The following is a 282,414-nucleotide window of genomic DNA, read 5'->3' on the forward strand; positions in this document are numbered from 1 at the left end:
CCATACCACGCATCGACGAACTGGTTGACCGACTGGGTAGTGCCCGATTCTTGACTACACTGGATCTGACAAAAGGGTACTGGCAGATTCCTCTGACCAAAGAAGCTAAAGAAAAGACAGCGCTCTCCACCCCGGACGGGCTATTCCAGTACACCGTCCTCCCTTTTGGGCTACATGGGGCCCCGGCCACATTCCAGCGCCTCATGGATAAGCTGCTGCGCCCCCATACTAGTTATGCAGCTGCATACCTAGATGATGTCATCATCCATACGCCAGACTGGGGAACCCGCTTGGAGACACTTGAGGCAGTACTGCGCACCTTAAGGCGGGCTGGCCTCACTGCTAATCCCGCTAAATGCCCCATAGGGCTAGCAGAGGCTAGGTACCTGGGATATATTGTGGGAAGGGGCATAGTGAAGCCCCAAACGAATAAGCTAGAGGCAATTCAAAACTGGCCCCAGCCAACCCGAAAGAAGTAGGTCCGTGCATTCCTAGGTGTGGTAGGCTACTACCAGCGTTTTATTCCCCACTTCGCCACTAGGGCAAGTCCCCTAACGGACCTGGTGAAGGCCCGAGGTCCAAACATGATGAAGTGGACTGACGCAGCAGAGGGGGCATTCACAGACCTTCGGACGGCCCTCTGTAATGACCCCGTACTCATAGCCCCGGACTTTAACAGGGAATTTATTTTACAAACAGACACTTTCGAGGTGGGGTTGGGGGAGTTCTATCGCAAATGGTGGGAGAAGAGGAACACCCAATCCTCTACCTAAGCAGAAAGCTTCTCCCAAGAGAACAGAAATACGCAGTAGTTGAGAGAGAATGCCTTGCTGTCAAATGGGCTATGGAGACATTGTGTTATTACCTCTTAGGCTGGTGATTTACTCTTGTGACAGACCATGCACCCCTCCAGTGGATGCAGCGGAATAAGGAAAAGAATGCAAGGGTCACCAGGTCGTTCTTTTCCCTCCAACCATTCCAGTTCTGCATAATGCACAGGGCTGGATGCCACCATGGCAACACTGATGGTCTGTCACGAGCATACTGCCTGGCGTCCCAAGTTGTCCACTCTATGGTGTTGAGCGGGGGGGGGGGGAAGATATGTGACGGGGCAAGGCCAGATGGCTATAGAAAAGTAGTGGGAGATAGATATATTAGCTCCAGGCTAAACAAATCCCTGGTACCAGGATAAGTGAAATGGAAGCTGCTCCAGGTCAGTTAAGACACCTGGGGCCAATTAAGAACTTTCCAGAAGGCAGGCAGAAGGCTAGGTTGATTGGGACACCTGAAGCCAATCAGGGGCTGGCTGAAACTAGTTAAAAGCCTCCCAGTCGGTCAGGTGGGGGTGCATGTCAGGAGCTGCGGGAGGAAGTTGCGCTGTTGGAGAGACTGAGCAGTATACACCATATCAGGCACAAGGAAGGAGGCCCTGAGGTAAGGGTGAAGTGGAGCTTGAGGAAGTGGGGACTGCTGTGGGGGAAGTAGCCCAGGGAATTGTACATGTCATGTTTCTAAAAGGTCAGCTACCATAGCTGATACTATTAGGGTCCCTGGGCTGGAGCCCAGAGGAGAAAGTGGGCCCGGGCTCCCCCACACACACCTTTGCCCCCGGTTAATCACTGAGACTGGGAGACAACAGAGACTGTGCAAGGAAGGATAATGTCTCCTCACCTTCCTTGCTGGCTTATGATGAAAATGGCTCAGTAGACTGTGACCCTTGTCTCCAGAGAGAGAAGGGTTACGTGGAGGGTCACAGTGAGCCTCTGAGGCTAGCGAAATCCGCCAGGAAACGCGGGACCCACAGAGGCAAGAACAGAGCTTTGTCACATTAAGTGTAAGTAAAAATCAAGCTACACTCGTACCTAGAATAAAACAACTGCTTGTCTCTGCCAGAACAGTTGAGAGACGCATAAGCGAAATGGCAGAAAACATTAACAAAAAGCAGATGACTGCATTAAAAGACACAGCAGTGTTTAGCGTTGCAGTTGATGAGAGCGTGGATATAAACGATGTTCCACTTTTGGCAGTTGTTGCAAGATATTGTGCTTCCGATGAAATCCAAGAGGAACTTTGTTTCCTAAAACCCCTGCATGGCACAACAAAGCGGGAAGATATAGTGCAAAGTTTTGTAGACCATTTTGAAGAACGAGGAGTTGACATCAGAAAAATACTTTGTGTGACAACAGATGGTGCTCCTGTCATGGTCGGAAAACAGAAGGGATTTGTAAAGTTACTTGAAGATCAAATTGGCTGCCGGACAGTCAAATTTCACTGTATCATCCATCAAGAAAACCTGTGTGCTAAAATTTCTAATTCAGAGCTTAATAATGTGATCCATACAGTGGCGCGAATTTTGAATTTCCTTGTTGCTCGACCTGCTTTGACTCACAGACAGTTTCAAGCACTGCTAGACGAGATGGACAGTGCTTATAACGCCATTCCACGTCACAGCAACATTCGGTGGCTGAGTCGTGGCCAGGTTTTGGTGTGCTTTGTAAACTGTTTTGATGCAATCAAGGCCTTTTTTCGGAAAAAGCACAAAACTACCCCAAACTGGGTGATGACAAATGGCTGTGTAAGCTCATGTTTCTAACGGACATCACCGCTCACCTAAACTCAACCTCTGTCTCCAGGGTGCAGGGCAAATGGTTCTGGATCTTTATGAAGCCTGGAAGGCATTTGTTGTAAAACTAGCAGTTTTTTCTTGGGATAGTCGAACTTCGACTTTCTGCTACTTCCAACACATAGAAGGGCTATCAACATGTTGCATGGTCAGTGCTGATGAGATTGGAATGTACATGCAAGAACTGGAATCAGAATTTTCTGACAGATTTCAAGATTTCCAGCGATTTGGCCCAATGCTTTCTTTTCTAATTAAACCTGAAAAGTTCAACGAAAGCAACTTGAATTTGTCTGTATTTCAGTGGATGGGTGTTGAAGATTTCGAAATGCAGCTCATTCAGTTAAAAAGCTCAGAATTTTGGGCATCAAAGTTTGGAGATCTGCAGAGTGAACTTGAAGTTACCGAGAGAGATCATGGGGCCTCTGTTCTGACCTGCTGGACGTCCCTGCCAGTGAAATTTAACTGTTTGAAGAAAATTGTGTTTGCAATGCTTTCAGCATTTGGATCCACATACCTGTGTGAACAGATATTTTCACACATGAAATCTGTCCTCTGTCCCTCTCGGAGCCGGTTAACAACTGATCACTCAGAAGCCTGTGTGCAGCTTACAGTATCCAAATACATGCCAGACATTGGAAAACTCAGCAAGGAGAAGCAAGGGCAAGGATCACACTAAACTGATAAGATCTGCATTTTAATTTAATTTTAAATGAAGCTTCTTAAACGTTTTAAAAACCTTATTTACTTTACTACAACAATAGTTTAGTTATATAATATAGACTTATAGAGAGAGACCTTCTAAAAACATTAACATGTATAACTGGCACGCGAAACCTTAAATTACAGTGAATAAATGAAGACTTGGCACACCGCTTCTGAAAGGTTGCCGACCCCTGATATAAACCATTCCCCCCTTCCTCTCCCACACTGCCCTGGCTGATTTTGCTGAAGGGGTGGGGGTTCAGGTGGGTCAAAGGGCAAAACTCAATGTGCAGTTCATACTGCAGTAGCACCCACTGGTGCCAATCAAAGATCTGGGTGCTCTGACTCTCCCTTAAAGGAGTTATGTTAGCTGCCTCTGGTTTGCAGCCGAAGGAAGCAAGTGTTAAGGACATTGTCGTACTCTCGCTTCCTTCCCGTGAAACTTCCATTAGAGCTGGTAAAAAAAAGGAAGTTTTAAATGCAGCTTTTTCACAATTTAAATGGTTTGCGGGAACATGCTGATTTTGATACATTTTAGATGAAACGTTTCATTTTGACAGTCAAAACATTCAGACTTTTATAAGATTATACATAATCTATATTAGGAATACACAATCTATATTATATTTAATATTTCAGTATAATATACAAGATTAAATGAATCAAAACAACATTATCAAAGCAAAGCGTTTTGGAATTTTTGTTTTGCAGGAAATTTTGTCTTTTTGTTTGGAATTGGAAGGGAATTTTTCCCAGATGTTGGCATTTGCTGTGGAATGGAAATTCTGGTTCATGACCAGCTCTCATTAACATCATAGCTATAGTGTGGCTGGGCTGCGACACCACTTGCCCTCACTACTAGGTAAGACTTCCTCATATCTAACCTCTGTTTTTCCTGGTTCAATTTCCAGCCACCACTTATGCTTCCAACCCTGATAGTTTCACACAGTTTCTCTGGTCCCATCGCTCCTGACCTCTGCATATTAAGTTTCTTCTGATCCTTTAATTGCTTTCCCACCCTTCTTGGGATTCTCTCTGTAGCAAAATGCCCCAGCCTCTGCTCACTGATAACTGCAGGGGAAGCTGAGAATCCAGGGGATTATTAAAACATGATCTCAAGGTGCATATTTGGCTTGGATTTAGGGACCCCAGAGAGGGGTCCACGCCCACTTCTCCAATCGCAGCATGCGGCTAGAGCCATGACCTGGGGGCACAATTACTTATTTATCTCTAACGCAGCAGTTCTGGATGACAGGGATATTAAAATGCTGACTGATCTGAATGTGAGCTTGTGCTCTGCTGTGGCCAAAAGAGCTAATGCAATCCTTGGACACATAAGCAGGAGTAGGGAGATGGCTATTACCTCTGTGCAGCACTGGGGAGACTAGGATGGAAATCCTGTGTCCAGTTCAGGTGTCCACACTTTAAAAAGGACGTTTGAAAAATGGGAGAGGGTTCAAACAGCAAAGCGAGACTTTCTGAAGAGGCAACTTGATCATTCTGTGAGAAACCTTTCTGGGAGCAGAGATCTGATACTAAGGGGTGTTTTCATCTAACAGACCCAGAACAAGATCCGATGGCTCAAGGTTGAAGCTAGAAAAACTCCAACTGAAAATAAGCCTCAACTTGTTCACTTGTTAACCCCTGGAACAGCAAAAACAATGAGAAGTCCTTATAACACCTTAGAGACTAACAATTTATTTGGGCATAAGCTTTCGTGGGCTAAAACCCACTTCATCGGATGCAGGTTACAGGGGAAGTGGTGGAGTCACCGTCATGCCAAGTCCTTAAACCAGGATTGGGCGTCTCTTTCTAAAGATACAGTCTAGTTCAACCAGAAATGGGTGGGCTCACTGCGGGAATTGCTGGACGTCCTCTGGCCTCTGTTATAAGGGAGAGCAGACTAGATAGTCACTGCGGTCCCCCCTAGGCTTGGAACGTATGAATCGATCTAAAACGTAGACACAGACACCATCACTAAGGCTAGAACACAGGACCTTAGGCTTCAGAAACCAAAGCTCCTACCTCCTGACTTAAAGAAATCTCTCAGCTGAAGTAGAATTTGTATGAACTCTAACCACTGGAGGGTGACACGGATATACATGGGCAGATGGTACGGCTGGTCAAAACAATTTCCATCCATTTGTTTTAACAGAAAAGTGTCTTTTGACTCAATGATTTTTTTGTGAAAAGTGGCTGCTTTCCATGGAAAATGTTGAAAGTCTAAAAAGCAAATGCCTGAAATTATCAATTTTTAGGGGTTAGGCAAAACTTTTCCGTATTTGAACTTTTGACAAAAAATTGAAATGTTCCATAGATAATTTAGATGAAAACTTTTGTTTTTTGTTTTTCATCAAAATTTTCTACGAGTTGAGGGATATTTTCTGAGCAGCTCTAATATGGACTACACAAAGTGCCCTCAGATGCACTGAACAAATGAATAAATAGAATGAATTAATAATTGTTTCCAGTTACATTGGTTTTAAAGGAAATTTATAACCAGAATTGGTAAAATGTTTTCAGACAGGAAAATAACTATAAAGCTGATGGTGTGTTTTTAAGCTTGTCTATACTTACAAGTTAATTTGAATTAGGGCTGTTGATTAATCGCAGTTAACTCATGTGATTAACTCAAAAAAATTAATCGTGATTATTCGCAGTTTTAATTGCACTGTTAAACAATAGAATACCAATTGAAATGTATTAAATATTTTTGGATTTTTTTCTACATTTTCAAATATATTGATTTCAATTACAACACAGAATACAAAGTGTACAGTGCTCACTTTATATTATTATTTTTATTACAAATATTTGCACTGTAAAAATGACAAACAAAAGAAATTGTATTTTTCAATTTACCTCATACAAGTACTGTAGTGCAATCTCTTTATCATGAAAGTGCAATTTACAAATGTAGATTTTTTTTGTTACATAACTGCACTCAAAAACAAAACAATGTAAAACTTTAGCACCTACAAGTCCACTCAGTCCTACTTCTTGTTCAGCCACGCTAAGAGAAACAAGTTTGTTTACATTTATGGGAGATAATGCTGCCTGCTTCTTATTTACAATGTCACCTGAAAGTGAGAACAGGCATTTGCATGGCACTTTTGTAGCTGGCACTGCAAGGTATTTACGTGCCAGATATGCTAAACATTCGTATACCCCTTCATACTTCGGCCACCATTCCAGAGGACATGCTTCCATGCTGATGACGCCCATTAAAAAAATGTGTTAATTAAATTTATGACTGAACTCCTTGGGGGAGAATTGTATGTCTCCTGATCTGTGTTTTACCCACATTCTGCCATATATTTCATGCTATAGCTGTCTCGGATGATGACCCAGCACATGTTGTTCATTTTAAGAACACTTTAACTGCAGATTTGACAAAATGCAAAGCAGGGACCAATGTGAGATTTCTAAAGATAGTGACAGCACTCGACCCAAGGTTTAAGAATCTGAGGGTGAGGAAAATGAACATGTGTCGGTCTGTACTGCTTTGGATCATTATCAAGCAGAACCTGTCATCAGCATGGATACATGTCCTCTGGAATGGTGGCTGAAACATGAAGTGAATATGAATCTTGAAAAAGAAAAGGAGGACTTGTGGCACCTTAGAGACTAACCAATTTATTTGAGCATAAGCTTTCGTGACCTACAGCTCACTTCATCGAAAGCTTGTGCTCAAATAAATTGGTTAGTCTCTAAAGTGCCACAAGTACTCCTTTTCTTTTTGCGAATACAGACTAACACGGCTGTTACTCTGAAACATATGAATCTTTAGTGCATCTGACATGTAAATATCTTGCGACGCCGGCTACAACAGTGCCATGAGAATGCCTGTTCTCACTTCCAGGTGACACTGTAAACAAGAAGAGGGCAGCATTATCTCTTGCACATATAAACAAACTTGTTTGTCTGAGCAATTGGCTGAACAAGAAGTAGGACTGAGTGGACTTGTAGATGCTACAGTTTTACATTGTTTTATTTTTGAATGCAGTTTTTTGTATATAATTCTACATTTGTAAGTTCAACTTTCATGATAAAGAGATTGCACTACAGTGCTTGTAATGGGGGAATTGAAATATACTATTTTGTTTGTTTTTTACAGTGCAAATATTTGTAATAAAAATAAATATAAACTGAGCACTGTACACTTTGTATTCTGTGTTGTAATTGAAATCAATATATTTGAAAATGTAGAAAACATCCAAAAATATTTAAATAAATGATATTCTGTTATTGTTTAACAGCATGATTAATTGTACAATTAATCATGATTAATTGTTTTAATCGCTTGACAGCCCTAATTTTGAATTAAGGTAGGGTGTGAATTTGATGCGCAGTGGCTATGCTGGAATAACTCCAGGTGTGGACAAGCCCCAACATTAGTAACAGTAAATGACTTGGATAATGGAGCGGAAAGTATGCTTACAAAATCTGCTTATTATACCAACCTGGGAGGGGTTGCCAGCACTTTGGGGGACAAGACTAGAATTAAAAACAACCTTGACAAATTGGAGAATTGGTCTGAAATCAACAAGATGAAATTCAATAAAGACAAGTGCGAAGTTCTTCACTTAGGGTGGAAAAATCAAATGCAGGGATGGTCTAGGTTTACTTAGTCCAGCCCCTGGGACACACTCACCTGGCAGGTAGGAAAGTATTATTATCACCATTTTACAGATGGGGAAACTGAGACAGAGAGGGAGATGGGATTTGCCACCATCACATGGTGAGTCCGTGACAGCTCTGGAGATCCTGGCAGCTGAACTCCGGATCGCTACCCCTTCCTGCTTCTCCACGTGGGCACCAATGATACTGCCAAGAATGACCTTGAGCGGATCACTGCAGACTACGTGGCTCTGGGAAGAAGGATAAAGGAGTTTGAGGCGCAAGTGGTGTTCTGGTCCGTCCTCCCCTTGGAAGGAAAAGGCCTGGGTAGAGACCGTCGAATCGTGGAAGTCAACGAATGGCTACGCAGGTGGTGTCGGAAAGAAGGCTTTGGATTCTTTGACCATGGGATGGTGTTCCAAGAAGGAGGAGTGCTAGGCAGAGACGGGCTCCACCTAACGAAGAGAGGGAAGAGCATCTTCGCAAGCAGGCTGGCTAACCTGGTGAGGAGGGCTTTAAACTAGGTTCACCGGGGGAAAGAGACCAAAGCCCTGAGGTAAGTGGGATACCAGGAGGAAGCACGAGCAGGAGAGCGTGAGAGGGGAGGGCTCCTGCCTCATACTGAGAAAGAGGGGCGATCAGCGGGTTATCTCAAGTACCTATACACAAATGCACGAAGCCTGGGAAACAAGCAGGGAGAACTGGAAGTCCTGGCACAGTCAAGGAATTATGATGTGATTGGAATAACAGACTTGGTGGGATAACTCACATGACTGGAGTACTGTCATGGATGGTTATAAACAGTTCAGGAAGGACAGGCAGGGCAGAAAAGGTGGGGGAGTTGCACTGTATGTAAGAGAGCAGTATGACTGCTCAGAGCTCAAGTATGAAACTGCAGAAAAACCTGAGTGTCTCTGGATTAAGTTTAGAAGTGTGAGCAACAAGGGTGATGTCATGGTGGGAGTCTACTATATACCACCGGATCAGGGGGATGAGGTGGATGAGGCTTTCTTCCGGCAACTCACAGAAGCTACTAGATCGCAGGCCCTGGTACTAATGGGAGACTTCAATCACCCTGATATCTGCTGGGAGAGCAATACAGCGGTGCACAGACAATCCAGGAAGTTTTTGGAAAGTGTAGGGGACAATTTCCTGGTGCAAGTGCTGGAGGAACCAACTAGGGGCAGAGCTCTTCTTGACCTGCTGCTCACAAACCGGGAAGAATTAGTAGGGGAAGCAAAAGTGGATGGGAACCTGGGAGGCAGTGACCATGAGATGGTCGAGTTCAGGATCCTGACACAAGGAAGAAAGGAAAGCAGCAGAATACGGACCCTGGACTTCAGAAAAGCAGACTTTGACTCCCTTAGGGAACTGATGGGCAAGATCCCCTGGGAGAATAACATGAGGGGGAAAGGAGTCCAGGAGAGCTGGCTGTATTTTAAAGAATCCTTATTGACGTTACAGGGGCAAACCATCCCGATGTGTAGAAAGAATAGTAAATATGGCAGGCGACCAGCTTGGCTTAACAGTGAAATCCTTGCTGCTCTTAAATACAAAAAAGAAGCTTACAAGAAGTGACAGATTGGACAAATGACCAGGGAGAAGTATAAAAATATTACTCGGGGATGCAGGAGTGAAATCAGGAAGGCCAAATCACACCTGGAGTTGCAGCTAGCAAGAGATCTTAAGAGTAACAAGAAGGGTTTCTTCAGGTATACTAGCAACAAGAAGAAAGTCAAGGAAAGTGTGGGCCCCTTACTGAATGAGGGAGGCAACCTAGTGACAGAGGATGTGGAAAAAGCTAATGTACTCAATGCTTTTTTTGCCTCTCTCTTCACGAACAAGGTCAGCTCCCAGACTACTGCACAGGGCAGCACAGCATGGGGAGGAGGTGACCAGCCCTCTGTGGAGAAAGAAGTGGTTCGGGACTATTTAGAAAAGCTGGACGTGCACAAGCGTTGCATCCGAGAGTGCTAAAGGAGTTGGCGGATGTGATTGCAGAGCCATTGGCCATTATCTTTGAAAACTCATGGAGATCGGGGGAGGTCCCGGACGACTGGAAAAAGGCTAAGGTAGTGCCCATCTTTAAAAAAGGGAAAAAGGAGGATCCTGGGAACTACAGGGCAGTCAGCATCACCTCAGTCCCTGGAAAAATCATGGAGCAGGTCCTCAAGGAATCAGTTCTGAAGCACTTAGAGGAGAGGAAAGTGATCAGGAACAGTCAGCATGGATTCACTAAGGGCAAGTCATGCCTGACTAATCTAATTGCCTTCTATGACGAGATAACTGGCTCTGCGGATGAAGGGAAAGCAGTGGACATGTTGTTCCTTGACTTTAGCAAAGCTTTTGACACGGTCTCCCACAGTATTCTTGCCAGCAAGTTAAAGAAGTATGGGCTGGATGAATGGACTATAAGGTGGATAGAAAGCTGGCTAGATTGTCAGGCTCAACGGGTAGTGATCAATGGCTCCATGTCTAGTTGGCAGCCGGTGTCAAGCAGAGTGCCCCAAGGGTCAATCCTGGGGCCAGTTTTGTTCAATATCTTCATAAATGATCTGGAGGATGGTGTGGATTGCACCCTCAGCAAGTTTGCAGATGACACTAAACTGGGAGGAGAGGTAGATACACTAGGGGGTAGGGATAGGATACAGAGGGACCTAGACAAATTGGAGGATTGGGCCAAAAGAAATCTGATGAGGTTCAACAAGGACAAGTGCAGAGTCCTGCACTTAGGACGGAAGAATCCAATGCACCGCTACAGACTAGGGACTGAACGGCTAGGCAGCAGTTCTGCAGAAAAGGACCTAGGGGTTACAGTGGACGAGAAGCTGGATAGGAGTCAACAGTGTGCCCTTGTTGCCAAGAAAGCTACCGGCATTTTGGGGTGTATAAGTAGGGGCATTGCCAGCAGATCGAGGGACGTGATCGTTCCCCTCTATTCGACATTGGTGAGGCCTCCTCTGGAGTACTGTGTCCAGTTTTGGGCCCCACACTACAAAAAGGATGTGGAAAAATTGGAAAGAGTCCAGCGGAGGGCAACAAAAATGATTAGGGGACTGGAACACATGACTTGTGAGGAGAGGCTGAGGGAACTGGGGATGTTTAGTCTGCGGAAGAGAAGAATGAGGGGGGATTTGATAGCTGCTTTCAACTACCTGAGAAGTGGTTCCAAAGAGGATGGATCTAGACTGTTCTCAGTGGTAGCAGATGACAGAAAAAGGAGTAATGGTCTCAAGTTGCAGTGGGGGAGGTTTAGATTGGATATTAGGAAAAACTTTTTCACTAGGAGGGTGGTGAAACACTGGAATGCGTTACCTAGGGAGGTGGTTGAATCTCCTTCCTTAGAAGTTTTTAAGGTCAGGCTTGACAAAGCCCTGGCTGGGATGATTTAATTGGGGATCAGTCCTGCTTTGAGCAGGGGGTTGGACTAGATGACCTCCTGAGGTCCCTTCCAACCCTGATATTCTATGATTCATTCCAATCAAGTTCCCAGTCTTAGGGAGACTATATCGTCTCACTGTACTCCCACCTCTGTCTGCATCTCTTGTGTTTTGTCAGATCCTTAGCCTGGAAACTCCCTGAGGCAGGGCCATCTTTTTGTCCTGTTTGTTCAGGCCCTAGCATAAGGGGGTCCTGGCTCAGGACTGGCACTCCCAGGTGCTGTGGTAACTGGCCAGCACTCTGCGACAATTCACTGCTTCTTTACAGACAGCTGGTCACTTTCAAAACTAAAAGGGATTGTTTTCATTTTATTTATTTCACCTTTGGCCCCACTTCCAATTCCATCCAAGTCAGGGGACCTGGGTCCAGCACAGGCCCCGTTTGTAGTGAAATGGCATTCGGATGCATTCTGTAACCAGGCTAAGACCTTGGCTGTGAGCCTGGAATTCAGGTTACAAAATGCAGCTTAGGGCCATGTACACTTAAAGTTTGGTATGGGGTTGTAACTGGGTCATGGCACAATCGTGTTGTAATTGGCTAGATTGTAATTGTAGGGTAGGCTGGTTTTTCCTCATACCATTAGACCCTGTTTTGCTTTGTTCCACTGATGCACAGACATGCTTGGTTGATGGATGCCTTAATGAAGCTTTGGGAAAGGAGTTGCTTACAATCAGCCACATACACTTAGTGCGCAGTAGGTAAGATATTTGCCCAGTCTAGACCAGGGTCAGTAGGAAGACACAGAAAATACAATGGCAAATGTAGGACCTGTAATTCACCCCTGTTGCAATGCCATTAGAGCTAGTGTAGATGGAGCTTTTAACAACTGTGTCATCGATACCAGGGGTTCTCAACCTGGGGGGCTGCAAACAGGTGTCCGTGGGTCATGACCACTCTGCCATTCCCATATTGCTAAATGGGAGAAGAATTCAGGTAGATCTTGGAAAGCCTGGAAGGGGAGATCTACAGTGGGGTGTGTCGCTATGGAAAAGCGAGGTGGAGCATGGAAAAGATTGAGAATTGCAGACCTAGATCTACTCTGAGCAGGGTTAGACAACAAGGTATTCCTGTATTCCGTCTAGTCTAGCGCCCTTGGTGAAGCCGCAGTGGTGGTAATGCAGCAGCAGGAGGTTTCGTGAGTGCAGACAAACTTGTGGGGCTGATACAGATTAGGAGGGGAATTGTGGCTAATTTAGTGTCCTCAGATATCTGAGGATAAAGCAAATGTGTGCTTTTGTTTTGCTGAAGGGAGAAGTGTCATAATCAAAAGCTAATGGATGCTGGGCTTTGCGCAACGGAGAGCTGGGTCATTTATGAAACCTGTTGGGATCAAAATTTATTTTCTTTCTACTTGTTTTTAATGTTAAAAAATGAGATCGCCTTGCCCCTGGCAGACTGTGGGCAGCTGGAAATCCAGTAGGACTATGACATCAGATATACTATGCAAGAGCCCTGTGATGAATAGGAAGAGGAAGTAATTTTTATTCAGACTTTTAAAATATTCAGTGAAGTGGGTATTGATTTTGGGTACCCAGCAAGAGACACCAAATACCAAATTATTTGGTCTGGCTGAGCTGGACTCAACACAGGGCCAGAGGGGTGAGGGGCAAAGGTGACTTTAAGCACTTTTACCCTCCCTGATCCTGAAGCTGGATGGGGCCTGGGACAGTCCACGGCAAAACAGTGTCAGGACCCTCTAATTTACACCCAGCTGCCCATAACCCAAGGGGGCTCTGGCAGCTAGGAATCTCGGGCATAAGGAGATCCTGGCCACGCTCCCATCTCTCCAGACACTTCCTTGGTCTCGAGGCTGAAGGGAGCCATTCTGTGCCGCCCAGGGATTCTTACACAAAGGGGCCGGATCCACCAGCTGTATACTGTCGCAGGGATGAGAGCCTGGCATCTCTCACTGGGTGCCCAGAATCAGTGGCCACTTTTCAAAATGTGGGCCCTTCATTAACGCCTCAAATTCTGGAATTAGCCCCTTCCATCAGGAACGGAGGGACTCCCAGTCCATAGGAGAGACCTCCAACAATTCCTCCAGCCAAACCAAAAAAGCCAGAAAAACAAGCAGAAAGGAAATCTTTTTAAAAAGCCTTTTTTGGCCCCTTTGTGTGTCATAAACCCGCAAACAAAGGGCACAAACTCATTAGCCCTTTGCTAGTCACCTTTGTTACTGGTGCTGTGCTTTGATAGCTGAGGGGTGGGCTGGGTGGGGGGGTTCTTTGGCACATCAGGAAAACTCTCCTGCCAGATCCTATTCCCCAAGCTGTGGGAGATGAATGGGGGGAGTTACCAGTGGAGTGGGGGGATCCCAGATGGGAGAATGGGAAGATCGCTCTGCTCAGCCCTAAATAGCCATGATTGTGTCCTCTCCACCCTTTCCAGCTCATCCGCATGTGCTCGAGCTCACTTTTCCCACTCCTCACCCCACAGCTTGGCCCTGCCTAGGCTCAGCCATTGTCAATAAGACCTGCAGCAAGCTGTACCCTCCCTTTTCTGCCAAGGCCAAAAGCAGGTTATGCCTGCCTCACCCCCCTGCCTCACCAGCATTTACCTCAGTCCTCCCTCCTGCTTCCCCCTTGCCAGGCTGTTTCCCCCTGATTCTGGCTCCTATCCTGCCTGTTAAGGCCAACCTTGGGGCTAATCCCTCTCAATCCGCTGCAGATCCCTGCAGCCAGCGTGACACCTTAGAGCTGCCCTATGTGTGAATGGGCTGGCAGGGCTGAATGGGTCACATGTAGAGGGCACACGTGCAATGGCCAGGGCGCAGTGGGATGGAGAGGAGGGAAGGGCCTCCTGGGAGAGTGAGCCTGGCTCACAGGGACTGGGGACATCATCCCCTGCTGCCCTTGCTCCACCAAAGAATGCTCCCTCTCATCATCCCCTCTGACTTCGGCCCACAGCCTCCCCATCTGGCTCCGAGTGGGGTGCTCTGCCTGGTGGCATCAAAGGTTTCCCTGTCTCAAGCCCCCAAGGTCTGGGGGGGCCCAAGTGCATCCCCTTGAGCCAGAGACTCCTCTGTCAGACGTAGTGTCTGACCAGGCCAAAATGGGGACATCCCCTCGTCAGCCCATCCCGCACCTTGCTGGGCGCCCGTCTCCGCTGCCTCACTGCTGTGGGTGTCTCTTCACCCTCTGCCTGCGATGCTGGGGTGTCCCTCTCCACACGCGCCCCCAGAGAGCCCGCCCTTCCCTCTCCCCTGTAACATGGGGTCCCTCTCCCCGCTGCGGCTGTGGGGCACCCGCCATGATTGCGGGGTGGACGCCCACCCCCCATAGGAACTGCAGGGAGCCGGGGGCTCCCCCTGGGGAGGGGGCAGGGCTCCCCACCAGCTGACTGGGGCTGCCTGCCCTGACTGAGGGGTGGCTTTGTGGGGAGCGGAGACCTCGCTTTCCCGCCCTGCTCGAGCGGACTCGGGGGGTCCCCCCGGGCGGCGGGGGTGACCGTCCCCCGCGGGTTCCGGTTTGGGGGCTGCAGAGCCCCGCATGGCGGGGCTCGTTGCTCCCCCGCTCGGCCCGGGGCTCCCCGTGGCGATGCCCCGCCCCGCGCGGGTGTCCGTCCGCCCGAGGCCCGGGGAGGCGGCCGGCGCCCGGCGAGTCCTCCAGGCCCAGCAGAGGGAGCGGGCGGCTCGCGGGGCGGCTCGCGGGGCGGCTCCGGCTCGGCTCGACCCCGGCCATGGCCCGCCTGCTCCTGCCGGTGCTGCTGGGGCAGGTGGCGGCGCTGGGCCCGGCGCTGGCGGGGCCGGCGGCCGCGCGGGTCGAGGTGCTGGCGCTGCGGGAGCCGGGGGAGGCCGCGCCGCGCTCCCCGCCCGCCGGGGGCTACACGCTGCAGGGGGCGCTGCTGGGGGGGGCGCCCGGGGCCGCGCGAGGAGGCGACGGAGGGGAGCCTGGTCCTGGTAGGGGGCCCCGGCAGCGCGGGCGGCGGCCCGCGGGCCTCTCCCCTGTAGGGCACCGGGCCCAGCGAGCCGGCGGGGGCGGGCAGCGGGGCCCGGGCAGGCCCGGGCGGGGTTTGGCGTTTCGCCTCTGTTCTCTTGGGTGGCCGGGGCGCCCCGCGTGGCCCGGACCCCGCGGTGTCAGGCGCTGTACAGCCCGGCGCAGAGACGGGCCCCGCCCCGGGAGCAAGCACCGGACCCAGGGGCACAATGGGGCAAAGGGCTGGGCAAGGCGGGCCGCGGGCTCAGCCCCCCCAGCCAGCCCTTGCCAGGTGCCTGGCAGGCAGTGGGGCAGAGGCTGCCCCCGGCTTTGTGGGTGGTAGGTGGAGCCGCTGCCAAGGGTGCGGCGAAGGGAGCACGGCCCTGGGGAGCTGGCTGCCCTGGGGAGCTGGCTGCGGGACCTGCGGGCGAGGGGCTGGGCCCGGGCCCTGCGATGGGCTAGGCGGCCCCTGACAGCCTTTTCTCCTCCTGCAGATGGGAGGTGCAGAGCCTGAGCTGGAGGGTGAGGGCAGCTGGATTGGGGTGGTGCCGGTGGGGGAGGAGCAGGCGGAGATCCCGCGGGGCAGCAAGGAGGAGTCCTTCACCGCAGCCGTGGTCAACAAGGTGAACCAGCGCCGCCTCATGGGCCGTCCTTGGGCCACAGCGGTGCCCACTGGGAGAGCGGCAGCAGGAGCTTCTCCATGGCATGGCCCCCTGGGTCCCCACCGCGGAGTCTGGCAGTGGGGATTTCCTCCCCATGGTGCCCCTTTGTGCATGCCAGGGTCTCCAGCACCGCGTGCTCCCTGTGACAGTGCCCCTTGTCCCTGGGGCACACTGCAGGTCCCCCTGGCAGTGGCAACCCTTTTATCCAGTCAGTCCCGTGCTCCCTAGGACTCTGCCTGGAAGCAGAGGATCTTTGCAGCCGCTCAGCGAGGGCAAACTGGAGCCAGGCTACTCCTGTCTTGGAGTGACTTCCTGGAACGCCAGCGGTGGGCTGGAGACCAGGACCCCTCTTATCACCACAGCTTGGCTCACTGAGCCTGAGTCAGAGGGTGACCCTCAGGAAAATCCCCTTTGGGGGTGGGTGGGGGAGGGGAGGGGAAGGGGGAGGAATGGCTCAGTTGCCCACCCACCCTGTCCTGAGGCTGCTGGGCCAAGCCTCCTGTCTCCTTCCCTTGGCCTCCATGTTTGTGTGTGGTTGATAGCGTGTGCAACTCTGTCTCTCCCTGGCCCTGTGCACTCTCCCCCCACAGATGAAGCGAGCCCTAGTTCTGGGAGCATCGGCCCTGCTCATTCTCGCGCTGAATCAGAACACGATCCGAGAGGTAGGAGCGTCACGCTGGCTCCCCTTGACCCTGTCTTGGGGGCTCAGTGCTGCAGCCTGGCTGGCTCCATGGCCTTGCTGACATGTCTGTCGCTTTCCTCCCTGCTGCAGTTGGATGTGTCCGAGGTGCTCTCCAAGCCCGTGATTGTGATCCAGACCTCAGACAATGTCACCCGGCTTCTCGGGGCTCTGCTACGGTAAGAGACCGCCGGCAGGGATTGGTGGGGGCAGCTGGAGAGTGTCGAGGTCTTGCAATGGTGTGTTTGTGTGTGCATGCACAAGCACTGTCAAGGGCTTCAGCAAGTGCTGTGTGTGTGATCTTTAGCCCTTGTAGCGTGTGTGTGCGTGCGCACATGCGTTACCCTGAGCTCCAGAAAAGTGTTGGGGGGTGAGCCTTAGCCCCGCACTACCTGTGCTGGTATGCACATGCTACCCTGGGACCCAGCCAGGGCTCTGTGTGTTCTCCTCTGCCCCCCTGGGGGCCCTGCCGGCCTGTGTGTGGTGCTATCTGGGCTGCATTGTCCTCCCATTCACGTGTGTCATTCTCAGAGCTGTCCCTTGGGTATGGCGAATCAGGGTGACCTCTCCGGGCACCGCGCTCTGGGGGGCCCTGCGCTTCAGTGTGCGTGAGTCATGAGGGGGGCACTAGGCTAGCCCGGGGGGGTGGGGGTAGGGGTGCCTGGGGGGTTAGTGGGAGGCCTGGCACCGACAGCGGGGGTCAGGCTCGCACTCACTGGTGGGAAGCACGGGTTGTATTTCTTTTTCTTGCCTGCCTGCTGCTATACTGGCCACCAGCATCCTTGTGCTGCCGAACACTTGCCCAAGGTCACTCAAGGAGTCAGTCCCAGCACTCCATTCTCTTACTGCCTCCCTTTTGCTCTCTGTGGGCATTGGGATGACCACCCTCCATGTGTGTGTCTTGGGCTCCCCATTATTTTCTATGTGGGTTCCATGGCTTCCTGCAGGCTTTTGTGCCATCCTGTGACCCAGGCTCACAAGCCATCCTCTACAGGAGAGGCAGGCTAGGGGGCATTCCTGGGGTACCTCAGCTGCAGCCGAGGTGGCAGGATGAGATTGTGGGCTGAGATCCCCTACCCCACAGAAAGTTGAGCTCCCCTCATGGCTGCATGACAGAGATGCCTGTGCCTAGGGAACCTGCAGGGCTAACACTGTTTTCAACTTTTGCTAACAGGGGGCTCCGGGTGACAGCCAAGATCACGTATCAAGCGGTGCTGCTGGAGAACCTGGTACGTAGTCTCAGCAGGGAGGGGACGGCGTGCATGCATGCTCAGGGCTGGGCTGGGTGCATATTGGTGCTCTCTGAAGCTCAGACTGGGGAATGTGTGTGTGATCATAGCATCCTGGCCTTGTACTTTCTCCAGCCCAGTGTGAAATGGCCTGGCCCGGCTGGCCTTCTGCCCTTTCCCTTGGGAGCTGATTCCACAGCCAGAGACACCTCGATACCCAGTTTATCGGGGTTCCACGTTCCTGAATGTATTTATCCTCAGAGATGGGGAAACACTATCTCCATTTTACAGATGGGGAAACTGAGGCACAGTCACTTGAATGACTTACCCCAGGTCACAGAGCCTGGGGTTGAATTGGGAATTGAACGTATGTCTCCTGAATCCTTGGTCAGTGCCTTACCCACTAGACCGTCCTTCCTTCCATCTCAACACCAAGTTTCCCTTAACTTCACCCCGTTACCCTGCTTTCTGTTCCCTAGGGAGCCCCTAACTAACTGCAGACTCATGTCCTGTTGTCACTTAGCCATGTTATAGACAGACATAGGCTCCCTCCTAACTCGTCCGCTTTCACTGCGCTCCTCCAGGCTCCCTTTGCTTTGTCAGGATCTGTCTGGTAAAGCAGTGCCCATCGAGGTGACCAGACGCCAGGCAAGCCACTTAGAGCAGGATCCTGCCCTCCTTGCTCGGTGACATGGTGCTGTCTGTGTATGGCCTGTTCCCAGTGCCATCTTGCGCTGCTATCTCTTGTTGCCCCTGCATGGTCTCACTGTTGCCTCCATGTGTTGGTGTTGCCCTGCCCTACCACTGGCTGATGCATGGTGCTGTGTTTTCTCTGCAGGGAGTGACTCTCACCCTGTGGTCGACCTGTGGCCTGTCCCGGGGTGGGCTGTATGGAGAGTGGCAAGGAGTTATCTGCACGGGCGAGAACAGCTCGCGGGTCCAGGTTTGTGTTGCTGCTGGCTGAAGGGTGTCCCTGGGGCTCCACAATGACAGGTTTCAGAGTAGCAGCCGTGTCAGTCTGTATTCGCAAAAAGAAAAGGAGGACTTGTGGCATCTTAGAGACTAACCAATATATTAGAGCATGAGCTTTGATGAGCTACAGCTTCAGAGAGCACCAGCAGTACCAAAGAGGATCCCATTCTGTCCCTGGCTGAGATGCGGGGGGGTTCGCGGGGGGTGCTGCAGCTGCGCTGGGGGAGAATGGAGTCCCAGGTGTGTCCTAATGGCTCCTGTGTGCTGGCCCTGCAGAAGTACCTCCAGCAGCTGTGGAATGCCATCCTGTTCATCGCCCTGATCCTGTGCACGGGTGTGATCGTGCAGGCCCAGCGGCAGTCCCGGCAGGGCCAGCCGGACCAGGACACCGAGGTGGGCTCACTTCTCTTCTCCTCCCCCTCCTGGGGACGTGCAGCTGGGAACTGACTGTGTGCTCTGCCTTCCCAGCTGGACCTCAAGCAGCACATCCTGCGGAGGCTGTCGGCACTGAAGACCCGGCGCTACCACCCTGGCAAACACCACTGGAGCCAGGCCCATGACATTGATAGCTGTGCTGTTTGCTTGGACCAGTTCCACAAGAACCAGGTAGAGCCTGGCTGGGGCAAGACGTGCTGGGGTCTTGGGACCAATGCCTTGTGCACCAGCCTTACCAGACTGGTGCTAGGGACAGACACAGGAGGTCTGCGAGAAGCCTGCTAGCCAGTGGCAGAACCTGGGCTGAAAAGTCACAGGCCAGTTAAAGCTATTGCCCCTAAACCATGGGAGAACCTGGGTATGGATTCTCCTCTAGGCACAAGAGTTCCCACCTATGTTCAGCTCCATCCCAGTGCTCCCTGTCTGGAGCAGTCCCCAGCCTCTGCCCTCGCTTAGCAGACTGCCAGCAGCTCTGCTGTGCCTGCCCTTTTCAGATACTTGTGTGGTGGTTAGATGTCTTCCCATGGCCATTTGGACACGCAGGGGACTCCACTCTCCCCAGCTGGCCTATCAGTGCATCCCACTGCAGCAGGAAGGCAGATACTGGGCTACCTGGCTCCCTGCTTTGGCCTGACACGTCTCCGAGGCAGGGTGCTAAGATGGCTGCTGTGATGCATGTATTTGTCCCGGACGTTCATTGCTTCGCCTTCTGCCCACAGTGTTTGCGGGTGCTGCCGTGTTCACACGAGTTTCACCGGGACTGCGTGGATCCATGGCTGCTCCTGCAGCAGACCTGCCCTTTGTGCAAGCACAACATCCTGGGTGAGAGCGGAGGGTGGAATTGGAGGGTGGCCCCCTGTACAGCTGCCTGTGCTGGCCCTGAGGCTTCAGGCCTCTCACTGTGATGTGGGCAAAGCCCTGCAAGCTCCTGCCCTGGTTGTGGATTCCTTTGATGCCCCCTCTCCCCCATGACATGCAGAAATGGGACAGACCTAATAAATGAGCCTCATAGCTGGGTAACAGGCTGTCCACACATTGTGGCCTAAATATGAGACCAGGTCTCCCAGCCATTGCCCCCCCAGGCCCCACCTTGGTGATCTCAGCATGGTTGCAGTAGGGGGTCTGGGAGGTTTGGGGGATGTGGGCTCTGGGGGAGGGGTGCAATGTCTTGGGGGGGCTCTGGGAAGGTGTGTTAAGTACACAATAACTGCATCCTTGGGTTTAGAATCCCGTGGCAGCTTCTCGCCCTGTTTTCCCTAGGGAGAGCTCATTGGCAGTGAAGGGGTTACTGACCCTCCAGTGACACCCCTCTTGATCTCCCTTCCAGGTAACTGCTGCGGTGAGAGCTAGCTGGCCTATGGACATGCTGCGGGGACAGAGCCACCTACACTCCAGGGGCTGGGGGTGCCTGTTGGAGGGGGCAGGGGACACCAGGAGTGTGGCTCCATCAGCAGAGCAAGTGGCTGAGCAGGGGGAAGCAGCAGCACTGTGCATGTGTCCCCAGGGCTGGGCAGACCCCCAGGGCTGCATGCTCAGCTCAGCAGTTATCCCCAGGCAGCAGAGAGTGGGAACCTGAGCACTGGGGTGGGGAAAAGGTTCTGCTCCCTTTAGAGTGCACTCAGACAGCCCTGTTTGGCTGGGTCAGTGTAGGGATGGATGTGGTCAAATTGTGCGCTGTCTTAAATCCATGCAAGCCCCCTGAGACTAGGGAGGGCAGAACTTGGCCTCTGAGTATGTGTGTAGGGGGTGGGGGTGCATCTGGGCAGCTGATCTGTCGATATTAGTGTAGCGTCTTTGGAGGGGTAGGGGTTGTGGGGGCAGGTAAAATAAGCTAAGGAGGCATCTGAGACCTGCTCAGGGGAATAAGGAGGGGATGCCAGACTTCTTAGGCAAAGTCTTAAAGGGTTAGTGGGGAAGCTTCAGCTACCATGGGAGAGGCTGGTGCGAGCACTTTGCTGTAAGCTGATCTCCCTGTGCTCCCTGGGGCAGGCTAGTCTGCCCCCGCCCAGTGCTCCTAAGGGACTATTACTCTCTCCTTTTATAAATCTCTATTTTCTATACTCCCATGGCTGCTGCTAGGAGCCCCTGGGCTGGCTCAGCTCTCAGTTACTCCTTGGCTATCTCAGCAGGGTGGCCTGGGTGTCGCCAAAGGCAGCACTGAGCCCCTCTCATCCCTCACAGGGTGTTGGCCCGCACCTGGAGCAGGGGAGTGGGCCTGGAAGCTGCGTTGATCTGCCATGTTTTGATGTGCTTCCCTTCTCACTGGCCCTTGGGAGATCACCTTGCTGGAGGGCAGGGGCAGGAAGTGGGGAGGGTTTGAATGCTTGCTTTATTTATACTAACTTATTAGAGAGAATGGCATGAGGTAGCTGCAGGGGCAGAACAATATCTGTGGATGTGTTGCAGTGTCCAGGCCTTTGCTGGGAGTCCTGGCTGGGTCCCAGCCCCACTCAGCAGCCAGAGGTTGCTGGATTCGATGCACTGTACATGTCTGTAAACTGCCTGCGCTATTAAATCTAGAGCAAGGAGAAACCTGCACTGCTCTTGTTGCTGTTTCTTTTACGGAACAATCCAGCACTGATTCCCCCTCCTGCTCCCTGCATGGGTTCAGTTTCCCTCTGCCTGGCTAGCAAGCCCCTTTCTCTCCTAGTCTCCAGCTGCCATTTAGAAAGGGTCCCTCCCAAGATAGCAGAGAAGCTGAAAGGGGTGTGTATCATGGACAAGAGCCTGGCTTGATCCTTGCTGTGAGTTCAAGGCGGTGTCTGGCTGCAGGTTCAGGGGCCAGAAAAATACTAGGGCATGGTATATACCAGACAGTAGTCTTTGCTCACAGCACAGGGATAATCTGATCTCCAGGTTGGACACAGCAGTCCAGTAACTTGCCAGAGGATGGATGTGGCCAAGGTGTTAGCAGAGCTCAAGAGGCCCTGACTCCCAGTCATATGCTTAGGCTGCTAGCCCATGCCTCTCTCCTAGAGCAAACCTTTGGGCACATAGCCAGCTCCCTTTGCCTCCCCCAGCTTCATCTGGATGTGCAAATATACCTACCCAAGGGCCACATTGGTGAGGACTACAGGAACCTGCATGCAATGCAGCCTGGCTAGTCTGATGAAGGATCATGGATTTCAAGGCCAGAAGGGACCGTTACGATCATCTAGGCTGTCTTCTGCCTAGTATAGTGCAGAGAATTCCACCAGAAGCCCACTGCATGCTGGGTCCTCTAGTTTCCACAGGGTGCATGCCATGACTTAAGCTGGGGAGTGTGGGATGTAGTACAGAATGCAGTGGCATGGGCTTAGTCCTCTAGACTGAAGTTAATGAACATCTGCTGAGCCTCGATTTGGTTCAGTTTTTACGCATCTCTACTGCTGATGAATCTTATTGTGGGGTCCAATGACACTTAGTCTCCCTCAGTCCAGTAAATTGGTGCTATGGTGTGAGATATGAAACGGGCACATGCTCCCTGCAGACGCACAGAGTTCTCCCTGCTGCTAATCTGTGCTGTTATCCAGATCAAGGAGGCATGTCGGCCTTTGCTTTAAAAGCCCTCGGACAAACAGTATTGCGGGATAAAGGAGGAGAAATTGGGAGGAGAAATTGCACATGCAATTTCTTAAGAGGGTGTTGACCAGCATAAATTAGGTGGTGGGAAGTATAATGAAGTAATTGTCAGAGGCTCTTTAAGGAATGACTAAGCTTAAATGTAAAATACTAGTTTATTAACAGCACTGTCCTCTCTCTGGGAACCATGCCCTTTCCCTGCAGGGGCAAGGACAGTATGATCTAAGCTAGTCTTTCATGTCTAACTTCTTGGAGCCTAACTTGTAACAGAGCCATTGAAAAGGAATAGGACAGTGTATGCTGTCAATGCCCACTGTAATTGTTATATAGCAGTCACTCAATACAGTCCTTCCTGTTCTCCCCACCCCTTTTCTTGCAGTCATTTGCCAACTGCAATCTTACTGGTTAAAAGTCTTAACTCTTGAATCTCTTACTGAAACTCAACTCCCTGCTGTTTCCTCCTGCCCTTGCAGCACAATGTACTGTCAAAACCCAACCAGGATGTGGCAGGGGTTTGCAGCAAGCGCTGGATGTTAAGTCACAGGAGGGGGGGTATGATCCAGGCTGTGATGGAGCTCTTGATTCCTAGCTCCCTAAGGAAGAAGAAAAGTCCCTCGTGTCTGTACAAAATGGGGCAGTTCCTATGTGGGAATGGAACGATGTCTCCTGCTGGAAGGTGGGAAAGCATACAGCCTTTTGTATGGGTTCTGTCTTCATGAGATCCTCTGGATCGCTGAGAGGATCCCTCAGTCCTTGCATCCTTCCCACCTCTTCCTGGGCAGCCTCCCTCACAGCAGCCATCCTGCTGCTCCGGGAGGTCTGGCTGGTTTTCCTTGTGGAGCTGCCAATGCTCCTTCCTCCACCAAAGGAGATGCTGTTTGCAAGGCGTGGCGTCCCCCACAAGCTGACTGCCCTGACTCCAGCAGGTGGCCCATCCCAGTTAGGGAACAGGCGAGTGGCAGAGAAGCCCTGGGCTCCCATGTGGCACAGCCCTTTTGCGGCTCTGTCACTGTCACAGACAGTAGCCCTGCTCTCGGAGGGAGCCTTGGGGAAGAACAGTAAATGGCTTTATTTGTGTCCCTGGCTGAACACCTCCAGCAGGGGTTGCTCTCCTGCGGTTCTATTTCCGGTGATTCCTGGGGCTGTGAGCTGAGAGGCCCTGGACTCTGGCTGTGCTGCCTTTCCCTTTCAGTCTGGCATAAATGCTGATGGCTGAGTTCTCGGCTGGAAGGGAGACGCAGGACACTGCCTTCCACGTGGCCTCTGCAGAGGATGGCTTTGGCTGGCTGCTTGGCGGTCTCTGGAGGGCCGTGCTCTGGCTGCTGGCTTGGCCACTCGCAAGCCGGTGGGGTACTGTGCTGCTTGGAGGTCTGTGTGCGAGGTTAGGGTTGCTGTAGGAGATGTAGGACAAGGCATTAGAGATGCAGCCCCTGAGGCAGGGAAAGTCTCATAAAAACATAAGAACAGCCCTACTGGGTCAGACCAAAGTTCCATCTAGCCCAGTATCCTCTCTTCCGACAGTGGTCCATGCCAGATGCCCCAGAGGGAATGAACAGAACAGGCAATCATCAAATGATCCCTCCCCTGTTGCTCGTTCCCAGCTTCTGCCAAACAGAGGCTAGGGACAGCAGTGTAGCTGGCGGGGAGCGGGGCAGTGGCCGCTTTCCCACCGAGCAGAGGTGGTGCCTTTTTAATTTTTTGGTGCCTTTTTAATTTTTACTCACCCAGCGGCAATCTGGGTCTTCGGGGGCGGGTCAGACGGCGCTCCGGCTCTTCAGCAGCACCCGCTTGTACTCACCTGGCGGCGCTCCGGGTCTTCGGCGTCGGATCCTTCACTCGCTCCGGGTCTTCGGCGGCACTGAAGGACCCCCTCCCCCCCCCGAAGACCCAGAGCGAGTGAAGGACCTTACGCTGAAGACCCGGAGCGCCGCTGGGTGAGTACAAGCAGGTGGCTCCTTTTTTTTTTTTTTTTTTAATCTCCGCTCCCCCTGTTTTCTCCACCTGGCTACGCCACTGGCTAGGGACACCATTCTTGCCATGTAAAGTCTCCATGCAAACCAAGCCCTGCAGCTCCTTGCTGGGGGTTGGGGGAAGTTTAGAGCAGGCCTGCTCACCCTGTGGAAGCCTTGTGGAGGTCCATCATGCCGTCCTTGGATCCAGTCCTGGAGGAGGAGTGAGCCCAGAGCTGGGTCTGTGGGATGAGCTGGGGAGAGGAGAACTCGGGGTTAGAACCTCCCTGGTCACTGCTTGATGCTGGGAGCTCCCCCTGCATCCACAGGAAGCCATGGCTGGGATGCATCAGAAAGAATATTCCTCCCCATCGTGCACCTCGTTCATGGCGCTATCATGGCTGGTGTCTGTCGGGGACTGACTCAGAACTGGATGGGTGGCATCTAGGCCCCAAAGGTCTCCAGTGCTTGTGGGTGCCTGTGTTATCTAGTGTCAAGTGCTTTCCTTGCTCGGGCCCAAGGAGCTCCAGGGTGTGGGGAAAGTCTCTCCTACCATCTCTTTGGTGAGAAACCACTCCATTCTGGGCTTAGTCTGCTCCTAGCTGGAGGCCGTGGCTTTGAATACTCCTGTTCGATGATCGGAATGGGCTGGGCCATCGTGGAAAGGGCCTTGAGCTGCCGAGATGACTGAAACTCGGCCTTGTGTAGAGGGCCAGCCCAAGGCCTGTGCTTCACTGGTCCAGAGTCGTGGGGCTAATTCTGCTGGGTCACCCCAGCAGGGTGGGACCAGTGCAAGAGACACTGTCTGGATACAAGATGGAAACTGGTCTCAAGAACAGACCTTTACTGTTATTCTTGTCTACACAAACCAAGTTCGCAGCAAACCTGGTGTCAATCTCCCGTGCACTGAGCGCCCATATGCACCCTGCTGCTCTGGACTAACTGTTCCACAGAGAGCTCTGATTCACTCCTGTTTCCGGGCAAGGGAGATCAAAATGGACGATGGAGTTTGTGCGCAGCAGGCTAGGGCGAGGTAGATTCACACCCTGACTTGCTGCGAACTTGGGCCTGGGCTACACCTAAAATTAGATCGACCTAGCTACAGCACTCAGGGCTGTGAAAAATTTTGCACTCTGTGCACAAAATTAGGCCAGTGCAGCTAGGTCAGTGGAAAAATTCTTCCATCGACCTAGCTACTGCCTCTTGGAGAGATGTCTTAATTACTTCAACGGAAAAGCTCCTTCTGTCGACGTAGGAAGCTTCTACGTACGGTGGCACAGCTGCCATGCTGTAGCTGCTGAAGTGTAGGCATGACCTTCATGTTCCTTTCAACAAGCCCCGAGCCTGATTGCTGTGGCCCATGACTGAACCCCAGAGCCCCCCCCGCAGCTGTTGTGCTGGGCTCATCTCCTGGAAGAAGCTCCAAAAGGCCCAAGCTTTTCTTTCAGCTAGGACTTAATTCTTCGCAGCTGTGAGCATCTCCCAGCAGTGGTGCGCTAGGAGCAGGGTGCTACCATTGCAGAGCTTGTCACCTCTTCAAACGTGCTGTACCTACCTCCCCATTGCCTTGCTCCTTATCCACTGCAAATGGGTGTGAAATGCTCCCAGTCTGGTAGCATTTCGCACTGGTGAAAGTGACAGCGTAAGGTGCAAGCCAATGGTGAGTCAGGCCCGCTGAGTCTCATGCCTTCAGCCTAGTGGTTGCTCTTTTAACAAGGAGAATGTTAAACCAACCCCTCCTCAAGGAGGCAGTCTACACAACACATAATGCAACTGTGGCCTGAGGGATGGCACAGGCTCGGAGAGCAGCAGAGAAGCAGAAAATACCTTACATTAATATTCTTCTGCCCTGGTAATCGAGCTAAGGAACCCTTAATCACTAGGCTTGACTAACATGCAACTCCATCATCTGGTTGCAGTAGCCTTTCCCAGGAGTAGGCTCAGGTTTGAGTTGAAAAGTGGGAGGGCTTAAATGAGAGGGGTGACCGTCCTATGTGCAATTACTGGGGGGGGCCCAGTCTGGCCAAACCTGGTATTGTTATTTATTTGTATTGGTGTAGCACTGTCCTGGGCCTGCACCGCTCCAACAAGGGGATCTCTAACCCAAGATTTACAAGCAAGTAACGATGAGGGCCAAGTGTACAGCAATAAGGGCTGCTGTAGGGTGTGACTGGGGGGTACTAGTAAAGTTGGGCAGAAAGGTCAGGATGGGAAGAGCAGGAGAAGAGCATTAGCTTTCTCTACAGTTCTAGTAACAGCTCCGGTCTTACTGCTCCCTGCCCCAAGGGGTGATATTAATTCCTCACTTTTGTGAGTTCCAAAGGAGATCACAATTAAAGCTCAGACAGATGGACAAGCCCCCCAGCAGTGCTTCTCTAAAGGCGTGGACAGATCCCCCTGCCCCCATGGGCTTTGGGTCAGGCGCTGTATGTGTCTTCGCTGCACTCCAGACATGGGTTTTCCTTGCTGTTTGTCTCTGTGATCGCAGAGCCCAGGATCGGCCGCAGGGAAGGACCCCAGAGCCCCCCCTGTGATCGCAGAGCCCAGGATCGGCTGCAGGGAAGGACCCCAGAGCCCCCCCCGTGATCGCAGAGCCCAGGATCGGCCGCAGGGAAGGACCCCAGAGCCTCCCCTGTGATCGCAGAGCCCAGGATTGGCCGCAGGCCCACATGAAAAATATTAATACAGAAATCGCTCTCTGGAACAGGCGCCATGCTCAGCGGAGAGCCTTGCTCCCGCCGAGGGCCATGCTGGGGAAGTAACAATAGAGATTTCCAGACTTGGGTTATTCTTCAGGAGACCTCAGTCCAAACACAGTGGCTCTTTAGATCCCGTTTTCCAGCTGAGCCAGCTGTCGAGCAAGGAAGTTCTGTGACGTCTACCCAAGGCCTCACAGCAGTTCTGGCACAGTCCAGCAATCTGCACTCATTTCTGTTTTAAATTAGAGCCCGGACTCCTACTGGTTCTACAACTGTGCTCTTGTTACTAGACTGCATTGCCGCAAGGGGGAACAGAATGGGGCATATAAGCCTCACTGAGAAGTACAGGGAGGCAGCATTAAACCTACAGCTGTAGAGAACAGAGGTAGTGGGATTAGTCCTGGAGCACAGGCTGTATGAAAACAGTCCTGAGGTTCTAGCCCCCAAGAACAGTGGAGGTGTAGTCCCTCAGCCCCCACAGGGATCATGGGACGGATCGTCTATTCCTCAGCCTCCAGGAGCCATGGGACATATCTCCTATTCCCCAGACCCAAACAGGACGGGTCTCCTATTCCCCAGCCCTAAACTCTACTGGGAGTGGGATGTGTCCTAAGTCTCCCATTTGTACAGTCTCGAGGGAGCACAGGATAAGCCACAATCCCCCATCCCCAAAGTCTAGGGAGACCATGGGATTGACATCCAATCCCTCTGCTTCAGGGTCCCAGGGGCCATGGGATGGGTCACAGACCCTCCATGCCCAGTAGGGATCACATTGTTGCACTGACCCCCTATTCTGCCTGCATTGCCAATTGTCTATTGATGGCAGCTGGCCCCCCTTGCACTGAGAGGTGCCCTCTCCACCTGTGGCTGGGGTCAGACTCACCCTTAACGCTCCTTGCTGGGCCGCCTCTTTCATTTTGGCTAGTGCGGTCCTGAGTCGCGAGTTCTCTTCCTCCAGGATGCTAATTCGGATGTTGTTCGCCTGCAGCTGCTTTTCCATATCATCAGTGATGTTCCCAGTGCCTGCAATGAAACAGGATTCCCCTTCACAACGGGGCAAGGGGAGTGGGTGTGCACAAATCATCTGGATACAGCAGGGCTGGCGCATACATGCATGCATGTCCGTCCCTAACTCCTCCTGAGAAGGACATCCCCCTTCACCTCCTGGCACAGACAGCCCTAGAGCATGTGCAGGTAACCGCTAGTAATGCTGAAAAGCAAGAGCAGACTGGCTGGTCGAGTCCTTTCATGTAGTCTAGGGATGATAATTATGCCACAAAAGCAGCAGGCCAGTTAAAAACGAAAGGCACAGACATTGCAGGGCCAAAGCAGAAAGGATGCAGCAATGGTAGCGAGAAAGCTATATTCTCCTTAACCAGTATGTGATTCCTCTAGTAACTAAAGCGATCACTTGCGGGTGCAGGGTCTGTGCTGTGTGTAAGGCAGTGGGGAAATAGAGGAGGAGAACGGAGGAGTGGGAGACCAGCCTCCAGCAGTGACTTTCCCATGGGTACAAAGCTAGTAAGAGAAATCATGCCCTCGGGGCAGCCGGTCGCAAGCCACATGACACAACCCTCCTGTGATGGCGTGTTGACCCCACAGCACCATTGAAGGGGTTATGGTGGCAAGGGATACCAACTAGCCATAGGCTGCACCTGCGAGGGAGCTAACTGCCAAGGATTCTAATTGAGAATGAAGCTCACCTGGGCAGGAACGGGTGGAGGCTTCTACAAAGCTGAGGAGCTGAGGCCACCAGAGGCAGCAGGGAGATGAGCCTGCAGATGCACCCCCAATACAAGGGGGAGAGCAGGAGCCTGAAAAGGCAGCACAGGAAGCCGTCCAGGGAAGGAGCAGTAAAGTCCAAGAGAGCACAGACCTGGACTGCTGGTTTGAGGGTCCCTGGACTAGAACCTGGTGCAGAGGGTGGGCCTGATTCCCCTACCAACTGCTGTGGGAGTGGAGATGGTGACTGCCTGAGACTTTGTGGGAAGAGACTGATGAGGCCCTGGAAGGGGAGGATGATGGTAACTTGGCTGGAAAGAGGCTACAGCTCCTGATAAGTGAGAGAGAGGCTGTAGATCAGTGGTCCCAAATGTGGCGCCTGCGGGTGCCGTGGTGCCCGCTGGGGCATTTATGTGCACCCGCCGTCAGGACTGGCGCCAAGGAACAAAGAGGAGAGGAGCGCATCTGCCAGAGAACCTGCCACCGAAATGCCGCCGATGAGCGTTTCCTGCAGAGAAGCGGCCACTGAAATGCTGCCGAGGAGTAAAGTCACCGGAGAAGCGTCGCCACCGAAATGCCGCCAAGAAGCGTTGCTGCCCACCACACTCTTCTGAAGGCATGCCTGTGCTCTTTGCCACGGAAGGGTTGGGGACCACTGCTGTAGAGCAAGTGACTGAGGCAACGGAACAGACCATGGTGAGCTAATTCCCCAGCTGAGCTGTGAGTGGCCCATCCTATTACACCTCTGACCCTCCCATGCTACTCTGAAGGACAGCAAGAATTGCAAGGGTACTCATTCTTAGCTGAAGTTTGTCTCCACCACTTTGCCAGGATTGTGTTATCCTCACTAATCTCCCATTGTGCCCACGAGCCACCCTCTAACCCAGGGGTTCTCAACTTTTTTCTTTCTGAGGCCCCCCCAAACATGCTATAAAGACTTCACTACCCACCTGTGCCACAACAACTGGTTTTCTGCTTATAAAAGCCAGTACCAGTGTTAGGAGGTAGCAAGCATGGCAATTACCTGGGGCCCCACGCAACAGGGGTCCCCGCAAAGCTAAGTTGCTCAGGCTTTGGCTTCAGGCCCCGGTGGTGGAGGTCAGGGCCCCAGGCTTCGGCCCCATGCAGCGGGGCTTCAGCTTTCCACCCTGGGCCCCGGTGAATCTAACACTGGCCCTGCTTGGCAGACCCCCTAAAACCTGTTCAAGGCCCCACAGGGGGCCCCAGACTCCTGGTTGAGAACCACTGCTCTAACCCACAGCCTACACCCATGCCCAACACTCATTCAACTGTCTGTCAGTAGCTTCTGTGCTTCACCTGACCTTTAGGGCATTAGTGCCAGCACTGCAGACCAGGCTGAGTTCTTGAACCGTACCATAGACCAGTCTCGGTTCCAACGGGCCAGCCATCTTACCTCTCCAGGGTCTGGGTGCCCAGCAAAAGCCTCCCCTGGAAGCATGCTGCTGGCTTCCCCTTTTAGTGATGTGACATCCCACCACAAAGTGGAACATGCTGAACAAGTGAACCAAGATGCATCTTCCCCCACCCCATTACATTCAAACAGTTTCCACATGTCCTCAGACCAATCTCTTCCCTTAGCTGGAGGCTTTAGGACAGACTCTTTGGCTGATATGGCCACTTAGTACCTGCACCAGCTGCATCTTCCCCCGACTCTCCAGCACTAGGGGCATGTGAGGCCAATGGGTCCTATTGGGGGATGGAGATGGGCTGGGAGGAAGAAGGGGGCATGGTAGAGTGGAACGCCACTGGCATAAAGTCATTAACTACCTTATTCCTCAGCACCTCTACCTTACACTGGGACTAGGCATGCAGGATGGTGGAGCTGCTGCTCACTTCCTGAGGATGCTCCCTCCTCCTTCCCTGCACCAGACCAAGCTTGGATACAGCGGATAACTGAGCTCTTTGTTATGAAAGGACATTGGGTAGCAACAGTAACCATGGAGGGATGTGCCCAGTTACACTCCACTAAGCACCGTGCAACCCGTCAACTGCAGAACACTGGGGCAGACAGGCTGCTAGCAGAACCTTTCCAGGTGGAATTATCTTGTCCTGCTGTACTAGCGACATACTATCCTGATCTGCAGGGACGTTGTGTGACCAGAGGAACCTCTATTCCAGATCCCACCAAGCATCTCTCCTATGGACACATGGCCAGGATCAGCTGTAGCTGATTGCTAGCCAAAGGTGGGTTGAGGGGGACGTAGACAGAATACACAGCTGCAGTCTGTAAAGGGTTAAGATGACCCTTAACATAGCATAGAGCCATGTGGTCACATCTCATAGTCACTTGTCTCAAGGGCGATCCCTCTGGACTGCAACTCTGATTTTTTCAGTGGGATGGTTTTCCATGTTTAATTGAAAGTCTGATTTTTATATTCGTGTAATTCTAAAACAGTTGCTGGAATCGCACACTCCCATGCATGTGAGCTGGGGGAGATGCGCCCTCTAGGGCACCCAGTGCGTGAGCACTATTGGTGGCAGGGATGGAAGTCTGTTATCGTCCATTCTGGTGTGTGCTGCCCCCTGCACAGGCTCTTACTGTCTGCTGCCCTCTGCCCCTCCCCACACCCTCTCTTACTCTCAAACTGCGCCTCAGCAGGGATGTGGAGGTCTGGAAAGGACACGAGCAACCTCTCCCTCTCCTTCAGCTCCTGGAGCAGCTCATCCAGCTCGGAGATGTTCCTGAGTAGTTCGGATGTGGACTGCTCCAGGCTCAGCTTCTCCTGCTGCAGGTTCTCCATTAGCTGCTGCACTGGACAAGAAGAGTATGGTTAGGTTTCATCAAGCTCCTTCCCTGCTGTGGTGCCAGCTCAGAGTGATTCTGCTCAGGGGCAGGTGCTGCGAAGTGGCTAGGAGAGGAGAAGAGTTCATCATGCAGCTGTAACATTGCCTTCAGGGCTGAATCTGATCTCCTTGTCCAGTGAGCGGCACGCCAATGTGATGAACCACCGGGTCTCAGTGTGATGTGGGAGCACCAGACAGATGTGGCACTTGTCCTGGAATGCCCACAACCTTCAGTGCCTAACAGGGTTCTGCTGAGAGGGCCAATCCCTGAGGCCCCTGCTCCCCCCTGCTACTTGCTTAGAACAAATTCCCATCAGTCAGAGGGAGAAGGACTGAGTAAAATGGAGTAGCGTTCTCAGGAGTGGCCCAGAGATACTAACCATGGACAGACTGCCTGGCTGGAGCCAGTGCAAGAGGAAGACATCTCAGTGCTCTTCACTCTTCTCTCACCCTCCATCATTGCACAGTGCAGCCTGTTCACCCGCCCCCAGCACACTGGCACTCCATGGTGTACCCAAGTGGGGGGCATTCATTCTGAGCCCCTTAATGGCTCCCTCCCGTACCTGAGCTCCACAGTGCAGCTCTAGCTCCCCTTTCACTGCCTCTCAGGGAAGCCCCTACTGCTGAAGGAACTTCTTGCTGCTCCGGGGACATTAACGCTGACCTGCTGGGCCTCCAGCTGGCCCTGAATCTGCTGCTTCTCAGCCTGTGTCGCCTTCAGCTGTTGCTCCAGCTTAGCCTTGTCATCTTCAACTTCGCCTAGGCTGGCCCTCAGCTCCTCGCACTCCTGATCCAGGCAGTCCAGCTGTTGCAACACGGTCCTCTGCTTGGCCTGGAGCGACTTCACAGAAAGAGGAAGGCAGATGATATGTACAGATGTCACCCTCAGCGGCCCAAGTAGCTTTAAAGCAGGAAGGGTAATAATAAAGAGGGGGGTCAAGGGACCAAACTGTGAGGGATGGGCTAGAGTGTGTGACAGGGGGAGGCAAGAGGAGCCTAACTGGGTGTACAGCTTGGCCTATATCACGAAGGAAGCGTGTGACCCACTAGTAAGCCACAGCCTGTGACACAGGCACCAAGTCCGTGAGTGCTCCGGGCCTGGAGCACCCACAGGGAAAAATCAGCGGGTGCTCCACGCCCACCGGAAGCCAAACTCCCCCCTCCTAGCCTCCTTCTCTCCACCCCCGCCCGTACCAGCGCAGCGTCCCCCGCTCCTCCCCCTCCTTCCACATGTGATATAGGCCAAACAGCTGTTTGGCAGCACTTAGGACTTTCTGGGAGGGAGTGGGAGGAGCAGGGACACGGCCCACTCAGGGGAGGAGGCAGAGAAGAGGCAGGGCAGGGATAGGGACTTTGGGGGAAGGGGGTGGAATGGGGTGGGAAGTGGTTGGGGTGGGAAAAGGTGGGGTAGGCGGGGACTTTGGGGAAGGGGTGGAATGGGGGTGGGGCAAGGGCAGTGCAGGGGTGGTGGGTCGGGCACCCACTGGTCAGAGGGGAAGTCGGTGCCTATGGCCTGTGGCCTGTGTGTGTAGGTAGCAGCAGAGGGCACCGGAGAGTTTCCTCTGCCTGCAGCATCAAATGGGCACCAGTGGGCAGAGTTGCCAACTTTCACGTGGTAAATAAGCACCCCGACTTGTACAATAAGCCAAAAATCAAGCTAATCCCATTTCAAAACAAGGCCAAAACAAGCCAATCCCTAAGAACCCCAACACTCTATGTGACTAGATCCCCCCGGCATGCAGTCTGGGACTGTGGTGCGCCCGGTGTGCACCCCTGACTCTCTCCCTCCCTTGCCTCTGTTTGCTCCCCCTTACCCCTGCTTGCCGGGAGCCGATCAAAAAAAAGAAGCAACAAGCTACAAGCCAAAAACTAGCCAACAAGCAACTCACAAGCCAATTAAGCCAAAAGCAAGCCCAATTTCTGCATTTTTTTTGTGGGTTTGGCATGTCTGCCGATGGGCCTGGTTCTAGGGGGCGGGGGGAGCAGGCTTCTCCAGCTTTCACCAAAAGCATGGGGCCCTGCCTGCTTCTGCCTAGAGTGCTCCCTGGAATGCTGGAACTGATCAGTGGCCACTTTCAAAAGTGAGTGTGTTACTGACAGCAAAATGCCATTGCACTGAGGGAATGAAATAGGCACAGAGGGGATGCTGATGAAGGTAAGTTGCAACAATCCATCAAACAGGCTGCTTTCAGAAGGCAGCTCCCCCGCAGGTCAGGGTGACGGTACACAAGTAAGATGGCAACATTGCTCAGGTGCACAGCACCTCTTTACCTGTCTGATACTCACCCCTGAAAAAAGGGATACCACAAGGTATTGCCAGGGAAGTACAAGCAAAGCAATGCAGGGCGGGGAGGGGAGCAGGAACACTGAGCTGAGCCCTCAGCCTCCCACAGAGACCCTATTTACAATCCTGGCATAAGTCTTAAATGAAAACAAGGTTGGGTAGCAGCAGAGGGAGCAGAACAGAAGAAGGGACGGGATGACAGGAGAGGTATGGATAGAGCAGCATGGACCAGGACCAGCCAGAGATGGCCTAGTGGAGAGTAGAAGGGAATTAGATTCGGGTAAGGTAGGGAACAACAGGTCCTGGTTCCTGCCATGGCCGCACCTCCTCATGCCTGAGCATGCTTTCCACTTTGGCCTTCTCCTTGTCTAGCTGGGTGGTGGCCCTGCTAAGCTCGTGGCTTGCGTTCTCCAACTGGCTGGTTAGCAGCTGCACTTGGTCTTCCAGCTTTGTCATCTGGCTCTTGTGGGCCATCTTAGTCCTCATCTCCTCCAGCAGGGTGCTTTTGGTCAGCTCTGTGAATACACAACATCCTGTAACCAGTGCTGTGGATGGGGGGAGCTCATAATGGTGGAGATGGGCAAGATGGGCTCTTCCTTCCCTAGGTTCCATGATCCTGTGGGAAGTGGATGAGAGAGGTGAGAGGAAGCTTTCTGGCATGACTTAAATTCTCTCATGGATGCCTCCCAGAAGGGGAGCCACCATTCCCACTTATGCCTGCAACCTTGTGAGTCCCCACACATGATGCTAGCACCCCACAGCTATCAGCCAGGTAGACAGGTTTCACTGTTAGTCTTTAAGGGCCACCCTGTGGCTGGCTCTGCATGGGTGGATGAGATGCGGGAAGGTGGCACATGGAGCCTTCCCCTTGTGTAAGCAGGAAGCAGAGAGATTGCATCATGCTAGCATTAGTCTTCCCAAAGCTATGGGCCCACCTCTGTACCAAGAGCTGGCTTGGTGCAGGGGGAGCACTGTTATACCCATCTGATGGGTGGCAGAGAACAGTCAACCAAGAGCCCTGGGAGGAATTTTGGGAGTCAGCTAGGAGTCCATTTGCGGCTCCCACTGCAGCACATCATCTCCACACCCCTGTAAGGAATAGCCTAGCCCCAAGACTTCTCTTCCTAGGGATTTCAAGTTTGCTGTTCCCTGTGCTGAAGTGGCTGAGATTCTGAGAGGCTCATGGGATCTTGCCCCAGGATTCTCCCTAGTGTGTTACCTGGGCAGTGGAGGTTAGAAGGCACTCAGATACTACAACAATGGAGGCCATTTAAATACATTAGTGCCGATTCTCCTCTCACTTACACCAGTGCTAATCGGGAGGGACTCCACTAAAGTCAACAGAACTACACTGGTGTAAAAACAGCGTGAGCGGAGAATAAAGTCTATGGATGAGATCAGATGGATGGATGAGCCCATGAGAATTCTTACCCAGCTCTCGCATGGCAGCTTGCTGTGACAGCAGCTCTTCTTTCAAGATGGAAATTCTCTCCTCCAGCACAGCAGCTCCTAAACCAACCAGAACAAATGACTTAGCAAGGACCTCCCAGGTCCTTTACAGCACTTATCTACACATAACAATCACACCATGGCATTTCTCATCAACTGAGTGTATCATTCTGTGCTTCACTAAAGGGACGAGCCAGGAAAAATGAAATAGCTGATCATCTTTATTATTTACTGAACTTCTGGTCTTAAGACACCTGGCCTTCCAGTTGGAGGGATATGGAAAATAGCACCTTTATGTGTTTAAAAAACTCTTGAAAAAAGTTGTGAAATAGTTTTTCTGGGAACAGATGTGCCACATACAGAACACAGGATGGGATGGGGTGAAGGTTTTATTGACACTCATTAGGGACAAGCTACATAATGCATCACTCATCAGCAATGCCAGCATCCCAATAAACTCTTCATATCATCACACCAAGTGGGCGGGGGGGGAAGTGGGCCTGGGGGAAAGAGAGAGAGAGAGATGTCACCCACTGGCACAGCTGAATCAACAGACTCAGGACACCTGTGTTCTCGCTCTTTAGGTTGGTGAGGATCAGGTAAGATGATCAAGCATATTGTGAAGATGCCATATTGACCCCTAAAGGAGGATGTCTCCCTCCCTTTGAATGGCCACTTTATGGGCTAGTGAGTTAGATACATAAAGCCTTATGGGGGGCACCGTCACAATGTAAATATACTTATGAATGTATATATGACATAACTAGAATGTGTTTTATGCTACATACACCATGTAACATATCTCTGTAAAGGTTATGATCTACTAAATCTATTAATCCTATTTGTATGCATGTATCATTTTTGTATTTGAAGTTATGAATATTGGCTGCATACTTGTTTGATTCTAAGTAAGTTTTAGTGAAGCAGTTGGTCAGCTTCCTGAGAAAAGACTATTCTCAGTAAGTGCCCAGTCAAGAAGCCCTTAAGCCAACAATGAACTTGGAGATGCCAATCCACATCTGGGCTTTCCCAAGAATGTGGCTTGGCTGGTAAGGAACTCAGTCATACATGGACATGTGACTTGCCCAGGTGACTCCAAAACTCCATTTTGTAGCTGGACGTTGCATAGGAGAGAGTAGGGGGTCTCCACCCACAAGAGAAAGTCTATTTAAACCCCCGACAGACCCCTCCATTTGGTCTTCAGCTGCCTAAAGAGAGAGCCTCCCCACCCCAAGGATACCTGAAAGAAACTGGAACAAAGGACAGTAACTACAGAGGGTGTGAGTGATTGCTGGATCCAGACTAGAAGGAGACTAGTCTGTAAAAGGAAGCTTACTGGGTGAGGATTTTATCTGTATTCAGTTTTATTACTGTACTAGACTTAGATTGTGTGTTTTATTTTATTTTGCTTGGTAATTCACTTTGTTCTGTCTGTCACTACTTGGAATCACTTAAATCCTACTTTCTGTATTTAATAAAATCACTTTTTCCTTATTAATTAACCCAGAGTATGTATTAATACCTGGGGGGGGGGGGCAAACAGCTGTGCATATCTCTCTATCAGTGTTATAGAGGGCAAACAATTTACGAGTGTACCCTGTATAAGCTTTATACAGGGTAAAATGGATTTATTTGGGGTTTGGACCCCACTGGGAGTTGGGCATCTGAGTGTTAAAGGCAGGAACACTTCTGTAAGCTGCTTTCAGTCAAGTCTGCAGCTTTGGGGATGTGGTCAGACCTGGGTCTGGATTTGCAGCAGGCTAGCGGGTCTGGCTCAAACCAGGCAGGGCACTGAAGTCCTAAGCTGAAAGGGCATGAAAGCTAAGTCTGCAGCTTTGGGGCATGTGGTTCAGACCCTGGGTCTGTGTTGGAGCAGACTGGCATGTCTGGCTCAGCAAGACAGAGTGCTAGAGTCTCACGCTGGCAGGGAAAGCAGGGGCAGAAGCAGTCTTGGCACATCAGTTGGCAGTCCCAAGGGGGTTTCTGTGATCCAACCTGTCACAGTGGCGTAGTCGAGCAGGATCTGTGCACAGCTGATTGCTTTGAGATACTGGTAGTGATTTTAAGTGAGTTTTAAGCGTGGTGGCTGGAGAACAGACAAAGTGGTTACTGTTTGTTATTTTCTGTTTGCTTATTTCGGGTAAGGGAAATAGGGACAGAAAAGGAAGCAAAATAAGTAAGAGTGAAGATCAGAAGAAGCTAGAACTACACAAGTTGCAAATTGCCCAGAAAGGCTGAACACTGGGCGCTGTGAAAGTCTCTGTTAACTAAGAACCCCCTGAGGTGAATGCATCCCAGTTTCAGTGAACTACAGAGGGGGCATGGCCCAGCACAAAAAAGTAGGAAAATGACTACCAGTGAAGCAGCTAATAAACTAGAGCTGGCTAGACTGGAAGCAAAAGAGAAAGAAAACGAACATAAGAGACGGATGGAATTAAGACAATTAGAAATTAATACAGAGGAGGCTGCCCACAAGAGAGCTGTGGAGGCAGAAACAGCCAGGGAGGAAGCTGCTCACAAGAGAGCTGTGGAGGCAGAAACATCCAAGGCGGAGGCAGAAGAAGCTGCCCACAAGAGAGCTATGGAGGCCCAGAAGCATGAACTGGCTGTTATGGAGTTGAAGAGCTGGCTCCACTTCCCCAAAAATCCACAAATGGGAGCGACTATGTCCCCAGTATGACGAATCCAGCGACATTGCCGAATATTTCATCACCTTTGAGAGACTGTGCACCCTCCATGCAATCCCTGAAGACCAAAAGATGACCACATTGATTACAAAATTGACTGGCAGAACTCTGGACATATTCAATAAGATGCCTATTGATGATGCTTCAAACTATGGTAAATTTAGGGAACTGGTTCTGAAACAGGTTTCAGAGTAACAGCCGTGTTAGTCTGTATTCGCAAAAAGAAAAGGGAGTACTTGTGGCACCTTAGAGACTAACCAATTTATTTGAGCATAAGCTTTCGTGAGCTACAGCTCACTTCATCGGATGCATACTGTGGAAACTGCAGAAGACATTATATATACAGAGACCATGAAACAATACCTCCTCCCACCCCACTCTCCTGCTGGTAATAGCTTATCTAAAGTGATCACTCTCCTTACAATGTGTATGATAATCAAGGTGGGCCATTTCCAGCACAAATCCAGGTTCTCTCACCCTCAGCCCCCCACCCCCGCCCCCAAACTCACTCTCCTGCTGGTAATAGCCCATCCAAAGTGACCACTCTCTTTACAATGTGTATGATAATCAAGGTGGGCCATTTCCAGCACAAATCCAAGTTTAACCAGAACATCTGGGCGGGGAGGGGGGGCGTAGGAAAAAACAAGGGGAAATAGGCTACCTTGCATAATGACTTAGCCACTCCCAGTCTCTATTTAAGCCTAAATTAATAGTATCCAATTTGCAAATGAATTCCAATTCAGCAATTTCTCGCTGGAGTCTGGATTTGAAGTTTTTTTGTTGTAAGATAGTGACCTTCATGTCTGTAATTGCGTGACCAGAGAGATTGAAGTGTTCTCCGACTGGTTTATGAATGTTATAATTCTTGACATCTGATTTGTGTCCATTTATTCTTTTACGTAGAGACTGTCCAGTTTGACCAATGTACATGGCAGAGGGGCATTGCTGGCACATGATGGCATATATCATATTGGTGGATGTGCAGGTGAACGAGCCTCTGATAGTGTGGCTGATGTTATTAGGCCCTGTGATGGTGTCCCCTGAATAGATATGCGGGCACAGTTGGCAACAGGCTTTGTTGCAAGGATAGGTTCCTGGGTCAGTGGTTCTGTTGTGTGGTATGTGGTTGTTGGTGAGTATTTGCTTCAGGTTGGGGGGCTGTCTGTAGGCAAGGACTGGCCTGTCTCCAGGCAAGGACTGGCCTGTCTCCCAAGATTTGTGAGAGTGTTGGGTCATCCTTCAGGATAGGTTGTAGATCCTTAATAATGCGTTGGAGGGGTTTTAGTTGGGGGCTGAAGGTGACGGCTAGTGGCGTTCTGTTATTTTCTTTGTTAGGCCTGTCCTGTAGTAGGTGACTTCTGGGAACTCTTCTGGCTCTATCAATCTGTTTCTTCACTTCCGCAGGTGGGTACTGTAGTTGTAAGAATGCTTGATAGAGATCTTGTAGGTGTTTGTCTCTGTCTGAGGGGTTGGAGCAAATGCGGTTGTATAGCAGAGCTTGGCTGTAGATGATGGATCGTGTGGTGTGGTCAGGGTGAAAGCTGGAGGCATGTAGGTAGGAATAGAGGTCAGTAGGTTTCCGGTATAGGGTGGTGTTTATGTGACCATTGTTTATTAGCACTGTAGTGTCCAGGAAGTGGATCTCTTGTGTGGACTGGACCAGGCTGAGGTTGATGGTGGGATGGAAATTGTTGAAATCATGGTGGAATTCCTCAAGGGCTTCTTTTCCATGAGTCCAGATGATGAAGATGTCATCAATATAGCGCAAGTAGAGTAGGGGCGTTAGGGGACGAGAGCTGAGGAAGCGTTGTTCTAAGTCAGCCATAAAAATGTTGGCATACTGTGGGGCCATGCGGGTACCCATGGCAGTGCCACTGATCTGAAGGTATACATTGTCCCCAAATGTAAAATAGTTATGGGTAAGGACAAAGTTCAGCCACCAGGTTAGCGGTGACATTATCGGGGATAGTGTTCTTGACGGCTTGTAGTCCATCTTTGTGTGGAATGTTGGTGTAGACGGCTTCCACATCCGTAGTGACCAGGATGGTGTTTTCAGGAAGATCACCGATGGATTGTAGTTTCCTCAGGAAGTCAGTGGTGTCTCGAAGGTAGCTGGGAGTGCTGGTAGCGTAGGGCCTGAGGAGGGAGTCTACATAGCCAGACAATCCTGCTGTCAGGGTGCCAATGCCTGAGATGATGGGGCGCCCAGGATTTCCAGGTTTATGGATCTTGGGTAGTAGATAGAATATCCCAGGTCGGGGTTCCAGGGGTGTGTCTGTGCGGATTTGATCTTGTGCTTTTTCAGGAAGTTTCTTGAGCAAATGCTGTAGTTGCTTTTGGTAACTCTCAGTGGGATCATAGGGTAATGGCTTGTAGAAAGTGGTGTTGGAGAGCTGCCGAGCAGCCTCTTGTTCATATTCCGACCTATTCATGATGACAACAGCACTCCTTTGTCAGCCTTTTTGATTATGATGTCAGAGTTGTTTCTGAGTCTGTGGATGGCATTGTGTTCTGCACGGCTGAGGTTATGGGGCAAGTGATGCTGCTTTTCCACAATTTCAGCCCGTGCACGTCGGTGGAAGCACTCTAGAAGTTCTGGTTAAACTTGGATTTATGCTGGAAATGGCCCACCTTGATTATCATGCACATTGTAGGGAGAGTGGTCAGTTTGGATGAGCTACTACCAGCAGGAGAGTGAGTTTGTGCGTGGGGGGGGGGTGTGAGAAAACCTGGATTTGTGCTGGAAATGGCCCACCTTGATTATCATGCACATTGTAGGGAGAGTAGTCACTTTGGATAAGCTATTACCAGCAGGAGAGTGAGTTTGTGTGTGTGTGTTTTTGGGGGAGGGTGAGAAAACCTGGATTTGTGCTGGAAATGGCCCACCTTGATTTTCATACACATTGTAAGGAGAGTGGTCACTTTGGATAAGCTATTACCAGTAGGAGAGTGGGGTGCGAGGAGGTATTGTTTCATGGTCTCTGTGTATATAATGTCTTCTGCAGTTTCCACAGTATGCATCCGATGAAGTGAGCTGTAGCTCACGAAAGCTTATGCTCAAATAAATTGGTTAGTCTCTAAGGTGCCACAAGTACTCCTTTGGTTCTGAAACAGTTTCAGATTACACCTGAAACCTACAGGATTAAATTCAGGAGTCTTAAGGGGGGATCTGGATTGAGTAATGTGGCTTATGTAAATGAAATGTGAGATTTGGTAGACAAGTGGGTGAGGGGGAAAGGCATTACAAGCTTTGACGGAATTTGTGATTTGGTTACTCAGGAACAATTCCTGAATATGTGCAGTGATGATGTAAAACAGTATTTGTGGGACAAAAAGGTGGACGCAGTGGGTGAATTAGCTGGGTTTGCAGGCTCTTATGAGCCAACACAGGCTGCAATTAAACATGAACCACTGGCAGAGGGGCACAGGGTTGGGGGAAAGCAGAACCACCGTTTCGCCCCTGGGAAAAAGGAGGCGGGGCGTTCACCTCCCCATTCCCCTGTGACCCGTCCCAAATCTCCTGTGCAAGCAGAGGCGCCCAAGAGGTGCTATCGTTGTAAGTCCACTGAGCACCTGAGGAATAAGTGTCCCTTGCTGAGTGGAAACAGGCAGCAAGTAACACTTGAAGCTGCTACTTCTCAGAGCCAGGCTGCGGCCTCTTTGCACACAGGGTTTGTAAAGCTTGCTTCTGCACAACCAAGCAATGAGCATATGCATGCGGTTAAAATCAGTGGTGAAGTGCTTCTTGGATTGAGGGACAGAGGTGCTGAGATTTCTGTGGTCAGGAGAGACCTGATCCAGGAGAAGGATTTGTCGCCAGGTAAAATGGAAGAATTAGAACTGGTGGGAGGTTACAAAGTCCTTGCACCTTTAGCTAAAGTACACGTGCAAACTAAGGATTTGCAGGCTGAATTGACTGTTGTAATGGTGGCACACAATTTTGCACTGTTTTCACTGGGGAATGATTTCTTTAATGTGACAGAATCTGTCCCAGGGTTGGTTAGCAGTGAGAAGGAATCTTGTGCTAAAAGCCCCGGGCCAGGTCCAGAGGGAGGGGCTGGACGAAGCCAGCTCCTGTCCCATGATCATCTCCACGGGGGAGGGGAATGTATCATCTTGTAACAGGGGGGCCACCCCAGCCGCTGACTGCTAGGAAGTTGCAGGTCAGCAGAGGGCAGGGCCTGCCCTGGGGTGCACAGAGACATGTATCCCGAAGGTGGAATTTGGGGTCCTGGTGACCGCTGCGGTGGGAACAGACCCCCAGGACTCTGTAGCTGGAAGCAAGCCCAACCTGAGTGAAAAGGGGGGAATTTTGCTGGCCAGTGAAGGGTCTGTCATAGCTGGTAGTTGTGAGCCCACAGGTGGATCAGGGACACCTTCCCTTTTGGGGGACACAGGAGTGTCTGACCCAGCAGGGAGCCCAGAGAGGGAAGCCCAGACAGAAGGTGCCCACCTTTTTTAGGGAGGATGTTTCCCAGGAGGAGGGTGAAGAATCTGCATTTAAAATGCCAGACCCCTCTCCTGTGGAACAGGGTTTAAGGGAAGACTGGGGGTCAGATCTCCCGGAAGGGGGTGCCCCCCAGCTAACCTTTTAGGAACAGAAAGTGGGGTGTCCAAAGGGGTTTTACCCATCCAAGGCACTCCTCTGAAAGATGTTGTTCTTGCTATGCTTGTAAGAAATAAAACTCTCTCCAAGACAGGAAGGGAAAAATCTCTGCATGGGTGAAACTTCACCAGGGAGTGGGGTCCAGCCCAGAGAAATTCCAGAGGGAGGGGCCGAGGGCAGCCATGGTTGCAGTACACCCTTTCCTTGCCAAAGCCCCAAACACATGCCTGAATTGAAAGCCTTCTCCAAAGAGGCAGAAGAGTCTGCATCAGAGTGCCTACCAGGGGGCACAAAGAAATGGGAAAATACAGTAGACACTAAACAAGCTAAATTGTGTGAACAAAGCTTGTCCACCATAGATATGCTGTTACTCTTGTGTCTTTTACTATTTCATCTATGGGTCAAGACAAAGGAGTTAATACTAGTGGTTAACCCTTTAAAGATGTGGGACATACCTGATTTATGTCCCCCAAAAGCCCAGATGTGGACTGGCATCTCCAAGTTCATTGCTGGCTTAAGGGCTTCTTGACTGGGCACTTACTGAGAATAGTCTTTTCTCAGGAAGCTGACCAACTGCTTCACTAAAACCTACTCAGAATCAAACAAGTATGCAGCTCATGAGAACACCAGGGAATAAAAGGAGCCCAGAAGGTGAGAGTGAGTAGGAAACTGCCACCCCTCCAGAAGCAGAAATGAAGTAGGGAGTCTGCAATACCTGGCCTCTCGGCCACCAGAAATACAGAGAAAGAAGAGATTTGTGAACAAGAGTTAATTTAAAGGGAACAATCAACTGTCAAGGGGTAAAATCCTAATCCCATTGAAGTCAATGGAAAAACTCCCACTGACTTCTGTGGGACTAGGATTTCACTAAGGACTCTGGTTGTGTTTAACAAAAACACCTATTGACTAGGGACAAGCTGGGACTGGCACCGCACCTGTCTGTAGATCTTCCTTGTCCTTCTCCAGTTTGGCTGTGATCTGAAAATTCTCTTTTATCTTTTCCTCCAGGTACTGCTCAGCCTCCTTCCTCTGCCATTCCTGGGTCTCAGTCGCCTTCTGAAGAAGCTTGTCAAAGTCCTCAACCTGCTTCCTCAGCTCATCCTTCTGTTTCTCAGATTCTTCCAGATCTGCCTTCAAAGGGTTTATCAGCTGCATCAGCACCCCAAGATGTCTGTTGATACGAGAGAGGTCTTTGCTCTGTTCTGATGCCCAGAAACTTATGTCCGTAGCGGTGAGTGGCTTGTTGCCTAGGGTCTCCTCAACCATCTCTTGGAATTTGCCCAGGGACGAGGGGATGTTCTGGCTGTGGCAGATGCTGATGATGGCTTTACCGACCTCCCGGAGGCTGGCCTGGCCACCTGCACATGCATCACAGGGCACCAGAGATGAATCAATTGTCTGAGAATGGACACTACAGACGTTCTTGGTGACACCATATGCAGACCGTGGCTGTGAGGTGTCTGAGAAATCACAGTCTGGCCCACGGATGGTTTGTGGTAGACATGGCATGGTTGACTGGGCACTGGCTAATAATGCACTTGATTCTGAAATCACAGGTGAGCAGCTTTTCAAAGGCTCATTCTCAGGTTTCACATCTTGCAGGGTAGATTTCAGTGCAGAGATGTCCCTCCTGTTAGATTTCTTCTATTAGAGAGAAAACATAGGAGAACGAAGACATTTGCTATCATGTTTAAACAAGTTATTCTCAACTATCTTCACAGAACAGATGCTCCGAAATTGGCCTGGAAAGCCGGTAAAATAGTGCCCATTTTTTTAAATGGAACACAGGAAACGAATAATTCCTGTAACTCAATAGAGACCCCTTTGCTTCACGGCTGGTGACAGGACCAAAAGTACAACACTAAAAAGCCTGACTGAACACTGGCACATCCTCACTGGGAGGGAATGTCAGCGGGAGTCTGCGGTCAGCTATGGTAACTTCACCTTTGCTACATTTTTTTTGAGATTGAATAGGTTCAAAGAGGGGCTACAAAGAGACCTGGCCAGATTCCCTCGGGAGGTGGTCTGGCAAATACTGGGACTATTTATCCTGGGAAAGAGAATTATTTCAGGGAACATGACTGAGGAACAGTGTTAAGGTTACAAAGGGGACAGTGATCAGCGTCCCTTTTTTGCCCCATAATAGGAGAACAAAGGGTCACTTGAAAAAAGTAACAGATAAATTTCAAACAAAAGCATTACTTTTTTGGTACGATTGCTCAGAGCTCTAGTTTGACACTGGAGAAAAGCCCGTTGAGAGTCCTTGGGTTAAGCTTAGAGGCGAGAGCAACAAGGGTGATGTTGTGGTGGGCATGTGCTATGCACCACTGAATCAGAAGGATGAGGTAGACGAGGCTTTCTTCGGACAACTAACTGAAGTTTCCAGATCAAAGGCCCTGGTACTAATGGGAGACTTCAATCACCCTGACATCTGCTGGGAGAGCAATACAGCAGTGCACAGACAATCCAGGAAGTTTTTGGAGAGTATTGGGGACAACTTCCTGGTACAAGTGCTGGAGCAACCAACTAGGGGCTGTGCTCCTCTTGACCCGCTGCTTACAAATAGGGAAGAATTGGTAAGGGAAGTAGAAGTGGGTGGCAACCTAGGCAGCAGTGACCATGAGATGGTCGAGTTCAGGATCTGACAAAAGGAAGAAAGGAGAGCAGCAGAATATGGACCCTGGACTTGAGAAAAGCAGACTTAGACTCCCTTAGGGAACTGATGGGCAGGATCCCCTGGGAAGCTAATATGAGGGGGAAAGGAGTCCAGGAGAGCTGGCTGTATTTTAAAGAAGCCTTATTGAGGGCGCAGGAACAAACCATCCCAAAGTGCAGAAAGAATAGCAAATATGGCAGGTGACCAGCTTGGCTTAACAAGCCAAGAAATCTCTGGGGAGAAACTCAAAAAGGAAACTTACAAGAAGTGGAAATTTGGACAGATGACTAGGGAGGAGTATAAAAATATTGCTAGAGCATGCAGGGGGGTAATCAGGAAGGCCAAGGCACAACTGGAGTTGCAGCTAGCAAGGGATGTGAAGGATAACAAGAAGGGTTCCTACAGGTATGTTAGCAACAAGAAGAAGGTCAGGGAAAGTGTGGGACCCTTACTGAATGGGGGAGGCAACCTAGTGACAGATGATGTGGAAAAAGCTGAAGTACTCAATGCTTTTTTTGCCTCAGTCTTCACAGACAAGGTCAGCTCCCAGACTGCTGCACTGGGCAACACAGTATGGGGACGAGGTGAGCAGCCCTCAGTGGTGAAAGAACAGGTTAAGGACTATTTAGAAAAGCTGGACATGCACAAGTCCATGGGACCGGATCTAATGCATCTAAGGGTGCTGAGGGAGTTGGCTGATGTGATTGCAGAGCCATTGGCCATTATCTTTGAAAATTCGTGGTAATCGGGGGGAGGTCCCGGATGATCAGAAAAAGGAAAATATAGTGCCCATATTTTAAAAAGGGAAAAAAGAGAACCCAGGGAACTACAAACTGGTCAGCCTCACTTCAGTCCCCGGCAAAATCTTGGAGCAGGTCCTTAAAGAATCCATTTTGAAGCACTTGGAGGAGAGGAAGGTAATCAGGAACAGTCAACATGGATTCACCAAGGGCAAGTCATGCCTGACCAACCTGATTGCCTTCTATGACGAGATAACTGGCTCTGTGGATATGGGGAAAGCGGTGGATGTGATACATCTTGACTTTAGCAAAGCTTTTGATACGGTCCCCACAGTGTTCTTGCCAGCAAGTTAAAAAAGTATGGATTGGATGACTAGACTATAAGGTGGATAGAAAGTTGGCTAGATTGTCGGGCTCAACGGGTAGTAATCAATGGCTTGATGTCTAGTTGGCAGCCGGTATCAAGCGGAGTGCCCCAGAGGTTGGTCCTGGGGCCAGTTTTGTTCAACATCTTTATCAATGATCTGGATGATGGGATTAATTGCACCCTCAGCAAGTTCACAGATGACACTAAACTGGGGGGAGGGTAGATATGCTGTAGGGTAGGGATAGGGTCCAGAGTTACCTAGACAAATTGGAGGATTGGGCCAAAAGATAGCTGATAAGGTTCAACAAGGACGAGTGCAGAGTCCTGCACTTAGGAAGGAAGAATCCCATGCACCGGCACAGGCTGGGGAGCGACTGGCTAAGCATCAGTTCTGCAGAAAAGGACTTGGGGATTACAGTCTAGTCTGGGCCCAATCCTTTCCCCGGTACAGTCCTTGTTCCAGCTTAGGTGGTAGCTAGAGCATTTCTCATGACTGCAGCCCCCTTTATTCTGTTCCACCCCCTTATATATAGCTGTGGCACAAGGAGGGAATCTTTTGTCTCTTTGGGTCCCCACCCCTCCGTCTAAATGGAAAAGACCCAGGCTTAAGATGGATTCCAGTACCAGGTGACATGGTCACATGTCCTGTGAGACCCCAAGCTTTCATTAAAAGAAAAGGAGTACTTGTGGCACCTTAGAGACTATTTGAGCATAAGCTTCATCGGAGCTGTAGCTCATGAAAGCTTATGCTCAAATAAATTGGTTAGTCTCTAAGGTGCCACAAGTACTCCTTTTCTTTTTGCGAATACAGACTAACAGGGCTGTTACTCTGAAACCAAGCTTTCATTCTTCCCAGTCTGACTCACAGGAAGGCCTGCAAGTAAACAGAGCCATCTACAGTCAATTGTCCTAGTTGATGGGAGCCATCAAGATTCCAAACCACCAATAATGGCCCACACTTTGCATAATTACAATAGGACCTCAGAGTTATATTTCATATTTCTAGTTTCAGATAAAAGAATGATACATTTATGCAAATAGGATGAACACACTCAGTAGATTATAGGCTTTGTAATGATACCTTACACGAGACTTTTTGCATGAAGCATATTCCAGTTACATTATATTCATACTCATTAGCATATTTTCATAAAATCATATGGACTGCAACGTCACACCTAGGGAGGTGGTAGACTCTCCATCCTTAGAGGTTTTAAGGCCTGGCTTCACAAAGCCTTGGCTGGGATGATTTAGTTGGTGTTGGTCCTGCTTTGAGCAGGGGATTGGACCTCCTGAGGTCTGTTCCAACCCTAATATTCTATGATTCTATGATCACACTGCATGTAGGCAGCCAGCAGACCTCCCTGCTTCAGCAGGCCAGAGAGCTAAATACAGTAGCTGGATTTTAAAAGGGGCTGGCTAATATTACAGCCACTAATTTAATTTTATCTAGTTCTGAGGATTAGATGAGGTTAATCAAAGCTCATGCTTCGAAGTGTAATCTGATCACTGAAGGTTCAACCACGATCTGGTTTAGTATAGCAAATCCTAGATGACATAGGTCCCAGCATCGCTAGGCCACATCCTACCTCAGTCACTAGCTGCTGATGGAGCGCTCCCAGTTTCAACATGCTGTTCCCGTACTTCCTCACAGCCAGCCCGATGGACATGCAGGGTCCCACTGCCCGGGACGGGGGCACAGCTTGTTCGCTGATGAGATTCTCCATGTAGCCTGTGAAGCTCTGAAGCAGCAACAGCAGCCTTTCTGACAGAAACAAACCGTGGATTAGAGCTGCATGGGATTTCTTTCTGGGAGTGGGCTTTTTGCTGTCGGTCACTACCGCCCTTCAAGTTGGGGGACAACATAAGGAGGTGGCCCAGGGTTAGCATTTGGCACACAAAATACCCCAGAGGGAAACCCCAGCTTCCTAGGCTGTTTAGGGGTGGAAACAAGGCAGGGGGACCCTCTCTATCCCAGGGGGCTGGATAGTCGTGGGTCACCACTTGTGCAACTCCCCAGTTCTGGGTCACTCTACGGAGCAACATTCCTCCGAGTTCAGGGCCTGACTGTCCTTTCCCAGGGGCACAGATTCAAAGCCATCCCCTGTGCTTGTAGATGGGGTATGTGGAGGTAGGTCCCCCTTTAGCCCAGTGATCAGGCCTTCTGGCTGGTGGATGAATTCAAGGCAATCCTAAATGGGCCTTAACAAAGGTAAAGCCTTGAGAAGCTGCACTGAGAGTTACTTTTTTAAAATTAAGCACCATTTTACTTCAAGCCGATGGAAAAAGCACCCCAAATGCCTAGTGATTGAGCCATGATTTAAAATATAAAACTGACATCTGTACTGATAACTACACATGCCAAAAGTCAATGCAGGCTAGTGGACGATATACTCAAGAGATGCAGTTCTAGTCCCCGCTCTGCCATTCACTAGCTGGGTGGCCTTGAGCAACTCAGTTCACTTGTGCCTCAGTTTCCCAACTGGCAAAGAGGGGATAACTAAACTCATCTACTTATTGTAGATGAGAGGCTGTGAGGATTAATTAGTTCATGGCTGTAAAATATTTTGAACAAGTTAAGTGTTCTAGAAATACCAAGTATTAATGTAACTGTCAAATATGTACTCACAAACCTCTGTACATTGCACACAAAATCTATGTTAAAAGAACACTGTCAAGGTTGCAAAGTCAAGCACCCAAAAGTTAGGAAATGCCAAAATTAAGGTTGTCTACATATTCTTAATTTGGCCCCCTTGTGCCAATGCACAGTCCTTAATTACATGATCTCGTGCCATTTTTTTCCATAGAACCTCTGCCTTATTCAGTGCACATGATGGACAATGCTCACTGTATGAACTGCTATTCAATATTTTGTTTTATCCTCATTGTTTAATGTGTGGCCCCAGGCCTTGTTCACTGCACATCATTCAAACCCTGCTCTGAAGACTGAATTATTAATTTCCTCATAGACTTTTCTATGACGCTCAGCATGACAGTAGCTGCTGTGCAAACATTAACTTTTCCTCACAAGACTCCTGTGAGATGGGGGGTGCGCAGATCATCCCCATTTTACAGATGCAGAGCTGAGACACAGGGCAAAAGTATCCACTAGTTTTCAGTGCCCAACTTGAGACACCTAGGACCTGATTTTTCAACATACTTACCACTATACAGCACTTTAGATGTTCAAAGCACAGCTCCCATTGACGTCAGTTGTAACTGGGAGTGCTCAGCACTAATGCAAATCAAGACCCAGGCTCTCATGTTGAGCACCCCGAAAATGAGGAGCATACTTAGGGACCACCTGTGAAAACTTTGGTTTAAGTGACTTGCCCAACACTGCATAGGAACTCTGTGGGAGACGCAGGGATAGAATCCAATTCTCCAGGGTAGCATTCAACTCCCTTAACCACAAGGCCCTCCCTTCTCTTCCCACAATCCTCTGCCTCATTCACTAGACACCTTCCAACTTCATCCACAAATGAGACAGCAGGCTCCTTCACTATAGTCCTGATTCATCCCCAAAGCAGGTCCATTCTGTGCACTGAATGAGGCATGCACAGTCCAGTCACACCTGGGAACTGTGAGGGGATGGATCATGCTCAGTAACTCTGGAGGGATGGCACATGCACAGCCTGGTCAGCACCAAAACCAGTGATGAGCTGGAGCATACTCAGTGAGAATGGACTCTTCAGAGATTTTAGTTAAACTCTAAAAAGTCTCTACTGAGCATGTGCAAACTGAGATTTTTCAAGGACTTATAACAGCCAAATTTGGGCAGATTTTCATATGAACAGCAAAAGGCACCTCCCTGACACAGGCCAAATTTCTCCGTGCTCTAAAGTATGGAGATGTTAGAATTTCTCAAAGGTCAACAACTGTTTTTGCCAAAACAACATATTTTTCCCTATCCTTGGAAATGGCTGAACCATTTTGGCTGAAGCTTTCCCAAAAGACTGAGCCTGAGGCAGACATCCAGCACAGGAAATTTTAGCTCAAACAATCAAAGTTTGGTAAATGTATAACTAACTGAAAACAGGGTCTTATAATGGGAAATGTCAGGCAACCTTATACTATGTTGCTACCAACCCCCTATAAGAAGAGAATTTCAGGGAAATGCTGCTAGATAGCTAAAAGCTGTTGCAAGTTCTTTGAATATACTGTGCATACAGATCTATGCTCATGGTGTTAGGGGCAGGTATCCTATCGGTAGAATTCTGCAGAGACATTTCTCAAAGAAGAAATACAGTTGCTCAGCCATAGATAAGTGGCTGAATACAGAAACGTCTTCCATGCTTTCCAGATGCATGTGACTCTAAAGACCTGAACACAGATATATGGTCTGTATGAATGTAGTGTTTTCCCAACAGGCATTTCTGAAAGGAGTTGCGGATGTCCACTGACCAACCTCTTAACAGATCTGAGATGTATTCATCCTCTCACCTGTCAATCACCAGTTCGAGGAGCATTACATGGGAATGCTGGGTAAATTCAGGGTCATTTTCCACATAGTCGTAATGCTCCAGCAAAGCCACCAGATCCAGATCACAAGACACTTTATTGGGGAACTTCCAGGAAGGATAACGCACTGCTCCAGCCCGGGAGAAGACATCAATAATGGTTCCTTGTAGATCGGTGATGTCCTTCCTCAAGCTCTCCATGCAGTTTGGATTGCCCAACAGGTATGCCATTCTGTCAGTTGACTTTAGGCCACCAATAGGAAAATGCCCCTCATTGGCAGGATGGACAGATCTGCAGCGGACAACAACACTGAACAAATTAACCAGCAGATTCCATAGGGAAAGAAAATCAAGGCAGGTCAGACTCATTACTGTACCTCTCAGCTCTTCATGACTGTGGGATAAAGTGCTGTCACTTCTGCTATGGCATAAAAGTTATGGCCCAGTGTATAGCATTGTAACAAGTCCTAAGACTTCACAGCTGTCATTATACCGCATGTTGTGCCACTGGAACTTCACAACAACACCACGAATAAAACTCATCTCCTCTTGTTCCAAATCACAGAATACCCTTTAGCTGTTAGTTGCATAGAGCCTCTGATACTAGTCCCATAGAATTTAAGGCCAGAAGGGACCATTAGACCTCTAGAATACCACACGCTATTAAAGTTCACCCAGTTACCCCTCTATTGAGACCAAAGACTCTAGCTGGAAAAAAGTATTTCAGTCCTCAGGAGCTTAACCTACAAGAGGCAGAGAACAGGAGAGAGCAAGGTGCCAGGCATCACACATAGGTGAACGTAGAATCATAGAATATTAGGGTTGGAAGAGACCCCAGGAGGTCATCTAGTCCAATCCCCTGCTCAAAGCAGGACCAATCCCCAACTAAATCATCCCAGCCAGGGCTTTCTCAAGCTGCACCTTAAAAACCTCTAAGGATGGAGATTCCACCACCTCCCTAGGTAACCGATTCCAGTGCTTCACCACCCTCCTAGTGAAACAGTTTTCCTAATATCCAACCTAGACCTCCCACACTGCAACTTGAGACCTTTGCTCCTTATTCTGTCATCTGCTACCACTGAGAATAGTCTAGCTCCATCCTCTTTGGAACCCCTCTTCAGGTAGTTGAAGGCTGCTATCAAATCCCCCCTCACTCTTCTCTTCTGCAGACTAAATAACCCCAGTTCCCTCAGCCTCTCCTCATAAGTCATGTGCCCCAGCCCCCTAATCATTTCCGTTGTCCTCCGCTGGACTCTCTCTAATTTGTCCACATCCTTCTGTAGTGGGGAGACCAAAACTGGATGCAATACTCCAGATGTGGCCTCACCAGTGCCGAATAGAGGGGAATAATCACTTCCCTCGATCTGCTGGCAATGCTCCTACTAACACAGACCAATATGCCGTTGGCCTTCTTGGCAACAAGGGCACAATGCTGACTCATATCCAGCTTCTCGTCCATTGTAATCCCCAGGACCTTTTCTGCAGAACTGCTGCTTAGCCGGTTGGTCCCCAGCCAGTACTGATGCATGGGATTCTTCCTTCCTAAGTGCAGGACTCTGCACTTGTCCTTGTTGAACCACATCAGATTTCTTTTGGCTCAATCCTCCAATTTGTCTAGGTCAGTGGTTCTCAAAGCAGGTCCGCCGCTTGTTCAGAGAAAGACCCTGGCGGGCCGGACCAGTTTGTTTACCTGCCGCGTCTGCAGGTTCGGCCAATCGCTGCTCCCACTGGCCGCAGTTCGCCGCTCCAGGCCAATGGGGGCTGTGGGAAGGGTGGCCAGCACGTCCCTTGGCCCGGTCCGGCCTGCCAGGGGCTTTCCCTGAGCAAGCAGCGGACCGGCTTTGAGAACCGCTGGTCTAGGCCACTCTGGACCCTATCCCTACCCTCCAGCGTATGTACCTCTCCCCCCAGTTTAGTGTCATCTGTGAACTTGCTGAGGGTGCAATTAATCCCATCATCCAGATCACTGATAAAGATGTTGAACAAAACTGGCCCCAGGACCAACCCCTGGGGCACTCCGCTTGATACTGGCTGCCAACTAGGCATGGAGCCGTTGATCACTACCCGTTGAGCCTGACAATCTAGCCAACTTTTTATCCACCTTATAGTGCATTCATCCAGCCCATACTTTTTTAACTTCCTGGCAAGAATACTGTGGGAGACCGTGTCAAAAGCTTTGCTGAAGTCAAGATATATCACATCCACCACTTTCCCCATATCCACAGAGCCAGTGATCTCGCCATGGAAGGCAATCAGGTTGGCAATCGGGCAAGCAGTTCTGAGTCCACCCAGGAGACAGCAGTGGCATGTATACACGTGTCAGAGACAAGTACCACACTTCACCCGCAGACACAAGTAAGGTGTGCGCGCGTTGCACATGGCACCACTAGCACTGGCTGCCCTTCCGTCCCCGGACCCCCAGGCCCCTGGACACGGATCGATGAACTGCAGACATGGCACCACCCAACTCCTCTGTCTCAGCCATTCCCTCGCCGGTCTGGACCGCTCTGGACGCAGCAGCCCCGCGCAGCGCGCACGGGGGGCGGCCGGGTAACCCCCGCCTGCCCCCGGCCGCTTCCAGCCGAGCGCCCCGAGGCCGGTTCTCTGCCAGCGCCCGCCCACGGGGCAGCGGAGGCCCCGAGCCAGTCGCGCGGAGCCCAGAGACCCGGCTCGCGAAGCGCCGCGCCCGGACTCGCGGCTCCCCGACGCGCGACCCGGGCAAACCCCCGACGCCCCAGCCTGGCAGAGAGCCTGGGCGGGGCCCGGGCCGGGACCCGCGGACACAAGGCCCCGGGAGGGAACCCACCTGCCCCCGAGCGGCCTGCGTTACCGCCTTCGTCGCTACCCGTTACCACGGCAACCGCACAGGCCCCACCCCTCCGCTGTGCGGAGTGAACCATCTGTCCCTTGTCGGGGGGTAGCCGTGCCCGTCTGTGTCCACAAAAACAGCGAGGAGGCCGGCGGCACCGTGAACGGGCCGATTTGTTTGGGCATCAGCTTTGGGGGGTGAAAGCCCCGCCGCTCCAGATGCGCGGGGTGGAAGTTACAGAGGCAGACAGCCAGGTACAGCTGTCCCGTGGCAGGTCAGGAGCGCTCCCAGCTCCTTCCCCCACAAGTCAACGTCACGAGAGTACCCCCCTGGTTCCCTCCGTGGAACATTCCGAGTACGCCCCCCTCGCTCCCTCTGAAGTACACTCCGCCGTCTTGCCGGGAACAAGCCCTATTCCCGCCCCCCACCCCGGGACACGAGCCCGAGGAGTTGCGCGCGCATCATTTCCGACTGTACCAACCCCGACTGGTATCGCTGGGCTGCGGGCACCCCTCTCTCCGTCCCCAGAGTAGAACATTCCAACTGGGCTACCCGCGCAGCCTCCACAGCCCGCTTCCTCGCCCGGCCTATGTTTTCGACGTCAGCGAGCAGGACCGCGCTGCGCGCGCAGCCCGCGGGGGTCGCCGCCATTTTGTGCGCGGCGGTGTCGGTCAGTGAGCGGCTCGGCCCTTGCCGCCCCAGGACAAGCAGAGGCTGCCGCGGGCTGCTGAGGCGGCACCATGCCGGCCGGTCCGGTGCAGGCGCTGCCGCCCGCGCAGCCAGCGCCGCAAGAAGGCAAACAGGTACCGGGCTGTCCGGGGCGGGCCGAGGAGGCGGGCGTGGCGAGCCGGGGCCCGGCGAGGAGGGAAGGCCCGCGCGCTCCAGCCGGCGGGTCCCCAGCGCGGCCCCGGGCTCCCCGCGGGTCCCGAGCAGGCAGCTCCCAGCATGCAAAGCGGCGCGGTGCATGCTGGGAGGGGTTGTTTCCTTGGGCACCAGGAGTCTGTGATCCGAGCAGGCTGACAAGCTAAGCAGGGCCTGCCCCGGTCAGGGCTGGGATGGGGGACCCGGCCCTCTCCTTCCGACCCGGAACCCCCACGCGGGCTGTGGTCAGCGCCCGCTCAGCCTGTAAGGGCAGAAGGTCTGTCCCGTCCGATCTGCACAGCGCAGGCCACAGCACCTCGCCACCCACTCCTGTAATAGGCCCCTCACCTCCGGCTGAGCGACTGAAGGCCTCAAATTATGGTTTAAAGACGTCAAGTGACAGAGAAGTCACCATTGACACTCGTTTAAACCTGCGAGAGATCTGTGCCCCATGCTGCAGAGAGAGGCGAGAAAGCCGCAGGGTCGCTGCCAATCTGACCTGGGGGAAAATTCCTTCACAACCCCAAATATGTCAATCAGACTAGTGGTCCCTAAGCTTCTGATGGTCCCTCTCCTCCCCCCGCCCCCCAGCAGGGATGGGGTAAGGGGGCCACAGCTGGGGTGGATCTTGGGCTGGACCAAGGCAGGAGCGGAGCCACAGCTGGGCTGCGGTGGGGGCCGGGTGCAACTCTGCTGCCAGCCTCTGCCCGGGCTGGGAGCGGAGCTGCGGGTGGGAAGGGGCTGGGTGGCAGTCCCTTCCTTCCCCCTGTGAGGGCTGGGCTGGCCCTGCCACAAACCCCTGCAACGTTCCCCGGTGCCCTCCTAGGGGAAGCACTCCACTCACTGGGGACCTCTGAGAGACCCTGAGCATGTGGGCAAGACCCACCGGCCAGACACCTGGGAAAGAATTCTCTGTAGTAGTCAGAGCCCTCCCCATCTAGTGTCCCATCTCCAGCTATTGGCGATATTTACTGCTAGCAGTTACAGATTGGCTATATGCCATTGTAAGCAGTCTCATCATTATCATCCCCTCAATAAGCTTATCAGGTCAGAATAATTGATGCCAATTAAGTTTTTTTGTCCCAGTGCTCTGCTAGGGGGCGCTGTGCTGAGGTGTGCTCAGCAGGGGCTCTGACACCTATGTGCTGCAGGGAGTGTTGCAAGACTGTGGGTTTGTAGGGGTACTGATCTCTGTCAACACAAAGCGTTAGGGTGCAAGGCATGAATAAAACTCAGGCTCTACCTCGCTTGTGGGTATTAAAAGCTCCCAGGCTCTCTTTGCTTGAGCCCTGTGTCCTGGAACACTGCCATTTCTGGTCTTGATGTCCCAGCTCCCTGAGTTCTTTGTGGAGTTTTAATGCATAACATCTTCCTTATTTCTTAAACTTTTATCTAGGTTTGCTGTGCTCTGTTAAACATCTGCTGTCTTCTTCTAGAGAGGCAGTGTGGCCTAGAGTCTACAGCACTGGCATGTAGGAGACTTGGATTCTATTCCTGGCTTGCTGGGTGACCTTGAGCAAGTCACTGCCCTGTACCTCAGTTTCTCTATTTGTAAAAGGGGGATAATGATACCAACCTCCTTTGTAACGTGCTTTGAGATCTACTCATGAAAATCACTATATGAGGTAGCTATTCTTACTACCTTCGAACTGGCTGCATTTCAGCACTGTGTGAAGTGAGTTATCTCAAGGTTTCTCCCCCACAGTGCTTGGCAAACTAAACAGGGAATTGCTTCACCCACCACTAAAATGCAACTCCTGAAGGCAGAAGCTGTTGAACAGCTCACTACAACCCAACTTAATGCTAGTTCAGGACAGAATGCTAAAAAGAATAGTTTATCCACTGGAAACTGAAGGAGCAACAGGGGACAGAATTGTAGTATACAAATTGGAATTTGCCAGGAAATCTGGATTTATGAAAAGCTTATCATTGCTTGGGCTGTTGGCTCTGTACTGGAGGAAGAGGGAGAATATCACCTACAGAATCTCCTATCCAAGTACTGATCTGTACTATCATGGCTTAGCTAGATATGGCTGCACACAGTGTAGAGTGATTTGATATTCAGAAGAGGGGATCTGCAAACATCGCAGAGCCTTATGTTTGACTGAAGGGAGAGAGAAATTCATTCTGGTGCTTACAGTTCTGGAAAAAAAATCTCTGACTCAAATTATTTAAGATTAATTCTCATTGTAAAGGTTTTATTTTTCTAGATTGGTAAAATTCTGTTTGGTGCTTTCTGTTCCTGCACAGCTGACAGTGTGGACTAAGGAGTTGCACTTCGGTCAATTTTGGAAGACAGTGATTGGTTGCTCTTAAGAATTTTTCTTCCTACCTGCCCATTTGCATGCCTCTACAGGCAGCTGGTTCCCACATTCTTATATTCATCTTGTGCCTAAGCTCCCCACAGACACCTGCAACTCCTTATGAGGCAGTCAACCAGCTAGGCAAGCAAAAAATGCTGCATTTGTGTATGAGCCAGAATTCTTTCAGTGAAAGGCTCATGGTGGTGCAGTTGTGATGGCCTCTCTTGCTTTTCTTTGAATCCAAATGAAGAAGTCCGAGGCTTGGAATCCTTTCTCCTTGAAGGCAGAAGGGTCTGTTACATCCTGTTACAGCAAGGCTTGATACCCTAGCACTGAGATTACTCACAAAGACCCTAAAAGTAGCAGCAAAAGCAAAATCCAAGTGATTCCCTACAATGCATCCAGTTGAGATGCAGTGGCCCAGGTCATTTGGTTCTTTTTCTAACCTGGAATTTGTGACAAACATGGAAGAAAGTTCTCTAGCTCCTTCTTGATGTAATTCCCACCTGGAAGCTGCCATTAGCATAGCAGAAAGCAAGGTTGCCCAGTCTAGACCACGTAAAGATGACTTTCAAGGCCACAGGTCTTCAAGATGTTCTCTCATCCCACTGCGTGGGATGGGCTAAAGTTACTGTTGTTCAAACTGGTCCCATGAGCAAGATACTGTCCAGACCATTTTTTCTTCACTCATTCATCCCCCATTGGGCTCAGTGCGGTTCCATCCTCTGACACATTCTGTCCAGCCCAAGGAGTCCTTATGGTGGTGAGAGGATTCTCACAGCCTGGTATTCCCCTGGATGATCCATGTTCTTCTCCTGCCATGTGGGTAGAGCAGTATCTTTTTCTCTACCCCAAGCAGGGCTTCTCATAACCAGAAGACAGCTGAAGATTGCATGAAATCACTAATGATCTTGTCATGCCAATCTAATTAACCTGTGAAATGCTCAGATACTTATGTGATGGGTGCTGCTATATAACCCTAAAATAGACAGCAAAACTGGCATTCAACATTCCAGGCCGACCAGAACTAACTCTGATGAATAGAAGCTGTCCCAATGTTGCTAAGAAATAGAAGATACTGCGGGATGCCAGAAGTAGATTCTTTTGCCACTCCAGTAAATTAGAAAGTTACCAAATTGTTTAGCAGGTTCAGGAAGCCACGGGTGCATGCAGTGGATGCTGCCTATATGAGATGGGCAGGGAGCTTGAAATACAGATTTCTGCTCTTTCTAAAGATGGAATATTTGTTAAACTTACCACTCCAATGTGACTTTGGGAGACTTGATGTTCCAACTTCCTGCTCTTAACCAGAAGCTTAAAATCATCTGTCTAGTTGTCCCATTCCTTCTGCCTCCGAATTCTTTCCCTCCCCGACCATGCACCAAAAAAATATTTCCTTAGCATTTTGGAGACTAAGTGGCATGTCCTTTGTGATACAGAATTATCACATTTTTCTCCCTGGGATGACTAGTGTCTAGTAGACATCCAGTTTTCTTCACAGCCTGTAAAGGGTGTAGGCAACTCTCTGTGCTGTTTGGACAAATACATTTCTCTAAACATGGGCCCATTTGCTTGAAAGACCTGTAAGATTGAGTTAGTTGCATTTTGGGTTGTCGGCTTGAGTCTTCTAACGTCAAATTCTTGTTCTCAGGGCAACAGGAAGGAAAGTAGAAGGGTTTATAGCAGTCTTTTATTCCCGTATCACATATTTTATTTAGGCTCTATCCATCTGAAACCATTTTCACCCTGCAGTCCCTCAGTAGTCTACTCTACTCTATTAGAGTACTAATGTTTTTAAGTCTCCTTGTTCCTCCCTTTTGAGTCTATGACCACTCTCCCCCTACACTTCGTTTTTCTAAAACAGCTTTGCTTTGGCAATTTTTCCTTTGTTCAGGCATATTGGAGAGAGATCTGTCCACTCCAGTAAATAACTGCTTCAGGTCTTCCACAAGGATAAAGCAGTTCTCAGGAAGAATTCCAGGGATTGTGCTCAGGTTAAGGTCTTTCTTTCATATCAGTCAGGAAATTGACTTACAAGCTTCAGTTCATTTCTTACAGAAGGACTTTTGGCACAGTTTGGAGAGGGTCAAAACCCTTAAGTCTCATTTACATGAAATTCATTCAGATTTTAGCTCCTTATTTGGGGTCTGAAAGGGTCTCCAGAAAGTTTCAAAGCTTCCAGATCTGCTCTAGCTAGATGGTCAAAGTCCTGTATTTTGTATATGATGTTGGGACTTCTCCCCCAGCAGCACTTAAAGCCCACTCTACTGGGCTGTGGGCTGAAAGGGAAAGGGCTTCAGTGAGAATTGTTTAAGGCTGCCACCTGGTGGCCTTTCATATATCTCTTGAGGCACTGTTCCTTTGATGTGTTATCCTCCGCAGCAGATGCCCTAGGCAGGTTAGTGCTCAGTATTGTTGCTTGGTAAAGAGCAGGGGAGCCAGTGGATGCTGTTACTTGGAGCCTAATGGTTCAAATTGTTGAATGAGTAGGAGCAAAAAGGAAAAATCACTTTATCAGTAACCTGAATTTGTTCAACAAAGCATTTGACAATCCAGCATTTGACCCTTTCAGGCTTTTAATAATACCTTGCTGTTCTACAGAGCTTTCCTTTAGCAGATGTCAATGTGGCTTCAAAGGAGGTAAGTATCATTATTCTATTTTATAAATGGAGAAACTGTGGCACCAGGAGGTGAGGTAGCTTGCCCATGGTCGCCCAGCAGGCCAATATCAGAGCTGGGAATAGAACCCAATCTCCTGAATCACAGTCCAGTGGCTACTACTTGACACTGCTAATTGGTCTCTGTCTCCCAAGCTCAAACAGCAAAAGGAAACCTGTTGATCCAGATTTGCTCTGCTTTGTCTCAGAACCTGATTAACAGATGATGAAAATCTCCCTTTCTGTTATCACCAGCTTTGATCTTGTTTGCTATAATTTAATATCCTGACATGCTGATTGCAAATTCTACAGTGAAGAGAGATGCTTCCATACCTCATCTTATCTCCATGTAACCACTATGTACTGGGTGGCAGGACTATTGTTTTGGTTAAATGAGGTGGGAATATGGTAAGATTGTAGAAAAAGCTCTCATTTGTTCTTACTGCAGCCAGAAGATGAGCCAAAAGAGGAAGCGGCACCAGCCAAACCCGTTGTGGGAATTATTTACCCTCCTCCAGAAGTCAGGAATATTGTGGACAAGACTGCCAGCTTTGTAGCCAGGTAAGTAACACTAGATGGGCTCTCATTTCATGGGATTTTTCAAGCCCTCTTGGGAATGCCACTCACTGCACTGATCCAGAAACTGGAGCAGGTCTCCATGTTAATTGGCATCAGAATGTGCTGTTCATTTGGTGGGGCTGGTGAATGTTTTTGTGCTGCCTTGCAAAATTATAACGAAAATTTACCAGTTGAGGTGCAAAATCTACTTGCTTGTCTTTGTCACAAGGAGGATGGTAGACAAAAACAAGATTTTATTTCTCTGTCAAAAATTACACCCTCAAGGTAAGCTGGTGAGTAAAATTTGCTAAGGGTGCTTTAGCAGTTTGCATAATTGTTTTTATGGTGGATCACTCCCTGATCTGAAAGAGAACTTGGTACATTCCAGGATTCTAACAAAAATGAGAGACTAGTGCCTTCTCGAGAGATCAAATTAACTAGAGGTTCAGTGACAATATTACTTTAAACATCTTTTTCAATCTGCAGACCAAATTATAAGGTTTATAGAATGTCAAGAACAGACGTACCTGCCTCTTCCTTGTTGGGGTGTGAGGGTAATTTCCTATACTTACCAGTATATGGCTCTGTAAACGACTCAGTTGGTATGAAATGAGTCTACTAGAAGGGCATGCAAAGTTTTTGGGGTCTTAGTTTAACAAGTTTTTAAAAATTGAAATGAGATCTAGGGCTACTTGAATCATTGTTCTAAATGCTGACTCTCCTTGGTGCAGTACTTCTGGTGTAAACAGAACTAGTGCTAAGCATGATCGTGTGTGCTTGGTGGGGTGAATAAATGTAACTAGTGAGAATTGTTTAGGTTGTGATGGTAACGGAAGTAACTTTCTTCTGCCCCCTCTTTCCATTCTACCTGCTGCCCAAGCAGTTTGCCTATGGTGGGCCCATTATGCTAGCCTGTGCTCCTGTAGATAAGCATCCTACTACACTTCCCATTACTGTGGTGCGGTAGAAAGCAAATAGTGTAGGGCTCCAACACAGAAGCACGTTACATGGAAGTGATATTTGGTAGCGTGGGGAGGAAGACCATGTTCATCCTCAGAGGGGAAGAGGGAAGTTGGTGCATCAACATTACTTTTAGTAATTATGAAGAAAATGGGTTTTTTACTTCAGTGTTGATGCTGACTCTTCTCAACTCACTTTTTTGCCTCCCCCCAGAAATGGTCCAGAGTTTGAAGCTCGAATCCGTCAGAATGAAATAAACAACCCCAAGTTCAATTTCTTGAATCCCAACGATCCCTACCATGCATACTACCGGCACAAAGTCAGTGAGTTCAAAGAGGGCAAGGCACAGGAGCCTTCAGCTGCCATCCCCAAGGTCATGCAACAGCAGCAAAGTGCTCAGCAACAGCTTCCCCAGAAGGTAAATGGTTCATGTCTGTTGTTAACCAGGAGGTGGCTCATAGGGTGTCAGTTCTGATCTTGGTCTTTCAACCTCCTTGCTCAAACAAGCTGTGGGTTTGTTTTGTGTGTTCACATTTTCACAATGGAAATCAACACGGAGAGACTCTGAATTCTGTAAGTGCCTAGGCCTCTTCCTTTTGGGACACATAATGTATGCCCCTCGGTGCTCAGGGGTCATATTCCTGAAACTTGACAAAGCTGAGAAGCCTGCTTGTATCTCAAAGAAAGGTAATTTGCTACAGGTATTGATCACAATTGAATGCTGGCTTGACTAGGAATATTCCTGATCGGGTATTCATGTGATCGCTAGTCTTGTATATATCTAGAATATCCTGTCAGAAGTAAATTGCTTGACAGCACCCTGCAATCAGTGCGAGATTTTGCGGGTCTTGTGGTATGCATTGTTAATTCCAAGGAGGTTATTCCAAGACTGTTTTCTCCAGTTATGTTGGCTTCTCAACAACATTTTGTACTCCATGCTTTGAGATAATCTGACCTAGTAGGGACCTAGGTCAAGTATGCATTAGCTGACAAGGCCACTTGCTGAACCTACCTGCTTTGTGTGCCCTGTACAGTCAGTGATCAGATGTTTTGTGGTTATGTCTGTTAGGAGATTACAGCTACATCCCATTTCTGCTTCCAGCTATGTTTTGTGTCTGAGTAAACTTTTGTCATCTTTTTGCAGTGGGCCTATTTAAATGACTCACTCATGAACTATATTATGTTACTACCTTTTCCCTTCCTTGCAGTTATGGCACCAGAGATGTGTTAGTGATTTTTTTCCCTTCAGTTAATAAAAGCCAAACAGTTACTTAGGAGTAAGTAATGGCTTTCATGGGTGCAATTAGTGAGCTGTCCGAATTTTCCTCTGTAGGTACAGGCTCAGGTGATCCAGGAGACAGTCGTTCCAAAAGAGCCACCTCCAGAGTTTGAGTTCATCGCAGATCCTCCCTCAATTTCAGCCTTTGACTTGGATGTGGTGAAGCTTACTGCACAGTTCGTAGCTCGGAATGGCCGGCAGTTCCTGACTCAGCTGATGCAGAAAGAGCAGAGGAATTACCAGTTTGACTTCCTGCGCCCACAGCATAGCCTTTTTAACTACTTCACCAAACTGGTTGAGCAGTACACGAAGGTACTCTCTGGGCTTCTGTCTCTTCTTCTGAAAGCATTATTTCAGCATTATGAAATAGCCAGTCTACAAAGAAAGAAAAACTTCTTCTAGCTGTCTTCTTTTAAATACCTGTCTTTGAGTACAGGGAGAGGATGTTTTCTTCTTTGTCAGAAAAAGGTGTACGGTGCCGAACACTATGAGAGCCCAAACTTGATTTGGATGTTCTGAGTGCTACTGTAATGCAGATAAAAGTTGTCCCTCTATAGCAAGAGAAGCAGGTGAAATGGCCGAGTGTGAGAATACTATACCTGAGTATTGGTGATAGCTAAAAATAGGGTAACAGGAGAAATGGAGCTTAGCTTCAGGGGATCTAGTCATAAGATTCATTTTTGTCTAGTGCAGAAAAAAGATAATTATGACAGCTTCCTTAATTATGAACCAATTTATATGATAGTCATCCATGATCTCCTGAAAATGTGTTTCAGATCTTGATCCCGCCTAAAGGCTTACTTATCAAACTCAAGAAGGAGGCTGAAAACCCTAGAGAAGTCCTGGATCAGGTAACTTGTGACTAATTTCCACAAAACTGCTGAAGCTGTCTTGTTCTGAATTATTTCTGGTTTTGAGCTCAGCATCTTTCTAATTATTGACATCACATGTAAGCACAACGAGAATAAAGTGTGGGAACTGGGCATTTCAAACAGTTTTTCAAACATGGGAAAATAAGCTGGTCTGATCAACCACTTTTGTGTAGCACACTTTGACTTAGTCCTGGGGAAATTCTGCACCAAAAAATTTAAAATTCTGTGCACAATATTTTAAAATTCTGCTAATTTTATTTGTCAAAATAACACTCTATAATCACGTTAGTTTCAATTATTTTGGGAATTTATTTCAAAATACCTGTCAGCAAGTATGTCCGTAACAATACAGACACACAAATTCCCCTAGGAGTAAAGAGTTAAACCTCCTATGACAACCCAGTTCCTCTTTCTCTGCCCCCTCCCCCCTAGAGCTCAGCCAGGGGGCCGGACACTTTCCCGCTCTCCCTCCCTCCTCCCCCCCGAGCCCGACCAGAGGGCACCCTGGCCCAGATACTCATGCTCTCTACACCCCCCCACTCCCCCAGGCACCCCAGGCCCAGACACTCACCCTCTACCCCCCAGAGGTCAGCTGTGGGCCCCCCGCTGGCCCACATACTCATACTCACACCCCCTACCCTCCTAAGCCTAGGGATCCAGAGGGAGAAACAGCCTGATGCTGGGTCCTGGACATGCAGAGTTTCCTGCATGCTGCCATCTCCTTCCTTCAGAGCATTCTGGGAACTGCAACTGCTGGGAATCCTCCAGTTCCCTCCCTTCCCCCTAGCCTTGTCTTCCATTTGTAAGCTGGGCTCTGCCAGGTCCAGCGGCCCCCACTGGCGGCCAACATCTCTGCAGTCCGTTTCTGGCGGCTGGGGGGGAAAGGAAGGAAATTCTGCATGCACAACATTAATTTATGCAAAATTCTGCATTGCACAGTGGTGCAGAATTTGCCCAGGAGTAATGTCTTCATGAAGCTGTACTGCGTAAAGCATTTTCCCATCCCAAAGAGTTTACAATCTAAGATCTCAGTTGCTACTTGTAGGTTTCTTAATATACAGTACCTCAGATCTTTAAAAATTAAAGTTTTCCTCTATCAGACTATATTTTCAGTTTGGAACATGACTGCGTGTTTGTGAGAAGTATGTCAAACATTTCCAGGTGTGAATCTGTCAGGATTTGAGATCTGTCTTTTGGAGTTCTCACTATTCTTAATCTAAAAAGTTTGACATCTGCACAGTGCCGAACCTGCAGCCCATACCCAAGCAAACCACTCCTTGAAGGCAGTGGGAGTTTTGCCTGGTTGCTGCAAGATCAGATTCAATTTCTAAATTTTGAATTAACTGACTTCCCAGGGGTGCCCATGTGGCTGCCCTGGAGGCACTGACTATGTTGGGTCTTACATATTTTGGAGAATAGAGGTGAACACTTGTGGGTGTTGTGACTTGTTTTATGATTCCTAATGGGTTCTCCTTTGTGTACTGTGACATGCTTCCCACTTCTGTGACTCAGTGCTTTATGCCTCCTTGTGCAGGTGTGCTACAGAGTGGAGTGGGCCAAGTTCCAGGAACGAGAGAGAAAGAAGGAAGAGGAGGAGAAGGAGAAGGAACGTGTTGCTTATGCCCAGATTGATTGGCATGACTTTGTTGTTGTGGAAACAGTGGACTTCCAGCCCAATGAGCAAGGTAGGAAAACTAAGTGACACAACCGCTCTGTGACTCAGCTTCTGTTTGGTGGGGATGATACGTGCCTCTTGAGAGCTGCTGGAAAATGCTGTAAGTAAAAAAAATATTAGATGGGTGCAAGGTAGAAGCGTATGATGTCCCTTTTAGAATATGAACTGAAAAACTTTATCTGCTGAGTTCAGGTCCTGTTTCTTCTGCAGATAGTGATGTCACTGATACTTAATCAGTACTGCTTTCTTTGTGACTAGCAGCTTCCAGTGTCATCAACTGATCCACTGAAAACCAAGATCCCTGAACTCCATTGCTGCATTAGCACCCCATTGTGGTAGCTGCTTCCCTTTCTTTGCTGCCTTCAGTCTGTGTCATCACATATCTTCATGTTGGCATTTAGATCAGTCTTATCCCTAGCCTTTCCCTTCTATATGCCTTTGCTCCCATGAGCCCATCAATACAACAATCTGATCCCCACCCCCCCACCCCCCCGTTAGTTTCATTAAAGGGGATTGGTGCCTGTGTTTCTTTGTTGCAGGGAACTTTCCTCCTCCCACCACTCCTGAGGAGCTGGGGGCTCGCATACTGATCCAGGAGCGCTATGAGAAGTTTGGTGAAAGTGAGGAAGTGGAGATGGAGGTGGAGTCAGATGAAGAAGATGAAAAGCAAGAGAAGACCGAGGAGACCCCATCTCAACTAGACCAAGACACGCAAGTGCAGGATATGGATGAGGTAAGTAGCTGGTGTGATAAAGAGTACTTCCATTGATAGGATTAATGTGGCTTATGGGGCTCTGCAAGCTCTGACTTCATAGAGTCCCTGTGCTTCTTAGTGTTCAATGACCATTATCCCTAAAAATGAGCTCAATCTTGGCCCATTAATCTGTTGGCTAGAAACCCTTCTCCTCCATTGAACCAATGAGGAGGACTGTGTTTGCATGTTCTCTAACAAAGTACAATCTCCATGAGAGAATTCCAGGAATGTTGCTGTAGAGAGAACCCTAAAAGATTGTCATTAAATAGATCACTTTTCATTGTACAGTTGACACATTCAGAAGCCCCTGAGACGTTTACTTGTCAAACTACTAACTTAGCTGCCTTAAGGGAGAAGAGATGAGAAAGGACTATGGTTAGGGCCCTACCAAATTCACAGGCATTAAAAATGAGTAAGGGACCATGAAATTGGGTCTCCCCCCATGAAATCTGCTTGTTTATGTGCTTTTACTCTATACTAGATAGATTTCACGGGGGGAGACCAGTGTTTCTCAAATTGGGGGTCCTGACCCAAAAGGGAGCTGCAGAGGGGGTCACAATCTTGTTTTAGGGGTGTCGCAGTATTGCCACTCTTACTTCTGCACCGCCATCAGAGCTGGGCAGCCAGAGAGCGGCAGCTGTTGGCCAGGCACCCGGCTCTGAAGGCGGCGCCCCACCAGCAGCAGCGCAGAACTAAGGGTGGCAATGCCCTACCACGCCACCTGCTGGTGGTGACTCTGCCCTCAGAGCTGGGATCCCGGCCAGCAGCCGCCGCTCTCCAGCTGCCCAGCTCTGAAGGCAGCGTCACCGCCAGCAGCAGCTCAGAAGTAAGGTTAGCAGTACTGCAACCCCCTCTACAATAACCTTGCAACCTAACCATCCCACAACTCCTTTTTGTGTCAGGACCCCTACGATTACAACACGGTGAAATTTCAGATTTAAATAGCTGAAATCGTGAAATTTATGATTTTTTTAAATCCTATGACCGGGACATTGACCAAAATGGACCATGAATTTGGTAGGGCCCTAGCTATGGTAAACCATAGCCCCTTGGTGCCAGAACTAAAGATGAGAGATGCAATTATTTAGAGAAAAAGGGGGCACCTGGTTCCCTCTTTGGGCAATAATGAGACTCTCCACTCTCCTTAAATTACAGCCACACTAGTGCTGGCACGCTTGCTGCTGTTTTAAAAATCTCTGTAGAAGCTTAGTGCAAACTGCTTGATTGCAGCGTGTTGATCTGACACTTCCATTTTCTGAATGAGGTGTGGTCCCATGACACAACCTGCTAATAAAGATATTTCAAGTGTCTTGAGGTTTCCCATGGAGAAACTGTCAACAAATGAAAAATGAGAAGCTTAGGTATGCAAAGAAGAGAGCCTGTTTCACTTCTGTAACATGTACTCTAGAGCCAAGATTGTTTCAGTCGTGGAGTGACTGCATAAGCTCTGTTCACTGGATGCATAGATTTTTGCCCTATACGACTTTCACTGCTGTTGCTGCATATTCTGTGTTCTAAGATATTTGATCTGCTGTTAATAACTTGTAATCATTGTTTTAATTTTAAGGGCTCAGATGACGAAGATGAGAGTCAGAAAGTTCCACCTCCTCCTGAGACCCCGATGCCACCACCTCTTCCTCCAACTCCAGATCAGGTCATTGTGCGGAAAGACTACGATCCCAAAGGTAAACTAGAGTTTGGTGACAATGAGCAATTTAATTTCTTACTGAATAGTCACACAAGAACTTGCTTCTAAGATGTGCAGTCAAGTTAGGCATTTTTAACAATGTGGTTTTGTTCCTTCAGCCTCCAAGCCATTACCACCAGCACCAGCCCCAGACGAATATCTTGTGTCTCCCATCACTGGAGAGAAGATTCCTGCCAGTAAAATGCAAGAACACATGCGAATCGGCCTTCTGGATCCCCGCTGGCTGGAGCAGCGGGATCGGTCTATCCGTGAGAAACAGAGTGATGACGAGGTCTATGCCCCAGGTTAGTCTGGTGTCCCTCACAAGCCTCCAAGAGTTACTCATTTAAAAACCCAGTACACAGTTTAAATCTAAATTAGTCATGTCAAACTGCTCTGTATCAATGGGGACTTTGACATATCTTGAAATGGTGATTTGTGTACCGTGCTGGTTTAGTATACATATTCTGATAGCCATCAAGAACGCTGAAGCTTTCCTGTAAACATTGTTCTGCACCCACCTTATTAACTGAAGTTCATTCTTTAGTAACAGTGGTATTGGACCCATTGGTACTGAAAATATTCTGTTAAACAAAATGGATTAGAGCAGTGGTTCTCAATCTGTGGCCTGTGGGCCGCTTGCAGCCCAGTCAGCACACAAATGCGGCCCATGTGACATCCTCTGGGCCATACAGGTAGTGTGTGTATATATATATATATTGTGCGGATGCAGCCCACATAACACACACTGAGCTGCATATGAGGCCCACAGTGGTAAATAGGTTGAGAACCACTGGATTAGAGAATTAAGCAGGACTCTGAGTTACCTTGTTCTGTTTTGTCATATGAGAGAAAATGTCTAACATCATTTTTCCCCGACCTCTGCCTGTCTGCAGGTTTGGATATTGAGAGCAGCTTGAAACAGCTGGCTGAGCGCCGTACTGATATCTTTGGTGTGGAAGAGACTGCTATCGGTAAAAAGATTGGAGAAGAGGAGATCCAGAAACCAGAGGAAAAGGTGCAGTGCAAATCCTGCTGTAACCTCGCCGCCCGCTGTCCTTAACCTGTAGAAATGGGAGTCTCCAGGGACTTGTTCTTGCTGTGAAACAGTAGCCCTCACTTATCTGCTAATCTGATCAAAATTTTGACAGTCTGATATGTTCTTCTGATTTCCAGGTGACCTGGGATGGCCACTCTGGCAGTATGGCCCGCACACAGCAGGCTGCTCAGGCCAATATCACCCTGCAAGAGCAGATCGAGGCTATCCATAAGGCCAAGGGGCTGGTGCCAGAAGATGACAGCAAAGAGAAGATTGGTCCCAGCAAGCCCAATGAGATGCCCCAGCCTCCACCTCCCTCGGCAGCATCGAATCCCCCATCTAATGCTCCCCCAATCGCATCTGTGCCACGCCCTCCATCGGTAAGCATTCTTACTGTCAAGGACAAACAGCTGCTTTGATGCTAAATTGGAAGTAGGTTTTACTGCTGCTGAAATGGGTCATGGTAGGGTGCTGCTTGGAAACGGGAGTAGCAAGTTAAGAGATCAGTTTGCCAAATTAGCTCTAAACCATAAAATGGATCCTAGAAGTAAGTTTAAAATATATTCAAAATGGAAAACACGTTAGGAAGGAGTTTTCCAGCAGCTGAGGTATTGTAAAGAGGAGATGATGTTGAACTGGAGAGGAGAGAAATTCAGACAGTGACAAATGGGAGAGGAAGGAAGTGTGGGCTGGGGAGTCACTCAGAGGGACAGGAAGGTGAACTAGATTAAAGGGTGAGAGCCAAGGTGGGAAGTGAAAGTAGTAATCTTAGGCAGAGGCGTAGGCACGAGAAATAGTGGTAATGGTGTGCAGCTCACTCAGTCAGCCCCACTGAAGTTGTCCTGATGTTTGAGGTCAGCAGCATTCTGCTCATGTGGCTCTGTTCAAAGAGCTTCTGTTTCTGAGACTAATTTTTTTTTTAAATGGCTGTGCAATGTGGCTCCTGAGTGTGGGGGGGAAAGTAACTACTGACTTTTGCTGCTACTGAGGCTTCTATACCCAATCCCAAACTTCCTGGGAATTTGGAAGAACGGCAGTAGCAACTAAAAGTACACCCCCCACCCCCCCCACCCCCCAACCACTAAGCTTATATTCCTAAAACTGACCAGCCAAAAGATTCAGAATGTGACACTCTGCGGCTGTTGATCAGCTCTTGTGACCAGTATAAGAAACTGAATCCCTGAGTGCCTGGAGCTGCACCTGGTAATAAATGTCTTCTTTCTAGATGCCGCCTCCTGTTCGCACCACTGTTGTTTCTGCAGTTCCTGTCATGCCTCGTCCCCCTATGACTTCTGTGGTCCGTATACCCCCAGGCTCTGTCATCGCAGCCCCCATGCCACCAATAATACATGCCCCACGCATCAATGTTGTCCCGATGCCGCCATCTGGTCCCCCCATGATGGCCCCTCGCCCGCCTCCCATGATAGTACCAACAGGTCAGTGAGTCGAATAATTTTTCAGCGTAATTGCTCCTGGAAGATGCTTATATGAATATCCCTACTCTCTGGTGTGCCATCCCAGTGAAAATTAAAGCTCTGTGGCACTTTCTGAATGAGTCAGATAGATCCAAGTGACCTGGCCCGCATTTCTTGTCATTAAAATCCGTTCTAACTTCCAACCCTGTGGATGAGCTATTGCTGAGTGAATAATGGCTGTAGTAACTGCCCCTTACTGCAAGCACGGTGCAGGAGGCAATATCTTGTGTTGGACCAACCTCTGTTAGTGAGAGAGACAAACTGTCAAGCTTACACAAAGCTCTTCTTCAGGTCAGGCCGAAAAAAGAGCTCTGTATAAGCTCGTCTCTCTCACCAATTGAAGTTGGTCCAATAGAAGATATTCTCTTACCCACCTTCGCTCTCTAATATCCTGGGACTGATACAGCTACAACACTCTAATTACTGCAGTAACTTACCAGCCTTTAATTAGAGTACCTTTCAAACCAACTGTACATTGAGGTCTGTGCTCCTGTTGACGTGTGTGACTGGGACCTTTTACTTTTCCACATGAGCCACAAAAATATGTGCTGTTTATTGGCTCCCCCGGTCTCTTCCCCACATGGGAAGGCCTTCATGTAGCATCATATGTTGCATGTTACCACTAAGTATATTAATTTCCCCCTTGTCTAGTGGTGTTTCCTTTAGGGTCTGTGCCAGTCTACTGCAGAAACGTGTTAAGGGAACTGTTCTTGAATGTCATGGGTAGATGTATATGTAGCTGTTTTTTCCCCTCCTATTTCAGCATTTGTCCCAGCCCCTCCTGTGGCTCCAGTCCCTGCCCCAGCACCAATGCCTCCTCACCCCCCACCACCCATGGAGGATGAACCTGTGTCTAAGAAACCGAAAAGTGAGGACAGCCTGATGCCAGAGGAGGAGTTCCTGCGCAGGAACAAGGTATATAATTTGAGTAGCACCACAGTCCAACCGCTCACTGTGCATTGCCGGGAACTCTGACCACACTGGAGTATTCAGTCTCTCCCCAAAAGAGGCCATCTCCTCTAAAATGGAACCTGAATCAGGAGGGCAGCTGGTAGGCACAAGTGCCCCATGAGAAATTGACTGTGTCTCTATGAAGTAGCTCCTTCCTGTCACTCTGCCTAGAGCAATTGAGTTAATTTAAATTTACCTGAAAAGTTTTATGATTGTTTACAAAAACTTAAAACGTCCTCCCCTGGAGAGAAGGGCAGCATGGGGAAGTCAATCTTAAGGAAAGGCTAAGTATGCAGAGTAGCTTTTAGTAGTTCTCCAAGTAACACACACATGGTAAAGACCTATTAAAGTGTGTCCACTTCCCTACAAGGAAGGAAATGTCCCCAGATCAAGGAGACTTGGATATTAAACTGAGTTATAATTCCTTCCCCTTGTCGGTCACTCATTGCATCTTCTCTGAAAATGAGTTGTAAATTCTTCAAGGTAGTGAATACTATTGTCCTGTACTTGTACAGCACAATAGGGGCCCTTTGTGGTAAGTGCTGTGTGCATGCATACAGTACAGTTAATGCTGTTCGTAGAAGGACCTTGGTAGTGTTCCCCATGTCACTTGAGTGAAACCACCCAATGAACAGCCAGAAGTTAATAAGGAATAATTGGGGGGAGAGGGGGCAGACCAAACTCTTAACGGACTTTTGACAAAATAACTTGCCAAGTGAGAGTAATGAAGCAAATAAAACAATTAATGTTGACTCCCTAGTAACAGGGAATTGAAAGGTGCAAGTTGGCGGCACCCAAAGGAACAGCAAAGTGGTTGCCTCTTGTCACCACATCTGTCTCTATGCATAAAGGACCATCTGTGTGTGTAACTACGTTTAATTTTTTTCCTAGGGTCCAGTCACAGTTAAAGTTCAGGTTCCCAACATGCAGGACAAGACTGAATGGAAACTGAATGGCCAGGTGCTGGTGTTCACTCTTCCGCTCTCGGATCAGGTAAATGGCTTGTTAACCTGGCCTTAACTCCTGCTATTCCATTGCTGGGAGAACAGTAGCTAAACTACCTGGCTGAGGCTGTAAACTCTGGACTCTCCCCACATTGCAACTGTGTACAGTTTGTGAGGGAGGGAGGTGGGTGGAGCTGGCCACTTGTGCTGTGGCCCGGGCACTGGAGGGACTGAGCTCTCTCTGCTTTTTCTTAGGTCTCTGTTATAAAGGTTAAGATCCACGAGGCCACAGGGATGCCAGCAGGGAAACAGAAGCTGCAGTATGAGGTGAGTATGTGACAGTGTTAACCCTTCAAATGCTGCCTTGCTGCTTCCCTGCACTTTTTCTGTACAAAAAAAATTTGTAAGGCCCTGAAAGCTGCCTCACTCTGCCTCTTGTGTGCATGCAGTACAGGGCAATCTTTAATTACATCACTCACAGATTGGGCAGAGGCCCTTCCCCATTAAGTGCACAGGCTGGATGGCAGACAGTGAATGAGAGAGATTCTGTGGATTTGCTCTCATCTTGTCACCACTGCAGTATAAATCTCTTGAAGCCAATGGGCTTTCTGTGAATTTACACTGGTGTAACTAAGCTGATTTGAGCCCTCTGTGTGTATTGGTGTTGAACACTGTACCATATAGTATATACTCGTTGAAGTAGCTTCTTGAGTGTATTCTTGTGTGCACTGAATGAGACTGTCTCCCTCTGCTTTCCTCATCTTTACTCCAAAGACTGTGTACATGTTGATTTACAGGGTTTGCCCATGAAAATTCCACAACTCATGCACATGTATGTGCAGAACATCAAAATATTGAGAAACTTTTTAAAAAAAAAAAAACACTTACTACAAAGTATAATCATGCATGAAGTAGGATTTTAAAGCCATTGTAACCCAGCCAACTCTAGAGAGACTTTTGCTAGAACACCAAAAGGAACATATCCCTGCCAAATTTTGGCCTTTCCTGCCAAGGCTGTAGAGCTATTTAAAAAAGAGGGGAAAATAAAACAAACTCCTTTCTTTTATAATGGCAGATATGTATATTCTCTCTCACACGATATCTAGATTCTGAAACCAGTGATATTTCTGCTCTAATCTTTCAAAGAATTCACTTTTGGGCAAAACCTAAGTCTGTTAAACTTCACCCTGAAAAAGAGTAAACATTTGTCTCTGCACTCTAGCTGCAATGTGGAAATACTGTGACAGCACTGAAGCCTAACTCTTATTATCCAGCTCCTCCACATCATCCTTCTCTCTGGGAGACTGGGATCCCTCCTCTGTACACCGAACCACCCTAGGTCCCTCCTAGTTGCCCAGATAGCTGAATATTTCTGGAGGGAGCACTGAGACCTCCTGTTGTTTCTTGCAGGGCATTTTCATCAAGGACTCCAACTCTTTGGCTTACTACAACATGATAAGTGGCTCTGTGATTCACCTGGCACTCAAAGAAAGAGGAGGCAGAAAGAAGTAGGAGTCAGGGTGCCTACAGCTGTCAAAAGCTCTGCTATTTGTGTGAACCTAAGGACTAGAATCCTGCAGCTTCTGGGGACACTGACAAGCTGAAACATCAACCTTTGATACTTACTAATCCCCCCACTTCGGAGCTATTGACTGTATTTTGGTCCTTAGTCCTGTATCCAAAAGTCAGACCGTTACAGAGCTGGAGAGAATTCGTATCGCCCAGACACAGCCATGTAAACATTGTGACGTTGCGTATAACTTCACAGCTCTTGTGACACTGCTAGAATGCTGGTCTTAATGATCACTATTTTCATTTAATTCCCTACAGCAGTGATGGCAGCATTTCAGTTTGAGGTCTTGTCCGGATTGGACTTTTAAAATCCATCTTCATTTTGCAGCAGGGTTTGTGATGACACAGGGAATATCACCTGCCTGACTAAAATGTTAGCCTTTTCACTTAATCTTTTTTGTAATTGAGAACTCCTTTATTTAGTATAATAAAGCCCTTGCTCCTTCTCTGTGAAATGTACATGTAAGAATCTCCTGCAGTAATTGTCTTTGGATTTTATCCTTCTTCGGAATAACTATACTTTGCTGCTGGTTTTGATAAAGAGGCTCTGAGATTGTGTTTCTGATCATCCTGTACAGTATGTGACTTGTTTTAATAAAATTCTGATCTCAGTGGGGAATCTCAGCAGTGACTCTTCATTTCCTAGTTGTGGATGTCCTCTATATTGAGACCTACCCAACTCTGTAGCACTCCTACACTTATCCCAAAAGGCTTTTGAGCAACTTATATGCAAGCACTTAAGGTCTTTTCAACATAGAGCTGCTTTGAGCCCACTGTGTACTTCCAGGAGAGTATATCTGTCTGTCATTGGATCCTTCAGTCAGTTGTTGTCTGGTGCTTCAGGAGATCTTCATTGTTCGATAGCGATGATTTTAAAAGTTCAGAATTTACTATCTATTGCTCAGACATCTTAAACAAAACTAGCCATGTCCTGTAAGTCTTTTTTTTTAAATATGAAAGAAAATTCTTTTCTTAGAGGTGGCAGCATGAGGAAAGAGACTTGTCTTTTCATGCCCATTACACCAGGGGTCAAGGACAACCTAGGACATGCTCCCAGTCCACAAAGGGGTGGACAAGAGCAGATGATATTGCTGTAGAAAGTGGGCATGGCCAGAGCCCAACAGTGGTAGCTGGTAGCACTCCAGGCCCATGGAAACCAGCAGTTACTGGTGGCCAACTACTCTTCAGCTGGCCATGTGTGGCTGAGAAAGTAGAGCAGCATGGTAGTGAGCTGGATGCACTAGACTAGACCAATGTGACCTATGCCATAGGGGAGGGACCTGTGCTCATGGCTGCTGAAAGCCGGGCGGAATGTAGTGTTGGGCTCATTAGGGATGGAGGTGGTTCTTGCTTCTATCTGGGAGGAATATGGTGCTGACTTCCTTTTTAAAAAGACAAAACAAGAAGACCATAGTTCGGTGCCTGGTCAGTAACCAATTACGGGTGTCTCAGATCTTCAGTGTTTGGAGAAAGCAGAGAGCAGTACCTCAGGTCACAGAACTGCAGGGGCATATTCAGGAAGAGAGCATTAGGTGGGGTCTGATGGGCCTAGATTTGGGTGTTAAAACAACTGGCATAGCCAGGGGGTGGGGTTTACCCCAGAATCAACCAACAGACACTGGTATAACTCACTCTCTGGGGTTTTTAATCTACAACCCTGTACAGTCTTACTCATTACAGATTTGGAGAGTCATCTCTATGAAACCCATTTTCAGCTTGGGGTGTCGGGGATTAAGGTCTGGTGGGAATTATGTCCTTGTGAAGCTGTGACTAACATGGCAGGACAGAGGAATGAAGAAGCTCCTGTCTTTCCTTAATGGTGTTTGCCATCTGATGGTCTGACCACCCCTAAATCCCACTGAAGTTCTGGGGACTGATCATGCCTAGGGGTCTTGCAGGGTCCTTGGCTAGTCTGGAAACAGAAGTGTGTCCAAGAATGCTTTACTCCATCTACACCTGGCAAGGAGATTGCACCCACGCCTGTTGGCTGGGGACCTTGCCATGAGTGATCTACACCTTCCGGTTACCGCCATGCTGGATTATTTCAACATGTGCTTTCTGGGACTACCACTGGGAAACCTCCAAGCAGTGCAGAACATGGCTGCCTCCTCACTCTTATGCAGGGAGTGTGAGACCTGGGTGCTCTGGACTTCCCTGGCTTCTGATTCTTTTCCAGGTGCACTTCAAAGTGTTGGCTTTGATCTAGAAAGCCTTTTATGGCTGCCATCTTGGTGACCCCCTCTCCCTGCATGCTCCATCCCAGCTGTTGAGAAGTACTCTAGCACTGAGATTGACCTCCCCGGTGTTTTTGCCTGGAGCAGTGTTTGTAGTGGAAGGCCTATGATACTGGAACTTGGTTGGACGTAGCCCAAGTTTGCTGACCTTCAGAGTATGTTGTAGGGACTATTTTTCAGAGACTGTTCTTGAGGATATGGAGATGAGGTGGTCCAACAGGTTTCTCTGGGGCAATGAGTAGTTGCATTATTGTAATGTCTACAAGCCAAGTCGTGCATTAGGACCCTCTTGTGCTAGGCGCTGTACAAACATCCATTCTCAATCGTCATTGGCTCAGTTATAGAAAGATCTAGTTCAGCCATTGTTGGTACATTAATCTAGAGACCACGGTAAGTACATGCTTATAAAGTGGAAAAAAATTATTTGAAACATTGCATATGATTTAAAAATGCAACTTTTGTTGAAATCTTGTATCTTCTTCAATTGCAATACAAAGGGCAGCACATGAAAACTAAGGCTGTTGAGAAAAAGATAGTGTGATCCAGTGGCCAGAAGTTGAACCGAGACACATTCAGATTGGAAATAAGATGTAAATTTTTAACAGAGTAATTGACACTTGGTAAGTTTGTTCCAAGGGTCATGGTGGATTCTCCTTCATTGGTAATTTTTAAATTGACCTGGATTTTGTTCTAAAAGATTTGGTCTAGGAATTGTTCTGGGGAAGTTCTATGGCCTAGGTTATACAGGAGGTCTGACGAGGTGATCACAATGATCCCTTCTGGGCTTGGAATCTATGGGTCTGTATTTATTTATCTTTTGGCACTGATGGCATCAATTCTGAAGCACTTAAAGGAGAGGAAAGTGATCAGGAACAGTCAGCATGGATTCACCAAGGGCAAGTCATGCCTGACTAATCTAATTGCCTTCTATGACGAGATAACTGGCTCTGTGGATGAGGGCAAAGCAGTGGACTTGTTATTCCTTGACTTTAGCAAAGGTTTTGATACGGTCTCCCACAGTATAATTGCCAGCAAGCTAAAGAAGTATGGGCTGGATGAATGGACTATAATGTGGATTGTCGGGCTCAACGGGTAGTGATCAATGGCTCCATGTCTAGTTGGCAGCTGGTATCAAGCGGAGTGCCCCAAGGGTCGGTCCTGGGGCCAGTTTTGTTCAATATCTTCATTAATGATCTGGAGGATGGCGTGGATTGCACCCTCAGCAAGTTTGCAGATGACACTAAACTGGGAGGAGAGTTAGATACACTGGAGGGCAGGCATAGGATACAGAGGGACCTAGACAAATCAGGGGATTGAGCCAAAAGAAATCTCATGAGGTTCAACAGGGACAAGTGCAGAGTCCTACACATAAGACAGAAGAATCCCATTCAGTACTTCAGACTAGGGACCGAATGGCTAGGCAGCAGTTCTGCAGAGAAGGACCTAGGGGTTACAGTGGACAAGGAGCTGGATATGAGTCAACAGTGTGCCCTTGTTGCCAAGAAGGCCAATGGCATTTTGGGATGTATATGTAGGGGCATTGCCAGCAGATCAAGGGCTGTGATCGTTCCCCTCTATTCGACACTGGTGAGGCCTCATCTGGAGTATTGTGTCCAGTTTTGGGCCCCACACTACAAGAAGGATGTGGACAAATTGGAGAGAGTCTAGCGGAGGGCAACAAAAATGATTAGGGGACTGGAACACATGAGTTATGAGGAGAGGCTGAGGGAACTGGGATTGTTTAGTCTGCAGAAGAGAAGAGTGAGGTTGGATTTGATAGCTGCTTTCAACTCTCTGAAAGGGGGTTCCAAAGAGGATGGATCTAGACTGTTCTCAGTGGTAGCAGATGACAGAACGAGGAGTAATGGTCTCAAGTTGCAGTGGGGGAGGTTTAGGTTGGATATTAGAAAAAACTTTTTCACTAGGAGGATGGTGAAGCACTGGAATGCGTTATCTAGGGAGGTGGTGGAATTTCCTTCCTTTGAGGTTTTTAAGGCCTGACTTGACAAAGCCCTGGCTGGGATGATTTAATTGGGGATTGGTCCTGCTTTGAGCAGGGCGTTGGACTAGATGACCTCCTGAGGTCCCTTCCAACCCTGATATTCTATGATTGTCTCTAATCTGTGGTCAGTAGGAATAGGTGGATGGCTCAGAGCTTTTGTAATGGGATTGCCTGTCTGTCACTGGTTCAAACCCAGCTCAAGTATAGAACAGTTACAGGCTGGTGTCTCTTTGGCTGTTGTGGAATTGGACGTTCAGTTCAGATCATGGTGGACAAGGGGTCTCCTGACTGACTGCAGTTGACTGTTTCAGCAAAGAGCCAAGGCCAGAGCAGGCCCCGAAAACTGAATTATTTGTTTTGAAAAAGTCTGTATCCCAGAGAAACATGCACTATTTACTTAAGCTAATGGTTGTTTGCCTGCTGACCTGTGGCAGCTTCACAGATTTAGTAACCAGTTATCTCCTACCTGTGTTTGTGGAGTAGTTCTGTGCTTCATAGGCTTGAGTGCTTTGGCGGGGAGAGCTTGTTGATCCTCATCTCCCTGGTGCGGGGGAGGGTGGGCCAAGTGGTGACAGGTTCCATCCAGTTATAAGTCTGTGAGCTCAGAGGAATGAGAGATGCTCCTGCCTTCTGAAAGGCCTCCTCTAAGAGGAGAGCTCAAAACTGTCCCCTGGGATGTGTGCTACACCCCAACTTTTAAACAGTCTTGGAGGAACCCCTTCAGTGTGCCAGACCCCCAAGGAGCCCCCTCCCCCTCCAGGGCAGGCCACGTGGCCTCACCACCTCTGAGACCAGCCTCTGGAATCCAGTCCTCCTCCTTCACAGAGTAAGCTCTGCCCAGCACGTCTCCCTGAGCCAGGCTCCTGGGGAGAGACCTGTAGACTCTTCAGGAACTAATGCACCTCAGCTAGTGTTTGCAGAGACACCAAACAACCTTTTCAAAACAGAGCTGGCTTTATTAGTCCAGTGGCCACAGTATGGGAAGCCCTCAGGTTAGCACAGAGGAATGAAGGTGAAACATTGTCCATTCTGGCCAGGCCAACACAATTCACCATCTAAGCTGCAGTAAACTCAATTTCAGGTTCTGTCTCTGACTCCCTAGTCAAACCTAGCTGAGAAGAGCCAGACCACACCACCCCCCTTTTCCCCCTTCTGGTCGTGTCTCTGTCCTTTGTCCTTGAGCTGGCGTCTCTGCGAGGTGGGGAAACCTTCCCATGATGGGTGGCTTGCTAGAGGTGAATGTTCTGATGATTGGGGCTTTCCATTGTCTCTTTTAGATTCTGCAGTGATAGGAGTTGCCTTCAGTAGGTCACAGCTACTTCCTTAACTGGCCCAGACACCAAGATGACACTTCCACCTCCGGTCCTGTGCTGCCCCTAAGTGTAGGCTTAACCCTTCTTCCTCCACTGGGTAACAATGCAAAGTACAGAGGGAAACTGAGGCTCGGGTAGAATTCATAAAAAATTCATGCTTGGTCACATCACCACCTTTACATTTGCAACGTAGTCCGATCTTAGGCTCCATCTTCCCAGGGGCTGGAGCTGGATTTACTGAAATGTGATTTTGTTCTGGTTACTTGGTTTAAATGCGGTTTGGTGGGGTGGTATGGATGGGTCAAGCCACGCGTAAACCAGGTTTGGAAGCTGGGTGCAAGCCTATGGGCCCATCGAACAAGTGGGGAAATTGAGGCTAAAAATCAGTAAAAGCTTCCTGACAGCGATAGCTGCGAGGGCACGAGTTTCCCATTGGGGATAGGATGGAAGCCAGAGACATGTGAGGTCAGACCAAGCACTAGAAAATGGGCTAGAAGGACCAATCCTGCCGTGGCAGATGGAGCTGGACTAGGTGGATCAGCGGTTCTCAACCTTTAGCCTATGGAGCACTGGAGGCAGTACCTGACTTGCTGGTGGTCTACGGGGAGTGGGCATGTTACAAGGCGCAGGCTCCTTGTTTGCTGTCCTCCTCGGGTTGCCCAGGCGCTTCATTGCAAAGACAAACCTGGATCCCGGTTTAAAAAAACAAAGGCAAAACCAGACTATCTACCTCCACGAGTGGCTGCTAAATAGGAGAAGGAAACAGGAGCTGCCCTCGGGGACTGGAGGCAAGTGCATAAAACAACAAAATACCTTCCTTACATTCCTTTTCTAGGTAAGTAATGGTTGCAGTTCCCAAAGAGATGGTGTCACCAGAGTGACTGTGCTGCCTGGAGGGCCACGCTGAGAGTGCTCGCTCAGGGCCACAAGGAATAGGGCAGACAATCCCCAAAACTGGGCGTTTAATCTATGATTCGATTCACCAAGCCAGTAACAATACAGTGTCTGTAACACCCCACTGGATACCAAGAGGCCAAACTACAGTCCCCTTTAAGCAATCTGGCCTTTGGCTACCATCCAGACAGCAAAGTCTAATATAGTGAGAGGTTACTGAAAACCTTATTCACCATACTTAAAATTCTACCAGTCCTAAAAGACTGAATGCATTGCCCACCAGATCAATGAATATTTCAGATTTTACCCAAACACATGCTTATGGCCAATTCTTATTAACTAAATCTAAGAGTTATTAATAAAAAAGAGAGTTGCTATGGTTAAAAGATCGATATACATACAGATCTGAGTAAAGTTCTTACCTCCGTTTCATCGTAGCGAGAGTGAGGCTGCTGATTTGTAAAAGCCTTTCTGGAATCAACTTAAAAGGTTATAGTCCAATGAGCAGGCCAGGTGCAGAGTTTGTTCAGATTCTTCCATGAGAATTCCAGGGTGAATCCAGAGTAAACCTGGACACTTCAGTCTTGTGGCTTTGACTTTCCCTGTCCAAGTCTAAGCAGATCTGAGATTAAAAGGGTCAGGCCTGAAGCTTCTTTTATAGTTGAAGCCGGGGAGTGCTGACAGGTAATCTCACCCCAGATGACTTTGATGGAAGTGAACTGACAGTTTGTTCTATTCAGTGAGCCCTTCTGCAGACAATACAGTAACTCCTCGCTTAACGCTGCAGTTCTGTTCCTGAAAAATGCGACTTTAAGCGAGATGATGTGAAGCGAATCCAATCTCCCCATAAGAATTAATGTAAACGTAAATTAATGTAAATGTAAATTAATGCGGGGGTTAGGTTCCAGGGAAATTTTTTTCACCAGACGAAAAACTATATTATATATATACACAAACAGGATAAGTTTTAAACAAACAGTTTAATACTGTACACAGCAGTGATGATTGTGAATCTTGGCTGAGGTGGTGAAGTCAGAGGGTGGAAGAGGGTGGGATATTTCCCAGGGAATGCCTTGCTGCTAAATGAAAAGGAGGACTCATGGCACCTTAGAGACTAACAAATTTATTTGAGCATAAGCTTTCGTGAGCTACAGCTCACGTCAGAACTAGCACTCAGCTGGGCCCTCAAGGGTTAGCACAGTGTTGTTAACTAGCCTCACGCTCTGCAAGGCCAGGAACGGAGAGCGGGGAGACAGCCTGGCAGAGAGAGACAGAGACACACCCCCTGTGTGGGGGGGAGAGAGAGAGAGATGCGCATTGCCCCTTTAAGTACATGGACCCCACTCTAAGTACATTGCCTTTTAAAGTAGATCAGGAAGTTGAGACAGCGGCTGCAGCCAGCAAGCCCCCCCCGCCCCCGTCCTGTCCCCACCCTGCGCTATGTGGGGAACGGGTAAGCGGGGGGCAGGGGGACACGCCGACATTAGACCCCCCCGCGCAGCAGGCTCTGGGGAGAGCACAGGGCAGTGCGGGGAGGGACAGCTGAACGGCCGGCAATCGGTAGCCCGCTGGGCGGCTGCCGCACAGGGAACTTACGGGAGCTGATGGGGGGCTGGCGGCCCACCCTGGTTCCAAGCCCCCACCAGCTCGCTCCAACGGGCTGCTCTTCCTGCAAGCGGTGGACAAAGCAGGCGGCTGCTAAACGACCTTATACGGGAGCATTGCGCAACTGCCAACGAGCAAGTTCCCTAATTGGTCAGCCTTGGAACAACCCGGGAGGACGTTAAGGGAGGCCTTGCTGTACAGGAAGCCATTCAAATTACAAAAACAGCTCACAGGTAGTTTGCTACGTAGAATTACAAGATTGGAGGAAAGATTAGGACCATAATATCATTACAGCACAAGTCCCATCTAAATGATAATATCCCCTTTTGATCTCTGAAGCAATAGAATACAGTAATGAAGCATTGTGAGGCAAGAAGAGAATTTTAGCATCTAAACTAAGCTAAACAAACTAATTACCTCACACTTAACTTCTATCAAGATATAGGCAAAAACAGACAAATACAATAGCCCGGTCAGGCTTGACAAAGCCCTGGCTGGGATGATTTAGTTGGGGATTGGTCCTGCTTTGAGCAGGGGATTGGACTAGATGACCTCCTGAGGTCCCTTCCAACCCTGATATTCTATGATCCTATGAGCGATCCTTTGGTTCGCTAACAATACAGGCAAACATATTAAAGATTCTAGTCTACTCAACAGGGCTTTGATAGCTATCTGCAAGGAATGGCCTTGTTTATCATTTCAGGACCTCCTGTTAAATTGTTATGGGTCACACACAGGTAGACCAGTCTATCAGTGTCACACCAGGAACGAGAGGAGAGGCGGGTCATGAATGGGGGCAGAGGCGGTGGAGGGGGGGGGTCTGCGCGATCACAAATGGGTGGGAAAGTTGGCCCAGGCAACTGCAAATGGGATGGGAGACGGGTCAAGGTGGCAACAAATGGGCAGGGACGCAGCAGTCACAAATGCGGGGGAGGATGTCTGGGCAGGAGAAGGCTGATCTGCATGGTGGTGATAATGATGGTGAATGGGAACTGGAAAGGGAGATGGGGTTCAACAAGACACTGTTTACCACTGTCTCTGGTAAAGCTATGCCTGTGTTACAGAGCCTACACAGGCAAGGCCCTCCAGTGTAGACGCAACCTACACCAACAGAAGGAGATTTTCTGTCAGCGTAGGAATGCCGCATCCTGAATGATGGTAGCTGTGCCAACAAAAGCCTTCTTCTGTCATAGAATCATAGAATATCAGGGTTGGAAGGGACCTCAGGAGGTCATCTAGTCCAACCCCCTGCTCAAAGCAGGACCAAGCCCCAACTAAATCATCCCTGGCAAGGCTTTATCAAGCCAGGCCTTAAAAACCTCTAAGGATGGAGATTCCACCACCTTCCTAGGGAACCCATTCCAGTGCTTCACCACCCTCCTAGTGAAAAAGTTTTTCTTAATATCCAACCTAAACCTCCCCCACTGCAACTTGAGACCATTACTCCTTGTTCTGTCATCTGCTACCACTGAGAACAGTCTAGAGCCATCCTCTTTGGAACCCCCTTTCAGGTAGTTGAAAGCAGCTATCAAATCTCCCCTCATTCTTCTCTTCCGCAGACTAAACATCCCCAGTTGCCTCAGCCTCTCCTCATAAGTCATGTGTTCCAGTCCCCTAATCATTTTTGTTGCCCTGCGCTGGACTCTTTCCAATTTTTCCACATCTTTCTTGTAGTGTGGGGCCCAAAATTGGACACAGTACTCCAGATGAGGCCTCACCAGTATCGAATAGAGGGGAATGATCACGTCCCTCGATCTGCTAGCAATGCCCCTTCTTATACATCCCAAAATGCCATTGGCCTTCTTGGCAACAAGGGCACACTGCTGACTCATATCCAGCTTCTCGTCCACTGTCACCCCTAGGTCCTTTTCTGCAGAACTGCTGCCTAGCCATTCGGTCCCTAGTCTGTAGCGGTGCATTGGATTCTTCCGTCCTAAATGCAGGACTCTGCACTTGTCCTTGTTGAACCTCATCAAATTTCTTTTGGCCCAATACTCCAGTTTGTCTAGGTCCCTCTGTATCCTATCCCTACCCTCCAGCATATCTACCACGCCTCCCAGTTTAGTGTCATCTGCAAACTTGCTGAGGGTGCAATCCACACCATCCTCCAGATCATTTATGAAGATATTGAACAAAACCGGCCCCAGGACCGACCCTTGGGGCACTCCACTTGATACCGGCTGCCAACTAGACATGGAGCCATTGATCACTACCCATTGAGCCCGACAATCTAGCCAGCTTTCTATCCACCTTATAGTCCATTCATCCAGCCCATACTTCTTTAAGTTGCTGGCAAGAATACTGTGCGAGACCGTGTCAAAAGTTTTGCTAAAGTCAAGGAATAACACGTCCACTGCTTTCCCCTCACCCACAGAACCCGTTATCTCATCACAGAAGGCAATTATATTAGTCAGGCATGACTTGCCCTTGGTGAATCCATGCTGACTGTTCCTGATCACTTTCCTCTCCTCTAAGTGCTTCAGAATTGATTCCTTGAGGACCTGCTCCATGATTTTTCCAGGGACTGAGGTGAGGCTGACTGGCCTGTAGTTCCCAGGATCCTCCTTCTTCCTTTTAAAGATGGGCACTACATTAGCTTTTTTCCAGTCGTCCGGGACTTCCCCGGATCGCCATGAGTTTTCAAAGATAATGTCCAATGGCTCTGCAATCACATCCGCCAACTCCTTTAGCACTCTCGGATGCAACGCATCCAGCCCCATGGAGTTCTGCACGTCCAGCTTTTCTAAATAGTCCCGAACCACTTCTTTCTCCACAGAGGGCTGGTCACCTCCTCCCTATGCTGTGCTGTCCAGTGCAGTAGTCTGGGAGCTGACCTTGTTCGTGAAGAAAGACGCAAAAAAAGCATTGAGTACATTAGCTTTTTCCACATTCTCTGTCACTAGGTTGCCTCCCTCATTCAGTAAGGGGCCCACACTTTCCTTGACTTTCTTCTTGTTCCTAACATACCTGAAGAAACCCTTCTTGTTATTCTTAACATCTCTTGCTAGCTGCAACTCCAGGTGTGATTTGGCCTTCCTGATTTCACTCCTGCATGCCCGAGCAATATTTTTATACTTCTCCGTGGTCATTTGTCCAATCTGCCACTTCTTGTAAGCTTCTTTTTTGTATTTAAGATCAGCAAGGATTTCACTGTTAAGCCAAGCTGGTCGCCTGCCATATTTACTATTCTTTCTACACATCGGGAAGGTTTGTCCCTGTAACCTCAATAAGGATTCTTTAAAATACAGCCAGCTCTCCTGGACTCCTTTCCCCCTCATGTTATTCTCCCAGGGGATCTTGCCCATCAGTTCCCTAAGGGAGTCAAAGTCTGCTTTTCTGAAGTCCAGGGTCCGTATTCTGCTGCTTTCCTTTCTTCCTTGTGTCAGGATCCTGAACTCGACCATCTCATGGTCACTGCCTCCCAGGTTCCCATCCACTTGTGCTTCCCCTACTAATTCTTCCCGGTTTGTGAGCAGCAGGTCAAGAAGAGCTCTGCCCCTCGTTGGTTCCTCCAGCACTTGCACCAGGAAATTGTCCCCTACATTTTCCAAAAACTTCCTGGATTGTCTGTGCACCACTGTCTTGCTCTCCCAGCAGATATCAGGGTGATTGAAGTCTCCCATGAGAACCAGGGCGTGCGATCTAGTAACTTCTGCGAGTTGCTGGAAGAAAGCCTCGTCCACCTCATCCCCCTGGTCCGGTGGTCTATAGTAGACTCCCACCACGACATCACCCTTGTTGCTCACACTTCTAAACTTAATCCAGAGACTCTCAGGTTTTTCTGCAGTTTCATACTTAAGCTCTGAGCAGTCATACTGCTCTCTTACATAGAATGCAACTCCCCCACCTTTTCTGCCCTGCCTATCCTTCCTGAACAGTTTATATCCATCCATGACAGTACTCCAGTCATGTGAGTTATCCCACCAAGTCTCTGTTATTCCAATCACATCATAATTCCTTGACTTTGCCAGGACTTCCAGTTCTCCCTGCTTGTTTCCCAGGCTTCGTGCATTTCATAGAATCATAGAATATCAGGGTTGGAAGGGACCTCAGGAGGTCATCTAGTCCAACCCCCTGCTCAAAGCAGGACCAATCCCCAATCAAATCATCCCAGCCAAGGCTTTGTCAAGCCTGACCTTAAAAACTTCCAAGAAAGGAGATTCTACCACCTCCCTAGGTAACGCATTACAGTGTTTTACCACCCTCTTAGTGAAAAATTTTTTCCTAATATCCAACCTAAACCTCCCCCACTGCAACTTGAGACCATTACTCCTTGTCCTGTTCTCTTCTACCACTGAGAATAGTCTAGAACCATCCTCTCTGGAACCACCTCTCAGGTAGTTGAAAGCAGCTATCAAATCCCCCCTCATTCTTCTCTTCCGCAGACTAAACAATCCCAGTTGCCTCAGCCTCTCCTCATGAGTCATGTGTTCCAGACCCCTAATCATTTTTGTTGCCCTTCGCTGGACTCTCTCCAATTTATCCACATCCTTCTTGTAGTGTGGGGCCCAAAACTGGACACAGTACTCCAGATGAGGCCTCACCAATGTCGAATAGAGGGGAACGATCACGTCCCTCGATCTGCTCGCTATGCCCCTACTTATACATCCCAAAATGGCATTGGCCTTCTTGGCAACAAGGGCACACTGCTGACTCATATCCAGCTTCTCGTCCATTGTAACCCCTAGGTCCTTTTCCGCAGAACTGCTGCCTAGCCATTCGGTCCCTAGTCTGTAGCGGTGCATTGGGTTCTTCCGTCCTAAGTGCAGGACCCTGCACTTATCCTTATTGAACCGCATCAGGTTTCTTTTGGCCCAATCCTCCAATTTGTCTAGGTCCCTCTGTATCCTATCCCTGCCCTCCAGCGTATCTACCACTCCTCCCAGTTTAGTATTATCTGCAAATTTGCTGAGATATACATTTGTGTATAGGCACTTGAGATAACCCGCTGTCAACACAATGGCGTCTACACTGGGGTTGTTTTGGGATAGCTGTGTCTGTCAGGAGTGTGGTTCTTTCACACCATTGACCGTAGCTAGGTTGATATAACTTTCCAGGGTAGATAAACCTTAGATGTGGTCTGTGGTTTGAGAGCCCTTTGGATCAGCCCAGGCAAACCCAGTAAGTCTCTTCTAGCTGTGAGTTCAGTGACTATATTGTTAGGTTGGAGGGAGGCCACAGAAACCATTTCACTCCACTGGTTCCTAGCCCAGTACTGACACGTCAACCTTTTGTGGCTGCTGTTCTCGTCTCCTCCACTCTAATTCAATAGTAATCTGTGGGGATGGGCCCCAATGTGTTACTACCTCTCCCCATCCAAATGTACTGGCTCCCAACCCACAATGCACTTAAGAATGTTCCAGATCTTAAACTATGTCTACACTACTGCGGTAAGTCGACCTTCGCTATGCAACTCCAGCTACGTGTATAACATGGCTGGGGTCGACGTACCTTAGGTGGAGTTACCGCGGGGCCTACACCGCGGGGGGTCAACGGGAGAAACTCCGCAATTTAAAAAATAACAACTTTGGGGTATTTTCATTTGTCTTCTGGTGTGGTAACCTTTAGATCCACGTCTCCATATTTTTCTCTGCAACCATGGGAGCTAGAAATTTACCCTTTTATTAAATGACAGCTGAAATTCTCATGTAATCACATGAATCCTGGAGTTGAGGCTTTAAGAAAACTTTCAGATATCACAAAACTTGCAGTAAGATCACATGAGTTGGCAACTCTGATTTCCCTATGGTTTACAGTCACTTTGCTGTCAGGTTCTGGTGCATTAACACAAAGCTGCAATGTTTGGCCTGCCTATACTCTGGGGGGGAATTTTTGCTTATTAATAGATGAAAAAGCCAATTTCCATTAGAATGTGAAGGGGGGGGAAACAGATGGAAACATTTCCAACTGGCTTCAGTTTTGTAAAAGCTTAGTTTTAAGCAAAATTTGGGGCCAGATTTGAGCTGCCCTTGTGCTTTTAAAGCATAACAACTTTCAGAAACACACTTGTTAATATCAACGCTGCAAGGTTTAGGATGGTGAGAAAGATTGAAGCTTGCTTCACACAGGTGCTTTGAACTTGACCTACCACAGTGGGTTAGGGGAAAGAACCACATAAAGACTAACCTAACTTTGGGCTATAGAAATCCACATGCTCCCAATCACTGGAGTTGCAGTTTTGATTAAAGGACAGTTGTATGTATTAATTACAGCCAATAATTACAGACTCTCATTGCCCAAGGTCGGGGGGAGGGATGGGAAGGGATCCATGGTGGTGTTTTACTTATAGAGATTCCAAGACCAGAAGGGACCGTTCTGATCATTTCTGACCTCTCGTATCACACTGACCAGAGACTTTCACTCTCTGATTCCTGCACTTAGTCCCGGAAATGGAAAGTTCCTTGAATTTGTAAGTTCCCTGTCCAGATCTGGTCCCAGGCACTGATTCTCCACTGCCTTGCACCTTGGGAATCATTCACGGCAGTGTTTTGCAGCCAGCCCCAGCCGTGCCCCCTGAGCAGGCCACGTAACTCCTGCACTGGGGCATTGGGGAGCCTCTGCAGCCCCACACACCTACGTCCCTGGCTGGCTCCCAGCCAGCCACTGTCGCTGGCCCCACTGAGAGGAGGGGAACGGCCTGACTCAAAGTCTGGGAGTAGTAAGAGGACACTTCTGCCCCAGCCATCACATCCCCGGCCAAGTACTTGATTTATGGGGGGAGGAGAGGGCACTAGCAGCTGGCTGCAGCTCTTATCTGTGCTTACAGGGCTCCACCTGCACCAGCCCCAGAGCAAGGAGGGTGTACATGGGAGCTCCAATACCAGGCAATCTGCCTCCCCTAGCCTGGGTGTGGGGGAAAGAGAGCACCCAACCCTGTCCTCCCCCTTGCCTGACTTGGGAGCTGTGAGAAAGAGGGGAGCTATGTAATAGGCCTGGGCCTGTGTGAATGGAAAGATGGACACCCCCAGTGGATACTAATTAGCAGTTGGGTGGTAGTCTCAGAGGATCAAAATGTCATAGAAATTGAACCGACTTCTCATATGCAGGGGTAGTCCCTGGAGACCAGGGTGCAGCAGGGTAGAGGAGGGACTTGCTCTGCTGCATGACTCTGGGGGCTCCAGGGCTGGTACCAAAAAACTCAACTTCATAGACTGACTTGAATTCATCTAAGCCATTAGTTTGCAGCCTTTTCCCTGGAGGCACTCAGGCTGGCATCCAATGAGAGCACATGGTACATAGCCACTCCCTGCTCATTTGTGTGTATCTTTTTAATCAGCCCTAGAAGAACTGCTCTAGAGGAGGATACTCTGAACACAAACAAGGACTTTATTCTCTATCCACGACTGTAAATCTTTAAAGGACCTGCTGAACTTTGATCCTAGCCAGGAGTGAATCTTTGTCCGGCAGTTCTCACAAGAGGCCTGGCCTCCAGGCAGCAAGGTATCCGTCGAGGAGGACCAGGATTCCAGAGTCTTCTTGGGGTGGGCAAGTTGAGCTTTCCTTACTTGGGACAAGAAGGAATATTGAGGACTCAGGAACAAGACATGAGTCCACTGGGGATAAGGTGAAAGGAAGAGTCTCTCAAGAATGCCATAAGATTTTGGATCTGGGCATTGTTTCCCCTTAACACATCCCTGCTTCCATCCCTTTCCTTCCCTGCCCTACTTTGACTATGTAGTTGTTGGAACTTCTGCTTTTTTGGGGGAGAAGTAGGAATTCCTCTGGCCCCACCCCTGATTGCCCTTGTACTACCCTCACTCCCCAGTGTTCAGACAGCAGTAAATCCTGCCAGTTTAGGGGGCCTGGGCTGTGAATGGCATTTCTGAACTGATTAACTGCCACAGGATGAGGTATTGTCTCTCAACCCCTCAAAGGCTAAAACTGCAGACAGTGAAATCTCAAGTTCCCCTTCCCCGACTGATGTCTTATGTTCCAACTGGAGTGCTGAACTAGCCTCAGGTCTTCACCTGCCAAGGCCGCAGCTCAGGCTGCCTAGAGACAACATCATGTCAGGTTTCAGAGGAACAGCCGTGTTAGTCTGTAGCCGCAAAAAGAAAAGGAAGACTTGTGGCACCTTTGAGATGAACAGGGCCTTTCGTCCGAGTATTTCACAGCATGTTCCAAACCCCAATACTCACTTAGCCTCTCAACAGTCTGGCCAGGCGAACGGGTATGAGAACGAACACATGGCACAGTCAGTGGTGAAGGGCAGCATCCGGGTATCCTGACTCCTAGTCATTTCCCCATCACCATTCATGGCAGAGTGCAGGTCAGATCCTGGAATTCAGGGCTCAGCTACTAAGCGGAGGGTGGGGCTGTTTTCCAGGGGTTTCCTTTTCAGAATGTATTTGCTTGTAAAATGCTATTTCTGAAAGGAAAGGAGTGAGGCCACTGGGTCTGACCCAAGACCACCTGACCCAAGGAATCACCTCCTCCCCCTTGCCGCCTCCAGTTTCAGCTGGCCGCTCTCTTCCCCCGGCAGTCCCATCCCCTGCTGTTAAACACCTGCCGCGTCCCACCCCAGAGGTGGCTGCATTTCAGTGGGGGATAAGAGAAGCTTTTCTGCAGGGGCCCCTGTCCCCCCGCTGTTCCCGGCCCCTCCAGCCCACGCACCCCCCCCCGCTGTTCCCGGCCCCCCCAGCCCACGCGCCCCCCCCCGCTGTTCCCAGCCCACGCGCCCCCCCCCCCCCCGCTGTTCCCGGCCCCTCCAGCCCACGCGCCCCCCCCCCTCCGCTGTTCCCGGCCCCTCCAGCCCACGCGCCCCCCCCCCTCCGCTGTTCCCGGCCCCTCCAGCCCACGCGCCCCCCCCCGCTGTTCCCGGCCCCCCCCAGCCCACGCGCCCCCCCCCCCCCCCGCTGTTCCCGGCCCCTCCAGCCCCCGCGCCCCCCCCCGCTGTTCCCGGCCCCTCCAGCCCACGCGCCCCCCCCCCCCGCTGTTCCCGGCCCCTCCAGCCCACGCGCCCCCCCCCCCCCGCTGTTCCCGGCCCCTCCAGCCCACGCGCCCCCCCCCCCGCTGTTCCCGGCCCCTCCAGCCCACGCGCCCCCCCCTCCGCTGTTCCCGGCCCCTCCAGCCCACGCGCCCCCCCCCTCCGCTGTTCCCGGCCCCTCCAGCCCACGCGCCCCCCCCTCCGCTGTTCCCGGCCCCCCCCGCCCACGCGCCCCCCCCCGCTGTTCCCGGCCCCTCCAGCCCACGCCCCCCCCCCCGCTGTTCCCGGCCCCTCCAGCCCACGCCCCCCCCCCCCGCTGTTCCCGGCCCCTCCAGCCCACGCGCCCCCCCCCCCCGCTGTTCCTGGCCCCTCCAGCCCACGCGCCCCCCCCCCGCTGTTCCCGGCCCCCCCCGCTGTTCCCGGCCCCTCCAGCCCACGCGCCCCCCCCCGTTGTTCCCGCCCCCCCAGCCCACGCGCCTCCTCTCGCCCCCACCGCTCGCGGGCAGCCGCAGGAGCCTGGTCGGCCGCGGGCTGACGGAGGGGGGATGGAGGTTTGTTGATTGACACCCCAACCAGTGAGCGATTGGGGCGGCTCCCTCCGAGAGGGGCCAATCAGAGCCCGGCAGAGGCGAGCCTTGCTCGCCTACTGGCTGGTAGCGGCTGAGGAGGCGGGTGCCGGGCGGCCGGGCGAGCCCGCCCCATGGGCGCCGATGGGCGGGGCTGGGGGCGGGGCCGGCGGCCTCTCCCGGGCCGCGGAGGCCGGGGCCGGCGGCGGGATGGCGAAGAGCCGCGGGGCGAGCGGGCCGGGCGCGGCCGGGAGCCGCGAGAGCCTGGCCGGGGCCCCAGGGGCGGCGGGCGCCGGGGACGAGCTGAGCTCGCTGGGCTCCGACTCCGAGACCAACGGCGGGGAGCGGCGCGTGGACAAGTTCGGCTTCATCGTGGGCAGCCAGAGCGCCGAGGGGCCGTGAGTGCCGGCCCCCCCCCCCCGCCCCCGGGCTGCCCCCCCGCCGGCCTGTCGGGACCTGCCCCCCCCGCGCCGGCCCCCGCCCCCGCGCCGGCCCCCCCGGGCCGCCCCCCCCCCCCCCCCGGCCTGCCGGGACCCCGGGGCCGAGGGGGCGCTGACAGCTTTGTGGAAGTGGGGGGGCACCGTTGCCGGAGGCAGGGGGCCATGCCCCCCACTTTTTAGTTGGCTGTCGTTGGGGGAGGTCTCCGAGGAGCAGCCGTGTCAGGCTGTACCCGCAAAAAGGACAGGAGGACTCGTGGCGCCTTAGAGACGAGCCCATTTGCTTGGGCATAAGCTTCCGTGGGCTCCAGCCCGCTGCATGGGGGGAGGGGCAGCGTCCCCCCCCCCCCCCCGGAAGCGTTGGCAGGCGGGGAGCAGCCGCGGAAGAGCCCCCACCTCCGGTTCCGCCCCCCCCCCCCCCCGACCCTCCTCTCCACGCTGCCAAAGGCTGCGGGGCAGTGAGCGCTGGCCCGGGGAGAGACCCCGTTCTGCCCCCCCGGGGGACCCCTCCACCCTGCTCAGCCTCTGCCCTGCGGGAGACTCCTGCGGGGACACCTTCCTGGACCCCAATAGGGCCCGCACGCTGCCCTCAGCATTGTCCTGGGGTGGCTCTGGGTGAGCCTTGCTGCTTCCACACAGGGACCCCAAGCCTGCCCGCACCCCCGAGAAACTCCGCTGCATGCTGCCTGCATGCCTGTGGCCAGCGCCCCTCCTGAGCCTGTTCCCCTTTGGTCAGTAGGGAGAAGCCCCCTCCTGGGAGGGGGGATCTGGCTCTGGCCTGGGTTTGGGAGACTGAGGTTCCCTCTGTTCCTGCTCGTGATGGGCAAGGGGGAGGGTGTTACCCCCTCTTGGCAGAGGCTGCTGCTGCTGTGGGGGTGTAACTGTGAGGGTTTCTTAGGAAGGGGATGACCTGTTTGGGGGTGGGGAGCTCATGTCTGGCTGGAGGCCATGTAACCCTGGGAAGTGTGAGGGGGGTAAGTGGCCAGGAGGAAGTTGGGGGGGGGTGGACATGTAACTGAAGAGTGGGAGGGTGGCTTATGTCTGGCAGGGTCTGACCTCGGAAAGGCCTGGGTGCGAGGTTGGCACAGGCTCCAGGGGAAGGGGCTTGGCACCAAGGATTGTGGGAAGCTTTCTCTGGGTGATGAAAGCACATACAAATGTCTGCAAAGAAAAGAGTCTGGAGCACATAACAGGAGATAAGTGAGAGCCAGGGGAATAAACAACCACTTCTGGTATTTGGGGAGGAGTGGAGGAGAGTGAACCCCACCCGTCAGCTTCCTTGCCAGCAGAGTGGAGTCGGGAGCTCCTGCGCTCTGGGTAGCAGAGAGGGTCTGGGCTGTCTTGTTTCTCAAAGATTGTCCTGGCTTTATTGGAGAGGGGGAGGGCTCTCAGGAGTTTGTCTCAAATCAGAGCACAATCCCAGGACCAACTGGGTGCAAACCTGCTAACTTTCCTGCCTTGCTTCATCATATCCTGGACAAGAGGGAGAGTGGGACACAAAAGGTGTGTGGGGCAGACAGCCCTTGGTTGCCATGATCACAGCTTCACAGCCAGCAAGCTGTTCTTGGCAGCCCTGGCTTATAAAATGGGGAAGTAAAACATCCATGAAGAGTGCATTGGAGGAAGCATTGATCCTATTAACTCTGCAGTGTGCATCTGCAGAGTTTTTCTAGATACCGTACTACAGTGTCTGTACTTTGAGCACGTGTCTCCAATCTATGGCATCACGTCCCCGAGCAGGAAGGGGACAGCCCTTCTGCACAGTTCAAGCCCAGCTGCTCTTGGATGATTATTTGCTTCTAAGCACATTGTTTCTAGAAAAGAGACTGATGAACTGAAGGGACTTTGGGAAGCACCAAATAAAAGATCAGGAGGCTGAATGAGCTTGGCTGATTGCCCAGAGGAAGGGGTGGAAGCCCCAGCTGTTGGGATGTTTTAAAACTAGACTGGACAAAGCACTAACTTGTGGAGAAACATGCTGTAGGGATGAATCCGACACTGGTCTTGTGGTGGTGTAATAGGTGCTTTCAATCCCAGCGCCCGGATTGGAGATGGAAAGAGGCTGACTGTGGGTACCTGATTTGAGCTCTGTACTGGAGAGTTTGAGTGGTCAGAGCGTGGCCCCTGCAGTTCTACTGTGCAGCCCCCCTTCGTCCTCTAATACAGAGCTCAAATCAAGCCCGACAGTCATGCGCTAAGGCAAGCAGTCTCCGTGAGCTGTACCTTGTATCGATGCAGCCCCTCGTTCAGGGGAAATTCAGTGCAACTCCCAGTCTAGGGGAGCCTCCCAGGACCTGCCTTGGGAGAGAGCATGCCTAACACACAGATGCCGTGAAACCAGCCTGCTGTGACCCCCATGCTGTGTACTTAGAAGTTGTATGTTAGGGGCACTACCTTTAGGGGGTCTGGAGTTGGCTTGTACTTGGCCTTTCAGGGCAGCTCTTTCAGTCAAAGGATCCTGCTCAGAAAGGATGCAAGTCACTTTCTCTGTCTTGGAGCTGGCACTCCTGCATGGATAGTTGCACTGTGAGGGTCAGTTCCTACCCACAACATCTTGGCAGTGGTTTCCTGAGAATCCCTCTACTAGCGTTTCCTTGGCTATATTCCTTACTACTTGGGTCTGGGTAACTAGCTGCTTTACTTGCCTTAAAAGGACTGAGTAGATCGCTCCATCTTGCTGAAGGAGCCCACATGTTACACTGCTGTTTTCCAGGAGGGGACAGTCTCTCATTTCTGACATAGCAGAAATAACTAATAATACTTTGCCCTTTTGTAGCACCTTTCACCTACTCTGCAAACACGACTGGCGCCTTGACACTCCTGTAGGGCTGGTAGAATCACATGCATCACATGAGCAGTGTTTTGCCAGCTCTTGTGACACTTGGTGTTTTTCTTAAATCCCCTGCTTCTGGGGTCAGGTGATCACCTGAGAATCTCAGCTTTTGTTTTTTTAAAAGTCTCTAGGCAAGGGGTCTCAAACTCAATTTATATTAGGGCCAGTGCCAGTCCTGAAATCCTCCCAGCAAGCCAATAATGTCACTCAAGCTGCTCAGAACCTGCCCACCCCCCCCCCCACTCCGTCTCCCACCTGTCTAAGGCTCTGGGAGGGAGTTTGGGTGGGGGAGGTGGTCTGGGGTAGGGGATTGGGGTGCAGGCTCTGGGAGGGAGTTTGGGTGCAGAAGGGGTGAGAGGCTGGGCTCTGGGAGGGAGTCTGGGGTGCGAGCTCTAGGAGGGAGTTTGGGTGCTGAGTGCAGGCTCTGGGTTGGGGTGGGGGTGCAGGCTCTGGAAGGGGAGGAGGGGGGACGGGTGCAGGGTCTGGGAGGGAGTTTAGGAGCGGGAGGGTGTGTGTGGGAAGGGGGTGCAGGCTCTGGGAGGGGTTGGGGGATGCAGCGCTTACCTGGGGCTCCAAGGCCGGGGGGGGGGTCTCCATATGCTACTGCTCCCAGGCACCGCCCCCGCAGCTTCCCATTGGCAACAGGGGTGCTCGGGGCGGGGGCAGCGCACAGAAACACAGCCCTGCCCCAGGGTTGCAGGGAGGGGCTAGCAGCCAGTGGAGCGAGCAGTGGGGGCAGCAGGTGGGGCCAAGGGAGAGACCTGGCCCCAAAACTGCTGGAGCCCCATGGGCCACACTGGGGAGTTTTGTGAGCTGCAGATGGCCCGCGGCCGCGAGTTGACACCCCTGCTCTGGGCTTTGTGGTTGTGGGGAAGCTTCAAAAGCAGAAGACACAAAAACCCCACAAACGAGCTATTTTTAAAATCTCCTGACTTTTGAGTGCTTAAGGCTGGCAGTGCTGCACGAGGGGTGTGGAGAGCTAGGGCATAGACATTAAGTGTCTTGCCTGAAGTCACACAAGTGAGTCAGTAGGAGTCGGGAATTAGAATCCAGGTCCCTGAATGCTTTCTCTGATGCAGTGGGGTCGTGTCACTAATGTCCTTTAACAAAGACTGAAAGATATTGTGTCCGGCATTGTGTAGGGGTGTGTGGATGCAGTTGGGCTAGCTGGGAGAGTACACAGCTGTGCACTGACTTCTAGGAATCGATAGCTCAGTCACCTGTTAGCTCACTCACTGCCAGTGCCATCCAGTGGATTGATGTTTAACGTTTATGGTCAACATTTAAAACATCCAGGAGGCTCTGTCTTTCCTGAAGGCCGGCTGCTGTTGCTGGCTGGCATAAGGGTGTAACACGGTGGCCCCTGTGGTGTGATGGAGTGAGCTTTAGGGTGGTGGTAACCACACCTCAACTGAATTTTTAGATCTAACAATGTTGTGCTTGTCTTTGCACCTAATAATGCTTTGCCCAGTTCCGTCAGTTTGAGGAATTCCAAGCCTCTTTATAAACACTATCCAACTATACTCTTAGGACAGATTCTTCTGCTGGGCTATCTCGGGGCCTCTCTTTCTGCCCCCTCCACCCCCACGAACATGATACGGTTCTGTGGTGACCTAGAATCCTATTTTCGACGTCTCCGACTCAAGGCCTATTTCCAACACATCTCTGAACAACGTACTAACCTACAGAGACCTTCCTACCAAGACTACAAAAGGAAGGATTTTGGGTGGACTCCTCCTGAAGGTCGAAACAACAGAGTGGACTTCTAGAGTGCTTCCACCGACGTGCACGGGCTGAAATTGTGGAAAAGCAGCATCACTTGCCCCATAACCTCAGCCGTGCAGAACACAATGCCATCCACAGCCTCAGAAACAACTCTGACATCATAATCAAAAAGGCTGACAAAGGAGGTGCCGTCATCATCGTGAATAGGTCAGAATATGAACAGGAGGCTGCTAGGCAGCTCTCCAACACCACTTTCTACAAGCCATTACCCTCTGATCCCACTGAGGGTTACCAAAAGAAACTACACCATTTGCTCAAGAAACTCCCTGAAAAAGCACAAGAACAAATCCGCACACACACACCCCTGGAACCCCGACCTGAGGTATTCTATCTGCTACCCAAGATCCATAAACCTGGAAATCCTGGACGCCCCATCATCTCAGGCACTGGCACCCTGACAGCAGGATTGTCTGGCTATGTAGACTCCCTCCTCAGGCCCTACGCTACCAGCACTCCCAGCTACCTTCGAGACACTACTGACTTCCTGAGGAAACTACAATCCATCGGTGATCTTCCTGAAACACCATCCTGGATGTAGAAGTTTTCTACGCCAACACTCCACACAAAGATGGACTACAAGCCATCAGGAACGCTATCCCCGATAATGTCACGGCAAACCTGGTGGCTGAACATTGTGACTTTGTCCTCAACCATAACTATTTTACATTTGGGGACAATGTATACCTTCAGATCAGCGGCACTGCTATGGGTACCCGCATGGCCCCACAGGATGCCAACGTTTTTATGGCTGACTTAGAACAACGCTTCCTCAGCTCTCGTCCCCTAACGCCCCTACTCTACTTGCGCTATATTGATGACATCTTCATCATCTGGACCCATGGAAAAGAAGCCCTTGAGGAATTCCACCCTGATTTCAACAATTTCCATCCCACCATCAACCTCAGCCTGGCCCAGTCCACACAAGAGATCCATTTCCTGGACACTACGGTGCTAATAAACGATGGTCACATAAACACCACCCTATACCGGAAACCTACTGACCACTATTCCTTCCTACATGCCTCCAGCTTTCACCCAGACCACATGACATGATCCATTGTCTACTGCCAAGCTCTACGATACAACCGCCTTTGCTCCAACCCCTCAGACAGAGACAAACACCTACAAGATCTCTATCAAACATTCTTACAACTACAATACCCAGCTGCTGAAGTGAAGAAACAGATTGACAGAGCCAGAAGAGTACCCAGAAGTCACCTACTACAGGACAGGCCCAACAAAGAAAATAACAGAAGGCCACTAGCCATCACCTTCAGCCCCCAACTAAAACCTCTCCAGCGCATCATCAAGGATCTACAACCTATCCTGAAGGACGACCCATCACTCTCACAGATCTTGGGAGACAGGCCAGTCCTTGCTTACAGACCGCCCCCCAACCTGAAGCAAATACTCACCAGCAACCACACAACAGAACCACTAACCCACGAACCTATCCTTGCAACAAAGCCTGTTGCCAACTGTGCCCACATATCTATTCAGGGGACACCATCTTAGGGCCTAATCACATCAGCCACACTATCAGAGGCTCGTTCACCTGCACATCCACCAATGTGACATATGCCATCATGTGCCAGCAATGCCCCTCTGCCATGTACATTGGTCAAACTGGACAGTCTCTATGTAAAAGAATAAATGGACACAAATCAGACGTCAAGAATTATAATGTTCAAAAACCAGTTGGAGAACGCTTCAATCTCTCTGGTCACTCGATTACAGACCTAAAAGTGGCAATTCTTCAACAAAAGAAACTTGAAAAACAGATTCCAACGAGAGATGCTGAATTGGAATTAATTTGCAAACTGGATACAATTAACTTAGGCTTGAATAGAGACTGGGAGTGGATGGGTCAGTACACAAAGTAAAACTATTTCCCCATGTTTATCCCCCCCCCCCCCCCCAAACTGTTCCTCAGACGTTCTTGTCAACTGCTGGAAATGGCCCACCTTGATCACTACAAAAGGTTTTCTCCCTCTCCCCCTCCCCCCCCCCTCCCCCCACTCTCCTGCTGGTAGTAGCTCATCTTAAGTGATCACTCTCGTTACAGTGTGTATGGTGACACCCATTGTTTCATGTTCTCTGTGTATATAAATCTCCTCACTGTATTTTCCACTGAATGCATCCGATGAAGTGAGCTATAGCTCACGAAAGCTTATGCTCAAATAAATTGATTAGTCTCTAAGGTGCCACAAGTCCTCCTTTTCTTTTTGCGAATACAGACTAACATGGCTGCCACTCTGAAACCTTTATAAACGCTGATGGACTAAGCCACACGTTGCCCCTGTGAGGTTGTATTCCTTCTGACAACTGTGCAAATGGATGGTTTAACGTGCCCAAGATTACAGAACCAGGCATACATCCTAGGCACCTGACCCCAGACCTGTGCTTTAACCATTAGATCCCGTCCTTCCTTGCAAATGCTTTAAGGGATATGTGAGACTTAGTGAAGCTTCAGTGGTAGCTCTGTTGTGGCTGGTATTATTGTGCGGACAGTGCTCCCAAGTTGCAATGCAAAGAAGGGCCGAGCCTTGAAAAGATGGAGAGGGAGGAGCTGGGAGATCTTCACAGGCTGTGAAGGAGAAGGCATTCTCACCCTAGGGGGTAGGACTCTGCAGGAACAGAGGAGGTGGCCCCTACATGTGAAGATGGAGCGAGCTCAGGGAGGGTCTTAACAGTAAAGTATTGGCCCTGTGGGAGGAAGCTGAGAATAGAGGAGGCTTCTGTTAAATTTGTAAATAATTTCAAGGCCTGAGTGTTCCCCTTCCATCCAGTGATGGCAACTTCTGGTTACCTTGAGACCTGTTTTGAATTCCAAGCACTAGATGGTTGTGCATTTTTGGCCATAGTGTAATTGGGGAAACTGTCCCATCCTCTGGTTCCCATGGGTGCTGGCTTCCTGTGAGGGGAACGGAACATCTGTAGCTGTTGTAAGAGCCAGAGGTTATATGAAGTGATCCAGAAGGGCTGCAGTAACGGGGAAGCGGACTGTCAGGGCTCCCAACTGCAGAAGAAAGATTCCATGAGCCGGCTCCTGGCTGAACCCCCTCGCGCCCCCCCTCCCCCCAACTCCTGCAGCTGATCTACCACTAGGAAGTCTGGCTGCTTAAGTCTGACTCGGCTTTCTTTAGGAGCTGCTCAAACTTTGCCCGGCTGAGGGGCAGCATTGACAGCTTGCTGGGAGCCCAAAGGCTGCACTGAGTTTGTATAGAACAGGCTGGATTCTCTCCTGTTTAGCAGAGATGCACGCCGTATCCCAGCATGCACTGTGACCTCTGCTCATGGCGGAGGATTGCAGGCTGCGGGCCCCACCTCTTGTAGAGATGGAATGGCCCTGACTGGGCTGTAGAACTGTAAGGAATGTGCTGTCTCCCCCACTCTAATTGGAATCCGGTTTTGCAGCATGGTTGCTTCCAGAGTTATTTCTATGGCGACACCCAGAGAAAGTGAGCCGGGCCGGATGTGTTAGCTGTGACCTCATTTGGGGCAGGAGTGGAAACTACAACATGTGCCTCTGGCTGGCTGCGTAGCTACCTGTGATTGGCACCCTGGTAATTTGTGGGCATGAGATAAGCCGCTAGTAGCCCATTCGTTTTGTGCCGCTGCGTTGCTGCTGATGGGTTGATAGTGGGTCAGCGAGAGGGCCCATCTAGCTTGGCACAGTCAGCAGCTCGGGTGTCTCGTAAGGTTGTTTCACCCCTTTGTGCGAGTTATTCCTTAGAACTCTGAACATGAGTGTAAAGTTCTCTAAAATGCCAGGCAGTGCCGTCTAGTGGGTAGAGCTGGGACCCTCAGGTTCTCGTCCATGTTCTGCCACAGATTCACTGGCTTGTGAAAATCACTGCTGTATGCCTGTTTCCCCATCTGTAAAATGGAGGTGTAGGTGTCCTCTTGAGCAGTAAAGGCATGCCTAATACCCACACATCAGCCTCGATGTAGTAAGGGGGTGGGGGGGAAAGGTGTCTCATGGCTTTTTTTTTTTTTTTTTTTTTTTTTTTTAACAGAAGTCCATTTGATCCTTTTCCTCTTGTAAAGGGAATCCTGGTGCAATGCTGCTGTGATTGTGTACCTGTAGGAGGGTGTTAACTCATTGTTTAAAACTGTCCTTGAGCCTGGCCTCTGGCCATCAGTGGGCTCAGCGCTGTACCAGCTGCACCAAAGATCTTTCGGTCTGAGACTGTGATTGAGGCTGCTGAGTTGTATGAATCATAGAATATCAGGGTTGGAAGGGACCTCAGGAGGTCATCTAGTCCAACCCCCTGCTCAAAGCAGGACCAATCCCCAATTTTTCCCCCATCCCTAAATGGCCCCCTCAAGGATTGAAACCCCAATCAGAATCAGCCAGCCGTCAAGGAGTGCCTTTGCAGGTGGCTGTGACATACCTGGAAGGTGCATGGGCAGTTCCAAAAGCTCTGCTAGCTAGAGCCAAGGGAATTAGAAGTGCCTTGTGCTGGATCAGGCAGTGTGAGGCATCACCTCCTCTGGGAGATGCTACAGCCAGGATTTTGAGTTCCCTTACCCTCACCAGGACCCATGGGAACTGGCATGCCTAACGCAGGGGGGCAGGAGATTTGTCACTGGCTCTGGGCTATACAATTCCCCCTCCAAGCGATCTGATCAGCGACACTCCTGCTGAGAACAGTCGTAGGGCTCTTGTGCCTCTCCTGCATTCCCTGCTCGTGACTGATGGCATTCTCGCATGCATTTCCTGTTTCCATACAGGGAGCTTTCTCTGCTTGTGGCATGTCTTTGAATTCCAATAACTGGTTTCTGTTTCTGTTAATCCGCTTCAGCTAATGCTCTGTTTTCCTGGTCCTTGGCCCTCCCTTTGGCGCAGCCTTGGCCCTGTGTTTCTGACTTGCTGGTCCTGACTTGCTGGGATTGTGGGTGCGAAAGGACTGATGTCAATCCAAAGCTATTTGTGTTAGTTTCCGGGGCTAGGATGCAGTAATCCAAATAGTTGGGAACAACTCACGGGGTCTTTGCTTTTTGAGATGGGGGATATTTGGGCTTCATCGTGTTCTCCCCTTCAGATCCCCGCCTGCAGCCTTTAGCTTCCCACCTATCCTCATGCTGCTCCTTCAGTCAGTGTCATTTGTGGGGGGGTGAGGGGCTTACTCCTCAGGGAAGGAGCTGCTGCCTCTGCCACATGCTGTGGGAGCAGCAATACAGGACCCTGGGCTGGTGCATGGCAGCATTTTATGGACAGGCTCCTCTGCCATTCCAGCGCATCTTGGTGAGAGGGGATTGCCCTGGCTTGTAAAGGGAAGCTTGGCTCTGGGTAGTGTAATCCCTCTTGGAGGCGGGGGGAATCCTTGTGCGGGTGCTGGTACGGAGTCAGGGCAAAGGCTGATTCTTAAACCATCCAACCAACCAGCTGCCAGGTCACACTGACCCGTCCCTTCTCATGTGCCCATCCCCATGGAGTCAGAGCTGTGCAAGGACCCTTAGTTCTTTCCAGGAACAGAGCTCCCCGCCCCCACAAGTGAATGCTTTTTAAGAGAATTCTAATAGAGGTGGCTCACTTCCTCCTGTGTGGCTGCCATGTTGCGAAGGGCTGGCAGTGGGGAGCTGGCATTATGCATGGTAAGGAGCACTCGCAGGCAAGTTAGCCCGGGTCAGAGGCTAATGGTTTAGCTGGAGGGGCTCTTCTGTAGGGGGGTTCCAGAGCTGCTGCCCTGTAATCTAGGCTTCCCTCCGCTGCATCCATGTGTAGGGTAGCTTCTAGAGCAGAGGGGAGGCGACTTCGCTGGAGGATGATGGCTCTCGACAGTCCCCGAACGTCAGCTGGTATCAGAATGGGCTGTGTGGGGAACTTTGGGATCTCCGAGGCTGGTGGCTTGGGCAGCATGTGCTATATCCTCCTGATCCAGCAAAATATTGATGCGCATGTGGAACTTTAAACCTGTGGCCCTGTCCCATCGGGGCGGTTCTGCATGGTTCAAGTGCCATGTGCTGACGTGCTGGTGTTGCGGAGTCAGGCCGTGGCCGTGCGGTTGGCCATGGAGAAGCAGACGCAAAGGCAGGAATCCCTGAGGGCACACAGCTGTGCCAGCTGCCTTCGGGGGACACCTGAGCCTCCCGAGGGGCCCAGCTCACAGAGCGTTCAGCAGCAGCTGCCGAGTCCTCCCTCCCCGCCCACCGTCCTGACCTCGTATGGTGGGTTCCTCCTCATGGTAAATGGATCTGGACCCTGCAACCCCCTTATTTGAGCTTGTTCGAGCTCAACAGACAGGGCCTAACCCCCTGAGCACACTCCTCACCCCTGGACTTCATTGGGTGTTGGGGGCCAGCTGACCTGGATAGCTGGGCCGAATCCCCAAGCTGGGCCAGGTGGGTTCGAATGGCAGCTGGGAGCAAGGGTCACCTGCCATCTCTGGGGTTGACCCTTCATCTCCCATAGACGCCCCACTTGGATCAGCGATGCCATCTGCTGCTGTTTCAGGGGCCCATCAGCGGGGCCCTGGGCTGGGTCATGGTCACAGCGCCCCCCTCTGGATGGATGGCTGAAGTCGCAGAGCTCATGGGATGAAGCTCTATGCTCACTAGCTGAGCAGAGCTCCCAGCTGTATGTGGAGTGAGCTGAAACAGCCAAGCGCCCCCGTTGCTGTGCCCCAATGTGGACTGAACAGCCCTTTGTGTACCTCTGAGACAGGTTAGCCAGTCACCTGGCGCCAAGGGGGAGCCACCCAGGAGATGCTGCACAATGCCTCTTTGTTCTGATAGGCTTGAGGTTGGTTCAGGGTTGCAAAGCAATACAGGGGCCCTGCTGTGCCCGCCCCAGAAGCAGTGCTGATCTGCTGGGGTAGGGAGCTCTCCCTCCCTGCTTTGGGCCATATGTCTTCTGGCGGTGTCTTATTGGGTGTGCAGTCAGCATCAGCAAAGAGCAGTGAGGCGCAGGGGTGTTCTGAAGTGCCAGCTTGATTGCAGAGTGTCAAGGGTCTAGCCTTTGCTCTGCCCTGGTCCTCATGCCTGTCTTGCAGAGCTTTTCCAGAGTAGATTTAGTGCTGGTGAAAGGTGCTACACTGAATGGCTGTTTATCCCTCTGTGCTGTCCCCCATAACGGGGAATTTAGTCTCATTGCTTGTATTCCAGTAGCACCTAGGGCGCCCCCCAAGATCAGGACCACATTGTGCTTGGCACTGTACATACCCAATGCAAGACACAGCCCCTGCCCCAGAGAGCTTGTGGAGACAAAGGGAAGGGTGGAGAAGGGGGCCAGTATGTTTCCTAGCCTGCAATTGGGGAAGCAACGCGGAGCGATGACTTGTCCCAGCTCATGCAAAGCAAAGAATTGAACCCAGTCTCCGGAGTCCCTGTCTGGGCCCTAGGCTGTCCTTCCACCCGCTCCTTCCTAGTCTCTGCTGAGCCTGCCAACTCATGGTTGTGGGAGGGATGCCTTGTGGCTCCTCTCACTAGGAACTGGACTGAGATGCCACAAAACTCACTTCATGCAGGCTGCCAAACAACCATCAGATGGCAACGATTTCCAGCCTGTGCTGTCTTGGGCCCAGCGGGCTAGAGCACAGGCTCTGTATCCAGTGACCAATCCCCAGCACCTCCCGCTCCTTGACTCCTCGCTCCTGCAGAAAGCCTGGCGTGCGCTCAGCGTGGCACTGGCATGCTCTTCACAGGCCTGTTGCGTAGTGGTACTAGGCACTTGGAGGAGCGTGCCATAATGCAGCCTTCCAAACATCCAACCGAAGGTGAGGCGGCTAATCCCATTAACTACCTGGCAGAAGGGAGCAGCTACTGGGCTTGGGGGAGGGGTAGGGGGGAAAGACAGAGAACAAGGGAGCATCCTGTGCAGCTCTGTGTGTGGGTGGAGGGGGGGGGGGGGTTAGGAGTGGGGGGAGGCTTGTTTTGTTCAAGGGGCTGTAGACTGGCAAGCACTGCTTGCCAGGGTAACTGCCTCTGAGCTGTGCCAGTGAATGAAGTCCATTGCCCAAGGCAGCTGCAGCGTGAGTTGGTATCAGCTCACTGGAGCGCTAGGGGCTGAAGTGTCCTCCTGTCCCTGTGGCTTCTCTGCTGTGGCTGCGTTACTTTCCTGCCATGGGGACCCATGTGGTGTGGGGAGGAGGTGATGTGCCCCTGCGTGCACAGTGTGAGGGCTGGTGACAGCGGCTGGCTCGCTGGGTCACCCTGCACGGACAGCTCTGACCGCAGGGTGGTGGGCAGTTAACCATGCGCCATGTACTAAGAAACTACCCTCTGTCTCCCCGGGACAGAGGTGCTGACGTGGTCCCCACATGCCCTACTTCCCCAGTTACCTCTTCGGCATGGGACCCTTCCAGCCCCCAGCTCCCTCGAGCATTGGAGTCGCCTCTTCGGGGACAGCCTTGCCCAGCCTCCCTTCCAGCAGCTGGCCAGCCAGCCAGCACCTCCCCTTTGGGGCAGTCCTGCTTCCTGACCCCGGTACCCAGTAACGCCTCCACTGGGTCCCATGGCGCTGCCTGCTGGACGCATGTGCCCTTATCCTGTGCCCCGGGGCCCGGTGGGGAGGCTCGGAGGCCCCGAGCAGGCCTGTGGGTAGGGAGGGCTAGCTCAGCTAGTGCAGGCTTTGTCTCTCCCCATGTGGTGGGAGCTACTGATCTTGCTGAACACAGGTGATGAAGAGCCCAAAGGGTCCAGCCAAGCCCTCCTGCTCCCCAGTCATTCCCAAAGCTGCTGGCTGTGCGCTCCGGGCATGTGAAATCAGGGGAGGGGAGTGGGCCAGTTGGCAGCTGCGTCTTCAGCTTGTCGTCATGTGACTGGACCAAACTGAAACCCCCACTCCTGGAGTCGCTGCAGCGCTGAGTCCCTCTGCTGGGAGGACAGGCCCTTGGAAAGCTGGTGGGTCTGGTGTCAGTCGGATCGGGCTGGGGTCATTTGGGAGCAAGGCCTGGCCATCGTCCCATGGGCTGCCCCAAACTTCCTGCTGTGCTCTGTGCTATGCCTGGTGCACCTGCTCTGTGGGAGCTGTGCTGGTGTAGGGCTGCCCCCGCCCTCTCACCCAGCTCAGGACATGCCTGAAACCCTGCTGCCCTGCAGTCAGACAGATGCCTGTGGAGGCCTGGGTTCAAATGCTGCTCTGACATGGACATCCTGTGTAACCTCAAGCTAGTCCCTTAGAGTCCCAGTGTGTAACTGGAGGTAATTCTACCTCCTCCTGTGGGAGGAATAGGTGGCTGGTTGTGAGGCCCTCACTCAGACTATGGTGAGGAGGGCTGTGTAACAGAGGTGGGTGGGCGCCCAGGCTAATGGGGGAGAGCTGGAGTCAAATCGCTCCAGTATTGGCAAAGCCAGTAAATGCGGAGCCAGGGCCTGTGCGGCACGAGGCAGAGGTGCAGCCTGGTCGTGATGGCTGTGCACTGAAAGCAGAAGTGAGGGTGTGACTGCGGCTGTGGTGTGTCTGGTTCTTGCAGAAGGTTAATGGGGGACATGCTTATTCCACACGTCCTGTGACTATAGCTGTTCGCTCTGCGCAGTGACCAAACTGCCCCCCTTCTGCCTGAGCTTGTGTAGTACAAGCGCTAAATCAGATCTGGGCTAAACTCAGACTGTGCTGGTTTGAGGTTTCCAGTATCTGCTTTGTAGCTCAGCGCTATTGGGGTGACACAGGCACTAGCATTCCAAGGTTCAGCACCACGCCGTATCGCTTGCAGGAAGCCGTGTACAGTAATACCCGGTGGTGGGGGAAGGCTGTGTTACAGGCTTTCCTGATGTGCATTAAAAATCTCCCCCAGGGTATCTGAATTGAATCGAGTTTCTCATGACATGCTGCTTGTTCCCAGCCCAGCGCCTGCTGGGCTCCATCTTTCCTGGGTTGGCGGAGGTGCGCACAGCTGTTAAAGGCTGGTGCACGAGTGGCAAGGAGCCTGTGTGAAAGGCCTGTCTCCCTTCTATTGCAGGTGCCATCCAAGTTGCATGTGGATTACTCCTGTGGGCACAGCACAGGCTATTCCTGGATGCAGGATCTAACTCAATTTCTTGCCTCTGTGCACTGGGTTGGTGCCAATTCTTTAGCTTCAGGGCTTGTGCTGTGCTGAGGGATAGTATCTGTGGTGTGCTGGCAGGCTGGTCTCCTTTGGACGGGGGCTGGCCTCGGAGGAAGAGGGCTCTGGCTTTGTTTTACACCCAGTAAAAGTCTTAATACCGGTGGAGATGGTAAAACTGCTGCCAAGTTCAGGAGCTCTCAAGTCCATCCTGTCCCGAGCGCGTCCTTCTGAGCCAGGGCTGATCTGCCGTTGGATCCCCAGGCCTGAGCCCAGGTGTTCCTGTTGCTCTGTAGGACAGTCTGGGGCTGGTGGGAGGTAGATCTCTGCCAGACCTGGACCCTGGCTTTGAATCATCCCCTTGGCAGTACTTGAAGCTGTTAAAAGGGGGTTGGAGCGATGTCTGGTAGCTGGCTTTGACTCCAGCCCAGGCTCTCAAAATCCATCCCCCAAATGCAGGGAGCAGGGGCAGTGCAGAAGATGGCTGGTAGGAATTGCGGAGGAGCTGGAAGGCCTCCTGGGCTGCCGAGGTCAGGATCGGGCTCGTGCATACCCGTGAGTAATGCCCAGCTCTGGTAGACACGCATGTGCTTGCTCGGATCCAACTAGTGCGCTAAAACCAGCAATGTGACTACAGCGCTCTGGGTGCCGGCTCCGGCTGACCACCCAGCTCCAGTCCCTATTGGATGGCTAGCCTGGGCCGCCATGGCCACGCCGCTGGTTTTAGAACACGGGCACAATCAAACTAGTGCATATTCCTCTGCCTGCCCTGGGACTTGCGTCTCCCTGTTGCAGTGTAGGTGCACCCTAAGAAACTGGTGCTGCCAGTCGTCACTGACAGCCAGAGTGCAGCACCCTGCCCTGTCTTGTTCTTCAGGGCTCTGAAGAACGCTCCTGCCCAGCAGAGCAGGGCAAGGGCTGCTGCCTGTTTCTGTGTGCAGAGTGGCCCACATGCTCCAGGGTTCTGGAGTAGCTTGATGGCGCCTGTATCCTGTTCTTTCTCCTGCTTCTGGCTCAGGAACCAGATACTGACTTACATTGCTGCTGTTAAAGGTTTAGTATTTGGGGCCTAATCAGGCCTGGCCCCCATTGTGTTAGCTTCTGTCCAGACCTGTCTAGACGCAGTGCCTGCCTTGCTTAGCTTACGATCTGACTAGTGGCAGCTGTCCCCGCCCCCTCAGGCCATTGCTGTCCAGTGTCTGACAGGCACAGACGTGGGGAGCTGGCTGGGGTTGGGTCAGGAAGGGTGAAAGGAGAGGAATGGGCAGGCCAGGCTGGTGTCATTGCTGGTGCAGTGGAGGTGGGGGTTGGCAAGACGCAAGGCTGGGTAGAGAAGGGGCACTTGGGAGGGTTCTCGAAGATGGGACCGAGGCGCTGGCATCTCCGGTGGTGAAATGGTGGGAGCCAGTGGAGGTGGCAGAGCAGCAGGCTGGGAAGAGGACTCTGTACGCAGACTGGAAGAACAAGGTGGAGCGCCAGGGGCTAGGACAGAGCAGCCTGGATTGTAGGAATGCAGCAAGGTATGATGCTGCCTGGATGTGCAAGGAGAATGGTGGGGGGAGTCAAAGCTGAGCCCCGGGTTAGAGGTCTGTGTCTATGCAAGGGGGATTCTCAGCAAGCACTTCTCCAGACCCCATTGTCCTAGGGAGTCGGGTGGGTTAGAGCAGTTTCCTGGGTTCTCCAGGCAGCAGCACGGGGGGATGGGGCACATGGAGCAGGCGCTCTTGGAGGTGAAATCCTTGAAAGGGCTGCGGGCTCCCAGTTCCACTTGCTGTGACTGGAGCGGCTTTGCCCCATGTGACATTTTCTCTTCTCTCCCCTGTCCCCAAGGCTGGAGGAGGTGCCACTGGAGGTGCTGAGGCAGAGGGAGTCCAAATGGCTGGATATGCTCAATAACTGGGACAAATGGATGGCCAAGAAGCATAAGAAGGTAAGTGCACCTGAGAGCTCCAGTGCTCTTCTCCCAGCTGTCCTGTAACCCTGGCTCTGGTAGTTCTCACTTTGGGGTGTTGGGATCCAGAGGGTCTGTGTAAATGCCCCCTGGGCTGGGGGTTTCCTTCCTTGGTGTGAGTTCCCTCTCCGGATATCTCAGCTGTGCTCATCCAAGCAGGGCGCTCAGAGGTGTGAGCAGAGGACTGATCATGGGCTGACTCGTCCTGGGAGTTGGGTTGGGAGCTTTTCTGACATGCCTCTCTCATCCAGGGAGAGAACTGCGGGGTTGGGTGGTGCCCTCTCCTGCCTTTCTGGGAGCTGTTTGGCTTCAGCTGCTGCAGCGTCACTGTACTGGAGCAGCTAGTAGCACGGCAGCTTGGCCTTAACAGCCTCCTGTTCCCCCACTGGGAGGTGCCCTAATGTGAAGGGGAGAGGGGCCTGGCCCGCTTTGTTCCCGTCTCCCCAGGGTCTTCAAAGGCAAAGTCCCATGTTCAGACATCAGCTCTGGGGAGCTGAGCCACAGCCCAGTCTTAGCATGGCGGGAGGGGTGCTTAAAGGTTAGAAACCAAATTTCTTCTGAGTCTAACACCTGACTTAACCCTGAATGTTTGAAATCCACGTTTCCTCATTGATGCTGCTTGCTCTGTGGTCTGCTCAGACAATGTCAACGTGCTGGTCAGTTTCACCTCTGGCTCTTTGTTCCCTACGCCTGTGCTGAAGTGTTTGCATTGCAAGTACGGAGCAACGGGAACTCAAACGGCGTTTTCATTGGCACCTTTAACTTCATTGGCATCATGGGAATCTCAAACTCTGAGCTTTTGTCTGTAACTTTTCCTTTTTGGACCTGAATGGACATGGCTAAGGACTTGGTGGCAGTATAGCGACTTGCTGGCTGAACCCCTCCGAGGAGCCGTTTCCTCTTGGGCCAGGGCCTGTTTTGTCATTACTGGGAGGGGATTGAACTGTTTAAAAATGAAGAACAGAACTGCAGAGCTCAGTGCAGTGTCTTAGCTAGGTCTGTGTTCGTATTGCTGCAGTGCCCAAAGGCTCAGGGACCATTGGAGCCCGCTGAGCAGCACCCGGCTCCAATGCGGACTGGCACTCTGCCCTGAAGTTAGATTCCTACGTCCTCTCTATTTAGGTCAGTGAGATTTCTCATAGATTTCCAATCTGCATCCATCCCTGTCGCTGGGATCTGAGAGATGGGTCCTACTGTTACTCGTGGGCCCTTGGTACGGGGCAAACAAGGTTCTTCTCTTCTTTTGCCCCTTGGCAGATTTGTCTGGAGTGCAGAGCCCACCTGGCTCCCACTTGTTTCTCTGTTACCGTCCCTAAAAAAACCAAATGCAGCTGAGGATGCTTCTAGTAGCATCTTTCCTAACTCTTGTGCTGTTTCTTTGAGCAGAGCAATCACTCATTTTACTGCTTGAGTCCACAGAGCTCCCAGGAGAAGGCAGGTGAGCAGGCCAGGCAAGCTCCTGGGCAATCAAACTGCTTTTGCCAAGGCCTCTTGCTAGTAACGCCGGCTCCAGCCTTGTGGTGGTGCCCCACCTGCATGCTTGCAAGCCTGAGAGACTTCCTCCTTGCAGCTAGGACTGATCCCTGCGCAGATCTCTGCAGTACTGCACCCAGGGTCTGACTGAAAGTGCCGAGCAGCCTCCTAGAGCTGCACTTGGGGGCTGAGTGTCCAGGGCTAGCTGTCAGGAGCAGAAGGGTCCCAGCTTGCTTCCAAGCTGGGAGTGATTTTTTTGGCGGGACCACAGCTGTCCAGTCTGTGCAAGGCTGTTTTGGGGTAACTCCCTTCATGCAGACCTCCCTACCTTGAAGCATCAAGACTGAACGTCTCTTATCTTTAGCTGCTGATGTCAATGGTCCCTTATCCTGGCCTGTTGAAATCCAGCTGTGAGCACGCTATGCTGTGCATGCCTTGGGCTTCAGCATTCCTTTTTAGTGTCACCTCATTCTCACCTTGTGGGACTGGTTAAAGGGAAACGTGATCACGTACTGCACATGTGCATCTGCGGTAAGGGTCCCTTCAAACCTCCCCAGCCTCACTGATCAGCTCGGGCATTGTACGTGAGCCATTCATGCATCTTTTCACTGCCTTCCTGTGCACGTTTTCAGGGTGGGACAGCCTGAAATGGACAAGTCCTACTGGAAAGCGAGTCCCATTGCTTTAGTCCAAAGCCTGCCCTCCCTTCTCGTTCCAGATCTTTCTGCTGCATTTGGAGAAAACAGGCTGCTTAGTCTCTACACCATTCCCAAGCACCGAACTCTCCAAATCCTCTCTTCCCTTTTGGGGCTGGGCAAAGGCAGTTGCACAAGCAGGTCTGAACTGAGCTCCCATTCCTTGCTTCTGCCTGACCTGTCCGTTCCACTGTTCCTCTGTACAGAGCTATGCAGGAAAGGGGAACTTCTAATGCTAGTGCCATGAGACCATTGAATGGAGCCAGAGCATGAAGCCAACAGCCAGGCTCAGCATTTATGGCTCTGCCACAGCCCAGCAGAGTCACATGTCTCCGTGGAGCAAACATTTGTCCAGATCCCATTGCAAAGGGCTGGTAGATGATTGATAAACCCAGGGTCTCTGCTGGGGAGGGCTTGCTGGGCTTAGGCAGAAGCCAGTTCCCATCTGCACTGCCCCAGAATGTGACTGTTCTCCTCAAGCCGACCAGAGGCTCTGGCCTGTGTTCCATGAATAACAGAGGGCTGCCAGCACCTCTTGCTGAACATCAGTGGCAGGGCTAAGGCTGTGGGGAGGGAAGTCTGTTCCCGGGGTTGGGGGCTCCCTGTAAAATTCCAGCACTGAGGCTCCTCACTGCTCTGCTTCTGGGCTTGCAGCCTTCTGTCAGGTGTGTGTAGAGTTGGGGGGTGGGGAGTGCGAGTCTCTGTCACCCAAGACTTAACCAGGATTCTCTGTCTCCTGGCATGCCGAGACTCCCTCCTGAGCCTGTTCTCGCTCAGCCCTTCTCAAGTGCTCTGGAGAATTTGCTCAGCAATACATCCCAGGTGCCTGCACCCCTCGCTTCTGCTTCTCCCTGCTCTTCCTTCCCGTGCGCCCTCCAGACACGCAGCTTTGGCATGTTGCTCCAGCTTCACCGTCTCCCTGCTGTGCATCGCTTCCTATCTTGCCAGACTTTGCCCACCAGGCATTTGGTCCAGAGCCCCTTCCTGTCTCTCACTGCCCCCAGAAAGGATCTGGACAGGTGACTTGGGGAGAAGTACTCATTCAAGCGGTATCCCCAAAACACTAGAGTTAAAGTAACAAGTGAAACTGGCAAGACTTAGTCAGCAGCAACCCTGAAAAGGGAGGTTGGGCAGGTGCTGCAGAGAAGGCGCTCTCCGCCAGCAGGGACAGGGGTTGCTGGTGCCTGACTGGCTGAGCGGGCAGGAAGGAGAGGGGCGCTGAGGCCTGCTGAGCAATCCTGGCAGGGGGTGATTCTGAACTGGCTCCTGATCCGAATGGGGAAGCCACGGGGCTGCAAGTGGGGAAGAGGGTGGCTGGCAGAGCTGTGCACAGGCTCGAGTCGAGAGCTGGGACCCAGAGAATCCTCGCTGTTGGGGGTGGGAGGTGGGCGGAGGTGAAGGCCGAGCTTTGAGCTGGCCGCAGTATTGCGGGATGGCGCGAGCAGACAGTGCTGGTGCTGGGAGATGTGGGAGGACAGTGCAGAGTTCGTGGCTGCCCACCAGCGTAGGGCCCAGTGTGGTATGGAAACAGCAGGACTCTGGATGTTGCTTGTGCTTAAAATTATGCCTACCAAAATCGGTTCAGCCCTCGAGCCTGAAGCACAGTATCTGTGAAGCCTGGGATGCTGCAGCTCTGGCCTCGGCTCTTCCCATCCCTGGCCCAAAGGGCTGCGGTGAATGAGCTTCCAGGTGAGCTTTCGCGACCTAAAAATCTCAGGCATCGTGGCTGGGCTGCCATCTCCTCAGGGCTGTGTTCAGCACCCAGATTTGCATCCTCGTTCCCTGCGCTGCAGGGCTTGCACCCGGTCCTTACTCCCACTGTCCCTGTGTGCAGCCTCATGCATAGGTGGGGGGAGCGGAGCTTGGCGGTGACTGTACAGCTGCACAGGCGCTGCCGAGCTGAGTAGAGACCAGTGCATGGGTAATCCCTCAGCCTCCAGCTGTCGGTGCAGGGCCGGCTCAGGTGCCACTTCACCTTTGGGTCAGCTATCCTGCTGGCTTTCTTGTTCCCAGCTCTGCTTCCTCCTTGCCCGTGAAACCAGTGGGAAGGGGCCTGTGGCTTTAAAAGAAGCCATCAGCGTTTCAGAGGTGGCCCGCCACTCTGGGCGCTGTGCACAGTGCTTCCTGTTAGTGTGAAGGCTCTGCGCTGCCCAGGGCCTTGCTCTGCTCGGGAGCTGTTTGTTCAGGCTGATTGTGTTGGAAGCTGCCCTGATGCGTAGACCAGGAAGTGCTGTGTTTCCAGCTGGGGTGGGGGCTAGCATGTGCTGTTACTGCCCATTGCTGGGGAGCCTCAGCCATGCTACCTTAAGCCAAAGCAGCTTCTGCTAAGCCAGATATGACTGGCCAATATCTCAGTGGCGAAACAGAATGGTGGTTGCTGTGCGGTGGCAGAGGGGCTGAAAGGAGTCCAGGAGAGCTGGCTGTATTTTAAAGAATCCTTGTTGAAGTTGCAGGAACAAACCATCCCGATGTGTAGAAAGAATAGTAAATATGGCAGGCGACCAGCTTGGCTTAACAGTGAAATCCTTGCTGATCTTGAACACAGAGAAGCTTACAAGAAGTGGCAGATTGGACAAATGACCAGGGACGAGTATAAAAATATTGCTCAGGCATGCCGGAGTGAAATCAGGAAGGCCAAATCACGCCTGGAGTTGCAGCTAGTGTGGGATGTTAAAAGAACAGGAGTACTTGTGGCACCTTAGAGACTAACCAATTTATTTGAGCATAAGCTTTCGTGAGCTACAGCTCACTTCATCGGATGCATTCAGTGGAAAATACAGTGGGGAGATCTATATACATAGAGAACATGAAACAATGGGTGTTACCATACACACTGTAACCAGAGTGATCACTTAAGGTGAGCTATTACCAGCAGGAGAGCGGGGGTCCTGCACTTAGGACGGAAGAATCCCATGCTCCGCTACAGAGTAGGGACCGAATGGCTAGGCAGCAGTTCTGCAGAAAAAGACCTAGGGGTTACAGTGCACGAGAAGCTGGATAGGAGTCAACAGTGTGCCCTTGTTGCCAAGAAGGCCAATGGCATTTTGGGCTGTATAAGTAGGGGCATTGCCGGCAGATTGAGGGACGTGATCGTTCCCCTCTATTCGGCAGTGGTGAGGCCTCATTTGGAGTACTGTCCAGTTTTGGGCCCCGCACTACAAGAAGGATGTGGAAAAATTGGAGAGTATCCAGCAGAGGGCAACAACAATGATTAGGGGGCTGGAGCACATGACTTATGAGGAGAGGATGAGGGAACTGGCATTATTTAGTCTGCAGAAGAGAAGAACGAGGGGGGATTTGATAGTTGCTTTCAACTACCTGAAAGGGGGTTCCAAAGAGGATGGATCTAGGCTGTTCTCAGTGGTACCAGATGGCAGAGCCAAGGAGTAATGGTCACAAGTTGCAGTGGGAGGGGTTTAGGTTGGATATTAGGAAAAACTTTTTTCGCTAGGAGGGTGGTGAAGCACTGGAATGGATTACCTAGGGAGGTGGTGGAATCTCCTTCCTTAGAGGTTTTTAAAGTCAGGCTTGACAAAGCCCTGGCTGGGATGATTTAGTTGGGGATTGGTCCTGCTTTGAGCAGGGGATTGGACTAGATGACCTCCTGAGGTCCCTTCCAACCCTGATACTCTATGAAAGGTGCAGGACCTCACGTTCTGACTGGTGGCACTGGGTACATGCAAGAGAAATCTTCTCTGTCCCATAACTGAGGAGCGCTGTGTTCCATAGCGGTGAAGTGGGTCATTGAGAGGGCTTCTGGAGTTGCACCTGCCCTCCCCTCAGATCTGTGTCTTGATTTCCTGGCTTCCCTTGGAGACCAGGTGTCGTCCTTACTGGGCTCTGAAAAGCAAGAGAAGTCTGAGATCTGGGGCTCTCTGTTGGGTTGCACTCCCTTCTGCATTCCGTCTGTCTCTGGTGCTTCCCTGCATGCCTGGTGGACAGATCTCGCTGTAAGAACTGCAGTGAGCAAACAAGCCCAGTTCCAGCTCGTTCTGGTGACAATCTGCCTCCAGAGCCTTCCTGACAACTGCTCAGAGTTTGGCCCATTAGGGAGTAGAAGCAGATCTAATGGGAATGCAGCTGGAGCACAGCCAGCTGAGGATTGCAGGGCTGTGCTTTCCTCCTGTTTGGGATCTGGGCAGCCTGCTGGATAATGCCCAATAGAGCATCTCTCCGAACTCTCCAAGGGGTCAGTGGTCAACTTCTGTGCCTCAGTTTCCCTACTTGTACTGACTTGCCCAAGGTCATGCGAAGTCAATGGCGAAGCAGGGTCTAGAACCGTGTATGGGATGAGGTTTCTGGTTATACATAGGGGTCACTGGGTTCGGATTTGTCCTCTCACATAGCTGACTGCACCCCTCCAGTCCCCCCAGTACCAGTGGGGTTGTGGGGGGTGCTGCGATTCCAGCTTTATCTGCCTTCCCCCTACTGGAGATGTCCCCCTGCCTGGCCAGTGGGGCATCAGGGTCTTTGGTAGAGAAGGTGTCTGCTGGGCTGATCAGTGCAGTGTCAGACAGCTGGACTCCTGATGGAAGCAGCTGCTATAAAATGACTGGGCCATGCTGAGAGGTCCCCCTAAATCTACCCTCTGCCCCCTGGCTGGACCATAGCCTGGGCCTGCGCTCCCCCTGCTGCCACCCCCGTCTCCTCCTAATGTCGCTGTTGTATACAGAGAAGCTGTTTCTAGCATCGTTAAGTTACAAGATCTGAGTGGCAGTTCTGGGCTTTGGTGGGTAATTCCTGGCTGGGGGCCTTGGGTGCTTCTAGGGCACTGGGGAAGCTGACAGGTTGGCTTTGGTAGCCCTAGAGGCAGATGTGTGGCAGGTTCCCGGCCAGACCATGTACTGTGAGAGGGCTGCATAAGGAAACCTCAGGGCGCCTTCCTGCGTTCCCAGAGCCGCTTCCATATGGTGTGGTTTGGGTGGGGCAACTGGATCAGCTCCGCTGCAATCCACTGACAGCCACTTCCTTGATCTGAAGGAACCCCTGGGACCCTCCAGTCTGACCTAACACATGCCGAGAACTGCCCTGAATGAATTCCTGTCTGAACTGGTGTGGCTGTCGGAGATGCTTCCGATGCTGGTTAAAATCTGCCCATGATGGAGAATTCACCACACCTGTTGGTGGATCGTTCCAGTGGTTAGTTACTCTTGCTGTTTAAAAACTTGTGCCTTATTTTCCCGTCTGAATTTGTCTAGCTTCAGCTTCCAGCCACTGGATTGTGTTATACCTTTCTCTGCTAGCCTGCAGAGCACACTGTCCAATATCTGTTCCCCATGTGGGTACTTAGACTGATCACGTCACCCTTATCCTTCTCTAAGCTAAACATGGAGCTCCTGGGATCTGTTGCTCTAAGGTGTCTTCTAACCCTGCAATCATTCTCAGGCTCTAAATTCATCTGGCTGAATAGCCCATTGGGCAGCTGTCTCTGTGCCTCAGCCTGTTTCCTGGTAGCTAGAGAGCTCTACTGATTCTCCCCTTCATGGGGAAGCAGCCAGCTGCCTCATGATTTGGGCTTTGGTCCCAACTGAACACGTGCATCCAAAAACTACTGCAGGTTGTGGACGTTTGACTCAGGTGGCAGCTGTGGTGGCTGCTGCTGCCCCTCAGGCCTGGCCTGGCATGTGGGTAGCAGGGGGGGTTGGATGGGAATGCACTGGTGGTGCTGGCATGGGAAGGTCTCTGTCACTGCTCCTGCCTGGCTCCAGCCACTGCCGTTATGCTGCAGCCTTGATTAATGGATCCCACTTAGCCAAAGGATGTTCTGATGGACACGCTCCCTTGTTCCTCTTGCACAGAGCTACTGAATGTTGGCTGGCTCCTACAAGACAGCCTGGCTCAGCGGAGTCCTTTCTGATACACCATGCCCAGTTAACCTGTGGAACTCACTGCCACAAAATGTGGCCACTAGCTTAGATTCAGACAAGGACTGGACACTTGCCGCAATGAGTATCTACTGTTGCAGTACACAGGGTAAGAGAGAGACCCTCATGCCAACTACTAACTGATGGAGGTTGGGAACAAACTTCCTGGGAGAAAAATTATTCCTGAACTGCCAGCTGGTGGGTTTTTTGCACCTGCATCTGAAATAGCCGGAGCTAGCTGCTGTCTGACAGGGTATTGGCCTAGATGGGTCTAAGGTCTGATGTGCTGTGGCAATTCCTAGGCTCCTAAAAAAGGGTCACTGGGGCCCTCCACCTCCCGGCTCTGTCTCTGCAAAGGTGGGCATTGTGGTGGAAGCCAGCTGGCACTGCTGTCATGGGGGGAGCGGGGCTGATCATTTGAGCTCCCCCAAACAGTATGTCGGTGTCAGAATTTAAAGGGAAGGGGTTAAAAAGCTCTGATACAGTACTATAAAATCCTCTTACCTGTAAAGGGTTAAGAAGCTCAAGTAACCTGGCTGGCACCTGACCGAAATGACCAATAAGGAGACAAGATACTTTCAAATCTGGGGGTGGGGTGGGGGAGGTTTTGTCTGTGTGATGCCTCTGCCCGGGGACAGATCAAGAAAGCAAGCAATTCAACTCCTATAGAATTAGTAAGTAATCTAGCTAGAAAGAGTTAGATTTTGCTTTTGTTTTTGACTTGTGAAATTCGCTGTGCTGGAGGGAATGTGTATTCCTGTTTTTGTGTCTTTTTGTAACTGAAGATTTTGCCAAGAGGGATTCTCTATGTTGTGAATCTGACGGCCTGTGAGATTATCTTCCATTCTGATGTCAGAGCTGCTGCTTTTACCTTTTTTTTTTCTTTCTGATAAAGTTCTGTTTCTTTTAAGAGCCTGACTGATTTCTGTATGATCCTAAGACCCAGGGGTTTGGCTTGTGATCACTTTGTGACCAGTTGGTTAGGATTATTCTCCAGCCTCCCCAGGAAAGGGGGTGTGAGGGCTTGGGGGAATATTTTGGGGGAATAGGAACTCCACGTGGTCCTTTCCCTGATTCTTTGTTAAATCACTTGGTGGTGGCAGCGTACGCCGCCGCGGTGCCCTCCCCGGGGGCGGGGGCAAAAAGTTTGTGCCTTGGTGACGTTTTACCCTAAGCTGGTAGAAATAAGCTTAGGGGGTCTTTCATGCATGTCCCCACATCTGTACCCTAGAGTTCAGAGTGGGGAGGGAGCCCTGACAATTGGTTTGGTGCACCAAAGCTACAGGAGAGTCAAGCTTCCCCTTCCCTAGTGGGGAGACCCCTCCTGCAGCACTGCTGCCTCTCCGCCCTGGAGCGTGCCACCTCGTGCCCAGCAGCCCTAGCCCTGGCTCAGCACCAGGGCTGCAAGAAGGAAGCAGTGGGAAGCAGCAGCTTCCGTATGCCTGACTGCCTTCCACTCTTCCTCTGTGTCCAGGCACTCAGCTGCTCTCTGGCACTGCAGAGCTTGTGTGCAGGCTGGGAGGGTCAGTGTGCTCCAGGAGCCGAGGAAGGGCTCTGTTTTGTTTCATAATACAAAGCCCCAGCCTAGTCTGTGTTGTGGCTGAGTCTTGCTGGCTGGCTGAGTCCTGGGGAGGGCTGATCATGATCTAGACGCTGCTTTGTCTTGCTGCTGATGTGGACTGTGAAACTGCAGCAATCCCCAGCCCCGGCTGCTGTATCTGAACCTTTAAACTTTCCCCTGTGCTGCCCTGGGCAGCCACCCTTCCCCGGAGCTGCAGGGAGCCATTGAGGCTGAGGGGTTTGCATAGTAGCATGATTCCCTTGAAATCATTAATGAAGCCGTGGTGGCCTGAATTGAATTCCTGGGGTTTCCTGTTAGCTTTGCTCAGGGAGCAGGGAAGTGGCTTGTTATCTGCCCTGACACCCCCAAAATGCAGATTCCAGAGCCCCACATCCTGGGTGAAGAGGGCTCGAGCGGCTCTTTGGCCACTGCTCAGCTGGCTGCAAAACCAAAACCCTGTCCCTCTGGCTCCTGGCGTGAAATGGCAGCTCCCTCGGATAGGCTGGGCTTTGCAGCAGCCAGGTCCCTCTCCCAAAGCTGAGGCCACATTCAGGAGCAGGGCTGGGGGGATGGAAGAGCCACCGAAGCAGTTGCAAGCCCTCAGCCCCTGCAGGCAGCCTGGCATCTCTGCTGGCATGCTGTGGCTGCTGCCTCAAAGATCCCAGAGTGTGTTGGAGCTGGGCTGATCATTCCCGCAACGTCAGGGCTCCTAATGTGAACTGGTTCCTGGTGCCGCGGAAATTTTCCCGTGAGCTTCCCGAGCAACTCGAAGCCTTGACTGCGGCTGCCCCAAATTGTGAGTTTGATCCCCAGTCTGAATGCTGGTGCAGGAGGGCGGGAGTGGTCTGGTTCTCTGTGTGCCTGAGGGTCACTCCATAGCGTGCTCTGAACTGTACAGTGCCAGTGTTGGCAAGATGCCGTAGCGTCGGCCAGCATTGTGTCTGTATGCCCGTCCCATTGCCTCTGTCAGGTGCTAGCCCAGCCTGGCCAGAACTTGGAGCGGGATGTCAGCCCAAGCCCCTCATCCCAGTGCTCAGTCGGGGCCTGTGGTGCTTCCCACACAGCTGGTGAGCCAGCCTCAGCCTCTGTGCCAAATTTCCTTCTGCTACTCTCCAGTCCCCTGCAGTGTGCCTCACTCGCTGCCCTGCCATGCTCAGTGTCACTGTGCTCTGTTCAATCTGCTGCTGCCTGTCGCCCAGAGGTGGCTGCTTTTTGAGTGAAGCAAGCCAGTGTGCGTCTGGCTAGTGCAGGGGTCAGCAACCTTTGAGAAGTGGTATGCCAAGTCTTCATTAATTTAAGGTTTCGTGTGCCAGTAATAAATTTTAAATTTACAGGCCCCCCTCCCCTCCCGATGGAACCCCAGAGTGGCAGCGGGCTGAGTGGTGCCGGCGGCCGGGACCCTGGCTGGCAAGAACCAGCAGCTGGAACCCCAGACTGACTCAGCCTGCTGCCAGTCTGGGGTCCCGTCTGTCACCCGCGTTGCTGGTCTGGGGTCCCGGCCGCCAGCCCCATTCATCCCACTGCCGGCCTGGGTGGACGGGACCCCAGACCGGCTGAGTGGGGCTGGCGGCCAGGACCCCAGACCGGCTGAGCGTGCTGAGGGGTTCCGTCCGCTGGCCCCTGGCAGCTGGGGTCCTGGCCGCTGGCCCCGCTCAGCCCTCTGCTGCCAGCCAGGGTCCCGGCCTGGACGGACGGAACCCCGGGACGGCAGAGTGCCACTAACACTCAGCTCGTGTGCCGCCTTTGGCCGCAGATTGCCGGCTGGGCTAGTGAATCACTCTGGGGTGCCAGCTGCTGGATGCCTGTTAGATTGCTGCGCTTCTCTCTGTGGTTAGCCCCTGCGTTCATATCGGGCCCCGCCTGGTCTCAGTGCCTGTCCTCCTTTGCCTTTCAGATCCGGCTGCGCTGCCAGAAGGGGATCCCGCCCTCCCTGCGGGGCCGGGCCTGGCAGTACCTTTCGGGGGGCAAGGTCAAGCTGGAACAGAATGCTGGCAGGTTTGACGTAAGCTGTTCTCGTTTTCTCCTTTTCCAATCTGATCTGCAGCTCCCCAGGGGTTAGTGGTGCTGGCTGCAAAATGAGCCCAAAGGATGTGCCCATGTGGGACGCTGCTGGCGTCTTGGGTGGCCTCCCTAACTAGGATGACCTGCCCGTCGCCTGCAGCAGCAGGTCATGGCAGCTCTTGCTTCCACATTTCCCTTTGCACCACTGGGACTGGATCTCCGTCCAGCAGCCGAAGAGCCCACACCTACACGTGCTGCCCAGAGTGTTAGCAATTCAAGGTACAAACTACCCCCTCTGCGCCTTTGCATGGGTATCCCAGACCTATCTGAGCTTTCGTTACAAGACCAAAACGGTCCCAGCCAGTCTGGTGTTGGCACCCTCCCTGAGGCTGAGGTGAGAGGCTTGGGGGCCAGTCTGAGTGGTGATATTTTGACTGGCTTGTTCTCCCTGGCTCCAGTCCTGCCCTTTTGGTATCCTCTTCCATCTCCGCTCGCCCAGCTGCCACTGTGCAGGGCTGAGAAGCTGTGTCAATCTCCTGTTTAAACTCCTGGTGGCCGTGATCCAGTATCTAGCAGACACTAACCCCACCAGCTGCAGTGCAAGCGTCCCATCTTGTGTCAGTGCAGTGGTCGGTTCCCCCTCCTCTGCTGATGCTCTCAGGTAAGGATGCAGAATGCCCGTGCCTGATCTCACCGAGGTTGAAGGGCTCTGTGGCAGCCCCATAGCTCAGAATTAAACGTTGGGTATAGACACGTGTGGCTGCCGTTGAGGCAGGTGCTGTAGCTAGTGCCAGTACAGCAGTAGGAATGGGGCAGACACTGTAGGGTAGTAGGGTAGTGTCTGCTTCCGATCAGGTGGCCAGCTGCCCCTCCTCCCAGAGCTCTCTGCACTTCTCCCCCCGTGGCCTGAAACAGAGGGACAACCCCAAAATCAAGGCTTCGTAGTGCTAGCGTCTTGTGGCCATCACCCCGATCCCACCCCACTGCCCAGCCTTCCCCAGATATAACGTCCTGCTAGCACCTCCAGCAACTGCTGCTCCAGCAGCAGGAAAGTTAGGGGTTGCTTAGCATGCGCAGTTGGAAATGGGGAGAGCCAGCACTAACTAGATCTATTTTTAGTACCGTCACCCATAGCAGCCCCAGTTGTGGCCCAGGACTGTGCCAGGTGCTGTATAGACACAGCCCCCAGGGGCCCGGCCCCAAAGAACTCAGTGTAACTAGCCACCCACAAGTGCTTCCCAGGCACTCCCTCTATGCAGTGAATTTTGCTTAGGAGAAGGAGTTAACTAGCAAACAAGCCCCCTCCCCACCCCCTTCGGAGAAGAGGTGTGGGAAGCGGATTTTTGGTCTCCCCTCCACTTCTTGCTGGGAGCTACTGCAGCAAAACTGAAAGCCAGGGCTCTTCACCCCCCTCCCACCCCATAATGCCAGCTGCCCTCCTTCTGGGCTGTGCTAATCCCTGGGTATGGATCACTTAACCCTGACCAGCTGGTGATAAACACATTCCAGGGGATTAGCACAGAAACCTGAATTGAATGGAGTGAAACAAAGGTCAGAGTTGCTGTAAATGAAACATGGGCCTCTGTACTCCACTCTGCAGCCCTGTCGGCTCTGGAGACTACCTATTGCTGGCAGGGGGCACCTGAGCTCGTTCAGCTGCCAGCCTGTGCTGGGTGACTCTTGTAGCATGGACAGGTGGGTGCTGCCATAGAAGATGAGACCGATCCCTCTAGGTCAACGCTGAGGTCCATATTTAAGGCTGGGGGGCAGGAGGGGGCACTTGCTGTGTGCTGTACTTGGGCTGAGGTTAGCTGGGGCTTCATCTGCCCCCCATTCACCAGCTCAGGAGAGCAAGTGCTGGGTCTAGGTCAGGGGTCTCAAACTCAAATGACCACGAGGGCCACATGAGGACTAGTACATTGGCCCGAGGGCCGCACCACTGACCATCCCTGCTGCCCTGTCCCCGTCCCCACTCCACCCCTTCCATGAGGCTCTGCCCCTGCCCCTATTCCAACCCCTTCCCTGGTCTAGGTGCAGCCGTGGCTCCTGTGGCCACCTGCTTTGACAGGACAGATGAGCTCCAGCCAGCCTTGCGCAGAGGCCTTCTCTCAAGTTTCCCACTGCTGGTCTCCTCCAGTTCACCGGAGTGGTGGCTCTGTTGGGGAATTGCTTGCCCATCACTAGGGAGTGGCCGCTGATCTGATGATAAGGGGAGAAGTGTGGCAGCAGTAGGGATGCTGGTAGTGGGGGCCCAGGGGCTGACGAGTGCGGAGGAGCTCCCAAGTGGAGTGGATGCAGCCTGAGCTGGCTGTCCCAGGCTGGCCACACAGGGTAGCTCTTGTTTATGGCTCACTTGCTTGGAGCCATTCCCACAGCCCTTGGAGTCACAGCCCCTCGACCTGCCAAGGCCTGCATGTGGGACATGGCCCAAAGGAAGAGCTGATACCACAGTTGGGAGTGAGAAATGCCAAACCTCACCTCCTCGTGGATTCAGGTTTCCGTAGCCTCCGTCTGACTCAGCCGCTGTCACCCACCCGTACGGGCTGCAGGGGAGGGATCCAGGTGTCTGGGATGTGAGGTGCGGGGGAGTGAATGTGGATCTGAAACATTGTCCCATCCCAGCTGATGAGGGCTAGGGGAGCCTTTGGATTGTGCAGCTGGAATCTCTTCTCTCGTGGCTCCGCACAGGTGCAGGGCAAGGCACTTGGTCCTTGGGGTTCTTATCCTCCGACCCCATTTTGGGATGATCTAGGGAGATGGAAGCTGCTTCACCATAAGATGGAGCTCATTCAGACCTTGCTGTGAGCATTGACTGCAGGGCGCCAGTAGCCTCTCCCTGCTGGGGCTGCACTTGGGAAGTTTCAGAACAGGCAGCCACCAAGGAATGTGGTATTGGTGGCTGGCGCTGAGATGAGCCATTGACCATGGGTCCTGGTGCACGCTGGCGGGTGGTAGCTGCACTAGGATTAGGGCTGGCAGGATTGAGTTTTTAACACTGTATGATTCTGATGGATATTGGTGTTTGGTTTTGAGCATGTTTTTCAATGTTTATTGATTTTTAAATTTCACAGTTGCAGGGAATTATGGGAGCATTAGACATTATTTAGTGACTGGCACTGAGATTCAGGAAGTTAAAGTGTATAAACGTTAAAACACATTTGTCAACATCACGTGTCAAAATATACAAAGTAAATACCCTTGATCAACAGATCACACCTGTTTGTACTATATAGTTGCGAGTCCATTTGTAACAAGCCTCATTCAAAAGTTGAAATCACTGGGTTTTTACTCTGTTCTCAAATAGCGTTTTTCTTACTTGCCTAGCTGTAAATTTCATCATCATCCCTGGAAACGTTTTTCATCAGTTTCATCCTTCCAAGCCAATCTATGACCTCGCTGAGAGGTGAACGTGACGTTTGAGGCCAGTGGGTGGTGAGCTCCCCCAACGTACTGTGGTTACTCATGTGCTCGCTCTCCTTCCTAGGAGCTGGATCTCTCGCTGGGGGACCCCAAGTGGCTGGATGTGATTGAGCGGGATCTCCACAGGCAGTTCCCATTCCACGAAATGTTTGTGTCTCGGGGAGGACACGGGTAAGTGCTCCCACTCTCTGGCATGTGACTTGATTGTTTGCAGCATCCATAGGGCCTGGTAGCCGAGGCTCTGGGCTGACCGCAGCTGAGCCAGGATACCTGCAGATCAGCTCAGTAGAGTCTTGTTTACTCCCTTCTCCAGTGTTGCATCTGCCTCTCCCGCAGCCAGCCCACCCTGGTGCTCAGACCCAGCAGTAATGGACGTGGTCAGAGTTTATGTGGGCCGGGCTCCCTCTGTTGTTCATCACCTGGTCCTGGTTGTCTGGCTCCATGTTGGCATTCAGTCTTTAGTGTGACTTGCACAAAGCCCCTTGATGGACCTGGTGAAGGGCCTTGCAAAAGAGACGCTACGGGCTGGGGGGATGTGGACACGTGATCAAACAGAGGCAGGGCGAGCTTGCTATTCACATGAAGTGTGGAGTGAAAGGGAGATGTGTACATAGCAATGGGAGAGGCCTCTCCGGGTGACCTGGTAACCAGGCATGTCCTGAGCTGTGTCCCTCTGTGCAGAAAACTACAGGCCTGGGCACGTCAATAGAGCGTGACTGAGTAGCTCCATCCCAGGTCTCCATCATACTAGTGCCAGGCTCCCAGGGCAAGGCAGGTTCTCCTTCTCCCATCTGGAGAGGCGCGTGAGTCAGATGCTGAGTCAGCATCTCCTAGCCAGATCAGCGAGGGCGGGAGTCGGAGGCTGGTTGTCAGCCCCTTGATGAAACGTGATTAACCTTGTTGAAGGGCTCCAGGTCTGAGAGGATGACGGGGCTAACCGCCTTGTACGCACCCAGTGAGAACAAGACAACAGAGCTAACCGTGGAGTTGTTGCTGATGAGATCAAAGCCTCAGTCTGGTTATGTGCATTGCAGTAGTGCCTGTATGGCCCTGTTTATGTGCATAAGAGCCCCGGCCAAAGAGTTTAATCTTGGTGGGGAAATGCCAGGTCCGGTGAAGTGACTGCCATAAGCAGCAGTCCTTGCAATCCAGCTGCCTGTCTGGTACAGGGCGTTGCAGGTGTCAGGGCTTAGGCGGATTCTGAGAAGAGTGGTGGAGCAGAACCCAGTGCAAAGCCTTGTTGGGCTGCGATCTGCTGTGCCTGGAAGGCCCTCCGTGCAATAGCTGACTTGGACTGCATTCGGCCCGTGTCTTGCCCTCCTGGTACAGGAACAGAGCTGAGATGGACTGGAGTCATCTGGCTGGGCGAACTCCAGTCCTCAGCAGCATGCTAGACTAGTGCCTGGCGTCCGACTGAAAGAAAAGTGATTTTGTGCTGAGGTCGGCATCTTCTTGATTTGCTGCTGTGGACTGGGAGGTGTCCTCATGCAGGACTTCAACCAACCAGTGTTTGCCTCTGGCTCCTGGGGCTGTAGTGGTGAGGTGCTAAGTAGATCTTTTTGTTCCCGGCACTGTGTGATTGCCCACCTACAGATGCTGGGGCAAGGTGCCCTTCCTGGGCTCCAGAGCCATAAGGTGGGAGATCAGACACCAGCCCCACGTGCCTCCTGTCTGTGTCCCTGCTGCCCGTTGCTCAGGGTGCTGTTTCTCTGCAGGCAGCAAGACTTGTTGCGGGTGCTGAAGGCCTACACGCTGTACCGGCCAGAGGAGGGCTACTGCCAGGCCCAGGCTCCCGTCGCAGCAGTGCTGCTCATGCACATGCCTGCCGAGGTACTGATTGCACACCGCCTCAGCCGGGGCCAGGGGAGGGCTCTGACACACACAGCCCCTCCTGGGACTCTGGCCCAGAGCATGGCCTGTCATCCTGCCCTGTCGGTATCGGTATTTCCACCTGGGTTGGCCCTTGCACTGGAAAGAGCCCAGTTAACTCCCTGGAGGTGGTTGAGGAGGCTGAGGGTGGAGCAGCTGTGAGGGAGTGAGGAGGGGGTCCCTGTTTCCTTTCTGCCCCAGGCATGATCTCCTGCCTGCAGTGATCTCAGATCCTGGAGAGGACGTCTTCTAGCACGACGGAAGCGGCCCCTTTTGCGTGCTCCCTGCGCAGATTGGCCTGAGGGCTGGTTTGGGCTGCTGTCTGGTGTAATGGCAGGTAGCGATGCTCTGGCGGGATCTGACCCATGCTAAGGAGAGGGAATCTCTAGTCCTCTCGGGAGGCTCCCTGTCCTCCAGCGAGGGGGCTGGGAAGGGACCGAGGACTCACAACTGTGTTTGGAGACTGCAGGGCTGACACTCCCCTCCCCCCGCCCGCAAGGAGGAGAGGCAGGGCAAGGGGCTGTGGCTGCAAAACCCCGGTGAGTAGGGCCTTCCCTGGGGTGCTGGTTGTGCCTAGGAATAGGAGTTGCAGGGGAAAGGAGCTCTCCCGATGGGGGGTTAACCTTGTTTTCAGCCCAAGGGGTGGAGTAGCCACCTAGGGAATGGCCTAGGAGCTGTTCGCCAGGGACTGCAGGACCCTGTGCCCACGGGGGATGGGCTGTTGGGTCTCCCCAACTTTTTATAATGGTGGAGGAGCTGCTGCAGCTGCCTTGTTTGAGTTTCCGCCCGCTGAGAACTGAGACATGTCTGGCCCCTGCAGACAACCTTGCTCACGTGTGGATTGGCCTGCAGCCACCCAGCCAGGGGCACCAGCGAGCGGCAGCTCTCACTGGGCGCTCGCTGCAGAGCCTCTCCTCTCTCCAGCAATGTGTGACAGCTGGCTGGTGCCTGCTCAGGCTGAGCTAAGGAAGCGGCGTGGAGGGCTCGTTCCTTTCTCCCCAGAAAGGATCTCCCACCCACTTCCTCCCACAGCCGACTGCCCCTTGCACGGGGCTGCCGCACCCCCCAGCGGTATCGGAAGTGCTCTGGGCCCTGGAGGATATGGAGTCAGCCTAAGGAAACACTAAAGCAGGCATCCCACCGACATTGGTTCTGGCTTCTGCTCTGTCATCTCTTCCCCCATCCTGAGAATGCCAGGAGCTTTGTCTGCCTTCTGGGGGATGGGGCTTCCCAGCGCCCGAGACATTGTAACTGGCAGGGCTCCCGGCTCTGGGTTATGGCAGTGTGGCATAATGGCTAATGTGCTGGCCTGGGATTCGGAGACCTGGGTTCCATGCCTAGCTCTGCTGCTGGGTGACCTTGGGCAAGTCCTTTCCCCTCCCTGTTGCCTGTTTCCCCATCTGCAGAATGGGGATAGTGAGCCTGGCCTCTGTGAGGCGCTGGGAATGGCTGGTGACTAGCTCTAGCAGAGAGCTGGGATTAATAAACTTCTCCTGGAGTGCAGCCGCGTTACAGCACGGCCTTGAATTCTCCGGGGCTCTGTCCCCTGAGCCCTTCCCATCTCAGATACGTGTCCCCACCACCAGCACTAACCAGCCTGGCTTTCTGGTGTGCTCAACCTGGGCTCCCACTGATGAGTAGGAGCTGGGTGCCCAGCCCTCTGAAAATCGGGAATGAGGTGCCTCTGGGCAGGCTGGGGAGAGGGATGGTGAGGGCCCAGGATGACTTGTGCCAAAGGGGGGAGCTTGCTGCATGGCCACAGGGAAGGAGGCAGGCCCTTTGGGCGCAGGCTGGCCCTGCTTTTAGGCACAGTGGTACCGCTACACAGAAGCAGGGTGCCCATAGGGCTGCGTTTCCCCTTACTGGGCCCCGTGGCTTGGGAGGAGCAGCGCTGGCAAGCGGGGGGCCTGGGGCTGCACTGACAGCAGTGAGCGCATGGAGAGCATCTCCAGGAGGGCTGCAGCGCGCTCTGCCCTGTCCTGCACTGATGGCCCGTTCCCTCCTGCAGCAAGCCTTCTGGTGCCTGGTGCAGATCTGCGAGAAGTACCTCCCCGGCTACTACAGTGAGAAGCTGGTGAGTGAGGGTGGGCGGGAGGGAGGGGTCCCTCTGACACCCTTGAGCCTGCCCCCCAGAAAGCAGCTGGTAGTCACCTGGGTCAGCAGCAGGAGGCCAGTTGGCTTCCTCTGCCTGTGATAGTCACCAGGGGCTGCGGGTAGACCTGGTTTACCAGAGCAGAGCCCAGAGAGGGTCGATTGCAGAGGGTCTGTAGCAAAGGCCCTGTTGGGCCACCTGCTCCAGAGGGAGCGTGGCCACAGGGTTAGGCCCTGCGCTAGGAGACAGGAGTTCAGCCCCACTCTGCAGGATTGTGTGGCCCTGGGCCTCAGTTCCTCGCCCGTACCCTGGGGATGCTGCTTCCTTGGCCCTGCCTCGCTAGGCTGGGCACAGAGGCTGTTCTGCGCCTGGCCCAGTGGGTTCCTGACCTCATGGGCACATTGGGTGCTACTGAGCTACACGTCGGGTTAGTCCAGCAATGGCCTGTCCTGGATGGATCAGAGAGGCAGGTGGATGCTCCAGCCTTCCCAAAGCAGCTCTGTGGCTAGGCTGGGATGTCTAGAGCGCCCATAGGGAGTTGCTTTGGGTTTCCTTCCATGGCCCATCAGCAGCCTGTGGCTTACAATGGCCAGCCCGGGGCAGTGACTGCGCACTGGGGAGGTGGCTCATGCGGGATGAGGGGGGAGCTGGGTCCCGTGCGCTGACCTTGCGCTTGCCGTAGCTGATCTGTGTGCAGCCGCAGTGGAGCGTGAATCCCGCTCTCACATACTGAGATCTTTATCTGACACAGCAAGAGGCTCTGTTCACAGGCTGTTTCTCCACCTCCCCAAACAGGAGTCCTGCCAGTCCCCTCCAGGCCCACGCAGCCCTGAGCACCTCACTTAGACTGCATTGCCACCGTGCGCAGGGCCATGGGCTTGCACCAGACCCTCCTAGCGAGGACTGGCTTCTCTGCTGGAGTCCAAACCACTTCTCCCCTCCCCCTTCCCATTCTGCAGTGTCTGCTTCCACCAGGAGGGCAGTGGGTTCCCATAATGCATCGGGAGTTGGTCACTCCGAGGCCGGGGAGGAGAGTCCCGGGGGACTGGGGTTTACCGGTGTGTCTGCACTGGTAGGACATGCCTCTGGCTGGGCAGCCCTGGAGACCGAGCTCCAGCAACTGCGGAGAGGAAGGATGGCCGTGGACTGGGATTCCGTGGTTCTGGGTCCAATTCCTGGCTCTGCCAGATGTCGTCTGACCTTAGCAAGTCACTTCCCCCCCCCCCCCCCCGCCTCCGTTTCCTCCTGGACAATGGGGGTGATGCTGACTCAGCTGTGGGGCACACTTGCAGACTGCACTGGTGGGGCGCATGTAAACCTAGACCAGTGGTTCTCCAACACTGTCTTGGCAGCCCCTTTCACACAGCAAGCCTCTGAGTGTGACCACCTTCCCTTCTGAATTAAAAACACATTTTTATATTTAACACTATTTTACTTGCTAAACTTATAACCTTGTTGTTTAAACTGAATTTATCTTTTCTCACCGCTTTTAAATTAAGACTAAAATACATTTTTATTGAATTGTTGTAAGCAAAAATTATTTTTTAACTAGTTACTGTTTAACACTGGGGGGACACGAAGAAACTTTGTCCGTATCACTTTTCCCAGCAGACTTAGCACCTTACTTCTGTGCTGCTGGTGGTGGCACCTGGTGGCTGGCTTCACAGCTGTTGACGCCTTCCTCTTGGCACCTGGGTCAGCCCCAAATACCCAGTCTCTGCCTCAGCAGCCTGTCAGGGTTCCAGCTGGAGAGAGTGAGAAATGGAAAGCCCAGTAACTTGGAGCATGGTAGCACCACTGTGGCCAGCTGGGAGTGGGTGCAGTCGGCCCTGCCTCTCCTGTTGGGCGACCGCTGGCAGACGGCAGCTGTTTGGCTGTGTTTTGGTGGCCATAAGTGTGTGGATGGCGGGTGGGCACCGTTTGGAGGGATGGCCCATCCCTGGTCCTCCCCAGCAGCGCCTCTCCCCTCCCGTAACCTGCCGCTCTCCCTGCAGGAGGCCATTCAGCTGGATGGGGAGATCCTCTTCTCACTGCTGCACAGGTTCGCACCCGTGGCTTACAAGCACTTGAGCAAGCAGAAGATTGATCCCATCCTGTACATGACGGAGTGGTTCATGTGTGCCTTCTCCAGGACCCTACCGTGGAGCTCCGTGCTGCGCGTCTGGGACATGTTCTTCTGTGAAGGTAGCGCATGGGTCTCCTGGGCTGCTCTGTGCTCTTGGGGCAGAGCCTTCCAGTCTGGGACCCAGCTTACAGGCATCTGGGGGTCTTGCAAGCCTGGCTGCCAGTTCAGCTGTCTGCACTGAGGGGAGCCATGTTCTCATGGCCCTAACGTAGCATTCTAACCCATGGGGCCTGGTTTTATACCTGCCTTTGCCACTGGCTGCCTCTCTGTGCCTCAGTTTCCCCATCTGTCACGAAGTTATCAGATCTTTGGCTGCAGAAGTGGAAATGATCAAACCAATACTCCTGCTCAACTGGCCTCTGCTGGCAAGTGACAGTGCAGCGGGAGCTGCTTTCTGGCAGGTTCAGCTGGGCCCCAGCTGCTCTTTGGGCTCACTCCTGGAAGGGCAGGAGCCGCTGTGCGCCTTGGGAACAAACAGGATTGGCCGTTTAACATGGGGATACAGATCACTAGTGCTGGGCGTCTCCCTGTGCTGAACAGGGCCAGGGCAGGAGCAAGATCCCACATACTCCATCTATCAGCAGCCCAGGCCCTTTCCTGTCCCCATGACACTGAGGACCTTTGTTCCAAAGGGCTGGGCTCTCTCCTTCCCCGTACTTCGTCCGCTGTCACCCTGAGCACTGGGAAGCGGAGGGGTTCTCAGGCCCCTGGAGTTGGTACTGTGGCCTGGCTGAGCCCCCTCATGAGCCAGCCCCGGCAGGGATGAGTTCATCAGCATCTCTGCTCCCTGTCGGGGCTGCTTGGAAGCGCCGTCTTGTTCTGGCTGCATCCCCCGGCTATGGTGCCTGTGGGCAGCTGTGGAGAGCCGACTCTCCGGAAGCAAGGACCTGGAGTCTAGCCGCTGGGTAGGAGACGCAGGGCCCCTCGCCCTCAAAGGACTCCAGCTGAGCCAGCCCGTGAGCCAGGGAGGCTGAGCTGAGCGTCCATCATGGCCAGGGTCTGACTGGGACCAATGCCGGGATTGCTACGACCTCCCTCAAGTGTTTGCACTGGGCAATGATGCATGTCCAAACTCGCTCCACTTTTTCGTGCCCCCTGCTGGCAGCCTGGCTCGCTGCACCAGGTTCACTGTGCTCTCCACACTGCCCCATCTTCACTCGGAGCTGAAGCTTGAGAATTTTGTAGACAGCCTCAAGTGCGCAGGAACAAACCATCCCGAAGTCCAGAAAGAATAACAAATATGGCAGGCGACCAGCTTAGCTTAACAGTGAAATCTTCGGTGAGCTTAAACTCAAAAACGAAGCTTAGATGAAGTGGAAATTTGGACAGATGACTAGGGAGGAGTATAAAGATATTGCTAGAGCATGCAGGGGGGTAATCAGGAAGGCCTAGGCACAATTGGAGTTGCAGCTAGCAAGGGATGTGAAGGGTAACAAGAAGGGTTCCTACAGGTATGTTAGCAACAAGAAGGTCAGGGAAAGTGTGGGCCCCTTACTGAATGCAGGAGGCAACATAGTGACAGATGTGGAAAAAGCTGAAGTACTCAGTGCCTTTTTTGCCTCGGTCTTCACAGACAAGGTCAGCTCCCAGACTACTGCACTGGGCAGCACAGTATGGGGAGGAGGTGAGCAGCCCTCAGTGGTGAAAGAACAGGTTAAGGACTATTTAGAAAAGTTGGACGTGCACAAGTCCATGGGGCCGAATCTAATGCATCCAAAGGTGCTGGGGGAGTTGGCTGATGTGATTGCAGAGCCACTGGCCATTATTTTTGAAAATTCGTGGTGATTTGGGGAGGTCCCAGACAATTGGAAAAAGGCAAATATATTGCCCATATTTTAAAAAGGGAAGAAAGAGAACCTGGGGAACTACAGACCGGTGAGCCTCACTTCAGTCCCTGGCAAAATCATGGAGCAGGTCCTCAAGGAATCCATTTTGAAGCACTTGGAGGAAAGGAAGGTGGTCAGGAACAGTCAACATGAATTCACCAAGGGCAAGTCATGCCTGACCAACCTGATTGCCTTCTATGAGGAAATAACTGGCTCTGTGGATATGGGGAAAGCGGTGGATGTGATATATCTTGACTTTAGCAAAGCTTTTGATCGGGTCTCCCACAGTATTCTTGCCAGCAAGTTAAAAAAGTCTGGATTGGATGAATGGACGATAAGGCCGGTTTTGTTCAACATCTTTATCAATGATCTGGATGATGGGATTAATTGTACCCTCAGCAAGTTTGCGGACGACACTGAGCTGGGTGGAGAGGTAGATACGCTGGAGGCGTAGGGATAGGGTCCAGAATGACCTAGACAAATTGGAGGATTGGGCAATAAGAAATCTGAGGTTCAACAAGGACAAGTGCAAAGTACTGTACTTAGGATGGAAGAATCCCATGCACTGGTTCAGGCTGGGGACCGACTGGCTAAGCAGCAGTTCTTCAGAAAAGGACCTGGGGATTACAGTGGACACAGATGGATATGAATCAGCAGTGTGCCCTTGTTGCCATGAAGGCCAACGGCATATTGGGCTGTATTAGTAGAAGCATTGCCAGCAGATCAAGGGAAGTGATTATTCCCCTCTATTTGGCATTGGTGAGGCCACACCTGGAGTACTGCGGCCAGTTTTAGTCCCCCCACTACAGAAGGGATGTAGACAAATTGGAGAGAGTCCAGTGGAAGGCAATGAAAATGATTAGGGGGTTGGGGTACATGACTTACAAGGAGAGGCTGAGGGAACTGGGGTTATTTAGTCTGCAGAAGAGAAGAGTGAGGGGGGATTTGATAGCAGCCTTCAACTACCTGAAGGGGGGTTCCAAAGAGGATGGAGTTCGGCTATTCAGTGGTGACAGGTGACAGAACAAGGAGTAACGGTCTCAAGTTGCGGTGTAGGAGGTCTAGGTTGGATATTAGGAAACACTATTTCACTAGGAGGGTGGTGAAGCACTGGAATGGATTACGAAGGAAGGTGGTGGAATCTTCATCCTTAGAGGTTTTTAAGGCCTGGCTTGATAAAGCCTTGCCTGGGATGATTTAGTTCAAGGGTCTCAAACACGTGGCCTGTGGGCTGCATGCAGTTATTTCCTGCGGCCGCCAAGCTCTCTCTCCCTCCCCGGTCCCCACTCCTCTGCCTACCTCCAGGTGCTTCCTGCCACCAAACAGCTGTTTGGTGGCGCTTAGCGCTTTCCAGGAGGGAGGGGGGAGGAGTGGTGAGGCATGTGTTCAGGGGAGGAGGAGGAGGGGCAGGGGTGGGGATTTGGGGAAGGGGTTGGAATAGGGGCAGGGAGGGGGCGGAGTTGGGGTGGGGACTTTGGGGAAGGGGTTGGAATAGGGGTGGGAAGAGGCGGGGCAGAAGTGGAGCCTCATGAAAGGAGTGGAGTGGGGATGGGGGCAGAGGGGGGAGGCTTTCATATCTTCATATGAAAAGGTGTCAGTGATGCGGCCCTCGGCCAATGTGTACTAGTCCTCATGTGGCCCTCGTGGTGATTTGAATTTGAGGTCCCTGATTTAGTTGGGGATTGGTCCTGCTTTGAGCAGGGGGTTGGACTAGATGACCTCCTGAGGTCCCTTCCAACCCTGATATTCTATGATTCTAAGTCTCAGTCTCCCTCCCTCTGCCGGGGTCTCCAGCTACTCACCCACCTCCAGAGGGCTCTGAATATGCCCCCTTTGTCTCCACGCTGCTGCTAAGCTGTGCCCCTGGGCTAGGCTTGGGGGGGCCCCCGACCCTCCTTCGCCTGTGTCGGGGAGACCTCAGTGGAGAGACTCCTGTTAGGACAGGAGGGTGGGGCATTCACACCTGAGCTGAGTCGTAACGACGTGTCCAGTCTGGCTGGCAAACTTCGCCTGTGATGGCAGATCTGCCCCAGCCCTGGATGAGTCGTGCTGGTTCAGTATCCTCACTGGGTACCTAAAAAACCTGCCTTATTGCCAGGGAAAGGGCCAGGGCTGCCCCTATTCAAGGGCATTGGCGCTGCAGGAGCGTTCTGAGTCTCAGAGCCCCGGAAAAAGAACCAGCTCTTAGCGCCTGCTGGTGCTTTCTGTCTCTGAGTGGTGAGAGCTGGGCAGAGGTGCTGCAGCTTGCCTGCTCATTTCTGGAAGGGGTGTTCAGGAAGACCAGATTGTGGCCTAGGGTTGGTAGGGAGGTGGGGGGCCATGCTGGCTGGGGGGTGGCTGGGTACAGCTTGGGATGGATGGATCTGAAAGGCCGTCCCCAGCACAGAGGCTGTGTCTGAGCTGTGGTAGAAGCAAAAGATGGGGTCAGTCTGAGCTGTGGTTACCCAGCCCTGAGTCTGCCATGAGAGTTACCAGGGCACGATTTGGCCTTGCTCCCCAGGCAGGCTGTGTGTTCTGGCTGTGTGTTTCAGTAGGGGGTGGGGGTGTCTTGGGGAGGCAGTATGGTGCAGTGGATAGAACACTGGTGGTTCTGCTCCTGCCCTCTCCCCTGCAAGGTGGTTTCTGCTCCTGCCCTGCTGTGACCTTGGGCAAGTCAGTTCCCCTCACTGTCACTGAGTTAGTGGGTGTATGTGGGTTGGGGAGGGGAGCAGTCATTGGATCATCCCCCTCCTGTCTGAGCCTTTGTCTCTCTGGCTCTGAGAAACCTCCCGCCAGCTGTTAACCCCAAACTGCCCATTGGAGAGCATGGGGGCAGCTCTGAGGGTCACTGCCCTAAACTGTCACCGCTGCACCCACTGTCATCTTCAGAGCATGACGTTCCAGCATGCCATGCTGCGGCCCACTGAGTCTATTACATCTCCCAGCTGGCCCATGTGGGGGTGGGGATCCCTGTTTTAGGTCACATACCTTAAACCGATGGGGAAAAGCAGGGCAAAGAACGTTTCCAGTCCCTATGGCTGGCGTGGGGCAGGCTGGTATACAGCCTTCCTCTGGCTGCTGGGTGGCCGAGCCCTGGGGCTGAGTGGGTACTAACCAGCTGGTGGCTCTGCTCTTCCAGGGGTGAAGATCCTGTTCCGGGTTGGCCTGGTGCTGCTGAAACACACGCTCGGCTCCTCCGAGAAGCTCAAGTCCTGCCAGGGGCAATACGAGACCATGGAGAGGCTGAGGGCGCTGAACCCCAAGATGATGCAAGAGGCCTTCCTGGTGCAGGAGGTGAGGAGACGTCGGTGGGGGTGGGATCCCAGGCTGCCCTGGCATGTGCATGTCCACAGTTAGCAGCTCACCAGCCCTCTCCCCCACAGCATGGCCTGAACCTTTCATCCAGTGATCAAAGCCTAGCACCGCCTGGCTGGCGCTCGGCACTCACGTTCCCTCTAATGGACATGGACATGGGCTGGGGCGTGGAGAAGGCCTAGGGATTGATGCGGGGCCCTGGTTGCTCCCTCCCAGTGCACCTTGCTGCTGCTCTCCCCTCTGTCTACTGCTCCAGCAGGCGAGGGAGCTCCCTAATGGGGGCAAACAGCCCCCATCCCGCCATGGCAGATGGGCAGCTCCTGGCTTGGGGGATCTGTCAGTTCCTGGGGACCATGACTAAGCTGCTGCCCCATGCTGCTCTGCGGCATTTCCCAGGAGGAGCTGTAAATAGCTAAACACTCCCTGCGATGCACTTGGCTCAGATCCCCCAGCCCTGGGAAAGTAGCTTTGGGGGCGAGATCATAAGCTTCCCACAGAGCCCCTTCTGGAGGGTCCCTGGGCTGGAAGCAGGTGCCTGCTCAGCGTGGGAGAGCCCTGGCTGGGGGAGGGTCCCTTGGCTCTGCTGTGAAGGGCTTTCAGGAGCCCCAGACTTAGAAGCTTCTAAGTTCAAATCCAAGGGCTTCCCCCCCAGACACTGAGTGAGGCAGAAGTCTGCGGTGCAGTGCTGCCCTCTGCTGGTGAAGGCTTGGGTAACAAGCAGGTCCTCTCCATCAGGGAACTGCAGGCCTTCCAGGGAAACCATGAACTATGTGGATGCTGGTCCAGGAGCAGCAGAAGGTCCCTAAAAGTGGGGGGGCCACCAGTGCCTGAACCATGCCCTTGCCCTCATGCCGCCCTTCTCCTGGAGGACCCGTCCCACCCATCCACCCCGTCGCTTGCCCTTATGGCCAGTAAAAAGTGGGAGGGCCATGGCCCCCTGGTCACCCTTGTTCCAGTGCCCTTGTGCTGGTCCCTAGGAGGAAAACCCCACAACGAATAGGGAGGAGACTGGGGGGCCCAGGAGGGGTCACATTTTCTTAGGCTCATGTACTGATCGCCTGTTAGATCACAGGGACCAAGTCTCTTAAACTGTACAGCACAGGTGGCTGACAATCCAGTCGGAAGGTCTGAGTTTCTGTTGGGTTTCCCATGTGGCTGGGACTGCTCCCTGGGAAGACAGCTGTGCTGGCAGCCCCCAGTTCTGGCCTGGCCTGGCCTGGGCTGTTTGGGTGGGCAGGGGCCTGACGAGCATGTGCTGTCCCCACAGATCATAGAGCTGCCAGTGACAGAGCGGCACATCGAGCGGGAGCACTTGATCCAGCTGAAGAAGTGGAAGGAGACCCATGGGGAGCTGCAGTGCAGGTCTCCCCCACGCCTACATGGCGCCAAAGCCATCAGCAACTCGGAGCCACATTCCCTCAAGGAGCTGGACCCTTCGCCCGCCATTATCCTGCCCCCCAGGCAGGCGCTCCCACCCAAGGTCCGCAAGAAGGAGAAGAAACAAGACCAAAGGAAAGGCAAGCCGGCCAATGGCCCCATCCCTGAGGAGAACGGAGCCCAGGCCTTCATCGAGCCTGCGGCCTCCCCGCATCACCAGTCCAAGGAGAGCCTGAGTTCCCGCGAGAGCGAGGACACCTACTTGTAATGGGGTTGCAGCACATTCCAGCTCCGCGGTGGCTGAGTGCCCAGGGTTGCTTCCTCTGCGCCTGAGGGGCCAGCCAGCTGGGCCTAGACTCAGGACTGATTCCCTGTTGCAGCCAAAGTGGGGAGCAGCATGTGTCTGGGGGCCTCTCTCCTGCCACTCTGGGTGCCGGGGGAGGAGCCTTATCTGTGGGAGTAAAGTTTTTATTTATTGTTTGGCCGCAGCTGATTTGCAGAGCGGAGACCAAGGGAGCCAGGCTGTGCCTGGGGCGGCCATTCAGACCCATAGGCAAAGGGCTGTGAACCTGCGTCTGCCTGAGGGCTGAATGCGTCTCTTCCTTCCATTGGGAGGCTCAAAGCCCCGTTCCCAGGAAAGGTCCGGGGTCTGGCTGGCTGCTCCAGTGGGGGCTGGCTGATGTTTGAAATAAGCTGATGAACTGACCTCAGGCAGAGCAGGGGGCAGAACTGATCTCCCAGCCTGGGGCTGAGCAGTCCATGTGGCTTCTCTCCCTGCTGAAGTTCCCTCTAAGGATCCCAGCTGCTGTCTTGGCTGGGCCAATCCTCCATCGCTAAGTGGGCTGGAGCAGTGTGTACCCAGTGTCCAGGAGGAGCATCCTAGGCTCAGCTGTTGCACATGCTCTGCCTGAGCTGCAGAGGAAGAGTTGAGCTGGTCTCTCCTGCCCCAGCCCGTGCTGCAGGAGGGTCTCTATTGCCCAAGGGGGGTGGCTCTCCTGGCCTGAGCGCGGCGGATTCCAAACTCCTGCTGTGTCTGGGGGGGGCGGTTGTTAGGGAGGAAATGACCTGAGCATTTATTACTGACTTTCTCTACTGCAGCGAGCCTATTTATTGGTCTGTGTAGCATTACTGTTCAAAAGGAGCCTTGCCACTATATAGGGAAAGGTCAGATCCGCCCCGGTGGGTGCCTGCAAATCCTGGGCAGGATGCAAGGGGCTGGGGACAAGGTCTGCATGAGGCAGGGCTAGCACTGGCTGCTCAGGACCTGGGTGAAAGCCCTGCTTGCAGGGGACTGACCTGAGCCTGCTGCTTTGGGGTTTGCAGGGGCAGCCCTTCCTGAGGTCACCTGCAGGTGGCTGTATGGCAGATAAATGAGGCCACTTGGAGCACGTGCTGTGCTGATGAAAGCTGGTGCTAGGCCTGGCAGCTCAGCCCCAAATGCTGATAGAGAACAAGTGTATTCAAGGGTTAATCCAGATGTGGAAGGGCAACAACTATCTCCTCAATGGGGGTGCAGCCTGCAGATCCCAGACTGCAGAGCTCTCATATCCAGGAAGTCTCTGGCATATTGTATTAGTTACTGCAGGTTGCACTTCCACACTGAGGGGCGCAGCGTTAGCTGGTTCTGGTGCAGCCTAGGGTGGCCTGAAGTTGGGGAGCCCTAGATATTGATAGCAAAGGTGAAAGGGAAGGAGGGTCTATTTTTCCAGCTCGCAGCATTAATGAGTCCGGGGCGAGTCTCTTAGGAATCCTCTGGGTACTTCTTCACTCAGTCTTAGGCTTTCTGCAGACTGCCTCCTGGGGGTGGAAGGGATCTGACTGGAGAGGCTTCTCCTTGCCCACCTCAACTATGCTGGACACCGTTCCTGTGCGGGTGAGACTGTGTAAAATAAATCCGTGAATGAAGTTGCAATGTTTTTGTACAGAGAATCAATAAAGCAGATTGTGTAAAGAAGGCGTGTGCTGCTGGGAGTGGGGTTCTCCCCCTCCTTCGAGTGAGGAGCCCAGGGTGCAGTCCAGCCCCTGCCTTGGCATCCAGGGGTATTAATTCACCTGACCCAGCGACTGCTTTCACTTCAGCTTTGTAAGAGCCTAAACAATTGGCCACGACTTCTCTGCATAAAGCCCTTCCTTGTTGCAAGTCTTGGGTACTTATACACTAGTTAATTGTTCAACCAGGGAGTGGGAGGGACATGGGCCTAGCCAGGACTCCCCAGCTGTTCCATGGCTGCTCCATGGTTGGACCTTGTGTTTCAAATGCTCCAGACCAACTGACTGCCCTGGAGGTCCCTTGTCCCCATCCTCTTCCATTTGTTAAAGCTTCACGTCCCACTTGAATGTGGCTGCCTCTGGGGCTGTGCAAGGCAGGCATAATGTTACGGGAGAGCAGCCAGGGCCAGAAGGGTAGTGGGTCAGAGCCATGCTGGGGCGCCATCACTTCAAGGGCAATTCCCGCATCTTTCAGACACGGCGGGAGGGGGCTGATCTGGGAACAGGGTCGGTCGGAGCTTTGTGTCCCTTCCTTGCTGCTCTTTGACTGAAGGCTTGAAAAATTGGGGGGAGGTCTGATTATTTTCCTCGTTACTCTAGACATCACTCTCCCTCTGTCCTTTCCCCAGTGAGGCTGGTCACTGCTGGCTTGCTGATACAGCTGGGCCATGGTGCGGAGACTGATTCAGCCAGGGCCCCCAGCAAAGCAGTGGAGGCTCGGGTACCAGTTCCTGTTCTACCAAAGGTCCAGGCTAGTGCCCTTACCACTCGGCCATCCTTCCCCCTCAGCAGGCCAGTTCTAACCAGCCTGTCCCAGGCAGAGTAGGCAGCTTGCCTCTGGAGTGCGTGCTGCAAATCCAGCTGCGCTGGGCTCTTCAACCAGCTGGTTCACCAAGTGCTTTCTGGAGGCTTCTTAAATCCCGGTGGCTGCAGTACGGGCTTTGGCCACCACAGGCCTCCCTGTCACTGCCTCGGCAAGCAGGATCTAGTACTGCCTGTAGCTCCTGGCCCTTGGGCCCCCAGCTGCTCAGGGGGAGGCAGGGGGGAGTCCCAGGAGCAGCCACCAGCCAGGTGTCAGCAAAAGCAGCGTGGTCCTGCCGCCTGGCTGCTGCTGGGGGTGCAGGGGCCAGGAGCATGTGCTTTTCTGCTGCAGAGCTCAGTCAGCAGCCAAGCTCCTGTGAGGGCGGTTTCTGGGCCTCGCTTGTGCTTCTGAACTAGAGGCTGGCAGGACTGGGCTAGGGGTTGGCAGGGATCCGGCACCGAAGAGGCTAAACTGTAACGTGGGCCAGGGCCCAGATACTCTGTAAACCAGCTCCTGCCCTGGATGGGAACAGCTTTGCCCTGCGTGATGCTAGGCTGAAGCCCTACCTGGGTGCTGGCCAGCGTGCCACAGTGAGGCTGGGGCTATGACTGTATGCACCGATTGGTATAGGAGCTGGGCTCAGAGACCCAGACAGAGCCACCATGGGTGTTTTCCAGCATAGCCCTAGGGAACAACTCGCAAGCTGCACCCCACTGAGAACTGACCCACAGGGTGGGAGTGAACCTACAGCAGAAGTGAAAAAGCCAACAGGACAGTTGGGGAGACCCCTCTCCTGGGTCAGGAGGGCAGAAGCTGGTGCTTCTACGTATCCAGCTCTGTTATGGGAGGTGCCGTTCCTACACAGCAATACTCCAGGCAGGGCCGGCTGCCTCAAGGGAGCAGCTTATGAGCAATTCAACAATATTAGTTCTGTACTGTGTGAATACAGTCCCTCTTTTCCTCCAACTCCTGCTCCTTACATTTAACAAAGTACTTCAACCACACTTTCCACCCTCATCTGATAGAGGGTAAGGGATAACTTGGCTTCGGTGGGCAGCCTGTATCTCTGTGCTCCTTTGTTTCCAGACACAGGCTTGCAGCTATTTGAGGGGGGAATTCCTGACCTGCTGTGAGCAAGATGTACTTGCTTCTGGTAGAGTATATGTGATCCCCTCAACACAGTGCTGCTCCTCTTTTGGGTTTGGTTCCACAAGCCCCTTTACACAGGAAAAGATCTGTCCCCTCTCATGAGGTTTCTAATGATGGCTTATTCCCAGGCTTTTCCAACACACAACACAGCTTTGGTGAAGACAGCTGTGCGTAGTGATTTTACTGCAACAAACTTGTTCTCCTGGCTCAGCAATGGCAGGCCTGGCTCGCCCTTCGATCAACGTTGTCTTGACATCATGAGTTTTGCTGGTCTGTAGAACATCTCCATGGGTACTGTCCTGTTCTACAAAAACTGCAGAGACACTTGGCCTTCTGGGGTCTCTCATCACCGTGTAGCCTTAGTGGACCTTTCCCAGTGTTGGTACGAGATGTAGTTTCATGGAAAAAGTTCTCTTTTCCAATCTTTATTTCTAGGAGAGCTAAGTGTTTTGAGAGGTATCCTGTTCTGATGTTCAACCTCCCTGGTGGCGTGAGGCCAGTCTGGGGTGGTTGTCTTTGTGGAACATTATTCTCCAGTAAAAAGGCCTGAAGAGGTGGGGGTTTTACCCACGAAAGCATATGCTCAAATAAATCTTAGTCTTTAAGGTGCCACCGGACTCCTTGTTGTTTTTGTGGATACAGACTAACACGGCTACCCCCTGATACTTGAAGGTCCTTGGACTCAATTGAAGAGCCATTGTCACGTACACAGAGTTTATGGCACTTATGTGCCACAAATGTTTGCCCAAGGTTGTTAATAATGGTAGCAGAAGTAGCCTTGCTCCCAGAGACAGTCCCTGCCACTGTGACTAATAGCCAATTGGACCAGTAAATGAGCCTCCATGGGAATGCCCAAGAGATCAAAAGAGAGTTCCTCCCAGGAGGCTAGTAGCATTTCTTTTGGTTCTGGTTCTGGCCCTGGCCTAGGGCCTATTAAATGACGTGATGGACTATGGTGCTATTGGCTATGTTCTGGTCCCTTTGCAACCCGTTGAAACCCCCTGAATGACTGGCTGCTACGCTTGTGGAGCAGAGGATATCCCAAACTTGTATGAGTGCGGGTCTCAGATGTGGTCATCTTGTTGACCTGGGGTGATCGCTTAACCCAGCAGAAACTCCATTTTAAATCAAGCTTATTAAAAATATATGGCCCATTTCTGTTCTGCAGGCTGTCTTCAGTTCTGAGAACTGAGTGTGTCCCCCTGCTTATGGTTTCATTAGCCTCCAGGCATGTCAACACCAAAACGGACCCCTCAGCTATTGACGCTGCTGTGAGTGATGAGAGCCAGGTTAAAAGAACAAGGAGCACTTGTGGCCTCTTGGAGACTGCTTGTTCTTTTTGCTGATACGAACTAATATGGCTACCACTCTGACACCTGAGAGCCAGGTTGTTGGTCCTTCTACCCATTTTATGATATTTCTTTTCCAGGTTAATTTGTCCTCAGCAGCTTCCCTGTAAGCTGTCGTAAAGCTACCATTTCATACTGGGTCCATGTACTATCCCTGACCTCACAAAACACTCCTTAAATTCCTCTGCTATAGCCCTTGAATGTCCATCCCATATATGGATCTGGCTCTAGTTTTCCAGCTCAGCAGAGCAATTCCTTTCCCTGGCAGTCCAAGGAATTCTGTCTGGTGTGGAATTTTTTTTCTCAGACTTGATGCGTGTTTGGAATTTCCCAGTGATAGGCAAAGCTTTCTTGGGGCCCTACAGCTCCATTTATTCTGATCTGTCTCAGTTGTGGTTGTTTCTCTGTCACCTTTCAGGTCTTCCCTGGCTGCTAGTCTAATAATATTACAGGCAGGGCCTCCATCAGTAAGTATGTGCAACTGTGTAGACCTCACTGCTCGCTGAAACATTTTCTGCCTCAGTGTCTCTCTTGTCTCTCTGTACATTCATCCGCGGATGACTCCACCATCGCGGACACATGCACTTTTCCCAGCTTTATTTCTGTGAAGAGCTGCAGTGTCCCATCTTTCCACAGCCGTGGCAGATTTTTCCCTTGGCCAGTTTTGGCTTGTGGGCTCTTTTCTGCCACGTGCAATGGGAACAGATCAGAGCTGTTAACGTGTTCCTCGGAGCACACTTCCAGACTGCCTCAACCCCTATCTCAAGGCAAGTCAAACAACCAGTCGGGAGGGGCAAAGAGGCTTGGGGGGGAAGGTATAAAACACTAAAAGACCAAAGAAATGCCAATCCCTGACCGCAGCACCACCTCACTCCTTACCCCTCCCATGGGGTACAAAAGAGGTGGGACAAAGACCCCAGACCCAAAATTGAACATGACCCTAAGTTGTAAGGGGTGAGACTGTGGGCGTGCATGGCAGGTGTATTTGGGCCTACTGAGAAGGAGGAGGTGGGAAATAGGGAATGGGGAATGAGAATGGGGAAGAGGGACGCAGGGTAAACGCTCTGGGGCATCGGAGCCGGGAACGGGGGGGCGCGGGGTGAACGCTCCTTTGCGCGGGAGCCGGGGAGGGGGACGCGGGGTGAACGCTCTGCGGCGCGGGAGCCGGGGAGGGGGGCGCGGGATGAACTCTCTGTGGTGCGGGAGCCGGGGAAGGGGGCGCGGGGTGAACGCTCTGCGGCGCGGGAGCCGGGGAGCGGGAGGGGGACGCGGGGGAACCGAACACTGGGGAACAGACTCTGTTGGTGTCTAGGGCTCTGGAGCAGCTTGCTTGGAACTAACCCCAGGAGTCCCCACCTTGTCTGCACTTCGGACTTCTGGTCCTCTGCTTCCTTTCTCTGTGAGAAGAAGCCAGGGAAGGGGTGACGGGAGGTCTCACACAAAGCTGATCTAGTCAAGCACACAGCGTGAGTGGCGGAAATGGATGTTCTTCAGTTCGCCTGTCTCTAGCCGTGTTGCTGAGCAGCACTTTAGCATCCCTGCGATTGTGGTAGCATTTTACAGGGGCGTCGCTCACCGAAGCAGCAGGGGCCTGTGCAAAGTTATGGGTGGACTAGTGCGTCCCCGATCAACCCACCACTGCTGTGTTACTTCCTACTTGTTTCACTGCATGGTCTGACTTGACAGACAGCTCCTGTTCAGAGAGACACGGTGGGTGAGGCGATAGCTTTTACTGGAGCAACCAGTGGTGAGCGGGAGCCGGTTCGTGAGAACCGGTTGTTAAATTTAGAAGCCCTTTTAGAACCGGTTATTTGACGAGGGAGAACCGGTTCTAAAAGGGCTGCTAAATTTAACCGGCCCAAAGTGGCACCTTAGGCGCCGACTCCACGGGTGCTCCAGCCCTGGAGCACCCAAGGGGAAAATTTGGTGGGAGCAGAGCACCCACCGGCAGCTCCCCACCCCACCCCCGGCCCCAGCTCACCTCCACCTCCTCCCCTGAACGCGCCGCCCCGCTCTCCTTCTCCGCGCCCCCCGGCTTCCCAGGAATCAGCCGTTCGCGTGGGAAGCCGGGGGGCTGAGAAGCAGGCGCTGGCTTCCCGCTCAGGCCCGGGGAGGCAGAGGTGAGCTCGGGGGGGGCGAGGGGAGCGCGAGGAGGGCCACCTGCGCCGCAGCAGGTAACCCGGGGGGGGGGGGCCCGCAGGGGAACCGCTCCCCGCCCCAGCTCACCTCTGCACCCACCAAATTCTCCCCGTGGGTGCTCCAGCCCCGGAGCACCCAGAGAGACAGCGCCTAAGGTGCCACTTTTGATGTGATCGGGGGGGGAGCGGCTGCTCCCTCCAGCTATGCTCCCCCACCCCTAGGAGCCAGAGGGACCCGCCAGATGCTTTTGGGAGCTGCCCCAAGTAAGCACCACCGGATTCCCCAACTCGCCCCCCGGCAGGTCCCTCTGGCTCTTAGGGGTGGGGCGGGCACCCACTTCTGTGGCCCACGAGACCCTCCTGCCCAGTTCTGGGGGCAGTCAGGGGACAGGAGAGGGGGTTGGATGGGACAGGAGTCCTGGGGGGCGGGGGTGGGCAACGATCCCCTCGTGGGCTGAGGAGGGAACCCGTTGTTAAGATTTTGGCAGCTCCTCACTGGGAGCAACGTCTGTTGGTGAGAGAGACGAGCTTTCAAGCTTACACAGAGCTTGTCTCTATCACCAACAGACGTTGCTCCAATAAAAACTATTATCTCACCCACATTGTCTCTCTCTTATTCTGGTTCTGGGACCGACATGGCTACAACATTGCATACAGTTTCAGCTAAGGACTGAAATAGCAGGGCGTGCTCATAACTTGGGTGTGTTATCAAAGATGTAAGGGGTTCCCAGGATGAATGGCAGGGTGTGGCCAGGTCAGGACTGAGGTCCATCATCAGAGGTGTGGGGGGAACCCTTCCTGCCCTATTCCCATCTCTGGCTAGCATGGCCAATCTGTCACTTTTATGAGCACTTAATTTACTCTCCCCAAAATAACAGCCCAACAGACCCAAACTTGCCAACGTTATTTACACAATGTGGTTTCCTATTGGCCATCATGATGGTAGCTCTCGCTCTCCGCTCTGTAAATATTTATCCCAGAAGCAGATATGGATCCAGTAGAGACCTGCAGTGCTGGCCCTAGCAGCATCGCACATCCTTGCTCCATCCGTGACAAATTAACTGGAGGTGACAGAGCCTCAGGAGGAACAGGATGTGACCCTTATACAATGGACTCCAGGAACCCGGGGGTCGGGACAGGGGAAGAGGCATTGTGGCCGAATCTACGGAGAAACTTGCCCAAATGGTCTGGTATATTGGGATTATGAGGGGGCAGAAATGAAATTAGCACATAACCCCAGGAACACAACACAAACCGAGCAGCCACAGCAGAGACAGAGCAGCTCCTGTCCGTCCAGGAAAGTCTCCTTTGTACATGGACTGTTTCCTCCTCTACCCCCTTGTCACGTTTTCTGCTGCAGTGGTTTTAATGGAGTCCATTCGCATCCAGTTTAATCCCTAATCCAGAGTGGGACGGTGGGAATCTGGCTCACCTGGGATCTCCCCAACGGTGGAAAGTGGGCAGAGCCTGAACCGCTTCCCTTGGCCTGCTGGGACATTTCATGGTGCATAAGGTTCAGGATGTAGACAGTTGGGAGGATTTACACCAATTGAGGGTTTGGGCCATTTTTCAAAGCAAATGCACAGACATGTGAGGAGGGACCAGGCTGCAGAGACCTCAGGCAAGTTCGGTGGCATTACCCTTTCACCCCTCGAAAATGACAGTTCTGTGGCGGGGGAATCGCAGCCCAGTGTCACCTGGGTTTAGAATGTGGCCTCTAGTGAAGGGACTTTTCTGAGCTGCAGTAGATGATTACTGTTCAGTGGTGCTCACTGTTCCTAATCCAACCCACGTGTTACTCCCGGACTTTAGGCATCGTGGGGATGGACGAGCTACAAACCCTTTCACCTCTGAATGTCCAGCTCACAGCACATTTGGAGGACGGCTGGCATGACTGGCCCAGTCCTAGTGTGTCATTGCCTGGATTCTATGGAGTCCAGCTGAGGTTAGTGACTGACAGTCACTACCATCTGGTGGCAACGCAGTGACTCGTGAAAGGAGTCTAACAGGTCCCAATCCAGGGCCTCATGGACAGGTGGCAACATCACGGAAGACCCCACCACAATTGGCCCTGATGCCAGTTGGTACCCTCAGTGTAGCAGCTCAGGGTAGGAAGGACCAGGAAGAGTCCATTCCCCTCTCACTCCTGGCAAGGATCCCCTTGGGTGAGCATTAAGGCACTTTGGACCAGCAGGGCGAGACAGGGGGAGCTTGCACCAACATGGTCAGTGTTGGACCTGTTGTATGGTAATAATCAGAAAGAACTCTCTCCGTAGGAGCTGAATAATGAGAGACCTGGGACTGCCTCACTCGCTGGGGCAGTAGGAGCTGGGGAGTGCTGGGGCAGCGGCAAAGGACACACAAACGGAGCTTTGGAGTGAAAGAACAGCAGGGTCCGAATGGCGATGGGCGATGGAATGCAATTGGCATGGACGGTCAGTGTCGGATTCATTACAGCTGCCCAGCCACCCTGCTTGTTCTATATCAATGCAAAGCTCTAATGACAGACTAATCCCAGCCTGGTGCTTCAGTACCCAGTGAACAGCGGTGACAACCTAAACGCTTTTCACTGTGAAAGAGTGGCGAGATAAGCAAGAGCAAGGCCATGTGCTACTTAAACACGCCACTGCAGTCCTGTGGGGGAGGCGAGCAGTCCTGGCATCAGCCCAAGAGGCCATGGCCAGAAAATGAGTCCGAGATCCCTCTCCTGTCGAGGAACGCCCAAACGTGAGCTGCTAGATTTGCAACATGCGTCTGGCTTGGCGTAACCGTATCAGGAAGGCCATTAGGAAAAACAAAAAGAATGGCAATCATGAGTCCTCCAAAGAACCAAGGCACAGAGAAGGATTGCAACAGCCCTGTCTAATGAACCCCAAACAGAGCCTGAGATATTCTGGGAAGGAACAAATCAGACAATAGGATTGGAAAAGGTTGAACTGAAGATGGGCGTGGTTCAGAACCCCAGATCCAAACACCCCCAGAACTAGGGTGGCACAATCAGTGCTGGCTCCAGATCTTGAAGTAAAATTTGTTGCCACTAATGCCTTAAGATATGTGGGCTAGCTGACTGGGCTCATCTCAGTTCAACCACGGAGACAGCCAGGCGGTTTGGGAAAAGGCATGGAGCAGGTCTCTGGTGCCCTCCAGCAGGGCCTGAGTCCAAACGCACTGGGAAATGTTCAGTAAAGGGCCTATTTGGCACAGTTTTAAACTGTGGAGGCACACTATCAGAGGCTCGTTCACCTGCACATCCACCAATGTGATATATGCCATCATGTGCCAGCAATGCCCCTCTGCCATGTACATTGGTCAAACTGGACAGTCTCTACGTAAAAGAATAAATGGACACAAATCAGATGTCAAGAATTATAACATTCATAAACCAGTCGGAGAACACTTCAATCTCTCTGGTCACGCAATCACAGACATGAGGGTCGCTATCTTAAAGCAAAAAAACTTCAAATCCAGACTCCAGCGAGAAACTGCTGAATTGGAATTCATTTGCAAATTGGATACTATTAATTTGGGCTTGAATAGAGACTGGGAGTGGCTAAGTCATTACGCAAGGTAGCCTGTCTCCCCTTGTTTTTTTCCTGCAAACCCCCCCCCCAAGACGTTCTGGTTAAACTTGGATTATTGCTGTGCACATTGTAAGATGAGCTGTTGCCAGCAGGAGAATGAGTTTGTGTGTGTGGTTTTTGAAAAAAAAAGGGGTGGGGGGTGGGGGGGGGGTGAGAAAACCTGGATTAGTGCTGGAGGTGACCCACCTTGATTATCATGCGCATTATAAAAGAGGGGTTTCAAAGGGGGATGGGCTGTTGCCAGCAGGAGAGTGAGTTTGTATGTGTGTGTGGGGGGGGGAAGGGTGAGAAAACCTGGATTTGTGCTGGAAATGGCTCTACTTGAGGATCACTTTAGATAAGCTGTTGCCAGCGGGGGAGTGAGGTGGGAGGAAGTTTTGTTTCATGGTCTCTGTGTGTATATAATGTCTTCTGCAGTTTCCACGATATGCTATGCATCCGATGAAGTGAGCTGTAGCTCACGAAAGCTCATGCTCAAATAAACTGGTTAGTCTCTAAGGTGCCACAAGTACTCCTTTTCTTTTTACGAATACAGACTAACACGGCTGTTACTCTGAAACAAGTATTGTGTTATATTTTGGCCTGTCAGCCATAGTTACGCACAGCTATCACTGACATGCTATGACATACTGTACAAATGATATAATATAAACATGAAAAAATAGAATAAAATAAAATTAAAAAATACATTTTGAAATTTTCTAGAGCAGGAAAGGCGACTATATGGATAGATTCAAAGGGCCTGAAATGCTTTACACTAAAATCCCCACTTCTCTGTGCCAAACTGGTGGAAAGGGGCCTTGCTGTATATGAGAAGCAGGCCCATAGATTTTTAAGATCCAGAAGAACCGCTGTAATCTGATGTCCTGCGCAGTGCAGGCCATTGTATTTCACCACGGGATTCCTGCAGTGGAGGCTAGGGTTGCCAACTTTCTACTTGCACAAAACTGAACACCCTTGCCATGCCCCTTGCCACACCCCTCCTCCGAGATCCCGCCCATGCCCCATCCCTTCTCTGAGGCCCCGCCGCCCCACTCACTCCATCCCCGCCCCCCTTCTGTCGCTTGATCTCCCCACCCTCACTCGCTCGCTTATTTTCATCGGGCTGGCCCCGGGGGCTGGTGTGCAGGAGGGGGTGAGGGCTCCACTGGGGGGGGAGGCAGGCTCTGGGGGGGACCAAAAATGAGGAGTTCAGAGTGTAGGAGGGTGCTCCAGGCTGAGGCAGTGGGTTGGGATGCAAGAGGGGGTGCGGGACCTGGTGTGGGGCTGGGACTGAGGTATTTGGGGTGCAGGAGGGGGCTCTGGACTGGGGCTGAGGGGTTCAGAAGGCGGGAGGAGGATCAGGGCTTGGGCAGGGGGTTGGTGTGCAGGGGGCGGAGTAAGGGCTCCACCTTGGGGTGGGGCTCTGTTGTGGGGCCAGAGATGAAGGATTTGGGGCTGCAGGAGGGGGCTCTGGGTTGGGGCTGAGAGGTCTGGAGTGTGGAAGGGGGCTCTGGGCTGGGGAAGGGGGTTGGGGCATGTGGGGGTTGAGGGCTCCAGTTGTTGGTGTGGGCTCTGGGGTGGGGCAGGGGATGAGGGGCTTGGGGTGCAGGAGGCTGCTCTGCGCTGGGATTGAGGGGATGGGAGGGAGGGAGAGGGATCAGGGCTTGAGCAGGGGGTTGGGGCGTGGGGGGGAGTGAGAACTTTGGTTGCGGGTGTGGGCTCTGATGTGGGGCTGGGGATGAGGGATTTGGGGTGCAGGAGGGGGCTCTGGGCTGGGGCTGAGGGGTTCAGAGGGTGGGAGGGGGATCAGGGTTGGGGCAGGGAATTGGGGCACAGGAGGAGATCCAGGGTGCAGGCTCTGGGCGGCGCTTACCTCAAGCAGCTCCCAGAAGCAGTGGCATGTCCTCCCTACGGCTCCTACGCGGAGGAGTGGTCAGGTGCTTGGGGCATGCTGCCCTGTTTGCAGATGCCACCCCCTTGGCTGTGGTTCCTGGCCAATGGGGGATGCGGGGGCAGTGCTTGGGGCGGGGGCAGAGTGCAGAGCCCCCTGGCTGCCCCTACACATAGGAGCTGGAATGGGGACATGCCAGCTGTTTCCGGCCAGTCAATGGCCCGGTCAGTGGTGCTGACTGGAGCCACCAGGATCCCTTTTCGACCGGGTGTTCCGGTCACCCTAGTGGAGGCAATCATTCTCTCTGTTACCAAAAGGAAATATATCAAATGTCACTCCATGCATCTGAAGAAGTGGGATTTTTACCCACGAAAGCTTATGCCCAAATATATCTGTTAGTCTTTAAGGTGCCACCGGACTCCTTGTTGTTTTTGTGGATACAGACTAACACGGCTACCCCTCTGATACTTGAACCCTAGAGCAGTGGTTTTCAACCTGTGGTCCATGGACCCCTGGGGGTCTGCAGACTATGTTTATGATGTCCAAAGGGGTCCGCAAATGAAAAAAAGGTTGAAAACCACTGTGCTAGTGTCCTAGCAAAATTTCAGTTTAGGTCAGTACATTCTGCCTCCCTACATTCCCCCTCCAATATCAGTTGGCTATTTCTGTGCTTCTTGCCCGTAACTGGTGTAGTGTGGGTGTGCACTGCTAAATAGCTGCCACCTTCCGCCCCAGTAGGGCAGAGCATTTTAATAGGGAGTGAGCATTTGGGGATCTGTCTGTGAAAGACACCATGAAGTAACTTCTGTGCCTTGGTGAAGAGAGATACAATTATACCAACAAGCTATTGCGTTCAAGCGAAAGATTCAGTTGGGTTGGGGTGTGCGTCTGATCAGGGTCACTTTCTCTTTAAAATCTGAGGCACAGGAAAGCTGTGAGAAAAAAAGAGAAATCTCCCCACAGGGGATGGGAAAGGAAACTCCAGCCAGGAGCACGCTGTGCTGTGTGAATTAATTTGAAATGAGCAAGTGACACTCACAGGCCAGACCTGGGCAGAGGCCAGGTCTGAGAGAGTGATGCTGCCCGCTTGAATGGAAAATGCGACTGCACTCTCTCTTGGCCAGTCTTCATGTAAAGCAGATGGGTGTAAGGGCCTGGTTTGTGTAGTGATTTAGGGAGTGGAGGTCCAGATTATCAGACTGTACCTCTGCCCCTCACAACTGCACCATAGCCCTTCCCTGTGGGAGGGCTCAGGGTGAAATCTGAAGGCTTTCCCCAGGTCCTGTGTTCATGGTTTTAATGAAATATTTACTTGCTTGGAATCCGACCTTTGAAAATGGGCGAAGCTCAGGCCTCTAGAGCAGCTGCCAAGCCTTGGCTGGCGAGGGAGGCCTTCCTCCTTTCAGATTCATCATTCGTCTCCCTCCTCCTGTTGGAGGAGCTTTCTGTGTGTGTGTGTCAGTGAGATATTTAACAGCGCCTGAGATCCTGTTCAGACTCCTTTTGAACCTTCCCATCTCCCAGGGCCTGCGCCTCGTTCACCACGTTTGATTTGCCTTTCAAGAGGGTTTGGGGAGAAAGAGAAAGATCAGTATGTTGGGGAATGGGGATAAATGCCACTAATCTCAGCAAATGTCCCTTGGAACCCAGCATCGGGGACTTTGGGGTTAATGGCCCATGAATATTTATTGGTTTGCTATGGAGAAACCTCTCTAGTTGAACACTTGGTCCAGGATCGCTCATAGTTCACATGATGAGCCTGATAGATGCCTGCATTGTCTTCTGAGTCCAGAGACAAAGGAGAAGACCCATTTGCTGCATAAATCCTAGGGAACTCAGTTCCAGTGTCCTGCTGGGGGCAGGTGGGGTGTTTAAGATTTCTAGGAGCCCCAGATAAATGCTCAGTTTGGGGCCTTCATTCACACACTACAAATCAAACCATTGCTTATAGTGAAGAGCCTGAGGCAGCTGAGGAATTACTACTGTCATGGGCAGGGTCATGGTAAGCAGTGGGGGCTGCTTCCTGCTCTTGGTTACACCAGTGCAAATCTGGAGTAACTCAGCTGATTCAGTGAAGTGTCTCCAGATTGATACTGGTGTAACTCAGAGCGGGATTTGGCCCAAACACTACTAAACTGAGGATTTAACGATATGGTGGGAGCCCAAGGGCAACACCTAACTGTCCTGAACTGGAGGAGATGGTCGTCGTCCTCATCTTTAATCAGGAGGAGCTGCCTCCAGAGACTACAGGTCCCAGCATGCAGGAGTGTTGGCCGGGCTGGACCACGACTGATGATGGCATCTTGGACCCTCTAGTCTCCGGCACCCTATTCTAGACCTCGATGGGAAGCATCTGGCCTATGGGCCTCCCCCGGTATTATGGCTGTTGGTGCAGCGTGAAAAGCAGGCGTATCAGGGAGCGGGAGGAGGCTGCCTCCGTTGGCTACGTTTCCCCACGCGTGGCACCTCTCCCTTACAGCCAGGCCAACAGGCCGGCATGCTGGTCCATCCCAACGGCTGGTAGGAACTCTGCAGGAGAAGTATAAGGGGCCTACCATTAATCAAACAAAGGTCCCTCTCCCTGACCCCCAAGGCTATGTCCATCCATCACTCTAAGACCCCCCCCGGGGGGTTTACTTCCAGGGTCAAGACGGACACATGACCAGAAGCAAAGGGTTTCATGTGACCCCTCAAAGAATCCCCCCCAACGCCCTCTACCAATCAGGATGGGTTTCACGCTCCGTAGGACCGCCCCGAGAGGAGATTTGACCAATCAGGGCATGTTCCGGGGCAGGGTGACCGAGCTGGAAGAGGGTTGTGTGACCCCCGCTAAGAATTCCCCCCACCGCCCTCTACCAATCAGGATGGGTTTCACGCTCCGTAGGACCGCCCTGAGAGCAGATGTGACCAATCAGGGCATGCTCTGGGGCAGGGTGACCGAGCTGGAAGAGGGTTGTGTGACCCCTCTAAGAATTCCCCCCACCGCCCTCTACCAATCAGGATGGGTTTCACGCTCCGTAGGACCGCCCCGAGAGCAGATGTGACCGATCAGGGCATGCTCCGGGGCAGGGTGACCGAGCTGGAAGAGGGTTGTGTGACCCCCGCTAAGAATTCCCCCCACCGCCCTCTACCAATCAGGACAGGTTTCATGCTCCGTAGGATCGCCCCGAGAGGAGATTTGACCAATCAGGGCATGCTCCGGGGCAGGGTGACCGAGCTGGAACAGGGTTGTGTGACCCCCGCTAAGAATTCCCCCCACCGCCCTCTACCAATCAGGATGGGTTTCACGCTCCATAGGACCGCCCCGAGAGGAGATTTGACCAATCAGGGCATGTTCTGGGGCAGGGTGACCGAGCTGGAAGAGGGTTGTGTGACCCCTCTAAGAATTCCCCCCACCGCCCTCTACCAATCAGGATGGGTTTCACGCTCTGTAGGACCGCCCCGAGAGGAGATGTGACCGATCAGGGCATGCTCCGGGGCAGGGTGACCGAGCTGGAAGAGGGTTGTGTGACCCCCGCTAAGAATTCCCCCCACCGCCCTCTACCAATCAGGACAGGTTTCATGCTCCGTAGGATCGCCCCGAGAGGAGATTTGACCAATCAGGGCATGCTCCGGGGCAGGGTGACCGAGCTGGAAGAGGGTTGTGTGACCCCCGCTAAGAATTCCCCCCACCGCCCTCTACCAATCAGGATGGGTTTCACGCTCCGTAGGACCGCCCTGAGAGCAGATGTGACCAATCAGGGCATGCTCTGGGGCAGGGTGATCTGTCTGGCAGTGGGTTGCGTGACCCCTCTAAGAACAGTGGAACCACCACAGGACCACATACAACACAGTGAACGTAACATGATTAATACAGGGGAAAAAACCTTAAATAAGAGGCTAAACTACCCCCCTAGCCACGGGGAAAGGCCCCAACCAGGAAATAAAGAGCCTAGCCAATCCTCCCCAGCTTGCTGATGAATGCCCTTTACAGCTGCTTTAGGCGTTGTAAATCAGCTTCTACGGACGGCCCTGCATCTGTCATATTAAAGCAACACATGCCTGCAAACTCCTGGCATAGGTGACCATGGCGTAGAAGCAACTAGTCCACAGCCAGTCTGTTCTGTAGCATCCCCTGATGTACTTCCCCTAACTCATGTGAGAGTTGGGCCAGGACGGTACAGGGTCCCTTCCACTTTTCCTGGAGGGGCTCGTCTTTCCAGGTACGTACGAGCACTGAATCACCAGGCTGCAGGGAATGGATGGGCGAATCCAAGGGTAGAGGCTGGGAATCCTTAGTATACCTGTGAAGAGACAAAAGAACAGCAGACAGGGAACACATATACTGAGACAAAAACCCATTCCCCAATTCCCACTCTCCCCCTGACACAACCGGTGTACCATTCATAGGCCATGCCCTTCCAAACATAATTTCAAAGGGACTGAGCCCTAATCTACCCCTTGGGAGAGCACGGATGCGGAGCAGAACTAGGGGCAGGGCATCGGGCCACCGTAGGGAGGCCTCCTGGCATACTTTCGAGAGATGTCGCTTAAGGGTCTGATTGGTCCGCTCCACTACCCCACTGGCTTGCGGTCTCCAGGGTGTATGGAGTTTCCAGGGAATCTGTAAGACGTCTGAGATGCTTTGCAAAAAGAAAAGGAGTACTTGTGGCACCTTAGAGACTAACCAATTTATCTGAGCATAAGCTTTTGCGAGCTACAGCTCACTTCATCGGATGAAGTGAGCTGTAGCTCACGAAAGCTTATGCTCAAATAAATTGGTTAGTCTCTAAGGTGCCACAAGTCCTCCTTTTCTTTTTGCGAATACAGACTAACACGGCTGTTACTCTGAAACCTGAGATGCTTTGGATGATTTTTGACGTGAAGTGTGTTCCATTGTCAGATTCCATCCACGGGGGAAGTCCAAAGCAAGGAATAATCTCCTTAACAAACTTGAGAGCCACTGTCCTGGCAGTGCAATTGCGACATGGAAAGACTTCCGGCCAGCCACTGAATCTATCCACTATGTCAAGGAGATACTTGAACGCTTGGGTCCGGGGAAACTCAGTAAAGTCTATTTGCCACACCCGTCCAGGGCCTGGAGTGGGTTCCAGGGCCGCTGGTGGCACTGGGTGTCCTGGTCGGGGGTTGTTCTTTTGACAGACTAAGCAGTCCGCTTGTACCTGGGCAGCCAGGGGTCGGAGTCTGAGGTTATGAAGTACTTTCCCGTTAGCTGGATAAGTGCCTCCCTGCCAGCATGAGTGGTTTGATGTAATTTCTGTAATACTGGCAGAATTAGGCCCTTTGGTAAGAGGACTTTCCCTTCCGGGGAATGAAGCCATCCCTCCTTTTCCTGGAGACCAAGTTTGTCAGCTAGCTGTTTCTCCTCTCCAGAATACTGAGGGGTCGGGAGCTCCCCCACTGATGGGATAAGGGCATGCATATAGGTGTTCTCAGTCTGAGGGGACATCAGGGTGGCAGCATGCTTCGCCTCTCTATCTGCCCTGGCATTACCCCTGGTTACATCTTGATCCTCCCTCTGAGGGGCCTTACAGTGTACCACCGCCACTTCCAAGGGGAGTTGCACGGCCTCTAGAAGCCAGAGAATGTGGGTTTCCACGGTGTCATTGAGGGTCACAATAGCATAACCCGCCCTTCTTTGCCCATTTATCACCATGCTGCTGCCATCAGTGTACCACTCATAATCTGCATTTGGGAGGGGCACATCCTTCAAGTCCGGGCGGCTAGAATATTGGGCATCTATGATCTCCAAACAGTCATGTTCCTGTTTCTCAGTTTCTGGTAAGAGGGTGGCAGGGTTAAGGGATGGACAAGGCTGCAGCGTGACCTCAGGGTTCTCTAAGAGCTTTGCTTGGTATCTTGCTATATGCGCTTGTGTGAGCCAGAGGCCGCCCTTAACATGAAGTAAAGCGCGAACCATGTGTGGTGTAAAAACCTGTATTGTTCCCCCTAGTGTCAGTTTTTCTGCTTCTGCCAGGGTCAGGGCAGTGGCTGCCACTGCCCGCAGGCACGCTGGCCAGCCCTTGACTACTTGGTCCAGTTGTTTAGAAAAATATGCCACCGGACGTTTCCATGCTCCTAGCAGCTGTGTGAGTACTCCCAGGGCCACCCCCTTTCGTTCATGTACATACAACTGAAATGGCTTGGAGAGATCTGGCAGACCTAGAGCCGGGGCTTCCATCAGCTTTCTTTTTAGGATTTTAAATGCCCTGTCAGCCTCTGGGGTCCAGTGAAAGGGGTCATGGTCTGCTCCTTTTACACAGTCGTACAGGGGTCTAGCCCATAGTCCAAACTCTGGGATCCATATCCTACAGAAGCCTGCCATCCCCAGAAATGCTCTGAGCTTGCCGCTTGGGATAGGAACTTGGCATCTGGCTTCCTTCCTCTCATTTGAAAGCTGGCGTTCCCCCTGCCGTATGTAGAACCCGAGGTACTGTACCTGCAGGAGAGCAATCTGAGCCTTACTTCGTGCTACCCGATATCCTCGGAGTCCCACAAAATTCAAGAGATTCACGGTGGCTTTAAGGCAAGGGGTTAAGCCCACAGAGGCAATTAACAGATCATCTACGTATTGCAAAAGGAGGGCTTCCTCATTATCCCACTCCTCTAGGTCCCTGGCCAGAGCCTGGCCAAAGAGGGTGGGGGAATTTTTAAACCCCTGGGCTAACACTGTCCAGCAAAGTTGCTTTTTAACTCTGTTCCGGTCCTCCCATTCGAAGGAGAAAATCTCCTGTGATGAGGTGTCAACTGGGATGGCAAAAAAAGCATCTTTTAAATCAAGAACTGAAAAATGGGTATACTGTCCCCATATAGAAGCCAATAGGGTATATGGGTTAGGGACAAGAGGGTGCAGAGTCTTAACCCGTTCATTAACTGCCCTTAGGTCTTGTACCAGCCGGTACGTGCCATCAGGTTTCTGTACGGGTAAAATGGGAGTGTTCCAGGCTGACTGACATTCCCGGAGAATACCGTAAGTTAGAAATCGATCTATGGTTTCCTGTAACCCCTCTCTGGCTTCCTTCTTGATTGGATATTGCTTTACCCGCACCGGGCCTTTCCCGGGTATGAGCTGGACATGAATGGGGGTTTGGTGAGTAGCTTTTCCTGGGATCCCTGATGCTCACACAAGGGGATACAATTGGACTTCCCACTGGTCCCATTCTGGGGCTTGCATAGCCGAGGGTTCAACTGCAAGGGCCATAATCCATGCATTTTCGGGGGTAAGGTAAGGGTTATTTCATCTTGAGTAAAATGCAGGGTGGCACCTAGGCGACACAGCAGGTCCCGTCCCAGCAACGGTGTTGGGCATTCAGGGAGGTATACCAGCTTATGGGATATGGTTCTGCTTCCCAAACCACATTCTGCTGGGGCATACACTAGACACTTGGTATCTTTGCCTGTGGCTCCTGTCACAGTGAGGGAGTCTGCTACTGGCAACTGAAGGGGTTGATTTACAGCAGTTCGCACCGCTCCAGAGTCCACTAAAAAATCTATTTCTTCATTTTCCACCCGCATTTTTACTCGGGCTTCCGGGGGAAGGATGATCCATCTCCCCTGACACCCCTATTCCTGTTCTTCTATCGCCATCATAGAGGTACCCCCCCTTTCCTTCTTGTTTGGGCACTCATTCTTCAAGTGTCCCTCTTGCCGACACAGGGCACACTGATTGCGCCCCAGCCATCTCTCCCGCGGGCCTGGACGTCCGCGTCCACAGCCCCTTCCTTCTCGTTCACTTCCCTTCGTGCCTGCCTGCACCGCCGCTACCATCAATCTCACTTGCTTCTTCTCCTTCTCCACTTCTCTTAAACTATACACTCGATTTGCTGCTTCTAAAATCTGTGCCATGGTCATACCCATCAAATCCTCCTTTTTCTGTAGCTTTCTCTTAATGTCGGGGGCTGCCCTGCTTGTAAATACTCCTTTAATAACTGCCTCAGTTTGCGGATCATTAGGATCTGCATTGGTATACTGTCGGATCGTGCCTCGAATGCGCTGTAAAAAGGCTCCAGGGCTTTCCTTTGGATCCTGCACTACCTCATATGGTTTAGTCCAATTATTCTGTCTGACAGCTGCATGACGGAGTCCGTACAGTAGCAGCTCCTTATAGGAGGTGAGGTGGGTCATAGCCTGATTGTCATTTGGGTCCCACCTAGGATTCTTTATAGAAACCTGATCATCTGGGGTCAGGATATTGTTACACTCCTGGTCATATCGCCTCTTTGCTTCCTCCCTTGCTTTAGCTATGACCTGTTCTCGTTCAATCTCAGTCAATAATGTTTGCAGAAGGACATTACAATCATCCCAATCTGGCTTGTAGCTGCTAAGACATCCCTCAAAAACCGATACAAACTTGCTTGGGTTGATAGAAAATTCTCCAGCCTGTGCTTTGAAAGCGGCCAGGTCCATAGGATTAAAAGGTGCATGAGTATAGACCTGCACGGTAACAGCTGGTCTACCTTCCGCTGCATTCCGAGCAATTTTAGTCTCGGTAAGTAATGAGTATAATCCAGCAGATGGAGCTCGAACCTCACTATGAGCTTCACTAGGAATCTTACTCTGAGCCTCGCTCTGTGTGGGTGTAAGGGCCAAGGGAGACACCGGATCTGCCATTACATTTAGGGTGGGGGTCCGGGGACTGACATTAATTGCTACCGGGCCAATCGGGGTTAAATTACAGCATTGTAAAATACCAGTATGAGACCACAAGGTCATAAACAAGTAAGCATACGAATGCTCATTCCACTTCCCCGTTCGCTGACAGAACAGGAGTAACTGGAGGATTGTATTACGATTTAGTGATCCTCCAGGAGGCCACTGTTCCTGGTCCTCTAATTGGTACTGAGGCCAGTCAACCGTACAAAATCGCTTCAGTTTACCCTTAGTCATTGGATCTGATCCAAATACCTTCCAATTTACTAAAATACACTCTAGGGGAGTGCACCGTACCCTACCTCCCATGCTCTGTTCCTGTCCCATACCTACAGGGTAACTCTGGGCGTCCCCAGGTTCCAACAGAGCATACAATCCGGATTTCAAAAGGTTCCTACCTTATCCAAGGGACCGGTTCCCCACCGTCGCCCACAGCTGCTTCTCCACTATGTGAGTGCGTTGCACCGTCGTGCCCTCCGGGGTCGATCAAACTGTGTCTCCTCCGAGGCCCCTGATGAATTCACCGGTGCGCGCTGGGCGTCGGTTATTGCTGCAATCCTCGACCTCCGGAAGGGATCCAGGCAAGGCTAAATTGCAGCCTCGTTGCTCCGCGTTGGGACGCCAAAACGCTTATTTTGTAAAAACGCTTATTTTGCATAGTTTTGAAAATTTTAATTTTATGCATAGCCCGCTAGTAAGTAAATGAAGATGAAAAGACTCAAGCAATAGAAATGAGTATTCTCAAGGAGGGAATTGTTGGAGACCCCAGGGCATGGCCACTAGTTAAGTCGAGGGGATGGAAGGCCATAAGGGTCGAGGAAGTCTCCCTGCTGAAGGCCTAAGGGCTTCTTCTCAACCCCCCTTAATAGAATTCAGGCCTGGCTGGTTTGAGTAAGCTCTTTTGCTCTTAAAACAATGTTGCAGCCGCAGATAATTCTTCATAATGTAAGGTTTGCTGACACCAAGCTAAAGATAATAGGAGATAGTTACAAGGCCAGACAGAATGTGCTGGTTGTTTCAGTTGCTAGGAATACTTGTTAGAGGTTGCAGGAAATAAACATTGTTGTAACCCATATAAGGAAGGCAGAGTATTTGTGCAAAGTTTTAATTGGCTGATGTGTAGTGCAGTAGCATTAAGGAATATAAAAGTGTGTGTAATGACCTGCTCTGGTGTGCAGGATTTGAGATTCTGTTCTCCCTGTACCTTGTTTGTAGCTGCAAATAAACTTTTCTGCTTCTCCACCCCGTTGTAATTATTGAGTGAAGCACAGCGGGTAACGAACCCCTGCTGTTGTTTTGCCTCTCGGGATTGGGTGCCGGCAACAAGGGCATGTTCTGGGGCAGGGTGATCTGTCTGGCAGTGGGTTGTATGACCCCTCTAAGAACTCCACCGACTGCCCTCTACCAGTCAGGATGGGTTTCAGCCATAGAGAGCTCCCCAAGAGTGGATTTGACCAATCAGGGGGCGTTCTGGGGCAGGGAGACCCACTCAGAAGAGGGTCGTGTGACCCCTCCAAGAGCTCCCAATACTGTCCTTTTCCAGTCAGAGCACAGCACCGCCCCACCGCATGGAAGAGCCATTTCGTATCAAGAATGTGTGTTTTAGAAATCATGGAAAAACAATGAGGAGTCCTTGTGGCACTTTAGAGACTAACAAATTTATTTGGGCATAAGCTTTGGTGGGCTAAAACCCACTTCATCAGATGCATGGAGTGGAACATACAGTAGGGAGGTATAAATACACAGCACATGAAAAGATGGGAGTTACCTTACCAAGTTGGGGGTCAGTGCTAATGAGCCAATTCAATTAAGCTGGAAGTAGGCTATTCTCAACAGTTGACAAGGAGTGAAAATCACTTTTGTAGTGTTAATGAGGCCAATGTAAACAAGGTGACCCATTTCAAACAGTTGACAAGAAGGTGTGAGTATTTAGCAAGGGGAAATTAGTTTTTGTAAAAACAATGAGGAGTACTTGTGGCACCTTAGAAACTAACAAATTGATTTAGTTTTTAATTGAATTGGCTCGTTAGCACTGACCCCCATCTTTCACAACTCCCATTTTTTCATATGCTGTGTATTTATACCTCCTTACTGTATGTTCCACTCCAAGCATCTGATGAAGTGGGTTTTTCGCCCACCAAAGTTTATGCCCAAATAAATTTGTTAGTCTCTAAAGTGCCACAAGGACTCCTCATTGTTTTTACTGATACAGACTAACATAGCTACCCTCAGAAATCATGAAAATGCTGAGAGGAAATATGGACTCCTTCACCACCCCCATGAGAACTTTGGACTTTGTTTTAGCTCCGAGGGCTTTTGACCGCCTGTGGAGGAATCACTACGTTAGTGACAGTTCCGAGGTGGAGGGAGCGGCCATGGGGAGCCCTTAGGCCCAGCCCTTGAGGGATACACTGGAACCCAATCCTGAAACTCAAGCACTTGTGAGGCAGCCCGACAAGCATGATGGCCTCTCGTTGTCCACCCCTGTGGAGGAAGGTGACCTCTGCTTCTGGGACTCACCGGTGGATAAGGTGAATGGAAAAGACGTCACTCAGGTAAATGAATGATTGAGAAATGATGGTTGAGGATGGGGTATAATGGGGTTAGGAACTGACCCAGGGTTGCGTAAATCTAAAAACAAGCAGTGGGGGGCTTACACTGTTTCTTTTCTGAATATCTCTTGACAGCTCAATGAAGCCTTTCTAGAGGCCTTTGAGAACTTACGCATCGGTAGCCCTGTGGGAGTAAATATATTGTGAATCAGCTGTTTTTGCTCATGTCTGAGACACAGATCTCAAGAAGAAAATCCGGAAAAGGACAAAATGGAAGAATGAACCAGCTCAGACTCTCTAATGGCATAGATGCCAACTTCTCCTGGCGCCAGTGGGTGCTCGACCCCCCCCCCCCGCCCCAACTCCACCCCTGACCTGCCCCCTTCTGCCCCTGCCCACCCCCATTCCAACCCCTTCCCCAAATTCCCCGCCCCAATTCCGCCACCTCCCTGCCCCTATTGGACTCCTGTGACGTTATTGACATGAACTGGGACCGCATAGATCATTGTTGCAACCAAAGTCCTGTAAAAAGAAAAGGAGCTGTAGCTCACGAAAGCTTGTTCTCAAATAAATCTGTTAGTCTCTGAGGTGCCACGAGTCCCCCTGTTCTTTTCGTGGCTACAGACTAACACGGCTGCTGCTCTGAAACAAAGTGCTGTAGTGGCATCAAATCTTGTATGAAGGGGGTCAGATGAGGTGTCTGACACAAGGCGATGGTTTGCTGGTTATGATTAACCAAGGAAAGTGTGGGCCCCTTACTGAATGGGGGAGGCAACCTAGTGACAGAGGATGTGGAAAAAGCTAACGTACTCAATGCTTTTTTTGCCTCTGTCTTCACGAACAAGGTCAGCTCCCAGACTACTGCACTGGGCGGCACAGCATGGGGAGGAGGTGACCAGCCCCCTGTGGAGAAAGAAGTGGTTCGGGACTATTTAGAAAAGCTGGACGAGCACAAATCCATGGGGCTGGATGTGTTGCATCCGAGAGTGCTAAAGGAGTTGGCGGATGTGATTGCAGAGCCATTGGCCATTATCTTTGAAAACTCATGGTGATCGGGGGAAGTCCCGGATGACTGGAAAAAGGCTAATGTAGTGCCCATCTTTAAAAAAGGGACAAAGGAGGATCCTGGGAACTACAGGGCAGTCAGCCTCACCTCAGTCCCTGGAAAAATCATGGAGCAGGTCCTCAAGGAATCAATTCTGAAGCACTTAGAGGAGAGGAAAGTGATCAGGAACAGTCAGCATGGATTCACCAAGGGCAAGTCATGCCTGACTAATCTAATTGCCTTCTATGACGAGATAACTGGCTCTGTGGATGAAGGGAAAGCAGTGGACGTGTTATTCCTTGACTTTAGCAAAGCTTTTGACACGGTCTCCCACAGTATTCTTGTCAGCAAGTTAAAGAAGTATGGGCTGGATGAATGGACTATAAGGTGGATAGAAAGCTGGCTAGATTGTCAGGCTCAACGGGTAGTGATCAATGGCTCCATGTCTAGTTGGCAGCCAATATCAAGCGGAGTGCCCCAAGGGTCGGTCCTGGGGCCAGTTTTGTTCAATATCTTCATTAATGATCTGGAGGATGGTGTGGATTGCACCCTCAGCAAGTTTGCGGATGACACTAAACTGGGAGGAGAGGTAGATACGCTGGAGGGTAGGGATAGGATACAGAGGGACCTAGACAAATTGGAGGATTGGGCCAAAAGAAATCTGATGAGGTTCAACAAGGACAAGTGCAGAGTCCTGCACTTAGGACGGAAGAATCCAATGCACCGCTACAGACTAGGGACCGAATGGCTAGGCAGCAGTTCTGCAGAGAAGGACCTAGGGGTGACAGTGGACAAGAAGCTGGATATAAGTCAACAGTGTGCCCTTGTTGCCAAGAAGACCAACGGCATTTTGGGGTGTATAAGTAGGGGCATTGCCAGCAGATCGAGGGACATGATCGTTCCCCTCTATTCGACATTGGTGAGGCCTCATCTGGAGTACTGTGTCCAGTTTTGGGCCCCACACTACAAGAGGGATGTGGAGAAATTGGAAAGAGTCCAGCGAAGGGCAACAAAAATGATTAGGGGACTGGAACACATGAGTTATGAGGAGAGGCTGAGGGAACTGGGGATGTTTAGTCTACGGAAGAGAAGAATGAGGGGGGATTTGATAGCTGCTTTCAACTACCTGAAAGGGGGTTCCAAAGAGAATGGCTCTAGACTGTTCTCAGTGATAACTGATGACAGAACAAGGAGTAATGGTCTCAAGTTGCAGTGGGGGAGGTTTAGGTTGGATATTAGGAAAAACTTTTTCACTAGGAGGGTGGTGAAACACTGGAATGCGTTACCTAGGGAGGTGGTGGAATCTCCTTCCTTAGAAGTTTTTAAGGTCAGGCTTGACAAAGCCCTGGCTGGGATGATTTAATTGGGGATCGGCCCTGCTTTGAGTAGGGGGTTGGACTAGATGACCTCCTGAGGTCCCTTCCAATCCTGATATTCTATGTTTCTATGATTCTATGAATTGGCACTCTCAGTTGGATCCCACCATAACCAGCATCCCAAGGGCTCCCCATCCTTGGTTCTGTCTTACTACAGCTAGTATTGGGTTCGAAGCCGTATCCGTGTATAACAGAAATGGTTTATCAAAGTCATGTTCAATAACATGATTGAATTTCTTTACAAACTTAAGGTAAAACTTAGTTAGAACAATAGTGGATTGGATCTGCTCTTGCAGCATATGTGATCTTGCCAAGAGCTAAAGAACATAGCTACTTTATTCATACACGCTCTCGCAAATGTCTGGAACCCAATTAACATCAAGTCAATGTAAATATTAATGTTGTTCATAGTACAGGAATCTTGGCATTTAACCATGAAAGCAATAGGGTAGTGTGCCTCAGTTTCCCTTTTCATACAGCACATCAGGTCTGGAATGTCTTTTCTCCTGTGAAAAGTTCCAATACTGTTTACAGGCATTAACTGTGCAACATCAATATAACAAGGCCTTTTAACATAAAGTGTGATCTTATGTATCACTTTTAACATATTTAAGGGATTTTCCAAAAGATTAGGCACATTGTACATTTTTACAGTTTTTGGTAATATTAACATTAGTTACAAGAATTACCATTAGCAATAACAGCAAATTCATTGCAAGTGTCCATTTACAATAATTTTTGTCATGCCACACCTTTGGCTCAATACCATTGGGGTTTGGGCCTTTTAGGGTTAGCCTGTGGCTTCCCTTTTCAAAATTAAGGTTTCTCTTTCCTTCCTGATTTCTCTTGCTTAACAGAATTCACTGGCTGACTGAGTGTGCTCTCTGTGCTAACAGCTATTAGCAATAATAAATTTGTTAGTCTCTAAGGTGCCACAAGTACTCGTTTTCTTTTAGCTATTAGCAAGTCCTTCTTCTCCCTGCCAGCCATGTAATTTGCATTACCACAGACAGAAGCCAGTTCACCAGTTTTCAGATCCTTAACTGCTACGGAGCCCAAGGATGGACTCTGTCTTAAAGAGATACCATTCATTTTCACTAACAAGCTAAACTCAAAGTTTTGTTGTCTTTCCCTTACCAACCTCCACTTCCACATGGAATTAGATGTTAAGTTCACTGAGAGACTACAAGTCATATCCAAAGTGTCTAGAGATGAGAGTAAACCTGCCATCCCCTGCATTCTCGAGAGATTAACTGCCCAGCTGTTCTGCTCTGCAGACTCAGCTCCCCAGTCTTCCCTCTGAACCTGAGACACAGACTGTTCACTTGCAGAATCAGCATGGAGACATTGCTCTCTCAACAACCTTGTCTCCCCAGCTAGCTGGCCAAACACAGCCACTTGGTTATAGGACTATTTAACTTTCTTAACAGCTTTCATTCCATCTGAGCCCTTCTCAAAACTATCCACACTGGATCTTTCAAAAGGAAAGTCAGTGGATCCATTCACAACAGAAAATTTCTGTCTGTTAGCAACTGAAACGGTCTCTGTGTGTATATAATGTCTTCTGCAGTTTCCACGATATGCTATGCATCCGATGAAGTGAGCTGTAGCTCACGAAAGCTCATGCTCAAATAAACTGGTTAGTCTCTAAGGTGCCACAAGTACTCCTTTTCTTCCTTGATTAAATCACTTTCACACCCTTCAGCTACAGCAAACTGCTTGCAAAGACTACCACGAGGATTCCTTTCTTCAGGAACTTCTTTAAGCAACAATTCACATCCAATGAAGTGAGCTGTAGCTCACGAAAGCTCATGCTCAAATAAATTGGTTAGTCTCTAAGGTGCCACAAGTCCTCCTTTTCTTTTTGTGAATACAGACTAACACGACTGCTACTCTGTCACCCCTCATAGAAAGTCTGCCTTTACCCTCTTCACCTAGGGCTTGCTCTACAGGAACACTTCCCTGAGCAACAACAGACTGTTTCTGGGTCTCACTTACATCCAGAATCACCTCTGGCCCATCAGGCGGATTCCTACACAATCCCCTTTCAGGCAAACTTATAGACTCACTAGATAAAAGGTTAGAAGCATTCTCCTTCCCTTTGCCACACACAAGTTCAGGAATCTTTTCCTTCTTTCTACTGGTTTCCACACCCTCAGTAGGTAACACAATCACATCACCTTTATGCTCTCCTTGTGCCCTGGCTAGGATCTCACCCTGATTAGACAGAGTTGCTACACCCTTTCCCAGCCACACACTAGCAATGGGCAAAATACAAGCACTAGAATTGTCTGGGATTTTGCATAGACACTAACTGGATGCGACCTAGTTACAGGGCCATTCTCCCGAGCAGACACAAACTTAGGATCATTCCCTTCCTGGGCTTTAGTTGAATTCAGAACCAACTCTGAGACAACTGCACTATTCTCAACCATCACAGGCTGAAAGGCACTATACATACCAGACCCGCTGATGTTAACCTTTCAAATTCTCTAAAGATATGGAAAACAGTTTACAGAGACCAGGGCCATCCTTAGGATTTATGGGGCCCTACGCAGTATTATTAAATTGGTGTCCCTCTACCCAACGGCAGCCCAGGCTCGGAGCCTGGGGCGGGGGGCGGGGGGGAGAGGCGCTGTGGGGCAGCAAAGGATAGATACCAAGCCACCCGGCCCTCCTCAGGGCGGCAGAGAGTCACAGTTCCCCGCAGAGACCCCCGTACCCTCTCCCTCAGGCAGGATGCGCGGCGCTGACGCATTTGGCTCTGTGAATACGGCCCCTGCCTAAGGGGACTGCAGCGCGCACTGGCTGTGCGGGAGCCGGCCCACTCTCACCTGCTGTCATGGGCAGTGGCTGAAGCTCCCCAGCCCACCTCTTCGGCCAGTGGCCACACCTATACTCCACTCCTGCTCCGCCCCAGGCCCTGCCCCACTCTGCCCAGGCCCTGCCCTCTCCCCACTGTCTCCCTCCTCTCTTCACTCCCCATCCCTGCTCACCCTCTTCCAGCCAAATCCCTGAACCCAAATGAAGCAAATGACATTTGAAAAAACCACTCTTCTGCAATTTCTTTCTAAAGAAAATGGAGCATGTTTTCCACTGCATGCCAGATGGTGAAGACTGGACATGCAGAAGGTACCTAATTAAAAGCACTAAACTTGGGAATAAAAAATGTCAGTCACAGGTTTTTTTGATATGCCCTGAAGTTTGTCAGAGATTTATTTGCAAAAACTTTGTAGTAAGGGTGAGTCAGCTGTCTTGCTGAATTATAGACAATTAGGGTTGGAAGAGACCTCAGGAGGTCATCTAGTCCAACCCCTTGCTCAAAGCAGGACCAATCCCCAACTAAATCATCCTACCCAGGGCTTTGTCAAGCCGGGCCTTAAAAACCTCTGAGGATTCCACCACCTCCCTGGGTAACCCATTCCAGTGCTTCACCACCCTCCTAGTGAAATAGTGTTTCCTAATATCCAACCTAAACCTCCCCCACTGCAACTTGAGACCGTTACTCCTTGTTCTGTCACCTGTCACCACTGAGAACAGCCGAACTCCATCCTCTTTGGAACCTCCCTTCAGGAAGTTGAAAGCAGCTATCAAATCCCCCTCATTCTTCTCTTCCGCAGACTAAACAATCCCAGTTCCCTCAGCCTCTCCTCATAAGTCATGCACCCCAGCCCCCTGATCATTTTTGTTGCCCTCCGCTGGACTCTCTCCAATATGTCCACATCCTTTCTGTAGTGGGGGCCCCAAAACTGGACGCAGTACTCCAGGTGTGGCCTCACCAGTGCCAAATAGAGGGGAATAATCACTTCCCTCGATCCGCTGGCAATGCTCCTACTAAACGCAGCCCAATATGCCGTTAGCCTTCTTGGCAACAAGGGCACACTGTTGACTCATATCCACTTCTCATCTGATGTAATCCCCAGGTCCTTTTCTGCAGAACTGCTGCTTAGCCAGTCGGTCCCTAGGCTGTAGCAGTGCCTGGGATTCTTCTGTCCTAAGTGCAGGATTCTGCACTTGTCCTTGTTGAACCTCATCAGATTTCTTTTGGCCCAATCCTCCTATTTGTCTAGGTCACTCTGGATCCTATCCCTACCCTCCAGCGTACCTCTCCCCCCATCTTAGTTTCAGAGTAGCAGCCGTGTTAGTCTGTATTCGCAAAAAGAAAAGGAGGACTTGTGGCACCTTAGAGACTAACCAATTTATTTGAGCATAAGCTTTCGTGAGCTACAGCTCACTTCATCGGATGCATACTGTGGAAAATACAGAAGATGTTCTTATACATATAAACCATGAAAAAATGGGTGTTTACCACTACAAAAGGTTTTCTCTCCCCCCACCCCACTCTCCTGCTGGTAATAGCTTATCTAAAGTGATCACTCTCCTTACAATGTGTATGATAATCAAGTTGGGCCATTTCCAGCACAAATCCAGGTTTATAAGGAGGGTGATCACTTTAGATAAGCTATTACCAACAGGAGAATGGGTTGGGGTTGGGGGGGAGAAAACCTGGATTTGTGCTGGAAATGGCCCAACTTGATTATCATACACATTGTAAGGAGAGTGGTCACTTTAGATAAGCTATTGCCAGCAGGAGATTGGGGTGGGGGGAGGTATTTTTTCATGCTTTGTGTGTATAAAAGATCTTCTACACTTTCCACAGTATGCATCCGATGAAGTGAGCTGTAGCTCACGAAAGCTTATGCTCAAATAAATTGGTTAGTCTCTAAGGTGCCACAAGTACTCCCTTTTCTAGTTTCTTTTGGTAACTCTCAGTGGGATCAGAGGGTAATGGCTTGTAGAAAGTGGTGTTGGAGAGCTGCCGAGCACCCTCTTGTTCATATTCCGACCTATTCACGATGACAGTTACTAGATCCCCTCCAGAGGAAGACTCACCAGGCTGCAGCAGCCAGCAGTTGTGAGAGACTGCAGGAAGGGTCAGAACAGGGATAGGAAGGGTCAGAACAGGGATAAGAAGAAGCAGAAGAGCTGACACTAAGACCCAGGGGTGCCCCAAATTTTCGGGTGCCCTACGCAGTCATGTATGCTGTTTATGCCTAAAGACGGCCCTGACGGAGACAGTTTTAAAATAAACCGGTTGTTGCCCCTTTTAGAAAAGGCGGCCACGTGAGACTAAAACCAAAGGAGCTTTTGAAAAAGGTTATTAACAAATGTTTACCGATGAGATATTCATAGTGGATGAAGCCTTAACCAGGGGCCAGAGACTTGTATACTGATTAAAAGATTACAAGGGTGAGACTGCTACTGGATCTTTTTACCCTGAAGAATTACAAAAAGTAAACCCCAAATGAGATAGGATTGAAAAAGTTCTAGCGGAGAAAGGAAACGGGGGAAAAAAGCAGCTACTGGTGAAATGGTTGGGGTGGCCCAATAAGTTTAACAGCGGGTGGAAGCTTTTCAAGTCTGTGACACTTAGACACCAACAGAAAGGATTCCTCCTGCAGAGAGAGAGAGAGAGAGAGAGAGAGAGAGAGAGATGAGCGACGGCGGGTTTTACATCACTTTGCCCAGCAACGCCAGCTCTGGGTTTTTTCCCCAAAAGACCAGCTCAAACTTTACAATAGGGCTAATTAAGCCCTTGGATCTCCGGGGTGCCTGGGAGGTGGGGTTCGTGGAAATACAATACCAGGACAGCTGGAACACTATCAATGAAGACACCCCTTTCGAAATCACCTTTGGCGATATGGCGTGGAGTTTCATCCTATGACGAGGTTATTACTCAACCATACCCGAATTACTGGATCATATGAACAGTACCGTGGCCGTCATCCCAGACCGCCTGAGGTGGTCATGAACTACCACACTGTGGGTAGACAAATTAGACTTAAATCCGCCAATTTTCCTTATATGTTTTCTACTGGCAGGGAGTTAGCTAACAATCTGGGTTTGGGCCCCAAGTGCAGTGTCCAAAAAATCCCCTTCTCAGCAGGCATCACAGGGGGTTTCAACTCCTTGTATCTCTACACAAATATCCTAGAACACCAGTTTGTGGGGGACTTTTCCATTCCCCTGTTACGCTGCGTCCCTATCAGAGGAAGGAACAATGAGTTTGTCACCATCACCTACGATGAACCTCATTATGTCCCTGTCAGTAAACATCATATCGACACCATCACCCGCTGAAATAAAGACAGATAAGAACAGACACATCTCATTTTGCTTTGGCAAGGTGATCATCAAGATGTACCTGTGTCCCCAAAGAGAGTGAGGTTTTTATAAAGCAAAGCGCTATGGTGATCCCACCATCTACAGCAGCTATTACAAAACCCAGGCTGGATACGCCCTTCCTGGATATCATGGGGACCCGGTGATGTATGGAGCAGCATGGGCGGAATATTCCATAGCCTCTTTCGAAAAGCCGTACCGCTTTTGAGGAAGGGGTTAGAGATTATTAAACCCCATGTAAAAACTGCGGCTCAAAACATAGCTAAAGACGTGCTAGGCCATGTCTCCCACGCTGTTCTGGAGAAGGTGGGGAATCCAGCTGTACAGGAGGGATCGGGGCTGATGTACATTAAAAGGAGAAAGACAAAGACAAATGCATCATACCCATGATGTGCAGGTCCCCCGAAACCCTTTAAAAGAAGGGCTTTGGCATGCAGGGCTGGCCATAAGCGAAATCCAAGAGGAAGCCTGGGTAAAAGAGAGATATTTAAATGAACATAAAGAAAAGGAGGACTTGTGGCACCTTAGAGACTAACAAATTTATTTGAGCATAAGCTTTTGTGAGCTACAGCCCACTTCATTTTGTTCACTGCGGGTCTGAAGAGTGCACCAAACCAAGTGTTCCAAACAGCCCCTACGCAGGCCAGCATCAAGAAAAGCATCTCCATCGAGGTGCCGCCTCTATCGGCTGTTACAGAGGCTGCCCCCATCCACGTCTTTGTAGCCGGGAATGGCGTAGATTATATGGATTTAAACAACACGCTGCTGAACCTGTGTTGCAAGAGTGTAAAAGGAGATGGAACTGAACTTGCCGGGGACACTGAGGTGAGCCTGGTGAATTACCCCGTTGCCTCTATTTTCAGTCAGTTGGATGTCACACTGGGAGATCACCTCATAAGCTAAAGCAACAAACTGTTACCCTTACAGGGCCTTTATAGAATCGGTGCTCAATTACAGCAATGACAGCCTCGCCATGCAATTTTCCGCCAGCCTGTTTTACAAAGGCACTCCCGGACAACATGAAGAAACAGAGCTGGATGGTGGGAATCTAGGGTTTGTGAGACGTGCAAAGCTGCCGGTCCAGAGCAGAATGGTAGAGCTGTTGGGTCATCTACACAGCGACCTGCTTTTTCAAGAAAAACTTTTGTTGAATGGAGTGGATGTGAAAATTAAACTGATGCGCAGTAAAGACACTTTCTGTTTAATGGGCAGTGCAGCCGAAGGCTTTAAACTGTGCATTGTATCAGCGTCCCTTTTTGTGAAGAAAATACGGGTGGCCCCGAGTGTCCGTCTGGGGCATGTGGAGGCCCGGCTTACTGCTAATCCTAAATCCCCTGTGGTCCGTGTGGGAATGAAAGTGTTTAGCATCCCCATGGGCAGCAGGGTCAGTAACCAGGAGAACCTGTTCTTGGGACAGTTACCCAAAATGCTTGTCCTAGGGTTTGTGGATAATGATGCTTTTAGCAGAACCTCTTGCATTTTAAACATTACGATATTAATTTTGTGGCCGTGTATGCAGATGGTGAACAGATACCAACCAAGCCTCTGCAACCAGACTTCAAGGCCAGATGCTGCGTGAGAGAATACATTAATCTGGTACAGACAGCTGGTAAACACATGAAAGTTCGTTCTCTGTTAATCGACCGTGAGCATCTGCCAGGTCTACATCTAGCATCTGGCGTAGAAGACGTAGCTGATGGTCCCACAGAGGAACCCTCAAGTAACCGTGAAAGTGCAGATGCAATCCCTCATACAGACGTATATATGGAGAGAGTGAGAAGTTGGCAATGGGAATTACCTAGTTTTCGGGGTTCGGTGTATTGTGAGGAATTTTGTTTTGTCAGTCTTGAGTGAATAAATTCAGCTTAGCAGGTTGCTGAAGCCGGGGGATACAGTTCATTCTCGATGACATTAACAGTAGGGTACCCCCTGACAATTACATTCAGTTACGTTTAGAAAGTCGTAATTTAACCAACCCTTTGTTTTTGGTAAGAAGAACTAGGGATGAGCTGTCTGCTGAAGATTTCTTAAACGAGACCTCAAAGCAGTTACAGAGTAATGGAGAGCTGCATGTCAATGGGATGTTGCGCCTCATCGTGATGGTTGTAAAAAACATGGGCGGGGTGGCTGTAGAGTTTTAAATTCTAGCCTCAGTTGTCAAATCGCCCATGAAAAGAGACCGTGTTGAGTAGACCTGACTTACACCAGTACCAATCTGTGTTTTGTGGGCGGGCTCTTGGCCGTCATGTCTGACTGCAAACCCACAGACATGGACGGGGCAGATGGGACGAGAAAGTTGCATGAGAAACTGGGGGGGTGTTAGCTGATGGCCAAGGATGTTTGGTGAGGTGCCAGCTATGCCCGTTTTATACCATCCGTGACTTTAACCGCTAGGACGCACTGTCCCTTCGCGGCGGGCAGCCCGGGCTAGGCTGACGGATGCCCCAAGGTCCTAAACACCCGTGACTTTAACTGCTAGAGCTCAGAGCTCCTTCGCAGTGGGCAGTCAGGATTGACTGACAGGCGCCCCAAGAGTTTGCCCCGTGGAGGCGGCAAACTCAACGCTAGGCTCTTAGTACTCTCACCTAATGGCCAGGCTTTATAGCCAAAACGGCTGAGGTTCTTTAATTGTGTTGGCTGCTTTACAGTAAACCAGAGAAACAAGTCAGGCTTATGCACAAATGGTTACCAAAATTTATTAAACTAGATTCTAATCATGTGGTTACAAAATTGCTAGTGCCTACTTATTTAAATGTAGAGATGTTACACACACAAACAAGTTACAAAACTGAAGCCACAATCCCAAAGAAAGAAAACAAAGTATAGAGCTCTATTTCAAAATATGTGTACACTAAAGATAGGAGATCAGGTGTGGGTGCTTCTTACCCTCCTTGCATCTCTCGATTCCAGCGGTGCCAAGCCAGGATCAGTCACTCAATTCCGCGGAAAGACGAATAAGGGACAAGGCTTAGGGACCCTCTTAGCTGCAGAAGCCTTGGGAGGCTGTCACTTATCTGACCAGCAGATAGATAGTGAAAAGCACTCAAAAATCATGGTGCTGTAGGTCCCATACTTATACCTCTGTACTCCTTTATTCTCTTTCTCCTTTCTTATGCCAAATTGGGGCTGGTCTGTCTGGGCGACGCCAGCTCTCGCAAGAGTAGTTTACACTTGCAAGGGAGAGAAACAATAAGTTTCGACTACTGGACATTCCTTTTATTAGGGTAAATATTTTCCCACCTAGGATGTTGGGGTGTGTGCATCACGCTATTTAGCAGGGGCTAAGAGCCATGTCTGTCACAGCTTCTCTGTCTGCTGTGAGCCTAATCGTTGTATATGTTCCCAGAGGCACATTGTAGCAGCACACCTGTGCTTCTAAAGGCTGTGCTGGAATTTATGTTAAGTGCCCTGTTGTTTTGGCTCCCTTGTGTTCCCAGCAATGCTGGTCTGAGGGGCGGGGGGGGCTGGCTGTCTGGCTACAGGGGGTCAGATCAAAAAAGGTTCTGCTCAGCGCCGTTGCGGCATTTGAACAGCATTTAGGAGTCAACATAGGGGTGGTGCTTTATGTGGCAAAAGGTGGGTGGGTTTTTTTAAAACAGGGGGGGCCTGGTGTACCCCAAGACTTTTTTCAACCCATTGCACGATGAGCATTACTATGGGGTTCTGGATGTGAAAAAGTTGTTCGGTGCGAAAAATTATTGTGAGTTTTGCCACACGGTGTATAGTCACGAGCACTCTTGCAGGTCTCGTTGCCACCTCTACTTGAGTGTGATGTGCTTGGACAGTGTGGGCGTGCAGCGGAGGTGTCCTAGCTGTAGACTGTACTGTTGGTCCAAAGGGTGTTTAGACAGACACGTCGACGGTGCATCGAAAAAACAAGTCGAACAGCTGTCTAAAACTTTATGTGATAAGGGTCAGTCTTACGGGGACAAGGGGCACAGGTGTAAAGGAAGGTGCTATACGCAGTGTCAGGGTTTGATCACTGGTGATGTCAACGGCCACCTGTGTTTTATGGAGAGCATTAGAAAGCCCAAATCATCGAAAAAGTATATTTTTAACAATTTTGAATGCACGCAGGAGACGGGGTTGCATGTGCCCAATTACATTTTTGCTATGTCCCTAAAGCTGGGAAAATTCTGGGAATTTAAGGGCAGCGAGTGTCTTTTTACCTTTGTTAAGACCTTCGTTGGCAAAAAGTTCCAGGACCACACGTTCCTAGTGCACAATTCCAAAGGTTACGATGCATACTTCAGCATTAGACAGTTGCTGAAGGAAAAGATGTGCATAGAACTGATCACTCAGGGTAGTAAACTAATGTGTGTGGAAGTTAAGGGCCTGGGCATTCGTTTTATAGACTCTTTAAACTTCTTGCCCATGAAGCTTAGCAAGCTCCCGCAGGTGATGGGTTTGAAGGTTGCAAAGGGTGTTTCCCACATTTTTAAAAACACTTTAGAAAACCAAAATTACGTGGGGCCTATGCCCGGGGTGGAGCACTATGGCGTAGACAGCATGATGCCCAGGGAGAAAGCAGAATTTCTTGACTGGTATCAGGACAACAGATATGAGATGTTTGACTTGCAGAAAGAGCTCACGTATTACTGTCAGCAGGAGGTCAAAATTTTGACACGGGCTTGCATCCTGTACAGAGAAGAAATCATGAAAATGACAGAGATGGGAGATATTGTCGAGAGAGGCCCTGATAAATTCACAGAGGTAAAATTGTATATAGATACTTTCCGGTACATAACACTGGCATCTGACTGCATGGCTATGTACAGGTTTATGTTTTTATAGCCTAACATAGTAGCTCATCTCCCTCCAGACAACTATCACAGGCAGAAAAAGAGATATTTGACCCTCTCTATTCAGTGGCTGAAAGAAAATATATAGATACGGCATGCTTTATAGGATGGGGAATTACAGGTAGGACCCTACTTTCTAGACGGTTATGCCATCATTAACGGGGTATGCACGGCCTTTGAGTTTAATGGGTGTTTTTTCCAGGGCTGTGTCACCTGTTATTGTGGGAAAGCACGGAACTCTATGACAAGAACAACTTTTGGGTTTCTTTGGTACAAGACGCAGCTCAAGACCGACTATCTGAAAAGACTTGGTTATGTAGTGAGGAGCCTCTGGGAGCATGAGGGGGGTGATGAAACAGACAGGGCACGTGCAGATTTCTTAAACAAAGCCCAGCTACCCCAGCCTCTCGTGCCTAGGGATGCTCTTTCTGGGGGGAGGACGAACGCTTCCGCCTATATTACAAACCTAACCCCCGTGGAAAAAATCCACTGTTATGATTTTACCAGCTTGTACCCTTTCGTAAACAAAACCAAAGACTACCCTATCGGACACCCCGATATAGGTCATGATAAATTTGGACTCCTTGCAAATTATTTTGGAATTGCGAAAGTTAAAGCGTGCCCTCCAAGAGGCCTCTTTTTCCCGTTGTTACCTGTCAGAGTGGGCGGCAAACTTATGTTCCCACTATGCCGAACCTGTGCGGAAACCGAGCAGCGGGAGACATGCAACCATACTGACGAGGAGAGGGCCATCCTGGGGACTTGGTGCACGGTGGAATTGAACGCGGCCGTAGCTAAGGGGTATGCGGTGGCTAAAATCTATGAAATCTGGCATTTTGAAGGAAAAGCTGAAAAACTCTTTTCAGAGCACATAAAATAACACCTCCTCCAAAAACAAGAGGCTTCCAGGTATCCCAGCTGGTACACAGATGAAGAAATACAAAATAAGTATGTTAATGATTTCTACAGAAAGAAGGCGTGAGTTAACGCCAACATGAGATCAAGTTGAACCCCACTAAGCACCAAATGGCTAAACTGTTTTTAAATTCTCTGTGGGGTAAATTCGGCCAAAGAACAAACCTACCCAATACCAGCATCATGAGAGAACCTGATGAACTCTTTCAGTTTCTGTTTCCCCCCAATTACAAGGTTTCATCCTGCAAGTTTATTGATGATGAACCAGTGTGTCTTGGAAGCACACAAAAGACTTTCTGGGGAATTTTCTAAATCAGACTCTGTGTGAGAGTCACCACCACCCTGCAGCTTAGATTCCGCCTCCGCATTCTCAGACACGCGAGCTGGATAGTCTCCAGTAGGGGGCCTCTCTTTTTGTTTTTTTCTCCTCATCACCTCTTTAGCCTTTTAAAAATATTTTACAGCGACCCTGGCCCATCGCTTTTGGGCAGCCATCTGTTTATCCCCTGTGACGAAGCAGGACTGTTCTTAATGTTTCCTCTGAATATTGTGGGAGTGCCTCAGTTTCCCCTATGCAGTTCTTAAGTATCTAGGGGGTGGGATAAGGGTGTATGATCATTGCAGAGCCCTAGAGGGCAAGTGTGTGCAGGGGTCTGGACATAGACAATGGCCGACACCCTGTTTCCTGGCAACTGATGGCCTGGCCCTTCCCCACTGAAAGGTGAGAGCTAAAGGGGTTGGAGAACAAAGGAATCAGGTGACCTTCTGGCCTGGGAAAGGGACAAAGCCCAGAGGAGGAGGGGCTGGAGAGAGTTGCAGTTTGGGACTGGCTGGGGACATGGAGTGAAGTGCAGACTTGGTTGTCTGGCTCACTGCCTCCAAAATAGACCCGGCTGAGGGGTCCTGTTCTCTGCACCTACAAGCTCTGTTTTAGACCATGTTCCTGTCGTCTAATAAACCTTCTGTGTTACTGGCTGGCTGAGAGTCACATCTGACTGCGGAGTTGGGGGGCAGGACCCTCTGGCTTCCCCCGGACCCCGCCTGGGCGGACTCGCTGTGGGAAGCGCACGGAGGGGCAGAGGATGCTGAATGCTCCGAGGTCAGACACAGGAAGGGGGAAGCCATGAGAGCTGTGTCCTGCAGACAGGCTGCTCCCAGAAAGGAGACTCCCCCAGAGTCCTGCCTGGCTTCGTAGGGAGCAGTTCCACAGCATCGACCGGGGACTCCGTGACATCCGCCAAATGCTGTCCCCCCTTTTGTTTATGCCTTAGCTGATGTGTACCCTTGAGGATGATCCTTTTACCCAGACCCTTTTCCATGACTAGTCACACCTGCTCAGAGCCACCCTCTGGAAAAATCGAAGTATTTTTCAGAAAGTCACCTGCAAGAGCTTTTTACATTTTGGATACAGTTTCCAGTCCTCCTCCTTTCTTTTAGAACCGCTGCGGACACAGCGCCCACCAGCTTTCTGAATGAAGCGTCATATTTTCCCAAATCTTTTTAGAATACCAAAGAGCTGTGCCGAGCTCCTTGTGTTGGGAGAATGATTCGTAATAATTTTCATATACTTCATAAGGAGATACCCCAGCATCGCAGGAGCTTTCAGTCCTTGTTTTTTTATTCACAACCCCCTAAAGCACGTGCTCCGGGTTAGTGAATGTGTGTATTTTCCTTCACATTCACAACCCCTAAAGCACATGCTCCGGGTTAGTGAATGTGTGTGTTTTCCTTCACATTCACAACCCCTAAAGCACATGCTCCGGGTTTGGGAATGTGTGTGTTTTCAATCACAGTTTTCTCAGGGTTTGGTGTGGTGTTCACCGCTGAGGAACTGGAGTTGTGTTTGCGTGGTTGCTTTTTACCAGAGTCTTTTGTTTTGTCCTTGGGTTAGATGTATTCGAGCTTTGGACTGCCCTGATGACTTGTCTGGGCTCTTGTGCTGTTTTGGGTTGGCTTTGTTGTTGTTAAAGGTCTCAGAGCAGATTTCTGGTTCTTTGGCAGTTCTGATGAAGGTGCCCTGTTGCTCTGACTACAGCATTGTCAGGAGAGCTGCCCGTGCCTGATTATGAAAAACAGAGATGTTCCAATTTAGCATCAAATAAACATTTTACAAAACTTAATTTTACCATCTTTCTCACCCACATCTATGTATTTGCTTAAAATACATAACCTCATTAAATATCCAAACCAATAAGCAAAATATATTTACTGGGCTTCATCCATCCATCAGCCGTTGATGCTGGTGAATTTTCCTTTTCAGGAGTCTCTTTCCTTTTTCTTTTAAACTTGTTTACCCTCTGGTCTAAGGACCTCTCATGTTTTGACCGTACCAGGGAGCAGACAACATTATTATTATAAAACACATGAAACTGTCTTGTAAACTTAAAAAATAAAATACTCATTAGGGTGTTTTTCTATTTAAAAAGTCATAGCTTTAAAACGAAATAATCCATTTCAGGCTGTACAACAAACATAGGTTTTGGTTTATTTCTACCACTAGTGTTTCTCTAAAACCTAGACATTTTTAATACAAGCATATTTTTCCACCATGCACCCAAAAACAAAGTGTGCAATAAAATACTTTTTAAATCCCCCACTATAACTATGTCTTGCATAGGCCCCCTGAATGACCAACAACAATGTAAACACTAATTTATTTTAAAACAACCCATTTTAAAAAACACATCACATTTTGCAGAGTAAAAAAACCCCTGTTCGTTTGAAACACATCAGACCAACAGTTTGCAACCATATACTTTAAAACCCCCCACTACTATATCTTGCACAGATCTCAACTCACAATTTAAATTTTAAAACTAATTAAAAAACATTTTAAAACACACACACGCTTTTAAAAGCCAATTGCAGAAAGTTACCTTCCACCACAGGGTAAACGGATGCTGGCACATGGTTATTCTGTTTTCCCCCCTGTGTATTTGGGCCTTTGGATTAAAGAAGAAGCAAAATGTTTAGTTAGTATTATTCCCTATGCAATCTGTGTTATACGTGGAGTTTTTTAATTTAACAATATTAAGCACAACTATAGTTAAAAATGGGGTTTTACCTGGCCCTGGTGAAAGGCAGCTTGAAGTTGCTATTTCCATGCTAAACAGATCACACTGCAATAAAGATAGGTACCATTATTTAGTAACAGGTTTCAGAGGGGTAGCCGTGTTAGTCTGTATCAGTAAAAACAACGAGGAGACCTTGTGGCACCTTAGAGACTAACAAATTTATTTGGGCATAGCTTTTGTGGGATATAACCCACTTCATCAGATGCATGGAGTGGAAAATACAGTAAGCAGGAATAAATATATAGCACATGAAAAGATGGGAGTTGCCTTACCAAGGGGGGAGGGTCAGTGCTAATGAGGCCAATTCAGTTAGCATGGATGTGGCCCATTCTCAACAGTTGACAAGAAGGGGTGAATATCAACAAAAGGAAAATTACTTTTTTTATTGCTAACAAGGCCAATTTTGTCCTCACCCACAACTATTTCAGATTTGGGGATGATTTATACCTTCAAGTCAATAGCACTGCTATGGGTACCCGCATGGCCCCACAGCATGCCAACATTTTTATCGCTGACTTAAAACAACGCTTCCTCAGCTCTCGTCCCCTAATGCCCCTATTCACGCTACATTGATGACATCTTCATCATCTGGACCCATGGAAAAGAAGCCCTTGAGGAATTCCACCTGGATTTCAACAATTTCCACCCCACCATCTATCTCAGCCTGGATCAGTCCACACAAGAGATCCACTTCCTGAACACTATAGTACAAATAAACGATGGTCACATAAACACCACCCTATACCGGAAACCTACTGACCACTATACTTACCTACATGCCTCCAGCTTTCATCTTGACCATATCACATGATCCATTGTCTACAGGCAAGCCCTCAGATACAACCGCATTTGCTCCAATCCTTCAGACAGAGACAAACACCTACAGTATCTCTATCAGGCGTTCTTAAAACTACAATATCCACCTGGGGAAGTGAAGAAACAGATTGACAGAGCCAGAAGGGTACCCAGAAGTCACCTACTACAGGACAGGCCCAACAAAGTAACAGAACATCACTAGCCGTCACCTATAGCCCCCAACTAAAACCTTTCCAGCGCATCATCAAGGATCTACAACCTATCCTGAAGGACGACCCATCACTCTCACAGACCTTGGGAGATAGGCCAGTCCTCGCTTACAGACAGCCCCCCAACCTGAAGCAAATACTCACCAGCAACTACACACCACACAACAGAAACACTAACCCAGTAACCAACCCCTGCAACAAACTCCGTTGCCAACTCTGTCCGCATATCTATTCAGGGGACACCATCATAGGACCTAACCACACCAGCCACACCATCAAGGGCTTGTTCACCTGCACATCTACCAACGTGATATATGCCATCATGTGCCAGCCATGCCCCTCTGCCATGTACATTGGCCAAACCGGACAGTCTCTATGCAAAAGAATAAATGGACACAAATCAGACATCAAAAACTGTAACATTCAAAAACCAGTATGAGAGCTCTTCAATCTCCCTGGACACTCAATAATAGACTTAAAAGTCACCATTCTTCAACAAAAAAAACTTCAAAAACAGACTTCAGCGAGAAACTGCACAACTGGAATTAATTTGCAAACTTGACAACATCAAATTAGGCCAGAATAAAGACTGGGAGTGGCTGGGTCACTACAAAAAATAATTTTCCCTCTGTTGATACTCACACCTTCTTGTCAACTGCTGGGAATGGACCACATCCACCCTAATTGAATTGGCCTCGCTAGCACTGACCCTCCCCCCTTGGTAAGGCAACTCCCATCTTTTCATGTGCTATATATTTATTCCTGCTTACTGTATTTTCCACTCCATACATCTGATGAAGTGGGCTATATCCCATGAAATCTTATGCCCAAATAAATTTGTTAATCTCTAAAATGCCACAAGGACTCCTCGTTGTTTTTATTATTTAGTAAGGACAGCATGGACAAAGAGTGACATTATATAATATATGGTTTCAGAGTAACAGCCGTGTTAGTCTGTATTCGTAAAAAGAAAAGGAGTACTTGTGGCACCTTAGAGACTAACCAGTTTATTTGCGCATGAGCTTTCGTGAGCTACAGCTCACTTCATCGGATGCATAGCATATCGTGGAAACTGCAGAAGACATTATATACACACAGAGACCATGAAACAAAACTTCCTCCCACCTCACTCCCCCGCTGGCAACAGCTTATCTAAAGTGATCCTCAAGTAGAGCCATTTCCAGCACAAATCCAGGTTTTCTCACCCTTCCCCCCCCCCCCCCCCACACACATACAAACTCACTCTCCTGCTGGCAACAGCCCATCCCCCTTTGAAACCCCTCTTTATAATGCGCATGATAATCAAGGTGGGTCACCTCCAGCACTAAAAAAAGGGGGTGTGTGGGGGGGGGTGAGAAAACCTGGATTAGTGCTGGAGGTGACCCACCTTGATTATCATGCGCATTATAAAGAGGGGTTTCAAAGGGGGATGGGCTGTTGCCAGCAGGAGAGTGAGTTTGTATGTGTGTGTGTGGGGGGGGGGGGGAAGGGTGAGAAAACCTGGATTTGTGCTGGAAATGGCTCTACTTGAGGATCACTTTAGATAAGCTGTTGCCAGCGGGGGAGTGAGGTGGGAGGAAGTTTTGTTTCATGGTCTCTGTGTGTATATAATGTCTTCTGCAGTTTCCACGATATGCTATGCATCCGATGAAGTGAGCTGTAGCTCACGAAAGCTCATGCGCAAATAAACTGGTTAGTCTCTAAGGTGCCACAAGTACTCCTTTTCTTTATATAATATATATTTTCCGACTTAAAAACAAGCAGCATACATCGTTTTGCAGTCCAGAAGCTATTCTGTTCAAGATAGTTTTTGCTGAAAGAGGACAGTCTCCCAAAAAACTGAGGTTTTTATACCATCCTAACTCTTTGTTTCAGAGTCTGTAGTTAGCAGGTTGATTCGATCACTTACAACTGTGAATTAATAGATACTTAAGAAATGAGGCACCCCTCCCCAAAGTTCCCTTTTGTGATCTGAGGGGTGGGGGAATTAAGTTGTCTGCACAACTGGGCTGCTTTTGGCTATTTTTTTTTTTAGTTAAAATACATTTTTCTGTTTCAATGAAAAAACAGAGCACTGTAGGGCCTTCTTATAGTATTAAACAGAAAATCACCATACACAACAATCCTTAATGCTACTGATATCAATGAATGTCTTGTTTGTTTGTTTTTTAAACATGTTTCTTTCATGCTTAAAGTTTTGGATTGTTTAGAAATAAAATGGATGTATCACAACCATAGTAAAAAGAAAAGGAGGACTTGTGGCACCTTAGAGACTAACAAATTTATTTGAGCATAAGCTTTTGTGAGCTACAGCTCAGAATGCATCTGATGAAGTGAGCTGTAGCTCACGAAAGCTTATGCGCAAATAAACTGGTTAGTCTCTAAGGTGCCACAAGTACTCCCGTTCTTTTTGCGAATACAGACTAACACGGCTGCTACTCTGAAACCATAGTAAACACCATACGAATACCCATGGCTTTTAAATGTTTCTACAGCAAATGCTTATTCTATAAAAGTATAGTGGAGGTTTGTGAACCCTTGAAACATTTCAGTTTGGGGTTAGACCCTTGTTTATTTTTTAAATATATTATTGTAATGACTTTGAATTGCTAGAAAGGGTGACCCATAGCGTTCAACCAGCTGCTGGGTTATATTTAAACTGTCCAATAGCGTTCTACAAACTCCTGTGGTAATATTTAAATTGTCCCATAGAGTTCTACCAACTCGTGGGGTTTTATTTCATTTACTATTAATCAGAGCTCACCATCCAAACCCACCTCCTGTACACCCATCAAAACTTCATTACCGATCATGAATATGTTTAACCCTGATGGCAACAAGAGGAAGTAATCACATCTAGACCTACAGACTCAGTACAGTCACCCTCGCTATTCAGTGGGGGTGTGGTTAAACCATCAGCTCAACAGGGTGAGTCAGCTCTGTTCTGTTCAAACACATCTCAAACATCCCTGTTTTATAGAGAAGCCTCTTTTTTTGGCTTTCATTTTAAACACATTTTGTTGCGGGGGAGAGCGGGTTCCTCACAAGATTCTACTACACACATTTCAGCTTTTTGCTGTAAATGGGTCTTTTTTACACAAAGACACAAGAGCTAGTTTCTCACAAACTATTTTTTTATTTAAAAGACATACGGCCATTGAAAACAAACCAAGATGCGCCATCAAAACTTTTATCTTACTTAAGGGCCACACAGACCTTCTAACAGAAACACAGATAGTCACAAAGCCCTTTTCAATAGATATTTTTATTTACAGCTACCAAGTTTTATATCGCATATTTGTCCCCTCACCATTCTCTTAATCCTTTTAGATTTCATACAAATAGTCTTTTTCTTAGCAGGGTTCTGTAACTTTTTGTGCAGACCAGATGGTCAATATAACGCTGTAAGCAGGCATCTTCCTGTTTGGTCATTTTCTTTAAAACACTGTCAGGGTCTCGACCGAAGAGTACAACATTTACCAAGGTCACCCCTTGTGCTAAATTTTCTTGGGTTAGCCACAGACATTGCAAAGCATAACCTATGGCAATAACAGTGTTTAATAAGCTTTCCAAACACAGGTCAGCGCACAGGTCCCAGAGCTTGCAGTTTATATCCTCCGTTTATATCAGCCCTCACAATCTTCAAAAAGCTTTTCCCTAAGGCAGTGATTAAGGACAGCATAAACAGCAACACGTACAATAGACCGCATGACTTTCTTATGCTCTTGATGTGGCACTGGCTCAGTTAGTTCCATGCCAAGCCTCCTCCTTAAATCTGCATAGCCGTCATCCTCGGCGTCCTCATCAGTGATTTGTACTGGCGTTGAGCAAAAACAGGACGGGCCCGGTTCATCTTCGTTGTCTGACGCAATGCTGTCCAGGGCCTCCGGGTCCTCTACAAAGGCATCGTTGAGCTGTCGAGAGATTTTCAGAAAAGAAACAACTGTAAGCTCCCACTGCTTGTTTTTAGATTTACGCAACCCTGGGTTGTTTCCTAACCCCATTACACCCCATCCTCGACCATCACTTCTTAATCGTTAATTTACCTGAGTGATATCTTTTCCGTTCACCTTGTCCACTGGTGACTCCCAGGAGCTGTGGTCGCCTTCCTCCATGGGGTGGAAAATGAGAGGCCGTCATGCTTGTCGGTCTTCCTCACGAGCGGTTGGGTTTCGGGGTCAGATTCTGGCATACCCATCAATGGCTGGGCCAAAGGGCTCCCTCGGCCACTCCCTCCTCCTCCTTGGAACTGTCACAGATGTAGAGCTTTCTACGGGGCGGTCGAAGGCCCTCGGAGCTAAAACAAAGTCCAAAGTTCTCACGGGGGTGGTGAAGGAGTCCATGTTTCCTCTCACCATGATTTCTAAAACATGTGTTCTTGGAACAAAACGGCCTCTTCCGCGTGGTGCTGGGACTTTTGGGGGTGGTGCTGAGCTCTGATTGGTAGAGGGTGGTAGGGAGAGCTCTTAGAGGGGTCACACAACCCTCTTCTGGGCGGGTCACTAGAACTCCCTGATTGGTCAAATCTGCTCTCGGGGAGGTCCTCTGTGGCTGAAACCCATCCCCATTGGTCGAGGGTGGTGGGAGGAGTTCTTAGAGGGGTCACGTGTCCCACTTCCAGACAGCTCACCCCACCCCGGAACACCCCCTGTGTGGTCAAATCTCCTCCTCTTGGGGTGGTCCTACCGGGGGACAAAACCTATCCTGATTGATAGAGGGCGGTGGGTGGAGTTCTTAAAGGGGTCACATAACACCCTTTGTTTCTGGTCATGTCTCCGTCTTGACCCCAGAAGTAATACACCCAGGGGGCCTTAGGGTGACAGGTGGGCAGAGCCTGAGGAGTCAGGGGGTGGGGACTATGTTTGATTGATGGTAAGTCACTTATACTACTTTAGGCTCACTCTGAACAGGCCCCCACCCTGAGCCCCAATTATTCAGCGGCTCCTCTACTCCCAGATCCCCAGGCCTGATTCCCCTTTTTGTTCCACAAGACTCCTAACTCAGTAACCCCTCCTTCCTGACTGGATCTCCGTGCTGAAGGAATGTGCTGTCACGGCAGTAGCCAGAAAGCGAGAAGTTAATAGGAAGGCATAAGTCCACCTGGATAAATACTGTAGACCTAATGAGTAACCCACTAGTAATGTACCCTGGTGTGATCCTTTACTGGGTAGTTAATGATTGGCTAGGAAAAGGGCATGAGGCAAAGCCTGAAGGGAATTAATGAGTTGACAAGAGTCTGTGTCCCAGGCCATGGGTCATTATTATTGGGACTCAAGAGGCACCTGATTCTGAACGCTGCCCAGACACCACTGGAAAGTATGATGTACCCATTGCTCTGCGGGAATGGGAGGGCTCAGGATGGGGAGTGGATCCAGGTTTCTGGCTTGCTGTGAGACTGAGCCACTAGGAACATGAATAACCCACTAGTAACCTACCTCGGTGTGATCCTGTAATGGGTAGTTAATGATTGGCTAGGAACGGGCCATAAAGTAAAGCCTGGGGGGATTTAGGGCTGCATGCCCAAAAGGGGTTAGGCACCTGGAAAATTCACTGCGATTCTCAAAGCCTGAGTCAGGTCCCTGAGTCCCTATACAATGAATGGGGTGAGCAAGGCCCCTGGGACTGCAATTCACAAACCCCTGCACCCTAGGCAGGGAGCTGCCTAAGCTAGCCAATAGGAGATGCCCGCCAGAGAGGTGTGTGCAAAGCCCCACCCCTCTCCTGGAGACAGGCAGCCTGCGATTCTGGAGCTGGGAACCCTCTTCAGGGTTAGGCACCTTATGCTGCTGGAGCAACAAGCCGGCTGTGACCTTCTAACTTGAGCCTGGTATTTCGCACTTAACTGGGATGTGGGAGAGCTGGGTCAATTCCCCCGGCAATGCCACAGCGGGAGAAAGGATTTGACCAGGGGTCTCCCACCTCTCCAGAGAGTGGGCTAACCACGACTGTGGGATATTCTGCTACAGAGCTCCCTTATCAAAGTGGGGAATTGAACCTGGCCCTCCCCCATCCCCGGTGAGTGGGCTAACCACTTGGCTAGAAGGTGAGTGAGCGCCTCTTCATCTGGCTGGGTTTTGAATGGGACCCAGTGCAGAGGGTGGCCTCTGAGCACAGCCCTCAGCGAGCTGGCTGGTGGCCAGTGAAGCATCTGTGACTGGTTTGTGGATGTAGGTGGGAGACAGGTGCACCCACATTAATAAAAGCCAGGGGGAACCAGGCATGGTTTTGCTTTGGACCCATCTCTGAATGAACAAGTCTGGGCAGATCTCCACTCTTCTCTGCCCATTCTTTGGATGCTGTTTATATTTGGTGTCATGTGCAGAAGTGCCTACAAAGAATGAGTGTGTCTGCACTTTTAGTAAGTCAGTCCCCACAAGCTGAACCACCGAGACACATTTAAAATGTGTAGCCAAAACGGAATGAGCTCACTGTCTCCTTCCTGTAACGGGTGCCCTCCCTTGGCCCAGGCCCTCTCTCGCGGAGTTTATATACCAGGGTCTCTGTTATTTGGATTCAATTTTGTGATAGCCATGATGGTCCCAGGACATTAGAGAGACAAGAGGGGAAGGGGAGGTAATATCTTTTATTGGACCAACTTCTGTTGGTGAGAGAGACAAGCTTTTGAGTTTACACAGAGCTCTTCTTCAGGGTCAGGTCTGGGAAAGGAGAGCGTCACAGCTGGTGGAACAGATTGATTAGCATAAGTAGCTAACACATATTTCATGGGACCATTCAAGGTTAACACCTCTCCAATAGTAAGGGGGGAAAGCTACTTGGGGGTGCTTGTTGGGGGATTATAGATTAATAAACTATAAATCCAGTGTGGTGCACCTCATCCAGTGCACTAAACCAGAGAATCACTAAACTCTTGAATGAACTCACACAGAAAAATGATAAAAGACAAAACCACTGTATCACCAATGGGTGAACACTTTCCACAAAGCGATCACTCTATAGCTGACCTATCAGTCCTCATGCTCAAAGAAAATCTGCACAGTACTTTCAAAAGACAAGCCTGGGCGCTTAAATTCATAACTTTGCTAGACACTAAAAATCAGGGACTAAGTAGACACACTGGATTTATGGCTTATTACAACAATCTGTAACCCACTACTAACAACCCCTGCAGCTACCTCCCCCTCCATGACTGGAGGGGTATTAACAGGCCACTTCACTTGTATATATCTCTTTTTATTATATGTTCCATTCTATGCATCTGATGAAGTGAGCTGTAGCTCACAAAAGCTTATGCTCAAATAAATTTGTTAGTCTCTAAGGTGCCACAAGTCCTCCTTTTCTTTTTGAGGATACAGACTAACACTGAAACCGTTCACTTGAATGGTCCCTTGAAATACGTGTAAACTACTTATGCTAAACAATCGGTTCCACCTTGTATTTAGCTATGTTGGTTTCCTGAGTACCTTTCCCAGGCCCAGGCCTGAAGAACAGCTGTGTGGAAGGTGGACGCTTATTTCTCTCACCAATAGAAGTTGGTCCAATAAAAGATATTACCTCCCCCACCTTGTCTCTCTATTATTTGGATTGTAAATTCTTTGAAGCCAGAACCTACCTCCTCCGTGGAGTCTATAAAGCACCTAAGCCCCAATTCAGCAAAGAAATTAAACACCTGAAGTATGTAAATAGTCCCATTGAAATTCACTGAGACTAAAGTAGAAGCATATGCCTATGTGCTTTGCTGGATCAGAGCCCTAGTATATGTGTGGATGGTATAAAATAATAATAATCCCTATTATTTCCATGATACATTTTTCATACCTCAATCCACATATTCTGAGGCTCTGATTACTTACAGACCCCCAAATTCAACTGTGACTGGTGAGGGGCTTTAACCTTCCCTAGGCCAGGCAGTGAATTGAGTCTAATTTCTAGCTGACTTGTCAGGCATGTTCTACATACAACAACTTATAATATTGGTTCGGGCATCAGCACAGACTCACCAAAAAGGCCAAACTCCATTGGACTGTCACTGTCCAGTGAACTCGAGCTATGAAACACAGAAAAGTTTTCACTGGCCTGTCACTGAACTGGAAGCATTCCATCAATAGCAACCTTCAAGGCATTTAGCAGGCATATGAAGTGGGAAGATAAAATCATGAATAGAGAGGTTCTGCAAGGATGTTGCACAACCAGCATGGAAGCAATGCTTATTAAAGCCCAGCAGAACTCACATCTGCAGAGCAAGCGCACATTTACTGGGTAATAAATCACACTCACAAAGAGAGCTGGGAACAGAATTACAGGGCACAGCTGCAAAAATGTAGACCTCTGCCACTTGAGTTAAAGGACAGCTCAGCCACTTGGCCCGCTCTGCAACAGCCACTAGCTAACAACATCCCATACAAAGGGAATTGCTCGTCATAAGACCAAGCTGAGATTGTGACTAATGTTCCATTATAAACCCTATTCTGACAGCCCCCATCTTTTAATTGAAGAAGCTATTGGTTCAAATGTGTTTCTGATTGATGTGAGTGCGTATTATAAAATGTAGGATCACACGGGTTTATGTGGCAAGTACTCAAATTTTCCACTCACAGTGGAAAAAACCAGATCCTCGTGATTTTTTTGGCCCCTGGTAGCCAAAGAGTGGTTTACTGTAGAAGTTTGAAAATTCAGACATGCATACTTCAACACAGTGTTTTGAATGTCTGAATTTTTTCTCCCTTGCTTTCAACAGTTTGTAAAATATTTGATACTTTTTTAGAGTTAAGCAACAGTTTTATGTCAGGGCGGCTGTAATATGATATATCTGTTGTCATCTTTAAGCTCCATTTATTTCATTGGCAGCAGTATGGGCATTCTTTTAGAGATTTGGGGGTTTTAAGACTGGAACATGACAGAGTACTAGGAGCTTAGTGCTGACCCAGCTATCCCCTGCCCTGGAGTGGACTTATTTGGGAGATGGGTTCTCAGTGGCCTATTAGGTGTGGGGTTGATGAGCAATCAACCCATCAGCTGGGAACAGTTAAAGGACAGAATGGAAGTGCAAGGGAAAGGCTGGCAGATGAAAGAGGATCTCAGGATGAGGAGATCTTTTCCTCCCCCTCCCTGGAGAGTGGGCTAAGACAAGGAAAGTTTACTTCCAATTGTATGTTGCCGCACAAGACTGAACTGGTGGAAGGGACTCAATAAATACCATGGTGCTACTTGCAAATGTGTGGATGTTCAGGGTGTTTGAGGTGGTCCAAAGTGTGGAGAAGACTGCCCAGTCACAGGAACAGAGACTCATTTTAATGGGGTATGTGTATGCCAGTAGCAGCCAGAAATTCCAGGTGAGATCAGTTGTGCTAGGCCTTTTACATACATATGGGGAGAGGCAGTCTCTGCCATGAAAAGCTTACAATCTAACTAGATAAGACAAATAAAAAATGGGAGAAGGGAGTGTGATGCTCCCTATTTTACAGATGGAGTACATAGAGTCTTCCTAGGATCATAAGGGAAGTCTAGGGCAGCAGCAAGAACTGAGCCCATATCTGAGCCACTGGCCAGGTGTGCCTTAACCGCCAGGCCACATCACAAAAGGAGGGACACGTGCCCATGAGGGAGCTTAGAACGATGCGTGGTTTTTAGCTGTAAAACAAGGTCCTGGACTGCTCTCTTTGAAACCAAGGGTAAACCCATTGGCTTTGTGAAAAAAAAAACTGAGGTTTTGGAATTTGTTCTAAGAAATTCATCAGAATGCAACCTTTCAACATAGGAATGGCCACACTGGGTCAGACCAATGGTCATCTAGCCCAGTATCCTGTCTTCCGACAATGGCCAGCTGCTTTAGAGGGAATGAACAGAAAAATGCAGTTATCGAGTGATCCATCCCATCGTCCAATCCTAGCTTCTGGCAGTCAGAGGTTTAGGGACACCTAGAGCATAGGATGGTGGCCCTGACCATCTTGGATAATAGCCATTGATGGACGTAGCCTCCATGAAAGCATCAAATTCTTTTGTGACCCCAGTTATACTTTTATCCTTCACAACATTCCCATACAACAACCAACCAACCCCATGAGTGAGTATTGAATTATTTAGGGAAACAGTTCCTACAAGAGAGTTTGACTCTACGCATAGTGGTTAGGACACTCACCTGGCATGTAGGACACCCAGATTCTAGTGCCTATTCTGCCTGAGTGGGAGCAAGGTCTGGAACTTGGGTTTTCCCACATTGCAGGTAAGTGGCCTAACCACCGGGCTAGTCACTATTCTAGCACAGGGAAGCTCTCTACCCTGATACGTTTCCACACATACAAATCATTTTTGACGAAATTGTATTTTCCAACAAAATCTTATTGAAAAATTTCCCACCAGTTCTATCCTGTAATGAGCTCCATGGGGTCAGTCCCATTATTGCCCAGCTGCTTCTGTTTATCATTTGTTAATTAACTCGTATTTCTGTCAATGATGAACTAAAACCTGGATTAACTGGAATTATAACTTTGGTGGGTAACAATCATCTAAGATAAGGTGCACAATGGTTTTTGCTATGACCTCCTGCCAATAGCTGCTTGTAGCTTTCCACAGTGTTACCAGATGTGCCCATTACTTTGGGGTATGCTCATTTATTTGGGTTACTCTTCTTCGGGGGGGTGGGGGGGGGAGATTCAGTAATTCTATTAACGTACTGCTTATGTCACGTGTGTGTTCATATGGAGCTCTACTCCTCCCTTCCGCAAGTCCCCTGCCAATGGGGCTGTCCAGAAAGACCTCGGTTCCCCAGGACTGGGTTCCTCCAGCCCTAGAACCAGATGAACACACACACCCACACGAACAGAGCAAGTCTGAGCGGACCGGGTCCATCAGCTCCCTCCAGCTGACCCCCTTATCTGTCCCTGCAGTCAATGGGCTGGGTCGAGCAGCACTTTCAGCTGCCCCCCCCCCCCACGTGCCACAGGTTTAACACGTCTCTCTCCCACTTTCACGTCACAATTGTACTGGCAGTAACCCAGGTGATGAGCAAACCCCACAGGATTTTTGGGCACTACAGGGACCTTTAGCTTAGGTAAAAGAAACGTTGCTGCAGAGTAAATGGGGGAAGCTAAAAACACAAAAGAATAGAGTTCAGAGAGGGAGAGAGAAGCAACCAGCTTAACCATAAAAGTTATGTATTGAATAATAGTGATAACTACCCGAGGAGGGCTAAACCAACATAACAGTTACAATATTAAAGGTTAACACCTGAGGTAGAAAGGAAAACAGAGAGACAAAGAGGGGGATCTCATGCACTCCAGGAGGCTTGAACTGATCAGGGTTCCCAGGTGACGGTGGTTGCTCAGGGTCCTGAGGGCAGGAAACAGGCAGAACCCCCAGCACGATCAGTCAGGAGAAGATGGAGTCCCAGTGGAACTGATGCAGAGTTTGGATCTAAGCATCAGAACACTGACCGGAGGGTGAGCAGGGATTTTTGTAGAGAAAATACAACAGTTCAAGGGAGAACACTAGATTTGTTTATAGGTAAACTGATTACTCAAGGGTTTTTTTTAGACTAGACAATAGGAGTTGATCACTCTTGGCTATGGTTTTCTTCCAGGGAGCTCACAATGCAACTAGGCTGCTTCAGTATTTTGGATATCAATCAAGGATTTATTACTAGAATTGGTCTGATAATTGCTGAGCTGGGTGTGTGCAGGCATGGGTTCATTAACATCTGGAGCAGAGATCCCCCATCTTGCTGTGCTTCCCTGCTTTTCTGGTCCCAGAGTTCAGTGCGGTTCTCCCTTCTCCATTCTGTATGCAAATTGAGATGTCTCCCTGTCCCATCTTTCATGCAGATGAGGCTAGGGGAGTTGTCTCTGTTCTTCATTCTGTATGCTAATGGAGATGTCTTAAACTTGTCACCCTTGTCAGGACGAGTCTAGGTGTGTCTCCCAACACCCTTCACTGCTCTCTGCAAGTTTTTTTCTCTGATGGGTTTTGGTTTAAACAGAGGCTGCGGGAACAGGGTGTCCTTCATGAGCCAGACAGGCTGGATACTGCACCCTCCTTCCTCAAGAACACAGAGCTGACTGGTATCAACACAATTTTTGGGGGGGTTGAAATTTTCCATGCTTGGGCTCCACACTAACGTGATGATTGGGTGGGGTTTTTTTAGTTGGGTTTTTTATATATATATATAATTTTGAGCCAGTTGCATTGGGTGGTTTCTGAGCAAGACAAGCTGCCACTGAGCAGTAAGTCCAGTTGAGGCCTGTTGGAATTGATATGGAGATTTTTTTCTTGGTTTTCCTTCAAACCCCATTCCCTTCCCACCAAAATACCTAAGAAATTAAATACAAATAAAACCTTCATTCGTTCAGTGTTCAGGCCGCACAGTTGAAATCTAAAGAGATCAGATTCCTGCAGCAATGTCAACAGACCAGAGGATTCCTGCACATTTCAGAAGCAGGTCTGGGCTCCACGTACTGGCCAACAGTACTAGTTTGACTGGGCCAATCTCAGTGCCTTGGTATCCTGGCCAGTTTCCCAGGACAGTTGACAACTTGGGAAACCTATTAGTTGTGTTGCATGTCCTGCAAATGAGATACACTGAAGGCCACAATATAGGACAAGGCCCCAGTTCCACAATGAGCACTGCGTGGGTGGGCTACACTTACAGTGGTTCTCACCCTGGGGTATGTGAACCCCTGGGGGTACACAGATTTCTTCCAGAGGGTACATCAACTCATCAATTCATCTTTGAAAACTCATGGCGATCAGGGGAGGTCCTGGATGACTGGAAAAAGGCTAATATAGTGTCCATCTTTCAAAAAAGGAAGGAGGAGGATCCTGGGAACTACAGGCTAGTCAGCCTCACCTCAGTCCCTGGAAAAATCATGGAGCAGGTCCTCAAGCAATCAATTTTGAAGCACTTCGAGGAGAGGAAAGTGATCAGGAACAGTCAGCATGGATTTACCAAGGGCAAGTCATGCCTGACTAATCTAATTGCCTTCTACGATGAGATAAGTGGCTCTGTGGATGAGGGGAAAGCAGTGGATGTGTTGTTCCTTGAATTTAGCAAAGCTTTTGATACTGTCTCCCACAGTATTCTTGCCACTAAGTTAAAGAAGTATGGTCTGGATGAATGGACACTAAGGTGGATAGAAAGCTGGCTAGATCGTCAGGTTCAATGGCTAGCAATCAATGGCTCCATGCCTAGTTGGCAGCCGGTGTGAAGCAGAGTGCCCCAAGGGTCAGTCCTGGGGCCAGTTTTGTTCAGTATCTTCATTAATGATGTGGAGGATGGCATGGATTGCACCCTCAGCAAATTTGCGGTTGACACTAAACTGGGAGGAGTGGTAGATATGCTGGAGGGTAGGGATAGGATACTGAGGGACCTAGACAAATTGGAGGACTGGGCCAAAAGAAATCTGATGAGGTTCAACAAGGACAAGTGCAGAGTCCTGCACTTAGGACGGAAGAATCCCATTCACTACTACAGACTAGGGACCGAATGGCTAGGCAGCAGTTCTGTAGAAAAGGACCTAGGGGTTACAGTGGACGAGAAGCTGGATATGAGTCAACAGTGTGCCCTTGTTGCCAAGAAGGCTAACGGCATTTTGGCCTGCATAAGTAGGACCCTTGCCAGCAGATCGAGGGATGTGATCATTCCCCTCTATTTGGCACTGGTGAGGCCTCATCTGGAGTGCTGTGTCCAGCTTTGGGCCCCACACCACAAGAAGGATGTGGAAAAATTGGAAAACGTCCAGTGGAGGGCAACAAAAATGATTAGGGAGCTGGAGCTCATGAGTTATGAGGAGAGGCTGAGGGAACTGGGATTGTTTAGTCTGCGGAAGAAAAGAATGACGGGGGATTTGATAGCTGCTTTCAGCTCCCTGAAAGGGGGTTCCAAAGAGGATGGATCTAGACTGTTCTCAGTGGTGGCAGATGACAGAACAAGGAGTAATGGTCTCAAGTTGCAGTGGGGGAAGTTTAGGTTGGATATTAGGAAAAAAATTTTCACTAGGAGGATGGTGAAGCCCTGGAATGGGTTACCTTGGGAGGTGGTGGAATCTCTTTCCTTAGAGGTTTTTAAGGTCAGGCTTGACAAAGCCCTGGCTGGGATGATTTAGTGGGTGTTGGTCCTGCTTTGAGCAGGGGGTTGGACTAGATGACCTCCTGAGGTCCCCTCCAACCCTGAGAGTCTATGTTTCTGTGATCTAGATATTTGCCTAGTTTTACAACAGGCTACATAAAAAGCATTAGCGAAGTCAGTACAAACTAAAATTTCATACAATGACTTGTTTATACTGCTCTATAGACTGTACACTGGAATGTAAGTACAGTATTTATATTCCCACTGATTTATTTTATAATTATATGGTTAAATGAGAAAGCAAGCAATTTTTCAGTAATAGCGTGGCTGTGACACGTCTGTATTTTATCTCTGATTTTGTAAGCAAGTAGTTTTTAAGTGAGAAGAAAAGGAGGACTTGTGGCACCTTAGAGACTAACCAATTTATCTGAGCATAAGCTTCTGTGAGCTACAGCTCACTTCACCTCACTCCACCTCACGAAAGCTTATGCTCAAATAAATTGGTTAGTCTCTAAGGTGCCACAAGTCCTCCTTTTCTCTTTGCGAATACAGACTAAGACGGCTGCTACTCTGAAAACTGGTCATCTGTGTGGAGCCCATTAGAGCAGGAGTCGGCCCAGGGTGCAGGCATAACACTGCACATTTAAAGGGGAAAAGGAGACTGTCTCCCGTCCCTCAGAGTCCCATGGCTGAGCTCCAGTCACTGCAGCAGCCGGCATGTTTAAACTGCAACCTAAAAGCACATTTTATGGCGCCTGCCTGGCCAGGTCAGACGGCCCGGCCGCAGGGAACAGGGGAGGAAGGAGCGCGGGGCTCGGGGCCGGTGGCTCCGGGAGCCTGCTGGCCGGCTCTGCGTCGGGCGGGCATTCGGAAGCGGCCCGGGTCTGGGCTCCCCGAGTCCGGTTCGGGGCTGGGAACGGGCGTGGCGCTCGGCTGCTGGCTATGGCGCTGGGCTGGGGCCGACGGGCTGGCGCCAGTGTCCGGCGCCCGGGCTCAGCCCCAGACCCACGGGCCCCGGAGCCGGGCCGGTCCCAGGCGGGCGGAGTCCGGGCCCGCGGGAGGCGCGGCCCCGGGTCGGGGGAGGATCCGGGTCCCGGGCTCCGCCCGGCGGGGCGGCCCGTTTATAGCCGCGCCGAGAGCCGGCCTCCCCCGCGCCCGCTCCGGAGCGGCTCCGCCATGGACCTGCAGATCCTGGAGCACCGCGTGCGGGTGCTGAGCCTCGCCCGCCGCGGCCTCTGGCTCTACACGCACCCGCTCCTCAAGCTGCTGCTCCTGCCCCGCCGCAGCAGGTACCGGCCGGGGCGCTGCCCTGCGGGGCGGGCTGGGGCAGCTGATGGAGAGCCCGTGCCCCAGGCTCGGCTCGCCTCCCCTCCCGAGCGGCAGCGTCCCTGGGGGTGGGCAGAGGCTCTGGGGGGCTGGGAGAGCCCTTGGTCTGTGGCACGTGGTGGGCTCAGGGAGAGAGGGAGATACTGGCGTGGAGAGGGGGCAGGAGGGTGGTTAATTTGGGGTGGCAAGCAGGGCGCCCCCAGTGAGTCAGGGTGGTAGATAATGGACATGGGGCGAGATGGAGACCCTCAGTCCTCCCTCTGGGTGCCCTGTGCCCTCTTTCTGATTGTGGTAGGAGCTCATGGGAGGAGCCGTAATTGAGGGATCCCAGGTGGATGAGCGTTAGCTAGATGGGGGCCAGGACTGAGGTGGGCAGGCATCGATAGTGGGTTGGATTGGGGCAGATTACAGGAGGATGGCTGCCTTGCTTGCAGGGTGAGGTGGGATGCAGTGCCTAGCAGGCTGGATGTGCGGAGTTCGTTGCTTTGGGAGGCCGCTTTTATGATAAGATGAAACTGGGCCAGGGTGAAGGGAGTCCTGGCTTCCTTTAATATGGAGACTATGAAATTTCAAACATTTCCTTTCTCCCACATTCCCAGGGTAGGCACACATGTTAGAAGTGTGAGTATGAGAAGCTTTTTTTTGGTCTCCTAATACACGGTGCTTTTACAACTATGCACACTCTTGTGCTCGATCGCTCTTTGCACGTTCTTGTTCACAGGCTGGTGCTCTGGAACTTTGTGTAATGAGTACTGATGTAAATAGAACTTTAACCTGTGCAAAAATGCATAGCCTATTTGGAAGCTGGTAGGCTGTGCGTGCCAGACACACTTACCTGAGACTTTCACATACAATCATGGATAAGTCCGCTTTGTGCTCACTCCAAGTTGGGTCTATTGCTCACTCCTAACACAAGTGAATGTTGGCAGTGGGCAGCTGTTTGCTGCCATGCTTGTTGCTTCTCTGGGTTGCATCAAACTTCCTTGTGATTCAGCAGCTGGGGAAATTTCCCTGTCCTGATGTGCCTACAAAACCCAGGTCCATCTGTTGCGTATCTGTGAATGAAATTGCCCCAGGCTCAGAGAGCCCTGGCTCCCTTCATGAGAACACTTAACTCTGCTGCTGCTTGTCTTCTCTCCACTGAGAAGTATGCTTTTGAATTCAGGTGTGCTCTTTAAAACCATTCCCTCTCACCCCAAATCCACTGAAGCATCCCAGCCGCCCTTGGATGTGGTGCTGTCTGTGGGCATTGCTGTATGCCAGAGATCAGTCACGTTAGTTAGAGCCATGTTTGACCCTGATTCTTGCTAGAACAGTGCTAATGCTTCCAAGTCCTGCTGCAGATAATAATGAGGAGGGGTTTATAAAGACATGCTGTAGCCTGGATCTCCCTCCTCAAAGACTGGATGCATCTTTATCAAAGCCAGTAATCTTGCAGTACTAAACATGATGGGATGGAAGGAAACTGAGGTCCTGTCTAAGCGCTGTTGTGAAACACGATGTTTCTGATCCTGTTGGGCCACTGCTGAGTTTCACAACCCTGCTTAGATGTGGCTGTGTAGTGTAGATGGTTCCTTCCAGTTGGCAGCAGGGAGATGGTGGGCAAGGCGTACAGGTCCATGGAAAAGCACCTTAATTGTCCTCACCTGAGAGGAATTGTGCTGCCGTGGCAAGTGAACCAGTACTGCAGAATCTTTCGGCGTGCGCATTACATTCAGTTATGTGTTGGTAGGTGCAAATTCTTCAGCTTGACCGAGACTCCCGAGGACTACACCCTTATGCTGGATGAAGAAGGCTTTAAAGGTAAGGTGTGATCACTCTCTCATGCTAAGGCTGTAATTCCTGGAGACACAATGCTTCCCCCCGCTCTGGCTTCCTGTTTCATTGCCGTTCAAATGATGTTCAGGCCCACTGTCTCTCTTTGCTGCTTTGAAAACCCTACGTAAGAGGGCAACTGCAGGACACGGGGCAGATTTTTCTGTAGAGCCCCATTTCTGTCGCTGGCTGTGGGCGTGGTGTACGGGTCTGTCAGTATAATGTGTTTGCGTCGGTCCGTGTTATGAATGCTCATGTCGATGTGCATTGGGTGCCCGGTAGCTGTCTGTACATGTTAATGCTGGATGAGGGCTTGTTAGCGTTTTGCATGCTAGATGCGCTTCGGTATTTAAAGAGGAAATGCAAATATCAACCAGCTTTAGTGTAGCGAGCTTGAATGCCCCTCATAACCTGGATATGTGAGGGTGGGGCTTTTCCACATCGGGTGGGGTTCTCAAAACCGGCCAGACTTCTACTTGGAGTTGTGGCTCCTGCTCAGCACCTTCCCAGCCTGCGGTGCTGCTGGTGTCGTGTTCACCGTGGGACCTTGCCCGCTGGCCTAGAGAGGCCGGGGACGTGCTGGTGAGGTGGTCCTGCCGAGCGTACTTCTGTAGACAAGAAGGTGCGGCAACTTAATGCTGTACAGATGGTGCAGTATAAAGCAGGGATGCCGGAACGGGGGGGCCAAGGTGCAGTGGCCCCACCACTTTTGAAAGTGGATAGGCCTGGCCTGTCCACTTTTTGCCATGGGCCCAGCCTCCTGCCCCTCCTCTTCCCCCCGAAGCCCTGCCCCACAGCCAGGCTGGAAGCTGGTGCCTGGCCTGCATAAGAGCAGCCCAGGCAGCTGTGGGGAGCCATGGACCCTCCACCTGCCTGCGGTGGGGGTCATGAGAGCAGCCCTTGGCCCATGTCCCTGCTCCCTAGGTCCCCCCACACAGGGCAGGTGGAGGGTTCACGGCTCCCGGGTGGCTCTTACCATGGCCTGCCTGTGGTGTTTTGGCCCCCGAGGCCCTGCCCCCTGGCCACACCGGAAGTTGGAGCCGGGTTGGGGTAAGAGCCATGTAGGCAGCTGTGGGGAGACACAGAACCTCCCCCTGCCCTGGGCAGGGGACCCCTGGGGACAGGGACGCTGCCAGGGTCTGCTCCCAGACCCTCCCACCCCAGGCAGGTGGAGGGGCCTGTCCTTCCTGGCCCAGCTCCGGCTTCCAGCTTGGCTGGGGGGGCAGGGCCTCACGGGGGTGGGGAGGGCTTCATTGCTCCTCCACTTTTAGGAATCCGAGTAACAGCCGTGTTAGTCTGTATTCGCAAAAAGAAAAGGAGTACTTGTGGCACCTTAGAGACTAACCAATTTATTTGAGCATAAGCTTTTGTGAGCTACAGCTCACTTCATCGGATGAAGCTTATGCTCAAATAAATTGGTTAGTCTCTAAGGTGCCACAAGTACTCCTTTTCTTTTCACTTTTAGGAAGAATCCATCACCCTGGCATACAGCAGAACTCGAGTGAAAATAATCTCTGGTTGCTTGAGTTGTTGCTGCTTGTAGACTTTTGCTAAGACTTACTTACTATTCCAAATTCCTACAGCATAATGAAGCAATATAGATAAGGCTGGAAGAGGATGTATTGTTTCTTTAAAACTGTAGCATTAAGCCAGGGAAGCAGTGTTCCCTCTAATTTTTCCTGCCCATGTGCAGAATGAATTTTGTTATGTGCACCAATATGGAGGTGTTGTGTGACACATCACCTCTACATTGGTGCACGTAACAAAATTTCATGTGGTGGGAGTGGGACCAAGGGGTTCGGAGCGTGGGACGGGGGCTCGGCTGGGGCAGAGGATTGGGGTGTGGGTGGGTGGGTGAGGGCTCCGGTTGGGGGTGTGGGCTCTGGGGTGGGGCTCAGTGTGGGTGGGTGAGGGCTCCGGTTGGGGGTGCGGGCTCTGGGGTGGGGCTCAGCGGGGCCAGCAGCCAGGACCCCGGGGCCGGCGGCAGGCTGAGCCACTCAGCCCGCTGCCGGTCTGGGGTTCCATCCGCCGGCTCCTGCCAGCCAGGGTCGCGGCTGCCGGCCCCGCTCAGCCCGCTGCCGGTCTGGAGTCCCGGCCCTATCCACATAGAGTAGGTACCTACCTTCTCCCTGGTTCTAGCCATTCTCTTCGTCTCTCTGCACTGAGCTGAGGGTGGGAGTGCACTGAGAACAGGGCTGGGGGTGAAGGAGCAGGTTGGGGTGCAGGGTCTGGCCAGGAGCTAGAATGAGGGAGGGGGCTCAGGGTTGGGGCAGGAGGTTGGGGGTGTGGAGCACTTACCTCGGCAGCTCCCATTTGGTGCGAGGGGTGCAGGTGGGAATGTGTGGGGGTATGTGCAGGAGCTCCTGTTTGGTGTTCAGGGTGGGAGTGGGGATGTGGGGGGTGCAATAGTCAGGGCATGGGGTGTGGGGGGGCTGGGTATGTGTGAGGAGGGTGCAGGGGTGAGGGCTGGGGGGGGTTCAGGGGTCAGGGCAGAGGGCTGGGGGTGTGGGCTGGGGTTGTGGGGGTGCTCCCAGCCCCCTGCCCTGAGCGGCTCACGGCGGGGGCTGGAGGGGATATGCCCTGATTCCACCCCCTTCCCCAAGGTCCCAGGAGCAGAGAGCGCACTGCAGCTCCGCTTTTACCTCTCCCGCTGGTAGCAAAGCTGATCGGCCACAGGGAGGGGGAGAAGGAGGGGCAGGAACCCAGCACGCTGGGGGAAGAGGCGGGGGGGGAGGGGGAAGCTTGCCTGCCCTGCAAGGAGAAAGGGGTGGGCAGAAAAGAGTGGGCCAGGCAGGATTTTTAGTGGCATGCTGCTGTCTGCCCGGGTCCAGCAGACAGCAGTGTGCCATTAAAAATTGTAGGTTGCCGACTCCTGGCCTAGAGGGAATCTAGCAGGCAGGAGGTGAGTTCAGGGAGTCTTCAATGAAGCAGAGAGACGACAGATTTAGGGGTAATACATACTTTCAAATAGAATGGTTAGTACAAGGAAGAAAATGGTGGTGGTTCTGTACCTTTGATGCCAGACAGGCTGCATAAAATAAATGAACAAGGTGCAGTTTGAAGCTGTATCTATGGAGTCTCTCATTTGGTTTAATCATAGACTCCTAGAAGATTAGGGTTGGAAGGGACCTCAGGAGGTCATCTAGTCCAACCCCCTGCTCAAAGCAGGACCGATCCCCGACTAAATCCTCCCAGTCAGGGCTTTGTCAAGCCTGACCTTAAAAACCTCTTAGGATGGAGATTCCACCACCTCCCTAGGTAACCCATTCCAGTGCTTCACCACCCTCCTAGGGAAATAGTTTTTCCTAATATCCAGCCTAGACCTCCCGCACTGCAATCAATTCGCCATTCAGTACAGGGCTGTCCCTACTCTAACCCAGTGGTTTTCAAACTGCAGGTCGCGATCCAGTACTGGGTCACAGAACGTAAGGCACTGGGTCATGGCGGCTCTGGTCAGCACAACCAACAGGGCTGTTAAAAGTCCTGTCAGCGGTGCTGCCCAGCTGAGGCAGGCTAGTCCTTCCCTGTCCTAACACCACGCTGCACCCTGGAAGCAGCCAGCAACAGGTCCAGCTCCTAGGCCGGGGGGGAGCAGCCAGCAACAGGTCCAGCTCCGCACACTCCCCCTGTCTCAAGCACCGGCTCTGCACTCCCATTGGCCAGTTCCTGGCCATTGGGAGCTGGGGGGGTGGTGTCTGCGGGCGAGAGCCCCTGGGAACCGGACCTGCTGCTGGCCTCTTCCGGGGCGTAGCGCGGTCCGTTGTGGCAGGAGAGGCAGGAAGCCTGACTTAGCACCCCTGATGACCTGGAGCCACCTGAGGTAACCCCATGCCCCAATCCTCTGCCCCAGCCCTGAGCCCCCCAAAACCTGGAGCCCCACCTGCACCCCAAACCCCTCATCCTGGCCCCACCCCAGAGCCTGCACCCCCTGCCCTGACCCCCTCCCACACCCCAACCCCCTGTCCCAGCCCTGAGCCTCCCCAAACCTGGAGCCCCCTCCTGCACCCCAAGTCCCTCATCCCTGGCCTCAGCCTGCAGCCCTCACCCCTGCCATAGGCACCAACTTCCCCTCTTTTCCATGGGTGCTCGACCCCCCACTCTACCCCCAGCCCCGCCTCCACTCCACCCCTTCCATGCAGCCCCGCCCCTGCCCTGCCTCTTCCCACCCCTTCCCCACCTCCATTCCAACTCCTTTCCCAAAGTCCCCACCCCAACTCCGCCCCGTCCCTGCCCCTCTTCCAACTCCTTCCCCAAATCCCTGCCCCGGCCCCACCTCTTCCCTCCTCCTCCCCCTCCCTCCTGGAGCGTGCTACCAAACAGCTGTTTGGTGGCCACCGGGCTGGAGGCACTGGGAGGTGGGCGGAGGAGCAGGGACGCAGCACGCTCAGGGGAATGGGGGGAGGAGGAGGTGGGGCAGGGGGTGAGGGGAGCTTGGCTGCCGGTGGGTGCAGAGCACACACTAATTTTTCCCCATGGGTGCTCCAGCCCCAGAGCACCCACAGAGTCGGCGCCTATGACCCGCTGCACCACAACCCTCTGCCCCAGCCCTGAGCCCCTCCCACATCCCAAACCTCTCCTCTCTAGCTCTGTTGGGTAGTAGGCATCAACAATTTTCTTCAGCTGGGTCGCCAGAAAAAAAGTTTAAAAACCACTGCTCTAACCTGATGGGGTTGTTCTGCAGCGCCGAGCACTTCACTGGCCCTCTGTCTGCGACATATGGGTTCTGTGCTGGTGAAACTGGCACCAGAAAGAGAAGCTTCCATTCCTTCTCGGTTAGCATATTATACGAGCAAGCACAAATCCAAATCCCTTTAGTGTACTTTTGTAGGGTTCCCTTGTCTCCCACTCCAAAAAATGGTGGAGGCAGAAGGGAATTCATTCCTATATATAGATTTCTGCCTCTCACTCAGTGCTTGTCAGAGGAGTTGGGAAGGGACCGTATCACTGGAATTGTGTGTGCACAATTCTGCACTATCTGCACAACTCTCGCCAGCTACATGCATGATGCAGCCTAAAGCTAACCTAGCCCTTTACATGCACACCAGATGCAGGATGCTTGGCGAACGAGGCCTCTGATTTGTGCTTCCCAATCTGGGTCTGTTTCCGACTTCCTGCTCCTGCATCTTCCTGTTACAGGACAGCACAGGCTGGCAGAGACTAAAATGAATGTTTTACCTTGTTGGATCTGGCCCAGGAGGGTCACTGGCCTGGAAGCTGAACTCAAGTTCCCTGCTTCTTCCAGCTGCAGCATGGCACTAGATTGGGTCTGGTGGATCTATCAGTGGCACTGGTCCTTCTATAGTAGCTGAGGGTCTGGTGGTCACTTAGCTTCTAATCCATTACAAGCTGCCCTGTGTCGCTCAGGCCAATTTGGAATCTGTCCCTTCAGGGCAGGGGGTGGGAAGTAATTCAGTGAAATCATTTTGGGCTGTGAACACAAAGAGCTTCACAGCCAGGTCTCTATTGTGAGTTGTACTGTAACAACCAGTCAGTTAAAAGCTGGTTTTAATGCATTGTTCATTGATACATGTTTATACATAGGACACAATAACCCTGGGGAGGGCAGGAAATGTAGAACAATAGATCTGAGAGCAGCATGCTGGACCCTGCTGAATTGCTCCCTCTTCCTCCTGAGCTGTAACTTCAACAGAGCAAAGCGCCTTGGTGAGGTGATGTAAAGCCAGCACATACGGACACGGTGGAGAGTGTTGGCAAGAAGCAGAATGCCTGTTAACGGTCAAATGCTGCACTAGTAGTGTGAAGGCTGCAAAGCTTAAAATCAGCCAAGAAATGTTCAGTTAAAGCTCCCACAGCACTTGGCCCTGTTGACGATTCTGTGAATTTTGTGATCTATTTAACCTAGGCCCTGTCTACAGCAAAGACATGCACACCATTGGAGAACTATGCTGATGTCATCACAGCAGTGGCAGCCCTCAGGGGTCAGATTTCAGAGTAGCAGCCATGTTAGTCTGTATTCGCAAAAAGAAAAGGAGGACTTGTGGCACCTTAGAGACAAATTTATTTGAGCATAAGCTTTCGTGAGCTACAGCTCACTTCATCGGATGCATACTGTGGAAAGTACATAAGATCTTTTTATATACACAAACCATGAAAAAATGGATGTTTACCACTACAAAAGGTTTTCTTTCCCCCCACACCCCACTCTCCTGCTGGTAATAGCTTATCTAAAATGATCACTCTCCTTACAATGTGTATGATAATCAAGGTGGGCCATTTCCAGCACAAAATCCAGGGTTTAACAAGAACGTCTGGGGGGGGCGGGTAGGAAAAAACAAGGGGAAATAGGTTACCTTGCATAATGACTTAGCCACTCCCAGTCTCTATTCAAGCCTAAGTTAATTGTATCCAATTTGCAAATGAATTCCAATTCAACAATCTCTCGCTGGAGTCTGGTTTTGAAGTTTTTCTGTTGTAATATCGCAACTTTCATGTCTGTAATCGCGTGACCAGAGAGATTGAAGTGTTCTCCGACTGGTTTATGAATGTTATAATTCTTGCATCTGATTTGTGTTCATTGATTCTTTTACGTAGAGACTGTCCAGTTTGACCAACGTACATGGCAGAGGGGCATTGCTGGCACATGATGGCATATATCACATTGGTGGATGTGCAGGTGAACGAGCCTCTGACAGCGTGGCTGATGTTATTAGGCCCTGTGATGGTGTCCCCTGAATAGATATGTGGGCACAGTTGGCAACGGGCTTTGTTGCAAGGATAGGTTCCTGGGTTAGTGGTTCTGTTGTGTGGTATGTGGTTGCTGGTGAGTATTTGCTTCAGGTTGGGGGGCTGTCTGTAGGCAAGGACTGGCCTGTCTCCCAAGATTTGTGAGAGTGTTGGGTCATCATTCAGGATAGGTTGTAGATCCTTAATAATGCGTTGGAGGGGTTTTAGTTGGGGGCTGAAGGTGACGGCTAGTGGCGTTTTGTTATTTTCTTTGTTAGGCCTGTCCTGTAGTAGGTGACTTCTGGGAACTCTTCTGGCTCTATGAATCTGTTTCTTCACTTCCGCAGGTGGGTATTGTAGTTGTAAGAATGCTTGATAGAGATCTTGTAGGCGTTTGTCTCTGAGGGGTTGGAGCAAATGCAGTTGTATCGCAGAGCTTGGCTGTAGACGATGGATCGTGTGGTGTGGTCAGGGTGAAAGCTGGAGGCATGTAGGTAGGAATAGTGGTCAGTAGGTTTCCGGTATAGGGTGGTGTTTATGTGACCATCGTTTATTAGCACTGTAGTTTCCAGGAAGTGGATCTCTTGTATGGACTCGGCCAGGCTGAGGTTGATGGTGGAATGGAAATTGTTGAAATCATGGTGGAATTCCTCAAGGGCTTCTTTTCCATGGGTCCAGATGATGAAGATGTCATCAATATAGCGCAAGTAGAGTAGGGGCATTAGGGGACGAGAGCTGAGGAAGCGTTGTTCTGTCAGCCATAAAAATGTTGGCATCCTGTGGGGCCATGCGGGTACCCGTGGCAGTGCCGCTGATCTGAAGGTATACATTGTCCCCAAATGTAAAATAGTTATGGGTAAGGACAAAGTCACAAAGTTCAGCCACCAGGTTAGCGGTGACATTATCGGGGATAGTGTTCTTGACGGCTTGTAGTCCATCTTTGTGTGGAATGTTGGTGTAGAGGGCTTCCACATCCATAGTGGCCAGGATGGTGTTTTCAGGAAGATCACCGATGGATTGTAGTTTCCTCAGGAAGTCAGTGGTATCTCGAAGATAGCTGGGAGTGCTGGTAGCATAGGGCCTGAGGAGGGAGTCTACATAGCCAGACAATCCTGCTGTCAGGGTGCCAATGCCTGAGATGATGGGGCGCCCAGGATTTCCAGGTTTATGGATCAGGGGAGCTCATGTGGTGCAGTTTACACAGGTGACCTGCTGGTGTGAAGTACTGAAGTGACTGTGTGACACATACCTGTCACAGCACTGGCATAACTACATCGCTACATAGTAATTCTACTAGTGGGGATTGTCTTAGTGTAGATAAAGCCTGCCCAGTATCACTAAGCTACGTCTTTAAAAGGAGCTGGAATAGCAAATGCTACATAGGTGCAGTGTGGCCAAGTTGCTGTAACAACCCTTTTGTTTCGGTTGTCAGGGTTTGAACCTGGGACCTTCAATACCGAAACACACACCTCTGGCACTTGAGAGAAAGGACAAGCTTGAGGTAAAGCCGCTAGAAGTGGATGTCCACGCTCTGCTGGGGTGGGTTATGTGACCCACAGCAGGGAAGTGTCACTAGAGCCCAGTGTTGTAGACCTGGCCTTCGCTAGTAACACTACAGACCTATATCAGTATAACTACATTGCTCAGGGTGTGAAAAATCCACACCTTGAGCAACACCGTTCTAGCGAAGGCATAACCCCCGTGTAGAGAGCAGTATGTTGACAGGAGAGTTCTGTCGACCGAGCCACCCCCTCCTGGGGAGGTGTATGAACTACACGGACAGGACACAGTAGTGTCTTCACATAGTGCTACAGCAGTGCAGCTGCGCTGTATGTGGAGACCTGGCCAAAGAGTTAAATCGGCACCCACAGCCCCACTCCTTACCCAGGATCAGTAACCAGGGTGTCAATCACCCTGCTTGTTACCTGGCTCAGGAAAGATCGCATCAAAGATCACTCTGCAATCACACCCTCCTACACAGCTAGCCTTAAATACAAGGTAACATTACAGCAGAGAAACTATGGTGAGCTTTTGAATGCCAGATGTTATTATAAAACAAATGCCAGTAATTCCTGTATGTGATGAAAGAGGCTAACGAGGAAATCATAACTGAAGAACCGACTGTCTGCTTTGCCTGGGGAACACAGCTGGCTTTTAGCTTCTCTCATGCCATGTATCACGATGCATTCACCTGCTTTCTTTCTCTCTGGCACCTTTCAGGATTACCTGGGGTGTCTGGGGTAAATCCCTACTACAGAAGGAGGGAGCCCTGTCTGTGCCCATGAGAGGAACTCTCCCCAGCCATTAGCTGCTTGCAACACAGGGCTCTCTGCTCTGGGCTCTGTGAGCCCCGCCCTTTCCCTCTGCAGGCTAGCAGTTAGCACACTGTACCTTGTTACTCGAGTGCCTCGTCCCTTCTGGATGCCTGCAATGTACACTGATCGGCTGTCTTCGTGGAGGCACGCCAGTTCACTGATTTCACCTCCATTCCACGCTCTCCTTAGCATATAGGCACTCATACAGGTCTATACTAAAACCAAAGTGAAGTTTATTTAACTGATTCAGATATAAGGGTTTGGAAACAAGGTTACAGGTAAAGGAAAACCATAAAGCACCTATACTTATCAAGTTATTTTCCGGCCTAAGGTATCTGTCACCCAAGGCTTGGTTCTGACAGTGCTTGCCCAGTCCAGAAAGCTGGGATCCACCTTTCATGAGACACCCCTGCTGGCAGAATCTCCTTCGTAATGGATAAAATCTTGTGCTCTCTTCTCTTGCACAGTTACACACTGTTGTCTCTTACCCCAGGGGGTCCATAGTCAGAAACATTTCTTAGGGTTCCTTTGTCTTTGTAAATCCTCATGTCTGCGTGGAGAGGCCATTCATCTGGTTATCAGCTGAACGGTGTTCTTCTGTGGGGCTTGTCCCCTATCCGATACTGAGACCAAATCGAACCGGGGACACCCTAGTGAATGTGTGCTCTGCCCCCACCAGTGTGACCTTGCATACAAGGTCATGCTGGCGGGAGTGAAGCAGTGTGCTCCTCCAACTGGCACCTCTGGGTGGTGTGATCTTGCATGCAGTGTGTGTGGCGTCATGCCTTGCAAAAATGTCTGGCGTTCCAGAAAGGGGAGAGTGGCCACCCTAAGCCTGCACTGGTCCAAATGATGAATGTAGGGCTGGCTTAATGGAGGTCTGTGCTCACCTGAGGTAAGGCAGGTCTCGGTGCTAAGTTTCACTTTAACAGTTGTTAAATCAGAGCAGGCTGTGCATCGGGGACCGAAGGATGGTGAAGAAGTTTGGCAGAATGTGACCTCCAGAAGAAGAAAGGGGAGGATCCATGTATCAGCAACGCAGATACAGGTGAGAAACCGTTTTCATGTTCTCGCCACAGGTACTAATGCGGAGAGTGCACTAGATGATACATTTGAGGGAAGGGAGCAGAAGGAGACTTCACCGATTGGAAGGCATGAGATGCCCTGTCCTAGGGATGGGGGTTCCATGACCACCACTCCCAAAAGAAGGAGGCGGGTGGTGGTGGTCGGGGACTCTCTCCTCAGGGGGACTGAGTCATCTATCTGCCGTCCCAACCAGGAAAACCGAGAAGTCTGCTGCTTTCCAGGAGCTAGGATTCACGATGTGATTGAGAGCCTGCCGAGACTCTTCAAGCCCTCAGATCGCTATCCCTTCCTGCTTCTCCGCGTGGGCAGCAATGATACTGCCAAGAATGACCTTGAGCGGATCACTGCGGACTATGTGGCTCTGGGAAGAAGGATAAAGGAGTTTGAGGCGCAAGTGGTGTTCTCGTCCATCCTCCCCGTCGCAAGAAAAGGCCTGGGTAGAGACCGTCGAATCGTGGAAGTCAACAAATGGCTACGCAGGTGGTGTCGGAGAGAAGGCTTTGGGTTCTTTTACCATGGGATGGTGTTCCAAGAAGGAGGAGTGCTAGGCAGAGATGGGCTCCACCTAATGAAGAGAGGGAAGAGCATCTTTGGAAGCAGGCTGGCTAACCTGGTGAGGAGGGCTTTAAACTAGGTTCACCGGGGGAAAGAGACCAAAGGCCTGAGGTAAGTGGGATACCAGGAGGAAGCACGAGCAGGAGAGCGTGAGAGGGGAGGGCTCCTGCCTCATACTGAGAAAGAGGGGCGATCAGCGGGTTATCTCAAGTACCTATACACAAATGCACGAAGCCTGGGAAACAAGCAGAGAGAACTGGAAGTCTTGGCAAAGTCAAGGAATTATGATGTGATTGGAATAACAGAGACTTGGTGGGATAACTCACATGACTGGAGTACTGTCATGGATGGATATAAACTATTCAGGAAGGACAGGCAGGGCAGAAAAGGTGGGGGAGTTGCACTGTATGTAAGGGAGCAGTATGACTGCTCAGAGCTCCGGTATGAAACTGCAGGAAAACCTGAGAGTCTCTGGATTAAGTTTAGAAGTGTGAGCAACAAGGGTGATGTTGTGGTGGGAGTCTACTATAGACCACCGGACCAGGGGGATGAGTGGATGAGGCTTTCTGGCAACAAACCGAAGTTACTAGATCACAGGCCTTGGTTCTCATGGGGGACGTCAGTCACCCCGATATCTGCTGGGAGAGGAATACAGCGGTGCACAGACAATCCAGGAAGTTTTTGGAAAGTGTAGGGACAATTTCCTGGTGCAAGTGCTGAAGGAACCAACGAGGGGCAGAGCTCTTCTTGACCTGCTGCTCACAAACTGGGAAGAATTAGTAGGGGAAGCAAAAGTGGATGGAACCTGGGAGGCAGTGACCATGAGATGGTCGAGTTCAGGATCTGACAAAAGGAAGAAAGGAGAGCAGCAGAATACGGACCCTGGACTTCAGAAAAGCAGACTTTGACTCCCTCAGGATCCCCTGGGAGAATAACATGAGGGGGAAAGGAGTCCAGGAGAGCTGGCTGTATTTTAAAGAATCCTTATTGAGGTTACAGGAACAAGCCATCCTGATGTGTAGAAAGAATAGTAAATATGGCAGGCGACCAGCTTGGCTTAACAGTGAAATCCTTGCTGATCTTGTAAGCTTCTTTTTTGTGTTTAAGAAGTGGAAGATTGGACAAATGACCAGGGAGGAGTATACAAATATTGCTCCGGCATGCAGGAGTGAAATCAGGAAGGCCAAATAACACTTGGAGTTGCAACTAGCAAGGGATGTTAAGAGTAACAAGAAGGGTTTCTACAGGTATGTTAGCAACAAGAAGGAGGTCAGGAAAGTGTGGGTGCCTTACTGAATGGGGGAGGCAACCTAGTGACAGAGGATGTGGAAAAAGCTAATGTACTGAATGCTGCTTTTTTTTTTTCCTTCCATCTGTCTTCATGAACAAGGTCAGCTCCCAGACTACTGCACTGGGCAGCACAGCATGGGGAGGAGGTGACCAGCCCTGTGTGGAGAAAGAAGTGGTTCGGGACTATTTAGAAAAGCTGGACGAGCACAAGTCCGTGGGGCTGGAAGCGCTGCATCCGAGAGTGCTAAAGGAGTTGGCGGATGTGATTGCAGAGCCATTGGCCATTATCTTTGAAAACTCATGGCGATCGGGGGAGGTCCTGGATAACTGGAAAAAGGCTAATGTAGTGCCCATCTTTAAAAAAGGGGAGGAGGAGGAGGATCCTGGGAACTACAGGCCAGTCAGCCTCACCTCAGTCCCTGGAAAAATCATGGAGCAGGTCCTCAAGGAATCAATTCTGAAGCACTTAGAGGAGAAGAAAGTGATCAGGAATAGTCAGCATGGATTCACCAAGGGCAAGTCATGCTTGACTAATCTAACTGCTTTTTATGATGAGATAACTGGCTCTGTGGGTGAGGGGAAAGCAGTGGACGTGTTATTCCTTGACTTTAGCAAAGCTTTTGACATGGTCTCCCACAGTATTCTTGCCAGCAAGTTAAAGAAGTATGGTCTGGATGAATGGACTATAAGGTGGATAGAAAGCTGGCTAGATCATCGGGCTCAATGGGCAGTGATCAATGGCTCCATGCGTAGTTGGCAGCCGGTATCAAGTGGAGTGCCCCAAGGGTCGGTCCTGGGGCCGGTTTTGTTCAATATCTTCATAAATGATCTGGAGGATGGCGTGGATTGCACCCTCAGCAAGTTTGCGGATGACACTAAACTGGGAGAAGAGGTAGATATGCTGGAGGGTAGGGATAGGATACAGAGGGACGTAGACAAATTGGAGGATTGGGCCAAAAGAAATCTGATGAGGTTCAACAAGGACAAGTGCAGAGTCCTGCACTTAGGATGGAAGAATCCCATGCACCGCTACAGACTAGGGACCGAGTGGCACGGCAGCAGTTGTGCAGAAAAGGACCTAGAGGTTACAGTGGACAAGAAGCTGGATATGAGTCAACAGTGTGCCCTTGTTGCCAAGAAGGCTAACAGCATTTTGGGCTGTATAAGTAGGAGCATTGCCAGCAGATCAAGGGACATGATCGTTCCCCTCTGTTTGGCATTGGTGAGGCCTAATCTGGAGTCCTCATCTGGAGTACTGTGTCCAGTTTTGGGCCCCACACCACAAGATGGATGTGGAAAAATTGGAAAAGCGTCCCTCAGAGGGCAACAAAAATGATTCGGGGGCTGGAGCACATGACTTCTGAGGAGAGGCTGAGGGATCAGGGATTGTTTAGTCTGCAGAAGAGAAAAATGAGGGGGGATTTGATAGCTGCTTTCAACTACCTGAAAGGGGGTTCCAAAGAGGATGGATCTAGGCTGTTCTCTGTGGTTGCAGATGACCGAACAAGGAGTAATGGTCTCATGTTGCAGTGTGGGAGGTTTAGATTGGATATTAGGGGAAAAACTGTCACTAGGAGGATGGTGAAGAACTGGAATGCGTTACCTAGGGAGGTGGTGGAATCTCCTTCCTTAAAGGTTTTTAAGATCAGGCTTGACAAAGCCCTGGCTGGGATGATTTAGTTGCGGTTGGTCCTTCTTTGAGCAGGGGGTTGGACTAGATGACCTCCTGAGGTCCCTTCCAACCCTGATATTCTATGAAACCAAATCTTCTATGTGTTACAGAATTTATTTCCCATGCACACATCACAATAACCAAGGCAATTCGCTAGCTGTTAACTTTCAGCGGAACACTGCGCCCCCCTCCCCCCCCCCAACACCCTTCAGTGAAATACTGAGGTAGTCACACACAGGGCAATGTACCTGGGCATGTCTGTGTTACTCTTTCCCCTTACCCTGTACTTCCTGCTGATTGATACCAGCCACCTCCATTGAGATGTCAAGCCAAAGAGCTCCTTTTCTGCAAGAGCTGTTTTAACAAGGGACTATAACAGGATTTGCAGTGTCAGGGAAGCTGGAGCTGTCTAAGCCTCTTTTGAAGTTGGGTGACTATCTCCCTCAAGGGTTCCTGTCCATAAGGGATTGAGGAGGATGTTGAACATCAGTCTGGGATTTGCTAGAGTGCATCCTGTACCAGTGTTGAGCAAAGACTTGTGACAGTTCTGACATCATGTCTCACAACCCATCAGGATTAGGGTTGAATGCTGTGCAATGTTTCTTCTATACTTGAATCAGATAATTGAGTCTCATTCTCTTTAATAGCTTATTTTCCCCCATCACTTAAGCTTTGACATGATTTTAGCAGCCTCTGTCTTTGCTGGAGCTAGAAATCACTGTGGGATAGCTGTCCCGTTTAAGAATCAGGTTTCCAGCAGCAGAGAATTCACGTCAGATGTGCTTACTGCCAAGTTAGAAATGGATGTGGGGGTGGGAAAGAGCATGATGATGTTTGGCATTGTGACTTTTAGAGTCTAGTATTGCTCAGCCTGCCATAGCTACAGTGCTCTAGGACAGTACAAAGGTCTTCAAAACCAGTAAGTGTTTTTAAGCAGTGGTCCAGGATCAGTGATCACAATGCAGATTCCTGATGGTTTTGCCCAAACGCTTCCTTGCTTGGGTTTAGTCTATCACATTGGTTCTCAAACTTTTTTTTTTTTTTTTCCACAGACCACTTGAAAATTGCGGTGGCTCTTGAAGAACAACTTAATGATTTTACTGTTAACTAACTATTGTAAAGCGCTTTGGATAAAAGCACTCTATAAAAAAAACCTTAATTAACTTTTTGTTTTACAAATAAAAGCGCACAACTCCTATTTTAATATCCGTAGTCTCACCCTTCTAAGGTGATGGATGTGCCCTCTCTCCCCCGCTGCGGCAGCCCCCTAAGGAGGGGCAGGATCTGTCCCCTGCCACAGCAGCCACAGAGCTGGGGCTGGGGAGGAGGGCCGTCTCTCCCTGGCAGCCGCAGCCCTGGAGCCGGGGAAAGTCACCTCTTTCTCTGGCTGCTGCAGCCCTGCACATCCCAAATTCCCCCCCCCACCACCCTCTCTTCTCACTCCACTGCCCCCTCCCACCTACCCACTATTCCCCCAAGGCCACCCTTTCACCTTACATGTGCGTCTTCTCCAGGGTCCAGGCACCTAATTAGTGGAGCCCCGCCTGCACGGCTCCACTAATTAGGGGGGTGGCCCTTCGTTCTCTGGTGTGCAGCCACCCAGACGCGCACCTTAGAGGGAACTATCTGCGGACCATAGTTTGAGAATCTCTGGTCCATCACTAACCGCTATGGCTTGGAGAAACCCCCAGAAGGTCTGGACTGAATCTGATCCACCAAAGCTTTTATACTGTATTCCTTTAGGTTAGCTGTAGTCAGACAAGCAATCTCTGATCAGTCAGGAGAGCTCAGTTTTGATGTTTCTTTTGCTGCTTAAGGAGCCCTGCAGCAACAGGTAACTAAATTCTTCTCTCTCTTCCAATCACCACTCGAGTTGCCACGTCTATTCACAGTCTAACTGCATTGCCGAGATCCAACACACTGCTTCCTTTCTTCCCCTGATCTGATGCGATATCTTGAGTTCTTAGGCGTGATGTTTCTGTTCTCAGCTCAGTTACAATTAGAGCTTCACTGCTAACCCTGATGCTGCTCTTGATGCAAAGTTACAGCTTGACTCATCTGTCACTGAAGGTCTTTGTCCCACACTCCTTCTGCATGGTTTGGCCAGACCAGCTCACTTGGTCAAGTTGGACAAATTCTCACCCTTGCAAAGCCTGCATCCATTGCTGACCCTGGCTGTCCCAGCCCCTGGCTGACTCTGCCAGTCACTACTGTCCCAGATGGCATTGCTCAGCAGTTCTGTTCCCCCCAGTGAAGGTTTGTAGTTGGCCTTTCGCTCTGATGGAGGAGCGCTGTTAACCTTGGGCAGGTGAGATCCGGGCTGTAGCAGAATAACTTTCTTGGGCAGGTTCCCATCTACGTGGGAGCTGCATTTTCAGTCTTTACAGGGAATCCTGTTGTCACTCAAGCTTCTGGATGTCAGGGAGGAGAGTGTTTTGTAATGTGGTGCCTGCATCTGGAATGCTGCTTCGGATGCAGGGGGGAATGTCACCAGGCAATTAAACCAAAGTAATTTGCAACTACTTGGCTTTGGCAGTCCTCAGCCTCTCAAGGGAAGCAGATTGTGGCTTTTTCTCATGTCAAATGATGCAGAGACTAGTTAGCTGGGTCCCCAATGCATTGAAGAAGCTGGGGCCCCAGATGCACAACAGATATCCCCAAAACCTAGCTGGGAGAGAATCACAACCAGGATCTCTTTTTCCTGCCTTGGGAAGGGGCAGGAGGTTCAGCGCAGTGGGGGCAGGAAGGAAGCAACAAGGATGCCTGGCTGATGCCTGCAAAGGCAGCTTTTGTGTAATTAGTTCCTGGATCCCAGCCAGAGTGGGCTTGGCTGAACACTCAGGGCTGATTGGAGGAATCGACCATTCATTACATTCCCCTCTTCCTGAGGGGGAGGGCTACCTGCTCTGCATCACTAGTGTGTATGTGTATGGGGGGGGCTATGGATGTTCCTGATCACTTGGGAGCAGGGGAAGGAGGAGGGGCACTAAACACAGGAGCGGTCCCTCCCTCTGAGATGTGCCTGAGGTTACGATGGGGGCAGTTGCACCCTTGCTGCTCTAACCCAGTCCTGAGTCCTCTCTTGTGCCTGCCAGTGTCTCATGCTGGTGACTGCCAGGGGGACGTCTGCCATGCACACCTGAGAGAGTGGAGCCAGGGCCGCTGAGCGCGTGGCCGCTGCACTTCAGATTCTGCCTGTGCCACGGGACTGCACAACTTCAAGGGTTTTATTGGTGGGACGAGGTGCACCAGGGTGGCTGGAGTTGGTGCAACAAAGACCTGTCTAGGACCAGGCTTTTGATGGGGGTCTTTGGGGGGGTGGGATGGGACTCGACATCGTTCAGCTTGCAATGCTACGATGAGACTCTTGCTTTCCCCTCCAAGAGGCTGAGCCCAGTTCTGTTGCCACTTCTGCAAGGGGAAATCTTACTGATGGTCTGCATAATGAGCTGTTCCAGCTGAGCAGCCCAGGAGTGGCTAGGGAATCTGGAGAAAGACAAGGAAGGGCAAGGAGAAGTGATGGAAGCAAATAATCTGTAACGGAGAGGAGAGATCAACAGAAAGGGGAGGGTATTGACTAGCAAGGGCATGCAGCTCTAGTCTGCATTCAGGGAAAGGATGCCTTTCAACTGGCTAAAAGGATATGCAGAAGGATCTAAAGAGTGATACATTGCTGAAAAATGAGGAGTCCTTGTGGCAGCTTAGAGACTAACAAATTTATTTGGGCATAAGCTTTCATGGGCTAGAACCCACTTGATACATTACTGTTATCTTTTGAATGCTGGTCAGCCAATTCTGGGTTGTTGCCCTCCTGCTGAGCCTGGTATTTTGGGTGGGAGGGCATGTGTTAAATGCATGTCAAGGGCCTGGGTTCTCATCAACCTCTTCATTTGGCTCAGCTGTCCCACCCCAATGCGATTTGCTCTATAGCTTGAAAGCAAATAAGCACCTTCCAAGAGGCTGCAAAGCTGCAGTCCCTTGGGGTGGCTGGACTCCTCTCCATGTTCCCTAGGCCCATCCTCCCCCCATGTCCAAGTCCCAGAGCAGCTTCAACTGTGGTTTTAAGGGCTGTGTCATGGGAGTGGAAGGAAGGGGAACAAGCCCACAGAGGCTGCTCTGCTGTTGTCATTTGTACTCATGCTGCATAGTGTGGAGTGGTGTGACCTGGGGACTAAGCTCTGGTGCTCACTTGACCCCATTCCCACTTCAGGAGTATATGGCAGGTTACCCCTCTCCCTGTTCAGTAGGAAACCTCCCTCCACTATTCTAACTACCCCTCCTTCTGGTTTCCCTACCTCCCTGTGGGACTGATGCAGTGAGCATGGCAGAGCAGTTTGGCACAGGTGTGGGGAAAGGGATCAGCTTAAATCTTAAACCACACAACAGAACCGCTAACCCAGGAACCTATCCTTGCAACGAAGCCCGTTGCCAGCTGTGTCCACATATCTATTCAGGGGACACCATCACAGGGCCTAATAACATCAGCCACGCTATCAGAGGCTCGTTCACCTGCACATCCACCAATGTGATATATGCCATCATGTGCCAGCAATGCCCCTCTGCCATGTACATTGGTCAAACTGGACAGTCTCTATGTAAAAGAATAAATGGACACAAATCAGATGTCAAGAATTATAACATTCATAAACCAGTCGGAGAACACTTCAATCTCTCTGGTCACTCGATCTCAGACCTAAAGGTCGCAATATTAAAACAAAAAAACTTCAAATCCAGACTCCAGCGAGAAACCGTTGAATTGGAATTCATTTGCAAATTGGATACCAATTAACTTAGGCTTGAATAGAGACTGGGAGTGGCTAAGTCATTATGCAAGGTAACCTATTTCCCCTTGTTTTTTCCTACCCCCCCACTCCTCAGACGTTCTTGTTAAACCCTGGATTTGTGCTGGAAATGGCCCACCTTGATTATCAAACACATTGTAAGGAGAGTGATCACTTTAGATAAGCTATTACCAGCAGGAGAGTGGGGTGGGGGGAGGTATTTTTTCATGCTTTGTGTGTATAAAAAGATCTTTTACACTTTCCGCCGTATGCATCCGATGAAGTGAGCTGCAGCTCATGAAAGCTTATGCTCAAATAAATTGGTTAGTCTCTAAGGTGCCACAAGTACTCCTTTTCTTTTTGCAAATACAGACTAACACGGCTGTTACTCTGAAACCAGCTTAAATCTTGGCTCTTAAGGCAGGTGGGCAGGGGGAAGGAAAGGCAGGAGAGGTATTCGGATGCTCTTTGTGGAGAGCCTTCCACCTGCTTGAGCTGGCCCTGCCATTCTGAAGTGGGCTCACGAGTAAGGGGAAGGGCAAACCAAGAGTAACTCAGTCTGAAGGCACAACCGAGTGTCATCTCCTCTTTAATTCCTTGCTAAGCTTCGTTCAGTATTATCTCAGTTGAGTTGCACATACATGACCTGATGTTTTTCACCTGTAAACTTCAAAGCGCTTTACAAGCAGTCAGTATCATTATGGACCCAATTTTACTGTTAGGGGAAACTGAGGCACAGAGGAAGCTACTTGCCTAAGGCCATCTAATGGGAGCAGAGGATGCTTAGCACCTCCTAAAAACTGGGTACTGCTGTTCCTGTTTTTCTTAACTCTGATATAGCTGTGAAGCAAAGCCCTTTGTGCAGCCTAGCAGAGTTTAGGCTGCTGTTGGAATCTTAACTCCTGTTTGTCCTGTTTCATGGTTATTTCTGAGAATGCTGCTTAAGACCAACCTTAATGAGAGTTTTCACTGTGGACAAAACCAGTGGTAAACTCTCTGATGCTCTGAAGATGCCTTGAGATTCTTTGGTTTGTTGCACTAGTCTCTTTAATTTGAAATTCCCACTGTTGCTACCACCATTCCAGTGCCACGAAGATCTCACCAGTGGGAGTGCTGATTTGGATTGGTGGCATCAGGACCTTGTGTGGTGAGCAGATGTAGATGGCTCAAGTGTTAGCCCTACTTCTGTTGCTGCTGGGACTCAACCGGTGGGAAATCTTTGGCATAAAGCCTAGTGTGGAGACACAGCCATGTCAAAAGTTTGTTTGTTCTAGATCCAGGGAGCTGAAGGGCTCAGTGCCAGACAAAGCAAGACCCCTGCTAGCTGGGATAGCAGGGCTTTGTCTACTAGGAAACTCGAGTATTTTATCAGCTCCTGGAGTGTCTCTTTTCAGGTAGTTGAACCACGTAAAAATCACTTGTTTCCCGTAGTTGCTTTCGGTGTAATTTGTTCCTCTTTTAGGAGTCCAGTACTTTAAATGTCGCATAGTGTGAGTGTGGGGTGGTAATTGGTGCTTTGGGGCCTTAATAGCTATTGCATATTGTAGAGAGGTTAGCCGGGGCTCGCCTCTCTCTGGGGTGGTGGGGAACCACACCGCCTCACTAAATTTGGGAATAGATCTTGCGGGGAATTAGTCTGGCTGCGGGAGTCTTCCTCTGCGGCCTTTATGAAGGTAGAACTAAACACCGTAATCCCAGGACCTGGGGCGGGGCGGGGCAGTGGTGAGTCAGGCGCTCAGGCAGGGGCTGAGCAGTAACCGTATATAATAGCAAGCCCAGGCCCCAAAGAGGGGGAGACGGCCACGGCCACCCGTGAGTTGGGTGGCAGGGGGGACGCAGGCCCTCCACTCCACTGTGTCCCAGCCCGGGGCCCTAGCAGCGGCAGAAGACCCGCGTCCATGGGGATCCTGGCCGCAACACTGACATGGGCTCTGGCAGAGCTGCAGCCAGACTCGGGTCAGCTGCCCCCGGGCTACTTCCAGACTCCCGCTCTTGAGGTACCTGGGTCAGGGTGGTGTCCTCAGCGGGGTCCAGCATTTTCATGGGTTCCTCAGGATAGCTGGCACAGGGCAGACTCGGCAACGTCTCTGGCTAGCTGGCGCGGGGCAGGTCGGGCCAGTCCTTGGGGTTTCCCAGTCGCGAGCTAGGCCGGAGGCGTCTGGCCTCCCCGGCCGCTGCTCTCTCAGTGAGCTCTGGGGTCAGGCCTTTATACTTCCATTGCCACGCCTGACCCTCTGGGGGGCGGGCTCAGAGCTCCCTGGCTCCACCCACTCTGATGTCCGGAGGACCCGTCTCTCTCCGAGCGAGCGGCGGGGACCGCACCGCCTCACTATGCATATACAGGTTTCAGAGTAGCAGTCGTGTTAGTCTATATTCGCAAAAAGAAAAGGAGGACTTGTGGCACCTTAGAGACTAACCAATGTATTTGAGCATAAGCTTTCGTGAGCTACAGCTCAGTTCATCGGATGCTCACGAAAGCTTATGCTCAAATAAATTGGTTAGTCTCTAAGGTGCCACAAGTCCTCCTTTTCTTTTTGCGAATACAGACTAACACGGCTGTTACTCTGAAACCTGTCATAAAGTGGACTGTGTGAAGTGAGCTGTAGCTCACGAAAGTTTATGCTCAAATAAATTGGTTAGTCTCTAAGGTGCCACACGTCCTCCTTTTGGTTTAGTTTGTCGCCTAGAAAGAGGTTTAAGCTAAATCAAAAGCCATTCAGATTCCAGAAAAAGGAGGCCCATATGGGGCACTGTACCGCTGTGACAAATCTTCCTGTGTATTCCCCCTAGGTTTTTTTAACAAAGTACCACTCTCTCCCAGAGCCTGGATAAACAAGCTGGAATTAGTGATAGAGCCTGGGGCATAGCTCCAGTTGGTTGAGGTGGCAATTGTTCTTTGCTTTGAGATGCATTTTATTAGCAGAGCCCCTGATGTGGGTTAGCTGCCTCTTTTGATGTGTAATTGGATCTCCAGCACCCAGGGCCCCAACTGTTCAGACTTATTTGTGTGATTGTGCTTCAGACAGCAGCACATTAAAGCTAATGACTCTATCCTGTTTCAGTGTAAAGGGGGCTTTAGACTGTAATTACAAATGCCAATGTGAGCTTTCACTCTGGCCTTTTCTACACTGGGATTTTTCAGACCTGGTGGAGCTGCACCAATGTAAGGGCAGGTCTTCACTAGCAACGTTAGTTGACGTGCCTGTGTAGTCATGGTATAGAAAACCCACCTCCACGAGGGGAATAGCTACCAGTGATAGTGCACTGTCAACACTGGCATGTTACAGCGCTGAAACTTGCAGCTTCAGGGGGGTGTTTTTTCACACCCCTGAGCGAGAAAGGTGCATCACTGTAAAGTGCCAGTGTAGACAAGCCCTAAATGCAGTGCCCCAGTATAAGCCATGACTTGCACCTGGTGCAGCTTATCCTAGTGCTGTGTGTCTGTGCTAAGGGACAGCTACGCTGGTGGCTAAAATCCTAATGCAGACAAGACTTCTGGCTGGATTAAGAAGCCTTTCCATCTGTGGGGGAGTGTTGTCTCGTGGTGCGAGCACAGGACTAGGAGAGGTGGGTGCCGTATTCTACTTCCAGTGCTGCCAGCAACTTGCTGTGGCCATGAGCAAGTCACTTAACGACTCTACCTTTTCCCATCTGTAAAATAAGACCATGCCCTTCCGGTCAGGAGGGTTGAGACTTAAATTGCTTTGAGTTCTGGGAAAGGACCTTGCACTTCAATGTTCATCAAGGAGTTCATAGCTTGTAAATGGAGAGGGCTCTGGCTTTGGTCCTGGTTTGAGGATTATCCATCTCACTGGCTCTGAATTGTCCATTAGCTCCCAAGATACCTGGGAACAGGTGCAGTAGAGGCCCTTCAGGTTTTGGCTCCTGCCCCACTCACGCGGATTTTTGGAGCAATAAGTCCTTACCTGCACTAGGGAATAGCCCTGATCCAGCACCTGGCGCAAGGGCAAGTCAGGGTGTAGTAACACCAATTGCTGGATCGTGGCCGTTACTGTTGCAATTACGGTCTGAAATACTGACAGAAGTAAACACTGTCAGTCCCTTTGCTTTCATGGGAAAGAGGATTTCTCACCTTTCTTTTGCAGAGGGGGAGGAGCACACAGCTTGAGGAAGGGCAAGCTACGGACACTGCTTTAATCACCTACCTGTCCTGCCTTCGCACTAAGCTGCCTGTCTGAACCCATTCTAGCTGGCTGCCTTTGGCTGTTCTTCTGCTTTGCCTGTCCAAGTCAGGCAGCTCTCTGTATAGTGATCAGGCATCATGATGAGAACTGCTAGTGGGTGTTAACCTGAGCTTATGCGTTTACAGTAGGACTCCGCTGCAGTAACGGTGAGAGACCTGAAAATTTCAGGTTTCAGAGTAGCAGCCGTGTTAGTCTGTATTCACAAAAAGAAAAGGAGGACTTGTGGCACCTTGACACTGGTGGGAAAACCACAATGTGCATAAGGCCATGCAAATAACAGACCTTCTGGTTTCTGATGTCAGAGCTGGGCATGCTGGGGATTGCAGCAGGCTCTATGGAAGCTAGACGGGAGATAAAACAAAAGCAATACAGGATTTGAAAAGCCATATCCAAACCCACTCCTTCAGCCTAAGATGTGACCAAAACCTTGTTGTCTGACTCCTGGCATAACATCCCAAACCCGATCCCTGCTGTGGCCTGGAACTGGGCCCCATCCCAACGTGGATTGGCACACCCCTTCCTTAGCCTGTCTCGAGCTGGGTCCCCCAATACCATCTGAGTCAGTGAACCATCTCTTCCCTACTGATATTGACTGCAGCCCCACCTCCCCAGCCTGCCTGCCTGGCACTCGCTCTTCAGATACTGCATAAACACGCAGCACTGATTCCAAGCTAAGCAGGAAATTCTTTTGGCTCCATGGAGACTGTTCCTGTGTTCGCTCTCCTGTGCAGGGAGAGGCATGCACGAGCAAAGGGACAGAGCCCTGTTCTGGAACTAGCAAGCTTTGTCGCCAGTCGGCGTGTGTCTCACTGCAGCATGGGAACAGGAAGTCCCCATCCGAGGCAGCTGTTGCCTACATTCGTTCCTTGAGTGGTGGCCTGGCCTGCTTGCACAGCTCTTGCAGCTGGCGAGGCTTGGCACAGCGAATGGCTGTGCAAATGGGATGTTACTAGCTGCCGTGGGGAAGGGTCGTGCGTTGCTCCGGCAGCAGGTGCAGCTGGGTCTCTGTACTTGTTGCCGCAGCCTCATGGCTTCTGCCATGCCCCCTGCTCTTGACTGGCTCCTAGGCTGTCTTGCTTTCATCTCCCCCACTTCAGCTGAGCCACCTTGGACCCAGGCTCTGCCCTGCCAGACTGTAGGGCCTGGCTTCCTGGTGGAAATGCTGTGGCTAGGCAGGAAGCGCACTGGCAGGGACGCCAGCCCCACAGAGCATCCTGAGGCAGGAAAGGTGGCAGGGTGTGGGGAGCAGTCTTGGCACCTAGTGCTAATGCTGGCTCTTCGATGGAAGGGTCCCTCCTGCTGGAGCGGCTGAGGGGCAGGTGTCTCTAGAGCAGGGGTCAGCAACCTATGGCATGTGTGTCAAAGGCGGCACACGAGCTGATTTTCAGCGGCACTCTGCTGCCCGCTTGGGGCACCGGCTGCCGACCCCCTGCCAGCTGGAGTTCCGTCCAGGCCCCGCTCAGCCCGCTGCTGGCCTCGGGTCCCGGCCACCGGCCCAGGGCTCTGCTCCTGCCTCAGCCTGGCGTGCTGCAGCCGCCCCCAGCTGAGGCCCACTGGCCCTGGCCTGGGGCAGTGAGGGGTGCAGACAGGGGCAAGGGGAGGCGCAGCTCAGCACCCCCACCTTAAAAAGTGTTCCAGCACCCCTGGGATATTTTTAAGTCCTGATTTGCTGCTTATACCACATCACGTGGAACAGCGCACTGCGTTTGACATTGTGCGTGCCGTCTGTCGCGATTTTTTTTTTCTCCTGCTTTGAGTTGCGGAGTACATTTGACAAAATGTCAGCTCCTAAGAAAGCAAAGTCAGATGTCCGTTCATTTTAGCCTTCTTGGACAGACACATCTGGATTTATTCAAAAGAAGGACTGTGCTGTTTGTGCTTTCTGTTGTGAAAGTGTTGTTTGTCGCACATCAAGTGTTCGATGACATTTTGAAACGAAGCAAGAGAAAACCTTTTTTGACGAAGCAGACAAGACTGAATCGATCCAAAAGGCAGTAGCAGGATATGAGAAGCAAAGCAGTGTTTTTAAATGCTTAAGTGTAAGTAAAAATCAAGCTACAGAAGGAAGTTACAAGATTGCACAGTGCACTGTAAAAAACGGAAAGCCGTTTGCAGATGAGGAATATATAAGAAGTTTTTCTCAGCAGTTCAGAGGTTTTGTTCCATGATTTGCCAAATAAAGATGTGATTGTATCTAGAATAAAAGAACTGCCTGTCTCTGCCAGAACAGTTGAGAGATACATTAACGAAAAGCAGACCACTGCATTAAAAGAGACAGCAGTGTTTAGCGTTGCAGTTGATGAGAGCGTGGATATAAACGATGCTCCACATTTTGGCAGTTGTTGCATGATATTGTGCTTCCGATGAAATCCAAGAGGAACTTTGTTGCCTAAAACCCCTGCATGGCACAACCAAGGGGGAAGATACATTGGAAAGTTTTGTAAACCATTTTGAAGAATGAGGAGTTTTCACACACAATATTTTTCTGATGTCAACAGATGGTGCTCCTGCCATGGTTGGAAAACAGAAGGGATTTGTAAAGTTACTTGATCAAATTGGCTGCCCAACAGTCAAATTTCACTGTATCCTCCATCAAGAAAACCCGTATATTAAACTTTCTAATTCCGAGCTTAATAATGTGATAAATACAGTGGCACGAATTGTGAATGTCCTTGTTGCTCCACCTGCTTTGACTCAGACAGTTTCAAGCACTGCTAGACGAGATGGACAGTGCTTATAACGCCATTCCACTTCACAGCAACATTCGGTGGCTGAGTCGTGGCCAGGTTTTGGTGCGCTTTGTAAACTATTTTGATGCAATCAAGGTCTCTTTGTCAGAAAAAGCACAAAACTACCCCAAACTGGATGATGACAAATGGCTGTGTAACCTTATGTTTCTAACGGACATCGCCACTCGCCTAAACGAACTCAACCTGTGTCTCCAGGGTGCAGGGCAAACGGTTCTGGATCTTTATGAAGCCTGGAAGGCATTTGTTGTAAAACTAGCAGTTTTTTCTTGGGATAGTCGAACTTCGACTTTCTGCTACTTCCAACACATAGAAGAGCTATCGACATGTTGCACTGTCAGTGCTGATGAGATTGGAATGTACATGCAAGAACTGGAATCAGAATTTTCTGACAGATTTCAAGATTTCCAGCGATTTGGCCCAGTGCTTTCTTTTCTAATTAAACCTGAAAAGTTCAACGAAAGCAACTTGGATTTGTCTGTATTTCAGTGGATGGGTGTTGAAGATTTCGAAATGCAGCTCATTCAGTTAAAAAGCTCAGAATTTTGGGCATCAAAGTTTGAAGATCTGCAGAGTGAACTTGAAGTTACTGAGAGAGATCATGGGGCCTCTATTCTGTCCTGCTGGACGTCCCTGCCAGTGAAATTTAACTGTTTGAAGAAAATTGTGTTTGCAATGCTTTCAGCATTTGGATCCACATACCTGTGTGAACAGGTATTTTCACACATGCAATCTGTCCTCTGTCCCTCTCGGAGCCGGTTCACCACTGATTACTCAAAAGCCTGTGTGCAGCTTAAAGTATCCAAATACATGCCAGACATTGGAAAACTCAGCAAGGAAAAGCAAGGACAAGGATCAGACTAAACTGATAAGATCTGCATTTTAATTTTAAATTAGTTTCCCTCTATTCGACATTGGTGAGGTCTCATCTGGAGTACTATGTCCAGTTTTGGGCCCCACACTACAAGAAGGCTGTGGAAAAATTGGAAAACGTCCAGCGAAGGGCAGCAAAAATGATTAGGGGTCTGGAACACATGACTTATGAGGAGAGGCTGAGGGAACTGGGATTGTTTAGTCTACGGAAGAGAAGAATGAGGGGGGATTTGATAGCTGCTTTCAACTACCTGAAAGGGGGTTCCAAAGAGGATGGATCTAGACTGTTCTCAGTGGTAGCTGATGACAGAACAAGGACTAATGGTCTCAAGTTGCAGTGGGGGAGGTTTAGGTTGGATATTAGGAAAAACTTTTCCACTAGGAGGGTGGTGAAACACTGGAATGCGTGACCTAGGGAGGTGGTGGAATCTCCATCCTTTGAGGTTTTTAAGGTCAGGCTTGACAAAGCCCTGGCTGGGATGATTTAGTTGGGGATCGGTCCTGCTTTGAGCAGGGGGTTGGACTAGATGACCTCCTGAGGTCCCTTCCAACCCTAATCTTCTAGGAGTCTATGATTAAACCAAATGAGAGACTCCGTGGATACAGCTTCAAACTGCACCTTGTTCATTTATTTTATGCAGCCTGTCTGGCATCAAAGGTACAGAACCACCACCATTTACTTTCAAATAGAACGGTTAGTACAAGGAAGAATGTATTACCCCTAAATCTGTCATCTCTGTGCTTCATTGAAGACTCCCTGAACTCACCTCGTGCCTGCTAAATTCCCTCTAAGCCAGGGGTCGGCAACCTACGGCACGCGAGCCAATTTTTAATGGCACGCTGCTGTCTGCTGGACCCAGGCAGACAGCAGCATGCCACTAAAAATCCTGCCCAGCCCACTCTTTTCTGCCCACCCCTTTCTCCTTGCAGGGCAGGCAAGCTTCCTCCTCCCCCCGCCTCTTCCCCCAGCGTGCTGGGTTCCTGCCCCTCCTTCTCCCCCTCCCTGTGGCCGATCAGCTTTGCTACCAGCGGGCGAGGTAAAAGCGGAGCTGCAGTGCGCTCTCTGCTCCTGGGACCTTGGGGAAGGGGGTGGAATCAGGGCATATCCCCTCCAGCCCCTGCCGTGAGCCGCTCAGGGCAGGGGGCTGGGAGCACCCCCACAACCCCAGCCCACACCCCCAGCCCTCTGCCCTGACCCCTGCACCCTCCCACACACACACACCACTAAAGCCAATTTGGAGGAATAAGAACATCTCCCTGGAATCCAAACTGAAACTGCAGGTCATTTCCATTTTTCTGTATGCGTGCGAGACACGGACCCTTATGGCAGAACTTGAATGGAAAATAGAGATAGTAGAGATGGGAGATTTCCTTAAAATCCTGGGCATCTCCTACTTCGACCATGTCACTACTGAAGAGGTCCACTACATCATCGCCCAATGCACTGGGTCATACGAAGACCTCCTGACCGTCAAGAAGCACAAGCTGAAGTGGTGCGGCCATGTAACAAGATCTGGGCTATCCAAGATCATCATCCAAGGCAAATGCAGGGGAAGAGAAGAAGAGGTAGACAGAAGAAGAGATGAATTGACAACATAAGAGTGGACAGGAATGGACTTCGCGGAGACTCAAGCACTGCCACACAATCATTGGGTGGAGACGATTGATTGCTCATCAATGAGGATGCCCCAGCGACCAATGCGGTTATGGGAGCGATGATGAAGCAGTGACTGAGCCTCTTGGCTATGAGCAGAGCTCTCCTTCTTCCCCAGGACTGCATGTTGAGCCAGTCTTGGCCTGGCTTGGATTCTCTTAGATCTAGGCTGGATAAACCAGGCTGTGCAGTTCTGCACAGGCTGGGGTTAGGTGGTGGCATGGGCAGCTCAGCCCGTTGGCCTAGAGCGCAGGTCTTGGAGTTGAAAGATTAGATAGCTCTTCCCAACTCTGCTGCTGACACATTGGCCTTCTCTTTACTAGAGAAATCTAATGCTGTAGGAACTGTTGTCTCCTTAGCATGATTGTAAGGGACCGTGTGCTCCAACTGGAGGATGTGCATGCTAAGAACTAGTTCATTCTGTGGTGTGTTCAGCCTGCATCCTCTGGTGCCAGTGTGGATGCAGACAAGCTTTTTGATTACAAAATTAGAACAGTACAGAATTAACATGGCCCATGCTGAATGGATTAAAAACTAGCTGAAAGGTTAAATGTGGAATTTTCTTCAGGTGGGTGTTATACCAATAAAATAAAAACCAGAGGGAGCTTATTAAAGGGAATAAGGCAAAATGCCACATTTATTGTGGGTACAGAAAGAATCATAGTAAGCAGTTAGTTATAGCTATACCATTCCATTCAATTTCATATTTATTCACACATTCATTCAAACACACACAGGTTCTGCAAGGTTGTTATCATAGTTACCAGCCTTAGAGTTGCTCATGCCAAGCCACTGGCGAAGTGGCCTGGACACGAGGAGGGAGCAGGGCCTTGTCAGATGCTCCTGGAAGTTGGTTTGCAGAATCAGACCCAAAGTTCTGTTTCTAGAGTCCATTTTTATAGGAATTTATTCCTATGCCAGTCTACGGGAATTGCTTCATCATGCTGTTGCTGAATCAATCAGCAGATGGCACATTCCTGACAGCTCCGTGCTGCCAGATGTTATCTTCTTCGGTTCTCCCATCCTTGAGGCTGTTAGGTGGATTCCAGTCTGCCCTCCGGGGTCCTCTGGTTGTTTCCACTTGACGCCTTCTTCGGCCGATGGACGCTGGATTCTTAGGCTGGCACCTTCCTGATAATTTATTATCCACTCCAAGCATCCATCCACATACATCCTTTATCTCTATTTTAATCGCAATGGTTAACAAAGCAAGATAAATAGAACAAAAGGGCGGGGAGTCTGTGTGCTGTTTCTGTCACCAAGTATTGCTTTGAGTCTCTCTCTGTGTGAGTAGTTGTTGTTTCAAAGTGTTGCTTTGAGAACAGACTCTGTCTTAAGATGTACTAACACAATTAGCAGCTTGAAAGTTTCACACAGAAGGAAAGAAACAGTAAAAAATAAGAGACCAAAAACCAAGAGACCTCTTAATTAGTAATTCCCCATAGTTTAAATTCCAGGGTATCAAACTCATTTGTGATTTTAATACAGAACTTCTTTAATATGATCCACCATAACAGTGTGTTTCCAGTGGGGAGGGGCACAGGAATCAGTTCTTGGCTCTAGGGTATTTAACACTTTTTGACATGGTAGAAAACAATCACTGCTGAAAGTGTGCTGGTGACCCAAAGACTAGGGAGTGGTAAATAATGACGAGGACAGGTCACTGATACAGAGTGGGATCACTCAAGAAGCTGGGCACAAGCAGTGTTTAAATACAACGAAGTGTAAAGTCATGCACTTAGGAACAAAGAATGCAGGCCATGCTTACAGGATGGGGGGACTCTATCCTGAGAAGCAGTGACTCTGAAAGACTTGGGAGTCATGGGGGCCAGTCAGCTGAACGTGAGCTCCCTGTGTCCTGCTATGGCAAAAAGGGCTAATACAATCCTTGGATACATAAACAGGGAACAGAGAGTACGAGCAGGGTGGTTATTTTACTTCTGTATTTAGCACTAATGCAATTGCTGCCAAGGATTCCGGTGTCCGCAGTTCAAGACTAATAGTGATAAATTGCAGGGGGTTAAGAGACGAGCCAGGAGAATGATTAAAGAATTGGAAAACATGCCTTATAGTGATAAGAAAAGGAGGACTTGTGGCACCTTAGAGACTAACCAATTTATTTGAGCATAAGCTTTCGTGAGCTACAGCTCACTTCATCGGATGCATCTGATGAAGTGAGCTGTAGCTCACGAAAGCTTATGCTCAAATAAATTGGTTAGTCTCTAAGGTGCCACAAGTCCTCCTTTTCTTTTTGCGGATACAGACTAACACGGCTGCTACTCTGAAACCTGTCCTTATAGTAATAGACTCGAGGAGCTCAATCTGTTTTAACAAAGACCATTAAGAGGTAAGTTGATCAGTCTAAGTACCTATATGGGGAACACACTTGACAACAGAGGTCTCGTCAGCCTAACAAAGGTATGATGAGTCACCAGCTGCAGACTGAAGCTGGATGTGTTGGCTAGACAGAAGGTGCAAATTTTTGAGGGCAATTAACCAGTGGCACAACTTCCCCAGGGTTGTGGTGGATTCTCAGCACTAGCTGTTTTTTCACTTGGATGTTTTGAGAGATGTTGTGGTTCAAACAGGAACAAGTTCCGGGAAAGGTCTCTGGCCTGTTAGAAAGGCCGTCCGACTGGATCACAATGCTCTCTTCCCGCCCTGTGGTCTAGGAAGCTGCAATAGTTCACTGGGTCCCAGGTGGCCTTTCAAAACCTTCCAGAACCACCCCTTCTGGGAGCGCTGTGGGATGGTTAGCCAGAGAGCACTGTAACTGGAATGGTGTAGGACACGCAGTCCAGTGGTTCTCAACCAGGGATACGCGTACACCGTGGGCTACGCAGAGGTCTTCCAGGGGGTATGTCAACTCAACAGGCTACGTAAAAAGTACTAGCAAAGTCCCTACAAATTACATTTCATACAAAGCTTGTTCATACTGCTCTATATAATATACACTGAAATGCAAGTACAATGGGGATTGGCCCTGCTTTGAGCAGGGGGTTGGACTAGATGACCTCCTGAGGTCCCTTGAGATTCTATGATTCTACAATATTTATATTCCATTTGATTTATTTTATAAATAGTAAAAATGAGAAAGGAAGCAAATTTTCAATAATAGTGTGTTGTGACACTTTTTTTTTTTTTTTAATATATTTTTAGATCTGACTTTGTGAGCAAGTCGTTTTTAAGTCAGGTAGAACTTGAGGGTAGGCAAGACGAATCAGACTCCTAAAAGAGGTACAGTCGTTTGGGAAGGCTGAGAGCCACTGACTTAGTGGGTGTGGAGTCAAAGTGCAAGCTCTTTCTGTCCTCTCTGTAAGCGCCTCGCACGATGGGGTCCTGGTTCATGACTAGGCTCCTATGTGCTATTGCAACACAAATAATTAATACAGTTTCTTAAATGGTCAGCGTGGCTAATGGGAATGCATTGAATGTGCTGAAACAGTTCTATGCAACTGGCTTATTTCCCTCTGGCTGCGTGATGCTGAGCAGCTCAGTGAGAGCTTGTGTCTGTTTCCCAATTTGTATACCGGCTGATAACCGCTAACTTCCTGGTAAAGCACTCTGAGCTGTGGCTGGGAAGGGATAGGTGCTAGGTGACCTAGTCATTAGGTGGTCTGATATGTCCGTTTCTAATGCTGCGTCTGAATCCCTGCTTGGAGTCTCACCTCAGCCTCTTGGCATTTCAGAGTTGCCCCCGTCAGAGTTCATGCAGGTGGTGGATTCCACCTGGCTGGTGCTCAACGTCTTGTCCAACGGCAGGTCCTCCACCAGCTCCCAGGCCATAGGAGTGACGAAGATTGCCAAGTCGGTCATCGCGCCACTGGCCGAGCACAACGTCTCGGTGCTGATGCTGTCTACCTACCAAACGGACTTCATCCTGGTGAGCCCCGCACCTTCTCCTCATGGCCATCCCCTGTAGCAGGCTTCTTCGGGCAGGAGTGTGAGTGGAGGACTCTTAATTGGCCCTAAGGGGAGAAGCAGGGGAGCAATTATGTAGGGAGTGTGACACAGTAACCCTCGTTAGGTGAATGGTGCAGGCTCTCCTACGGCAACAGTCAGATGAATGTATCCATCTCTTCAATACTGGGATGTGCCATTCAGAGGACAGCAGGGGTCAGGCTGTCCTCGCCATAGCAGTAGGACTCACCCGAGAAGGGTGGTGCCTGAGATTTTCCCTGCATGCTGTTCAGTTGAATAGGTGAGATGTGGGTTTCGAAGCTCAGCTCTTCCTTGCGGGGTAGAGAAGAATGACAAGGCGACGGCAGGCTTTCATGGGGAGGTTAAGCTGAAAGGTGAGGTTTGAGGCCTGTTGCCCTCCCCAGGTGCGAGAAAAGGACCTGCCTGTGGTGATCCACACGCTGGCTGGCGAGTTTGATATCTACAAGGAGGTGAATGGAGAGTCCATCCCTGTTAACTGTGATGATGCGAGCAACGGCTTCCTGAAACCCAAGCATGGTGAGTCCAGGACCCGGCTTCCGGGCTCTCACCCTGTCTGCCCTCTTCAGAGTGGAGGAGGGTTTGAACGAAGAACTCCGCTGTCCCCTGCAACAGAGACTGCCTATTGTGCGCTGACCCCACCAGCGTGAACAGCTCCGTGCTCTGGCCACGCCAGCTCAGGGGAGTTACTGAACAGGCCAGATGGTGGGAAACCAGAGGGGTCCCCAGACGTACCTCCTGTGGCATGAACCACTCGCACTTCAACTTAGCTGGCACCCCTCAGCTTTGGTTCAGTGGCCCAGCCCCTCTGTTGTGATGGACAGGCCAAAACTCAGTGAGTGGCACTGTGACCCAGTGTGCCAGGTCACCATGCCACTTGGCATGGGGTCCTCTCAAACAGAGGGCCTCGCACAAGCTGCCTGCCTTCCTCCTCCTCCCCAGCCCCCTTAAGCAGTCCTGCTTCTGCTGGTGGTATGCAGCAGGCATGACATGCATATGGCTGTGGGTGCCGCTCTGGTAGACACCGGAAGTGCCTGGGGATCCAGGGAGAGACTGGAGCCCGGGTAGGGGACAATCCAAAATGTGCGTGCTCATGTATTAAGGTTCCATTTATAAATGGTTTATAGAGAATACATGATCAGGCCAGTCTGTCATGCCTTCTGCTGGTTTGCCCGTAACAATGCATAGCACACAGCACTGTTATCTGTAGCATCCGTCTATTAACCCATTCGAATCCCCTGTAAATGGAGCGTTAATAGACCATGTGACCAAAGGTACGTTTTTACTGATGGCTCAGAGGAGCAGTAGCATGGCTCTGCCACTGGAGGGCACCAGTACCTCAAGTTTGAGTTCCTCCATCCAGCACCTGCTCCGCGCCCAGAAGCGGCCGTCTGTGCAGGTGGCTTGAGCGTCCCTGGCCTGGCCCAGGCCCCGCCCGCTCCACAGCCGAGGCTGCTCTGCTGACGTGTCTCCACTTGCTCCCTGTCAGTGCAGCTGTAGGAACTGAGCCCTGGAAGGAATTTTTTCCCTCTCGGTCTCTGTGCAGTGCCGCCTCAAGGTGGCGCCGCTGGGCTGCCGTGGCTCACGCCTCCAGTGTCCCGTCTCCCCGGGGGAAGCTGGTCTGCCAGGCCGGGTGCTGGCCACGCAGCCCAGCCCTCCTGAGGCTGAGGTGCTCGTCCCACAGCTGGTTGAGTTCGTGAGAGCAGCTTCGCGCTGCCGGCCCAGGCTCCCAGGCAGCCAGCGCCACGGCCTGGCTTTGATCGCCAGGCACGAGGAAGGGGCCGCGCACTCTGGCAGTCCGGGCTGTACGCGTCATTGTGTCTCCTCCCAGCCGTGAGCCCTACTGTGCACCCTGTGCAGAGTCCCCAGAACAGGTTCTGCATCCTGACCGTGGCTCCTGACACCCTGCCGGCCATTGCGACCATGCTCCTCGACGTCCTGTTCTATTCGCACAGGTAGGCAGCCGCACGGGGCAGCGGGAGGGGACTGTGTTCACCCCACCCCTTAGCACGGGCGTTCTCCGTACTAAAATGCACTGCCGTGCAGGTGTGACTGCAGCTAGAAGGGGGCAGGGGAGGCACTGGCCTCTCGCCTCAGCACAGGCCCTGAAGAGAAGGGTGGAGGGCTGGAGTGCGGCCAAAAACTTCCAGATCTCTGAAAGTTCTTTAGTGGTTCATAAATTCTTCAGGCACCCAAGGGCTCTGACGGGCGGGGGACCAAGGCCTTTGCAGCCCACCTGGGGGTGCCCACAGTGCCCTATGGGGGCATTAGGGGCTACAGTGGTGATATAAAGCCTTCCAGCACCTGGCTTGGATGGCACTTGGGACACTGCGTGCAGCACCAGTGTTTAAAGAACCTTGTCAAAGGCAGAGATGGGGTAAGGCTCTTCCCACAGGACCGCATCCCCCAGCAGAGAATGGGCTGGAGTTCAGCCTTAGCTCAGCTGGGCTGTTGGTGGGGGAGGGAAAGGGGGGACCTTCCTGACCAGCGGGAGGTGGATCAGACAACAGGTGCTCAAGGTGAGGGGAGATAGAGCATCTGGGTCTGACCTGGCTTGTTTCAGGGGCTGGCCCAGAAGATCTGTTACTCCCAGCAGTGGGCTAGACATGGCATCACTAGCCAGCTGGTATTAGAGATGCCAACAGGGAGCTTCACTGACTCCCGGGGAGGGCACCTCTTGGGTGGCTGCACCCCTGTAACGCTCCAGGAGCCAGCCATGGAATGGCTGCTATGTTCTGCTATGCATTTCTGGGGCTCAGCCTGCCTCGGGGGCTGACCCCTCGGTCCCCTGTGTGTTTGCAGCCCTCCAAAGGAAGCTGCCTCAGGCAGTCAGGATCTCGACTCCAGCAGGTTCTTCGCTTTCTCATTGATCGAAGGCTACATCTCCATTGTCATGGATGCAGAGACCCAGAAGAAGTAGGTATCCTCCATCCACCGGATCCATCCTTCACCCCACCTAAAGCTGCCCACATGCTCTGAAGATTTGACCTGGGGATTGGGAGGCTGGTATTCTGGAGGTCACACGTTCCCTTTGGCTCCTGCCTGCTCCTGTTTTCTCCCCCCACTGTGATGTTTTGGGAACTGGTGGGTGTTTCTCCTCCTAGTCCCAAGTCAGCAGGTGGGCTGTGCAGAGGGGTAGGGCTTCAAGGGCTGGGGAACCACTGCTGGAATCAGGGTGGGCCCAGGGTTCTGGGAGCAGCTTCATGGGAGTCTGTGCCCTGGCTCATGCCAGCTAGCGGGGGAATGAGGAACGGTCTTAGGGTAGGAGTGACGTACTCCATTAAATGCTTCTAGGTTCCCCAGTGACCTGCTGCTGACCAGCTCCTCTGGGGAGCTCTGGCGGATGGTGAGAATTGGCGGGCAGCCACTGGGCTTCGGTAAGTGGAATCGGGCATAAGCTCTCTTGCACAGCGGATCAGCTGTCTTCAGTGCAGCATTGAGCCCTCCCCAGCTGAGATGTTCAATGCACTCCAGGGGGCAGAGCGGGCTGCTGTTCCCGTGGGACAGGGTGCTGCACTGTGACCTGCCCAAAGTCACAGAAGCCAGTGGCAAAGCAGACTTGAAGCCAGGGCTCCCCTGTTCCAGGCCAGCGCTGTAACCAGGGGACCATTCCTCCCATCGCTATCAGGCCCCAGAGAGCAACAGACTATGCTGGTACTGAACACCAGTGCCTGGCCATGAGGCCCCTGCCCCATTGCCCAGACCCTGTGGCCACTCAATGGCAGGGAGTTCAATGGCTGTGGGCTGCCTGGCCAGGAGCCAAGAGGCACTCATTTCATGGTGTCCTATCTGAGTTTGTAGAAGATTAGGGTTGGAAGAGACCTCAGGAGGTCATCTAGACCAACCCCCTGCTCAAAGCCCTTTTCAGGCATGGGTCTGCCAGCTCAGTCTTAGCCAATGACTAGAGAGCTCCTTGCCTAGGGGGCAGGGGTACATGGGTGATAGGAGGAGGAGGATGCCCCCCAGAGGCACTGGGCTGGTACCCACGCTGACCCCTCTGTTCCCCTTCCTCAGATGAGTGTGGTATAGTGGCTCAGATCGCCGAGCCTCTGGCCGATGCAGACATATCGGCATATTACATCAGCACCTTTAACTTCGACCATGCCCTGGTAAGTAGACTCCCCTGCCCAGATCCCAGCATGCTGGAAATGAACCAGGCAAACAGATGCTGCTAATTGACCAACTTCCCAGCCCCTTAACTGAGGAGTTCTCTCCCAGCCCGGGGAGGGGGGGAGCAGAGGCCACTGCTGGGGACAGACATTCCGAGGGGGTGAGGCCACCTGACTGCCTTGCTCTCTGAATGGGCCTCTCCCCATTGTCCCTGTGGCTCAGTGCCAGCCTTGCTCATCAGTCTCCTAGCCCTGCATGGCTCCCTGGAAGGTGGCATTTCAGCCTGGCTGCTCTGACACCAGTGCAAGGTTCAATGCACCATTGTGTGGGGCCCACCCGGGGTGGGAGGCACAGGAATGCGTCTCATCCGAAGAATGAACCTCACTGGCTCCTGCTCACTGGCATTAGTGCCAAGCCAGGGCTGCGGCGTGAGAAACGCTGGTACCAGGAATGTGTGGGGCAGCAGGAGGGGCCCCAGGTGGGTCCAGGAGGATGTCTGTTGCTGACCTGTTGGCTGTCAGTGCCAGCCCCACAAAGGCGGGGGAAAAGGGGTGCTGAGGGGATTGTGGGAGCCCTGCCTAGCTGCCACCTTGCCCTGAGGCTATGAAGCACCATCTCCATGTTGTGTGGAGAAAGTGGGCGATAACTAGCTTGGTCCAAATCTTGCTTTCCTTGCCGAGGGGGGATGAATAGAGCTGGGGAGTTGGATCTGATCCCACCTTGCAGTGGGAGTTAGTGATCCCTGTGGAGCTGCATGGGAACAGACTCCAGTCCTCCCTCCAGCACCCCCCTTCCAAGTACAGTTGGCAAAGGAGTGACTGAAGCTTTGTCTGTGTAACATAGCCCTGACTTCCTCTCTCTGCTGCTAGGTCCCAGAGGAAGGCATTGACAGCATCATCGAGCTGCTCCAGAAGCGCCAGGAGAGCAGTAGATAGCTGGCATGGCAGCTCCCGTGCGCTCTGATACCTGTCCGGAAAGGCGAGGGGGAGCTCAACACTCCAGTCTCCTGTTTCTGATGGCTGGCTCCACATCAGCAGGGGCCTCTTGTTTGTCTTCAAGTTTCCGGGGTGTGGCTTGCCCTGCGGTGTGGGGCACTGCTCCATCTCTGGAGAGCTAGCCCTGGGCTCCAGCAGGAGAGTCCTTGCATTCTCCGCAGGAGTGTGGGCTCTGACGGGCTCCCAGAGCGTCCCACTGGGAAACTGAGTTTCCTGCAGCAGTTTCAGTGTTACCTGCCCTAGGGCTCCTTGTATCCCCAGACCCACCCCGCAGGGAGCAGAGTCCGTCGTGGACCGTGAGGTGGTGTTGGGCAGACTTTGCCCATCCCCGGATTGTAACTCTTCCGGCTTGGAGTCAAGCCTGTCACGTTGTTTTTCCCTTTGACTGTTTTTGTAGCCATCTGCCTAGTTGCGTAGCGCCTCCAGTGCTTAGTGTGTCGTTCGCAGTGCCAGGCTTAGGCAGCAGTGGGGCTCTCTCCCTAAAACGTGGCTAGTGGGCATCTCTGTGTAGGGGGTAGGGGGTTTCTTCCCGCCACGTGTCGGGGGGGCAGTGGCTGGCGGCATGAGAAGAGGTGCTGGGCATTGGGTTGTCTGGCAGCTGCTGAGTTGCCAAGGAAGAGGGTTCCTATGATACAATCATTCCTGCCGAATGGTCAAGGATGTGGGAGAAATGACTTTCTTGGGTTGTGTGGTCTTGTACCAGTGTTAACACCTCTGCTGGGTGCTCAGGACAGGCGCTCAGCCTCTTGGACAGTCCTGGCTTAGTACAGTATTAAGAATTGCAGGTAACCTAAAGCGTGTAAGAATGGCCCCTATTTATAGCATGGCCCTCCCAAGGAAGGAGGGGCAGAGAGCTTTCTAGGGTAGACTGTCCTTTCTATACGTGCTGGGAAATATCATGTGATCCAAACCCCTCTGTGGCTGCCTAGCTGTACTTGGATACGATATTTTTATTGCTTTTATAAGCCCCCTCTCCTTAGGGCAGGCGAGCAGGGATTGATTGGCTCAGACTCCCATCTGATGGGCGGGATGGCATCTGTGCCAGGATGGGGTATGCTAGACAGTTGAGTTCTTGTAGGATTTCTGGGATATATGCAACTCCAGGCAGGGAAGGGAGGATGGTGGAAATATACAAATCTTCTGGTTGTGAAGCTGAGAATTTCCCTGGATTGGAGCAAGACAGTTGTGGAAGAAAAGCGTGTCTGAGTTGGGTGGTGGAAGTGCCCGCACTGCAGCTGGAGTGTGCATTGGGTTAGCTGGCGGTACCTTTGTGATGGACACTGAGAGATCCAGGAGCCTGGTTTGTTTTTTCACATTCCCCTCAGACTGGAGTAGGAAAGCCACAATATTTCCTCTTGTAACCATTGGTATCCATGGAGGTGGAATTCCCTCTGTCTCCTGCACCCCTGTTTTCTGGGGCATTGTCATGGCAGTGGCTTTCAAGGGACACCTCCCCCCCCCCACAAGCCTCTGCCACGGCCTGCTGTTTCCCAGAGAGGGGGATGGTCCTCCTGAAGTGGTGAGGCAGTCCCTCCTGGGTGGTCAGGAAAGCTGCCTGTAGGTGAATGCGTAGCTTGTTACCATATAGAGATCTTTCTTGTTTCTGCAAGGGAGTGGCTCTCAATCTCCAGGCCATCGCAAGGGCACTCTTCCTCTCAAAACTCATTCCCCTTTTGAAGCACAGCTCTGCCTCTTGCATGAGGGAACAGCTGCCAGCAGTGACTGAAAGATTCTCCCAGAGCCTGTTCTTGGATTTCAGCCTACCCCTCAACTCCCTTTTCTGTGAGCCTTCTGGACGGAGCGAGCTGGGTTGGCAGCGGTACCACTTCTCACCAGGATGAACACTCCCCCCACGCCTTAGCATAGGAAAACCCCTGAGAAACTTCTGTGGTCCACTGCCCCATGCCCAGGCTCGGCCTGGGCTGCTGGAAGCACTCACTAGACAGGGCAGCCTGTGTGCCACAATGAAGAGGTCAGGGCTGAACTAGGTGTGTTCAGGGAGGCCACGCGCAGGTTCTCAGAACAGCAGGGTCATCTTCTGGGAAAGGGCAGCTGTCCTCCACTGGCGACTCTTCTTCAGCCGTTTAGTGTGCATAGGAAAGGCCTCTGGCTGCTAGCCCAGTGGCTGACTGGTTCATCCTCAGGTGACTTTATCCCTGTTGAGTTTCTTGCCAATGCAGCAAGGTGCCCACTAGTTTGTGCAGCAAAACCAGATTTCCTTAATCTTCTAGTTTTGCATAGGGTTTTTAATATCAATAAATCTCCCATTTTGAAGAACATGTGGTGGCTGCTGCTGTGTATATGCCCGGTGTTGGTGGGGAACGGCCCTCTCATGCTCAGAGCGTCTAGCTTTGCAGTGCCAGAGCATATGCGTCAGGGGACACGAGCTTCCCTGAGGAGTGAGGCACTGAACAAGGATGGAAGGGCACTTCACTGGTCTCCACTACACAAACCAAGCATCTGTCTCTAGACCAGTTCTAATCCCTCCACTCCATTGCCAAAGGGAATGGGACCTAGCTGTGTTGAGTGTTTCCAGCTGTCCTGGAGTGGGAAGGTGGGTAGCGGGAGTTTAGGGAAATGGTTTTTGGGCCAGCACCGTTATGGATTCTCAACACATCAAGGAGCCAAGCTGGCCTTGGGGGAGAGGCATACTGCAGCAAAGGTTGCTCAGGAGCTAAACAAGCGGTTGGGGGTGGGAGCCAAATACTGTTAAGCCAGCTCTTCCTTTGCTAGGAATGGAGAAGAGCAGCTGTCTCTCAGCAAATCTGCTACAGCAAGCAACAAACTAGAGGCCTGTAGTTCTTAAGAAGATCGTATTACCCAATTCCCTTGTTAACAGGTTTCACTTCTACTGCAACTGCCCTAAGTCGCTCCTAAAGTGCTACTGGGTGCTGCAGTCTAGGGCCAGGCTAATGCAAAAGCCCTTGTGTTACGGTAGGCCGGATAGTTGGGAAATTGGAAAAGCCCCAGCACTAACGCACGGCAGTGTCTGGGCAATGCAGCTCGTGGGGCACGTGGTACAGAATAAGCAGTAGGACGCTAAAACAGAACCAGGACATACTGTATCTGGTGCCTTTACCAGGAGGGGAAGTCACTTTTCCTTTTAACTCAAAAATAGCTGCTGGGTTCTTCCAGGAATTCACAGTGGAACAGAGACCACTGCAGCCCCAAAGGAATGTGATAGCTGTGGGTCCCTGGAATGGAGGAGTGCTCTGGTAGCGAGCCTGACAAGCACAGGGCCTAGCAACCTGAACTCTGGGTCACTAAGCTTGATTTTGCTGCAGCAGTCTGGAGGGGTAGTATGTGGGGGGGATTTCTGACGAGTTGGATGGGGGCATGGGGAGGAGGAAGTATAAGTAGGGGCATAGCGAGCAGATCGAGGGACGTGATCGTGCCCCTCTATTCGACACTGGTGAGGCCTCATCTGGAGTACTGTGTCCAGTTTTGGGCCCCACACTACAAGAAGGATGTGGATAAATTGGAGAGAGTCCAGCGAAGGGCAACAAAAATGATTAGGGGTCTAGAGCACATGACTTATGAGGAGAGGCTGAGGGAGCTGGGATTGTTTAGTCTGCAGAAGAGAAGAATGAGGGGGGATTTGATAGCTGCTTTCAACTACCTGAAAGGGGGTTCCAAAGAGGATGGCTCTAGACTGTTCTCAGTGGTAGCAGATGACAGAACGAGGAGTAATGGTCTCAAGTTGCAATGGGGGAGGTTTAGATTGGATATTAGGAAAAACTTTTTCACTAAGAGGGTGGTGAAACACTGGAATGCGTTACCTAGGGAGGTGGTAGAACCTCCTTCCTTAGAGGTTTTTAAGGTCAGGCTTGACAAAGCCCTGGCTGGGATGATTTAACTGGGAATTGGTCCTGCTTCGAGCAGGGGGTTGGACTAGATGACCTTCTGGGGTCCCTTCCAACCCTGATATTCTATGATTCTAAGTTGCAACAGTCCAGGAAGGAGGTGCCTTGACCCTGGGTGAGCATTCAAGCTATGGGGTGGGATGCAATGGAAAGATCAGGCTGTGGATGAAGAAATTGGAGGATTATTTTTGAACAGTCTTCAGGCAGAGAACAGCAGTTCCATTCTGCAAAGGATTTTGGAACTTGGAGTCTAAATTGGAGCAAACCTGAAAATCTTAATTCTCCAAAGGAAAATTTAAAAATCATTTTGGGTCAATTGTACCATTTTCTTTCAATTTTGACTCCTGATTGTGTTTACACCATGACAAACTTTGTTTCAAAAAAAATTTTTGTTTTTAACTGAACTTCAACATGGAAGTGTCTTTGCCCTGAAAAGTGTCCCCATGGGGCATTTGACAGGGCCGGGACTTTTTGGTTTTCTTAAGTGAAATTTTGGCAAAACTGACTTGATTTCATGCTCCATTTTGCCTTGTGCCTGAACTGCTTCTTCTGATGGACAAAGGCTCAGCCGAAGCGTCTCCCACCCACTCTGCTGGATGCATTTGGTGTACTGGCGCTGACAGACCATGACCAGGTGCGAAGCCACCTATAGCCGTAGGGCTGACGTTGGGGGAACAGGGGAAAGCTCTCAGAGCTCAGTGGCTCTGGGCTTGGGATCAGGACAGATGATGGCACACTCTCAGCTTGCAGGGGAGACCTAGCAAGAGGAAGATGCTGGGGAGGACAGATGAGGTGCCCTGATCCTGCCATGTGGAGCTGTTGGCAGATGTCTGAATGATCAGTACCGGAAGGGATGAATTCGGAGGGTAGGTCAAGTAGAGTTCCATGAAGTCTTCCTGCAAACCAGCATGGGGAGCTAGTCCCCACCCTTATAAAGAGCCCTGCTACTTTTGCAGCCCATGGCACTGACTGACCTAGAGCACTTTCCCCTAGCCAGGGCCGGATTAACTCTCCTGTGGGCCCAGGGCTATTATATTTTTTGGGGCCCCTGTATAAGAGTCTTTTTCCTGGGAGGCAATTTGGTGCAGGAGGGGGCAGGGGCAGGGGATTAGGGTGCAGAATGATGTGCAGGGTCTGGGAAGGAGTTTGAGTGCAGGAGGGGGATTCTGATCTAGGGCAGGGGGTTGAGGTGCAGGAGGGGTGCAGGGTTTGGGAGAGAGTTTGGGTGTGGGAGGGGGCTCAGGGCTGGGGCGGTGGGATGGGGTGCAGGCTCTGGGAGGGGGCTGGGGGTTGGGATGGAGGAGGGGGTGTGAGGAGTAGGCTCTGGACAGGAGGTGGTGGTGCAGCAGGGCTTAGGCAGGCTGCCTGCATGCCGTGGCCCTACGCCACTTGTGGGAGCAGCTGTCTGCTGGTATGTCTCTATGGCCCCTGTGGGGAGGGGAATAGCGTGTCTCTGTACACTGTGCTAGCAGCTGGCCGCTTCCGGGAACAGCGTGGGGCCACGGCATTCAGGCAGCCTGCTTGAGTGCTGCGCTGCGAGACTCTTAGCGGCCCGGAGTTGGAGATCGCTGCCTGTGATTTACTTTGCGGATATCCCCTTGAGCCGGGACCCTGGGCTGCAGCCCCTAAAGCCCCTGCCTTAATCCAGCCTTGCCTCTAGCACTCTGCTTGTGGGGTGGGAGCAAGGATCAGATGTCTCCTAGGGCTTCCTCCGTGGCAAGCTAGGGTGCGAATCGACAGCGCACTGTGCCCTCCGGTGTGGACGGTGCTACAGTACAGGGAAAGTCCCAGCAGGTGCTTTGACATACTAATTCAGAGGGCGATAAGCCAAGCCACATTCTGACACTCTTGCGTAACAGCATCCAAAGGGGGTGTTATTGCACACCAAGCTGGTGCACGGTGGATTCCTACGGTAGTGCTGTGTAGAGAAGCCCATGGTCTCCAAGGTCTGGAGGGCCCACTGAAGCCTGGGCCGGTGGAGTTTATGTAGCAGGCAGCCCCCCTGTTCTGTCAAGCAGTAGAGGAGCCGCAGACTGCTGGGCAATGCAGTTCAGCTGGACCTGGTGCCCTGACCCCATCTCCGAGCAAGGAACCCCAGCTTACTTACAAACTGAAGTGCCAGTTACTTGCAGGCCTGTATCTTGCCTGCGGGGCTGCAGGCACGAACACCCTGAGGCCTTCAGTGGGGTTCCCAGGGGCTGTTGGAGGCTTGTGCCAATAGCCGAGGCCTTGTGACAGTCCTAAGAATGAATGCTGCTGCTAGCCGCCCCACTCCGGGTTTTGGTGGCTGACCAATGCGTGAATTAGGCAAGGAAACCTCTTCCCCAGTGTGCTGGAACGAGTGAGGCACAGAGGTGAAGGTCACATGGCAAAGTGTGTAGGAGCGCTCGGCATCTAGACTCCCAGCCCTAAGCCGGGAGTGCCAGGGCAGCTGCCACCTCTCCTGGCTTCCGCCCCCTCGGCTCTCGTGCCCCCTCTGGAGCCCTCTCCAGCACCGAGCCAGCTCAGCCTGCAGGACAGACAGCTGGCTGCTGTGGGACTTGTCTCCTGCTACCCGGGCTGGTGCAAGGAGGTTTCACGCCCTGGGCGAAACTTCCACCTTGCCTGCCCCCTCCCCCACGGCAGCTCTCCGCCCTGAGGCGCCTCCCGCCCCTCCGCCCAGGCAGCTCCCCGCCCCAGCTCACCTCTGCTCCGCCTCCTCCCCGAGCACGCGCCATTTCTCCGCCTCCCAGGCTTGTGGCGCCGATCGGCTGTTTGGCGGCAAGCCTGGGAGGGAGAGAGGCAGGGCAGGGCTCAGGGGAGGAGGCAGAGCAGGGGTGAGCTGGGGGGGGAGCAGTTCCCCTGTGCACCACCACCCCCTTACTTGCTGCAGGCAGCCCGCCCCCGCCCCAGCTCCCCTCCGCTCCACCGCTGCCCCCAACCATTTGGTGCCCTAGGTGACCATCTAGTTTGCCTAGTGGTTGCACCGGCCCTGCCTGCTACCCCTGCACAGCTCCTGCGGGGGAGGAGAAGCAGCTGCCCCCCCATGGGCCCTGTTGAGACGAGGGTGATGAAAGGTAGATACTCGTTCCATGTACCAGGGGCTAGATGTGACCAAGTGCTACCTCACCGCAGCATTCTCTCCAACTTCCACTTGGAAGCGTCTGTCCCCCCTCCATCCCGCACTGTTGCCTCTGTCTCGGCCGTGTCCCACCCCCAGCCCCCCTTGCTGGCTGGGTTGATGGGCAGCAGCCGTAGTTCAGGGAATGGGGCAGCTGCTGGTTTCAGAGCAGGGATCTGTGGGGATGCTTGGGGAGGGACTTTATTGCTGGCTTCCCTATGAGGCTGGGGGCAGAGAGGATGCTGGGGGATTGGGGAGCTGGCACGTATGAATAACCCATGATCTTTGGGGGAAATCCCTTCATAGAATATCAGGGTTGGAAGGGACCTCAAGAGGTCATCTAGTCCAACCCCCTGCTCAAAGCAGGACCGATCCCCGACTAAATCATCCCTGCCAGGGCTTTGTCAAGCCTGACCTTAAAAACTTCTAGGGAAGGAGATTCCACCACCTCCCTAGGTAACACATTCCAGTGCTTCACCACCCTCCTAGTGAAAAAGTTTTTCCTAATATCCAACCTAAATCTCCCCCACTGCAACTTGAGACCATTACTTCTTGTTCTGTCATCTGCTACCACTGAGAACAGTCTAGATCCATCCTCTTTGGAACCCCCTTTCAGGTAGTTGAAAGCAGCTATCAAATCCCCCCTCATTCTTCTCTTCCGCAGACTAAACAATCCCAGTTCCCTCAGCCTCTCCTCATAAGTCATGTGTTCCAGACCCCTAATCATTTTTGTTGCCCTTCGCTGGACTCTTTCCAATTTCTCCACATCCTTCTTGTAGCGTGGGGCCCAAAACTGGACACAGTACTCCAGATGAGGCCTCACCAATGTCAAATAGAGGGGAACGATCACGTCCCTCGATCTGCTGGCAATGCCCCTACTTATACACCCCAAAATGCCGGTAGCTTTCTTGGCAACAAGGGCACACTGTAGACTCCTATCCAGCTTCTCGTCCACTGTCACCCCTAGGTCCTTTTCTGTAGAACTACTGCCGAGCCATTCAGTCCCTAGTCTGTAGCGGTGCATGGGATTCTTCCGTCCTAAGTGCAGGACTCTGCACTTGTCCTTGTTGAACCTCATCAGATTTCTTTTGGCCCAATCCTCCACAAATCCTTGTGGTTTTATGAACTGAAATCTCCCCCTTCCCCCCCGGCCCAGTCCTTCTGTTTTGAGGCCCGGCTTGTTCTTTGCCCAAAGGGAATGTTGGACTCTGCCAAGCAGAGCTCTTGGTTCCTGGTGTGTGGGGGTAAGCATGTTTCATGCCCATGTCACCTGGTCTGTGAGCAGGTCAAAGCCAACTGCTGCTGGTTCTGGAGAATGGAGCCAGCTTGCAGAATGGAAGCAATGAGGCAAAATCCTCTTGCTGTTGAGGTTTTTCTGCTTTGCTGGGAATGTTTCCCATGATCATAAACAACAGCTGAAGGCTCAGGTCCCTGTGTACTAATGAACTCCACACCCCAGCTCCTAATTACTCAGGATGTGGCGTGATCTGATGGGTCCCCCAGGCTGAGCTGAGTGAGATCGGGAAGCCGTGGTGATGGGAGGTGCCCCATGCTTTACCACGAGCTCTGTCTATCTCCGTGGTCGGGTGTCTCTCACCTCAGTTACGGCCTGCTGCTTCCCCCCTCCTTCCCCACAGCAGCAAGTGCTGACGCTGCATCAGAGGGAGGACCTGTTAACCGCAGACTTGGCAGCCTGTTCCTGGGAAGGTGATGAGTTGAAGAAACTAGCAGCAAGCTGAGAGCACGGGGCAGGGGGAGAGCTGGCAGCCATAAGCTGTAGTAGCCATTCCTGGCTGTGGTCTGTGTGAGTTCCCCTCTGTAAGATGGGGACCCTTCCCACCTGTGCAAAGAAGTGTGAGGAGTACAGGGGGGAAGCGCTCCATCGGCAAAGAGGCTCTGTCCCCTTGGGCCTTGCCATGATGATCGCTTCAGCTTCCATTCCTCCGGCTTGTACCCTAGCAGCTCTGCTGCCCAGCCCAGGTTTTCCACGAGCCGCGTGGGTGACTGCCCTTGGCTTTTGAACCTGGAGCAGAATTTTGCTGACTCTGGAATGCTGTAGATGATATACTAATTTGCATACTACCCAGAATGCTCTCCCTATTTATTGTGGGGACAGTTTGTGCTTGTGTAAGCCCAGATTCCTTGTCCACAGAGATGCAGATCTGGCTTCTCTTTTTTAGCCCCCAAGCAATAACCCACGGAGGCCGATGAGGTGATGCCAGCGGAGGGTATAAAAGCGAGTGAGGTTTAGAGTTACCTGGATCTGAAAGGTGCTAGGCTCATTAAGACAGCAAGGAAGTGAAACTTTTGCTCATTACAAATCAATCTGAGGTCCTTCTCTGGCTCCCATTCCTAGAGTGTCTGAGCACCTCACAATCTTCAATGCCTTTATTGTGAGGTAGGGATGTGTCATTATTCTCATGTCAAAGATGGGGAACTGAGGCACCGATTTCAATGGGAGTCTAAATACCTCTGAGCAGCTGGGCCAAAGTGACTTGCCCACAGTCACATAGAAAGTATATGACGGAACAGGGGCTTGAACCCAGGCCTTCCAGGTCCTAGGATACTGCCCTAACCACGGAGCTGTCCTTCCTGTCCAATGGGAGAGTTCCCAGGGAGGTGGAATTTTGCAAAATAAAACACCTCAATGTGGATCTAGTTCCCTATCTAGCCCGCCCACCTGCCCCATTTCCTGGCCATAATACCCCATCTGCCTCGCTGGGAGGGCCTATTTATGGCCCAGTGGAAGGGGGCAGGTTAATGAACTGAAGCTGTTGGCTAGAGCAAAAATGGGCAAAAATGTTCAGCTTTTTTGCCAGCAAATGCAGATTTGGGGCGACTGAACTGTGCAGATGTGTCACATTTGCCCAATTGCTTTTGTGACCCACACCCCCCAAGCACAATGTGTGTTAATGTTTTCCAGACATACCAGTCAGACTCTGTTTCAAATTTTACTTCACTTTTCACTTAAAAAAAAACAAAAACCCAAACTTAAAACCCCCTCAAACAAATTCAAATGTCAGTCGCGGCTCCAAGGAACCATTAAAAAACTGGCCTTTGCTACCTCCTGCCTTTGAACCGTTCGTCCCTTTGCCCGGCTGTGCCGCTGCCCAGCACTCGGGCAGAGTCCGTATTCCTGTCCACCAGAACCAACTGAGCAACCCCCCGCATCTGAAACCGCCACCAGGCCTCTGCCTTCTCCTGTTGCAGGCGCCTGCAGAGCTCAGCATCACCGCTGGTGCCGTCCCATCCCTTCTCTTCGGCAGAATGTTCAAAACCTCTCCTTGGACGAGCAGCTTTCACGGTGGAGCCAGCTTGGCAAATAAGGAGATCCTGAAGGAGAAGAATTGGGCTTGGCCCTATTATCCCTGCTGAGCCCTTTGTGCCACTGTTAAAGGGCAGTGAAAGCTGTTAGAGAGGTAGGGAAACTGAGGCGCAGAAGGGGGGAGTGAGTGGCCCAAGGTTGCACAATGAGGCTGGGGCAGAGCTGGGGTGAGACTGGGTGGTCCTGGCTCGCTGGGCCGTACCATCCCTGTCTCTTGCGAAGAACGTTCTTCCTCTTAGTCCAAACCTATGGCGCAATCTCAGTCCTGTGCGTCTGCCCTCGCTGCTCCAGCCACAGGCCCACGCTCTCCTTCCGGCCGCAGCATCGTCTCCCTGAGTCAGCAGGAGCCTGTGCCATGAGGGAGCAGGCCTGGAGCAGCGAGAGGCCCAGTCTCGGGATAGGCCTGCCGAGCGTCATGGCCCGCTTGTTCTCCAACTCTCCCTCTTCCTCATTCCAGGGCAGCGAGTGAGCCCCGGGCGATCCAGAGGCATTACCTCAGGGTGGCTGCGAACAGAGGGGAGAGGGTGGGGCTCGTTGAGAGCGCATTCCCAAGGCCGCCGGAGCGTCTGCTGGGCTCATTAATAACACCCACGGGGCTGTATCTCATCAGGCCATGCCCTCGCCTAGCTCACTGTTATCTGCATCTGTGACGTCCTCTCCTGGCCCACGCTCCACTCACCCCCCCAGGACGATCTGAACGGGTCGCTGCAGTCGGAGCATGAAAAAGGGCCAGGATGTGACAGCACCAGGGGAGAATCTCCTGGGCCTGGAGCGAGCACGCCGCACTGCGTTCTTCCGGCCGCCCCCTGCTCCTGCTCAGGGTCTGGCAGTGCGTGCTCACCCTCTGCTCTGCAGGGAAATGCCTGGAGCCCTGGCAGCCCAGCCCAGGCTGAGCTGAGCGGCGTGGGAAGCTGCCCACACATGCGCAGAGCCAGAGAATCCTTTGGCGGGCAGAGGGAGGGAATGACCCTGGATTCTTTAATGTGATTCTCTGTGTTTTGGAAATGACTGAAGGGAGAGTGCGTTATCCCTGCACGTCACAGGAGTTAGGGGGCCTGAGAGGAGCTAGTTGGGCTGCTGCTGCTAAGGGCACTGAAATCAAGGCTGTGCCTCACTTTCCATTCCTCTGTTCTACAATTGCTCCACCAGGAGCCACCCTCCCTGCACGTTAACAGCAGGCTCGGTGCAGCCTCTGCTCTCCACGAGCTGGGAGAACGTGGCCCTGAGGCCTGTTACTCAGCCGAGGGGCTTTCCTGCTCGGAATCTCCTGTCCTGCTTCGCAGGCAGCTGCCCCTTATGCCCTTTCGGCTCCTGTTAGTCCTTGGGACCTGCACTGTGCACAACAGGGGAGAGAATTTCCCCTTGATCAGGTTAGGAGAGCAGAGGAATTGCCGTGTTTATCAGTCTAGACACTTACTTTATAGGGCCCTGCTCACTGTAGTTTATGAGTGCCTTACAATTGCTCCTGGATTTTATCCTCACTACCCTCTGTTAGGCAGGGAAGTGCTATTCTCATTTTACAGATGGGGAAACTGAGGCACAGGCTAGTGACTTGACTTGTGCACTCTGGCTGAGCTAGGACTTGAACCCAAGTCTCTGTTAAATCATAGAAATACAGGGCTGCCACAATCTCTACTAAGCAGGCCTCCTTTCAATGCCCTGCTGCCTCCAAGCTGAGCTCCAGCTACTCCACTAGCCTTCCTCTGACTTGGCCCCAGCCTATGATGGACTAATCCTCCCATGCTTCCGACCCACCATCTGCTGGCTCATCACATGGAGCTCAGCAGGCCCTTTGACCATGGTAACAATCTGACACAAGCAATTGGCTTCTGCTGCCTGCTAGAGCCCCACCCAGCCCAAGGGCCCAGGGAAGGCGGGGGCACATTCACTCGGGAGGAAGGAGAATTCCAGACAGCCTGGCTCCTGCGAGGACTGAACCCGTCTCCAGAGGATGAAGGATGTGGAGCGAGGGGTGCGGGGGAGGGAGGTGCAGTTTCCGGCTGATTAGGGAAAGGTGTCTGCTCAGGGAGATTGACCAGAGCAGCTGTGCAGCGCCTCGTGTTAGACCCCTTTTCCCACCCGGCATCTAGCTGGTCTCTTTAGCTTGTACGTTCTTCAGGGCTGCTCTGCAAATATGCAGGGCCTAGCACAATGGTGCCCTGATCTTGGCTGGCCCTCAGCCCCTCCTGTAATACACACATTTACTAATTGTAGACTACGCTGTCTGTATGCTCTTTAAAGAGTCACTTTATTCCAAAATAATTGGTGGGCTTCCAAAGTGGAGTAATTATGTTGCAATGAAATCACGTTCATTCTGGAACTCTGTCCATATGGCAAGCAACTCCACAATAGCTGCTGCAAAATAGCTTATTCTCCCCTAGCTATTGTGGTCAGGTCCCCTGTGTCGTCAAACTCAACTGTGCTGCTCCAAGTGGGAGGATTGGTGCACAGGGTGAAATTCAGCCTGTACCCAGAGAGCCAGCGCAAGGAGTGGGCCTTGCCGCTGCCATCCCCCAACAGCACCCATCGGCCTTGCAGGGGGGGATTTAATCCATTACGAATAAAATAGCCTTGGGGAAAACCATGCTGCACCCCTCTGTATCACTGAATTCTCTTCCCCCGAGGAAGTCTCCGCCTCTCCCTCCCCTCACCGCCCCTTTAACCACCAAGCGTCTCGGCATTGCCTAAAAAGGACAAACTAGAGTATGACACAGCAGATGGGTGCTGGAGTGGGGTCAAGCGGCTGTAGCTCCTACAGCCTGATGTGAATGAAGGCTGCTGGTCCAGATCTTGCCCAGTGCAATCAGTGGGGGCTGGGTTTAAGTAAAAAACCCTAAAATTGGTTTAAAAGAAAGTCTGAGGCTGAACTCCCCACCCCACCCCTGCTGAGCGAGGATCCTGACTCCATATGGTCACAAACAGCATTAATGCTGATGAGTCTTGGAGTTTGTAGCAGTCCCTGTGCTAAGGTGCTGTGTCGGGGTCTCTCACGCGCATGCACAGTGGACACCTATATACAGACATTGTAGGCTTGGAGCTCAGGACCTTAAGCACCAATCCCTGCTCCTGGAGGTGCCGTGCTTCTTTAGCACCTCCAGCCCATCTCCTGCAAAGCAAAGGGTGGGACTGGGAGGTCCAGGGACTCCCTGCCCCTACTAGGGAGAATTTGACTGGGTGCGGGGAACCCTGCCCAGCTCTGAGCACGCCATCCGGCGTGCCTGTCTCCTGAGCTGGGACGCTGTGCTGATAACCATTGAGGCAGAGGGAACAGGGACACCGCTGGAGAGAGGCCCCAAGTCATAGGAGCAGACCCACTGGCCCAGGCTAAGGGGATGGATCAGACGGGCCAGCGTGGGCCTGTATTTGGAGGAACTATTTGGGGATGGCCCCAGTGAGTAGCCTGCAGAGGAAACAGGGAGCCTCAGACAGTGCGACCACTGCCTTGTCTGGCATTAAGATGGGAGGGATTTCCAGGCTGTGCCCTTGCAATTGGTATTAGGCAGAAAATCACATGCAGGGGGTTGAATTTTGCTTCTGTTGAGGGCAGAAGCTGCACCATTGCCCCCTCCCCCCCATTCCCCACCCCATGTGGGATCCAAAATGGGTTCCAAGCCAGGGGAAAAATTAAGCAAGCAGCCAGTGATTACATTTTACTAGTGTAACTAGATATACACTACCTATGGGAAAGAGGGAGCAGGGAATTAGCCTTCGCAAGCATGGATGCGTATTTCAGCCTGTTGGGCTTGGTTCGTTGGCATGCCCGCCTGGCATGGCGGCAGTGTCTGAGCTGCCTGGATTATCCACCCCAGTTGCCGTGGCAGGTGGATTTTGTTTCCTGGGTTTCGTCTGCTCATGGCATGCTGTCTAGTGTTGTCCAGTGTGGAAGATGGGTTGTCAGGAAACTATATGGTATCTTCATTGTAGCACAGCATTATATCGATTTGCCTATGAATTTTCACCCCCTCTGGGCTGGTGGTGCAGGAAAACTTCCCATGGTTTGCCAGCTCTGGATAGGCAGTTAGATTTTGGGCAGGGTGTACTTATTATGGCTGTCGATATAGCTAATCCATTCGTAGATCTGCTGTTTCTGTCACCAGATGCTGGAAACTCTCTTTTGCTCAGTCGGCAGGTATCCCATCCTCTGCTGGCCTCTTCCACGCTGATTGCTGTCTTCCAAGGCTGGCCCAGCCTGAAATGAAGTTAAAACGGAAACTAGTCGCAGGGCCTTTGATAGGAATGTGACGGGTTCCCCCGGGGTGCCACCTGGAACTGGGGTGCTACTGAGCCCCCTGACCCACCAGCCTGGCTCCCTTTACACCTGTGACCAGCCCGCACTTTCACCAGCACACATACAGGTAGGGACACACCCAGCTCCAGTTACATGCAGACCCTGTGATCAGCACTGCATGGGAAGGCTCCAGCTACGGAGCTTCGCACCTACTCAGGCACACCCCCTCCCCCCCCGGAGTGTAAACCCCAAATTATACCGTCTTGCGCTGCACAGGGAACCACACAGTGTAAACTCATAAAATTCACTCCCTCCCTCAATGTGGAGAGAATATACAACAGCTTTCTGCCCCAAGTTATGACTCCCACACACTGGTTTTAGACAAAGCAAAAACAAATTTATTAACTACAAAAGATAGATTTTAAGTGATTATAAGGGATAGCAAACAGATCAAAGCAGATTACCTAGCATATGAACAAAACACACAAACTGATCTTAATATGCTACATAGATCAGATCGGAATAGCAAATCCTCACCCTAAGTGATGACACAGGCAAGCTGCATGTTCTTAAGGGGTAAACTGCACTTGCTTACAGCTTGGAATCCCCAGGTGCTCCATTCACAGGCTAAAAGTCCGTTTAGCCATGGTCCAGCACTTCCTCCAGTTCAGTCTTTGTTTCTTAGCGTGTTTCCAGGAGTCTCTTTGGGTGGGGAGTCAGTGAACCACAATGATGTGACTACCCTGCCTTAAATAGCCTTTGCATATTGCTGTAACCCTTTGTTTCAGAGCTTGGTTCCCACGCCAGTCAATGTAAAAACACTGATATTCCAAGATGGAGTCTAGCACCAGGTGACCTGGTCACATGTCCCTGTAGTGTCACAACAGCCATGAGTGTCTGCAGCGTCCTCAGGAAGGCCCCCAGGTGGGAGATAAGCTTCTACTAAGGCCTATTCTCCCCCAATGGCTCATTAACCTGAATGGGCCCTTCCCAGCCAGCCATCTGGACTGAGAGCCTTTTGCCTAGTGGGCATTCCCCAAATGTAAAAACATTTGTAATACAGATACATAGTCAATATTCCTAACTTCAGACACAAAAATGATACCCGCATACGAATAGGATAATCGTATTCAGTAAATCATAACCTTTCCAATGACCCCTCATGTGACCCATCTTGCATAAAATACATCAGAATTATGCCATAATCATCATCATATCTCTGTGAAGAATATGGGTGCAGTGTCACAACGAACACCCCCTCCCCAGCCACATCTGACCCCTCTCAGTCTTTAACTGTGCTCTCCTCCAGGCCCCCTCCAGTGCGGGGAGGGCAGGGCCTTTAGCCCCTGTACAGATGGGCACTGAAGCACAGAGAGGCTAAGACCCAGAGTTTTCAAGATGTTTAGGGGTTGCTGAGCTCAGCCATGCAACAACTTACTGATTGAGGCACTGAGAGCCAAACTCCCATGGAGAGTTCATTGGATTTAGGCACCTAGATGAGTGAGGCGTTACACTGCTGGGTGCAGCCCCACCCAAATACCTTGAACAATCTGGGCCTAAGTGACTTGCCCAAGGGCACGCAGCCGGCAGGGAAGGGAATTCAGCCCAGGTCTGCAAAGCTGGGATCAGCACCCCCGGCGCACCCTCCTGGAAGCGAGACTCAAGAGCAAGTGAGAGGCACCATGTGTCCAGTAACCAAGGAAACGTGTGTGCTCACTACTGACGGCCCTGCACCTCCCCATTTGTGCCTTGTTAGTGCCCTCCCTTGGAGCTCCCTATTGAATTTAGCTTGGTCTCTGGGGCTGAGAGGCTGGTCACACCAGTATGGGTGATAATACTAACAGGCCATTGTAACCTCTGAGCTTTGCAGTCACTGCAGTAACAAAACCGCAGGTGAAGCTGTGATGACAGTAAACCCCGCACTCTGATTGTCCCCTTCCCCCATGCTTTGGCTGCCTTGGCTACTGAGATGGCCAGCTCCTTGGGGCAGAGGCTGTTTCCCAACCCGCATGTGGGAAACTGGACCCACATGCTCAGTTCACACATCCCTGGGTGCTAGTTAGTCAAACACTTGTCACTTGCACAAAAAAAGGGCTGGCTAGCTGCTTTCCATTGCGATGCACTGAGCTGATCGGCTTGGCTTAAAATGGCAAGAGGGAGCTAGTGATTTTGGGTGGGTCAGTTCTGTGAGGTCCAACTTCAGATGCCTCCCAGAAGCCTGATTGTTAGAATGTGCTGAGCACCTGCTCGCTGCAAATCAGGCCTCTGACAGGTCTCAGACTGGCCCCCAGAAGCGTTTGTCCATCTTTCTTGCAGGTGCTCTGTGATACCCTGCCTGATGCCAAGATACCCTGCCTGATGCCAAGGCACAGGGTGTGGGGCTGCATAACTGAGCCCGCTTCAGAAAGGGCGCAGGAACTAGAGAGTGCCAAGCCACCCTACGTACTCTGTGCTCCAGGCAGCTGCAGGTTCACTGCTGTTGGTACCTGAGCTAGCTAGCTGAGGCTAACCCGGGTATGGCTGCCGGTGCTGCAGTCACACCTCCCTCTGCAGGGTAGCCAGACCCTCCATGAAGAGGCAAGGGGGATGCGACTGACCTCCCGCTCTGAGGTCACAGCAGCCCTGAGCAGGGCGAGCGTGTGTTCTCCCCGTTAACCATCATGCTGGGGCTGACGATGGGGGGGTTACAGATGGGGAGAGGGGACAGCTAAGCTACAGGAAGAAGGGGCCAGCAGCTACTGGGTGTCACTTTTCATTGGCTACTTCACATCCAGCCCAAGGCAGAGACAGGGCCTGGAGCAAACTGCCTGATGACCTGCCACTTCCTCTGCCCCGCTGCCCCCAGCCTAGGAGCGTGAACAACACTCCTGCTCAAGTCACGGGCTAACAACAATGTGCCGGTGAGATGGGCTGGGAAGCTCGGCAGGGCCAGAGGCTGCAGGCACTTTGCAGGGTCCAGCTGCAGTCTCTCTTCCATTAACTTGCAAGGGTGTCCTTCCCAACGCTCAGGCCCAGCCTTCCCCTCCAGCTGAACAAGGCCTCTCCCCACCTCCTGCCACATAGTGGCCCAACCTCAGCGCTGGGTGTGGCTTCCCTGCCCCACACAGCCCGTTCCTGGCCCGAGGCTTGGGACCAGGCCTGACCGCAGTGGGTTTTCCAAGCAGCGGCTGGAGCAGGACCTGCCCCACCTGTTGGAACACCTTCACTTTCTGCTCAGAGTGGGCTCCTCCTCTAGGGAAGAGCCATGCCCCAGGTCTAATCCCCCTGCGGATGAGTTAGTTGCTGGATGGCTACATGCAGATTTTGCTTTCTGCCCAGGTACCTTCCACCACGGTGCACAGCTGGTGGCCAGCGGCCTTTGCTAAGGCATCACTATTCCTAGTTTTCCAAACCCTGTAGCCCTCGGAACTGGGCGGGGGGAGGAGGGGAGGGGGAGGGAATTGCATGGTGTGTGTGTGAACCGCAGCTGAGAGTTGGGTGCATTTACACAGGCTGGCCTGTTGGTCACATGGACACTGGAGGTGGGAGAGACCTGCCAGTCTCATCTCCCTGCAGGCAGCATGTGGGAGCGTCTGTGCTGTAATGCTATGTGGTTGCAGTTATGTTATTCAGCCACTAGATGTCTCTCTGTGCTCTAAAGAGTGAATAAGAGCGGCCAGACGGGGTCAGACCCAAGGTCCATCCAGCCCAGTGTCCGTCTACAGACAGTGGCCCACGCCAGGTGCCCCAGAGGGAGTGAACCTAACAGGTGATGATCAGTGATCTCTCTCCTGCCATCCTGCTCCACCCTCTGACAAACAGAGGCTGGGGACACCATTCCTTACCCATCCTGGCTAATAGCCATTAATGAGAGTCTCTGGATTAAGTTTAGAAGTGTGAGCAACAAGGGTGATGTCGTGGTGGGAGTCTACTATAGACCACCGGACCAGGGGGATGAGGTGGACGAGGCTTTCTTCCGGCAACTAGCTGAAATTACTAGATCGCAGGCCCTGGTTCTCATGGGAGACTTCAATCACCCTGATATCTGCTGGGAGAGCAAGACAGCGGTGCACAGACAATCCAGGAAGTTTTTGGAAAGTGTAGGGGACAATTTCCTGGTGCAAGTACTGGAGGAACCAACTAGGGGCAGAGCTCTTCTTGACCTGCTGCTCACAAACTGGGAAGAATTAGTAGGGGAAGCAAAAGTGGATGGGAAGCTGGGAGGCAGTGACCATGAGATGGTCAAGTTCAGGATCCTGACACAAGGAAGAAAGGAGAGCAGCAGAATACGGACCTTGGACTTCAGAAAAGCAGACTTTGACTCCCTCAGGGAACTGATGGACAGGATCCCCTGGGAGAATAACATGAGGGGGAAAGGAGTCCAGGAGAGCTGGCTGTATTTTAAAGAATCTTTATTGAGGTTACAGGAACAGAAGAGTAAATATGGCAGGCGACCAGCTTGGCTTAACAGTGAAATCCTTGCTGATCTTGAACACAAAAAAGAAGCTTACAAGAAGTGGAAGATTGGACAAATGATCAGGGAGGAGTATAAAAATATTGCTCGGGCATGCAGGAGTGAAATCAGGAATGCCAAATCACACCTGGAGTTGCAGCTAGCAAGGGATGTTAAGAGTAACAAGAAGGGTTTCTTCAGGTATGTTAGCAACGAGAAGAAAGTCAACGAAAGTGTGGGCCCCTTACTGAAAAAGGGAGACAACCTAGTGACAGAGGATGTGGAAAAAGCTAATGTACTCAATGCTTTTTTTGCCTCTGTCTTCACGAACAAGGTCAGCTCCCAGACTACTGCACTGGACAGCACAGCATAGGGAGGAGGTGACCAGCCCCCTATGAAGAAAGAAGTGATTCGGGACTGTTTAGAAAAGCTGGACGAGCACAAGTCCATGGGGCCGGATGCACTGCATCCAAAGGTGCTAAAGGAGTTGGCGGATGTGATTGCAGAGCCATTGGCCATTATCTTTGAAAACTCATGGCGATCAGGGGAGGTCCCAGACAACTGGAAAAAGACTAATCTATCTTTTAAAAAGGGAGAAAGAGGATCTGGGGAACTACAGGCCAGTCAGCCTCACCTCAGTCCCTGGAAAAAGCATGGAGCAGGTCCTCAAGGAATCAATTCTGAAGCACTTAGAGGAGAGGAAAGTGATCAGGAACAGTCAGCATGGATTCACCAAGGGCAAGTCATGCCTGACTAATTTAATTGCCTTCTATGATGAGATAACTGGCTCTGTGGATGAAGGGAAAGCGGTAGACGTGTTGTTCCTTGACTATAGCAAAGCTTTTGACACTGTCTCCCACAGTATTCTTGCCAGCAAGTTAAAGAAGTATGGACTATAAGGTGGATAGAAAGCTGGCTAGATTGTCGGGCTCAATGGGTAGTGATCAATGGCTCCATGTCTAGTTGGCAGCCGGTATCAAGCGGAGTGCCCCAAGGGTCAGTCCTGGGGCTGGTTTTGTTCAATATCTTCATTAATGATCTGGAGGATGGCATGGACTGCACCCTCTGCAAGTTTGCAGGTGACACTAAACTGGGAGGAGAGGTAGATACGCTGGAGGGTAGGGATAGGATACAGAGGGCCCTAGACAAATTGGGCCAAAAGAAATCTCATGAGGTTCAACAAGGACAAGTGCAGAGTCCTGCACTTAGGATGGAAGAATCCCATGCACGGCTACAGACTAGGGACCGAATGGCTCGGCAGCAGTTTTGCAGAAAAGGACCTAGCGGTTACAGTGGACGAGAAGCTGGATATGAGTCAACAGTGTGCCCTTGTTGCCAAGAAGGCCAATGGCATTTTGGGCTGTATAAGTAGGGTCATTGCCAGCAGATCGAGGGACGTGATCCTTCCCCTCTATTCGACATTGGTGAGGCCTCATCTGGAGTACTGTGTTCAGTTTTGGGCCCCACACTACAAGAAGGATGTGGAAAAATTAGAAAGCGTCCAGCGGAGGGCAACAAAAATGATTAGGGGACTGGAACACATGACTTATGAGGAGAGGCTGAGGGAACTGGGAGTGTTTAGTCTACGGAAGAGAAGAATGAGGGGGGATTTGATAGCTGCTTTCAACTACCTGAAAGGGGGTTCCAAAGAGGATGGCTCTAGACTATTCTCAGTGGTAGCAGATGACAGAACGAGGAGTAACGGTCTCAAGTTGCAGTGGGGGAGATTTAGGTTGGATATTAGGAAAAACTTTTTCACTAGGAGGGTGGTGAAACACTGGAATGCGTTACCTAGGGAGGTGGTGGAATCTCTTTCCTTAGAAGTTTTTAAGATCAGGCTTGACAAAGCCCTGGCTGGGATGATTTAGTTGGGGATTGGTCCTGCTTTGAGCAGGGGGTTGGACTAGATGACCTCCTGAGGTCCCTTCCAACCCTGATATTCTATGATTCTATGAATGGGCTTAACCTCCATGAATTTATCTAGTTCTCTTTTAAACCCTGTTATAGTCCTAGCCTTCACAACCTCCTCAGGCAAACCTCTTGTTTAAGAAGCTGCTCCCTGCCCCTCAGGAGACCAGAACATGATGGAAGGTCACTCACACTCAGGGCCTGATTCTCCACTGCCTCAAAACTGGTCTTAAGTGGTACATAGCCCTGGTATTGTCCTTTGTCCCCGAGGTGAATTTCACCCTTAGTCCTTGCTCAATTCTCACTTAGGCAGTGGAATCTATGGGAGATTAGCTCAGCAAGGCCTGAGAAAGGGCCTGATTAAGATGTGGCCGTTGATGCAAAGTTCATTAACCTTTCCCTTCCGTAACAGACATAGGGAGGCCAGATTCTGCTGTCTGGTGTAATTCTAGTGTAACTCCATTGACTGCTGTGGGGATTTGTGCCAGTGGATGGCGGTTCCCTATGCCTGGAGAACAATGTAAAAATGATTGATACATGAACTATTAATGGTGGAGGGAATGTGGGGAGCAGCTGGTTCCACCCCCATCAAAGAACCTGCCCTGGCATGGCCATGCCTATACCAAATGTTTGCCCAACACGAGTTGAGCCAGTTGCTTGCGAGCTCCCAGCCATCTCAAGTTCCTGCTACGCAGCAGTGGTATGCAGAGCTCTGCCAAGTGCTCTCGCACTCCAAAGCCCTTGAGTTCCTGTGAAGTCCACAGGCTCCTTCCTTCCTCTGTCTCGCTGCCTTTTCCAGAGTCATAAGGCAGCAGTGACGTATGCCAGGAAGATTAAGAAACCAGTCATTGCCAGGGTGGTCACAGACTCTATTTTTAACTGAAATTGGTGTTGAAACCTTCCCCCCCCGCCCTTCTATCTTTATCCTGGTTCAATCAACGTAACCTAAAGGCTCTGACCTCAGAGGAAAACCAGCATTTCCTTCTCTCTTTTTGGGGGCAGGACAGAGATTCTGGGTATTTGAGACCAGGATTTCCCTCCTCCCACCTGGCCTCTGCTTGGCCGCTTGTGTTTCTCATAGATGGTGACTCGGGAGGATGAGCCATCTCTGGGGAGCATTGTGCATGCTCATGGCACCATCTCAAGAGCACCATGCTCGTTCCTGGGTATGATGGGTGAGCTCCCCACACTGGCCCTGCAAGAGCTGAATTAGGCCAGGTGGGCCCAATCAGCTGATTAGCTGCATTAAACAGGGGAGATTTAGGCTGAAGGCAGCTAATTCGAGAAGCTCACCTGCGAGGGACAGGCTTGGCTTTTACAAAAGCCAGGGAATGGGAAGCAGAGGGGGCAGCAGGGAGAAGGCTGCAGTCCCTCCCTGGGAGAAGGGAGGAGTGTTTGGGGGGCTGCAGAGATGAGTTGCCTGCAGTTACTCCCGAGGAGGCGGGAGTGAGGAGACTGGCAAACTTAGAGGCATGGGGAGGGCCAGGAGGTACGGAAGCAGCTCAGGGAAAGGCAGCAAGGTGCAGGGAACGGACCTTGGCGGCTGTGCAGAGGGTCTCTGAGCTGGAACCGGAGTAGAGAGTGGGCCTGGCACTGTGGGGCTGTGAAGCAGAAGACGGCCTGAAGGGGAAGTCACACTAGTGACCTGGGTGGAAGGCCAAGTCATGAAGAGGATGCTGTGGTTCCTGGAGCAAGAGAGAGGCTGCGGAAGGTTACACGCTGACAGGGTGTAACTGTGGAATGGGGCGTTGACCCGACTGAGCTAATTCCCAGAACCTCCAGGAGGCAGCGCCATGCCACGGTGACTATGGCAACTCGTCATACTGGGGCTTGCATCCTTCCTTTACACCCCCCCGCCGTGAAACCCCAGCACTGGGGCTGCCCCCTTCAACCAGCAAAGGCCAAGGGTAGAGTGCAACAGACCCCACGTGATGGACCTGGAAAAAGGGTCCCTACAGGAAACGTACAATGCGTGGTTCCTTCCTGCAGTGCCCTCGTCCCACCGGTGGTGTCAATCACAGCTGGCAGCGCAGGGGAAGGGAGGCCAAATCGGGGCAGAACGAAGGGAACTCGGGGATAAAAGGACAGGCATCCCTTGAAATGAAGGCCAGTGGAGAGGTATGAGTACAGGCCGCTGCCACCAATGCCCATCATATGCTCCCAGTGAGAAAAGACGCAAGGTCTTTCAAGTGCAATAATACCAACCCCTAGCCCTTATCTAGTGCTTTCTATCCGCAGATCTCAAAGTGAAAAGGAGGACTTGTGGCACCTTAGAGAGTCCTTGTGGCACCTCAAATTTATTTGAGCATAAGCTTTCGTGAGCTACAGCTCACTTCATCAGATGCATTCGATGAAGTGAGCTGTAGCTCACAAAAGCTTATGCTCAAATAAATTTGTTAGTCTCTAAGGTGCCACAAGTCGTCCTTTTCTTATTGCGAATACAGACTAACACGGCTGCTACTCTGAAACAGATCTCAAAGTGTTTCACAAAGGACGGCAGTGTCATTACCTTCATTTTGCAGATGGGGAAACTGAGGCACAGGCCAGTGACTTGCCCCAGGCCATGCAGCAGGCCTGCGGCTGGCTGTTGAATAAAACTTGGTAGCAGAGTATGAGGAACGAGTTTGCTGGGGCTTTGTCAGTGTCCTGTTCCAGTTTGGGATAGGCATTGTCAGGTCAATGGGGAAGGGGAGAGTTTTCCTGGAGTCAACACCTCCCCCTCTTCACTCCCAGACATTCTCTTTCCCATTTTCATTTAAAAAATAGAAGAGCCCAAAGTCTACCGATGCAAATCCCCACTGGGGTCAAAAGCTGCACAACTCCTTCCCTAGGGGCAGGTCGCAAATCCAGGCCCTTGGGAAGACCCCACAGTGACAAGCCCACCTGCCAGCTAGCAGCCCTGGGAGTAGAACGCAGGACCTTCTATGCCAGAACCCACCCACCTGGGCTGAGAGAGACGTTCTGTTAGTCCCTTGCTGTTGGGATTCCTCTCCTCCTTGAAGGCCTCCACCAAGCACAGAAGGATCAGTCACAAACACTGGGGAAGGTCTAGTCCCTCTGAGCTGGGGCCAGGTGTGTTATACGGGCGACAGGGGGTGGATCACTTGCTGATTACCTGTTCTGGTCATTTCCTCTGGGGCACCTGGAATTGGCCGCTCTTGGAATATAGGATACTGGGCTGGATCAACTTTTGGTCTGGCCATTCTTATGTTCTTATACAGTCAACACTGCCTCCACAACACTTCCCAGGTGAGGACTGGGGGAGCTAACGAACAACCAACGGAGAGCTGAACAGAATGAAGACCTAGCTGGAATGACAGCCAGCGGTAAAGACCAACAGCCTGTGATAAAGACCCTTGGAGTACAAGATTCCAACGCCAGAAGAGGCCATTGTAGCCACCTAGTGTGACTTTCTGTATCACACAGGCCAGAGACCTGCCCCAAAGCAATGCCTAGTGCAGATCTATTAGAAAAAACATCCAACTTGATTTAAAAATTGTCAGTGATGGAGAATCCACCACGACCCAATGGTTAATGATCCCCACTGTCAAATATTTACGTCTTATTCCCAGTCTGAATGGTAAAGCTCAGGGCAGTCTCAGAGATGGTATGCAGAGATGGAGGAGAAATGGCATGAGATGCACCATATTGCAGTTTCCCCCAGGGGCATCAGCAGGGGTAGAGCTCAGGACAGTTAGCACCAAAAGCACAGGTTTCCACCTCTTGAACTAAGAGAACAACTCTGTTAGCTGCTTGTAGCAGGCTCTTACCGTCTCTCTGGGTTGGCCATTCACAGGAGACCTGTCACAACAGCACTGAGAATGTGCAAAATGAAGGAGAGGCATGAAGAGCAAATCAGCAATAATTGTTGGATGGGATGGGGGCAGACAACAGTGGGGATAAGTTCAGAACAGTGAAACTTGTTCAGTACTGAAAAGTTGGCCTCACTGCTCTGGAGAGAACAGAATTCCCCATAGAGAGAAGTACTTATGGGGTCTTAGCCATCCCCAAGAGATTGTCCCATCTGCACGTACACTAAACCCAGACAAACTGACAATCAGCTGCCTCTTGGGAACCGTGGCCATCTTAAGATTTCCTTCAAGCTTGAAATTCAGACTGTGTTACCTATTTAACCACCAGGCAGGGCTAAGTTCTGCGCTGGAGAACAAAGGCCTGATCCTCAAAAGTATTTAGGTTCCTAACTCCCACTGATTTCCGGGGACTTTAGGAGCCTAAATATTTCTTCGTAGCTGGGCCCAAGCATTCTCAGACTATGCTCTGTGGCTCAGCAGAGCTATTTATGGTGGTGGGCCTCAGAATGAGTGGTTGTGAGAACTAGTTAACTTTCTCCCATGCAGTGACTCACAGGAAGAATAGGTTGGAAATACTGTTATAATACCTATAGGAGTTGTCATCTAGTACCCTGTCACATCATAGTTCTATCCTGACTGGTCTATCCTTCCTCCTTGATCAGAAGAGAAACATTCCTTCTTGACACCCGCCAAAAGCATATGCCCTGAAGAAGGCTGGTTGCTGTTCTTCTGCAACGTCTAGGTCTAGAATAAAAGTATCTGCAAATGTTATCCCATTCATAAAACTGCTGCACCCCTTTTCAAATCCTGTTGAACCCTTTGCTGCATTGATTTGCAGACAGGTAAACTGAGGCACAGAGCAGTCAAGTGATTTGCCTGTGCGGTGAGTCAGTGGCAGAGCTGAGATAGATGTATTTCTCAAGTGCCATTTCCTAGGTTTAAACACTAGATCATGTTCCTGGGAACAGGGTGGCTTGCCCTTTAAGGGCTGGAGGCCTGGGGCCAGCCAATCTTAGGTTACTAAGAAGGCCCATCTGAGCAGGGATCAGCTGATCCTTCTAGAAAGAGCAGCAGGAAGCCTCAGTGGGGGATGCTCAGGTGGAGCACAGAGGCTGCTGGGAGTGAGAAGCAGCAAATTTGGCAGTGATCCAGTAAGAGGGAAAATGAATGGACTTGAGAACTTTAATTTAATAAACCAGAACCTCAGAGGGGCTGTGAATGTATAGAGGTTCTGGGAGTTACTGATGAAGTCCTTTGAGTGGGGATACTGAGGTAGCTGCTGCTTTCGGAGTTGTGCTGAGGGGGTGCCTTGGCAGCGGCTACGCTGACATTCCCTGCCTGTAAAGATGCAGCACCTTTGGTTGTGCCAAACCTTGTCAGTCAGATTTCAGGGGAGGTTGTTTGTTCTCCAAATCCCTAAGTAAGCCTGGGTCACATCTGCCCCTCATTCCCTGCAAGAGGAAGCTTGGCAGTGCAGGAGAAATGGGGCTGGGTTTGACTCATCTTGGTGACAGACAAGGGAGAACAAAAAGGGCTCCAGTAAAAAAGAGGGCCCACTATTGCAAACTTGCCATTTTGGCACCAGTCTCATGATATCTGATGTTTTACGAAGGCTCCGATCAGCTTCCTCTTTGGAAATGTGACAATCTGTCCTTCAGACTGCAATAAATGTTACTCTTTCAACATCCCAGTCAGGAGATGATGTGAGAATCTCAGCTTTGATTAAAAAAAAAAAGTCTAGCCCTTGTGGTTGTGACGAAACCTAGCGGCTCCAATGCCAGAAGGCAAAAAAAGAGGAGCCGAACCATGTACATTTTTTAAAAAAATCTCATGATTTTTTAAGACCGTCTCAGGATTTTTGCACATTTGGGGTTGGCAACACTGGGCCTCAAATGAGTCAACTGGATTTTCCAAAATTGAACCCCAAAGTGGTTTGAATGGAATCTCCGCTCAAAGGAGCTTACGCTGCGATATGCTACAACCTGGAGAATCCATCCTCAATGACCTGCAGGAAGTGATCCTGGGAGCCCCTGCAGGTGACTTTGGATCCAATATGGCAGTGGGGATGACCTGCTTAGTTCTTATCAATTAAAAAAAATCTCTGTATTCAATTGTATCCGGATGAAATGGAACAATTTGGAAAAGACCCCATATGCTGGCAGCACAATGGATTTCAGGGGAGAGAGAGACAAAGCTCAGAGCACGGACCTCCAAAGCGGGCATTTATATGGGTAACAACAATAGTGTAATACTCACAGAACCCAAAGGATTTACGGACAAACTGCAAGCAATAACCCTTGCACACGCAGGCAGGACTCAAATGTGCAGCATGCTACCACCCCGCTGTCCCCCAAACTCTGCTACAGCAACCTAATAACATGCAAGACAACAACTTAGCAGCATATGGCACCATCGATTGGCAGGAGACCATCTGCATTGATCAGTACAATAGCCAGTTCTCATTAATGGGGAAGGGAAATTAAACCTCATGCTGCAGGGCTCAAGCCAATCTCTTTTAGAGTTGAGGATGAAACCTAATGTGGGGGACAGATGATAGCACACCTGCTACTGTGAGGTTCTTACACCTTCCTTCGACGCATCTGTCACACAGCGGGGCTAACTGGGCCTCAGCTCCCCTACACAATGTATGCCTTGTCTGTCCCCCAGTTCTCTGTCTGTCTTTTCCTAACTTCTCTTTATTTCACCCCCCAGGCACTTATTCAGATACACACATGCACCCAAAGAATGTACGAGAACAACATTATAAAGAGAGATTTTACACTGGTGAGTCTGGGTGTGTGAGTGAGAGAGAAAGAAAGAGGTCGCATGACATGTAGATGAACTCCCTGTGTACCTGGGATGTCACATGTAAGGGGAGGGGATACCACAGGCCCCACAGCTCTCAGATCTGGACATCCCCGGCCTGCTCATCAGCATGTAATTTGGCAGCTGTGTGAGCCAGGAAGGAAACACCTGCATGGGGGAAAGTTTGTCAGCACTTCAGTGGAATGTCTGAGTGCAAGGAAACTGAACAAGTTTGTCATGCAGATAAGCAGCGGCTTCTCCTAGCAAGTGGGCACAATTTCCTAGAATGTGATTAGGGTTTTATGTGTACAGAGCCCTTCTCTGATAAAGCTGGCCCATCACTGTGCAAAGCAGCGAAAGCATCGTCATCCTCCTGGGCTGGCAAGGAAACACAGATCCAGTTTTGCCTCTGTACAGCAACAGAGGCGATGCATCCTCTGTTCAGCAGCTGAAGGGGCTGGCTGGGCCCTTGGCACAGGCTACAGCAGCCTTGAGCAATGCCCTGAATTGCACCCCTGCTTCACTGGTGCTGTGGGGCTCTGCAGGGCACAGAACAACCAGGGTATTAGAATGCCCCCGCCAAACCCCTTCCCTCCTCCAGCCAATCCTTGGCCTTTGCAGGCTTGCCAACTCTTACAAGTCTTGCTATATTTGCTTGGTTTTATTTTAAAGCACCAGCCTCTGGAGTCATTTTCTCACCCAGAAATCTCGGCTTTCTTTAAACACAATGGTAAGTTTTAAACCCGCATAGTTGTGGAGAAAAGCTTGAAAATGTGATTCGGGTGTAACATAGAGACTCGGAAATCAGAAGTTTGGAACACTTAGGGTTGGCAATGCTGCCTTTCCCAGAATTCCCCCTGCCCCTTGGAATACAGCAGAGGCAGCCCCGAGTTGGCTTGGCGCTAGGCATAGAGGCTGGGGAGGGGTTGACACGGGTCTCTGGCAATCCTGAACAGAGGGGAAAAGTCACTTTTCTGAGTTGTTGAGTTCAAGGACAGAAGGGACTACTAGCTCATCTCAAGGGCCCGCGAGACCACTCCTGTGCTGTAACCACAAAGCCACCCTCCATGTCCCAAATGCCTCAGTGCCTCCATGTTATGTTTGCTCCTTCCTGGGCCATGTTTCACTAAGGGACCTGCAGCTCACGCAGCTCCATTGACAAGTGCACAGCTTTAGACCATCTAAGCTGACTGCTGTGAGGTTCTTGCCAGTATTCCAGCTTCTTTGGGCTGAAAGCGTTAACAGGAAGAGTGATGTGCAATTCTGCTCTGTAAAGTGACTGTGTAGAAATAGCCCCTTGTTACTCACTGGGTCACCCACATAATCATTATTATTATTATTTATTAATTGTTTCCGGCAACACCCACTGCCCAACCTCATGGGGCGGCTTTCCCCAGCCAGCTTACAGCCTGATAACAGGCAAGGCCAGGGATCCCAGTGTATGGTGGCCCAGTCGCTTCTCAAGCTTGGCCTGCGTGTGGATATCCAGACCGGACAGACAGTAGGGTTTGAGAGATCCGGGTTCAGGTTCCTGGGGCCTCCCTGTGCCTTAGCTCCTCAGCTGTACAGCGGGATAATAGGCCTGCCCCGACACACAGGGGGGTCGGGAGGGTAAATGCCTTAAGGAGGCTCCCAGAGGTTGCAGTCATAGGGGCTATGGAGGTACCAGAGCTGGCAAAGTGCTCATGGGATTCTGTGATGTGGGCTGGTGGCTTTGGGGCCAGCTCAGGAAGGGGTAAGGGGTGGGTTAGGGGCACAGGGGACAGCAGAGCATAGGAGACAGCAGCCAATGAAACGAGAAGGGGGGATATGATGGGGGGAGCAGGGGTACTCAGGGCCCTAAAGGGAAAGAAAGGAAGCTGGGAGGAGGTGAAAGTGGGAATTCAGAATCCTATTTGCTGACTGGATTGAGTTACCTATTCTTCCTGCAGAACCAACCCAGCTCTGGGAGAGGGAGCTGGGTCTTTTCTGGCTCCATACCTCTGGCAGAATCTATTGTTGGGGATGCGCAAGCCAGAAAGAGCCCCGCCTGATTCTCAGATCCCAGGCCAAGCTGGCAGGGCTAGCAGCTAGAGGGGCTTGACCTGTAAACAGAGCAGTCTGGTTAGTCACTGGGACTCAATGAAGAGGGGACTCTAGGATGCTATTTTCAGAGTAAACATTCAGAGCGGAACCAAACTCAAAAGCATGAATTAACTCTGCTCGCACTTCAACCAGACAAAGGTGGGGTGATTCTGCAGACTGCAGGGGCCTATCAATCTGCTTTTGACATGAGGTGAAATTCTCTTCCTAGCGTCCAGCACGATTCACACAAAGAACACAGTACTGGTGTACACATGGCGAGGCCTGCAGGGTGTGTGTCGCACGCTGCGGAATAGATTGAGTGCGTATCAATGGAGCGCTATGTAGATTTCTTATCTGTGTCAGATGCTGGAATTGAGATGCTGAGAGGAAAGGAGGAGGGCGGAGCAGGAAACATGACTCAGAGGCGATGGTATAAACCATTGTAAGATAAGGAGAGCTGGCTGTATTTTAAAGAAGCCTTATTGAGGGCGCAGGAACAAACCATCCCGAAGTCCAGAAAGAATAGCAAATATGGCAGGCAACCAGCTTGGATTAACAGTGAAATCTTCGGTGAGCTTAAACTCAAAAAGGAAGTTTACAAGAAGTGGAAATTTGGACAGATGACTAGGGAGGAGTATAAAAATATTGCTAGAGCATGCAGGGGTGTAATCAGGAAGGCCAAGGCACAATTGGAGTTGCAGCTAGCAAGGGATGTGAAGGGTAGCAAGAAGGGTTTCTACAGGTATGTTAGCAACAAGAAGAAGGTCAGGGAAAGTGTGGGACCCTTACTGAATGGGGGAGGCAACATAGTGACAGATGATGTGGAAAAAGCTGAAGTACTCAGTGCCTTTTTTGCCTCCGTCTTCACAGACAAGGTCAGCTCCCAGATTGCTGCACTGGGCAGCACAGTATGGGGAGGAGGTGAGCAGCCCTCAGTGGTGAAAGAACAGGTTAAGGACTATTGAGAAAAGCTGGACATGCACAAGTCCATAGGGCCAGATCTAATGCATCCAAGGGTGCTGAGGGAGTTGGTGGATGTGATTGCAGAGCCATTGGCCGTTACCTTTGAAAATTCATGGCAATTGGGGGAGGTCCCGGGCGATTGGAAAAAGGCAAATATAGTGCCCATATTTAAAAAAGGGAAGAAAGAGAAACCGGGGAACTACAGACCAGTCAGCCTCACTTCAGTCCCTGGCAAAATCATGGAGCAGGTCCTCAAGGAATCCATTTTGAAGCACTTGGAGGAGAGGAAGGTGGTCAGGAACAGTCAACATGGATTCACTAAGGGCAAGTCATGCCTGACCAACCTGATTGCCTTCTATGATGAGATCATTGGCTCTGTGGATATGGAGAAAGCGGTGGATGTGATATATCTTGACTTTAGCAAAGCTTTTGATCGGGTCTCCCACAGTATTCTTGCCAGCAAGTTAAAAAAGTCTGGATTGGATGAATGGACTATAAGGTGGATAGAAAGCTGTCTAGATCATCGGGCTCAATGGGTAGTGATCAACGGCTCAATGTCTAGTTGGCAGCCGGTATCAAGTGGAGTGCCCCAGGGGGTCAGTCCTGGGGCCAGTTTTGTTCAGTATCTTCATTAATGATCTGGAGGATGAGATTAATTGTATCCTCAGTAAGTTTGCAGATGACACTAAACTGGGAGGAGAGGTGGATACCCTGGAGGGTAGGGATAGGATACAGAGGGCCCTAGACAAATTAGAGGATTGGGTCAAAAAAATCTGATGAGGTTCAACAAGGGCAAGTGCAGAGTCCTGCACTTAGGAAGGAAGAATCCCGTGCATCAGTACTGGCTGGGGACTGACTGGCTAAACAGTAGCTCTGCAGAAAAGGACCTGGGGATTACAATGGATGAGAAGCTGGATATGAGTCAGCAGTGTGCCCTCGTTGCCAAGAAGGCCAATGGCACATTGGGCTGTATTAATAGGAGCATTGCCAGCAGATCGAGGGAAGAGATTATTCCCCTCTATTTGGCACTGGTGAGGCCACACCTGGAGTATTGCGTCCAGTTTTGGGCCCCCCTCTACAGAAGGGATGTGGACAAATTGGAGAGAGTCCAGCGGAAGGCAACAAAAATGATTAGGGGACTGGGGCACATGACTTATGAGGAGAGGCTGAGGGAACTGGGGTTATTTAGTCTGCAGAAGAGAAGAGTGAGGGGGGATTTGATAGCAGCCTTCAACTACCTGAAAGAGGATGGATCTAGACCGTTCTCAGTGGTAGCAGATGACAGAACAAGGAGTAATAGTCTCAAGTTGCAGTGAGGGAGGTTTAGATTGGATATTAGGAAAAACTTTTTCACTAGGGGGGTGGTGAAGCACTGGAATGGGTTACCTAGGGAGGTGGTGGAATCTCCTTCCTTTGAGGTTTTTAAGGTCAGGCTTGACAAAGCCCTGGCTGGGATGATTTAGTTGGTGTTGGTCCTGCTTTGAGCAGGGGGTTGGACTAGATGACCTCCTGAGGTCCCTTCCAACCCTGATCTTCTATGATTCTATGATTCTTCTATGAAAATTGGGGGGCTGCTTTGGTGACCAGGAGATGACGGGGGGCTAACAGCTCATGGTGATGTCTCTGGGGGTAGATGCTTTTCAACTATCATCAAGTCCCTAAGAGGAAGGAGGGCTTGATAAATCACTGGCCGCACGCTCAGTTGGCCCGGCTTCAGTTTCGTAGTGTGCTACAAACTTTCTGTGCGGACTGAGCATCGTCCTGTGTGGCTCTTGATCTCGTGGTGCCTCAATTCCTCATCTGGGGATGTTACTGCTCCCTCTCTGCCTGGTCTCTGTGGGTGGTGAGCTCTTCCTCTGTACAGCACCTCGCACAGTGGGGGCCTGATCGTACTTGGCCCTCTAGGCACCGCCTCCGTTGGGGTTTGGCAGCAGCGCCAGCGTTCAGGCTGGAGCCAGCTCTTGTACCGGTGAGGTGCATCAGTGCTCTGGAGGTAGCACAAAGACAGCAGTGAGCTCAGTCCAGTCCCCTGGGTGTCCATGGAAAGCAGAGAACATCCAGGCCCCCAGGCTCTCCCCTGAGCTATTGTGGCAGCTGCTGCCTTAGCCAGCACACAGGAGGGTAGCACAGCGCCCCTCCAGAGCTTAGGGCTGTAAGAGATTCATGTTTGATCGCTGCAGCTCGGCACAGAGGGGGACCGGTAACATGCACACGCTAGTGGGTTACGCCAGCGTGCCCAAAGGGAGCACCATGGGGCACTACAGCCCAGGACGTTAGGGGAGCTGGAGGGCCGTAGAGCTTCCTTGGAGCTGGGCAGTATAATAGTGCTTGGCACTCACACAGCAGTTTCCATCATGCAGACTCAGAGGTGGATGTCGTCAGCCAGGAGCGGGTTTACCATGAACCAAACCATGCAGTGGCACAGGGCCCCCAACGACAGGGACCCCCCCCCCCCCGGCAAAAGGCAGGACAAATCTCATCTGACAACCTGCCCCTTAATCCTGGCTGGCAGCGCAGCACGGCTCAGGCGGCCGGCACGTCTCTGGCGGGGGGTAGGTGGCTCCGCACGCTGCCCCCACCCTGAGCAGCACACAGAGACCCGCTGCCCCCTCCCCGTAAGGGGCACGCAGAGACGTGCCAGCAGCAGGGCTAAGGTAGCTCTCTGCCCGCTCTGCTTCCCTCCCTCTGCATCATGCCAGTGCTGGACCAGCTGGCATGTCCCTGTGGCCCTCACCCCAAGGCTGACTCCGCAGGTCCCATTGGCTGGGAACTGTGGCCAATAGGAGCTGCGGGTGCTGCACCTGTGGGCAGCGGCGCGTTGAGACCCCCTGGCCCCCCCCACGCCTAGGAGCTGTTGCCGGGGTGGGGTGTGCCAGTCGCTTTGGGAGCTGCGCCACCCAAGGTAAGTGCCGCCCCCCTGCCCCCTTCCCGCACCCCAAGCCCCTGCCCCAGTCCAGAGCCCACACCCTGCACCCAAACTCCCTCCCAGAGCCCACCCCCGCACCCCTCCACACCCAAACTCCATCCCGACCCCGCACACCCTCCTGCACCCCAACCACCTGCCCAATCAAGGTACCGCACTTTATTTTCATTTACTTCCCATTACTTATAATATAGGAGGAGGAGGAAGAAAAAAAGAACGGAAAATGTGGGAGAGAGAAGATAGAATGTCCTTTCCCTGTCTGGGTTCCGAGGGGCCCCCAAAGATGAAGCTGCACACAACTCTAAATCCGCCACTGTCATCAGCCCATTTGGCAGACAGAGAAATGTGCATGATCTTCCTTGAGAGCAAGATCGTCCATCAGGGCAATGACAGAGCTGGGAGCCAAACCCAGGCCTCCCAACTCACTGGCCTGCATGCTAGGTACCAGATCACACATGGTCTCCTGTCTGCAAGCCTGGAGCCTCCAAAGCCCCTCCCTCGACCCTGCAGGGGGAAGGCTCACTGAATAAGAAGCTATGAACCAAGCTACCCCCTTTCCTGCTGGATGGCTGGGGCCTGACTCAGCCCTGTTCTTCTCAAGCTGTATGGGAGTGTAACTCCGTTGCAGCCTACGCAGGGGCAAGGGCTGTAGAGGATGGTCTATCGCCAGCGGCTGCAAGGTGACTCTAAGCAGCATCTTCTCCATGCCCACAGGAGGGCTGGCTTTTGGTTCAGCAGCTGCCAGAGCAGCTGCCATTCTGATTCTTTTTCCTATTTCAAAATAAGGAACTCCCTGAAATGCCATGTGGCTCCGAAGGGTGGAGCAGCCTGGTCTTTTTCTGAAGCAGCCCTCTGACTAGGCACTTGGGACGCTGCTTGCATCACGGATGAGCTCTGGTGGGATCTCGAGGAACTTATTCGAAGAATTAGCCAGCGCGAAGAGACATCATTTCCTCTGGGTGGCCGCACAGTGGAGAACTCATTGGTGCTAGTCATTCCGTTAGCTTCTCTCTTTTTTTCCTGTCACACTGGGCCACCTCCTGCAGTAGGGGTTGGCTAATCAGTATACTGAAGAAAGCAAGGTTCCCCATTTTGGGCCATTAGCAGAGGAAGTGGCAGTGCACTTCGCAGCAGGCTGCGCTGAACGCTTGCCACTCTGAGCATGCTGTGGAATGTGGAGACCCTGGGCTTTCTTCTAGGTAGGTGACGACATTTTCTTCCCTTGCTCAGCTCTTCGGCCAATCGCTTGCTGTCGCGGCAGCTTTGAAAAAGTCCCACAGTGAGTCGCTGCCATTCTCCTTTGGCGGCAGGCTGTGATCAGAAGCAAAAGGCTGTGTAGGGTTTGGTGGAGGAGTACGTGAGAGAGAGTTACAGTACTTTAGGAGACTGAGTCACTCTAAAGACAAATAGCACTGTGTTATCAGACTGAAATTCAGAGGTGTTTTGCTGAATCTGTGACCTGTTCTGCTAAGCTGGGTCACTGGAAAGTGAGCATCGGAAAGCTTTCTGGGGAAATGGCTCTTTTACTGGAAACAAGTAAAAAGAAGAGTGAAAACTGCTTGTGAAAATCAGTACTTGCTCCCTCACAGAAGATATGCTTTGTACTGGTCTGAAAAACATTTGCATTAGGGTTTAGCTTTGCAAGTGCTTACACCCTAGGTTTGGGGTGTGTGAGCTGCTGTACAAGGCAGTTTGGGGGCACTGGCTGGCATAGAGGGGACTGCCATTGGGTTTAGTCTTGGTTTTGGGAATGAGACGGTGCTTTTTGCCTCTGAGTTGTTGGTTTGAGACCAGCCACTGCTGGTACCAACGCCAAGTGGTTTCTGTCGCATGGATGTTCCATGGCAGCTTGGTGGGTCTGCCTAATGGTTCTAGCAGGAGAGGGAGGTGTTCTTGTGTCAGCAGAACTGTAGGCAGCCTCCACGAAGAGATCTCGGGTGGGAGGTTATAGCAATCTCTTCTCTCCCCCATAGAGCAGATCCTTCCACATCGGGGTGGGTTGGGATGAGATGCAGTCTGTGCCTGTCTGTGGACAGCTTAGGGAGTCCCCAAGTAGTCAGTCTGGTGCCTTTCACCGTCATTTAGCCCAGAGATATGTAGAGATGTTCTCCTTACTTTCATATGGAGCCAGGCAGATGAGACTAGGTCTAGGACTTGATTTGACAGACACGTGGGCACGATCTGGTACCAGAGGGAGACCAGCCAGTAGCTGTCTCTTCCTTAACTGCTGGCAGAGGTGAAAGTTCAGCATGAGGTGACCCTGGCTAGAAGTGGCACCTGCAGGATCACTGTATGAAGGCAAAGTCAGCCAGCACGGAGCTGAACACTGTGTCGATGTGTAAAACAACCCTGTTCCATCGCTCAGATGCCTCCACCACAGCCAGCTTCAAGTGGCACAAGGGCTGGAAACTAGCAGGGAGAGGTGTCTACCACATGAGCCCTCTCCACAGGTAACATTTTCGAAAGCACCTAAGTCCCAAGGTGAAATTCCACTGTATGTCCCAGAAGGACATTTGGAGAGTCAAAGGTGTCAGGGTCAAATGCTGTCCCATGACACTGTGAGCAGCGTGTCTGAGAATTACGTAGGCAAATTAGCTTAGCCGCAGTTATGATGGGTTAATGGTGCGGTAGTTGTTTGAAAATGTGTGAATGCCTGTGTTATATACAACTCTCTATTATTAACACACACGGCAATGCTGCTAAAGAAACATACTTGGCATTTCTGGAGATTACAACTCATTCTGCAACAGGAAAGAGCAAGTCAACACTGTCCTCGCTAGCATCTCTGCAGCCCAGCCCTGCTGACTTCAGCTAGCCTGTGGTGCAGCATGTTCTGGGAGATTGCTCATCTAAAAACTCAGGGGCTTCTCCATGAGCTGTGTGAGTGTCAGGAGCAAGCAAAGTTCACCAAGCTCAATTTCTGTCCAAGCATCACCTTCCCCAGGAGGGAGAGCTGCCCCCAGACCTGGCGTAAGTGGGGCACTTCTGCCAGCGTCAGTGGAGTTGGCCCCCTTTGCATAAGGAGTGAACTTGCAGCCGCGTCTCGTTTCTTCCCACCTGGGAGCTATGTGGGCAGCACTCGGAGGAATTCAAGTGCTCCCAAGGTGCTGCGTCCAGCAGCTCTGGTGTTGGCCCTGTGGATCCTGGCTCCTAGCACTGGCTGGGAAGTGGAATTTCCATCCCGTGAAAAATTTCTAGTGTAAAAAGCTAAATTGTCCTGAATTCAGACCAAAAGTCAAAAATCTCAAATCTTTTTGCTGGACAGGAATTCAGAAATATTTCCCGAAAAAGCTTCGGATGCCCAGGCTCGCCACCTCTGGGGCTGCCCACCTTGCCAGCAGGGAGTTAGGCAGCCCCAGGAGCCCGGGGAACCAGCTGCCCAGGGAGCAGGACAGGTAAATAAGCCTGGGCACCAGGCAGCTAGCCGGCTCAGAGCTGCCCAGAATGCCTGCCTGCTTTCTCTCGAAAGTTTTGATGGATTTGCCACGTTCCCATGGAATGTCCATTGTGTCTAATCGTCATTTCTCAAGGGAAAACTTCTGGTGGAAATCCTTTGCTGAACTCTCCTGGCTAAACAGCCTGAGGAGCACAGAATCATCGAATCGTAGGACTGGAAGGGAACTTGAGAGGTCACCTAGTCCCCTGCAACTCATGGCAGGGCCAAGTATTATCTAGGCCGTGTTCACTTCAAGACCCAGGTGGCTGCATCTTGTCCTCGAAGCCAAGGGGGTGAATGCTGAATAACCAAAGGCAGATACCACAGTGATGCGTATGAGAGAAACAGGGAGATATGTAGGGTAGGATTCACAAAGGTATTTAGACATCTTCCTCCCCACCCTTGCGGGTACCTTGTGTCCCAGCTATAGATCTAGGGAAGTAGATATAGTTAGGGGATAAAGCATGAACAAAAAAAATTACCCTGAGACACCCCAGAGGTTTCTGGCCAGGAACACCTGGATCGGCATCTGCTGGCGTTGATGAGTCTGCCTCAGACAGTGGTTCTGGACTGGATGGAGCTGTAATTTGGGGCAGTGCCCTGGCCTGGGTTCTGCAGGAGGTCAGACTAGATGACCAGAATTAACCCTTCCAACCTTAGAATCTACGAATTTTGCCCAAGGAGTTATTAGAAATCTTGAATTCTAGTTTTTCTGCAATATTTATACGGGGGGAGGTGGGGGAGCAGAACCTGTAGCTTCTTAGGTCTCTTCTAGTACCCTTTAGATGCCCCCAGATACCCGGCTAGGATTGTCCCAAGGGACGAGCCCCTCCGTGCTTAGCCCCACGGTGTCATGTACACCTCCAACGAACATTGCTGCTTAGAAGGACAAGGGGCACATTGGGCTCCTTTACTCCAGCCTCTGGGAAATCCCACTTGAAAGCCAGAATGGCCCCCTACTAGGGAGCCCCCAGGCAGGTCACCTGAGCCTGGGTGCCCTCGGGCAAACACTGTTATGGAGCACATGACTCAGGGCCTCATAGACTTCACTGGGAGTAAAATCAGGCCACCTATGAGCTAACAGGAAAATAAATGACAGAGGGATTTTAACTGGCTAACTAAGAAGCAGGCACGTGTCAGCCTTGAGAGCAGATGCAGGGATCCTAGCTCAGTTACGCTAGACACACTAGAATCCATTTCCCAGGGGCAGGTAGCCTGGCTCCCGAATCAGGCTTTGGCCATCCTGCACTAGCGCAATGCTACAGAGTGTGGGTTGCAAACATGCAGAGGAATGTTGAAATCCAAACCGAAGACTGTTTTCATTAATGCTTTAACCACGCTTGGTCTCACTTTCCCCCCGGGGAAAATCAGGGATGGCTCCTGCTTTTGCAAAGCGCTCTGAGGTCCCAGGGTAAAACACACTAGATAACCACGTTCTTGCTCTGCCACACGTTGCTATATGCCCAGCGGGTGTGCTCAGCCATTGCTGGTGCTAAAAGAGACACCGGGCTCTGATCTCGCCAGCTTTCTCAGAGTGGTATGTGGCTAGTAGCTGATCTGAGAGCGTAAAGGAGAAGCAATTACATGTTACTTTTTTTCCTTCCAAAGAAAGCACAGAGGTTTCCAGTTAGCGCCTCCTTCATTCCTGCCTGCCTTGATACAAGGCCTCCAATATGGGCTGAGGTATCTTGGTGTCTCCCTGCCATCTGCATCAGTTGATGTGACTCTTTTCTATTCCTTTCTAGCCGTGACTCAGGGTCTCTTCATCCAATGCCTGGCACGTGTAAACTCCAGCACTGCCCCCTGCCGAGGATGTCATCGGAATTCCCTGGGCAAAATCACAGCAAAGACCAGACAGATGGAAAAGGAAGCCAAGGAGCTGTTCAGATCCTATGTAAGTGCTGCCCTCCAGGGGACATCTCTGGCTGGGGAGAATCTCTTAAGGGATGCCACTAAGCTCTGCATGGGGGGCACAGCTCTCCAGCACCCGAGGCACTGCTTTGAAGAACAGCAGCATGAAGCAGGGTGGGGGAAAGTGGTTGGCCCATGCTGGTAACTGCATAACTGTACCCAGAAGGTGGCAGCCACAGGGATGGCCCCATGGAGCCAGCAAGGGGCTGACTGATCTCCCTGTAGATGGAGGCCGGTGATGTGTGTAGCACCTCATGCCCAGTGCATATGGGCCTGTTGCAGCACACAACCTCCCTCTTTCGCTTGAGCTGTAAAGACTCATGTTTCTAGCTCTGGAGGCCCCTAGTTTGGTCCCCAGTGTCTGCCACGAAGGTGGATGTTTCACGGACATGCAATGATGCTGGGATCCTTCTGCCCAAAAAAGGCATGGGGCCTGCTCTGGGTCCTGCCTTATTGTTGGGCAGGAGTTCGCTGGAAATATCACATGGTGGAGTCAGCATGACTAGCTGGGGTGGCAGACTGGTGCGCCGTGAGTCGCTGGAGGTGTGTGGGTGGTCTGGGGGAATAACCCCACTGACACAGTCACCTTCCCTCCAGCTAGATTTCCCCAGAGCCCATCAATGCTTCCCCGAGCTTTGGCCAGAATGTGTGTGTGGGAGGGAACTCACAGGCCCGTGAATCATAGATCAGAGGAACGTTAAGACGTGTTTGGTGCCTCCAGCAGCACAGCTGGTGCCGTCTGGCTGGGTGTACCTGACTGCTATTGTCAAAGAGTAATCGCCTGGGAACTGGCTGTGGAGAGCACTTCCATCCAGCTCGGCAGGCCGAAGCAGCGTAAGCATTCCCTCTGACATACTCATGTCCCTTAGAGCACCATGACCAGCACAGCCCCCACCCTGCCATGTTGCCAGAGGAGAAGCAATTTAGAGTGTGGGAGTTTTCTTAGATCTTAAAAGCCGCAGTCCTGCCTGCACTGTATGAACATAGAGCTGAAATTTGTGTCATGTCTTCAGCCAACATCTCCCATTCTGCTGTTGTTTAGCATGCTGGCTGCTACTCTCCAGCCCAGAAGTAGCTGCATTTTCCTGTTGTTGGATATGTATGTAGTTTGTCAAGCACTAGTACTGGATCCTCTCGTGCAAGGACTATAGTAGAAAAACCATGGTTCGTTAATTAAAGCACTGACCTAAGTACCAAAAAGTCTGGTTCTAGCCCTGGCTTTGTCATCAGCTCACTAATCAAGTTGCTTCATGTTTCTATGCCTCAGTTTCACCATCTATAAAATGGCTGTAATAATATTGACCTATTTCTGTCGGCTGGTGTGACAATTAATTCCTTAATGTCTGCAGAGTGCTTTGAAGGCCCATGATAGGTAGTGTCCTGTTGCTATATATGTAATGTATTGTAGTGATTCATAGACATTTAGGCTGGAAGGGACCTCCAGGGGTCATTTAGCCCATCCCCTCCTGAGGAGGCAGGAGTGAGACAATCATTGACAGGTGTTTGTCTGAGAGGGTTTCCTTTACTGTCCATGTGACAGTGGCCCAGGCGACTCTGTCAGTCTCTCCCATGGTGGCTGGTATTGCATTTGTTTATTTGTATTTCCAGTTGACTCACCAGGGCTTGCTTCCACCCGACCTTCGCCAACTCTGCAACGAGGCTGTACAGTGGTTTCCCACGGAGAATATAAGAGACCAGCCGAAGAGTGTCATGCTGCAGGAGCTATACCGGACTCTGGAGCACATGAAGGACGCCCTCGAGAACATCGGGAAGCAGCAGCAGGTGCTGAGCACCCCAGGGGCTGCATTACTCCGCAAACTCCAAAGCACCCAGTGGTCGGTGAGAGGGCTCCTCTCCAACACCGGCTGCGCCCTCTGTCTCAAGGGAGTCTCGCCCAACTCCAGGGGCATCCCAGAGAGACCTGTAGCCACTAACGCTTTCCAGCAAAAGATTGACGGATGCAAAGTGCTCTGGAACTACAGCAAGTTCCTGGAGAAACTGGTCAGGGGCTCAGGGGAGAATGCGCCGCAGGGACTCAGAGATCAAAGGAAAAGACGGAAAGGCACAAAAAGAAAGGAGGCTTCCTCACACTCCTGAATGAGCCACCCAGCGGGAGCCAGGGAACCCTAGATGGCTGCCGCTCAGATCTGGTGGTGAGGACGGAGCCAGGAAGGCTTCCAAAAAATACTTGAACGAAATACACAACCCCTGTTTAACCCCGAGAAGTGGCTGCACAGGAGCCTGGTGCAGGGACACCAGAGCCATGTCGTGTCCTGGTCCCACATTCAATGTGCTAGGACAGACAGTCCCTTGGGGCCAGATTGGCAAAGTGCTTGGCACCCAGCAACCACCTTTGCTCTCAGGAGTGTGGGGTATTCTCTGTTGTTCTCAAGTGGTTGGAGGGGATTCTCCTTCGCTCTCAGTGGGAGCTGCTGGGGGCCACGCACGTATGGAAGGCCGGCCTGAGAGCTTCCAGGTACCTCTGCACAGCGTACAGAAGCCAAGGTGCCTTTTTTCTTATCAAAAGCACCACTGGATTCTGCAGGAACGGTTCATTACTGCACTGTTTGAGACCCTTTGCAGAAGAACAGGCTGGATTCAAATGCACAAAGACCCAGCATCTATCCCAGACGTGGGCAAACTACCGCCCAAGGGCCGCATCCAGCCCTTCAGATGTTTTAATCTAGCCCTTAAGCTCCTGCTGAGGAGCGTGGCTCCCGGAAGCAGCGTCACATCCCTGCTCTAGCTCCCATGCATATGGGCAGCCAGGGGGCTCCCCAAGCGCCGCCCCTGCAGCTCCCATTGGCCAGCAAACGGGGCCAATGGGAGCTGCAGGGGCAGCACCTGCAGATGGGGCAGCACGCAGAACCACCTGGCCGTGTCTCTGCGTAGGAGCCAGAGGGGGGAATATGTCGCTGCTTCCGGGAGCTGCCTGAGGTAAGCACCACCTGGAGCCTGCACTCCTGACCCCCTCTCACGCCACAACCCTTGCCCAGCCCTGATCCTCCTCTCACCTTCCGAACCCCTCGGTCCCACCCTCCTGCACCCCAGAGTCCAGACACCCATCCAGAGCCCTCATCCCCTCCCTCACCCCAACCCCCAATTTCATAAGCATTCATGGTGCACCATACAATTTCCATACCCAGATGTGGCCCTCAGGCCAAAAAGTTTGCCCACCCCGATCTATCCTGATGATCCAACCCTAGTTTAACCTATTTTGCCCACTTGGCTGAGTTTTCCATTGCCCAACACCTTGGGTCATCATTTGCCCCAGTGCTGAGTGTAATAAAATGCCTCTAAAACAGAATGGTAACTATTTACGCTCACTTAGCACTGGGGCAAATGATGACCCAAGGCGCTGGGCAATGGACAATCTGATCCCAGGTACAGAAACTTAAATTGCATGTGAAATTAACTCGTTACTCCAAGTCACCAGCAGCACAGAGCCGTTGGGGGTTGGCGAAGTGTATGTCTACACAGCAAAAGGTGCGTATGGGCTACCTAGCTAGCTTGACTCCAGCTAGCATGAGGAGCAATAGCACTGAAGACAGCAAGCTGAGTCCACCCAGGGTCCATACCAGGCTTGTACTGCCTTCCCTGCCATGTCTGCCATGCTATTGTTACCTGCGCTAGCTGGACTGAAGCGGGCTCAGGCCCGCTAGCCTGTGAAGCAGATTCACACCAGTCACTCCCAGGTCAGATCAGATCAGGAGGTTACTGTGGCCCGGCAGCACTGACTGTCTGAACATTAAACATGTTGTTAAACTTGGCCTGATTTTCCAGTGATTCAAAGGTCCAGTGACCCAGCCTGACTAAGTGGCTGTGCACTGTGGAGTATGTGTCTCTCCTACCCAGGATCCAACAACACTCAGCACATGACTGCTGCAGATGTTTGTTCTCTTTATGCCCCTTGTTGTTCTTTCCTAGAAGTAGTTTTGAGATCCCAAACCATGGTCCAGATCTTCAGCTAGAGTAACTTGGTTTATCTCCACAGACTTCAGTTCACACCCGCTAAGGATCTGGCCTGGCAATTTGTATTGCCGTCAAAATGACTCTAGATGAGTTTTAATTCCCCAGTATTATCTGGGAGTGGCATCACCTGCTGGTGCTGTGCTGATGTCCTAAGGCACCATTGCACTGTACCCCTGGAGGGTAGTATGGCACTGATGCCAACCTAATGAAATGTGACCGTTGAAACAACCAGCATGCCTTGCTCTGTAATAATTTATAGATTAATATTTGTACAGGTTCTGTATTTATTATGTACAATGGTTTAATTTAAAATAGCTTTGTACTGGAAAGATCTATTTAAAATATGTGGTGTATATATATGTGTGTGTGTATGTTTTTAATATATGTTAAAATATGAACACAAGAATATTTTATTTATGGATTTTATTTTATTTTTTTCTTATGGCAGTAGGCTACCTGGATCATTCTGGTAATGTGTAAGTCAGACCCACTTATTTTTGTACAACCAGATTGTTAATTTTATTTTAAAATATTTCATTAAAAGTAATGTTGAAATGAAATGCTGATCTGAATTGAAAAGTAGAACCATTCCATTTAGAAAATGGGGATACAAACTTTTTGACTTTTTTGGATTTTTTTAATGGGTGGGGGGGTTTTTGTTTCACCAAAACAATTCCGTGAAATTGACCCATATTCTCAATGTCTGTGTCGACCTGAATATGCATTTCTTTGCTGAGGGAAAATAAGTTTTGGGCGAAAAATGTCGCTCAGCTCTTTGGAAGTCCTTGCTGACTGGGGCAATCTCTCCTTGAAGTCAATGGGCATTTTGCCTGCATAAAGACTTCAGGACGTGGCTCATCCAATGTAACTCTCTCTTTTCTCAGCCCTTGCCCATGTTCATAAATGTTGTCATCCTGTAATGGAAATTAGTTCAGTGGGATTCCCAGTTGCCTGCATGGATTTACCACTGTTACAAAATAGCCGCACATTTCCCTGTTTTCCTTACTTGCAAAGCTCTTTTTATCTAGCCAAGCATGAGATGGCAATCACTGAAGAATGCAGTGCAGCAGAGATAACCACTAGAGTGCCTGGGGGAATTTAGGGATTGCCAGACTGGCTCTGACAAGTGGTCCATCCAATCCAGTATCATGGCCACAATCAGATGTGTCAGTGGCCACAATCAGATGCTTCAGAGGAAGGTGTTAGGATCTGTACAATAAACTGTTCATAGGGGAAGTTTCTTCCTGACCTGGAGCAGTGCGTGACTGGACTATGCCCTGAAGCATGGGCATTTATATCTCTTCCGAATGTTTGGGTCTGGGAGAGAGCAGAACTAGAGGGAGCATGGTGTGATCCAAAGCTCCTCTGGCTAAAGCAGTGTGACGGGTTGGAACACGGAAACCCCCTTGGGACTGCCAACTGCTGTGCCAAGACTAATTCTGCCCCTGCTTTCCCTGCCAGCTTGGGACTCCAGCGCCCTGTCTTGTTGAGCCAGACATGCCAGTCTGCTCCAACACAGACCCAGGGTCTGAACCAGGTGCCCAAAGCTTCAGATTTAACTGAAAGAACTCAGATGCCCAACTCCCAATGGGGTCCAAACCCCAAATAAATCAGTTTTACCCTATATAAAGCTTATTCAGGGTAAACTCATTAATTGTTTGCCCTCTATAACACTGATAGAGAGATATGCACAGCTGTTTGCCCCCCCCCCGGTATTAATACATACTCTGGGTTAATTTATAGGTAAAAAGTGATTTTATTAAATACAGAAAGTAGGATTTAAGTGGTTCCAAGTAGTAACAGACAGAACAAAATGAATTACCAAGCAAAATAAAATAGAATACGCAAGTCTATGTCTAAGAAAACTGAATACAGATAAAAACCTCACCCAGTAAGCATCCTTTTACAGACTAGTCTCCTTCTAGTCTGGGTCCAGCAATCACTCACACCCCCTGTAGTTACTGTCCTTTGTTCCAGTTTCTCTCAGGTATCCTTGGGGGTGGAGAGCCTATCTCCTTAGCCAGCTGAAGACAAAATGGAGGGGTCTCCCAGGGGTTTAAATAGACTTTCTCCTCTGAGTGGACCTTCCCCGTGTAGAATCCAGCTACAAAATGGAGTTTTGGAGTCACATGGGCAAGTCACATGTCCATGTATGACTGAGTTTCTTACCAGCCAAGCCACATTCCTGGGAATGCTCAGATGTGGATTGGTGTCTTTTCAGATCTGTTGTCTGTTAAATTGGATACAATTAACTTAGGCTTGAATAGAGACTGGGAATGGTTGATTCATTATAAAAAGTAACCTATTTCCCCTTGTTTATTCCTCCCCCCCTCCACTGTTCCTCAGACATTCTTGTTAAACCCTGGATTTGTGCTGGAAATGGCCCACCTTGATTATCATACACATTGTAAGGAGACTGATCACTTTAGATAAGCTATTACCAGCAGGAGAGTGGGGTGGGGGAAGAGAAAACCTTTTGTAGTGATAAACACCCATTTTTTCATGGTTTGTGTGTATAAAAACATCTTCTGTATTTTCCACAGTATGCATCCGATGAAGTGAGCTGTAGCTCACGAAAGCTTATGCTCAAATAAATTGGTTAGTCTCTAAGGTGCCACAAGTACTCCTTTTCTTTGTCCGTTAAGTGCTTCTCGACTGGGCATTTAACTTGCAGATTCCTTTCCCAAGAAACTGACCAAATGCTTACTAAGGCTACATAGACATCAAGCAAGTACACAGCCAATATTCGTAACTTCGAATACAAAAATGATACCTACATACAAACAGGATGAATAGATTCAGTAGATCATAATCTTTACAGACATATGTTACATGGCATATGTAGCATAAAACTATTCCAGTTATGTCATATATACCTGCATAAGCATATTTCCATAAAGCCTTATGGGGCAGGCAGAATGCAGGTTTGCTTAATTAGCTACGGAGATAAGCCGAGCTGGAAAAGCTCTTGGATACTGAAGTGGGGGAGGTTCTACGTGCATCACTGGTAGCTCCATGTTGTGGGTGGAAGAGTTCATCTTTGATGGCTGTTTGTAGCCAGTCCTAAGGAACTCTGCAAGGAACTCTGTAGCCAGTCCTAAGGAGCTATCCCAGGCGGAAGGGATAGCTCAATGGTTTGAGCATTGGCCTGCTAAACTCAGGGTTGTGAGTTCAATCCTTGAGGGGGCCATTAAAGGATCTGGGCCAAAAACTGGGGATTGGTCCTGCTTTGAGCAGGGGGTTGGACTAGATGACCTCCTGAGGTCCCTTCCAACTCTGATCTTCTATGATTCCCTCACATGAACAAGTGTCACAGCACCAACAAGAGAACTCATGCTGGTGGCAGAGATGGAAACTAGAAATCTACACCAGTTAAATTAACTAGCCCAGCTACAGGTGCTGTTCTTCATGGCCAGGAGCTGAGTCTTTCTTTTGCAACATATCATTATGAATGGATCATAAATCCCAAGAAACTGTCACAGTCATTAGGCCCCAGAGCAAGGTAACGAATTTTGTAAACCAAATTTCTGTTCCTTCAGGGGATTTTTGGCCACAAGGTCTAGCAAATGCCAGGAATGTGTAAATGAAACGGATGTGTGGGAGGGAAGGGAGGTTCGGAGGCTAATAGTGAAAGTTAGACAAGATAGTGACTAATTAGCAATAACCTGAAAAGAAAGTAAGAACTGGTGAAAGAACTCGCAGGGGGTTACCTGTTGGAGAAAGTCTGTTTAAAAAGTAAAACTAAAGGGCAAACTCTTCTGGAATAATCTTCAGCAGGCCCTACAGCAAGAGCAGAAGGTAGCATTAGCTACAGCCAGTCACTTTATCGGCAGAAAATCAAACATGGCCCAAAGCTTATCATTGTAACCAGGCTTTGGCCACCCAGCCTTTCACCAAGGCCACTCACACTTTCAAGGCAACTTGGACGGGGTGAAAATTTTCCATCAAAACTGGTTGTCAGTGGAAAATGGGTTTGTAACTTAGAGATTTTTTTGAGAAAAATTATTTTGAGAAAAATAGCTTTCTATGTAAAATTTCCATTTTTTTGGTTGAAAAAACAAATGCCCCAAAATTGAAATATTTTGCCAAAATAATCTAAGTATTTTGAGTCAGCTATTGCATTGCAGTGCCCCATGGGAGTCCTAAGTCAGTTTCCGCATGGCCCCATTCTCCTCTTTGTCGTAGGTTCTGCAGCCGGCCCACACCTTCCAGGATGCGCCAAGTCTAGGGATTCCCAGGCTGTAACCATCTCCTCTCACCAAGAAGCAGGGGGACCATAGTCCCCTAAACTGAAAACAGGACACTGGCTGAGAGATCATCAGTGCTCAGGGAATTTACTTACAGCATGCAAAAAAGATATGGCAGTTTCACATATTGTATATATATATGTTCATCAATTTTATAGTGTCATTTATTTTACTTGCAATTCAGTAGCTACTAGCATTGTTCCTTGTCTTGCTACTGTTCTTCTGGGTGTGAAGTTGCCTGACACCATGGCCGAGCTCCACTGCTCGGCCCACAGTTTGAAAACCTCTGGCTTATGGTGTTGGAGTAAGTCACCATTTAACTGAGCCAAATACTTTTTTTAACACTATGCTGGATGGTCTGAATAGTAAAAATGGTTTTATTATAAGTAGACCAGTGTGCCCTTGTTGCCAAGAAGGCCAGTGGCATTTTGGGCTGTATAAGTAGGGGCATAGCCAGCAGATCGAGGGACGTGATCGTTCCCCTCTATTCGACATTGGTGAGGCCTCATCTGGAGTACTGTGTCCAGTTTTGGGCCCCACACTACAAGAAGGATGTGGAAAAATTGGAGAGAGTCCAGCGAAGGGCAACAAAAATGATTAGGGGTCTGGAACACATGACTTGTGAGGAGAGGCTGAGGGAACTGGGATTGTTGAGACTGCAGAAGAGAAGAAAGAGGGGGGATTTGATAGCTGCTTTCAACTGCCTGAAAGGGGGTTCCAAAGAGGATGGATCTAGACTATTCTCAGTGGTGGCAGATGACAGCACAAGGAGTAATGGTCTCAAGTTGCAGTGGGGGAGGTTTAGGTTGGATATTAGGAAAAACTTTTTCACTAGGAGGGTGGTGAAGCACTGGAATGGGTTCCCTAGGGAGGTAGTGGAATCTCCTTCTTTAGAAGTTTTTAAGGTCAAGCTTGACAAAGCCCTGTTTGGGATGATTTAGTTGGGGATTGGTCCTGCTTTGAGCAGGGGGTTGGACTAGATGACCTCCTGAGGTCCCTTCCAACCCTGATATTCTATGATTCTATGATTTAGAATAGTTTATTCTGAATAGCGTACATGTCATCAGCTGGCAAGAGCAAACAGGCCAAATGTCCTGTGACACTAGGGTTGCCAACCCTCCAGGCGCTGACTTTTGTTTTTGCTGGTGGGTGCGCCACTCCTGTCCCACTCAGCCTCTTCCCCTGAGAACCCTCCCCCCCCATTCCCACCTTTGTTCCCTCCCCCGAGGACCTCCCCCGGCACTAACACCTCTCCACCCCCTCCTCGAGCGCTGCTCACTGACTCCTCTTTGCCCTCTCCTGCCTTAAGGGTGAGTGACGGGGAGAGGAGCAAGCAGCGGGGGCCTTGGGGGAAGAGGCAGAGCGGGGGCAGGAAGAGGCACAGCATGGCCAGGGCTACGAGGGGAGGAGGCCAAGCGGGGGTGGGCCTTGGGGCAGAGTGTGGGTAGGGCCACGGTCCGTGGGTGCTAAGCACCCCCTATTTTTTTCGTGGGTGCTCCGTGGCTCATGCACCCGCGGAGTCGGCACCTATGCCCAGTGACATCTGGGGCAGAGATTAAAAAGAGGGCTGCCCCAGCCAAAAGGGGCCGTATGGTCACCCTGCCAAGAAGGGAGCCCATGAAACCATAGGAGGCGTTGTTCTCCTACGGATCCCGGCCGTCTACAGCAGTGAAAGGGAGCATGAGGAACCTGAACTACACTCCCATGGGGCCCTGAGGCAGCTTTTCTGAATCAAAAGATTTGTTTTCAATTTCTCACCAAAAAGTCAATGGCGCAGAGATGACATTTTCCAGCTCTCTGTAACAGGCCCCTGCACCCTGCACCCAGCACTGAAATGGGGCCACCTCCATGGCACAGAATAGGCCCTGACTCAGAGGGAGCAGGCCACCCACTGAATCAGCCGCACCACTTCCTGTATTCCTCCTGCCTGACCCATCCACCCAGCACTGTGTGCATGTATTTCTGCACCCAGCCCCCCCCTCCCCTCCCCAACTGGGACTAAAGAAGAAACCTCTAACTGGGTCCCCATTGTTAAAGAATTTTGAGCAGAGATGGGCCTGAGCAACAAAGTTTAGCTCCACATCTGGATCCAGACGTCCCCAAATCCTTTAGGCCATCTCTAAGGGAGAGCAAAACTATGTCACAGCCTCTGGCGGGGCCCAGCTGTTGTTTACAAAGGGGTTTTTGTAAACAACACACAACTTACTGCAGATACAGGTGTGATTTTCCACCCCCTCCAGTTTCACCCCAGGATAACTCTGTTGGGCTCAGTCTTCAGCTGTGCTGGCATAGGAAGAGATGCTTTAAGACACCTTTATACCCTTCTGATTGTGGGCTGATCTAAGTAGCGCTGGCTGGTAATGATCATCTCCAACTGCTGGAGGTTGCTGGACCACAGCAGTGCCCCCACCCCTCCCCTTTTCCCAGCCACACCCCCTATCCTGGGGGCTGCAAGGGAAGTGGTGTGGATCTGGTTCTGATAGATCTGTGCAGCCCTGAGATTCCCCACACCAGCAGAAGTCCCCAGGAAGTTGGTTAAGCTGGCTTCATTGCCCCTTTGTGCTGCCCAGAAGTACAAAGAGGCTGTGTCAGGGCAAAAGATCTGGCTCCTTGTGTGCAGGGGAGTTACGCCGGCTTTACGCTGAGTGCAACTGAGAGCAGACTCAGCCCTTCTGCTTGCAAAAGGAAATCTCCCACCTGTCAATTGCTGCAGCAAACTCTCGTGAATTTAGGGTTTGGGTTCTGAATCCTGCCATTTCCACAGAGGGATAGTGCTTTGTGATGCAGTGCGTAAGGGTCTCTCACTGCAAGGCCTCTCAGGGCTGGCTTCGGCTGTCCATGGCAGAAAGCACGCCAACAAAAGAAACAACACAGTGACATGCATGAGGCTAAACCAAAGCGTTCTGCACTAAGGGACATGGCTGCGAAGGATTCTGGGATGTGGGGAGACGTGAATGGTTTTGAGGTCACAGAAAGACACGTGGGTGATATTGGAGTCAGGTTAAAATGATTTCAAACCCCAGAAAGAGAACGTGGAGACTCTAGTCCCCCTCGCCCTCTGAGGCACAC

General features: G+C 51.0%; 7 protein-coding genes across 11 annotated transcripts; 5 read left to right on the plus strand and 2 right to left on the minus strand.

The window, feature by feature from the left end:
* The first annotated feature begins 14,946 nt into the window (after window positions 1–14,946).
* Window positions 14,947–21,815, plus strand: RNF215 (ring finger protein 215). Its single transcript, XM_043529921.1, is given in 11 exon segments — window positions 14,947–15,240; window positions 15,242–15,284; window positions 15,795–15,923; window positions 16,553–16,624; window positions 16,735–16,820; window positions 17,816–17,870; window positions 18,709–18,813; window positions 19,119–19,235; window positions 19,311–19,448; window positions 19,997–20,099; window positions 20,605–21,815. Coding segments are annotated over 11 exon segments (1,047 nt in total). The 5' UTR covers window positions 14,947–15,064; the 3' UTR covers window positions 20,628–21,815.
* Window positions 21,816–22,969: 1,154 nt separating this feature from the next.
* Window positions 22,970–54,353, minus strand: CCDC157 (coiled-coil domain containing 157). 3 transcript variants are annotated; one of them, XM_037878314.2, is made up of 11 exons: window positions 54,069–54,353; window positions 51,246–51,554; window positions 48,392–48,563; window positions 43,975–44,683; window positions 35,729–35,806; window positions 34,622–34,812; window positions 32,678–32,854; window positions 31,808–31,976; window positions 28,370–28,509; window positions 24,953–25,041; window positions 22,970–24,229 (listed from the first exon to the last, which is right to left on the minus strand). In XM_037878314.2, exons 2-11 carry the CDS (start codon window positions 51,491–51,493, stop codon window positions 23,959–23,961), a joined length of 2,244 nt encoding a protein of 747 aa, XP_037734242.1. In that variant the 5' UTR covers window positions 51,494–51,554; window positions 54,069–54,353; the 3' UTR covers window positions 22,970–23,958. The 3 variants fall into 3 exon arrangements, with proteins under 3 accessions (XP_037734242.1, XP_037734243.1, XP_027686484.1); XM_037878315.2 differs by lacking the exon at window positions 54,069–54,353 and adding an exon at window positions 51,640–52,175; XM_027830683.3 differs by lacking the exon at window positions 54,069–54,353 and having other exon boundaries at window positions 48,392–48,567; window positions 51,246–51,375.
* A 100-nt stretch (window positions 54,354–54,453) lies between these two features.
* On the plus strand, window positions 54,454–74,282 carry SF3A1 (splicing factor 3a subunit 1). Its single transcript, XM_037878313.2, has 16 exons — window positions 54,454–54,874; window positions 60,341–60,453; window positions 61,624–61,828; window positions 62,744–63,001; window positions 63,466–63,540; window positions 65,096–65,246; window positions 65,776–65,969; window positions 67,558–67,675; window positions 67,797–67,982; window positions 68,574–68,695; window positions 68,854–69,096; window positions 69,942–70,152; window positions 70,955–71,106; window positions 72,034–72,135; window positions 72,342–72,413; window positions 73,497–74,282. Exons 1-16 carry the CDS (start codon window positions 54,812–54,814, stop codon window positions 73,596–73,598), a joined length of 2,367 nt encoding a protein of 788 aa, XP_037734241.1. The 5' UTR covers window positions 54,454–54,811; the 3' UTR covers window positions 73,599–74,282.
* Window positions 74,283–91,375: 17,093 nt separating this feature from the next.
* On the plus strand, window positions 91,376–137,741 carry TBC1D10A (TBC1 domain family member 10A). Its single transcript, XM_037878688.2, has 9 exons — window positions 91,376–91,596; window positions 108,073–108,172; window positions 119,681–119,788; window positions 123,272–123,378; window positions 124,923–125,037; window positions 127,085–127,150; window positions 129,163–129,352; window positions 134,238–134,392; window positions 135,681–137,741. The coding sequence occupies exons 1-9, from the start codon at window positions 91,409–91,411 to the stop codon at window positions 136,056–136,058; spliced, it is 1,407 nt and encodes a 468-aa protein (XP_037734616.1). The 5' UTR covers window positions 91,376–91,408; the 3' UTR covers window positions 136,059–137,741.
* Window positions 137,742–153,464: 15,723 nt separating this feature from the next.
* Window positions 153,465–157,281, minus strand: LOC119563798. The gene is made up of 2 exons (XM_043529766.1): window positions 156,417–157,281; window positions 153,465–155,790 (listed from the first exon to the last, which is right to left on the minus strand). Exons 1-2 carry the CDS (start codon window positions 157,279–157,281, stop codon window positions 153,815–153,817), a joined length of 2,841 nt encoding a protein of 946 aa, XP_043385701.1. The 3' UTR covers window positions 153,465–153,814.
* A 2,450-nt stretch (window positions 157,282–159,731) lies between these two features.
* On the plus strand, window positions 159,732–234,635 carry CASTOR1 (cytosolic arginine sensor for mTORC1 subunit 1). 3 transcript variants are annotated; one of them, XM_043529922.1, is made up of 9 exons: window positions 159,732–159,875; window positions 195,368–195,438; window positions 227,002–227,195; window positions 227,638–227,770; window positions 229,083–229,206; window positions 230,054–230,167; window positions 230,546–230,628; window positions 231,266–231,360; window positions 232,231–234,635. In XM_043529922.1, the coding sequence occupies exons 1-9, from the start codon at window positions 159,856–159,858 to the stop codon at window positions 232,294–232,296; spliced, it is 900 nt and encodes a 299-aa protein (XP_043385857.1). In that variant the 5' UTR covers window positions 159,732–159,855; the 3' UTR covers window positions 232,297–234,635. The 3 variants fall into 3 exon arrangements, with proteins under 3 accessions (XP_043385857.1, XP_037734780.1, XP_043385858.1); XM_037878852.2 differs by lacking the exon at window positions 159,732–159,875 and adding an exon at window positions 193,378–193,598; XM_043529923.1 differs by lacking the exon at window positions 159,732–159,875 and adding an exon at window positions 194,235–194,256.
* A 32,067-nt stretch (window positions 234,636–266,702) lies between these two features.
* On the plus strand, window positions 266,703–273,998 carry LOC102938133 (leukemia inhibitory factor-like). The gene is made up of 3 exons (XM_037879192.2): window positions 266,703–266,978; window positions 270,961–271,109; window positions 272,735–273,998. Exons 1-3 carry the CDS (start codon window positions 266,942–266,944, stop codon window positions 273,221–273,223), a joined length of 675 nt encoding a protein of 224 aa, XP_037735120.1. The 5' UTR covers window positions 266,703–266,941; the 3' UTR covers window positions 273,224–273,998.
* Window positions 273,999–282,414: the final 8,416 nt, after the last annotated feature.

Source organism: Chelonia mydas, chromosome 15, assembly GCF_015237465.2.
Source record: "Chelonia mydas isolate rCheMyd1 chromosome 15, rCheMyd1.pri.v2, whole genome shotgun sequence".
Classification (NCBI taxonomy): Eukaryota; Metazoa; Chordata; order Testudines; family Cheloniidae; genus Chelonia; species Chelonia mydas.

What these genes read in the sequence shown, in the direction of transcription:
- LOC102938133 (XM_037879192.2), top strand. Translation starts at nt 266,942, where the DNA reads ATGCTGTGGAATGTGGAGACCCTGGGCTTTCTTCTAG. An exon ending in GACCCTGGGCTTTCTTCTAG is followed by an intron (nt 266,979 to 270,960) that starts GTAGGTGACGAC and finishes ATTCCTTTCTAG; the next exon opens with CCGTGACTCAGGGTCTCTTC. An exon ending in AGGAGCTGTTCAGATCCTAT is followed by an intron (nt 271,110 to 272,734) that starts GTAAGTGCTGCC and finishes TTGTATTTCCAG; the next exon opens with TTGACTCACCAGGGCTTGCT.
- LOC119563798 (XM_043529766.1), bottom strand. Translation starts at nt 157,281, where the DNA reads ATGGCAGATCCGGTGTCTCCCTTGGCCCTTACACCCACACAGAGCGAG. An exon ending in GGTAGCGGCGGTGCAGGCAG is followed by an intron (nt 155,791 to 156,416) that starts GCACGAAGGGAA and finishes CCCTTGTGTGAG; the next exon opens with CATCAGGGATCCCAGGAAAA.
- SF3A1 (XM_037878313.2), top strand. Translation starts at nt 54,812, where the DNA reads ATGCCGGCCGGTCCGGTGCAGGCGCTGCCGCCCGCGCAGCCAGCGCCG. An exon ending in CTTCCAGCCCAATGAGCAAG is followed by an intron (nt 65,247 to 65,775) that starts GTAGGAAAACTA and finishes TCTTTGTTGCAG; the next exon opens with GGAACTTTCCTCCTCCCACC. An exon ending in AACAGAAGCTGCAGTATGAG is followed by an intron (nt 72,414 to 73,496) that starts GTGAGTATGTGA and finishes TGTTTCTTGCAG; the next exon opens with GGCATTTTCATCAAGGACTC.
- CASTOR1 (XM_037878852.2), top strand. Translation starts at nt 193,486, where the DNA reads ATGGACCTGCAGATCCTGGAGCACCGCGTGCGGGTGCTGAGCCTCGCC. An exon ending in CTTCCTGAAACCCAAGCATG is followed by an intron (nt 227,771 to 229,082) that starts GTGAGTCCAGGA and finishes GTCTCCTCCCAG; the next exon opens with CCGTGAGCCCTACTGTGCAC. An exon ending in GATGCAGAGACCCAGAAGAA is followed by an intron (nt 230,168 to 230,545) that starts GTAGGTATCCTC and finishes AAATGCTTCTAG; the next exon opens with GTTCCCCAGTGACCTGCTGC.
- TBC1D10A (XM_037878688.2), top strand. Translation starts at nt 91,409, where the DNA reads ATGGCGAAGAGCCGCGGGGCGAGCGGGCCGGGCGCGGCCGGGAGCCGC. An exon ending in GCTACTACAGTGAGAAGCTG is followed by an intron (nt 127,151 to 129,162) that starts GTGAGTGAGGGT and finishes CTCTCCCTGCAG; the next exon opens with GAGGCCATTCAGCTGGATGG. An exon ending in AGGCCTTCCTGGTGCAGGAG is followed by an intron (nt 134,393 to 135,680) that starts GTGAGGAGACGT and finishes CTGTCCCCACAG; the next exon opens with ATCATAGAGCTGCCAGTGAC.
- CCDC157 (XM_037878314.2), bottom strand. Translation starts at nt 51,493, where the DNA reads ATGGCATACCTGTTGGGCAATCCAAACTGCATGGAGAGCTTGAGGAAG. An exon ending in GCCAGCTGGAGGCCCAGCAG is followed by an intron (nt 31,977 to 32,677) that starts GTCAGCGTTAAT and finishes TGTCCAGTGCAG; the next exon opens with CAGCTAATGGAGAACCTGCA. An exon ending in CCCAGCAAGGAGCGTTAAGG is followed by an intron (nt 25,042 to 28,369) that starts GTGAGTCTGACC and finishes TCCTCTCCCCAG; the next exon opens with CTCATCCCACAGACCCAGCT.